This window comes from Ambystoma mexicanum, chromosome 3q (genome assembly GCF_040938575.1).
Source record: "Ambystoma mexicanum isolate Mex_15411 chromosome 3q, UKY_AmexF1_1, whole genome shotgun sequence".
NCBI lineage: Eukaryota > Metazoa > Chordata > Amphibia > Caudata > Ambystomatidae > Ambystoma > Ambystoma mexicanum.
Window position 1 is genome coordinate 285,600,076 of NC_090926.1, and position 288,358 is coordinate 285,888,433.

The 288,358-nt window shown below is 46.6% G+C and overlaps 1 protein-coding gene across 1 annotated transcript; it reads right to left on the reverse strand.

Moving 5' to 3' along the window:
* Positions 1-35,363: 35,363 nt before the first annotated feature.
* Positions 35,364-221,252, reverse strand: CDK2 (cyclin dependent kinase 2). The gene is made up of 7 exons (XM_069653783.1): positions 220,975-221,252; positions 204,278-204,355; positions 187,546-187,666; positions 174,823-174,993; positions 174,569-174,670; positions 74,184-74,387; positions 35,364-38,498 (listed from the first exon to the last, which is right to left on the reverse strand). The coding sequence occupies exons 1-7, from the start codon at positions 221,088-221,090 to the stop codon at positions 38,394-38,396; spliced, it is 897 nt and encodes a 298-aa protein (XP_069509884.1). The 5' UTR covers positions 221,091-221,252; the 3' UTR covers positions 35,364-38,393.
* Between the last annotated feature and the right edge of the window lie 67,106 nt (positions 221,253-288,358).

Sequence of the window (288,358 nt, forward strand, 5' to 3'; positions counted from 1 at the left end):
TCTGACTAGCCACCTGATGCTACATTAGCCTTCTTCTGCCCATTACCTGAACACTGCACCTAGCCTATACTTGCCTAACAGTTGAGTGATGCTTTAGTTCATGCCCAACTAATTATCTTACCACTATGCAACTGTAACGCTACGCATATCACCCCTTACTACTGCACTTGCTCAGCACCATTATATGCTCAATGTGCCAAATACTAGTCATAATCACACTAGCACTGCAATGTATTATGTAATGATTATCGCACTGCCCTCACTGCTAAATCGAATCTAGGTGACCCATACTTGCATCCGATTGAAGTGCTTTTTGCCTCTTACTGCTAAATCGAATCTAGGTGACCCCCATTTTATGCATTTGGCTGTATTGCCTTCTGCGTTTCACTGCTAAATCGAATCTAGGTGACCCCATCTTATGCACTTGACTATATTGCTTTTTGCCTCTCACTGCTAAATCGAATTTAGGTGACCCCCATTTCATGCATTTGACTGTATTGCCTTTTGCCTTTCACTGCTAAATCGAATCTAGGTGACCCCATCCTATTCATTTGACTATATTGCTTTTTGCCTCTCACTGCTAAATCGAATTTAGGTGACCCCCATTTCATGCATTTGACTGTATTGCCCCATTTATGCACCTGATTGTTGTGCCTCCCTGGCTCTTTCCCTCTTACTCAGGTATCCAGGACTACCATCATGCACATCAGTGCACTCCTTCCACTATATTACACCTTAGCCCTACGACTTGCCCAAGTCACTCAGTTACCCACGGTAACAACCGCACCACCCCGGGTTAAACTTGATCAGCCTCTCCTCAGTCTTGCACCCCCACGACTTATGGTGTCTCCTAGAATGAGCCCGGCAGCTCCCGCTGTAGGCCAGATCAACCAATACCTTAATGACCCAGCACTATGGCTGGAACATTTCGCTAGGAAACCTACACCCAACCAACCCTGCCCCCTCTCTCTCAGAAATAAGAGACTAGGCACCAGATTCCGCCTACGTCACTCCCGTAACAACGCCACGAAGCAAACCTTACTCTCTCCACCTGGATCACCGTCAATCACTACCTCATGCAAATCCACAACCACAGGGGTTAAACTGCCCAGGTTTAAGGGTGCCCTTATTAACGCCAGATCCCTCACTGCACATGCACTAGACATAGCTGACCTCATCTCCACGTCTGACCTTGACTTCATAGCTATATCCGAAACATGGCTTCATGCTGCTTCTGGCCCCTTACTAGCGTTGGCCCTACCGCCTGACTACGGCATCACACGATGTGACCTTCCCACCGCCCACTCTAGAGGTGGGGGTGTGGCTTTCATCCATAAAAATTAGCTCGACCTAAGGGTGATACCTGATGCCAAACTTGCATCAGCTGAGTCGCTGTCAGTCAAATTAGCACTCACACCCAACGAAACGGCCACCTTGCACCTTATCTACAGGCCCCCGGGACCAGCACCGTCCTTTGCCAGTGAAATTTCCACCCTCCTCCTTGACAATACTAAAAATAATTCACAATCATCTTAGGCGACTTTAACTTAGGTCTTGGTGACCTAAAGGATCATGTGGCAACTGACCTGGAGAACGTACTAACTGACCTCGGCTTCACCTTGTATATTCAAGAACCTACCCATATCAAAGGTAGAACACTTGATTGGTTAGCTGGCTCCAACTGCAATATTAAGGTTCTCAGAAACACCCCCTGTATATGGTCTAACCACCACATCATAACCTTTAACATTGAAGCAACCCCACGTACCCCGACTCCAATAGCCCCAGCACTCCTGACCAGAAGAAAAAAGACATAACTAAGGAGAAACTCCTCCCACTGTTACTCTCGACCCTTAATGCAGCCACCAACACCTGCTCTGATCCTACTTCCTTAGCAGACACTTACAACCAAACAATGCTAACGGCCATTGACTCTATAGCTCCTATCAAACTTAGGAAGGCTAAATTACAAGCTCATCTTAACTCATGGTTCACCCCACAGTTAAGAATACTCCGCAAAGCGAAACGTTGTGCTGAAAATCGATGGAAAAGCCACCCTTCTGAAGAGCACAAAGATGGTTTCCTTCTTGCCTCACTCTCTTATAAAGATGCTATCATCACTGCAAAAAAGGAATCTCTTAACAAACGCATTATGCAAGCTGAATCGAACACTAAGGAGCTCTTCAAAATCCTAAAAGAGCTTGAAACTTCAGTCGCCCCCCCTGACACTTGCTTGAAAGATAGTAAATGGTGTGCCAACATCCAAGCAGCCTTACTAAATAAAATCTTCACACTACAAGCGAAAATTAAAGATAAGCAGGACAGTCTGAAGCGAGACAACCGCGCTCTCTCCCCTGCCAGGGCCCCCCCTCCAGACACTGCTAATACTACACCATTTACATTCTCACCGCTCACCGTTGCCGAGGTAGAAAACATAATTCTAAGAATTAAACCATCCAACTGCTAAGGTGACCAGTGCCCAGTTAAGGACTCAGCACATGAGCTGGCCCCATTCATTAACTCTTCCTTCAAAACCGGCATTGTCCCAGATAACCTGAAGAACGCTTGGGTGATCCCATTGCTCAAAAAACCATCCCTTGACCCAAGCATTCCTACTAACTTCCGACCTATCACCACAGTCCCATTTCTGCTTAAGATTTTAGACCGTGCCGCATACCATAAGATACAAAACTATTTGGAATCTAATAACTTGCTAGGTCTACAACAATCCGGATTCCGCCCCAGACACGGGACGGAGACTGCTTTAATAGACCTTAAAACCCAAATCGAGGTTTTAAAGGATCAGGGCAAACTAGCAATGCTATTACTTCTCGACCTTTCAGCTGCTTTCGATTTGGTCAACCACCAGATCCTATGCAAGCACCTCCACTCCGCTGCCAACTTCTCATCCTCTGCTGCAGCCTGGATCAAATCCTTTTTGGGCAATAGATCCATGAGAGTCTTTGCCCCATCCGCAGCCGCCGACCCTTCCCCAATTCACTGTGGCGTACCTCAGGGATCTTGCGTGTCACCTACACTTTATAACATCTTCACAAAACCACTCTTTGATGTGCTTGACTATCTGGGTGTCTCCTATACTAACTATGCGGACGACACCCAGATACTCATTCCCATCACTGGTGATTATCTAGCTGACACCAAGGCCCTTAATGACGTCTACCTGGTCATCCAAGCTTGGATGGCCAAACACCAGTTGTGCCTAAACGATGACAAGACGGAGCTTCTGATCTTGGGCACTGCACAACGCCTGAGCAGACTAGAATCGTCCTATCAGTCATTCACCATAGACGGTAATAACATCCGAGTCTCAAAAGACACTAAAACATTAGGCTTCTACCTTGACGCTACACTATCATTAACTCGACAAACGAATGCTGTCAGATCTGTGTCCGCATACACATGCAAACTCATCACAGCTTGCAGACCATTCCTTACTACCTCCAACAGTGTCACATTAGCGAGAACCCTCATTATGGCTAAAATCGATTACTGTAGTGCTCTTTACCTAGGCACTAGCCAAGAGAACCTGGATAAACTCCAAACTACCCAAAACAATGCCATTCGTGCCGCCCTAAACATTCCCCGCAACCAGCATATCACAGAAACTAGAACCAAGTTAAAGTGGCTACCTGTCAAGCAGAGAATTTCACTCAAAACACTCGCCCTTACGCACAAATGCCTGGCTAATAAGGCCCCTATCTACCTCGGCAGTCGACTGTCGCGCCACTCGACCTCCCGACCACTAACAACTGCCCAGTCCCACTGTCTAGCGATCCCTAGATTTAAACTGCAAAAAGAAGGGGGTTTAAGCTTCCCTGTCCTAGCCTCCAAGCTATGGAACTCCCTCCCTGCTACCATCAGACCATCAGAGCTGAAGACTCATTTAACACTTTCAAAGCCAATACTAGATCTTGGCTTTTTGACCAGCTTTAAGCCCTGCTCAACACCTCTGTCTTACACACTCTGACCTGCTGTCCTCTGTTATTACCAAGCAGCACCGGCATCACTGTAGTATATGTAGATAGATTCCTTTAGTCACCTACTGTCTTTGTGCAACTGTAGTATATGTAGATAGATTCCTTTAGTCACCTACTGTCTTTGTGTAAATTTGTAATATTATGTCTGTACATATGTATATCTGTAACCTGTACAAATTGCGCACTGATGCCTCCGGGCCTGTTGGTCTGCGCGTTACAAATAAAATAAATACAAATACATGTGTCGGACTTGATGCCCTTCAACTTTCCAAAGAGTTCCTGGCCATCCAATGGCATGTCCAGTATTTGTGCTTGGACCTCAGGCTTAAAGTTGGTGGCCTTCATCCACACCTGGCGTTGTAGAACTGTGCCGAAAGCCTTATGCCGAAACCCACATTGAGCCACATCCGCTGCAGCATCTATCATATGGTCGGAAGTCCTTTCACTGTTAGTGACTAGAGAATTTGCTTCCGCCTGATATTCCGCCGGCAGGTGCTTGACCAGTCTAGACATTTTGAGCCATAGCTCTCTATCGAATCTGGCTGTCATAGCCATTGGATTGCCAGCCCTCAAAGCCAGTGATGCTGCTGCCAACACCATCCTTCCCATGGCCTCGAGCTTACATCCCTCCTTGTCTAGCAGGATGTAAGAGGTGATACTTGGTTCTGCAGCTTCTTTCGAGCTGCCCACATAAGGAGAGAGTCTGGTTTTGGGTGAACTCAGACACATAGGTGCCGAGTTGGGGGGCTTTATATTTCTTCTCTGGTCTTGCAACCAGCACGGTTGTGGAGAGCAGTGTGGCTAGGATCTTCTCACCCACCTCCCAGATTGTGTCCAAGATTGGTATCATGGTAACTGTTCAGTGTCTCTGGTCTCCATGTTCACTGAGAACTGACTTCTCCTCAGTGGCTATATGGATTTGAAAGATTTCCCCTGACTTGGCTATAATCGAATGAAATGAGACTATCATCCGGTGGCAACACCCTACCCGGAGAGTTGTGTCTCCTTTGCTTCTCAATTATATGGGTATCCCATTCGTCCGGCTCTTCGTCAGGTGCATCTCTGGGAAGCTCTTCCTACTCTGGCGCATCATCCTGCGTGTCAGAGAAATCCCTAAAAGGATTGTCTCCGTCATCCAGATCAAGCGGGTCCTCCCGTCACTCAGAGACTAACACTAGACAGGGATATGGCTACCCAAGTTCTGTGGCGAGGAACGTGGCAGAGAAGGAGAGTGTCTCAGTTTTTGCAGAGCTTGTGGTGATTTGCATCTAGGAGACCCACTGTAGTGTGAGCCTTGTCTGCTCTGCTTGCTCACTGATGGCGATCTATGTCGAATGTGCACTGAAGGCGACCTGCTTCAGGAGGGTCGACCAAATGTAGGTGATGTGCTCCTGCGAGGCATAGCTCCTTGTCTAGGTAATGGGGTAGTCAACCTAGCCCTCTGCCTCCTCTGGAATGACATGCATTACTTACCGTAATAGCATTTCTGATGATTACATCTGCTGTACACCTTCAGATAGCCGATTTAGAGACAGAATCCCCTTCTCTACCAGCTGCCACTGAAATGAAAAATTGGTTCGTTTTCCTCAGTGGTTTAGTTCTTTCCAGGTAGAACATGACTGCCCTGCGCACATCCAGTGTGTGTAGGCTTCTTTTGGCCATGCTAGTGGGATTCTGGAAAAAGTTAGGTAGTTCAATCGATTGGTTCACATGGAACTTCGAGATGAATTTGGGAGCAAATCTGGGGTGCATGCGCAGAACTACCTTATCCCTGTGGACTGTAACAAAGGGTCTAGAACAGAAAGTGCCTGTAGTTCGCTAACCCTTCTGATAGAAGTGATAGCCACTAGGAAGGCAGTTTCATAAATCAGGTCTTTTAGACCTGCTTTATCCATAGGCTCAAAGGGAGCTCCCATGAGCCTGGTCAAAACCACATTTAGGTCCCACCCTGGAGCTGGGTAAGAACTTGGAGGATAAATCGCATCTGATTGTGCTCGGAGACACATCGCCGCTCCCATGCTGCAGGAGCAGCTGGGACACAGACCCCTCTCCACATCCTGCCATCCTGCTTGTCCGCATACTTGCAGCATCTGAGCGCTTGCACCCGCAGTGCACGGTGCACCGCTGGCCTAGACTTGGCTCTACACCACCGACGAGGCAACGCCGACGAGATTCCAGCCACAAGATGGCCGCCGCTCAGTTCGTCCTCCCGACGCTCGCTATGGTTGCTTAGCAACCCTCATCTACATATCAATAGCGTCTGGCGACCGGAGGCGGAAGCCGGCCCTAGCTGCCTAAGGCCCGTGAGCCAAAGGCCCCTCCTGTCTGCCCCTGTCCGCACCTAGCGGCACGGCGCGGGACACTGTTTCGCTCCTCACAGTGCGACCCTGGAGGAACCCCTGATGCTTTCAGGACATTGCACACGTGCCGCCCACCGCCAAGCAGGCTTTGACTGGCTAGAGCTGCCTGAATATTCTGGTAAGATCTGTGCCCGTATACCTGCACTCTTACGAAACCCCTCATGTGTTCCTGCTCACTGTACATTACACGCGCACGGCACATCCCCCTATCACGTGTTGGACGATATGAGCCAGACGCAAACTTGTTCTTAGGGTGTTCCTAGCCCGTGCCTAACCACATGATGTACACCTAGCTCGTGCAGCGTGCCCAACACCGTTGCTGCCTACGCATCGGTTCTTAGCAAACATTCACTGATTCTGCCTTTGATCCATGATGGTCGCATGTCTTACAGCATTGGTCAATACCCATATCACTATTCCACGCATTTAAGGTCTATGGCCTAAGCTGTGCCCCTGGTCGCCTATCTGACCACATTTACCATTGTGTTGTGCCTTTTGGTCGCCTATTAGACCACATTTAACATTGTGTTGTGCCTTTTGGTCGCCTATTAGACCACATTTACCATTGTGTTGTGCCTTTTGGTCGCCTATTAGACCACATTTACCATTGTGTTGTGCCTTTTGGTCGCCTATTAGACCACATTTACCATTGTGTTGTGCCTTTTGGTCGCCTATCTGACCACATTTACCATTGTGTTGTGCCTTTTGGTCGCCTATTAGACCACATTTAACATTGTGTTGTGCCTTTTGGTCGCCTATTAGACCACATTTACCTTTTGGTCGCCTATCTGACCACATTTACCATTGTGTTGTGCCTTTTGGTCGCCTATTAGACCACATTTACCATTGTGTTGTGCCTTTTGGTCGCCTATTAGACCACATTTACCTTTTGGTCGCCTATCTGACCACATTTACCATTGTGTTGTGCCTTTTGGTCGCCTATTAGACCACATTTAACATTGTGTTGTGCCTTTTGGTCGCCTATTAGACCACATTTACCATTGTGTTGTGCCTTTTGGTCGCCTATTAGACCACATTTACCATTGTGTTGTGCCTTTTGGTCGCCTATCTGACCACATTTACCATTGTGTTGTGCCTTTTGGTCGCCTATTAGACCACATTTAACATTGTGTTGTGCCTTTTGGTCGCCTATTAGACCACATTTACCATTGTGTTGTGCCTTTTGGTCGCCTATTAGACCACATTTACCTTTTGGTCGCCTATCTGACCACATTTACCATTGTGTTGTGCCTTTTGGTCGCCTATTAGACCACATTTACCATTGTGTTGTGCCTTTTGGTCGCCTATTAGACCACATTTACCTTTTGGTCGCCTATTAGACCATATTTACCATTGTGTTGTGCCTTTTGGTCGCCTATTAGACCACATTTACCATTGTGTTGTGCCTTTTGGTCGCCTATTAGACCACATTTACCATTGTGTTGTGCCTTTTGGTCGCCTATCCGACCTCATTTACAGTCGTTGTGCCTTGGTCACTCTGCCGCCCACAGACTACGTTGCCTGTTATGATGCCCTGCATAGCTACTCCGCATTCAAATTCAATCAATTTATGCTGTGCCTCTATTCGCTAATAGACCACCCCCGTCACCTTGCGTACCAGTAACACCTTAAACTTCATGTATTGGTACCTATCAACGCTCATACACCTACTGTACACTTACAGTAGTTATTGGTCTAGCCAGCCTGACCTACACTCTAAACAATACACTTCCACTAGATTAGGCATGGCACCCACCACTTCCTCCCTGAGGCCTAGCACCATGACACCCGCAAATCTATACTTGGATGATCCAGCACTCTGGATACGACACTTTGCCTCCAAACCAACACCCAACCAACCCTGTACTATCACCATCAGAAATTCTAGACTGAACTCCAGAACTAGACCACCCACCTACCCAGGCTCGTTCCACCCTAGCTCACTGAAGAGAAATACTAGTCTGAACATCCGAACCAATCCACCTACCTCCCCGTACTCTCACCACCCTAGTATCTTAAGCAGGAACTCCAGACTTAGAGCCCGTACCATAAAACACTTGAATCTTGCCCATAATCATGCTGCTCCCCCCTTTGTCATCAACAATCTAGCCCACAATCCACCGCCAACATCTGAAAAAAACTTCAAAAAAGATAAACTCATCAAAGCAGCACTAGTGAATTCCAGGTCTCTTCCTGCCCATGCTCTCGACATTGCTGACTTTATAACCTATGAAAACCTTGATGTCCTCGCAGTCACTGAAACCTGGCTCAATGCCGCATCCGACCCAGCTCTAGCCCTCGCAATACCTAATGATTATGCCATTATAAGATCTGACAGAAACACCACTCAAACAAAGGGAGGCGGACTTGCCTTCATATACAGAAATACCTTCGACATCAAAATCATCCAAGATGCGCACATCCCGTCTGCCGAATCCTTGTCAATTAAGCTACCCCTCTCACCCAACCACACGGCCTCCGTGCACCTCATTTATCGACCACCAGGACCCATCGCCTCTTTCACAGAGGACATTGCATCACTTATATCCATAAACACCAAACCTAACTCGCAAACCATCTTACTTGGGGACGTTAACCTCGGTCTCAACGATCCTAAAGACACCAATGCCCTTGACTTAGCCAATACATTATCTGATTTGGGTCACACGCACATCATCCACGAATCTACCCATGTCAAAGGTAGAACTCTAGACTGGCTTTCACACATCAATTGCTCTATTGACCTCCTATCTAATGACCCATGCATCTGGTCAGACCACCCCAAACTAACCTTTACTATCAAAGCTAACATTACTCACTTAGCGCCTACCATCGCCCCTGCCATCTGCACGAGAAACAAGAAAGACATTACTCCCGACAAACTCCTACCTATTCTACTCCCCATATTGAATAATATTGATTCAGATGCAGACCCTACAGCTCTTGTGGACACCTACAACCAGGCTATACTTAAAGCTCTGGACTCCATTGCCCCGCTAAAACTGCGGAAACCGAAACCACAGCGTCACCTTAACACATGGTTCACGCCACAGTTAAGAGAACTACGTAAAGCCAAAAGAACCGCTGAGGCACTCTGGAAAAAACATCCCACAGTTCCGAACAAATCTGAACTAACCTTAGTATCCTCTAGCTACAAAGAAGCCATACTCCTAGCCAAAAAAGACTCCTATAACAAAAGGATTACACAAGCAGAATCCAATACTAAAGAACTCTTCAAAATACTCAAAGAATTAGAATCCCCTATTGCCGCGACTGACAAAGGTATTACTGACGCACTATGGTGTAGCAATATCCAGAAAGCCTTATTAGATAAAATAGCTTGTCTACAATCCAAAATTAACGCAAAAAAATTTGTGCTATCTGCAGACCCTAACCACAAACAACTGCCTAACATACCTCCAACCTTCCAAACGACTTGCATACCTTTCAGCTTCTCACCCCTTTCAACGTGGCAAGTAGAAAACATCATCAGGAAACTGAAACCTTCAAATTGCCAAGGCGATGCCTGCCCTGCCCCGATTGTTAAAGCAGCTGCACACGATCTGGCACCATTCATTACCACTCTCATCAATGCCTCTTTCAAATCTGGAATAGTTCCTGACAATCTTAAAGACGCTTGGGTCATTCCACTCCTTAAAAAACCTACGCTCGACCCAGCTAACCCGTCTAATTACAGACCAATAACGACGGTACCTTTCCTATTAAAAATACTGGACAGAGCAGCCTACCTACAAATACAGGCTTATCTAGAAGCCAACAATCTCCTAGGGCTCAGGCAATCAGGCTTCCGACCAAGACACGGTACGGAGACTGCACTTATTGACCTTACCACCCAGATCCAAACCTTGAAAGACCATGGCAAACTTGCACTCCTTTTATTGCTTGACCTGTCAGCAGCGTTTGATTTGGTTAACCATCAAACACTTTGCCAACACCTGAAATCTGCAGCCCACTTTTCAGATGCAGCCACGGCATGGATCAGCTCCTTCCTGGCGAACAGAACTATGAGGGTCTTCTCTCCCACAGATTCCGCCGAGCCGGCCCAAGTACCTTGTGGTGTCCCGAAAGGCTCATGCGTGTCCCCGACACTTTATAATATATTCACGAAACCCCTTTTCGATATCCTAGACTATCTGGGTGTCACGTATACCAACTACGCGGACGACACCCAGATACTCTTTCCTATCACGGGTGACTACGAAATAGACAGCACGACCCTCAATGAAATCTACTCCGTTATACAAGCATGGATGGCACACCATGGCCTGTGTCTTAATGACGATAAAAACGAGCTGATTATCTTGGGCACTCATGCCAAACTTAAAAATCTCAATCCTTCATTCAAAGCATTTACCATAGATGGCAATCTCATCTCAGTCTCTAATAACACTAAAACTCTTGGTATTTACATCAATGCTACCTTATCCCTCTCTAAACAAACTAACGCAGTAGCGTCTTCAGCTGCCTACACCTGCAAGCTTATCACTGCATGCAGACCATTCATCTCCGCACCTAACTGTATCACTCTAGCGAGAGCTCTAGTCCTCTCCAAAATAGACTACTGCAACGCCCTTTACTTGGGCACCAGCCATAAAAATATGAATAAACTACAAGTAGTCCAAAACAATGCTATCAGAGCTGCCCTGAACATCCCCAAAAAAGCACACATATCTGAGACCAGACGTAACCTACGCTGGCTCCCTGTCAAGCACAGAATATCACTGAAACGCTTGCCCTCACACACAAAGTCAGGGCTAACCTTGCTCCAGCATACCTCACTAACCACTTCACACCACACTCAGCCTTGAGACCTCTTAGAGCAGCCCAAACTAACACCTTGACCATACCAAGATTTAAACTCCTCAACTCGGGTGGAGCTAGCTTCCCAGTACAAGCTTCCAAACTATGGAACACCATCCCCCCACATCTACGCGCAGAACCTTCATTCAACCGGTTCAAACATAGCACGAAGTGTTGGCTCCATAACACGGACTCCTGACAGCTTAACTTCTGCACATGCACTTGCTTATTATGCCAGTTCCTACCTGTAACCATTTTGGAACCTGGCCGACCGTATTGTTTTGATTGCACACTTATGTAACTGTAACCTTCCTGTAACTGTAACGTAACTCTGTTTAACTGCTCCCCTGTAACCAGCTCTACCTTACGCGCCCATATGCCCCAGGGCCTGGCTGCGCTTTATAAATAAACTAAATACAAATCCTCTTTACCCCTTCCATAAAGGTCTTAATCACCGGTATCTTCCACCACAACACCTTTTGTTGCGGTGTAGGCTGACAGTGCAGCCAGATGAACCTTTAGGGAATTGAAGACCAACTCAGTGTCCAACAGATGGGTTAGGTACAGCACAATGTGTGTGGGTGAGCAATATATGGGATTGACACCCTTAGAATTACACCAGATGACAAAACGTTTCCATTTGCTGGCATAGCAATAACGTGTGTACCATTTCCTAGCTTCCCTGAGTATGTGCATGCACCTCTGAGGGAGCTGTAGATGTCCAAACTCTATGACCTCAGGAGCCGAGCTGCTAAATTTAGAGTTTGTGAGCATGGGTGTAGGGTCTCCCCGATGTCCTGAGACAACATGTTGTACGGGCAGGGTAGTTTCACTGGTGGGGAGAGGGACATTTCCATCAGATGAGCGAACAAGGGTTGGCGGGCCCACATGGGGGCCACCAGTATCATGGTAACTGGTTCCTGGTGCATCTTGTGCACTATCTTGTTGAGAAGGGGAGTCGGGGGGGAAAGTGTAGACAAATTTCCCTGACCATGTTATCCAGAGACCGTTCCCCTTGGAGCGGTTCTGGGGGTACCTGGAGGTGTAGTCTTGCCACTGGGTGTTCCCCTGAGTTGCAAACAAGTCGATCTCTGGGAAGCCCCATTCTGCAAAGACGTTGGAAACAATGTCTTCATGCAGACTCCATTTGTTTTCTTCGGGCAGAGGAAAATCTCTGCTGAGCACGTCTGCCAGAAGATTGAGTTCCCCTGGAACATGTTGGGACACCAGAAACATCTTGTGTCTGAGAGCCCATATCTAAATGTTTTGGGACAGCTTGGATAGCCCTAGAAAGTGAGTGCCCCCTTGTTTGTTCAGGTAATACTTTGCTGTAGTGCTGTCTGTTAGAATCAGCACGGTCTTCCCTTGCAGTTGCATCTGAAAGGCCTTCAATGCCTTGAACACCGCTAATAGCGCCAGTAAATTTATATGGTTGGACGCTAACTGAGGGGACCACACTCCATGTGCTGTGTGCTGAAGCAGGTGAGCCCCCCAATCCGTGAGAGATGCATCTGTCGTGAGAGTGGCTTCCACTGCAAGGGTGGTGAAGGTTTTCCCCTTCAAGAGGTTTTCTCTTGACCACCACTGCAGAGAGAGAACGAGGGCTGGCGAGACAATTACCAGATCTTTCCATTGTCCACTGGCCTGACACCACAAGCCACTCTTGCATGAGACGCATGTGCAGCCGCGCATGGGGAACCAAGTATATGCAGGACGCCATCATTCCTAGCAAGCGCATGGTCTTGCGCACCCGCACCTCCCGACTGGCTACATATTGAGGGATCTGAGAAAGCATGTTCTGAACCCTCCCGTTGGAGGGGAAGACGAGGCCGTCTTCCGTCTGAATTAGAGCTCCCAGAAATTGTTTTGTTTGACTGGGGACTAGACTGGATTTCTTCTCGTTGATCGAGAAACCCAGACTGAAGAGAAGATCGACTGTTTTTTGGGTGTTTGAAAAAAATGTGTTGTACAAATCCCGTGATGAGCCAGTCGTCGAGGTAAGGGTAAACTGGGACAGATAGTCTGCGCAGGTGTGCTGCAGCCACCGCCAGGACCTTGGTAAACACCCTTGGTGCCGAAGTGATGCCGAAGGAGAGTACCTTGAATTGGTAATGCCTGTCCTCTATCATGAACCTTAGATATTTCCTGTGCGCTGGCAACATTGAAATATGAAAGTATGCATCTTTCATGTCCAATGTTGCCATATAGTCCCCTTGTTTCAACAGTGGGATCACCTCCTGTAGTGTTATCATGCAAAACTTCTGAGGTTTTATGAACTTGTTCGCTGGGCGCAGGTCTAGAACAGGGCGCATGGTGAGGTCCTTTTTGGGTACAAGTAAGTACACTGAATATATACTCTTGTTTATCTGAAGAATAGGGACAGCTTCTATGGCGTCCTTTCCCAGCAACGCTTCCACTTTTCAATTCAGGATTTCCAGATGGTCCAGTGAAAGGTGCCGTGAGCGTGGTGGTCTGAATTGTGGAGGTCGGGCGAATGCCACACAGTACCCGTGGGCGACCGTCTTTATGACCCACTGGTCTGAAGTTATCCCCTCCGATGCCATGAGGAAAGATGTTAATCGCCCCCCCCCCCGACCGGCAAAACATGGGAGGGGACCTGGATCTGATGGTCATTTCTGACCGGAGGCTGCGGCTCCTCCAGGACTGGGGCATCTATCTCTGCCTTTGCCGCGTCGCTGCCCTCTTGAAGGGTAATGAATTTGTCCAGTATTGAAACTCCCCGTGCCATAGTTACTTTGATTTGCACAGGACTGCCCTCGAAAGGACCGCCGCGAGTTATTACCTCTCTGGGGGGGGGGAAGGTCTTTGTGTGATCTGTTGCAGAGACTTAAGAGTCTCATGCTCTTTTTTGGCTGTTTCCAAGGCCTCATCAACCGCTTTCCCGAAGAGGTTAGTTTCTTCAATAGGCTTATTGATGAATGAGGCCTGTGTTTCGGGTTTAAACCCTGAGGTACGCAGCCAAGCGTGCCTTTTGAGTAGGGTCCCTTGGGCCAGAGACCTGTCTGCTGTTTCAGCCGTGTACAGAGTGTTCTTTATCACATTCTGGTTCATCTGCCTTCCCTCAGCTACAATAGAGCGAAGTTTGGACCTGGCGGGTTCTGGGACCTCCTGGAGTAGGTTCCACTGAGCATCAGCATAACTTGCCAACAGCGTTGTATTATTTACTATACACGTAGTGTATGCGGCATAAAGCCTCTTGGATTCCCAAGTGGCAAGGGGTACCCCTTCCCTTTTCCAGGTGGTAGTCTCTACGAGAGAATTGTGGATTGCGTGCCCTTTAATGTATTGTGGGTCGGAAGGAGACAAAACTATTTTTCCACTCTTGGGTTCACTGCCCGGGTTTGAGCTGGTGATACCAAGGAGGGAGCCAACCTTCTCTTGATGGAATTAAGGAGGGTAATGGCTTGGCTAGATGGAGGCTTCTCCTGAAGAATATCCTCTACAAAGTCCTGCTCAGGCACAGCCTCTTGAGTAGAGATTTGAAAATGTTCAGCTGCCTTCTTCAACATAGAGTTGAAGTCCATCTGGTCATCTACAGGTGAGGCCTGATGAGCCGGAGTGGACGGAGGGGAATCCAAAAACAATACATCAGTGCCCTGATCTTGATGGGGAAGTGTCCATGGGTCCGTTCCCTCGTGCCGGGTTTCTTCCCAATTGTCTGTGGCATCCGCCTGTTCCTCCCCATAATTCTGTAGAAAGGAAGTTTCTTCCTCTTCATTGTAAATGTCTGTATAGGTGTCCATGTGGACAATGTCTTCCTGCTGGACAGGGACAGAAGGCTGATCTTCCTGATAATGAGAAGTAGATTGAAGGTTAGGCTCTACGCAAGACCTTTTCGGGAGGATGATCAGAAAAACTGATAATTCTCTCCAGACGGTCCATACGCCCCTCGAATTTCTCCCTTGTCCATTTGGAGGACCCAGGAGGGCCTACGGGTGGAAAAAACGTTGTCTTGCACCCTACGGCGCCGAAAAGTGTCTCTTAGGGTGTTGGAAAGAGGCTCCCGACTGTCCTTATACGTATCGTGAGAATTGGGGCCCCATGGCGTATCAAAATATTTGTCCGCGGCTTGCCCCATGATTTTCGGCAGAACCGGGTTAAGTCCCACTGCCGCAGTAATCCTCTCGATGCTGTCCTCGATAACCGCCGAATCGGCATGAGATAAAGGTTTCGATGGTCTATTGGTAGGTGTATTGCCTTCCGCGGTCGGTTTTTCGACTAGAGGCCTAGTCATGATTTTTGGGCCTATCGCGGCCTTCGGGACCGTCATAGCGTTGGATTCCACGCTTTGACATGTAAAGCTTTTGGAGTGGCTCCCTTACTTGTTTTTGATTGCCCGGTCGCAAGACGCTGCTGTGGATGCAGGGAAGGCTTTGGATCTGCACGATCTGAGGAAACCGCCAAAATTTGATGGCCCTGCTGGTGCCTTCACCTTTTTTGACGAGGACGTCAAAATAGGGTTAGGGGTTGTGTGCTTAGTGAGATGTGCTTGTACGCCCCCGTCGCCGTGTGTTGTCCCTGAAGCATGACCAGAGTCAGGCCTTAAAGGGTCGTTGACGGGCGTGGTGGACCTAGAAGTGCCGCTTCAAGGTCTATTACATCCGCAACGGATGTTTGGTCATCTGAAGTGCCCCTGTCACTCTCAGCGGGTGTGGCGGTGGGGGAAGGGGTTTCCACCCGCGACATACCGTATGCGGCCCACTGCTTTACACAGTGCTCCTTAAGGGTCTTAGGCCAAAGGAGTTTGCAGGCCGCACACCACTTTACATCATGATCTAAGGGGAGACGGGCGTTACAAGTCCTGTGTTCATCCTTACAAGGATATCTGACCCTACACTTAGGGCAGAACCTAAAAGGAGTCCTTTCCATAGCAAAAGGGGAAGATGACTAGGCCGAAAGGGTAAAGAGGGGGAAAGAGGAAAGACATACCAAAAATATGGCCACCCCGACCCCACTCTCCCTTCTGTAAAGGTCGGCCAGAAGGCCCGGCCACGTGGAAAATCCGGCCACCGGATCTTAGGCGCCGAAATCCACCGCCGTAGACTAATCCCCTGCAGTCTTCATCAAAGATGTTCTTGTGACCAAAGTGACTTAACGGGGAATAACCGACAAGTCGGTATAAGATAAACAATGTCTCTTATATAAGAGCCCCGCTATAGGGCGACCAGTTATCTGGGCAGAAAAAAACAATGCGAGGGACCTCGGCGCGTGAGGGATTTTGGGTACACTACACGTCACGATAGGGATAGTGTTACAGACACGCATATGCTGACGTCCCCTTTCTCCCTGAAAGACGAGATGCAATACTCTGCGGTTACCACTGGATGTCGGACTATATGCACAGCATGTGATTCTAAGCATATTAACAAGCATCAGAAACATCAATTCTTTGCATGGACTGCATTAAGGCTGAGTCAAACGGGTCTGACATATCTTCCATGACAGGCTGCCAGTGAGGGCTTTGTTCCTTAGGACGTGGCTCCTCCTTCCCCAACGAGTACTCTACCTGTAGGATGAGATCTGGAAGTTCAGCCATTTTAATGATTGGCGACAGCTTTACAGCCGCTCCCATGCTCCCTGTATCGTGATTTCCTGGTTCCTGGTCAATTGGCTCCTTTTCAGCAAGAATAGGCTAATCTGGTGGCTCGCCGACTATGTCCGTAACAATTGACACCCACCCCCCCCCCGTGGCCATGGACGGTGATGTTGCAGTCGATGGGGCTTCTTTCTGCTTCTTTGTTCTGCCTGTAGACAAGTGGTGCTTCATAGATGAGCCTTTCATTGAGGTTACCAACGACTAGTCCTTTGACAATAAGGTCTTCGTCGATGAGGCAACTGCTTGCTTGGTCGACAAGTGCTTCTTCGTGGACAGGTCAGGTATTTTGGAAGGTGTGAGACCACTCCTAGAGGGCAACAAACCGTTTTTCACGTTGATGGCACCCCCATGGACGATTGCTCCAGCTCCAAAAGGTGTAGAATTATGTTATTTACCTTTTAGTGAGCTAGTCACCTTTCTGATGGACCCCCTGCACTCCCCTGTACCATCATGGTGCTGCCTTGTGCAGCGGGACCCTCGCAGGCTGTTCAGCCGCGTCCCAGCTTCCTAACTTATGTCCCGCCTCCTGCAACCTCCCCACCAACTCCTATTGGTCAAATCCTCCTTATCCTGGACTTGACCTGGGCAGCCCTATGCCCGGCAGCCCCTTCGGCTAAGGGCCCTGAGGCAAAGGGCAGCTCCAAGGTGTGTCTGTAGGCGTCAGCAGGGGAAGCCAGTAGCCAGCCGTCAACCAGCATTGACAAAGAAGGTAGTGGTGGCCAGGGTGGAAGTAGAGCAATCACTACTCCGGAAGCCCTGCCACATAACAAACCTACTTAAATAGTGTAGTACTGTGATTGTTAGCGTGAACCCTCTAGGATAGTACTGCGACTGTTGGCTTGCGCCATCTAGATAGAATTGTGAGCATTAGCCTGCATCGCATCTACATAGAATCGTGAATGTTAGCAAATGCCACACTTCGATATAATTGTGAATGTTAGCAATTACTAATTATCTAGATAGATTTGTGAACGTTGGTCTGTCCTTGACCCACACAGAATTGTGAATGATAAGTACCACGCTTAGCTAGAATTGTAAACATTAGCCTGCGTCGCATCTAGATGGGATTGTGGATGTTATCAGGAGCCACACTTAGAATCATGAATATTAGCAAGTGCCACACTTCAAACTGTGAATATTAGCACATCACACATTTAGATAGCATTGTGAACATAGCCCCGCGTCAGACTCAAATAGAATTGTGAATGATAGCAAGTACCACACTTAGATAGAATTGTGAACATTAGCCTGCGTTGCATCTAGATAGAATTGTAAATGTTAGCAAGTGCCACACTTGGATAGAATTATGAATGTTAGCGAATGCTACACTTAGAAGAATTGTGAACATTGTGACACCTAGCCAGAATTGCAAATGTTAGCCATTACCACATCTAGATTGCATTAGGAGATTACCAATGCCACATTTAGATAGAATTGTGAATGCTGGATTACTTTGTATATAGACAGGACTTGAAGGTGGGCCAACCCCACATTTGGATATAATTGTGAATATTGGCAGACGTCATATATGGACAGGATTGTGAACTTTGGCCAGGGCCGGATCTAGACAGAAATACAGAGATATTCAGACACAGCATCTAGAAAGAATGTGGACATTTAGCACATATCACTTCTAGATAGCGAAGCCAATAACCAACCCACTAACAATTTTACTCAAACTCTAACCAAACACAATCACAAGCCTAAAGTACAACAACCCGCACAAACCTTACTACACTGCAACAACAAAGAAAACACATAGCTTTGCACAACAGCACACGACGGCTACCGACCGGAAAGCACCCAAAGCTCAGCGAACAGTGTTAACTTAACTGAAGCTGCAACAGCATATCACTGCTCTCTTGCACTTTTCCCACTCGTCCCCACTAACTCACCCCCTATTCTTTTCAGATCCGCCAGCACGCAAGGGGACCACTCCGGTGGTGATAGTGCACAGTACAAATATCATTTAACATTAACTCAGTTTCTTTGATTTAGGAGGTGGCGGATCTGCTCTGTTCACTGAAGCTCTCCTTTTAGGAGCTTGCTTCTCAGTATGCATTTGGGATGTAGAAGCCACTGTTTTAGAGGACTCCTTGTCGGAGGACATCTGCCTGCTTTCGAGATGGAGAAGAAGCCTTCTGTGGCTGTCCTCCAGGGGTCTTATTGGAGAGGATCTGGCAAGTTTTACAAGTCTATATTTCATTTGAGTACAGGCAATAAATACAGTACTTGTGAAGGACCCTGATGAAAATCACCCTCTTGCCAACTTGCTGCAGTCCCTGAAGTGGGAAGGCTCTGCCATGAAGGTGTATTATGGGCTGCAAAAACTTGACGCTCTCTAAAAATGTTTTCCTGATCCCATGAAAAACCTTATTATGTAAAGGCAAACCCCAGCAGTAAAAGCTTACCACAGGGGTTCAAAAAGAACAAAGTTCTAAAAAGCTCAGAGAGCTCAGGAGGAATACCCTGCCAGAAGACCACAGTGAAAAATCTGAAGATAGCTGTCTGGGGTGGAGCCTAAGCCCTGCCACCTTCATTGGTTGGGGTCTAAAAGAACCAAAAGGAGGTGGGAGGACTACACAGCCCCTATAGGGCTATCTATATAGCTTTTTCCAATGGAAAAGTTTGTTAATGTTCAATTTTAAATTACAGAGGATTCCGAGTCGGATGACGGGGAATATTCAAGCATGCAAATCTATGGACCATCTGCAATTATGGAGAAATAAATGTTATTCATATAATTAAGAGAACCGCAAACAGGATGCACGTGCCAGTATGTCCCTGCAGAGCACTTACTAGAAGATTAATCTAATGCACGACACTGGGGGAGCCAAGTTATAAATGAATAGAAGAACAGGTCAAAGCAGCCACTGTACCCAACCCTCTGCCAGAGCCTGTTTCCTCTGCCGAAGCAGCCTGTTTAAACAGAAGTGCTACATTATGCTAAAACAGACTAATATATCATCTGATGTTAGTCTGAAAACAAATCTACCTTTGGCCTAGCCCCTTATGGGCAACCACTTGCTAGTCTCCAAATCTACCTCGGGGGTTGTGGACCACTATGCCCCACCCTGCTCATGTATCTCAGGGCGATTGTGCGCTGTGTTACTGCCAAATTGCTATGCTATGGACACACAAACACATACAAGACATACCAAACACTAAGAAATGACACGAAAAATAAGATAACAATGGACACAAATGAAAAACACACAAGTCAGTTTCAATTATAACAATAGAATACATTTATTCATGCACAGCCAGGCATGATGCAAACACTACTATAGTGCAACACCCAAATTTGCACCCTTTATGCTCTGGGTGCAAATCTACAATGCAATGCAATAATTGTAAGCCTTACAGGCTTCTAATGCAAGCAATCCAATAGATCCAGCAGGACTGGATAATTGCTATCAGGCTAATAGCAAAATACATATGGCAAGTGTCAGCATTCAGGATTCCTCTCCAATCCACACCATACTTCACACTCTCCCTCAGACAATCCCTGTCTAATTTTCCCCTTCTATCAAACCAAAAGCTCTGTGTGAGCGTCTGTCCTAATGCCCCATTGCACGTGTCTTATTCAGATCAATTAGACCTACTCAATCAGCAATACTCCCCTCTGCATGTTCTGCAGGCAGCCCCCACCGATCTGCATCAGGCCGAGCTCAAGCAGCGGGCCCCTTTTCCTTTCCAGCTCCCTCTGCCAGTCTGGTCACTCGAACTGCCTCAAGCCTCTGCAAAGCTTGTCTGATCTCTCCCAAGCTGGTCTGCCAAGGCTGCATGCCAAAACGCCTCTCAATGCCTCCATCAATGCCTTCACAAACACCTCTCCATGTACATCTAAAAATCTCCCAAACCCTCACCCCTGGATATACTATTCAATGATTAACATAAATCTCTATGGTTACATTAAGCATTCACTGGTTTGTCAAACCAGCATTTCTCTAGCCAAGCACCTGAAAGTCTAAATACGCATCTCTTGTTCTATCCCCAGTCACTGCGTGTTCTGTCATCGTGACATTGTACATCATATCTATACCATGCTATCTGTGCTACGAAACCATCCCATCCTCCCATTTCTCTCCATTCACTGAAATCCCTCTTTCTCTCTGTGCATCTCTCTGTGCAAAGCTCCTCACTCCCTGCATGCCCCAACCTTGTGCAAAGCTCCTCACTCCCTGCATGCCCCAACCTTCTTGTCTGTCTGTAAACCCAGGGCCTCATAAAGCCTCCTTCTCCTGTTCTCTACTAAGGCAAAAGTCACCTAATCTCTGTCTGCCAAGAAACTGTTTACGCATTCCAATCTTTCACAGTGTAACTCAAAACATTCTTTGCAGAACCCAATTGGAGCTGCTCTTCTCTGTGTCTTCAGAATGGCTTAGGAGCCATCTACATGCATCCTAGCGTTTACTCAACCTCTCGCAACCCAAGCGCTATAACATAGCTCAATGCATACTCTAAGTGCACACTCATGCGTGTCTCTACAATGCATACATAATAACATACATCTTAACATGTCTCTACAATGCACATAATATAATAGGCCTCTCTCTAGCAAACCAAATGGCTGAAAAATATGTGGATAATGGATAACTAATGTCACTACTAATCAGAATGAATGATGGATAAATTAATCCCTTAATGAGTAATGAATTTCTAATGATTCACTAAATGAGTAATGGATTTCTAATGATAACATACAGGCCTCTTCATATGTTTATTTAGTTGAATTTATAAAGCGCCCAGCGGCCCGTAGACATCGTGGCGCTGTTACAGCCTATTCACTTAGTACAGGTACATTACATAGCAGTTGTAGAGATTTTGGGGAAAAAAAGTCTTTACATAGGCAGGTTAGGCATTGTAAGGACAGTTAGTTGAATAGATTAGTTTTTAGCATATTTCTGAAGACTGACATTTTTCAGAGATATGTGAGAGATATATCTGGTTTCCCACTGAGAGCTGCCTGGTGGTTTGCACTGCCCGCGTTCTTGTCTTAAAAAGGATGCTGCTCCACCAACACAGGTGGTCTTGTTCAATAATTCATCTGTAGCAGCCACAAGCAGACCAGAACATCTCTCCAGTCCAGGTACTGCAGAGCCTATATGTCATGATTCCTGCCCCTCAAGACCCCAGCCCTCCAAGATGTCAGGCTGGAGGCAGGCCACAATCACCTACATGGCCCTCAAGGGCCTCTACATCCCTCCAAAGACCCACTTGGAGTCAGACTTGGTGCTTGTGGCACCAGACTCACTCACTCCCATAGGATAACATTGGGGATTGGGCTTGTAGTGCATTGATGGGGACAAGGTGGATGCCCCCACATATTTCGGTTCCCAGAACTGCATGTGCAGTCTAGTCATTTGGGTGTGGTTCAGCCCAGAGACACCTGGGATACCCAGAGACTATTTAAGCCACGACCAGGCTGAGAAACATGCTATGCTTTTTCTGCACCTGCAGCGTGACACCCACCGTGTTCGGATCGGTCTCCAGTAGGCCTGCATCTTTCTTCTGCGCTCAACTCCTGCAAGAACAATAACACCGTTAGGAACAGCCTTACCTTGCCGCGCTTCTGCTCATCATTCATCGCTCCTTCTGTTCTGCAGGCATCTTCGGCGGTGTCATTCCCATCCCGGCACGCCGCTTCCTAAGGAAAAGGGAAAAGAACAGAAAAAAGGCATTAGTAAGCATTCAGCAAATCTTCGCTTATTTTTGAAGACTGTACGAGCTTCCAACACTTACCTGAATCCCAGCCGCTCTGGGGGAACTCTGTCTCTGGAACTTCTCATCCATCTGCAAGAGGGAAGACACTCCAGGTTAGGGTGGAAACATCCAGGGGCGCCACATACCGCGCTTACTCACCGTATTTCTTCTTCATAACCGGCATCCACACTAAAAACGTTGCGGCACCTAAGAGACACAGAAAAAGAACTCAGTTCAATACAAATACGAAAGGGTTGCATCGCGCTCTCACTCACCTTCAGCGCTACTCATCTCAGCAGCATGTCGCCATCCCTGGACGCCGGCCATCATCTAAGGAAGGAAAGGAACGAAGTTAGAGAACTGTTCAAAAGACTCATACTTACCTGTCGGACTCTTGCCAGTGAAGTAACTAGGCAGCAACAAGCCTGCATCAATCAACGCGCCCCAGCGCTGAAAGCAGGACGGAGAGCAACTTTCCAAGAAAACAAGGCCCAGTCTCCAGTCGAGTAGACTCCAGGGAAGGGTTCGTGGTCAGAAGAGGTCAGAATAGTCTGAGTGACATCCCCATGGATACCAGGTGAGCGTTACACTATATGTATGCCAGTTTATGCTCTTCTCTAGTTTTCTTATTTTTGGGGCAAACCTGAGGTTTACATTTAATTTGTACAATATTTTTCACTGAATGTTTGTCGGGTAGTCTGTGGCTGCTTTTTTTAGTTAGAAGTGACATTTGGGCTTAAGATCACTCATAAATGAAACTATTTGAAAGTAAAAATGGATCTCTGGGCTCATACAACAGTGGCATTCATCCGAAGCAGTGGTCGCTAGGGCTGCTTAAAAAAAAAGGGATCTGTGCACAAGACTTTAAAGAGAAAAAACTTGGTAGAAACAAACCATGTTTGAAGACTGTATTGTAAGAGAATGTTTGAGCAGTTATGTATGCACATATAAGGATTGTTGGACCATATGCAATAGCTAATTTCCATTTAAATATGCTCCGGCATTTATGGGTCTCTATGTTAAGGGAGGTAAAAACTGCATTTCATCAAAAATGGTTTCCTATTCACAATTCAGGTTTTACTCTTCTGTGTAGAATGTATTTATTCCAAACAAAGTGCACCGCAGAGAGGGGCTGTTAAATGCACTTTTGTGCAGAACTGTTTTTTGGCAAGTTGTCCAACCTTTTCTTTGCAGTTGGGGTACCAGAGTACACTGAGAATATTAATTTCCGATGGAGGAGAGATATCCACGAAGGCAAAATTCAACTTTAAAGTCTCTTATTCAGTTTTCCCTCACATTGTCTGTCTCTCTTAGAGTCCCTTCTTGAAAAGGTTTAAGGATTGTACCCCTTTTTGTTGAAATGAGAGTGGTAAGGGGAACAAAGAGCTGATTCTTGGGGTGATCCGGTGTTGATACAATGCCAGGCAAAGAGGAAGATCAACTTACACAAAAGACCAACTCCTAAACGAGTTACCTTCCATGGCTCTAAAGTTCCCAGTGGAACACAGGAACTTTTTCTGTTTGCGTTTGTAGAACTTCCCTGCTTGGGTAATGGATGCCTCAATGCTGTAGACAAAACTTTCAAAAGGATGCTGGTTTCTGCTTCGAATTTTGTAGCGTTCAAAGATCTAAATTTTCACCCGCAAAGTGAAAAGTGGAGAATCCGTACTGGAATCTGCTTGTGCCCGTTTCGCATAATCAGCATTACAGTTCCCACTACCACTGAAATTTCACCCGTTTTGTAAGATTTCACGCGCAGCGTGGTGTTTCATTCCCAGGTTAGTGTCATGTAGCGCGACACAAGAAACTTTGTGCGCCTATTTTTTCGATCCGTACTAGTTTTGCGCAGCGACACGAGAAACTTTGCCGTGGCTTATTTTAGCTCTGTACCAGTTTTACGTGGCAGCAAGAGAAACTTTGCACTTTTTAAAACTGTGCTACGTTTGCGCTGCGACACGAAAAAAAGGTTTGTGCCGCTCTTTTCGACTCATGCTAGGTTCCCTCAGTGGCATGTCAAATAATGCATGTTTTTTTCAAAACTGTGCTAGGTTCGCACAGCAGCACGAAAAGCTTTGTGTGGCTCGTTTCAGTTTTCGAGTTGACATGAGAAACTTCACGCTGCTCTTTTCGATTCACAGGGGTGGCAGAACAGCATATTGAGGTGAAACAGTTCCAAATCTTCCAGATTGCGCCTCCATGGCTGGCGTAACAGAATTTAACAATTTCACCAAGCCCTACTTGAAAGCCCTGCTTGTGAGCTGGACAACTCCCGAAGCTGCTTAACCTGCTATACTGGCTGGACCCTGTCCTTCTGTGAAGGTCTCCATCCTTTGTCTTGCTAGATTAACCTCTTCTGGGCTTCTCCGCTACTTCCCTCCAGTGTTCATTGCTAGAACCTGCTGCCTTCTTTGGTGGAATCCCCAAGGCTGCAGCCCTGGTCCTCCCTGGAAGAACTGAGTTTCTTGCTGAGCTACTACAGTGGGAGCCACTGCTGCTTTCACTAAGCCCAGAGTACCTCGTTGATGCTCAGACAGAGCGTGCCTTTTATGCAACTCACCTGTGCCTTCTCATACAGCTGTACCTCATCTAGGGACTATTTCTTGCTGCCTGGCTGCCCTCTAAGCAGGCCCTCTCAGCAGTCTGTGACCCCCCTGCTTGGTCTTCCATGCCTGCTCTCTCACCGCTGCTGTAGTAGTGTCCTCCTCATCCTGAGGCATTCAGAGTGAATGTTTCCTTGTTATAATGCTAGTTTCTCAGTTCCATGTGCAATTGGGACTTTGGTTTGGGGTTGGGCTCTCTAGTCTCGACTAGCAGAGTCCTATACTCACATATACACAGGTTCCAGGGCTGTCACTGTTGCAACTAGCACTCAGAGTAAGTGTATCCAGGGGTAGTGGCTCACATTCCGGTCCCAGATCCTATCTTCTAGCGTCCCCTGGCTTGGGGTGTAAAGTGTGCCTCTAGCGCCCCCAAACTACCCATAACCCCAGACTGCAACTAAGAGTAGATCATATGAAATGCACCCATCCTCCTCCACAACTCTGGTTCTTGACCTCTTCGAGGGTCCACAAGGCACCGCGACCGGAAGGTCATCACTTCTCCCTTACCCATATGCTGTGAATACACTTGAGCTACCTTGACCCAGAATAAAAAAAATCAGTGTATTAATTCAAAGTATTTCCTATTGTAACCAACTTGATAAAGAGCATCTCTGCTATGTTGGGGGCGAACCGATCTTTTACATAAACATCACTGTTCCTCTTGGAAAAGCTGGTCACCTCCAAGCTTAATCTATATATGGAATCTGTTGGTTGCCTCCATGACCACCAGTCTGGCTTCAGAGCTGCCAGAAGCACAGAAACCGCTCTCCTGAACACCTGTGAAGACTTGCTCTCCAATCTTGACACCAGGGAACTATACTTGCTTTTAAAACAATCAGAATGCCAAGTGAAAATATACAAACGTAAACTGTGTTGGAGACAGAACTTGGATTTTGGGAGAAACCTTTGTGTGTTAAATTTTGAAGTAAAATCAAACTACTGCCATTAACTTTGTCCATTTTAATTTTAATTTAGAAATTCTGCTTTAAATCTGGGGAAGGGGGATCCAACCCTGGTTACAAGAATATTTGGTTATTATTTTATTGAACTTGAACAGCCATATGAATACCTGAATTGATTTTGTTGCATGCATAAGTGTGAGGGACAGAACCTTGTGTATTAAGAGTGTTTTCCTTTAGCCTTCGTTTCACAGGCAAGGAAATCCATGTTAGGTTAGGGAAAGCGAGGCGTTTAGCACACCCTTTTTATGTAATAAAATGGGTTCTTGTAAAAAACCTTTACCAAGTTGTCCGCCTTGCATTTCTGACCCTTCACAGCAGATTTCCTCAAGCCGAGTCGATACCTGCTCCAGAGACCTTCCTTGGATCAACCAGTCATCCATGTATAGGAATACATGAACACGAATCTCCCGAGGTACGCTGCCACCACTGCCATCAACTTGGTGAAAACCCTGGGCGCTGAGGTTAAGCCTAACGGGAGCACCTTGAATTGATAGCGAGTGTCTTCGATGACGAATCTCAGGCACTGCTTGTGCTTCTGATGGATTGGCACATGGGAATAAGCATCCTGAAGGTCAACCACAACCAGCCCTGGATTTGTAGAGCCTGGAGAATTTCTCCCAACGTCACCATCAGGAACATGTCCTTCCTCAGGAACTTTCAAGGCCAAGAAGTCCAGGATGGGAGAAGGAGTCCTCCTTTCTTGGGTATCAGAAAGTAGCGAGAGTACCAGCCTGAGCCACTCTGCGGGTACCTCTTTCACAACAGACTCCCAATAACAGGGCCCTCAGTTCCTCCTGGAGCTCCTGTTCCAGTTGTTGAGGGGAAGGTGATCTTAGGAATGGTAGACAGTACCCCCATCTGATGAGCTGCAATTTCCAGGTGTCTGAGGTTATCTCCTACCTGTCCGAGTGCTCAGAGAATTTCCCTTCAACTGGAGAAACATGTGGGGAGAACTCAGTTACTTAGCAGGCACTGCAACACTACTGCCAGTCTGCTGTTCCCTAGAGGCACCTCTACCCTTGACAGGCTTGCGGGAGCTGTGCCTTTCTACAAAACGGTAACCTATATCTCTAGAGGAGAAGCTAAATGGTTGCTTGGCAGGTTGCTGTACAAGCTAGGCCTAGTGTCTTGGCAGCTAACTTGGAGTCCCTGAATTTTTCCAAAGACTCACCGGCTTTCAGGCCGAACAGGTGCTCACCAGCAAACGCTATTTTCAGACGTTTTGCGTAGACATTGGGTGAAAACCCTCAACTTTGGAGATAAGCAGACCTCCACTTTACAGTAGACGTACCCATGGCACAGCCTATGAACTCTGCAGTGTCCAGGCCCACCTGCAGCGCGTGACATGCCACCTCTTTGTCATCATCAATGATGTGCAAAAACCCCATGTCTCCAGCTGGGAGGGGCTCTGCAGCTTCCACTATGACCCTGCACAATGCATGGGAATATTTTGCGAATGCGCAGGAGGTGTCGACTGCCTTCAGGGCCATGCTCCCTGATGCAAAGATCTTCTTAGCAAGGGTGTCACTTTTTTTTTGGCTTCCCGGTCTGTGGGAAGATTGGAGGTGGATGTGGTTGGTCTAGGGCTCACTTTGGTAGCATAGACCACCAGACCATCTGCCGTAGGGTGAGATAGGATGGTCAAATCTTGCCTAGCTAGCTTTTATTATTTTGGTAAGGTTGTCATCCACAGCTGGCATAAAACATGGGTCTCTGCTACAGTGTGATAATGGGATCTGAGATAGCTGCATTAAATGGCAATGCCCTCTCAGCCTGTGATCCCTTATCCAGGATGTCTGTCAGCTCATATGCTATCAGGGCTTTGGCCGGGGTACTCAGATGCAAGGCTTCAACCACCTTATCAACAGATCTCCTGTACTGAGCAGTAGGCTGGCCATATGGGAAGCCTGTCGCAATGAAGGTCAGCGGACGTATCAAGCCTGCTTGCCTCGTGTAAATCTTCAGCCAAATCCAGCAAATCCGCTTGATCCTTGGAGGAAAAATCAGATCTTCCAGCTCCTCTGTCCATTGGCTCAAGGCAAAAGAGAAGCTAGTCCCCATCGTCGTAAGTCGACCTCATGGTGTTGAAAAACGTCAACTGATATTCAGGGGCAAAGGAGCGCTCAACCGTTATCAGGATCAATCTGACAGGACCCCTCTGTGCCGGTGCCTTGATGGTCAGCGCCGGAATCTGCTTCACAGTTGTGGTTGAACAGAAGGGGTGTACGACCCAACAGTCACCTTTGCGGCAGAACCTGTGGGCGCAACTGGTGCCATACTTAGCTGCGGCATCAAGACCGGAGTCATACTTGACACAGCTTTTTGAAAAAGCTGGAGCATTTGCTCCTTGACCCCCCCCCCCCCCCACTATTCCTTCAGGGGGGACCCAGAGTTGTGCCGGACTTACCCTGCTTTTCCGACAAGTCGAAGTCGCGTTTGCGCCGATGGCATTGCTTATTTTTGAGGGAGGATGAGTCGAACGAATGACGTGAACCCCTTTGGGAATGGGAGCGCTTCTTCGCCTTCTTACGGTGCCCATCCTCTTTTTCGTGTGTGGGCCCTTTGGTGTATTGGCCCAATGACCTGACAGTCGAACGCACTGGGAAACTTCGACGGAGGCCACCCGAGCGCTATCTTTGCAGACTGTTCCCTAACAGACTTCGGGTTCATCTGCTGCCATGAACCGCAGATACTACACAGGTCGGTGATAGACATCTTTGAGCCGCAGTCCTGACAATGTTAAAACACTGAAGCTTTAGGGCCCAACATCCCAACTAACAAAATATTCTCAGAAAGAGAATGTTCTAAAAGACAGTGTGCGGAGAATGCGGAAAGAAGGAACTGAGGTACAGGGCGCAGTAATGTAATGCATGTATGGCCAACATCACGTCCGGAGTCGAGGAGTGGCATGGTTGAGTCAAGAGGAGTTAAATGTCGATTTGTACTGCAACCCCCGTCGAAAAGGTTTCTGAGCAGCTCAAGCTGCAAGGATATCAGAACAGATGAGGAATCTGTGGGAGAATGCAAATCATTGAAAAATAACAAACCTAAATCTGCCTGGACACTTCTTCATACTACAGTGGCCATCACTTTTCCAAAATTTACAATTTACTCAAACTCTCAGGTTCCCATAAGTGGGATCTATTATGGCCTCTTTGAATAACCAATGTCAAATCCAATTCATCCTGAGCCAACTTGGATGAGCGTGTATGTATGTAGACATTTTAAAGAGAACATTGTTCCGTTCTGACCCACCAAGGTTTTGCTGCAGCGCTCTGTGCTCTTAAAGATAGGAGCAGCACTCAGTAGGTAAACACAGACCCTCTTCCTTTTTAATGGAAAAATAAACAAAGGCTCAACTTTCACTACATTGAATGATTAGATGGAGTGCTTAGTTACCTCAGTGTCAAGTGCCTTTTCTCTGTTCATACCTAGATGCGTTACCTTGTTCCACTTTTTTCTAAAGGGATACAGACAAGGTGGATTCTGTATCAAAGTAGCAAAAGTTGCCGCTACTGACAAATCGTTTTTAAAAATGGACATACACCACAAAGGTGCTACAATATATTTTGGGTAGGAAATTTAAAAATAGCATAACAAAGTGTTCACATTGCTTTGCTTGTATGCAGAATCTATGAAGTTTATGAATTTTGATAAAGACAACCATGAATGAAAACTAGGAGTACAAGCCGCCCCATAGATGAGCTGTGTGCCATTAACATGCTCACCCTAAAACCAGGCAAATACCATAAAAAAAGGCACAAAAAGAAAAACAAAGTAAACTATGCCCCCTCCTTTCACCCACACAGATCTAGGCATATATCAGATAGGTGGCACCTACAGCAGTGCCATAAGAAAGATCTGTACTAATAATATTGCTCAATCTAAAGTGGATCCAAGGAATAAAAGGATATTTTATTTTTATTTTTTGGAGAAAAGTATGGATTACACAAATATATAGTGTTTTTATTTGTACTCATAAATACCCTTTTACATGTCAAATAATCATTTATACCAAACTTTTAAAAAAATAGGGAGCAAAATATTCCCTGTTCCAAGCTTACCTGGAAGTCCACATTATAAATAACTTCTCCTTCAGCTACCCAAAGAATGTCATTTTACCTTTTCACCAGGAACTGCAGATGTAGCCTCTTACATCAATTCTCAGCTTTGAGGAATTTCAAAACCCAACCGAGGCTCAAGTGGAAACCCAGCCACAACCATCGGGGAACTCCTGTTTAGCAAGCCCAAGTGATTGGGAAGAGAACAGGCGCTGGAAACAACTTTACCACACCACACCCCCTCCAAAACTTTGCTGAAAGAACAAAATGGCTCCTTCGTTTCAAACATACAAATCAACCACTGTCTCACATGTAACCGCCATGCTGCAGTAACAGACAAATTACTTACCTCTGTAATGTTCGCTCGCATGGATGTTCCGCCCACAGATTCCTCATCTGTAATATTCCATCTCCAGAGGTCTTCAGTAATGTTTTAGCCAGCCAGGAAATGCAGTGTGGCTCCACTCAGTGCCCCCACACCATATGGGATGTAGGAGCCAGTAGAAACAGCTGCCGTGCCGATGACCTCAGTTTCACCCTTACCCCCCCAAACACTCAGTCGCTGAGGGACCGCCAAACAAACAAGGTGTACGCGCAAGCCACCATCCTTCTGAAAAAGAAACTAAAAGGAGTATCAGCCTTTGCCTCGTTCAAAGGGAGTAAGAGCTCTATGGCACCCTCAACTAACAGCTGAAAAAAAACCTTCCAACAGGAGTGGATTCGGAGGCAAAGAAGGGCCATTAGGTGGATGGTTTAGAGAGTGTTGTGCAAAAAGAAGACAACCTGTAAGGCCCGAGTGTCAGATGCCCCATCTCTGAGCTCCCCAGCCTCTTACCCTGGCCGGGGGTAAAGTGGCTTCAATTTGAATGCAAGTGCCCGTCTCCTACCGCAGTGGGCATAAGAAGTGAAGGGCCATAAATCCCTCCCTCTAGCAGTAAAATTGGAGGGCTGTAGACCAGCAGTGGCCTTCAAGGACGGGAAATTGTGAAGGCTCAGCCTTAGTCCTGAAACAAATTGTGCCCGTCAAAGAGCAGGTTTATGCGTTTTGACTTAAGGGAACCCAGAGGGCCTCAACAAAGAGTGCCTCCTGAAAACTGTTTGAGGCCATGGAACGTACCACAGTCTGCCGGGTCAAGGCCCAACTACAATCTAGCACTCTGCAGCTCCAGACTAGGCCGTTGAACCTCCATTTCACCCAAAGGGAGGTTCTCTGCTGCCTCAGAGAGCGCACCCTCAGTCAGGCTTGCTGGAGGTAAAATCTGCCAGCGCCCCAAGCACCCAGTCTTTTATGCTCCCCGTTAGGAGGCAAAGATGGGAAAGAGGATGTCTTGAGGTTGGCTGTCACAGCCTGCACCACCTATTGCTCCGGGGAGGCAGGCATTGTTGGAGGGAATGGCAGGGTCCAATGTTGTGGGCAGTACTTATTCAAAGGTTTTTTTTCTACCGTAGGACAGAGGCTGGCTGATCTCCGGCCTCCAAAACGGAGACTTCCACCATTTGGTTAAAGAAAATGTTCTCTCTTTGAGGGCCCTCATCCAGGATGTCAATGAATTCGAATTGAACCTTTGGTCTGGTGAGTGCTGATAATCCCAGTGTTCACCATCCATGACAATCTGCTGAAAGGAAGCATAAGGCTTCCCAGGAGTATGTCTGCTGCTCGATAGATGTGGGGCAAGAGGCTGTCTGATTGGCCAGCTCTTGCCAGTTTCAATGGGGCAGATCCTTACCATTGGTGGACTGGGGTGCAACGCCGGCTTGTATTTGGGATAAAAGGAAGACTACAGTAATTGCCCAGATCGTAGTTTGGAGCCAACATCACTACCTAGAGTTGCAGCCCAGTGGATGACCATTGGAGACCTCTAGCAAAGTCCTAGTGAAGCCCTATTCCTCTGTATTGACCTCAAGACCCTTGACGTTGCTTCTACCCATGAGCTGATGAGACTAACAGTTCGAATTCCTGCATGAGGAACCTGCCTCAGAAGTGTTCTGAAGTGTCCTGTAACCTATCTGTGGGCTGACCAGTTTCATCCAGGGCATCTTATGTGCATTAGTCCCTGTTCTGGGTTTTGGCTTGTAACTTTGCAAGTTGTCTACTTGTGGCCCAAGACCCGTCCCTCCCACAGCGGCTGCTCTCCAACGCAAAGAGTGAGCTTCCTGAAGCAGGGTCTTCCTTGTCGCCATTAGTGTCAACTGCTTCCCCTCTTATTTCGTATACCTTGCTCCTGCCTGTCTCAGTCATGTCCTGGGGGATTCCTGTCAGCATAGGTCCTGTGGTGGTAGTTGTCCTGTGTTGCCTGGGGCATCGGGTAATAATGTCCCCATACATAATGTTGCTGGGAAAAGCCATTGGCAACATATATGGTGAGGGGAGGTCCACTGCTCCCATTGTAATAAAAGATACTAAAATCATCCTATAGGAGCATGGAACTGCTGCCTAACTCGACCGAATCCCAAACCCAAAAACTACAACTACACCCCCTGCAACCAGACCTTAGATTGAAGTATGTGGACCAAGCAGATCTGAAAAACCCAGGGGTGGTTTCTCCAGTGAATAGGAGGAAGGTGTGCGAGAGGGAGTTTGCATCCCCGTTTCCACCCCTCCATGGCGATTGTATGGGTGTTACGTCCGCTCCTTTACTCTCTCGCCTGGTCATGATCAGTTGCGTTCTGGCCAGAGATCTGCCTCCTGCGTGTCTCCTAGAGTGGTGGGATTGGGAGAATACTGCCACATCTTGCTTCCCTCTTTAAATGCACTCTTGACAAAGTTGCTGCCTTATAGAAGGAGGGGAAAGTGTCAATCATCGCGCCCAGAATAAACCATCATGGTATAGGGTCAACTTGGTTCCCAGATAATCCAGGGAACAATCATTCCAATGAATAGCGAATCGCTGCAGAGCATTCGAGTTTTACTAGATTAAGAGACATTCAGTCCATCAATACTCAATACAGACCTGGTCTTCAGGAACAATGGAGTGATTATACCAGGGCAAAAAAAGGGAAGGAAGTTCAACTGTATGTATATCAGAAACCCTTCCGTTCCTCACTCTGGGATTACTACAGAATATGGAGTGCAAGGAGATTCAGGTGAGCAGGTCTAAGCTGAAGAGCAGCAGTAAGTAGGAAGAGACAATAAGTGAGTTATAAGCAATACACGTTGCTACCACCCACACACCCTCACCTTGAAACCATTAGAAAGGTTTGGTTACCTGTTATGGATAGTCAGTCCTCAGTGGAAGGGAAGCTACACAATACGGTGCCTACAGTATTGTGAAGCCAGTTTCAGTTCCTGAAATAAAAGGGCATTGACACGGAAAGCAGTGCACTCAATCAATGGTATGGCTGGACACTTTACAGCTTGTACATGGCTCCTGGCACAAGACAAAGTGAAAGTAAGGTCTGTGGAAAGATGTGCATTTGTGATTATTTATGGAAGAGAAACGCTCCGTAGAGTTCAAAGTACGTAGAGCGCCCCCATAGCATTAGAAGTTGAGGGCGTCTACTCTGGTAAATGTAAAAGCAATAGGAGCACTTCACTAGCAGGCACTGTGTCCGAAACATTCCTGATTACAGCAGCTAAAAGACCATGAGCCTCTACTTCTTGTCGCCGCCAGCATCGCCTGGTGAAAGCTCAGCACGGGAAAGAGCGGGTTGCCATCCAGGTCTGCAATGAATATGAAATTGCAGCTTCTGCTGCGCTCACATCCATGAAATGTTTGAAAGACGAGCACTTCTTGGCGCTCGTATCTAAAAATAGAAAATTATCATAGGAGTTCCGGAACAAACCCCTCCTGGAGTTAGCCTTGAATTACAATGCCGCCATTAGTAAGTGGAGTCATAATGCAGACCATATCTTTGTGTCCAGTGAGGCTGCCACAGCCTTCCTGACAGGATATAGGGGGCAGAGGAAAACCCGACAGTCCCACAGATTTATCGCCATTAATGAGGTAACCTAAATTCAAGCAGAACCAGTTCGGCCATAATGGCCGGGAGCGGGGAGAGACATAGCAAGACATCAGCATAAAGAGCCATCTTGTGTTCAGTGCCATCTATAGTGATGCCCTCAATACACTGATTGGACCGAAAAAGGCACGCCATGGGCTCCATGAACAGGGCGAATATCAAAGGAGATAAAGGACAGCCCTGTCAAGTGCCCCCATGTATCATGAATAGTTACCTTTAAGACAAATCCTACTCCTCAAAGAGTTGTAGCAGGCCATGACCAGCTGTGGCACCTCTTCTGCGATGAAGATTGGTGTCTGTAGAACATCTTGTGGTATTACTTCTTAACCTTCCATGTGAGGGTTCAGTCTCCTGTCCTCAGCCCAGGTACTTATGTTTCTTTTTGCCATCTTTCTGGTAAAAAGTGAACAGTCGTGTAGCACGTTCCCATAGGGCCGTGGGGTGCATGGAGTGGCCCGACATGTGGTTCATGTGCCTCCCCAAATAGTACAAGAAAGTCCTCTGGGGTTCAGAGAGACATCTGCTTCCTGCAATCTGTCCAAGGACTTCTCCGGGTTGGGCACGATGTAATAGAACTGAAGCTACAATGGGGAGCATTCCCAAAGTGTACAGAATGCACAGAAAAATGGAACTGAGGTCGAAGGGGTGCTGTGGCTCCATTTATACTGGTCCTACATCATACGATGAAAAGCAAAGCAGATGTGGAGCAACTGGTGGAGAAACAGTTCCCAAAGGTTGCTGGCACTACAGAAAGATTATAGACGATGAATGTGTGGTAATCCATTAGAAAGATTGTGCAGGTGTCCTCTGAACGCAACCATGAGTAATACCCACACATAAATCAGGTTACAAAAAGGCTATTCCTACATTGTCAATCTATGCTATAAGTAGTACAGCCTATAGCACTTAGTGTAGAGTGCCCTCTCAAACAAGTTACCTCTGGTTGGATGGAGGGGAGAATTTTGCTCTATGTTCTCTCGCATACAGAACCAATGAGTAGGGAGGGCCAGTGTCCAGACACTCATGAAAGAGAAAGACAAGTGCATTGGACCCCCCCTCTACCAATTCTCTACTGACAGGGCTTTCAAAAAATTCAAACCCACTGCAAGATCTTGCTACTTTTCACTCTTGCCTCCCAATTGCTCTTCACATCTCAACTCATCCTCCTATACATTGCTTTTCACCAGCCCCAGGTGAAATGGAGCAATATATGAGAAACCTATCAACACACTAAGTTGCCACAAACTGCTCTAACAAAGACCTAATCGCAAATACAGATACTAATAAAACATGTTTTAATGAAATACAAAAGTTACAACTATATTGTACAAACAACTACATCACTCACTGTACAATACATACAACATTTAAAACAACAAATCATTTTCAAAATAAAGGTGAAGAGCTAATAAACGTTCTATATTATTAAGCAGGTCATTAAAAATCTCAATACTTTACATAAATATATAGAGGAGCCAGTCGGGAATCTATAACCATGGATAGGGGCGATAAATGAATGGATTATGGTATTGCTGAATTTGTTTATTGCTGTAGATGTGAGCAATAAGAACATCTCCCAGAACAAGCCAATGCCACCAAGCAAATACATTTTGGGAAGCAGCCATCCTGGCAAGTTGGACCACCTTTCTGTAGCATAATCCAGCTTGTTAAAAGGATGTAGACTTTAGCACTTATAGGCATCAATGTTATTAAGGTGCACACTCTCCTCCCAAGCCGTCTGTTTTTTTCAGGACCATATGACAACTGTGGTTAAGAGCCAACCCCTTCAAATAGAGAAATAGGAAATCTTTCCTGCAAAAAAAGGCCAGCCTATCAGTTTAGAGATCATACAATGGTTACAGCAATTCAGTTGACACTTAAGACCCTGATGGGTAGCTGCTCCAGGGAAGTTATGGACATACAAGAGACACTGCGTATGGATTCATCTGAACCACAGAGCAAAAATCTTAACAGGTGCAAGTCCACAGAGCCAAACAAGGAGAGTGAAGCTAAGCAGTCGTGTCCCACAACGGGGACTTTACAGAATAGATTACACTATCCCTCCCCCAAAACGTGTCATAGGCTATTTGAAGCAAAAGAAAGGACATTGCAGCCTTCTGTTTACTATACTTTGAAATTTAAATACGTAGTTATCACTCTAAAATGTAGTAGCAGTTGGCAGGACATAAAACACCACGATGAGATCTTCAGTCAAGCCACTGATTACGAGTTGTACATACTAAAGAGCACCAGTTTCAATCCTACATTCACTAATACCGGTCAAAAGGCAGAAAGACATTAGCAGGAGGCATGTCCCGTCACAGAACCCAAGAAGTCAAACAAGTGCACCTTAGAGGGAGCAGAAACAAATCGGAAGTTCAACATTTGTTGTGGGTATTTCCTGCCAAGAAAAAACAAGGCACAAACTACAGGCAGGCAAAAATGAAAACATATCCAATATTCCACAACCGAGGTAAGTCAGCTGCTACCCCCGGCCTGAGTGCATCCTGCAATGTACCTTGGGCTGCGCGGGTCCTTCGGTAAACAGGTCTGTCCGATTTTGTGCCTTACGGTTTGTATTATGATGGCATCTCTACACAATCTAGCCTGGAGAGCCTTCCAATTTGTTTCTTCCTTGCACCTGCAAGGTGTAAATCTCTTAGGAAATGCAGTGTGAAGTTATAGGGAATAAGAGATGGATCATCATTGGAGTAATACATTACAGCAACAGCAAAACAGTCCGAGGTACATATTTTAAAACCATAACATCACTGCACACAAACTATTAACATACAAAGCTGGGATCGGGGTGGAGTGGCCTTCAGATACAAGGCTGCATTTTCTACCAGAATGACACCACTATAAAGACTTGCAATCTCTGTAAAGTTCTAATTAACTTTACGGACATTAGCATGGAATCTGGGACAGTCTGGAAAGGTGAGAAACCTAGTTAAAGGATTCTTTAAGGTTCACAAGCCACCAGCTATCCAACAAACAATCGGAAGCACTTCCCAACAAAGATTAAACAAATCAGGCCCAGAAGCCTTATAGTGTGCATGGGTTATTTTTGATAGCTGATCACCTAGTTTTGCCCAACAATAGGAAACCGAGGAGGCAACTGTACCTGTTGTCATGGCTCTCAACTTCAAACCCATATGGCCGCACTGTGAGCAATAGAGAACGTAAACGTAATTTTAAAACTTAAGTTTAAGTGAAGACTAGACCCCAAAGTCGTATAAAGCTCTTACTATGGGAGAGGGCACAGGGTTAAAAGGAGATCCCGTGCTATCAATTTATTTTGAAGATCAAACCCAACATTCTATTTAATAGGGCGAAGGTTGCCATCAATGCAGCTCATGGGACGCAGACAATGAGAGAACCAGTTTATTATGCAACCTTACACCCCTCCCACCTCCCCAAATTCCCCTTCTGCGTGAGATGTTTCAGATGAAAGACTGCTGCTGTCCATACTCCGCAGCAGTTGACCAATTCATCCCTGGATGAACCCTTCACCCTCTGAAACACGGGCCTGCTGATCCCAAGGTATTAAAAGCACTTCAATTTGCCATGTGGTTCCATCAGGAGGGGGGAGAGGAAGAAAGGGTGGACACCAAGACGTGGAATTTTGAGAAGCAGTGCTACTATAAAACAGGCTATAGAATGGTTCATTAAGGCCTGTGCCTCGCTAGGGCCACTGTGGTGAGGTTATACTCCAAAAAGCAAGCTGTGCAGTTTAGGTTGAATCTTAAAAATTCTGCAGAACACAGACCAGAAACACTGGCACACTTGGGGGCTTGGTATTTTTTCCAAAACCATAGTCCAAAATGGCACCAACCACCGTGATTCTTACTGTCTTCAAGTCTACTAGTTTGTAACAATCCAGCTCAGAAATCTGTCACTTCTAGGAGATGTTCTTACTTTCAATTCCACTTTCAGGTGGACGTTATAACCAACACATACTTGTACATTGAACATTTATGGAAACCACAGGAACCGATCGAAAAGCTGCAGGTTAGACCTGTCCAACAGTTAGCACTCATGTGAAGAAAAACCCTCTTACAAACCAAGGTTATGGCTGCAAGAAGATCAGAGGCATCATCATATCTTTCTCAAACACAAAATCTGTTTCCATACGTAAAATCTTCATAAAATATAGTGCACCCCATACAGGAGCACTGTCCATGGAACGATGGTGCAGACCGGCACTTCCTACATTCAGCCCCAAACAAATCCCTTTGTGTGGTGAAATTCATGGGGACCGGGCAGCTGTAAGACATATCCTTCCTTTAGATAAAAAAGTTGCAGGGCTCATAGTCTCAAATGTGGGATGGCCTTTGTGACATCACGGAAGAAGATGTGGTTGAGTGCTGACTTCGCAGATATCCGCTTGTTTGGGTCATAGTGCAACATTTGCTGGAAGAAAAAAGGGATTGATTACAGAATGCTCAGACATTCAGCATCACAGAAAACAAGCAATTCTTCATGAATCTGGTTTTGAATGTGAAATCATTAGACCACCGACACAAGGACTGTATTGAACTGCTGCAATGGACTGGTGACTGAACTAGCTATAAATGTACTGTAGGACTTATTTTCAAAGCCTCAGTGAAACTAGGTGTGGCATACATTGGCCAACATGAAAGGTCTGAGCACATTACCAACAGGCACCTATGCCTTTCAGCACCAATCTCCTGAATTATCAATACATTGGACAAAAACCTTCACGAGAATTCATATCACATTTCTACATGTTCTCAATAAAATGTAGAGTGCGCAACAATGTATTCAAAGGGGTAGTGAAGTAGAGAAGAACAAGTTACTTATCCCTGGTAACGTTCTGTCGATTGGATGGTCCTCATGTATTCCTCATTTTATGATAATATATCTCTCCAGCTTCGGAATTTTTTTTTGACAGAGGGCACTATATGCAGCGTCGCTGTCCCTCGAGGGCCTCCATCGACGTCATCATCAGCATAAATAGCGCAAGTAGCGCCAGTTGGCTTCAGTTCTGTTTTTCTTTTCCCCTTTGCAGAGGAATTACCAAGCGTACCCAAGACCATAGGCTCTCAGCGTAGAGTGCAATGATGCGTAAATTGTACGGTGGGGTAGGCTGGGAGGGGCGATGAGGAATATGTGGGAGGAACTGTAACGCTCACCTGATTCCCACGGAGGCGCTGATCTTGGCAGGAAGGTGTCTGTGACTCGAAAGGTGATGTGCAGAACCCGATGGGCTTCTGGGGTCGAACCTCTTCGCACTGTGTGTCGAACTCGTAGGGTGAGGTTTCTGCAGGTGAAAGAATATGGGGGTTAATGGTCTGGGTTGTTCAATGTCCCTCTTCCTCTCTCTCCCCCTCCGTAGAGCCCCCAGGTCAATGTGCTCACCTTAGATAGGTGAATGCTGGGCTCTCCATCTGCGTCTATTGCAGGGCGCTGTTGCCAGTTCCTTCACTGGTGAAACATAGGCCTCTTGGACTCAGAAGACCGTTACCTTCGTTAACTGCACGAGCGGTGAGTTTCCAGACACCTTTTTAGTCTTTATAGTCTTTAGGTGCAAGGCACGTTAACATTGAACAGGACTTCGTATAATGCTTTTCTCCCTTTTGTCTTGCAGGACTCTTGAGGAAGATGGAGTGAAGCGCCTGGAAATGCGTGAGTAAATGCAAGCGCTCTAACTGTCTTTTCCTTGCAGCGTAGTTCGTGCTGAAGAGCAGTCTATTGCGAAGAGCGCGATGGGCATAAGTAAATACCTGTCTAATGTCTCTTCTTTTGTCTTTCAGAAGTTGGTTTGCAGCGCCGGAGTCCGCGGAATGTCCGTAAGTAGATACAATGCTTTTATCTCCGCAGGCGGTGATGCAGTGTGAAGAAATCCAGAATTCACTGAGTGCCGGTAAGTAGTGACAATGCTTTTGTCTTCGCAGGCGGAGGTGCAGCGTGCCGAAAATGACCGCAGCCGATGGATCAGGTGAGTAGCACTGCGAGATAAGGCTGCCTTGCTAACCTGCTGTTTCTTGTCTCTGCAGATGCTGCTGTCGACTGGATGCAGGAATGGTGAGTATGCTTCTTGCAGATTCAGGATGCAAGAATGGTGAGTATGACTCTTGCAGATTCGGGATCGTAAGAAGAAAGGCTGGAACAGACTCGGTGAGCGTTCTGCTGCAGATGCAGAATAACGCGAAGCACGTTTCGTCTATCGGGTGTGGTTTAAATAGCCTTGGAGTGATGAGGCATCTTCCTCCACGGCCCCGCCTAGGTAAGAAAAGAGTTCCAGTTCCAGAAGCTTTCCAGTGCTGAATCCAGGGAGTGGAGCTTGCCCCACCCAGGTAAGAAAGTAGTTCCTGTTCACAGAGGACTTCTAAGAGGCTGGTAAGTAAGCAGCATGGTCTGCTGCAGGTAAGTCCACCCAAGCATCTGCACACATATTATGAGCCCGGCGCTTCCAGTGCCGGGACCGATGATTCTGATGAGCCTGGTGCCACCGGCGCCAGGACATGGTCCAAAAGGTCCCCGTGGGGACCGGCTGGTGCCTAGGATTAGGGGCCTGCTTCCAAGGACGTTGGGCTGGTCCTGGCTCCTTGGAAGCAGTGATCATGACAGGAACATCCAATCAAAAAAACATTACCTGGGGTAAGTAACTTGTTCTTTGAATGGATTGTGTTCTCCCAGGTATTGCTAGTCTTGTGATAGACTCCCAAAGCAGTGAATTTGGGGGTGGGAGCATCAATTAATTTAGATTTAATCATGGACGGAATAGAGGACGGCTTTTGCGAAAAGTTCTCCCTTACTGGAGGAAGCATCTAAGCAGTAATGTTTAACAAATGCATGGATAGACGACCAAGTGGCCGCTGAATAAATATTTATTGGGAGACCCCTCTGAAGATCCGCAGAGGTTGACATTCCCCTTTGTGGAATTAGCCCTTAGGCCCTCTGGCGGGTCCTTACCTGCTAGTCTATAGCATTTGCCAATATCCAGGATAATCCATCTGCATATGGTTTGTTTGGTGACTGCAAGGCCCAATTTGGGACAAGTATATCCAATAAAATCTTGATCAATCCGGCAGAATTTAGCTTTTTGGGTCTAGTCTATGTAGTCTCTCCTCTTCTTTACCTGAATGAGGAGGCAGATAGAATGTTAGCAAGGTTTTTTTCTGTGATAAATGGAAGTCAGAGACTACCTTCAGTAAAAAAGAAGGTTTTACCCTCAGAATGACTATCTTTAAAGAAAAGGAAGAAAAAAGGGAATTAAAGCCCTTCTTCAATTGGTAGGCAACGCCAGCGCAAAAATAGTCAAGACAAAGTGTTTTGAGAGTTAAAGTGTGCCCTTTTTTGAGACACGTGTTTAGCCGATAAATTTGCCTTTTTCAATCAGGGCATACATTAGAATGCAATCGAATGAGTATCATAGCCACAAAAGATTTTCCATAAAGTATAAAGTAAATTTGGACATTCAGTCACAAAGTAAACGGTAGTGATTGCACACAGTGTAGCACAGAAAAAGAGGAGAGGTTAAGGGGAGGATTGAATTAGGGAAAAGGAGAAAAACGTTGGGAAAAAAAGGAACAAAACATTGTTCGTTTTAGAAAGCATTACATTTTCTGAACACAATTAAAGTCCATTCTTTGCTCATATTTGTCATTGGTTAATAATGTAGGTCTTACCTAATAGGTGGCACATTGACTGTCTAGATTATTTGCAATTTGCTGATTGCCCTGTTCATGGGTTAAATCCAACCTGTGGAAAGTGTAGTTTGTTTATATGTTGGCATATATAATGATGGGAGTATATTCACAATAAAGAAACCAGTGAGTGGCAATTGCGGATGGGCAATGAGATTAATAGTAACTCAATAAGTTCCATGCGCCCATCAGGTGTCTTGGTGGCAGACTAACTGTGGAAAGTGAGCGCTACATTCAAAATAAACCCACATTTTCCATTGTAGAAAAGGCAAATGTCCATTAGTGCGTTTAAATGAACAATTCTTAAGAAGCGGGATGCGAGTACTGTATCCCAAACACTGCTTGTATGCGCGCAGTGTGCAGTGAAAGATAATTCTTGGGGTTTCGGTAAAGATTATGCGTTGCGCATACAAGTGAAATAAAAGTCGGGTGTCCGATATAGTTGGGAGATCGTGCATCTGGTGAGACACAATACGTACGTTTGTACATTGCAAACCAGCACATGGGTGCTCGGTTTTTTACTTGTTTATTTATAGTTCAACACACAGGATAACAGAGCATTAACGATGCTTACATCTCACAGGGCATACATATCAGACCCATCTCCAAATTCCCGGAAGGCAGTGATACGCGTCTCATTCGGCGAGTCCTCCCTTAACGTGTGGAGGGCTCTCGCGATCGAGCATGATTTGAAGGTCGGAGCCGGGTGGTTCTGGTCATAGTCCAGGACCGGGGACCAAATGTCAGTAAATCGGTAGCGCAGACCCTCTTTGGCTGCCATGACCTTTTCTGCTATCAATATGCCCCATAATTTAAGCCACCATAGGGTCATCAGTGGTCCGTCCGTGGACTTCCAGGTGCAGGCCACCGTGATTTTGGCGGCCAACAGAATTTGGGATATCAGCGCCGCCCTCCTCCCCGTTCTCGAGTATACGCCCGGGAGTGGGATTCCCAGGAGGACCTGCTCGGGCATCAAGGGGATTACGACCTGGGTGATGTCCCGAATGGTGGCCAGACACTGGGTCCAAAATTCCTTCACTCTAGGGCAAGACCACCACCATGTGGAAGTAGGATCATGGGTTGCCGCAGAGGCGCCAGAAGTGGGGGTCCAAGGCGCGCTGAAAGTGGTGGATGCGTAGGGGTGGTTAATACCAACGCAACAGGAGTTTGTGTGCGCATTCCCGGTTGGTGACGCAGCGGGATGCCGTGCGTGTTCTGGTCCAGACATCCACCCATGTGTGGTCCTCAATCGCATGGCCCAGGTCCGCTTCCCAGCGGCCCATATAGGAGGGCCTGAGACGGAGGGGGGGTCTTCCAGCAATAGTTTGTAGAGGGCCGAGATCTTTCCCTGGGCTGGCAGCTCCTTCATTGTGAGCTCCAGCGGGGCCAGGGGCCTTGTTGCGGCTGCCCGGGTCTGGGGGTGGGCGCACCAGTGCCTCAGTTGAGCATAGGTAAATCTGTCTGCCTCGGTTAGCTGGAAGGTTGATTTACAGCGTTCGAAGGTGAGGGGGGGCACCCCCTTCAAAGAGTTGCCCCAGAGTATCAAGGCCTCCCGCCACCCAGTTCCTAAAATTCCATGGGCGGGCCCACGGGGCGAAGGCGGGGTTGAGGAAAATCGGAGAGGATGCGCTGAAGCCTCCTGGGATGTCTCCCCGTTTGCAGGCCCACTCCCATGCCTTTATCAATTGCTTTGTGGCGGCAGCACATCTGGTCAGGTGTGGCGTAGCGCGGTAGGAATGAACGGGAGGAAGCGGAACGGGAGAGGGAGGCGGGATTGTTCAATCTCTACCCATTTCGGGCCTCCGGAGGCGAGGTCCCATGCTTGGAAGTGGGCCAGTTGCGCTGTGATATAGTATTTTCGAAGGACCGGCACCCCGAGTCCCCCCAATCTCATGCTGGCCATCAACGTTCTCCGAGGGATCCGTAGTTTCTTGCCCTTCCAGATGAAGCCACTGATTTTCCTTTGAAGTCATTGCAAAGGGGGGGAGGGGAATTGCGGTTGGGAGGGCAGCGCACATATAGAGAAAGCGAGGAAGGAGATTCATTTTGCTAGTCGTTATGCGCCCCAGCAGCGAGATCTCTTGAGTTTGCCAGCGGGCTAGGTCCTTTTCCAATTCCGCGAAAAGTGGGGGGAAGTTGACCTGGTAGACCTTCGTCGGGTCGGCGGGAATCCCGACCCATAGGTATGGGATCACTTGGGTGCTCCATTGGAACGGGCTGTGGCTCTCTAGGGCTTCCCTTTCGCCCCGGGGCAGGCCCACCCTGAGTGCAATCGACTTGTGGAAATTGATAGCAAAACCTGAGACTCTCCTGAAGGCCCGGAATTCAGCCAGGGCCGCCCTCATGGAGTTTGATGTTTGTGATGGTCAGCAGTACATCGTCCGCATAGAGAGCAATTTTGTGGTGGGTCGTGCCGATCCTCAGGCCAGAGATCAGGGGATCCGGGCAAACTCGCTGGTCCAGCGGCTCCATGGCCAAGGCGAAAAGCAGGGGTGATAGCGGACACCCCTGTCGTGTTCCACATGTGAGAGGGATCGGATCCGACAGGCGGCCATTGACTCTTAGTCGGGTCCTGGTAGTTTGCCAGAGCCATCCTCATAAAAGTTGGTCCAAAGCCGAAGGCCGCTAGGGCGAGAGACAGATAGGGCCAGTCCAGTTTATCGAAGGCCTTAGTGGCGTCTAGCACGATCAGGGCTAGCTGCTGGGAGTCCTTACTGGCGATTTCAATCAAGTCTGGTGCCCTGTGAATGTTGTCCTTCGTTGATCTGTGGAAGATGGGCCTGTACGAGCTATTCTCTAGGGGGTCCTTTCCAGGCTTGAGAACCAACACCGTGATAGACTCCTGCATTGATGGGGTGACTGTGCCAGAGGCCACAAACGAGTTGAATAGGCGGGTCAGAGGAGCCACCAGTTGAGGGCGGAAGAGTTTATAAAAGTGTGTGGAGAACCCATCCGGGCCAGGGGCCCTCGGCTTTAGACTCTTAATGGCCTCCTCCACTTCCTCATTGGTGATAGGTGTCTCTAGTTCCTCTCACCTCTGGTTTCAAAAGCAGTAGCGACGCCTCCTGAATGTAGGAGTGCTGCTCATCTAGGTCCCGCGGGAAAGCCGTCATTTCTGATTGGTGGGCGACCGCCAGTCGTAGTTTTTCGCCCTCCGTGTGGTGGATCTTCCCTTGTGCGTCGCGGAGACCCAGGATGAAGTTTCTGCTCTTTTCCTTGGCCAGCTTGCTGACTAGTAGTTTATTAGCTTTATTGTTATGAGCGTAATACCACGGTTTGGTTCTGGTCAGCAGATTAGCTGTAGCCTCGAGTCTTTTCCTTGCCATTTGTAGGACCCTATAGGACCTCGGGGACCAGCCCTTATGTTTATGGGTGGCTTCGTCCTCATGAACCTCAGCTTCCAAAGTGGCACGGGTTGCCCTCATCTGTTTGTGGTACGCGGCTCCTTGGGCGATCAGCTCTCCTCTAAGCAACGCCTTCATAGCGTCCCAGGTATTAGCCGGGGAGATGTCCTCGTCGGGGTTTTCCGCAAAGCGGTTTCTGATTGTTCTGGCGATCGTGTCTCTCGCCGCCATGTTACCCAAGATAGGGTCGTACAAGGCCCATTGGCGGCGGGGAGGGGGATCCGGGTTGTGCGCCCGCAGGGTCAGCGAGACTGGAGCGTGGTCCGAGAGGATCCGGGAGCCAATTGTGACATCGTCCGTAAAGGTCAGGATCTGAGGGGAAACCAGTAATAAGTCGATTATGGAGAAGGTACGGTGGACGTACGAATAGAAGGTAAAGGTCTTTCTCCTCCGGTGATCGCACCCTGAACGTCGTTGACTCCTGGAGAGTGCTGAGTAAGCGGAGCAGGGCTGTTGCCAAGTTCAGGTCCCTGGCCGTTGGGGGTGAGATCTATCCCTGAGGGGCTCCGGGACCCCGTTGAAGTCACCGTCGACCACCACTTGCCCTTCAATAAATGGAAGAAGGGAGTCCTCCAAGTCCTGATAGAATTCCACCTGGTGCTCATTCGGGGTGTAGGCCGAGAAGAGGGTGTAAAGTTGGCCGAGGACAGAGCACTTGACCGCCATAAAGCGGCCCTCGGGGCAACTCAGCAAGTCCAGGATCTGGGGCCTTAAGTCCTTAGCAAAAAGAATAGCGGTGCCTCCCTTCTTGGTTCCGTTGGAGGCTAGGAATTGGAGGATAGAGACTACATTGCTGGGAGTAGGTGCGTTTCTTGTAAGAAAGCAATTGAGGTCTCCTCATTGTGCAGTCTTTGGAGGATGGATTTCCTCTCCTTGGGGGGAGGAGGGGTTTGAGAATTCAAGCCTCTGATGTTGAAGGTGGTGAACTTTAATTTTAGGTGTGGGGACTGGTGCTCCAAGTCCAATTTCTGCAGGGGGGGGGGGGGGGAGAGGGGAGGGATGGGAACGGATTAGGTCAGCGATAGCTGTGAGGAATACGCTGCATTGGGGTCTCCTCTGGCTGAGGGTTTTTTAGAAATGGTCTCCAACGGGAGATAAGAACGTCCAACGGCGGCCTCCAACAGGAGGGCTAAACTGTGACTGGGGATTGGGGGCGCTTTTGATCAGTCGGTAGCTCCCCCGGCCACTCCAGATGTCACAAAGTGACATCTCCAACATAGTTGAGTCTCTCCAGGGGTATAAAAGGTGACATCCACCCTGGAGGAGTGTATGGGCCGCGTTGGGTCCGCGTCGAGCTTGTGGGTATTCTGATGGTTCCTGCGCTATGTGCGCTTCAGAGCTACCAGCCCCTATTATCTAGGTTTACGGTTTCTCTGCATCCTTGACCATGGAGTCTGCCTTGGATTGGGCGAGGCGGCGTCTTGTCCAGAACTTGTCTGGCTTGAAGAGTGTGGTTCTGTAGTCCCAGGGGAGGCCGGGCGGAAGATGGATGCTGCATCGTCCAGGTGACTAATGGTGCGGGGCGTGTCCTCATACGAAAACTGTAGTGCCGTGGGGGAACAACCAGCGATGGCAGATCTGTTGGTCTCGCAGGAAGAGCGAGAGAGGGCACAGCAGCCTGCGCTTCTGAAGGGTTAAGGGGGAGAGATACTGGAAAATCTGTAATGGGGAGCCCTGGAAGGAGAGTTCATCCTTTGAGCGGCCTATCGCTGAGAGGGCCTCCTTGGTAGTGTAGAAGTGCACTCTTGTGATGACGTCCGGAAGGGGATCCGTATCCGATCCTCGGCGGGGGCGCAACCGATGAGTGCAGTCAAGCAGGAGCTGCGTCTCATCCAGGTCTGGCAGCAGGGATTGAAAAAAAGAGGCTTATGTAACCGGGAAGCTCCTCATCAGTGATCGCGGAGGGGACCCTGCGAATGCGGAGGTTATTGCGCCGGGAGCGATTCTCCAAATCCTCCCGTTTAAACTCGAGGATTTCGGTTCTGTCCATTAGTGCCTGGATGGAGCGCTGGACCTCCATCAATGCATTAGAGTGATCCGTAGCCAGCTCCTCGGACTCCCCCAACCTATGTTCGATGTTGCTGACTCGTTCTGTTTGCTCCAGTTTGGTCGTTAGTTCGGCCATGCAGGACCTGAATTCCGACTTGATGTCGGTCATGAAAGCCTGGAGGTCTTCTTTAGTTGCAAGCAACCCTTTATCTTTGGTGGATTTCTGGGGGGCGAGTTTGGGAGGGGGGGGGGGGGGTTAGTCTTCTTCCCCCTCTCCGGGGCCAGCAGCATGGTGGAGATATCACCAGATTTAGTGGTTTTTAAAGCTTTAGACATGGCTCCAAGGTGAAGGACCGCTTCTGTGGGCTTAGCAACTTCGTAATGGGTCTCCAGGCACCGGCCCGGAGGGTCCGGGGATAGCAAGGGCAAGAGAGGTGAGGTGGGCCGGGGCGCCACAGGAGGCTGTGCAGATAGTCAATGGTCAAATCCCTTCAATAGTGGTCAAATCCCTTGGTGGCGCCGCTCCCAGAGGCCGGGTGGTTGCAGGTCTGCAGGTCACCTCCCGTGGATTAGGTCGGGCTGCAGGGGTCGTAGGTCCGCTCCCTTTGGCTGTAGGAATGGGGGTGGGCAGGGGCACCCCAGGAAGTCAGTGGCGTAGCTTAGGCTGCAGGAGAAGGGGGGGGGGGGGGGCAGCTCCTCTGGGCCACAGAGAAGCAAAAACCAAGCCGCACTGCTGGAGGGAGGCAGCGGGCAAGGGCCGGAAGATTGAGCCGGCGGCTCAGGCCCCGCAGGCAGGCTTGTGCGCGCAGAGGACCGCCGCGCCACCCCTGGGCCAAAAGTCCTGGGCCAGCCGAAGTTGAAGGGAGGGGCCGCTCAGCTAGGCAGTGCCCACATCGGCGTACCTCCAGTTGTAGCTGGAGGGGGTCCGGTTTCCGAAGCCGGGCCCCGGCGGGCTAGATGCGGCCAACGAGCCGTGGGGGGGAGGGGCACACAGGAGCAGTCGCCAACTTGGGGGGATCATCATGCCGGTGCCGGAGAGCTGCGCTTGCCACATTGCGGCAAGCCCGGGCCCGTTGAGCACCCAGAGTGCGGACAACGATGCAGGGGAGGCTTCCGCAGCACATCTCAGGTCATGCAGGTGAGTGGCATGGCAGGAACCGGAGGAATTGTGTTAATGGCCGCGGACCTGTGCGGAGGCCATCAATGGAGCCGTCACATCGCTGGCGCTGCAGGCCACGCCCCTGCATCCTGCTTCTTAAGAATTGTTTCATTTAAACGCACTAATGGACATTTGCCTTTTCTACAATGGAAAATGTGGGTTTATTGAATGTAGCGCTCATTTTCCATGGTTAGTCTGCCACCAAGACACCTGATGGGCGCATGGAACTTATTGAATTACTCATTGCCCATCCACAATTGCCACTCACTGGTTTCTTTATTGTGAATATACTCCTATCAATATATATGCCAACATATAAACAAACTACACTTTCCACAGATGGGATTTAACCCATGAACAGGGCAACCAGCAAATTGCAAATAATCTAGACAGTCAATGTGACACCTATTAGGTAAGACCTACATTATTAGCCAATGACAAAAATGAACAAAGAATGGACTTTAATTGTGTTCACTAAGTTGAAAATGTAATGCTTTCTAAAACAATGTTTTGTTCCTTTTTTCCCCCCAACGTTTTTCTCCTTTTCCCCAATTCAAACCTCCCCTTACCCTCCTCTTTTTCTGTGCTACACTATGTGCAATCACTACCGTTTACTTTGTGACTGAATGCTCAAATTTACTTTATACTCTATGAAAACTCTTTCATAGCTACAATACTCATTCCATTGCATTCTAATGTATGTAGCCCTGATTGAAAAAGGCAAAGTTATCGCCGAAACACGTGTCTCAAAAAAGGGCACACTAAATACACTTCAACTCTCAAAAACACCTTGTGTTGACTATTTTTGCACTGGCTCTGCCTACCAAGTGAAGAAGGGCTTTAATTCCCTTTTTTCTTCCTTAACTTAAATGGAGAAAGGGGTACCTTCACTAGGCAGCCGACACAAACCTTAAGCACGGGACACCAATAGGTTGATATATCAAGAACCCCTTTCGTGAACATTATCTTTATAGAAAGTGGTATGAGGTGGTTTGCAAGAAAGAGCCTGCAACTCGCTTACCCTGTGGGCTGATATTATTGCGATAGGCAAAAGTCTTTAAATGTCAAGAGACTTAAAGGACATGAATGTAAAGGCTCAAATGGGATAAATGTCAAGAATTTTAATACAAGATTCAGGTCCCAAACAGGTACAATGAATGGAACTGAAGGGTATACATTAGTAAGTCCCTTCAAAAATTGTACAATCAAAGGGATTTTAAAATATAAATCCTCTTCTGAGGAGCTTTTGAAAATGGAAAGCGATGCTAGGTATCCCTTAATGGTTCCAATCTGGATCCCCAAATTGGCCAATTGTAATAGAAAAGAGACTACCATGGGTGTGTTGCATTGAAATGGATCTACAATCTTATCCGTGCACCAGTTGCTGAACTTATTCCAACGGCACAAAGATTTAGTTGCTGACCTTCTGACAGAAAGCAAAATCTCCATTACGTCATCCAGGAGGTCCCAATCCTTGTATCTCAGCCTTTTAGAAACCATGCGTGAAGGCCGAGTGTCTTGACCTCGGGATGGAGAACCCGACCTTCCTCTTGCAAGAGAAGATCCTCTCTTTGTGGAGGACGTATTGGAGGGCAGATGGACATGTCCAGAAGGTCCGGGTACCACGTCATCCTGGCCCAGGAGTGTCCCAAACTTTCTCAACCACTTGATCACGTGAGGCATGACTGGGACTGGAGGAAACGTGTACAGGAGTTGAACCACCCAGTCCACCACGAACGCGTCTCCTAGAGATCCACTTGGGGGACAATTCCCTGGCGCAATACTGTTCGCACTTCCGGTTGACACTGGTCACAAACAGATCCACTTGAGGGGTTCCCCAAAGGGTGAAGATCTCTTGAAGGACTTCCTGAGCTAGTTCCCACTCTTGGGAGACTGCTCTGCCTGCTCAGAGCGTCCGCCGCCGTGTTCTGCTCTCTGGCTAGGTGAACTGCCTACAGAGATTCCTTCTTGTATTGCCTAGAACCAGAGCTGCATTGCCTCTCTGCACAATGGTAGTGACCGCACACCACCTCTCTTGTTGAGGTAATACATGGCAACTGTGTTGTCTGTCATTATCAGGACATTCTTTCCCCGTAAGAGGGCAGGAAGGCCTTTAGCGCTAGTCTGATCGTGCTCAGCTCCAAAAAGTTGATATGTAGTTTGGACTCCGATGGAGACCAACAACCACTGATTGTCACATCGTTGGTGTGGCCTCCCCACCCAGTGAGTGAGGTGTCCGTCACAACTGTCATCTCTGGCCATGGTTGCCAAAAAGACTCTCCTTTGAGAATGTTGTCTTTGCAAGCCCACGACAGAAGGTCCTGAGCAACTCTGCTTGGAACTTGCAGGTGGTCTGACATCTTGCCTGAGAATTGGGACCACGGTGTCCTGAGAGCCCATTGAAGGGATCTCATTCTCAAGCGGGCCTCTGGCACCAGGAAAATGCAGGATGCCATGAGACCGAGCAACCTCAGAAAATCAAAGGCCGGAAGATACTGAGCGTTCTGGAATTTTGTTCCCATCTGCAGAATGTGTTGAGCTCTCGCCTCGGGTGGCGAGGCTTTCCCCGAGGAAGTATCCAGGACTGCTCCAATAAATTGGAGTCTTTGGGACGGTATCATAAAGGGACTTCTTGTAATTGAGTGAGAAGCCAAGTCTGTGGAGCGAGTGGCAGATAATGAGATGTTCACAGGCTTGCTCGGGTGAACTATCCCTGATCAGCCAATCGTCCAAGTAGGGGTAGACGTGAATCCCCCTCTCCTGAGACTTGCTGCCACCACCGCCATCAACTTCCTCAGGGTACTTTCTGTGCTTGAGATGGATTGGCACTTGAAAGTAAGCATCCTGAAGGTCCATTGATACCAATCAGTCTTGGAGTTGGAGAGCCTGAAGGATCTGAGAAAGGGTAACCATCTTGAACTTGTCCTTCCTGAGGAACTTGTTCAATTCTCTTAAGTCCAAGATGTGTCTCAATCCTCTGTCCTTTTTGGGAATTAGAAAATAAGGGGAATACCAACCCTTGTTCCTTTCCGCACAGGTACATGTTCCATTGCACCTTTCTCTAGCAGGGTTAAAATTTCCTGCACAAGGAGCGGATCCGGAGATTTGATAGTTTTATACTGGTGGATGATCCCGAGGGCTTTTTTGAAAAGGAAGGCAGCAACCTCGGGCTACCGTTTCCAGTGCCGACCCATCTGAAGTAATGTCCCGTCATTCGTTCAGATACTGAGAAATTCTGCCCCCCCCCCCCCCCCCCCCAACGGGGTCTTGTGGGTCAAGGCCTCAGAGTGGCTTAGAGGCGGCTGCAGCAACGGCTGAAGGTAAGTTTGCCGCTGCTGGGGCGGATTTAGCACCCCTTCCTAGTTTACCAAGAGGGAATCTTCTTTGGCCCCTTTGTCCGGCTTGTCCTCTCCCTCTTCCAAATGAGGAATAGAAATGAAAGGACTTACCCCTCCAAGAAGTTGAGCCTCAATAGGATTGTTGAAGTTGTCTAATGGCGGCACTAAGGGATTTAGCCAACGCCTTCAAGGTTTGCAGCTTCTCTAAACTCTCACCCGCCTTGCTGCAAAACAACCTCAAGCCGTCAAAGGGCATGCTGAGCCGTTTAGCCTGCACGTCTGGCGACTTGGTTGCGTTTGTAAGACTATTCCTACTGTGACAGTGTACCCATGAGCCATCACACGTCGAGGTCCCCCAGTTTGTTTTCTGCCATGAGGGGAGCCTGAAGAGAAAGCGTGAGTGAATACCAAAGAAAATAAGGTGCAAGATGCCTACGTTTCTTTCAGTTCCAAGAGGTGAGAAAGGGAGGGCGCAGCGCATGTGAATGTAAGCAGATAAAAGCACCAGAAATACGATTACAGTGAGTAATGGGTCTTCTGATGCTTGTGAATCCACTTAGTATCACATGCTGTGCATAGACTAGTGAGCAGAACCAGGAGAAGGTGGTGGGATGTGTGAAGGAATAGCAGCAAAGAGATTTCTCAACACCACCTGACTTACCTGGGAATCAGCCGTAGAATGTGTATCTAAGCAGTAATGTGTAAATGTGTGAACAGAACTCCAGGTAGCCGCTTTGCAAATTGAATTTAGAGGAATATTTGCAATGAGAGCTATAGTCGCCCCTGTGCCTAGAGTAGAATGTGCTCTAGGCGTAAAAGGTAAGGCTCTCTGATCCAGAATAACACCTCTTGATACATTTAACGATCCATTTAGAGATTGCTGACTTAGAGACAGGATCCCCTTCTCTACCAGTGGCAATGGAGACAAAGAATTGCTGTGTTTTTCAGAGTGGTTTTGTCTTATTGAGGTAATACATCACTGCTCTTCTAACAGTGTATGGAGGCTTCTTTCAGCGGAGTTAGTGGGATTTTGAAAGAAAGATAGAAGTTCTATGGATTGGTTTACATGGAACTTTGAGATTAATTTAGGTGCAAAGCGTGGATCTGTGCGCAAAACCACTTTGTCCTTATGATGGTAACAAATTGTCTTGAACTGAGAGAGCTCGCAGTTCACATACCATCCTAATGGAAGGAATAGCCAACAGAAAACCAGGTGAGAACCCTAAGACGAAGGCATCCAGGGTGTGTCCGTCTGAGTGGGTCGGACCGGAGGGAGAAATAGTGAGGGAGTCACATAACTGGGCGGTGGCTGAAAGAGGAGAGTTCTGAAAAAGAGGAGGTAAGAACAAACGGGAAAGAGAACGAGAGAGGGAGAGAACGAGAGACAGACAGCCAGAGGGCCCCTGTAGATAGTGGCGAAGGTGAGTGAGAAAGTAGGAGAGACCACCTAGCCTACAGACGAGGCATTCAAAAGAGGAGTAGGATTGGGTAGGTATGATAGAAGCAGGGACCCACTCAGGGAAAATCAGGGCCACTCCACCTCCAAGCCGGTTGGGTCTGGGCAGGCTTTTGTAGCCCTCAGGAAGGAGTGTGTCAAGAGCAGTGACAGAGCTGCCATTGAACTACCATCTTGGTGAGGGCGAGGACGAGGACGTCAAGGTCAGAGGAGTGTTTGACAGCAGAGCGAGCAAGCGAACAGGGTAGCCAAGTGATGTTACGAGTACCACACCAAATGACAAAGTGTTTCCATGTATTGAAATAACAATGTCTGGTACTTGGTTTACGTGCCTCTTTAAGAATGTCCATACATCTTTGAGGCAGCTGAAGATGGCCGAACTCTATGACCTCAGGAGCCAAGCTGCTAAGTTCAGAGTTTGAGGGCATGGGTGCAATGTTGTCCCTTGATCTTGGAAAAGCATGTCATAGGGGCAAGGCAGTTGAGGGCAAAGTGACATCATCATGAGATGCGAGAACCATTGCTGATGAGCCCACATTGGTGCTATTAGGAGTAGCGTTACTTGTTCCAAGTCCAAATACCTTGTTGAGGAGAGGAGTGTGGGGGGTTGGGGAGCATAAGCAAATCTCCCAGACCATCTAATCCAGAGACTGTTCCCTTTGGAAATTTGTTGGGGGTGCCAGGAGGCCTAGTGTGGGCACTGTGAATTTTCCAGTGTTGCAAAGCGGTCGATGTCTGGATGCCCCAATTTTGCAAAGACTCTGTGTAAAATGTGTTAGTGTAAACGCCACTCTTGTTCTACATATAGCTGAAAGTTTCTGCTGAACACGTCTGCAAGAAGACTTCCACAGGAGGAACATGCGTGCGAGTGCCCACTTCCAAATGCTTTGGGCCAGTTTGGACAGCCCTGGAGAATGAGTCCCTCCTTGCTTGTTTATGGCCGTGGTGGTGTCTGTCAAGCTGTATTTGGAAAACAATTGAACTTCTAGCAGTGTTCAAAGCTCTAAACAGGTTGATATGTTTGTTTGCCACTGATGGAGACCACGTGCTGTGGAGAAGGTGTGCTCCCCACCATGATTAGAAATTAATAAGAATAACTGGAAAGAGAAAAACACTACAAAAACCGCATCACAGAGGCAAAAAAGAATGCCTTCAATAATCAGATCTCACAGGCTTCTAATTCGTCCAGCAAACTATTTCAAATCTTGAAATCAATAGAGAAACCCAAGGCACAATCTCCTTTAATTGCCCCCTCACAGGAAGACTTTGATAAAGTGCAAGAAGCTTTTGCCAACAAAATAAGGCGAGAGAAACCTTTCAAGATGCGCAAGTATTATCACAGACCTAAAATGATACACCTATCCTGACAAAGTTACTAAGGAACCTGGACAAATTTGCATTTCAGCCATACGTCCGGAAGAGATGTTAAAAAAATTCTGATGTCGATGCAATCGACTTCCTGTGCCGAGAAAATCCTCCCTCCTAATATTATCCTGGAAAATAAAGATGTTTTCACACCATTACTCACGAGGATGGTGAACTCAAAATTTAAAGAAGTAATAATAGCAGAGAAGCTTAAAAAAGTTACGATCACTCCCCTGGTAAACAACTAGGACAGGACCCAAAGGACCCAAGCAATCTGCGTCCTACAACGAATTGCAATTTTCTACTTAAAATCATGGACAAGATACAGCCCAGCTTCAAAAAAGTGTTGAAGCTAAAGAAATCTTGCAAAAGCAACAATCAGGGTTCAGAACGGCACATAGTACTGAAACTGCAATGAGTGATCTGCAGACCCAGATGCCGAATATTATGGACGGAGGCAAAACAGGTTTACTGGTTCTGCTTGACCCAAGTGTTGCCTTTGATTTGTTAGATCATAAGCAGCTACAGTGGGTGCTAGAAAAGGTAGCAAATTGCTCTCCTGAAGCTACTAGTTGGCTGGTCTCCATCTCAGGCAGAAAAGTCCACTGGGGAGACAAGTTCTCCTCAGAAATGCCCATCGACTGTGGTGTCCCACAGGGTGCCAGTCTTTCCCCGCTTTTGTTTAACCTCTACCCAAGGGGTCTCTGTATAGTGCTCGAGAACATAGGCGCTTACTTTACAAACTAAGTAAAAAAGAAAAGGTCGGCACGCACTCTAGTTCCCAGTCTTTTTAATCCTTAAACTAGTAATAACAGGGTTTGATCCCAGCAATGTTCAAAAATAACAGGGTTAAATCCCAAATGTAAGTCATAACAGGGTTGGATCCTACAAAATGTTCAAAAAATATACCAGGGTTAAATCCCAACTGCCAGTCCAAATGCACAGTAGTTCTGCTCCTCCAAGTACTTTCGAGTCTCCAACTCTCTTCAGGGAGGCTGTGTTTCTTTTCAGCTGTTGCCAATTGCTTTTTTTTGTTTATTTAGTTAAAAACCTTTGCAAATGATTTTAAACAATGTACATATTAAAAAAGAGAATAAAAAAAAATAATCTGACTACTACATTCATATATAGTTATAACAGAGCATCATATTTGTTGTAATTAAATATGGAACATTCCTGAAATACAGTCTGTATAAACATTCACATATTGCTACATAATAACTACTTTAAGTATCTCTGAGATTTGTGAGACCTTCCATGAAAAACATCAAAATAGTAATTAGATGCCAGTTGTTGATTAGCTTCCAGAACATACAAAAGGTTTCATACTACTTCAGGTTGTGCAATTAAACGCCTCGTTGTTCCTCACACAATTCTGCCTCTATAATTACAAGGAAATCAATCAATTTTAATATGTTTTTTATTGGTTAATCATATTTAAACCTTTAACATTCCTCTATTATCAAATTCATCATCATTAGATAGATACGTGTCCAATGTCTGTTCAAATGGGTTAGGTTTTGCCGATATCAGTTCACTCAGTCCAGCCAGCCTGCTAAAATTAACTCACAGTTCGGGGCCGTCTTCCTCCTGATCCAAATTTAGCGATTCAACAAATTTTAATGCGTCTAAAGTTCTGCCAACCTTTTCAGCTGTCATTAGATGCTCCCAGTATTCCTCTTCCGTCTCCTCAGAGATTTTACTAGTATAACTACCTATGTATGCCTGTCGTTTCAGTTCCAGGGTCGGGCAGGCTAACATCACATGCCTGACAAATTCTAGTTGGTCTTTATTTTTACAGAACCTGCAATATGTTGTTGATTTTTCAATGAACCATCTCCATTTTATGCATCAGCAGGTCTCTGTAGTGGTTAGATGGAAATTTAAACAGGTACGATGGGAGCCTGTTTAGGCCTTTTTTTCCAGATGATGTTATAACACTGGTTTCTTTTCAGTCTTTTCTCCTGTGTTTCCTCCCAGTCCTTTTCTTGGATAGTCCTTTTGGCCTTATCTGGGTTACACTTCAGGCTGTCTTCCGAGACATCAACCTGTTCCAAGCTCGCTTTACATCTCTCTTTCCAATTGATGAAAATCGTGTCTCCATTTGGTACCCCCATCCGCGCTAGGATTTCAAACGGCTGAGATGGGTTGTCGAGGATACACTTTCTGTAGAGGGATAAAGATTTCCATAGCGCAGTTGAGACCATGGATTGGAGCCTTAGCTCTGTTCTTATGAGCTGTAGCGGTAGTGAGTTCGGGAGTCGCAAGATCTTTCGCCAAAAAAAGGCCTCACATAGATTCCATACTTCCCATCTTACGGCTAGAAGTGCCTCTGCTCCATACGTATTTACAGCCACCACTTTTTGAGTTTTTGGCTTCCATACAACGTTTCCAGAGAAATTCCCTAGCAATGTATGACATATTTGAAACATAGCTCTCAAATATTCGAATTCGGTATTCTTCAAAACATGTACAAGAAATCACCAGGTGTTTCAGTTGCTTTGTTGTCCTCACAAAAACAACAAGTTCCTGAGCCCATGATTCCATAACATCTGTACCAGTATTTTGTTGTAGAGTATGTTGGAAATTGGTTTAGTCTAAAATGCATATAGGTTTTCCTTGCTGCTGCCGAAGGAAATTGAATTAGAAATTTTTGTCTTGACCGCCATTTACTACGGAAGAGATTATATTCCTCGAGGGAAGGATAAGTCCCCATAACATCCAACATGCTGCACCAGTGAAATCTTTGATATTTTTTTATTGACTGGGGAGCCACATGCACGTGGATTCAGGGGTTTCATTGATTGCAGTTAACATTTTCTTGAGTTTTAGAGTCAGTTTGTTTAGCGATCTGATGCGAGTCACCCAAGGTTTTGTTCAACTCTATATATAAAGTATTTTTGGGCGGATGCAGCATTTTGATGTAATTTGTTATGCGTCTCCTGTTACATTTTACTGAAAGGGGTAGCAGGTTTAGCTCATGACATATCATTACATTGGGGATTGAAAGTGCCATGCCCAGTGCATTTTTCCAGAGTTTTCCCTGTAATACATCTAAATAGTCATCAAGCTCATAACTACAAATAGCCATGGTGTATAGAATGATGGGTTCTACTTTTAGCAAATAAAATTGAATCAGAGGTAATAAAGAAAACATGCAAAATTTGTGATATATGATTTTCATTTGCGATGATAAGATTTTGACCTTTTGATTTAAGAAGTTTTTTTTTAAATTACAGGCTTAAGAATTCTGGTCTTTGTAGGGATGGCTGAAAAGAAACACAGCCTCCCTGAAGAGAGGTGGAGGCTCGAAAGTACTTGGAGGAGCAGAGCTACTGTGCATTTGAACTGGCAGTTGGGATTTAACCCTGGTATATCTTTTGAACATTTTGTGGGATCCAACCCTGTTACCACTTACATTTGGGATTTTACCCTGTTATTTTTTAACATTGCTGGGATCAAACCCGGTTATTACTAGTTTAAGGATTAAAAAGACTGGGAACTAGAGTGCACACCTGAACTTTTCTTTTTTTACTTTACAAACTATGCAGAAGACACTCAGGTTGTGGTTGAATAAAGCTGGTGTTACATTCAGGACTGCGCCTAAGTGGGAGCCATATACAATACCATTGACGCGTGGATGCTGAAGAACTAGATGTGTCTAAATGGGAAGACCGAGTTGATGATATTCGGCTCCACCCAAGCCAGAATTAAACTTAGCCCACTTTTTAAGTCGTTCAACATCAAAGACGTGGTCAGTCCCGTCAGTGAGGAAGTGAGGACGTTAGGCATGATACTGGAAGCCTCCATGGGGGCCGAGGCACAGGTCATGTACCTGCTAAAAAAACTGCCAATACTATATATGCCAACTCAGGTCCACAGCAACAATAGCTAGAACAATAATTTTGTCTCGGTTGGATTACAGGAATGCACTGATGCTAGGCGCCAGTAAAGGTTGCCTGAACAAGTGCCAAATTATTTTAAACAACGCGGTCAGAATAATAAAGACGACGTCATGGAGGGAACACAACACAAGGGACAGAATTGACCTCCACTGGTTCGCTGAGGAAGAAATAATTATTTTTAAAAGCTTGACACTGGCAACAAGTGTCGGTTTGGACAGGCTCCAGGATACCTCAAAGAAAGGATTACTCAATACATACCCACAAGATCCCTAAAATAAGAATTAATGAGTCGGATTAATTGTGCACCCTTCAAACGCTCAAATGGCATGGGGAGAGCATTTCCAGTCAGTGTAGCCCAAATTTAGAATAAACTACCAATTGAGCAAAGACTAGAAAGGAATCACAACAGCTTCAGGAAAATGCTGAATACTCACTTGTTTAGGTAAGTAGAGGACACTCAGATTATTAATCCCCGTATTTTAGCAGGTTAACCATTGTCCCGTTTTAACTGTCTCGTCTTTGTCTTTTTGTTGTGCCCTGCGGGCTACGCAGTACAAACAAATAAATAAATGACAGGGATGAGTCTGTGGTGGGAGTGGCCTCAAGTGCAGGGGTGGTGAGTGATTTCCCCTTCACAAGGTTGTCCCTTGTCCACCACTATATTGATAGTACGAGGGCTTTCAAGGCGACCACTAGATAGTCCCACTGACTGCTTGCTTGACACCATTGGCTCGAGAGCCACTCTTGCATTGGACGCATGTGCAGACGGACAGATGGTACAAGAAAAATGCAGGAAGCCATAATTCCTATTAGTCGCATTGCTTTTTTTATGGTTATCTAATGACCTGGCATATATTGAGGGATTTGGAACAACATGCTGTGAACCCTCTCATTGGAGGGTAAAACAGGACTGTCATGTGTCCGAATCAGAGCTCACAGGAATTGTTTTACTTGGCTGGGGACAAGACTTGATTTGTTCTTGTTGATAGAGAACCCCAGTTTGAAAAGTAGATCTACAGTCTTTAGGGTGTTCTCTAGACACGCTTGATGTGTCTCTGGTTATTAGACAGTCGTCTAGATAAGGATACACCGGAAGAACAAGTTACTTACCAACTGGTAACATCCTTTCGATTGGATGTTCCTCCAACGTATTCCTCATCTTCGATATTTACATACAGCTTCGGAAAAATAATTCTCGCCAGAGGGCGCTGTGCATTGATGGCGTCGAGTCGATGTCCCTCGAAGGCCTCCGACAAGGGTGAGGTCATCGGGTGTACAAGTAGCATGCGCGGCGCCCATTGGCCTCAGTTCTGTTTTTTCCTCCTGTTCGTGTTGATAGTCAGTGTAGGCAGACAATAGACCGCCCTGCGAGAGCTGAAGTTGTAACAGCATAGGAAATTCTACAGAGGGGTAGGATGGGAGGGCGATGAGTAATACGTTGGAGGAACATCCAACCGAAAGAACGTTACCAGTTGGTAAGTAACTTGTTCTTTGAATGGATTGTGTCCTCCAACGTATTCCTCATCTTTGATAGACTCCCAAAGCAGTATTGCAGAATTTGGAGAAGGGAGTAGAATTAGACATTGTCTGCATTTATAAGGCCGAATAAAGTACTGGCTTACCAAGGGCAACATCCTGAGAGTGAGAAGCATCTAGACAGTAGTACTTTGTAAATGTATGCAGTGAAGACCAAGTTGCTGCATCACAAATTGATTTAATAGGCACACCCCTTTGAAGGGCTGCAGAAGAGGCTATAACTCTGGTGGAATGAACCCTCAAGCCTTCTGAAGGGTCCTTGCCTGCCAATTTGTAACATTCCGAGATGCCAAGTTTAATCCACCTTAATAAGGTGTTTTGAAACAGCTTGACCAACTTTTCTTCCGGTATACCCACTCAGAGCCTGGAGAACCTAGAAATATAAAAGCGTAAAGCTCTTTTAGGGTCCAATCTACGGAGCATTTCCTCCTCTTTACCGGGATGCAGCGGGGGGGGTTTGGGGGGGAGGGGAGATGGAAATCAGATTCAACTTTAGGTAGAAAGGAGGGTCTTACCCTCAACGCAACCATGTCCTTGCGGAACACGGTATAGGGTGGCCTGGAAGAAAGTGCCTGCAAATCGCTCCCTCTATGTGCAGATGTTAATGCGACCACTAATATAGTTTTAAAGGTTGACAACCTCAATGGGCATGCGTGCAAGGGTTCGAATGGGGCACACATTAAAAACCTTAGAACCAAATAAAGGTCCCAAACTGGGACTTGAAAAGAAGAAGGTGGGTACACATTTGTGAGCCGTTTTAAGAATTGAATCACCAAAGGAATTTTAAAATAGGAGCATTCTTCCGAAGAGCGCTTGAAGATGGAAAGCACTGCCAGGTAACCTTTAAATGGTGCCAACATTGAGACCTTTATGTGCCAATGATTAGAGGAAAGATAACACCTCTGGAATTGTACATAGAAAAGGTGTAAATAGAAAAGGATCAACATTCTTTTCCCTGCACCAGTCGCAAAACGTGTTCCAACAGCAATGGTACAGAGACTTTGTTGCTGGCCTTCTTGCCAAAAGCAACCCCTCCATGACGTCATCTGGGAGGACCCAATCCTTGTATCTCAGCCTTTCAGAAACCAAGCATGAAGGCTGAGGGTGTTGACCTCTGGATGGAGAACCTGTCTCTCCCTTTGTGAGAAGATTCTCTCCGGGGACAGGTGGACATGTGTAGAAGGTCCGGGTACCACGTTCTCCTGGCCCAATCCGGGGCAATTAGGATCATGCAGCTTCCAAACCGTCTCAACCTCCTGATTACTTGAGGAATGACGGGGATATGAGGGAACGCGTATAGTAGTGGGAAGGCCCTATCCACCACAAATGCGTCTCCTAGAGCTCCTCTCGGAGGAAATTCCCTTGAGCAGTACAGCTCGCACTTCCGGTTGACACCGGTCGCAAACAGATGCACTTGAGGAGTTCCCCAAATGGCGAAGATCGCTTGAAGGACTTCCTGAGCTAGTTCCCACTCGTGGGACACTACTGTTATGCTCACCTGATATCCCCGTGGGAGTCTGGAAGGCTCTGAGATCTGGAATCTTGGATGCGTAGTTGCCCAGTGCCAAATAATGAATCTGCAATTACAGAAGGGAGGATTTGTGATAACTGTCTCTAATGGGTGAATCTCCCACCTCCCTCTGACCGATTCCCTTCCCACTGGGTACTTTTCTCACCTTATTTGTAGGGTGAGCTATCCGTCCTGCATTTCTTGTGCAGGGGCGCTTGACGTTTGTTGGCGAGCTGCCACAGTTGCTTCACTGGTGCAGTTCGCGTTCCTTGGGCCCAGGCCTGCTGTTACTGCCAATCTGATGGTACGCAGGTAGGTTTGTTAATTTTAAGTCTTTGTTCTGTTTATGGCGGGAATTCGTTAATGTCTTTATCGCCTTCTTTTCAGGTGCGAAGGTCTTTACGCTGGCATGCCAGATGGAGGCATGTTTTCTAGGTAAGAGAAAGCGTGAAGCGCAGTGCCTTTATTGTCTTTTAAAGCTAACCTGCGTTTTCTTCTCCTCCTCACAGGCCCCTGCGAGTGGTTGAGAGCGCGATGAAAAACAAGCCCCCGGAATCCGTTAAGGTAAGTAAAGCACTGTGTTGTTGTTTAATATTGAAAGATGTCTCTTTTCCTTTGCAGATGTTGCTGTGGTGCTCCGGACGGAAGTGTGGCGTAGCGCGATGGAATTCAGGTAAGACTGATGGAATTTGATGTTTTGGAAGCGAGCATTCTAATATTGTTTCTCAGGTAAAACCGAATAATCTTGTTCTTGCAGGATTACAGGAAGATGCTGAAGACCAGGAGCTGGACACGGTGAGCGTCACGCTGCGGGTTGCAGAATAACTCGGAGCGTGTTCTGCAGTCAGGGTGTGGTTTATATAGCCCAGGTAAAGTAGTACCAGGGAATGTAGTTTCAGGCCTGCCACACCCAAAACACTAGACTGCATGGCTTGTACATAAATGGGACCTAGTTGGAAATGCCCTTCCTTCCTACATATGAGCCTGGTGCCAAAGGCACCAGGACTGGCTCCAGGAGCCCTTTTGCAGTGGTTTTAAGGCCCTCAGGGTTCTGCTGGGAGCCTGCTTGCGGCAAAACGTGTGCCCCCTCACAGTGGTCATGAGACTACACCATGCCTGCTCAGAGCGCTCGCCGTCATGTTTTCCTACTACCCAGCCAGGTGAACTGCCGATAAGGAGATTTCTTCCTGAATTGCCCAGTACCAGAGCTGCATTGCCGCTCTGCACAGTGGTAGTGACCCTACACCACCTCTTTTGTTGAGGTAATGCATGGCCACTGTGTTGTCCGTCATAATGACAAAGGCCTTGAATGCTAGTCTGATTGCCCTCAGCTCCAAAAGGTTGATGTGTAGTTTGGACTCGATGGAGACCAACGACCGCTGACTGTCAGATCGTTGGTGTGAGCTACCCAAACCGTGAGTGAGGTGTCCGTCACTACTTTAATCTCCAGCCATGGTTGCCAAAAATGTTCTCCTTTCAGAAGATTGTCCTCGTAGGCCCACCACAGGAGACTCTGAGCGACCCTGCTTGGAACATGGAGCACGTCTGTCATCCTTTCTGAGAATTGGGACCATTGAGTTCTCATAGCCCATTGAAAGGATCTCCTTCTCGGGGGGATGGGGACGGGGGGGGGGGCTTCTGGCACCAGAAAAATGCAGGATGCCATGAGGCCGAGCAACCTCAAGTTATCGAAGGCTGGAAGATGTGGGGCATTTTGAAATTTGGAAACCATCTGAACACTGTCTTGAGCCCTCGCCCTGGGTGGCGAGCTCTTTCCCAAGGATGTGTCTAGTACAACTCTGATATATTGTAGTTGCTTTGAAGGCGTCATCTGTGACTTCTTGAAATGGAGGGAGAAGCCCAGACTGTGAAGGGAGTGGTAGGTGACAGATGATCCAGGGTTTGTTCGGGAGAACGTGCTCTGACCAACCAATCATCCAGGTTGGAGTAGACATGAATCCCCCCCCCTCCTGAGATGCGCTGCCACCACCACCATCAGTTTGGTGAATACCCTCTGGGTGGAGGTCAACCCGAATGGCAGGACTCGAAATTGATAGCCCGAGTCGCCAACGCCGAACCTCAGGGATTTTCTGTGCTTGAGATGGATTGGCACATGAAAATAAGCATCCTGAAGGTCCAATGACACCAACCAATCCTGTAACCTGAGGACCTGAAGGATCTGAGAAAGTGTCACCATCTTGAACTTGTCCTTCCTGAGGAACTTGTTCCTCTCCGCTACAGGCAGTGGTTCTATAGCACCTTTCTCTAGCAGGGTTAATATTTTCTGCACAAGGAGCAGATCTGGAATACTCAAAGAGCCGTTCCACGGTGGATTGTTGTGGGGCTGCGTTATAAATGGAAGGCAGTAACCATGGGCTATTGTCTCCAGAGCCCAAGCATCGGATACAGTCTGCCCCCAGCGGTGATTCGTGACGCAACCTCTCAAAGTGGTTTTGGAGCGGTTGCTGCAGCTGCCGAGGGCAAGGAAGCTGTAGCTGGAGCTGGCTTTTCTCTTTTTCCTCGTCTGCCATGAGGGTTTCTTCTTTGGTCTCTTTGACTGGCCATTCCTCTCACCTTTCCATATGCGGAATAGTAACGATAGGATCGTCCCCTCCAAGATTGTCCTAAAAGGCTGAGGTTGCCTAAAAGCAGCCCCTAAAGATTTGGCAGCCGCCTTTGAGGATTGAAACCTCTCAAGGCTCTCATCAGCCTTGTTGCCAAAAAGGTGAGACCCGTCAAAAGGCACATTCAGAAGACGGGACTGTACATCTGGTGCGAAAACAGACTTCCGCAACCATGCAAACCTGCGCATAACCAGGCTAGTAGCCATGGACCTGCTGATGCCATCTGCAGTGTCCAATCCAGACTGAAGGGATTATTGCATGGCTTCCTTTCCATCGCCAACGATAGCTAGGAAACCATCCCTTTCTTCCACTTCTGGTATGTGCTACGCCGCCATGGAGATGCACTCCCAAAGAGTGTACGAAAACCTGGCGAAGGCAGCATTGGAGTTGGCCGACTTTGCCATACTGCCAGCTGAAAATACCTTGCGTGCCCATCCATCCCCACGCTTGTCATCCCTATCCGCAGGGATGGTAGGGTACGCCACCTTGTTAGATGTAGCTGTGGCTGCCTGGACCACCAGACTCAGAAGTGGGGTGTTTTGACATATAGGTGGGGTCACTAATGGAAGGGTGGTATTTTCTAGTGAGGGATTAATCCACAGCAGGGATAGAATCGGGGGACTCCCAATTCTTAGCCATCCTATTCTGTGAGGCCACATGGAGGGGTAAAACTGGGTCTGTAGGTGGACCTTGATCTATAATGTCTATAAGATCATCCTGAATAAACTGAGCTGGTGGTTTGGCCCATCCTAAATACTCTACCACTTTTGACATTAGGTGTCAATAAGAAGAGTCCGCTTGTTCGCCTGGCTCTGGTTTTCCAAACTCAGTCTCTGGCGATGTATCCACACCACTGGCATTGCACAGTGTGTCAATAAGGTCTTTCATTCTACTTTCTTCAGAGATGAAACACTCTGGCACATTAGGAGTACCACACTCCAGACCAAAAGTAACCTCTTCCTCAGATCTTTCCTCTTCTTCAAATATTGAAGACAAGGATTTAAAATACTCCTTCCTGGATAAATGAGTTAACGTTTTTTCGGGAGGTGGCAGTTTTGTGGAAGGCTTTGGCTTAGCAGCTTTTTCTTTTGCTGCAACATGCTCAGAGGGCTGAGCTGAAACCTTAGAAATTTTCGACGGCAATGGTTTTGGCGTCGACAAGGGAGTCTATGGCGTCGAGGCCTCGACAACCACCTTCGAAGATTTCCCCTTCGGAGTATGAGGAGCCTTGGACGGCAGCAAAGATATTGAGCACTCATCACGAGTCGAGTGACTCTTTTTCATCAGAGACGTTGAAGGCTCTCGATGGGTTTTTCTTCGATTACCCAGGCTCGAGGGTGCATGAGTGTCAGAACGGGAACGCTCTCGGCCAGCTTCCGTAGAAGGCGCGGACAGAGGCTTGCCTTCTCAAACACTTCAAGCATTTTTAGGGGAAATGCCTCCCATTCAGCAGAAGAATGCTTGGTGGGACACCTACATTTCCTGGGGCATTCGTCCGACGACGATGAAGGTGACCGGTGGTGCCGCTTCTTCGATCGCTTCGTCGAAGACAATGAGTGGCGGGAGCCACTTGGGATCTCGACCTCTTTTCCTCACTTTTTCCGTCGAGGAGAATGAACTCCAGACTTGACCCACCTGTAATTTCCCCTGCCTCTCTCGAAAGGGCTTTACCCATCATTACCCGACACTTCAATCAGGCCTCCGTGTCGTGACCTTCTCCCAAACACCACAGGCACAATCAATGCTATTCTGTGATGGTAATTTTTTAACTGCATTCCTTGCACTTCTTGAAACCCGAGTGAGAGGTAGTCTGGGTTGATGATTAAGACATCTTTGATTATTTTCTGTCAAAGAACAAACTACATAGAAATATACTAACGAGGCGCGCCAAGTATCCTAAGCAACACGTTCTGCAGAAAAACAGAACTGAGGACGAGCCCCGCACATGCTACTTGTACACCCAATTACGTCACCCACGACGGAGGCCTTCGAGGGACAGCGACTTGACGCCATCGACGCACAGCGTCCTCTGCTAAAGCTGGACGTGAGTATCAAAGATGAGGAATACGTTGGAGGACACAATCCATTCGAATGGACTGTCTGCGTAAGTGAGCTGCTGCCACTTCCAGAACATTCGTAAAAACACATGGCACTGAGGCAATGCTGAAGGGAAGGACTTTGAATTGATAGTGAGTGGCCCTTATTTTGAAACTGGTATTTTCAGTGCGCTGGCAACATTGAAATATCAAAGTATGCCATAGCCAAGGTTGCCAGTTGCCATGTAATCCCCGGGCTTTAGCAGTGGAATTACCACCTGCAGAGTTTCGATCCTGAACCATTGAGGTTTGCCATACTGGTTTGCAGGACACAGATCTAATAGAGGGTGCATGGTTGGATCCTTTTTGGGTACAAGGAAGTATATTGAATAGATACCCTTGTTTACCTGGTGAGGAGGGATGAGTTATTTTGCTCCTTTTAGCAGCAGGGCCTCAACTTGTGCCTTAAGAACAATGAGATTGTCTGGAGTCATTCTTCTAATTTTTGGCAGGTGGTATTTAGGTGTCTGGAGGAACTCTATACAGTATCGCTCTGCCACTGTCTTGAGCACCCACTTGTCTGAAGAAATCCTCTCGCATGCGTGGATGAAGTATGTTATCTGACCTCCTACTGGAGATGCATGGGAGGGGACCTGGGCCAGAGTCACTTGTTGGCAGTGGTAGGGGAGCTTCCGATGGCTCCATTCCTAACCCTCCCTTTGCCTCAGCGAAACCCTCATTGTTGAGTGGTTTGATAGGTTCTTGCGGACCCTTGATTGGAGTACCAGGGTGAACCTCCTGTGGAGCAGGAGCCCTGTGTAGGTCTGGAAAAGGACTGCCCTCAAAAGGGCCAGCGGGCGCTGAATCTGCGTTGTAGGTATGTTTTTTGTTGGATATTTGGGTCAGAGTTTTTAGAGATGCATGCTTTTTTGTTGCTGATTCAAGAGCTTTGTCGACTGCCTTTCCAAACAAAGCAGACTCTTCTTGGTTTGTTAAAAATGGAAGTCCGCATCTCTGGCTTGAACCTCGAATTCCTTAACCATGCTTTGTTCTTTAGTAGAGTTCCTTCAGCTGAGACTCGGGCAGCAGTTTCGGCAGAGCCTATATGTTCTTTAAAATATTTTGGATGACCTGCCAGCTCTCCTGCACAATAGTGAGCAGTTTTCTCCCTGCTGGCTCAGGAACACTCTCCAGGCCTTCTTGAACAAGACTGCATTGAATGTCACAGACTGGCAAGCAAAGTAGCGTTGTTTACAATAGGAGTGGTATAGGCTGTTGAGGTTGTGATCCTTTTACCTTAGGCATACAATTTTACATTTTGTCAGGGGAGCTTCTGCTGAAGGCAGTGGAACTTCTGCCCGCTTCCTGGTTGTAGTAACAACCAGAGAACCAGGAACAGAGTTTCCCCCGAATGTAGAGGGGATCTGATGGAGCAGTTCTAAAAATGTATTGATCCCACGGGCTGACTGCTTGTGTCAGGGAAGGAGCAAACCGCTTTTTTAAAGAGTTAAGTAAAAGGATAGATGGACCGACTGGCTTCTTCACTTTAAGAATATCCTCAACAAAGTCAGGGGCAGGCACAGAGTGTGTATTTTAAAATGTTCTCTGCTTATTTAAAGAATACTATTGAACAGCAGATGATCATCAATAGGGGAATGCGTCTCGAGGCTGCACAACAGGTGTTGCGTATGCAAAGATGCCTGGTTCAGCCTCATGAGTGAGGGTTGTAGGCCAAGGTCCCTAGTCATCTCTGTCATCAAGCCACATGTCCGGGTCTTGGGAAGTGGGATCCTGGGCGTCATCTACCTGGTCTGGGACATAATATAAATCACCATCTTGATATAATATCCCCTGTAGTATCAGTATCTTTAGATCTAGCAGTGGTAGTATGAAAAACAGGAGACTTAAATGGCCTCGATTCCTCACCCAAGGGATCAGATCTCTTAGTGAATCGATCTGAAAAGGAAATAAACTCAGGCACTTTCTCCATGGTCTCTTCAAATTTCTCCCCTGTTCAAGTCTGTGTATTGGGAGTTCCAGGGAGTGGATAGGCTACCTCCTCTTGAACAGGAGTTGTGTGACTCTGCAAAGACTGAGACAAAGTGGAAGAGGCTTGTACATACCCTTGAGATGGAGGGGAAGCCTGGGTCCCAGTACTATGGCAGTTAGTGTTTTAGACAATTTCTCCCTTAATTTCGGGTGAGTTTTAATTGTCGATGTGTCAAAAACAGCAGAAGATTAGGAAGAGCACCATGAGAAGTCAAAGAATTTGAAACATGCGCTACATGCGGAGGCGGACATGCAGTGGGCTGAGAACCGGTAGGTTTGTTAGGTTTTTTCTTTTGATGTAGCTTCAACAGTACTGGCGACGATCGTCCATGGGTTGTGTGTTTAACCTTCGTACGAGTGCCCCGTCGCCAGTGGGTGGGGTCCCCATAGCAGTGTGTTCCGAATGACTTGGGGGCTGGGGACGGGCCCACGGAGTCCGAATACTCCACTACATGGTCTTCGGCATCTGAGCTAGAGCAGTGGCTGCTGGATTGTTCTTCGTCCGACGCAACATCGCTGGTGGAGGAATGGGATTTGGCCAGCATGGTGTAGGCGGCACACCACTGTGCATCGTTCTTTAAGCGTTTTAGTCTTAAAGAGTCAACAGGCTTTGCGACACTGTTCGTTGTGGTCACAAGGCAAATAGTTGTTACACTATGTATGAGTGTTCTTCCACGGGAACTTCCGGTTACAGGAAGGGCAGAATTTAAAAAGGAGTACTCTCCATTTTTGACTACAAAGAAAGGAGCAGCCAGATAAAGGAAAGTATAGGGAAATACAATAAAAAGCATTCTCTAATGAAGAACACCCCCTCTCTTCCAACTGTGAAAGGCTGAAGCCCGATGGTGAAAACCGCAGCCAGTCGTTGAGTCCAAAGGAAGTCACCAGACAATGTAAACAGTCGAAGGGACACCGAAAATATGTCGAAACGTGGACTGAGTTTGAATAATTTATATTAGCAATATATCCATAGCACACTACGAGCTCTGCATTACGCGACCGACCAGTCTGGCGGAAAAACACAATCTAAGAGACCTCGACCCGCGAGAGATCAAGGGTAAACTGCACGTCACAGTAGTGGCAGTGTTACAGACACACCCAGATCGAGTTCCTCTTTTCGAATACTCGAAAACGTGCAGTCCACCGAAAGTCAAATTTTCAGATCATTGACAAAGACACGAAGTAGGTTCACTAATACGTTGGTGGACTTGAAACACACCTAGTATGTAGGGATTAAGAATAAATTATGTGTGTGTATAATAATAATAAGTGGGTGAGAGTTTGTAGTTGAAGTGCTTATTGCCAAGGAAAGTTAGTAACCACATAAGCAGCCACTTTTCAAAACCTATATGCCTAAACCAGGATTAACTAACATGCACTCCACAACGCCATTTTTCCACGTGGCCCACAGCTCAATCTTTCTGAACTCGGGGAACTGCAGAAAGTAAATGCAGTGCTTGGAGCCACTCATTAGTCCTGCCCCAGACCTTTCCTAGTAAATGCTGGTGGGTTTGAGAAGAAACAACCATGGGGTGGTTATGCCTTTTCATAGCCTCACTGTTTCAGCACAATGACAGACTCAGTTTGTTAAGAGAACATACTGGTCGATGAAGCAGCAAACAGCTTGGGCGTGGAGTAGCCTCCCTTACTGGAGTAGGGGCTGTCCCATACATATGGGGCCTCAACTGTAAATACAAAGCAATACTTGGGGCTGCATATGGCATATGCCGGTAACGTACAAAATAAGGAGCATACAAGGTAATACGAGCCATTAGACTGCATTACTGCATCATTTCACAGAGCACTTTCCATACAAAAGCAAAAAGTGTTTCGGAGAATTTTCATTTTTAGTGCTGAATTACTCCCACCTTAGAGACCCCCAGCTCTTTTGCTGGACTTTAAGACTTTTTAATTTCAACCCTGGAGAGAGTGAGCCTTTTTTCTCTCGCTCTCGTATTTTTGATCTGATTTGGATTATCCGTTTCCTTTGTTTTTGGTATTTGACAAACTCCATAGGCATCTACTTTTTGTATGGTGATACACAGCACCTTCAGTGCAGTATCACAGAGAAATCCTTTAGATTTCATGAGGTTTAAATACCTATTCTTGTGTGAACTACTGTTCCCACGAATAGTAAAGTGAAATGGACTTTACTTAACTTTTCTCTTTGTAGGTCCAGCACACCCCATCTTACGTGAAGTGCTGGGAGTTACTTTGCAGCCCCTTTTCCTACGTACTCATGTATCATTGGTTATGTTACCCCCACTACTTTAAATGTCTGGTGGCAGTGATTTAATTTTCCTATCATTGTGCTTTTCTACCGCAGGCTGAATACTCAGCTGCAGTATAGCACCCATGGGTGACCATTGTGTCAAAATGGCACCAGCCTTCTTTTTTTCGCCATTTCTTGTTTGTAAGGTCTTTCTTGGGTTTTACTCTGTGCGCCAGACCAGGTTTGACCCCTTTGTTCGTTTTGCCTTTGGCGGGCTTCAGTACTGAAACCTGCCTCAAGCTCCAGTGTGTCGGGAAGGGCAGGAAGTGAGGGAGGGAGGGAGGTGCCAGAAACTCCTGTCCTTTGTCTCAATGGTTACCTGAATGCACCCAGTCCTGATTGGCTGACTGGCTGTGCTTGCAGGACAGTCACCCTGCTGTGTGAGTGACAGCTAGGCTATGCATGAAGGAGAGAAACCTGCTTAATAGGCAAGGCTTTTTGGACTGATGAGTCGACCACTGGGAAGAACACTCTGATGAAGAAACAGTGAACGAAGCTTGCTGTATCCTCCTGGACCGTTGAACTGCCCAGTGAAGCCCTGCTGCTGTGCTGAAACTCCTTTTTCTGATCGACAAGAGAAGCTCTGGGAAGGGAAGACTTCTTCCTGTGGGTTAGTGGGGCCAACTAACCCCGAGACGAACTTAGCTGGAAGACCTTCCCCAAGTGGCTGTACTTCTTTGCTACTGTTGGAACTGAGTGCCAGGGGTCGAGAACTCCATAGTAGAGTGCAACATCTGTAAGCCGGCCAAAAGCTCTAGGAGTCTCCTGAGGACCCTCCCGGAGCAGGACGACCCAAACTCGAGTGAACCTCACTAGAGTGCTGGACTCAAGGAGTGAACGAAGCCCAATCGGTGTCCAAGATCTGCGGTGGTGCTGCTTACCGAGTGCTGAAACCGCAAAGTGCAGCTGACCAGAAGTGCCGCTGACCTTTGAATTGCTGTGCAGGAGTCCTCCAGACATCCTCCCTCTTGTCCCCATGACTGAGGCCCAGGAACACAGGATCTGCATCACTGCAACCAGAGAAAGCAGCGGGATCCTCCTCTTCTAACCAAAGGTACTGTTCTGACTTTGGGGTACTTAACTCTTTGTCTGTAGTTCAGCTCTTCTCAGTTGGGATTTGCAGTAGCTGTTTCCTAGAGCTGGTTTCAGCTATAACTTTCACAAGTTTAACAGCTTGTGACCCTACAGTAGTTTTTCTTCAACAAACTAACTTTGTGCAAGATTTCTTGCTATCTAAGAAGTGCCTCAGCTCCATAGACTTTGCTCCAATCGACTTTGGCTGTCCTGGCTCCCTACATACTCTTCTATTCCATTGACTTTGATTCTTACTGTCCCTCATAGGTGATACATTGGTTTCTAATATTGCTGGGAAAGGTTTTTATCTAGACTTCATTGGGAGATTATAAAGTGCTCACATGCTCTAAGAACCTGTTTAACCTTTTTCCTTCCTCTAACTTTTCCTTTGACCAACCTCAGAATTTACCAAGTGCAAAAGTGATATATAAATGTCATTGCTGTCCTAGTTAGTTAAGTCACCTGAGGATGTAGGAAGTGTGAATGAAGCATCTCTAAAGATGATCTACTTGCTTTGCCTTGATTCTGAGAAAATATTTTGAAGTGCATTCTTATTGTTGCACATTGCCCTTTTTAAAGAATGCTTATTTAAAATGTACCGTTAAATAACTATTTTAATAGAAAACCTTGAGTGTAAGTGTTATTTGGATACTTGTATTAGTGAATGTCAATGCTACAGCTCTACAGCTTACATTTACCCCTCTTGAGATAAGTCTGGAAGCTCAGTCACACTATCAACTTGTGTAGGAGGGTTACCGAATACCAAGAAGACAAGGGTTGTGAAGTCTCCCACATGGTTACTACATCAATTCTTGCCCAACAACCTGCACATGGGAGGATGTACTTTACATGTGCTTATTAGATGTTAGTTTTAAAGGTCATTTGTAACCTCCACTATTACCACCAGAGTGGTCCCCTGGCGCTCTGGCAGATCTGAAAAGGAAAAAAGGGTGGGAGGAGTTAGTAGGACAGAGCGGGAAAAGTGCAAGAGAGCAGCGATGTGCTCTTGGAGCTTCAGTTTGGTTTGCACCGTTCACTGAGCTTAGATGTACTTTACAGTTTGTAGCCGCTGTGTTCTGTGGTGCGAGGCTATGTGTGATTTGTCAGTGTAGTGAGGTTTGCTCGGTTTGCTGAGGTTTAGAGGTGTGGTTGTGTTTGGTTAGAATTTGAGATGTCTATGCAGAAGGGTGAGATCTTTAGTGGGTTGGTTAGCAGTATTGCTGTCTAGATGTGATGCCTTTTAATTTCCAAATTCATTCTAGATGTGGCGCATGCATATCTCCACATTTCTAACTGAATATGGCACAGGATAATACCCAAGATCTGGTTTAGATGCGGCACAAGCAAATATTCACAGTTCTGTCTAAATGTGGCACAGGCTTGTATTCACAATTCTATCTGGATGTGGCACTGGCTAATATTCACAATTCTATCGGGAGTGGCTAGCACAGTTCGGGTACAGTTTATCCAGATGTGTGAGTTGGCTAGGCAATACAGTTGACAATTTAGTGGATATATATGGGGCTAACAGTTGGCAAGAAAAGAGTGGTACATCGTGCAGGCATCAAGTTAATGGGAGGTGGGGAAGATAAGGCAGGTGAGAGGTGGGCCAGTTCAGTGGAGTGCTGCGATTGCTGAGCTCCCTGTCCACACCACATCTACTTTGTCGTTGCTGGTTGAAGGCTGCCTGTTTCCCCAGCTGACACCATCTGGAGCTGCTTCTGCTGGAGCTGCCCTTTGCCTTGGGGCCCTTAGCTGCAGGGGCAGCCTAGGCAGAGGTGGTTCTTGTAAGAACATTGCAAGAGCCAAGGAGGGGGAGGTGGAGTGGGCTAGGGGCAGAAAAGAGGAGCATGGGAACCCAGAATGGAAAGAAAGGCCTTTTAAGGGCGTAGGAAGCACACATTTAAAGTTAATGAGTGCAACTAAAGCTGCCGAAAATTGGGATGGGCAAGGGGGAGACCACAAGATGGAAAACCACTCACCTGCAACCTACGACCTAAAGTGAGGCACAGTACGTTTTGCCGGGTGGGAAGCACTTGCAGTAGCGAAGACAGAAGACAGAAGACCGGACGATGGAAGGACTTTTGCAGCAGGGATCACAGGGAAGGCTCTAAGCAAGAGGATCTTCACATGGTTTACTCAGCACAGAAGAGGTTGCAAATTAGCTATTAACTGACAGGCATTTGAAGGGGTACTCTGAATCGGATAGTAGAACTTGCATATGGGAGGGTTCATCAGTCATCATTAGTGTCAAGGTAATGAAACGTTACTTCACTCAAGTGATATTGCTTCCTGTGAAATCCTGTGAAATCTTTTAAATTGGGTCCATGGGCCACAGTATGACAAAGAACTCGATTTGGCCTCATACTTGAAAAGAGGTCATGTCCCATGAGGGGTGAAAGGTTTGCAGTTTGTAAAAGAAATTCAGTGCATCAAAGAATTTAGGACAGGTTGAGGGAAGAGGGTGATGCAAGTTGCTGGTAGGACTTTGAAATAAAACGCAAAAAGTGATGGAGCAGGACACAAGATGTCCAGGAGCTTTAATAGAGAGCAGTATTATGCATGAGATACATTACTAGAGCAGCCAGGACCACCAGTATGTGTTGGATTTACCCAGCATGCACAAATCTTCACTGGCAATAGCAAAAGGAAGTCATTTAAAAATAAAAATAAAAGCTCTATGGGCATAGTTTTTGAGAAGTTCTCACCGCCAACAAATCTCTGCCATCATCATCCAGGGGTGGAACAACCTTGCTGAACTCTTGCCGTGCCCACTTGGGAAAAGACGATTTGTAATCTGGCATGGAGGTGACCCCCGGCCACACAACCTCATCAGGAGTCCCAAGCGTGCGGAAGATCCGGAACAGCTGATCAATCTCAGAGTCACCAGGGAACAAAGCTCTGCGAGTAATCTGGAAAGACAACGTGGGACATGGGTTATGCACAAACATACACATGAATCTGTTATCAGAAAATATCAGATATTTGTCATCTATAAAAACAAATAGCCAACTTACCATAAGCAAAATGCATGAGCTCAACAGGGATGTCATGGAGGAGAATGGGAGTTGCTTAATCAAATTTACAGAACAAAGGGGATACTCACCAGTGAATTTACATGGCACGTCAGATGTAGTTAATCTATTTTAGATTATGTTTTTATTAACAGTAAGCACCTGGGTAAAGTGGTGAAATTAAGTATTCAAACAAAAGCCCATAGTGATTACTTGAAGCACTATTGTTAGCCCTGAAAGTTAACATCAAGCACACAAACTATACTAGGGACATATGGACTAGCCGATCAGGACGGGGCTGTATGGGTAGAGTGTAAAATATCTGCAAATAACAAAATTGTACCAGTAGGGATACAAAATATACCTATTTGATCGTTTCCCCATTGGTTCAGAAAATATTAAAAATATTTAACCTCCATTTTGATTTGCTTGGTGACAACAAACAAGCCAATGCTATACAATGGTTCTTGCAACATTAATGCATTTGCAGCATCCAGCGATAAACTCCCTGTCTCTTCATTCTCTCTAAGATAACGGCAAAAGTCCAACCAGATGTCCTTAGGTATGCTCTTAATGTGCACCAGCGTTTCATACAACTCCTCCATTTCATTTGCGCACGCAAGATCATTCAACCATTCCCCTACTGCTGGAGCAGCTAGTTCTTTCCAGATGAGTAGAATCCGTCTCTTTGCTAAGAGGAGTCCCAGATTCAGAAACCTGTATTTCTCCTCAATCATCGCTTCAGTGACACCCAATAGAATTACCCTTGGTCAAAGTAGCGCAGAACAACTGGTCAGATATCAAGGTGTCACACACCCTTCCCAGAAAGATTGCAAATGGTGGCATGCATACAACATGTGCAACAGATTAGCTTCTTCACTAGGGCACCTACCAGAACAGTAATTTCCAAATCGTTGAATCAGTCTGTTTAGTATCATAAAATGGATCAACCGAAATTTTGAGTTAAAACAGACTTAGTTAACCCACGTATCGTGCCCCACTGTTTGTCAGTGAACACTGTAAATCCTGCTCCCACCCACTGAACAGGCGATTATAGAGTACTGCTAACAGTTTCGTGCAGATACTGGTCATTATCTGGTGTATATGCGATTCCCCTGGATTAGTATCGGGATAGTTGAGCCACTGCATTCTAAATGCTGTTGTTACTCACCAGTAATTCAATATCTGCACTAGAGATTCCCCAACATAACTCTTGAAGTCCTCCCACTCAATACATTTGCCTTGTGCATACATACACCGCATCATGGAAACCCTGACCATACTACAATTACTTGATTTAGAGCAATCCATTGTCGGCGTCAGACAAGCGTGCTCCACGATAGGTTGATTGTTAAAAAGAAAAAAAAAGGAACACAAGGTTTCCTGGAGGAAACTTTGTGCAACACACTCTGCTTGTAAGATTCATTCCAGCGCAGCGCAGAGTGTTTCTGAGGCAATCAGCGGCAGTCCATGAAAGGATGTAATGGTGCCTGTCATTTCTTGACAACTGTAAGTACTATGTGCCCTCTCTTCTCTAAAGTCTGCCTGTTTATGTACTCACACGCTCTAAGGAGTAAGGCAACTGCAGCGTTAAATAAACAACCAGATGTTCATTTGGCCATTAAGAAACTCAAATGTCGATGACATCTCTGTTGGCTAAGAATTAGTGCAGTCCAACTGGTGAGGACTACACGAGACTTATCTGCTTGGTATTAGGTAATCCACCTTTACTACACAAGTTGGTAGTGTCACTGAGCAGCCAGGCTAATCTTAAGAGGGGTAAAACCTTCAAAGACCTCCTACACCTGGCGACTCTTAACGGCCACTCAGCCAACAAACACGCCTCTGACATTTTTCTCCTTTTTGAAGACACTGACCTCGACATTCTCGCTCTTACCGAGACATGGTTTAATGCCAGCCCAGTCACTGCCTTTGACACCCTCCCTAACGGCATCAAGATCATCTCCAAGCCTCGTCCTCACTGCACTGGCGGGGGGGCGGGTTGCTTTACTCTTTCCCGATTGGGTTCCTGCTTTCCATTTGACCTACCTAGTCCTATTCCACCTTTGAACGAACGGTCTGCAAGTTGGTCGCCTCCCCCTCTCCACTCCGACCATTGCTAACATCTACCAGCCGCCAGGCTCCACCACCCTATTCCTCTCTGAATGGGCTGACTTATGCTCTTTACTTTCTTCCACCTCCAACCTCCCCCTGGGCGATTTCAATATTGAACTGGACTTCCCTTGCGCTGCACCTACTTTTTTACGAACCTCTGCACCTCGCTCCCCCCCCCCCCAGGGTAATCTTCTGGACAAGCCAGACTAATCAAGGTAGCATTGGCAGCAGTCAAGACTACAAGACTAGGTCTCAGGAGGGGTGAGGGCAATTGAAAGTCCACAATGAGCACACACAGCAAACTACACCACAAATTACTCTGTCAGGTGTATATATCAAAAATACATATACACATTTATTAAAGGCCTTTTGATTCAAACAAGATGAAACTCAGCAATATTAACAATACTAACACAACACTGTACTAGGAAACATATACAGTAACTATTAGTCTAAAATAATGTTCAACAAGTTGAATTCCACAACCTGCAACAGAAAGGAGTCATACAGTGCAAATATACTTTAGGCAGTCCTGCAACAACTAAAACCCTAACTAATAGGCTGTCCAGTCCCTACGAAGTTTGGAGCCTTGTGCTCAAAAGCACATTCAGTGCCGGAGCACTCGATTGTGCAGTTAAGTACAAAACGGGACTCTTCAAGGGGCCATAGTGGCTCAGGAAGGTGGGTGAGGTGATGAAGAATAAAGTTCCACTATTGAAGGAGGGTCTCCAGACGATGGCAGAGCGAATTTCAAAAATCAGGAATAGGATGGAAGCACAGGCTACGTTAACAATTGAGTGGCCCTTGAGGGACACTTGTGCGTAAAAGTCTATGGATGCACCAGGGGCCACCAGTAAGGGTTGCAAGTACTTACCGACCGTCGTTGCAGTCCAGGCCAAACTTCGCCAGTCTAGTCCAGTTCGCTCGCAGGTTCGAATCCCGCAGTTGCCCTTCCCTCCGGCTTTCAGGGGCTGCGTTCCTGGACTTCAGTCCATGGCTGGACTAACAAAGTTACTCACCGTAGTGACTACCTTACTCCTATAGTCCATAGTCCCCTTTCCTCCATACTTTTGTAAAAAGCATCAAATTGAAAAATGTGTCCTTCTCTTTTTACGTGGGGGTACCACACGCAGCCGTAACCCCGCCCTCCTTAGCTCTGCCCCGCGCATCGCCCTTCCGTCCTTTTCTATCGCCAGGTCTGAGATCTTTAAGCAATAATAGGGGATACTTATTAGAGGGGACGGCGGGCGGGCATATGGAGGAAAGGGGACTATGGACTAGGTGTAAGGTAGTCATTACGGTGAGTAACTTTGTTATACTCCTACGTCCCGTCCCCTTTCCTCCATACTTTTGGGAGATTACCAAGCACTCCTCACAGGAAATACAGGTGGATGGAACCTCCTTACTGAAAAAGGTTTTTAAGAACAGCCTGGCCGAATTGAGCATCGGCTCTGGGGCCCAAGTCTAAGCAGTAATGCTTAACAAAATCTGGTGGGAAAGCCCACGTAGCTGCTTTGGCAATGGTTCGATGTGCTTACAAAGCGACCAATAGATAGGAGGCAATGAGGAGAAAGCATAAGCTTTCATGTTGACCCACAAGCTGCAAAGAGGACCACCTCTAGCGTGCCACATTGTTGGAAAAAGTTGGAGATGATATTGGTGTTCACCTCACACTTGTAACCGATGCCGACTGGCGACTGAATTAATCTGCGGTCACCTTGAGGTGACCTGGGATGTGTGGAGCCTGGAGACAAACAATATACTGGATGGTCCAGCCCAAATTTGTATGGCAAGATCCACGAGGAGAGGAGAGTGTCGCCCTGCTTGTTGATGTAAAACCTCGCTTTAAGGGCGGTATTCAAAATGGCCGCCATGGCCCGCGGCGGTTGGGCCGCCATTATCACACACCAGGGGTGAACTGCCGCACAGGAGCAAGTGAAGCATAAGTCTCCAGGGGAGTCAGGGGCCTTGAGTGCCACCCTAGCCTTGACCGGATCAGCCAACGGTGATCCGGTCCCAGACACTCCAAACAGAGAATGGGGATCCGCCCTAGCAAAGCGTTGTTTGCAAGAGGAACCAGCGAGAAATCCCAAACGATCCAGCATAGACGGAGGACTACGCGACTGCAGAACCAGAGCAGGAGAGAAGGACAACGGGAAAAGAAAAAGTATTTGCGGTGATGCAAGTGCGCCCAGCCCCGACCGCATGGAGAAAAGGACTGAATGGCGATGCGGAGCTAAGGAGGGCAGGGTTACGGCACGTGCGGTACCCCCGCATAAAAAGAGAAGGACACATTTTCAATTTGATGCTTTTTTACAAAAGTGCTCTGGGCTGTCCCACTGGATGGAATATCCCAAAAGAATGGAGGAAAGGGGACGGGACGTAGGAGTAAATGGCGATTTCTCCACTTCTGGGGAAGGGATCAGGCCAGTTCCACTGCAGTTCGTCTTAGGACACAAGGGGGCACAGCAGCAAGGCACCCACGAAGTTATTCACCAAAGCAGGTCAACACAGGAAGCGCATAGGCTCGGGTTCAGACTCTCCTAATTCCAGAGCTAGGAATGCTAGGTGTACGAAACCCTGCGAGAGAGTGCCTTCTACCAAGAGCTTACGGTTCCCAACGGCTCAAGTCGAAACTCGAGATGGTGGCGGTTCCTGGGCAAATGTTCCGTACAAGATGGTCAGTTTACTGGGTGGTCCAGGAGCGCTTCCGTAGGAGCTTGTTTTGCAGGTTAAGCAGGAGGTGCTGAGAGTAGTTAAGTTCCACTACTCAACGGGTCGAAGCACCCTTCCAGGCCTTCTATGATCCGATGAGAAACAGGGGCTCCGACGGGACAGAAGCGGGGTCAGGGTGCCAGAAGCGGTTCCACAGATCTGCTTCTTCAGTTCAGGATACCTGGCGCCTTTACTAAATTGGGTGTGAACTCAGAAGATCGACCTGGAATAGGTTTAGTGTGCCTTCTCTTATCCAGAATCTCCTTTGCGCCAAAACGAAAAACCAGATCTGCTCACATTCAACCATCCCAGACGTGGACCAATAACGGACCACAGTGGTCCCAGTCATCACAGCACACCAGACATCCTGGCACCCATTAGGTGTATTGGAACTAGACCGCTTCAGCCCACATCCTGGGCACACAAAGGACCTTGTGGCATGACCATAGAAAAGAGTCAAAAATGCGTTGAAAGTAACTGCTGCCACCAGCTCTGTTCTGGACACACTTGTACATTCCCCAAAAATCCTTCGAGGGTTTCTAGGGATCTTAAAAATGAAAAAGAAACCCCAGCGCACTGTACTGGAATGTACATTGTGCACTGATAAAATGTTGCTAAGAAATAGCAACAAAGTGAAAGGATAAGGGAAACAAAGTCTCATAGTACTGACAGTCTGAAGAGCATGTCAGTTTCCCTATTACAAAATTAGCAAAAGCCCAGCGGAGTACAGCAGAAGGCTGGGTTCCACTGGTAAGTCAGGCTAGAATGGTCAGACAACAAAAACAAAAGGTTGTGGGGTTCACAACTCGAGGAAAAATTACCCATCAATGGAAATCTTTTCCAACACTCATCCTCTGACAAACTTGCCTGCTGTCTGATACAAAGACAAACCGGACTTGCCATCCGTGCAAAGAAAAGAGCCCACATACAAGCACCAGTCTCGGGTGCATCCAACAACACGGCTGAACTGTTCAAGATCTGCAGGGAACTAGCCAACCCCTCAGCCGACTGCTCCTCCCCTCTCCTTACCAGGCCCTCTGCAATGCACTGGCCTCACACTTTGCCACCAAAACAAAGGTCATCCTGACCACCCTTTCTGCACTCCCACACAACCCATCCCATGCCCCCCAACTTCCTCCCTCACTCCCCCTTCTCCCAATTCATGCCTGAGGAAGTTAGAGTTGTCCGCTCTATGAAGGTCTCTTCTAAACAGGTCTACCATGCTCATCAAGGACAGCATCAGCTCTCTTGCTGATTTCTGCAATCACACTTTTGTCACCGGATCTTTCCCCTCGCCCCTTAGGGACTCCCTTGTGCGCCTGCTCCTGAAAATGCATCCTCTGACCCTACCTGCCCTGCCAGCTATCGCCCAATTCCCAGGGAACGAACACACAAACACACACACACACAAACACACACACACACACACACACACAACCCCCCCCCCCCCCTGAACACCTGTGAAGAACTGCTTGCATCTCTGGACTCCGACTCCCCAGCTATCCTAATCCTTCTCGATCTCTCTCTCTGCATGCGACAGTCAACCATTCCATCCTCATACAAAGGCTCCATGATACACTTGGTATCTCGGAAGAGGCACTGGACTGGCTGACCTCCTTCCTCACCAACCACTCCTCTTAAGTCATCCTGGGCCGTTCTCCTCTACTACTTCCCTCTCAACCTGTAGTGTCCCCAAGGGGACTTTACTCTCCCCTTTACGCTAACATTTACCTAGCTCTCCTCATCTTCTCTTTCTCCTCCAACTCCCAGTGTTATGCTAATGAGACAACTCTTTCAAACTCCCTTCTGACCCTCTTGCACCCTCCATCATCCCCGACTGCCTTTCTGCCATTCAATCCTGGTGCACCTCCAATGATCTCTGCTTCAATACCTGTAAAACTGAGATCCTTCCCATTGGGACACCTGCTTTCTCCTTCTCCCCCTCACTCTGACTATCCTCCATGGGCTCTCCCCCTGCGCCTTCAGATTAAGCCAGAAACCCTGGAGTAATCTTCGAAGCCTCTCTCCCTTTCCTCCCACACACTCGGGCCATTGCCAAGAAGTCCCACTTTCAGCTCTTCATTCCCAAAGGAATCTAACCTTTTCTCATCTTCCCTCAGAGGCTCAATGTGACCCAAGCCCTGGTTCTCTCTAGGCTTGACTACTGCAACAGCCTCCTCCTGAATCTACCATCTTCCACTCTGCGTCCCCGCCAGCTAATCCAGAATAGGACAGCAACACTTATGCGGCCCCTGGGCTTAAGGAAAAGGATCTCTCCTGCACTAAAAAGACTTCACCCCCAGTTGCTGCACAGATCCAAATCCCTCTGCATCATCCACAAGACTGTCTGGGCCCAGGGACCATACTATCTTCAACTCTCTCTCTCTAAATACTCTCCCTCTAGACAACTACATTCCTCTGGCACTCTTTATGCATAAAGCGTTTTGATAAAAAGAGGGCAGGTGGTCGCTCACTCTCCTCTGTGGGCTCCCTCCTTCGGCACAGCCTCCCCCTCAACCCCCTTGAGCAAGACCTCCTTAAATTCCAGAAGCTCCTTAAGACTTTCCCCTTTTCTTACTCCTTCCCTCCCTCTCATTTGCTAATCCCACAGTTGCTGAATCGGTGTCCTGGGCCCTTATGCATCCTTCAGGGCCCGACCTCCCGCACCTATTCTGCTCAGCCTCCATCTATAGCACTTGCATCTGCACACCCTCTGCTGGGAGGTTTCGCACTTACACGTCCCGCGGCCCAGTCCGTGTAGCACTCATTTCATTCCTAGCACTTCATCTGTGGCTCTCCCAGGAGCCTGGACTGCCCAGCACTTACCCTCTCCTTCCCCTTCCTTGCTGCACTTGCACGTTCTGAATACTCACAAGGTATAGTAGGTTCGGCCCTCTCCCACTTCCCCTACTGCTCTTAAATATTGTGATTTTACTGCATTTCCCTTTGCTCCCTTCCTGCCCTGTGGGCGTTTTGAAAAAGTATTTTCTTATTGCATAAGCGCCTAACAAGCAAACAATTAATAATGTGAGCGGTACAATTGAAATCAGTAAGTACAAGTAGCCAAGTAACACTTACATACAAAGTTACATATAAATATGTATAGTATGCACAAGGTTTAAATAAGCATTCTTTAAAAAGCGTTATCTACTAGTAACATTAAATCAGTTTGGATTCAGGTTTTAAAAGACAGTAAAGGTTGGTAAATACTTTATGCCAACATTTTCCAGCAAACAGCTGTGACTTCAGTGAAGGTCAGTATTGCACTTATTTTCAGTTACCCATTCAGTTATTGAGTTATAAAGGAAGGAAAGGTTAGAATCAGATTTAGAACATACTTTCCACAGTGTAAATCAATTACAATCGCCCAAAGGTAGACAGAGGAACAATTATAAACTATGGAGGGGAACAAGTACTGCCAGAGCCATTAGGATTAAAACGGTGCCTTTAGGGAGCCAGGACATCCAAAGTTAAATGGACAAAGTCAATAGTTCTGATGCACTTCTTCTTAGGTAAAGTCTTGACAAAATTAGGACATTCAGCACAAATCACAGAAACTTAAGTGAGCTACTTTGTAGAGATCGCAAGCTCTTCAGGCCAGTGCAGGAGAGTTGGTATCAACTCTCAAGTGGGATAAAAGCACTTTGCAAGATAGGAAGCACAACGTATGGCTAAAAGGTGAACACCCCAAGCCTCACACTACCGGTCATTCGAAGAAAAATGTTCCAGCTGGATTCCTCCTTCCTACAGCTTGGCAGACCCTTGTTCTTGGACCTTAATCATGGTGATGAAATGAAGAATGTCTGGCGGGCTCCTAAGGCAGTAATCGAGAGAGGGACTCCTCAGCTACGCCTTTGTTTCAGCGGCACTTCAGTTTTTAGCGCCTTTTCCTCAGCGTCAATGACAAATGAATATCTCTGGTTGGAAGAAGCTTGCTCCCTCGGTCCTGGACTCTGGTGAGGGGACTCTGGATCAAGATTTCATGTTTCTGTAGGGTCCTCGGGATGCCCACAAAGATTTGTCCGTAGTATGACAACAAAAGACGATGCACTCATCAATGGTCACAGGCCCCTGGCATTGGGCTTCAGCAGCTCTGGTGAGGCACAGCAAGTCAGGGGTTGTGCCAAATGGAAGCTGGTCTTGAGTCTAGTTGGTCCCACCAGCCCAAGGGAGGAAGTCTTTCCCTACGGGTCTACCCAGTCAATATGTAAATGGGGTCAACACATCTGCAGGGCTTCACCGGGCACTACCACGTCCAGGAGGGTGCGCTGGTGTCTTCTTCAGATGTTCCTCTCCAGTGGTCGACTGCATCTAGTCCCAAAAACCTCACTTTTGAAGCAATCTCCCATTCAAACAAAGCCCATCATGTCAATCACACAGCAGGGTCGCGGTGCTGTCGATCACACAGCAGGGTCGCGGTCCTGAAACAACAGCCAGCCAGCCAATCAGAACTAGTTTCACTCAGGCACACCTAGAAACAAAGGACAGGGGCGATTCGGGATTCTCCCTAATTTCGTGCCATTCAGGGCTGAAGCCGTCAAAGGCAAAACACACAAAGGCCTCACACCTCCACCAACTAACATAGTAAAAGCCCATAAGAAACTAACAAACAGAAAATGGTGAAAAAAGAAGACGGGAGCCATTTTGGGAAAAAGGTCACCCATGGATGCTGTACTGCAGGTCAGGGTTCAGCCTGCGGTAAAAATGCACACCGCTGATATAAAAATTAAACCACTGCCACCAGCCATTTAAAGAAGGTTAGTCTAACAAAAAATGTTACATGAGAAGTGGGATAGGGAATTACTAAGTAACCCCCCCCCCAGCACTCCAAATAGGGTGGTGTTTGCTGGTACCACAAAGAGAAAACTAAGACTGGCATCATCTTACTATTCTTGGGAACGGTAGTTCACCCAAGAAAATGTATTTCAAAATTCAGAAAAGTCCAAGGGAAATTTCAGTGGCATTGTACCCTAAGGTGCTTTGCGTCACTAGACAAAGAGCAGATGGCGATGGAGTTTCGTCAGACTCCATAAAACAGTAAACCACAAAACTCCTAGTCAGGAAAAACACGTGACAGTGAGAAAAAGGTCTCACTCGGGTGGAAAAAGTTACAAGCCCCAAGTCCAGCAAAAGAGCTGGGGATGTCTAAGGTTGAATGGAATTAGCACAGGAATATAAATTCTACTCAACGATCACATGACTTGGTACCGGGGAAGTTCCTCCAACCCCTGGACCCTCAATTGTGGAGATAAAACCTTTGGTGTCTGCCTTAGAAAATTTGGCTGAGCATATGCGAGGAATAATCGATAATTTGCTACTTAATCTGATGGTTTGAAAACTCATGGATGACCCCGCTATTGCGGGGGACAGAACTATGCTGCAGCAGGCTCAAGGGTCACAGTCTAATTTAGAACAGATTATTCCACCCACTAATCGATGTCGCTCTCCTTTATTTGCTTCAGAATCCTTTAAATTGTGTGCTCCTTTGCCCAATTCTTATTGCCCTTCTTCAAGCCCCGACACTCGATGCCACCAATATACCGGGATCTACACTTCATGCTGACCTTTAAACTAACCTCATTGAAAGAAAAAAAAAAGTATGAAATTATACACAGAGTTCAAGGAGCAGAAATATCTATTGGCTACAATGGTTTCTAAATGAACATTTCTGGAAGGTTTCATTTTTGGTAATAAGACCATGAACCCCAATTTGTTGCTCACCATGTTGCGAGGAAAACCCTGTGCCTGATGCATATATATTAAGCAGCTTAGACCCTGTGCTAGAGAAAGAGCAAGATCAGGTGTTTGTCATGTATGGCGAGGTGGTAATGATAGGTACGCCTCATGCTCTTAAATTTCAATCTATAAAGGCGGCAGAGGATGTGTCTATATCTAGAATCTCTAACAGCAATTCTGGTCGGTTGACCGCTAAAGAAGCTGCTGTGCCACCTCGAATGAGATTATCTGGGCATTGAGCACTAAACAGACTGCTGTGTCATCTTCAATGTTATCACCTACTGCCTCAGGTTTGATGTTTGTCCCTGGAAAGCAACAGCAGCCTTCTGTACGAAAAAAAGCACCAAAAACATCTCACCAAAGAATATTAAAAAGAGCTACGTTTCTCATCCGCAACTGCATTTCTCCAGCATTGGAATCTTTCATAGATTCACATGCTATGAACAATTCCCCGTCGTCAGGCTGGGAATCCTCAGTTAACTTTTGACAATAGTAAATAAAGAAAACTTTAGATGTTTATTTTGTATCTCATTGCCCTCCTTTTGGGTGCTCGAGGTCCCCACCAATGGGACGTTGAGTATCTAACTCTTCCCCTGCGGCCTCCCTTCAGATTCTACCTAGTACATGCTGGATTCTGGTGCATCTGAGAGTGGCTTTTTACCGTAGGGGATAGCCGGAGGGCACATGTGAATGTATGAAAGATATCAATACTGGAGAAATGGAGTTACAGGTAAGAAACATACCCCTTGTCCAGCATTGGATATTTCACAGATTCACAGACTATGAACAGATTTCAAAGCAGTATGAAGTTAGGTGGCGGTAGGACAATGGTAAAAAACCTTATTTGAATAGATAATGCAGTACTGCCTTCCTTGTTCTTGCAGAGTTTTGTTCCTGGAGGCAGTAATGCCTGGTGAAGGTGTGCGGCATGGCTCATGTGGCTGCTTGACAAATGTCTGAGTGACACCCCTGATACATTGCTGCTGATGCCGCCATAGCTCTTGTTGAATGGGCCCGAGCGGGCCCAGTTAGTGGATGGTTAGCTTGGGTGTGACAGAAGGATATTGTAGAAGATATCCACCTTGCAATTCCCTGCTTGGAAATGGCTTTTCCTTTGATAGGATGCCTGTACGCGATAAACAGCCGTGTGGAACTTCTTGAGGAGTGCATCCTGTCTAGATGGTATTTAGCGCCCTTTTAACGTCCAAGAATTCCAGCAGAATCACAGCTGAGGTCTTTGGTTCCTGGAAGAAGACAGGCAGTGTAACCAATGCATGTTTATGGAAAGCCGATGGCACTCTGGGTATAAACTGATGGTTGGTTGCAAGGACCACCTTGTCTTTGTAGAAACGCAAGTATGGCTCCTTGACCATGAGCGCTTTTAGTTCCGACACTCTTCTAACTGAAATAACAACTATGAGGAACGCCACTTTCAAGGAAAAACATTTTAGGTTTGTCACCAACTGTTCAAATGGTGCTCTCAAGAGTCCCGCCAGGACGATATTGATGCTCCACTGTGGTGGAAAACTTTTCACTGGGCAAAGTTCTGAACAATCCCCTGAGGAAATGCAGACTAGACGATCACAGAAGAGTGGCGCTTTCCTACATTTCCTAGTGTACCTGAGAGGTCTGCCAGGTCACTTTAATGGAGGGGTGCGAGAGTCCTCCTTGAGTCAACGATAGTTTCTGGACTTGTTGAGAGGTCGAATGTTTTCCTGCTTTGCGCACCAGGTACAGAATCTCTTCCACTTGCTCCGATAGGATCGATTTCTAGGCAGGGCCTGTGCTGCGGTCAGGATGTTCGCACATTACTTTGACAAATGTAGGTGTCCAAATTCAGCGAAGTCAGGAGCCACGCAGTCACCTTTAGGGACCGTGGGTAGTGAAGCAGCACTTTTCCGTGGCTTTGCAATACTATATCGGCTTGATTGCAGAGAGGAATCTGCTGGCCTTTGGAATGTGATCTAGGTCGAGATCAGAGTACCAGGTTTGCCTCAGCCAATACAAAGCCATGAGCACCACCGTGCACGGACAAGTTTGAATAATTTGGATCACTTTGGGGATAATTAGAAAAGGTGGGAAGGCATAGGTGAAGAGGTCGGTCCATGGGAACGGAAATGCTTTCCCCATTGACCCCGTTGTGTTTTGCTGGCAAAGCACATACATTTGGCGTTCTGCTTTGTAAACGTCTGGATGCCCCCACTGAGCGAATATGCATTGGAACTGAATGTCGCATAGCTCCCGCTCGTGGCTCTGGATGGCAGATCTGCTGAGGCCGTCTGCGACCTTGTTCATTTCGGGTAGGTGAAATGCTTGGACCGTTATTCCATTGGTGATGGCCCTATGCCAAATCTTTTGTGCTTTCTGGGAGAGGGTTGGGGACCTCGTCCCCCTTTGCTTCTTGAGGTAGTACAGGGTTGTGGTGTTGTCAGTTAATACCCGGACTGTAGAGTGTTGTAGTACTGGTTAAAACAATTTCAGGGCCCAGCCTACTGGCCTGAGTTCCAGTACATTTATGTGTAGTGTGGCTTCATCTACTGCCCACTTCCCTTTTATGTGTAGAGAGCCCAAATGCGAACATCAGCTGGACAGGGAGGCATCTGTCACCAATGTGTTGTGTGGAATGGGTTCTTGAAACGGGCATCCAATTCTGATGTGGTCTGATTTCATCTGCCACTGTAGTTGGTGGTTTAGTTGCAGTGTAATCTGCAGCTTGTCGTCCCATGACCCTGTGACCTGAGACAATATGCTGGCGAGGAATTCCTGCAGCGGATGCATGTTCAGCCTGCAGTACGCTACGAGGGGAATGCAGGAGGCCATAGTCCCTGGGATGCCCATGCATTTTGTGACGGATAAAAATGTTCCCGGTTTGAACAGAGGTATCCTTTCTTGTAGCGTTGTTATCTGGTCTCGTGAGGGGCGAACAAGCGCTCCGTATGTTACGAAGTAACCCCCAGGAAATACAGGCTCTTGGAAGGTGATAGAGAGGATTTTATAAAGTTTATCGCAAATCCTAATTGCGCTGCACGAGCTTCGTCTCGGCAATGGATGCATGAGCGTTCCCCACGGTCTGTGCTCGCACTTGCCAGTTGTCTAGATATTGATAGATGTGGTACCACTTTTTCCTGAGGGCTGCTGCGACTGGTGCTCAGAGCATTGCCAGTGGTTGTGATTAATTCAAAACCTTCCACCCATCACTTTTTGGGCGACTGGTGCTAGGCATTTGGTAAATGTCAGAGGTGCTGATTTTAGCCCGAATGGGAGCATTTCAAATTGACAGTGCTGAACTGCTAGCACTGTGACGTGGAAGTATGCATCTTCTAGGTCCAAAGACACCAGAAAGTCGTGAGGTTGTATGGCTTGTATGACTTGTTGTGGCTGGACCATTTTGAAGCGCTGCTTTTTGATAAACTTGTTTAGCTTGCACAGCTAAACTATCGGGCAATTTTTTTGTCTGGTTTCTGCACCATGATGTATTGAGAGTAAACACCATTCCCCCTTTGTTGTTTTTGTACTTTTTCTATGGCGTTAACATTTGAGGTTTGAAACTGCGGGATTGTTTGGTGAACTCTAGCAAATAGCCTGATTCGACTACTTGCAATACCCACTTGTCCATTTTTATTTGTCGCCACCAATGTAGATGGTGCACCACTCGCCTCCCCCCCCCAGGTGCTGTCCGGGCTGCCCAGTCAGGCCTGAGGTTTTGCTCTACACTTCCGGGAGCCTGCAGATCCTTGTTGCTACCTGTATTCTCTTGGTCTTTGGTAGCTTTGGGATGGTTTCCTGTACCCCTGTGAATAGCACAAGGCTTTCCAGTATTGCCCGGAGCCTCTGGAGTTTCCGGATGAAGTTGAACTTCCAGCTGCTCCTCGAAACATACACAAATTAAGTTTGGTTTGCAGGGAACAGACCGTGTCCGTTTTAATCGCTTCATCGATTTTGGGCCCAAACAGACTGTCGCCTTCAAAAGGCATGTCCAGCACCTTTTACTGTACGTGGGATCTAAAACATAAAAAAGTGTATCCATCTTTGCCTTCTGAGCATAACACAGTTGGTAATTTGTTTAAACCCAGTTTCTGCAAGGTCAACTGCGATGTTGATAAAATAGTTTGCAGCCACCTCTCCTTGCTTCAAGATGGTGATTGCTTCGGCTTGCTTCTGTTCTGGTAAGTGCTCCAGAAAAGGCGCCAATCTATGCTACATTTAGTGGTCATATCTAGACATGATGGCTAACGCGTTGCCCGCTTTTACTGTAGTGGCCCCCACCGCAACTACCTTCTTTCCCAGATAGTCCATCTTTTGGCTTTTTGTTTCTGGTGGCGCAGTACTTTTTCATGATTTAGTATGAGACTTCCTGCAGGCTGCCACTGATACACGCGACTCCGGGGAAGGCTCAGATTTAAGGCACTTGGGAGTGGTTTCTGGTGCCTTGAAATTTTTGTCCAACTTGCCTTTAAGCCCTTAAGTGCCAAGGACAAGCTATCTCGTCCTTGTCATTCCCTCTGTTGCCAAGGAGGAGATAGCTTGTACTTTTTGGCACTTCGGGATCTCACAAAAATGAAATCCAACCCCCGGGCTATGTGAGGAGGAGGTTCCTTCTCACGACCCGGGGTTTGGATTTCCTTCAGTTTCTTGTCAGCACGCATAATGCTTGGTGCAGGCCCCCCCCACCACCCAGCATGGGGCTACACGTTTGGCCCCCCCTGGGGGCACATGGGTGATCATCTGCCCCTAGGGAAGGGGCCAAAAGAAATAACAAAAAATAATAAATTTAGATTTGAGTGGGGGGCCACTAGACCACCAGGTTTTTTTTTTTTTAACAATGAAAGGGGGGTGGCCATCTCCCACCACCCTAAGTGGATGGGGGGGCACCTCATTTTTTCCTCCCTGGGGGAAGATTTCTGCCCCTAGAAAGGGGTACATGAGATGCGTTACAGAATTTACCTCCGGGAAGGGAGGGGACCCTGCCGGGGCTCCCTGGGACTGCCGCTGCACTTGGGGATGGTCAACCCACATGGGAGACTGGTGCCCAAGGCCAGGTACATGATTCCCCAACCATCCTGCTATTCTGGCTGGCCTGCGTTTTAGCTTCTCCCTCTGGGAAAAGACAGGGAATGTCCCAGGCCTCCCGGGAACCACAGCTGGGCTTGGGGACGTTCAACCCATATGGCAGTCAGCCACCCAAGGCCAGGGATATGACCCCCCTACCACCCTGGAGCTCTGGCTGGGTTGTGTTACAGCTTCTCGCCTCTGGGAAACAGTGACCCTGCCGAGGCTCCCTGGGACAGCTGCTGAACTTGGGGATGGTCAACCCACATGTGAGACAGCCGCCCAAGGCCAGGGACATTGCCCCAGACAACTCCTGGAGCTCTGGCTCGGCCACGTTGCAGGATTTCCCTTGGGAAAAGGTCGGGCACCCTGCCGGGGCTCCCTGCGACCGCTGCTCGGCTTGGGGATGGTAAAACCACATGGGAGACAGCCACCCAAGGCCAGGGACATCCGCCCGACCGTCCTGGAGCGGTGGCCGGGCTGCGTTACAGAATTTCCCTCAGGGGAGGGAAGGCGACCCTGCCGGGAATCTCCCTGGAGCTGCCACTGTGCTTGGGGACTGTACATCCACATGGTAAACACATGTCCAAGGCCGGGGACAACACCTCCACCCGACCTGAAGTTCTGGCTGGGCTGTGTTACAGGTTTTCCCCCTTGCGGAAGTACTGGCACACTGCCCGGACTCACTGGTGGGGAACAGCTGTAACACAGGCCAGCAAGTACTCTAGGACGGCTCTAGGTTGGCTCCCCAAACCCTTTGGGGGATTGCAATGGTTTAGCCTTTTCCCTTTGCGCCCAGGAAGGTGCACCCACACGTGAGGTACCGTTTTTGTCGGACATCTGTGGGAACGCAGGAAGGTAGGACATTTGTTGCATTTGCTTGGTTTTCATAACGTTTCGACACATTTGCTGCTGCACTTTGTCACACAACCCCTTCATTTCCCAGATTTAATCGCTGCTTTACACACTTTTGTAACTTGTACAAGTCACCTATTCAAAAGGTCTTCCTGTGCTCTTTCAAAACATGTATGCTTTCCCTTCCTCACCACATTTGTTTTCCTTATTTACACATGCTTCGTACGTCTGTTTAGGCCACAAGCATAAAAATCCTGTGTACCATGGCTCTGTTTTTGGCTTGTGGTATTGCTGGTTTTGTGAAGCATTACAAAAAATGTGTTTCTAACTGCAAGAATCGGGGGAATGTAGCGGAGCATTGCTATTCTTAAAATTCATGGAACACATTGCCTTACCAGGCCAACCAGGTCCACCCCATACTTTTTTTTCTGCCATTTTCCCAATTTTTCCCCAAACTATGGAATTTTTCCCTACATAGTTGTTGCCTGACCTGCGCAAATCATCCCTTCCTAAACATGTAATTTTGTCTACTTTTCAGAAATGTATGCCTTTCTGGCTTCCTATTCAGCTTTCCTACCCTTCTCTTCTATTCCGTCCACGCATGTCCTATAGGAAAGAAAGGCCAAAATTGCCTACCTCTCACAAAACGGCTGGTAACCATATCAAAGAACTAGTTACTCTTACCTTGTAACGTTCTTTCGATGGGATGTTCCTCCGACGTATTCCTTATCTTAGATAGAAATCCTTCAGCTTTGCTGGCCTCGGAAAATTTTTTCGCCAGAGGGCGCTGCGCGTCGATGATCGCCGAGTCGATGACCCTCGACGGCCTCCGTGCCGACGTCGACGTCATCCTGCCTATAAAGGCCGCGCGCAGCGTCCGTTGCTCAGTTCCGTTTTGTAGTCCCCAGTAATGTTTTTGGATTAGACTAATCACCTTGAAGGAGCATAGGCTGCAAACCCACAGGAAGTCATACTGCGGGGATGGATGGGAGGGTCGATAAGGAATACGTCGGAGGAACATCCCATCGAAAGAACGTTACAAGGTAAGAGTAACTAGTTCTTCGAAGGGATTGTGTCCTCCGACGTATTCCTTATCTTAGATAGACTCCCATAGCAGTGGTATTGTGACTGGAGGCGGGAGTAATAAAAGTTATGTTACCCTTCCAGAATGGACAGAGTGTAACACAGCCTTGCCGAATCTAGTTTCTTGACTAGAGGAGGAATCCAGGCTATAGAATTTGGTAAATGTATGTGCGGACGACCATGTGGCAGCCGCACATATATCTCGAATTGGCACCCCTCTTTGAAGGGCTGAGGATGTTGCGATACCCCTGGTAGAATGAGCCCTTAGATTTTGAGGAGGCTCCTTTCCTGCCAATTTGTAGCACTCCAGAATGGCTAAAATAATCCATCTGGAGATGGTTTGTTTTGTTATTGGAAGGCCCAACTTATGTCCTGCATAACCTACAAAGAGTTGGTCTGCTTGTCTGATCTTAGCCAATCTGCTGATATAGAAGCTCAAGGCTCGCTTAGGGTCCAGCCTGTGCAGTCTCTCTTCCTCCTTCCCCGGATGAGGAGGAGGGTAGAAAGAAGGTAATATAATCTTCTGAGTGATGTGAAACTCCGAGACTACCTTCGGGAGGAAGTTAGGCTTCACCTGAAGAACAACTTTGTCCTTGTAAAAGATTGTATGTGGAGGTTTACACGATAAGGCTTGCAACTCGCTAACCCTTCTAGCAGATGTCAATGCTATTAGCAAAACAGTTTTGAGGGTGAGAAGCTTCAATGAACAAGAGTGTAGTGGTTCAAAAGGGGCACCCTTTAGGAAGTTTAAAATTAGGTTTAAATCCCATAAGGGAACTTGAAAAGGTTTCGGGGGATAAACATTAGTTAATCCTTTTAGGTATTGTATTACCAATGGAATTTTGAAGTATGAAGGCTCCTCTGCAGTGCGCTTAAAGATTGATAGCGCTGCGAGATAGCCCTTAATTGTGCCAACCTGTAGGCCTGAATTAGCCAGGTAAAGTAAGAATGACAACACCATAGGTGTACCACAAGAAAAGGGTTCAATATTCTTTTCTCTGCACCAGCTGCAAAATTTGTTCCAACGGCAGCGGTATAGAGTTTTAGTTGCCGGCCTTCTGGCCGAAAGCAACACCTCCATAACATCATCCGGAAGGTCCCAATCCTTGTACCTCAACCTTTCAGACACCAAGCGTGAAGGTTGAGGGTCTTGATGGCTGGATGGAGAACCTGACCTTCCTTCTGCGAGAGAAGATCCTCTCTGTATGGCAGTCGAATTGGAGGGCAGATGGACATGTCTAGAAGGTCCGGGTACCACGTTCTCCTGGCCCAATCCGGGGCAATTAGGATCATGGTCTTCCGAAACCTTCTCAACCTCCTGATCATTTGAGGAATGACAGGGACCGGAGGGAACGCGTACAGAAGTGGGAACTCCCAGTCCACTACGAACGCATCTCCTAGAGCTCCTCTCGGGGGAAATTCCCTTGAGCAAAATCTGTCGCACTTCCTGTTGATACTGGTGGCGAACAGATCCACTTGAGGGGTTCCCCAAAGGGCGAAGATCTCTTGAAGGACTTCCTGAGCTATCTCCCACTCGTGAGAGACTGTGCTCTGCCTGCTCAGAGCGTCCGCTGTCAAGTTCTTCTCTCCGGCTAGGTGAATTGCCGATAGAGAGATTCCTTCCTGAATTGCCCAAAACCAGAGCTGCATCGCCTCTCTGCACAGTGGTAGTGAGCCTACGCCTCCTCTTTTGTTGAGGTAGTGCATGGCCACTGTATTGTCCGTCATTATTAGGACGTTTCTTCCCCGTACAGACGGCAGAAAAGCCTTCAGCGCTAGTCTGATGGCTCTCAGCTCCAACAGGTTGATATGTAGTCTGGACTCCGATGGAGACCAACGACCGCTGATGGTCAAGTCGTTGGCGTGAGCTCCCCACCCCGTGAGTGAGGCATCCGTGACTACTGTTATCTCCGGCCATGGTTGCCAAAACATTTCTCCTTTCAGGATGTTCTCCCGACAGGCCCACCACTGAAGGTCTCGGGCTACTTTGACCGGGATCCGAAGGAGATCTGTCATCCTTCCTGAGAACTGTGACCACTGAGTTCTCAGTGCCCACTGGAGGGATCTCATTCTCAGGCGAGCCTCCGGCACGAGGAATATGCAGGATGCCATGAGGCCTAGCAACCTCAGAAAGTCGTAGGCTGGGAGATATTGGGCATTCTGAAATCTGATGACCATCTGCAGAATATCTCGAGCCCTCACCTCTGGTGGCAAGGCTTTTCCCAGGGAAGTGTCCAGGACTGCTCCAATGAATTGGAGTCTCTGTGATGGTATCATCTGTGACTTCTTTAAATTGAGGGAGAAGCCCAGCTTGTGAAGGAAGTGGCAAACATAATCTAGTTGTCTCTGAGCCTGTTCCGAAGATACAGCTCTGATCAACCAATCGTCTAGGTAAGGGTAGACATGAATCCCTTCCCTCCTTAGACTTGCAGCCACAACCGACATTAGCTTGGTAAAGACCCTCGGGGCGGAGGTTAGCCCAAATGGCAGAACTCGAAATTGATAATGAGAGCTGCCAATTGCGAACCTCAGGTATCTCCTGTGCCTGGGATGGATCGGCACATGGAAATAAGCGTCCTGGAGGTCTAGAGATACCAACCAGTCCTGAAGCTGGAGGGCCTGAAGGATCTGAGAGAGAGTCACCATCTTGAACTTGTCCTTTCGGAGGAATTTGTTCAATTCCCGTAAGTCTAAGATGGGTCTCAGTCCTCCGTCCTTCTTCGGTATTATGAAGTAGGGGGAGTACCAACCCTTGTTCCTTTCCGCTACAGGTACCAGTTCTATGGCACCTTTCTCTAGCAGGTCTAAAACCTCCTGCAAGAGGAGCGGATCTGGAAGCTTCAAAGGGTTGTTCCCCGGTGGATGACTCTGAGGGATATGTAGGAAGGGCAGGCAGTAACCTTGGGCCACTGTCTCCAGAGCCCAAGCATCTGACGTAATAGCCTGCCATTCCGTCAGATGGTGAGTTAACCTGCCCCCTACTGGTGTTCTGTGAGGGGAGACCTCAGAGTGGTTTTGAAGCGGCTGATGCAGTTGCCGAAGGTAAAGTGGCTCCTGCTCCTGCGGGTGCGGCTTTCTTTCCCCTACCCCGTCCACCACGGGTAAATCTTCCTTGGCCTCTTTGAGCCGGTCGTCCCCTGCCCCTTCCATATGAGGAATAGTAACGAAAGGACCGTCCTCTCCACGATGATCCCGAAGGACGAAAGGTATTCTGACGGATAGCAGCTCCCAATGACTTGGCTGCTGCCTTGGACGTTTGCAGTTTCTCCAAACTGTCATCCGCCTTCTTTCCAAAGAGGGTAGAACCGTCAAAGGGCATATTCAAAAGCCTGGTCTGCACGTCAGAGGCAAAACCAGACTTCCTCAACCACGCATGCCTGCGGATTGTGGTACTTGCCGCCATGGCCCTGCTGATACTGTCAGCAGAATCTAGGCCAGTTTGTAGGGTCTCGCACATCGCATCTTTACCATCCCTGATGATGTTTAAAAATGCGTCCCTTTCCTCTCCTTCTTGGAGGCAGTCAGCCGCTGATGAAGCGCACTCCCAAAGGGTGTGGCTGAACCTAGCGAGCGTACAGGTCGCGTTAATAGACTTTAACGCCATGCTACAGGCAGAAAAAACCTTCTTAGCCATGGCATCATACTTTTTGTCATCCCTATCCTGCGGAGCAGTGGGGTATGCAGATGTGCTGCCTGATGAGGTTGCAGCCTGTACAACCAAGCTCTCAGGAGTAGGGTGTTTTGACAAATATTCAGGGTCAGAACTAGCCACCCTGTATTTTGTTGACAGTTTTTTATTTACTGCCGGGATAATTTCTGGCGTTTCCCAGTTTGTCAAAATCCTTCTCTGTAGAGCAGAGTGAAATGGAACCACAGGATCCTCCTGTGGGCCCTTGTCCAGTATGTCAGTGAGGTCATCCTGCTGAAAGGCAGGAGAAGGTGCAGACCAACCCATAAATTCTATGATTCTAGACATCAGAGCTCTATATGGAGTCTCCGCATGTTCTCCTGGGTCTGGTTTGATAAATTCTGCTTCAGGAGAAGTGTCCAAGCCACTAGCTTCCTGAAGTGCATCCTGAAGATTTTTTAATCTTCCTTCCTCAGAGGCGAAAGTCTCTGGCTCTGGTGATGTGGTCCTCTGTAAATCAATATCTTGGTCTGAATCCTCCCTTTCCTCAAAAATCGAAGTTAAAGGGGGATACATTGGTTTTTGGAATGGTATAAACCCCATTTCCAATGCAGAAGGAGCCATCATCACAGGCCTTGAAAACGTCGATGTCGTCGACACCGACGTGAAAGTACTCGAAGGCGCCGTGAAAAGCGTCGAGAAATGTGTACTAGGCCTCGAAGAACTCGAAAGGATCGGAGTCCTGCTCGAGAACGACGTCGACGTTCTCGGCGTCGAGTCGGAGGTCTTTTGTCTAACCGTTGGCTGTGGAGTAGCCGTGGTTCTTTCCTTCACCGGCGTCGATATCGGCGTCGACGTCGGCGTCGACTCGATCGACTGATGCGCCGATGAATCCTTCGACAACGGCGTCGATGGCGCCGACCTCTGTTTCGAAGGAGTTTTCGACGATGGCGTCGATGATGCTTTATCTCCCGATGGCTCGAGGCGCTTTCGGGTTGACTTTTCCGCCGGGTACTGCGACTCGCGGCGTTTAGATTTTTTGGGTTTTTTACCCGGGGTATCACCCTCAGCTGTCTTCGAGGGGGACGAGGCCGCTTTCTCGAAGACGCTTAGCATCTTTTTCCTGAATTCCTCCCACTCAGCTTGCGAGCTGCGTTTTGTGGGGCAATGAACTCTCTCAGGAGAACTCGACGAAGATGACGAAGGGGATCTCCTACGTCTCTTCTTCGAGTGTCTCGATGTCGACGAGTGGTGGGAGCCACTTCGTGATCTAGATCGAGAGTGTTTTTTATGGTGAGGAGACGAACGTCTCGACTCTACCGAAGAAGCTTTCGAGGAAGTTAAAGTTGACCTACCTCTCTCGAGCTTCCCCCTACGCTCCTTCAAGGCTTTCGCCGTCATGGAAAGGCATTCCTCACACTCCGAACTCTGGTGCGTGATTCCCAGACACCACAAACAGACCCTGTGAGGGTCCGTCAACGACATTTTCTTCCCGCAGTCTCGGCACTTTTTGAAACCGGACCGAGGGGTCGTCGGGTCGGAGGAGGATGCCATCGATATCGAGGTAAATAGTAGTTATTATATACGTTATCTTGACGAGAACTGAGCAACGGTGTTCCGAGGCACAACGAAGCGCGGAAAAACGGAACTGAGCAACGGACGCTGCGCGCGGCCTTTATAGGCAGGATGACGTCGACGTCGGCACGGAGGCCGTCGAGGGTCATCGACTCGGCGATCATCGACGCGCAGCGCCCTCTGGCGAAAAAATTTTCCGAGGCCAGCAAAGCTGAAGGATTTCTATCTAAGATAAGGAATACGTCGGAGGACACAATCCCTTCGAAATATGTTTTTTTGGTTCCCATTCAAACTGTTCTTGAAAGCCTGGGAAATGGCGAATTCAGCACAGCAAGCCATTTGTTCTTAGCTCTTATAAGGAAAAAAACACAGGCTTCTTTGTACATCATTTTATTGGCATTTTCTGAAAAAACCCAGCATCTTCTCCCTTTTTGGTTATTTTCTCTCCACCCCCTACAGCAAACTAGGATTTGGCCTAGATAGCATATAACAAAAAGGTTACAAGGGATTGAATGGCGACATACTGAAATCACCAACAATAGGCCTTGGCACTGGGGGGGTGGGGACCCGACCCTTGGCAGTTAAGGGGTTAAACTCTGGCTCTGTAAGAGGGTGCCTCATGGTACAGAGCCCCTCCTCCCACACGTGGTCGAGGATTGGAATTGCCAACACCGATTTCTTTCTTTTGTTCATACGAGCGAACAAAACAAAACAAAAAAAAACTTTTCTCCTCGGAGGCGATGAGGCCAAACTCCTGGCAAGCTTTTGTAATGTGCGAGTGGAATACCCCAATCTTGTCTAGCGGTGATGGTTTTGGGGCTTCCTCTGGCTGGTCATCCAACTGATCATTGTCTGTGTCCCAATGGTCATCCTGTGGCGACTTAGTGGTGGATGTGTCTTGCCCACATCAGTAAGCTCCCCTTCCTCTTGGTCGGTACAGCGTATTTCTGCTGTTAGAGCCTGGACCCCAGAATGCCGATTGCCTTTTGGGGCTGCGATGATATGGGGAGAGTGATCTCTCTCTGCGTTTTAGTCTCTTGCCTGCTTTTCACAAAGGAGAGATGGCACTTTGTGGCCGGTGTCTAAGTTTTGCAAGTGCTAATGGATCTATGGGCGGCTCCCCTGGCGTTTCTGGGTGCCTTTGCGGTGCTACATGTGGTTGTGTAGCCACTGAGGCTTGTGGTTCAGCCAGAAGTCTAGTGTCCAGTTAAGTTAGTAAAATCTGGAGTGTGAACAGGAGATTGCCGATTGAGCAGGGGTTCTTGCAGTTGTGCCACAGGAATATGCCTTAGTTCCCTGGGGCTACATCATGGCCTCTGCACGAGACGTGGTGATCTTAACGGTGGAGGCGGTTATAAGACCCTTCCCATGGTTGCGGACTAGTCAGTCGGAGAACAGCATCATGTTGGGTTTCAAACACAGAATCCACTTTACCCGTAGACAGTTTTGTCCACCGCTAGCAGACGGTATTTCCTTCGACGAGTGGTCTTTGGCCGTTGACGAGTGGGTCGTTCATTGACAAGTGGTTTTTCGCCATTGGTTGAATGTTTGTTCATCATTGCACTCATCGACTGGGTAGACCCCTTTTCAACATGCTTCCGCGGTCGTTCAGTCGTCCATTCCTCCAATGACGGACCCCCTTTCAGAGTAATTGACAAGGAAGTTGGCTGTCCCGCCACCTCCTGTATTGATGACAGCGAGGTCTGGCCCTTAGCAGTGATGCGTTTTATCACTAATGTTGCCCGTTTTGCTGGCCTATCTTCAGATTTGGCCCTTTTTGACCCAGATTACATTTTTTCTGGGCATCTTGGGACTGCTAGGCTTCTTGAGGACTGCCTCTGAAGGAGGGTGATGGCCTTCATTTAGCATGCATACCAGGCATTGCTTCCTATCTTTAAGCATTTTCTTTAGCTCAAAGTTTAACATATTTCACACTCTTCAGCAGAGTGGTGTGGGTGAAGGAAATAAATACATTCCTCATGCCTGTCCCCCTCAAAAATGTTTTTAGGCCAGTTAGAGCAGGCTCTAAAGAGGGAATTCCTCCACTCCATATTCCCCCCCCCCCCTTTTCACTTATCTGACAGAAAAAGTTGAAGCTCCTGAAAGATTTCGGATGAGGTTTTTGAAAGATGTGGAGATTTCTCTGGAGAAACACACAAGGTCTCCTTCCAACATGACAAGCAGTTAGAATCTGAAGGGAGGCTGCAGGGGAAGAGATACATATTCAATGTCCCATTGGTGGGGACCAAAAGCACCCAAGAAGAGGGCAATGGGATAGAACGCGCAACGTTTTCTTTATTTACTATTGTAATAAGTTAACCGAGCATTCCCAGCCCGGCGACAGGGAATGGTTCTTAGCATGTGAATGTATGAAAGATCCAATGCTGGAGAAATATTCTTTGCAAATTGTTTTTAATGCAGTAATGCCGACCAAGACTCAGAGGCACTTATTTCAAGTTTGATGCAGGTGGCTACAACTTTGGACGATCCTGGTAATATTTCTCTTATGCATGTTGATACCTTGAGCAACAGATCGTACCAAAAGGCTCAAATAGGGGGGAAAGAAAATGTCCTGCAAATGCAAGAAATGCCATCGCTCACTTCCGAAAGCCCATTCAAGATGAGCATTTACCAAATCTGAGTATTTGGACTACTCACTCCGATGCCGAATATGAATCTGGAGATGTGGGAGATAACAGTCCGAGCTACATCCTCTGACTCAGGCCTGCTGCTCCATATTGGGCATGCAAGAGCTTTACTTCCGACCGCACCAATATTCCTAACATTGAAACAAAAAGATTACTAGCGCAGGGTCCAACTCATTTAGATCATGACCCTGGCATGGATGTTAATATCGATACTCTCTAAATTCCCGGGTCTTCAATGCAGCCCCAAAGCAAAGACCATCTCCCAATATTGAGCCTAATGCAAATAATATGGAATTGAGCCCTCCAGCACAACTATTCCCAATGTTTCTCACACTGGAAGAGAAAAGACAAACATTGATGGTTAAATCATGCAATGATAAAACAGATGAATGGTTTACAGCAAGACCACCATAACGGGAAAATGTTGCCTATTGGCGGAAGCCTTCATAGGGAACAAAAAGCACCACTTCACGTTTCTCTAAAAGAGTACCCGCCTTCCCAGTCTCGTGTGGATCATACTTGCGCACCATTTACTAGAACATTTATTTATGGATTTGTGATGTGGCCCGCTTAAATTGACAGCATGTTTTAGCTCCATTATTTGAAATTCTAACCTTACGAGTGATCAGGACAAGCGATATCACACGTTGAATTTGTGATGGATAATCGTGTTGATCTAGTGTGACTATTTTTACTCCAGAATAAGGAATGCTCTCCTGATGGAAGCTTCGGCTTTGCTTTCCCTAGGTTTTGATGTGCTTGAATCACTGGGTCCGGGAGAGTGTTCGTGGCATGGCCTCTCCAACAAGGGGTAAGCAGGGTGATTATGTACTTCGATCTGCAGAACCCCTGAGAATTAATATAAAAAGGTAGCAGGAGATGACTCGTACAGTGTCTAACTTGCTGGCCTGTTCACCTCATAGGAAGGTCAACTATGATTGGGTGCCCATTGTCAGTGCACTTCCCGGGGACTGGGGGATTTGGGGGAGGGGGTAAATTGGTCCATTGTAAATATTGAGCCACTTCACTAATGCTTGTTTCATGGAACACCAAGGGCTATTCTCACCTGTTGCAACACAGTGACCTGTTTATTTAGTAGGATTTAATTTGCTTACAAGAGACATGCATAGAGGACCTGCGCATTATAGACTGCTTTACCATTTGCTGTGAAAAAGCTCAGTCGCGCGGCATTCGGGGTCGACCCTATGTAGGTCAATGTGCTGTCAAAAATGACTTGGCTATTTCCATGGTACAGCTACTTATAAACTGACAGGATACATTGATGGTTAAGTTGCAATGGTGGGATGACACATGTATGACGTTTTATTCTTGTTTACTGAATAACATTTTAATCCCAGGAATGTTGATCGACTGCTTTTTAGCGAATATATCAGATCTTTTAATGTCTGATGAGGGGGGGAGGGGGGTCATATGTTAATCCTATGGGATTTTAACAGTGAATGCTTGGACTCTATGCACTATTGTAATGGCAGATCGTAAACATAGTCTGCCCAGTTCTAGAGAACGTAATGAATTGGGAGTCCTGGGATCTTTTGCTTTTGAAAGGTAATAACGGCGGCAATTGCCCTGCTCATTAGACTTGGCACAAAGCACATTCTTAATCCACTTTAGATTATGTATTTTCTTCGATGCTTTTGAATGATTTTTGCAGGAAATTAGATATTCCTGATTCAGTGAAGAGTGGCCATTGTATGTTGGTTTTAGACGTTTCCATCCCTAAATAACAAACAGGCTATGGGTGATCGACCCAGATTAGACCTAGAGATTGTGCTTTGATTTGGAGATCTACAATTTCTACACAATTTAATTGTTTCATAGAGGATTGCTCAATAACAAAACATTAACTGATCCAAATGAATATGCAAATACAGAACAGGGAGTACTCTGGGGAGCGGAGGTGCGGGACTAAAATTTGGTAGAGACCTGGCTAATGAGACAAATAGTAAAGCGCACAATCATGCTTTTGATGTCATCAGACTAGGAAAAAAGAAATTTGCAGGAATATACAGGAACCGAGGAAAACTAAAAACTCCCAGTGGCATAAATTCATAGGCTAAAAATGGCTTACAGAAACTGGTTGAAATACCACAGAATCTTGATGGCCCAGAGGGACGCGGAAGCTATGCTTTGTTGCTTAACACAGAAGGACGATAGATAATTCTGCACCTTAATACAATAACCTAGCATACAAGATTCCTTACAGGCCCAACTTATATCAGAGGCACTTCTCACTAATGTACGAAGATCCATCTGTGGGGGCGTATACTATGGACTTCGTAGTCACACTGGCTTGGAGCCGTTAGACTGATTTTGCATTTCATGTTAAATCATCTTCACCTGTGAGAACTCCAAGCACTTTTCTGCTGGACTTGTGGATTTTCTGTCTATGTTCCTGGGAACCTTTCTCCCCACTCACCCTTTCTTTTACTATGGAGTCATTATTGTGTCTCGACATACTTTATTTTTAGAGTCATACTTTTGTAGAACCTTATGGACATCTAATTTACTTTTGCAGCACACAGCACTATCTGTGCAGTGTTGCTGGGGAGCCCCTTGGGCTTCCCTTTTCATGTTCTCTTATGTTCCTTGTGAGAACTAATGTTCCCAAGGGCAGAGGGATACTTTGTATCCTTTATACATTTCCTATTGTGAGATCAGCACACCTCACCTCATGTGTAATGCAGAGGGGTTACACAGTTACCCCTTTCTCACTGCTCCAGTAACATTTCTGTTACAGTGACAAGCATACCTGAATAGCCGGTGGCAGTGGACGCGTTTACCAACATGTGTACTTTTTACCGGCAGACTATTCACAGCTGGAGTAACGCACAAAAGGGTCACCATTGACTCTGGTGCCTGTATTCTCGTTTCACCATTTATTGTGTACTTGCCATTTCTTGGTCCTTTTGCTGTGTTGGGTGGGGGGAGGGCCTGGTTTGACGCTTGTCTTCGGCGGGAATCCTTTGTAAAGCCCACCGAGGATCAATGCGTCTGAAGACAGGAAACTAGGAAAGAGTAGAAAACTTCTGTCCTTTGTCTTCTGGCATGCCTGCCTGGAACCAGTTCCAACCAAGAGGCTGGCTGTCCTAAAAAGGAGAGCCACACCCCAAAGTTTGAATGTAGCATGAATGCCGATTGGCTGGGTTCCAGGATAAACGAATTGGATGCTGAGGCTGAAGACAAGTCGACCACTGGAACAAAATAAAAGACTATGCCTGTAGCTACTTCCAGCGACCCGAGATGCCTGCTGAGTGACCACTGCTGTGCTGACCCTTCCTTCTCTTCGACTGGTGGGAACAATCAGTCTTAAGAAGACCTGCATTTCAAGCCAGCCCACAAGTCTTAGGAGAGTTTTCCTAAAGTCCACTTGAGGTAAGACTTTATAAAACTATCCCAATGGTGTACAGGGCCCCAACTCTTAGTATCAGTCTGTACTACTCATGGACCCTTGGTAGAGTGGCAGAGCAGTTAGGATCATAAGAGGAAGATGTGAGCTGTAGGTAAGTACACTGAACCCATTCAGTAAAGCAAATCAAAGAAACAAACCAATAAATGTATATAAAATATAAATTATAATTACACAAGGAATGTTTAAAAATGCTTAGATAACTTAAACAATATACATAGGAATACAATTAGATACTTTTCAAAGGCCACTGCTTAATTTGTAGTTGCTTGCGGTTACAATTGTTACAGATTTGACACGAATTACAGTTCTACCATATTATCGGTATTACTGTGCACAGACAAAAAGATATATGGTAATTGTATTTAGTTAGCAAAAGTACATGAGAAAGTCTTTTAGGAAGAAAACAGTGGTTAGTCAAACAGTGTCAGAGCTCTAGGTTCTAGAGGCAGTTTTAGCACAAGTTAATACTATTAAAGTCCAATCCATAGCTCTATGCAAAAGTCAGTGTGGAGAGGTCTCAAAGTCTCACGATGCAGCAGAACAGCAAAGGTTCCTGTTGATACTTTCAGTCTGTAGGTAAAAATGCTAGAAATATTGACAAAACTTGGAGACCCTGTTAAAGGACTTGTGAAAGGGACACAAGCCAACAGCTTCGGTCAGAGGTAAGAGTGGACACCTCTACGTGCACTCCACACTCTAGAGCGACTTTTTGGTTTAAGGTAAGCAATACCTTTCACCCCACAGTACCTTAGGTTAGAAGAACTGTTCGCGGCTGGATTCTCCTCTGGACAGCAGCGATTGACCTAGTCTACTGATTCCTTGGTCTGGTGACGAAGTGCAGGATTCTGATTGGAATATCTCAGCAGCAGTCTACAGAGAGGACCTCTGGCATGGATTTCTTCAGCTTCTCTGATCAGACCACGGTTTTGGTGCCTTTTCTGCAGCACCAACCAAGGACACGATTCACCCGGTCAATCTTTTACGATTCCTGGAGTCGCACACTATGGTGAAGGAACTTGGATGAGTCCGATTGTGTCTCTGGAGGTTCACCAGGAGCTCAGCAAAGACTTGGACGGATTCGGCCTTGGCCTTGGCAAGATGATGCACTATGATCGAGTCAGAGGTCTCCTAGTATTAGCAGTCTGCAGCTCTGGAATGGCCCAGCACCTCTGCAGAAGGCTCGGCTTGTAGTTTGTCTCAGGGCTCGTTGGTCCCACCAGCCAAAGAGAAGGAGTCCACCTCTTCGGAGCTCCCCTGTCGCATAGAAAACAGGGGTCAGGGCAGCAGTGGTTTTGCTTCATGGTGTGCAAAGGGTCTGCAGGCGTCTCTGGTCGTCTTCTTCGGTTACTTCAGTTTCCAGTGGACGACTTGCCCTTCACCACAGGAACCTTGTCTTTTATTCAGTTTCAGCATACACTCCTATGAAATCTCTAAGCAGTTTACAGAAAGGGGTGGGTGGCTGTCCAATCAGGACAATCCGACCCCCAGTGGGTACTGGTTACATTCAGGCAAAGGGCAGGGGAGTGAAAAACCCATTACCCCACTTCCTGCCTGCCCAGACACACTGGATCCTAGGCGGGGACACCCAAGGGTTCCCGCCAAAGGCAAAACACACAGACCTCCTCCTCCCAGAATGGTAGAAGGGCTCACAAAGAACTACGCTAAAATGGTGACAAAAAGGAAGGAGCCACCAAGTTCGTGCTTAGGTAACCCTATTGTGAACAACCAATACTGTGAATACAGTCTGCAGTAAAGAAAATGGTACAATAGTTGGTAGAACGTGTCCACTGCCACCATCTTTAACTAGAAGGTTGTATAGGCGACTTAAGTCACAGGAGCAGAGAGAAGGGGGATCACTAGGTATCTCTTTGGCATTCCAAGGTGGTGTGTGCCAATCTCTGAGAATATAAAGTTTCAGGGGGGATACAGAGTATCCCTCTATCCTTAAGAACAATAGTAGGTAAGGATAAAGAAAGGATCTCAAAGGAGAACCCAAAGGGATGCCAGCAACACTGCCCATAAGGAGCTGAGTGCTGAAAAAGTAAAACAAATGCCTTAAGAGAGATATGGAGGAAAGTAGATTCCATCACAGAACAGAGCACCAAAAGACAAAGCCCATAAGAATGAAGGAGTGGAAAAAGGTACCACTCATTCAGGATGTAGAGGAAAAGCTTCAGAAGTCCAGCAAAATGTGCTGGTGGTTTCACTAGGAAAGGGGATGAAGCATAACAATGATAAATCTCCCCAACAACGATATGTGACCTCCCTGGGCTGCAAACCACCAATACCCTGGGACCTTGAGGCAGAGTGCTGTGAATCGTCTTCCGAAGAATGAATCGCTCTGAAACTTTGGTAGACTCCTTCGAAACTTCCACAGGCAAGATGGATTCCTTGGAAATCCCCTCACAAGAGTGCTGGACCGAGAAAGCGAGGCGCATCTTTCGGCCGACATCCGTTTTTCATCTGGTGGCCTGGAAAAGGTGCCAAAACCACAGAGCCAAATCCTTAGCTGGTCGCCTTTTCACTAAACTACTGCTGCAAAATCCCTTCCAGTGTGCATTCTTTCGTCTGAAGACCAAGAATCCAGTGACCGGGTGCTGCTGCATCGTGAGGGCATCTGCCTGATTCATCATCATCTTCACTGCTGAAGGACTGTGGGACTCAAGGTAATCCTTACCTAGAGTAATTCTGCTGCTCCCGTGTGGCGATTCGTATGTTTGGGAGTTCGCCCATACACGTTTTCCCAGGCCCAATGCTGATGCGCATTCAGGGAGCCTTCTACGAAGTCCCTGAACCCTTTTAACAACTACAAAGTATTGTACTTACTTGTTACATGAGAAATCCTATGGAACTGACTTCTTGCCTTGTTTGCCCTATCCTGTTCTGCCTACAGCTGGCCACTGGACCACCAGTGCTCCCTTCTGCCGCTGAGAACACTCATGTCTAGATTAGGGAAGGACTGCTAAAGCATAAGGCCTCTGTGGGGGAACTCTTACAAGTATTTTACTTGCTAATGTTGGTAGTCTAACTGTAATATTCCTGAAACAGAATAAGTTACATAGTTTACTACAAAGTGGTTTTACTTACCTTGAAATGCATACCAGAAATATTGTATATATTTATTTCTTGGGACCATATGTATGTTACAAGTTCTTTGTACCTTCCTACAGCCCTTTCTCTCTCATAAGATAAGCCTCAATGCTCTGACATAACCATCTCTACCTTGAATGGTACATGCCTATACTAAGGGTGGGAGTTCTGTATTACCCAAGGGATAGTCTTGTAAAGTCCTAAATAGATGGACTAACTGTCCTAACAGGAGCTTACAATTCGACAGAGGAAATTGTTTTGTATCCTCAAAAGTAAACCTTCTAAAGCTCCAGGCCCGGATGACTCATCTAATGCCACTTTTAAAACAGACCACTACTCTGGGCAGAACGGTTATTTGGTCAATTTAATATTTCAACATGTACAATGCCCTCCTCATGGAAGGGAGTGTTGATTATTCTGGTGTACAAACGTGGGGACAGATTGAATCAAACTACCAACTATCGAACAACTTCTTTATTAGATGAGTCTAGTAAGATTTTCTCAAGCTGGCTTTCAAAAGAATTGCAATTTTGGGCTTCTGTGGTGGGCTGCTTAGATCACTGTCAATCAGGTGTCAAGAAGAGAGTTGGCACCTCCTTAAACTGGTTTTGGCTCCAATTGTTGGCAGATCAGACTATTCATTCCAAAAGGCCACTGTATGTAGCGTTTTGGGATATTTCACAGGCTTTTGATTGTGCCAACAGGGCAAAGTTGTGGTATAAGGCCGATTCATTATTGAATATCCTAATTGTGTTACAAATTGATATTAAGGTTACAATAAGGTTGGATCAACAAGGTACTTACTCAAACCAGCTCTGAAACACATGAGGCCTGCGCCAGGGATGTGTTCTGGCTCCATTTTTATTCAACGCTTACATATGTGATCTAAGAAATGCTTTAGTCCAAATTCAGATATATCCTCCTTGTTTAGGAAATATAAGCGTTCAGCATTTAGTATATGCTGATGACATATTCCTGTGCGACATGACGGACATTGGAGTCCAAAGATCTTTGACAGCTCTAGATAAAGATTTAGTGGATCTGGAGCCTAACATGAACATCAGTGTTAGGCTAGATTTTCATATTTATGCCAAATCACCTTCACCTGTGAGAGCCCCAGCACCTGGACTTGGGGATTCTTTTTCTACGCTCTTGAGTGAGTGGGAACCTTTCACCCAAACTCACCCTTTCTTTTACTCAATCTATGGCAGTCATTTTTGTGTCTCTCCAAACTTCACTTTTGGAGTCATACTTTTCTATAACGTGCAGCTATATGTTACTGTTGCAGCACACTGCACTGGGGTGCCCCTTGGGATCCTTTTTATTGTCTGTTATTTCTAGTGTGAACGAATATTCCCAAGGGTAGAAGGATACATTTTATCCCTTCTACAATTACCATTGTGAGATCAGCACCCCTTGCCCCCACCTTATCTTGAGTGCTGAGGAATTACATAGTATTCCCCGTCTCACTGTCCCTGTAACATTTCTGTTACAGTGACGAGCATATCTGAATGGCTGGTGGCAGTGGACGCGTTTTACTGACCTTTTTGTGTTCTTTTTACTCGCATGCTGTGTTCACAACCGCAGTAATGCACAGAAGGGTCCCCAGTGACCCAACATGGTGGCTGTATTCTTTTTGACATTTCTTGTGCGTTTGTCCTTTCTTGGTCCTTCTGCCGTGTTGGGTAGGGGGAGGTCCTAGTTTGACTTTAGTCTTCGGCAGGAATCCTTGGTGAAGCCTGCCGAGGCTCCAGAGTGTCTGCTAAGACCGGAAACGAGGGAGGAGTCAGAAACCTCTGTCCTTTCGTCTTACGTCATGCCTGCCTGGAATGTAGCACCAGGCCGATTGGTTGGGTTCCTGGTTAAATGGCATGATCTGGAAGCTGAAGTCAAGACGACTACTGGAGCTGAATCCGACGAGGAAGAAGAGAAGATGCTTGTAGCTACTTTCAGTGACAGGAGAGGTCTGCCGAGTAACCGATGCCTGTGTTGACCCCTTCTTCCATGCGACAGTCATCCCAAAGAGGACTACTCCGACCCTTGGACTGGTGGAACCAATCGGTCTTAAGGAGACATGCATTTCGAGCCATCCCACGACGAGATGCAACCTTCCTGGCCTGCAAACCGCCAATACCCTGGGACCTTGAGGCCGAGTGCTGTGCATTGTCTTACGAAGAACTAATCTCGCTGAAACTTTGTGGACTCTTGTCAGACCTCCAGAAGCAAGATTCCACTCCTTGAAGTCCCCTCACCAGAGTGCTAGACCGAGACAGCAAGGCGAATAGTTTGGACGACAACCGTTCATCTGGTGTCTTGAAACACAGCCGCGAGAAGCACTGAGAATCCTATCCTGGGAACCTTTCCCTTCGACTGCTGCTGCATTTTCCCACCTAGTGTCCTTTCTTTCGCCTGAAGACCAAGAATCCAGAGACCGGGTTTGTTAGCTGCTGTATCGTGAAGGTGTCTGTAACATCTTCACTACTGAGGTACTGTGTAACTTGACTTAAAACGTACCTAAAGTCTTTGTGTTGCTCCTGTGTGGCTAGGGTGGTGATTTGCACGTTTGGGCGTTTGCCCAGTGTTAAACGAGGTTTCACGGGAATCGCTGGGTACCTTTTCTTCCCGGGGTTCGTGGAGTCGAGGCAGCCAGTCTGTCGGAGCGACAATGCCGATGAAGCAGTAACGCGGGAAATTAACCCAACACTCTCCTGACAATAAATGACAGGATAGCACAGAGAAGTGAGTCCTTATAACACCAGTAGATGGATGAGCTGTTCTTCAGGACTTCCAGGAAGGCAGTAAGGCACGGGTACCGGCAGGGCACAGGTCAGGGGAAGGGAAAAGGTCAGGCAGCAAGGACAGGGAGGACTGACCAGGGAATTCCCACAGGACAGGAGTCAAGGAAGGAAGAAGGCTAGACAGGAAACCCAGACAAGACCACTCCAAACCCCAAAACCAGAAAGTAGGTAAGGTCAAGACAGGGCTGGGAAACCAGGAACAGAAAGTACCAGGGAGCAGGGAATGAGAGGAAGGTTGGTAGGCAGGACAAGGTAGGGCAAGATTAAGCAAGGGTAACTGGAGAGACTGTGGCACAGGTAAACAGGCTCCAGCAGCGCATACACGGCAACAACCGCGTTGAGACGCGTTGTCTCCGTGTATGCGAAGCCCTTTTAAGGTCCGGGGCCAAAGCGAGGCCTGGGACGCAAGTCCGTGTTACTGCGCATGCGCGAACGTCGAATACTGACGATCCGCGCATGCGCAGAACATGCAAGATGGCTGCGCCCACGGACCGGCATGGGGAAAGACGCCACTGCGGATAGAGTCTCCATGAAGGAGGAGACTGCCGAGGCCGAGGACCCGGATCCCCGTAGCAGGTAAGTGGCGCACGCGAGCGAGCATGCGGCGTGACACCCAGGCCCAACGCTGGATGCATTCAAGGATCCTTCCACGAAGTCTGAACACTTACCAATTAAGTTTTAAACTTTGTTTTTAGAGACTGTTCTGCCTACTGCTGGTCACTGGACCACCAGTGCCCCCCGCCAGACCCCCCTCCTTCTGCCTCTGAGAACACGCATGCCCTCGATTAGGGAAGGACTGCTTAAGCATAAGGCATCTGTGTAGGAACTCTTACAAGTACTTACCTGCTAAATTTTGTGTGTTGTTTTAACTGCATATTCCTGAAACCGAATAAGTTACAAGGGTGACAAAGTTTTTACTTACCTTTGAAATGCATACTGCCATTCTAAAAAGTAGTTGCCAAGTTCTTACTTACCTTTGGGTTGTGTTCCGCAACTCTAAAAAGTAATGTTGGTATTGTAACTGCATATTCCTGAAATGGAATAAGTTACATGTGTTGCAAAGTACTTATTTGTAAAGATTGGTAGTTTAATTGTATTATTTCTGAAACAGAAGAAGTTACAAAAGTGTCCAGGTACTTATTTGCAATGTTAGTAGAACTATATTATTCCTGAAAAGAATAAGTGACAAGAGTTTACTACAAGTTGGGTTTTACTTACATTGAACTGCATACTGCTTTCTAGAAAGTCTTTTACATTACGATTTACTTACCAGAAGTATTGTGTAGGTTTTTTATTTTTTAACTTTATTTTTCGCTGACGGATACATTAGTTACATTGCAATGTACCATTTACAAATTGTTGTATGTAATAGCAATGCAATCAGTAGTTCTTGGGAACAGATTGAGGGTTATGGTGTTCTTCAGGGATCCTCTGATGGTTCCTCTGGACTAGAGTGTAGGGGATCCGTGTTCAGGTAGTGGCGCCCATATGTCTTTAGGGCGACACCTACATGGTATTCCCTTTGTATAGCTTTCTTCACATCTTCGACCAAGCCTCCAAACCATGCGTTACATGTGGGGACTGACTACACATTCCAGTGTCTAAGAATATTAAGTTTGGCCACAGCAGTTGCCACCAAGAAGAGTCTACGTATCTTGGTGGAGGTCTTTCCAATATCTCCCAGGAGGTATTTCAAGGGTGTGGCCGGTATTTAGATTTCGAGGATGTTGCAGAGGTTGGAGGCCACTTCTCCCCAGAACTGTCTGGTAGGTGGACAATCCCAGTACATAAGGAAGGAGTTGGCTTCCGGCAGTTTGCATTTTGGGCACATAAGATTGTTTGGAGCGGTCGAATCTGGCGATTTTCCCTGTGGTGATGTGCAGGTGGTTCAGGATTTTGAATTGGACTAGCCTAAAATTGGCATTGAGGGTTATGGTTTTGGTGTATTGACACTATCTGGCCCATTGTGCATCTTCGATTGTTACACCCAGGTCCCTTTCCCATTTGGGTTTCATTGTATTCAGTGAGGGGGTATGGGCTTGGACCGTACTGTAAATCTTCCCTGCAAACCCATCCTGGCCCATGATATCTAGTATGAATGGGTGGGGGGGGGGGAGGGGGAGTGAGGTTCTGTGGGGAACAAAGGCCATTTGTGTTTGAGAGCCACCTTTAGGCGAAGGTACTGCAGAGGGAGCCCCGGGCCGAATCTCCTATGAGCTTCATCCAGAAGAATTCCACTTCTGGGAAAAAATCTCCCAGTGTCAGGACTTTCCCAGGATCCCAATTCCTTTGAATTGTGGCGTCTAGAGTGAGGGCGACATCCGGGTAGTCCCACAGTGAGGAGGGGGCCCAGTAGGGGTTTGTGCAGCCCACCCTGCGATATAGTGCACACCAATGCCCTGGTCGTGCAGGTCACCGTGTCTATCCCATATTACCATGTTTCTTGGTGAATACATGGATCGAACGTCTACTGGGGCAGCGGCGTACTTCTCTGCCTGTATTTGGGTGCACGCTTCCGTGCATGGAACCAATATTTGGCAAAGTGGGCTTGTGCTACGTAATAAAGTCCGGTGCGGCCAGTCCACCTGTATCGTCTTACTCAATTTGGGCCAGCTCAGTCTGACCGTGCCGCCGCCCCATACAAAATTGGAGGCCAGTCTTTGGAGTTTCTCAAAGAACGCTTTGCCCAGCCATATAGGCATATTACTAAATAGGTACACTAACTTGGGAACCACTACCATCTTAAGCAGTGCAATACGACCATATAAATGCCATTGGAAGCTTATTCCAAAGGGTAAATTTGGTCTCTAGTTGTGTAATGTAGAGCACGCAATCGGCTTCATAGAGCGTGTTCCTGAGGGTCGATATCGCTATGCCAAGGTAGCGGGCTGAATTAGGCGACCAGCGAAATTGTGCCATGGCGTCCGATTTCGTGGAGTTCAGTGTCAAGGGGATAACTTTGGACTTTGTTTGGTTGATTTTATAACCCAAGAATTTGGTGAACTCAGTTATGTCTTGCATAACCGGCGCCAGGTTATTTTCAAGGTCCGTTTGGTACAATAGGGTATCATCTGCGTATAGTGAGATTGGTTGGGGAGAGCTGCAGATCTGAATACCCTCATCCGAATGCTTGTGGCATAGAAGCGCTGCCATACCTTCTATCGCGAGGGCAAAGATTAAAGGGGACAAGGGGCATCCCTGGCGTGTACCTCTCCTTAAGAGTGAAGGCAGGGGACATAGTGTGGTTAGTCCTTATTTTAGCTTTGGGATCATTATATAATAGCCGAATAAAGTTTTGGCCCAAACCCCATCAGATTCAGTATGGCATACATAAATCCCCATGACACGGAGTCAAACGCTTTTTTCAGCGTCAAGCGATATCGCCACTGCTACAGCACCAGTGTCTAGTTGTGATATTGCGAACAAAAGTCTCCGCAGATTGAGTGATGTGGATCTCGTAGGTATAAACCTTGATTGATCAGGATGCATCAGTTTATTCATATGTGGGAGGGGTCCATTTGCTATGGCTTTCGCATATATTTTTGGTATCAGTGGCGATTAATGAAATGGGGGCGATACGATTTGGGATCTTGTGGGGGTGTGGTTTTAGTAGGACAGTTATGATAGCCTCCTGCATGGATGCCGGGAGTGTGTCGGTCGAAAAAGCCTCTTCCTACACCTAATAATTACGGGGATAATATCGCCGAGTAGCTTTTGTAGAAATCCGCTGGGAGACCGTCCGGGCCTGGGGCTTTCCCAGCTGTCAGGTCTTTTATTGCTTGGGCGATTTCCTCCAGGGTAAAGGGGAGTTAAAGTGTTTCCCTCTCGGTCAGATCCAATCTGGGAAGAGGAATTAAGGATAAGGATCGTCCCGTCCGCCCCCATGATAGACGTGATTGGCCTGATCCCGGTTTCAACCTCAATTAAGTCTGCCAGTGTTTTACCGGCTTTTTTTCCCTCCCCATACAGTCTGGCTTTGGTCGGCTGTGCGATGTATTTCATTTCCTGTTCAGCTAGTTCCAGCTGTTCCTGCAGTCGTTTTAGGGTATCGTTACCTGGCATGTGAGCATGTGCATATTCCAAGGTTCGAAGGGTGATCTCAGATTGGTACAATTCAATCCTAACGACTTAACGTGCCCCCTGTTCTTGACAGGAGGTGCCCACGTGTCCAGACCTTGAATGTCTCCCTTATTGTGGCCGTAGAGGCAACAGTGCCCACGTTGTTTGAAAAGAATTCGATGTCCGCTCTCAGGGGTTCTATGGTTGCGTTATCTCGTAGTAGGGCCGGTGGCATCCGCCATATGCGCGGTGCTGGTTCGTCGAACATATTTATTTCGGCCAGGACCGGTAAGTGATCAGATATAGTGCGTGGAAGGATGGAACAGCTGCCCAACCATGGGATCAGATACAGTGTGATTAGCCAAAAGTCTATGCGTGAACTGGAGGAGTGACGATGAGTGGAACGGGATGAGTGGAACGTGAACTCCACTCATCCGACAGTGGTATTTCAGAGATGCCTTGTAATATTGTTGTGGCGGCTTTGGACTGAGGTCTTGGGATTCTGGATGATCTGTCCTTCCTGAGATCTAGAATTGTATTGAAATCTCCACCCCATAAGATTTTGGTGTCGCCTTGGGGGTTTAATTAGTGACAATGTGTAGGTAGTACTCTGGGGTGTCGATGTTCGGGCCATATGAGTTTATTAGGACTACCTCCTGATTCTTCAGCATTCCCCACAGGATTACGAATCTCCCATTGGTGTCCATTGACGATCTAGTTAGTTGGAAGCCTGTGCAGTGATGTATGACAGTTTGCACTCCTCCATGCCTACTCTCATGGGACACAAGTCACGGGCAAACGATTCAACGACCCTTCCCGTGGCGTGTGTCTCCTGCAAGCAGAGGAGTAAGCCAGTATTTTTCTGGCTTTGAAGGGCTTTGCCAGTCCTCTAACAATCCATGATAGGAGATTTATCCTATTTGTTATGTTAACCCAGATGTCGCCATGATTGATTAAGAGGTGGTTTGTTGCTCTGCCAGTTATAGTTCTTATGTTTGCCGTTACCCGACCATCCATCAGTTTTTTCAGTTTCTCCCCGTTTACCCAGCTCCCCTTAATCCCCACCCTCACCATCCCTCCAACTGCACGGTGTATCCCCTTGAATTAATTTAACAGTCTGAAACAGTGGCGGGCTTTGTGTGGCCACGTCTGGTAACTTTAGAACATGCCACTTGTGGGAGCCGTAACCTCTGGTTGGAGCAGAGTGTGCGAACCACCCTATAGTTTTGTCGCAGGAATTCTGCCATTTCTTTTTTTATCTTCATCCGTTGTTCAGGGCATCGGGGACCTGTTGCTCGATATAGGACATGGCCTTCTCAGGTGTATCAAAGAAATGGGCTCTGCCCGCATGTTGCAGTCGCAGTTTTGCTGGGAACAGCATTGCGTACGCTATCTTGCATATGTGGGTCTGGCTGCTTTGACACCAATGGGATAATCTGAGTAGATATGGATTAGATTGGAGTCATAAAACAAGGATCCTTTTTCACGTGCCAGGCAGAAGATCAAATCCCTATCGTGGTATTTGAGCAGGCGGGCGAATATCGTGTGTGGAGGTGCGCCTGGCTTGGGTGGTGGGGCTAGTGTTCTGTGCACCCTTTCCACTAGGAACTGCTCAGAGAACTGAGCTTCTTTGAACACTGAGCGAAGGACTTCCTCCAGGAACGTGTCGGAACCAATGCTGAAGATTTCTGCAGGAGTGAAGCTGGTCCTCTAAACCCCCAAAGCCTGCCTGCCCAACAATCCAGTAACAATAAAACTACTGGACAGGCAAACCCACAGGAAAGGGGAATTGGATTGAGAGAAAAGAGACAAGTCTGGAACACCCTGGAACTCCTACTGCTGGCACTTCTGTCTGTCTTCGCAGGAAAGATCTGGTATTATTTTTCAGTAGTGTTCCTAAAATAAAAATGCAGTCTTCGAATACCTTTTTCTATTTCTCTACAATGACTAACCTTCTGATTATTAGATTCTATTACCTGTAGTCTAAGCTTGAACTGCCGTTAGGCTATTTAGTTTCTTAAGTGGTTTTGTAGCAATATTGTCGGTAGTCTGCTGTAATTCGATTCTTGACAATGTAGTATCATTTATCTTTTCTTCTAACACCACCTCGAATGTCCTTAAAAATAAACACCCAAAAACTTATCACTACTACAATTGCAGTTTTGAAATAACTTTTGAACTTAACCTTTTAGGAATTAAATAATACCTTGTACTATATTGGACGAAGATGAAGTTATTTAGTAACTGAGGACAAATCGGAGGAATTCCGCTTCATCTAAGGCTTCAAATATGTTTCGAACATCCTCCGTGAAGAAACGTGCTCGTATTGAAGAAATAACGAATTCCAAGATGGCTGCGACGCTTGAACGACGTGGTTAGGTCCTTTTTTCTAATTGCACGCATTCAAATACACTCGGTACGCGCTCGCGAGCAATACTGACCCGACTCGCTCGTAGAAAATGAAGTTTACGCGCACACGAGCAAAAAAACAGGACTCGTGCTTGTAAAAAAAAAAAAAAAAAAAAAAAGTTAGTACTTTTTAATGTTTAAACATTAGAAACACGGCGCATAGAACTGCGCGCCTTATTAGTTGTTACTAATAACAAAATACATGCTTACCATATTAGTAAAGTTAACCAGTCTTACAAATTATTGTTCTAATTTCAATAGAGAAACTAACATTGTCACTTGAATCCCAATAAATTGATCTCTAAAGATCCAAAAGTTCACTTAGCTTTCTCTTTTACTGGATGACTGGATACAGCTGCTCAGCTTCAAAGTCACTTGCAACTAGTTTCTGGAAAAGTTGCTCAGCTTCAGAGTCTCTTAAAACTAGTTTCTTTCTTCTGCTGCAGTCTTATCAAACTTGAATACTATGTTAAATGTAAGCTAGAATACTGTAATCTACCACCATTATGTGGAAATAAACCTTGTTTATTGGAGCCAGCTAAAACATGACCTACTCTGGTAGAAACTTTAATGAAAGGCAGTTTAGAACTTTTTAGAACATTCCATAATGACAACACAATGCTGACTGCAGTAAACCCAACCAATCACTGCTGAGAAAGTGTTCCACCATCTTGGCTTGGGAGAATCTCATCTTTCTAATTGGAAAAAAGTAGTTAAGGAACTATGAACAAATCTTTTAGTGACATTTTCTACCCTCACACCTGGAATGATTTAAATAATTCAATACTTTAACAAACCCCTCTTTCTAGGACCCTTGCAAATGTGAGGTACAAAATGTGAAAACCTGATAGAACGATTCTATCAGCACATTCATGGTTCTTTCTTCCATACCCACCATCCTGATGTTATTGCGTCACGATCTGGATTCGAGATAGTCGCATTTGTCCCGGACTGCCTTTACATTCTTTTGGATCTCCTCTATTGCTTTGCCATGTGTGGCCAACGAATCTTCAAGAGTGCTCACCCAGTCTTCAGCCTCAGAGACTCTGGGGTTTACTGTTCAGATGTCTGCTCTGATGAGGCGATACCGTTACCTATGTCATCCAGTTTGCTGTGAATTCTGCTTGGAGTGCAGTCATATACGGGTCCATGTTTGTTTCGGTTTGTTTCGGTTTGCGGTTGGGCAGGGTGGCTGGATCCCTGAAAGTCCTCATTGTTAGCTACCGTTCCCAAGGGTAGAAAGTATCTTTTAGATCCCTTTTACATTTTATTAAGAAAGACCAGCACCACCCACCTTATGTGGAGTGCAGGGGAGATAGTATCCTCTTTCTCATATTAAATGTAACATTGATTTCACAAGGACAAACGTACCTTGAATGGCTGGTGAACCTTTTCATTAATTTGGTGCACCTTTACCGTAGGCTGTTTGCACAGCCCCGGTAAAGGCACCCATGGGTGCTCATTTTAGCAAAATTTTAGCAAAATGAGCCCCGGTCTTGTTCTTTCGCCATTTTAGTGTTCCAGGTCCTTTCTAGTTCCTTCCCCTAGGATCTAGGGTAGGACATTCTTTTGTGCGATTTTGATCTTTGGCGGGAGTCCTGTGGACTCCTCACCCAGGCTCAAGAGTGTCTGAAGGCAGGAAACGAGGGAGGATTCCAAAACTCTGCAGTCCTTTTTCTTCCAGCCACAGTGCGAGATTCTAATTCAAACTGGGAGGCTGGCTGTCCTGAAATGATTGCCAAATCCCCAAGTTTGAATGTTGCAAGGCTGTTTGATTGGCTGGGTCCCTGCATAAAAGTCCAAACCTGGAAGCTGAAGAGGTAGTCGACCACTGGAACCAAAACTGAAGCAGAAGCAGAATTTGCAGCTGAAACGATTTCCAGCGACCGGAGAGCCTGCTGTCTAACGGGAGCCTGATGTAGCCATTCCTTCCAATCGACCTGGCAACTACTTAAAACGACGACCCGATGCAGAGCCTGGTGAGACCCACTAGACTCAAGAAGACTTGCATTTTGAGCCCTCCCACGCCACTTTGCGACCTTGTGGGGCTGAAATACCCCAATACGCTGGGACCTAGAGCCATTGTGCGGTGCACAGTCTTCTGAATTACGCATCTTGCTGAAACTTCGTGGGCATCCTCCTGGATCTCCAGAGGCACGATTCCAGTCCAAAAGGTCCACTCACCAGAGTGCTGGACCTTGCAAACAACGAGGATCCGACCAGCGATATACTGTCTTCTGTGCTCCTGAAAAAGGCGCCAAATCCACAGAGCCTCATCCAGCCGCGAGGAAAACTGCCTAGAGCCTTCCCCCGTGATACTTGCTGCAAAAGTCCTTCCAGTGTCCGGTCTTCTTAATGAAGGAATTCAACGAACAGGTTTTTGGCTACAGATCCTGCAGGTTCTACTGCTGCAAACTCTTTTGTGCTGGCTTGGGTATTTGCTTACCTTAAATCTCTTGCAATTCTTGTGATTCCTGTGTAGTTGGAGGGTGTTTTCTGTGATGGGGGGGGGCCATCATCCAGTGCACCCAGGCCCCTGCTGGAATCCTCCTAGGGTGTCTTCTCTGAAGCCCCTGGACCCTCAACTAACTCTAAAGTAAAGTAGCTACTTGTTCTAACAGTCTTCCTTAGGAACTCTGACTTTTGCTACTTAAGAACCTATCCTGCCCTGCCTGTTGGACACTAGACCCTAGTGGTCACCCTTCTGCCACTGAGAACACTCATGCTCCAAGAATAAGGGAAAGACTTCTAAGGATTGGGCCTTTTGCCTAGAAAAGAGAATGCACGTTTAAAAAAAAAGTTACTTACAAAAGAAGTTGGTTGGTAACTGTAACAGAGTGAACAGTTACAAAAGTTATTACTTATTTTAGAAATGTTCTGCCATTCTGAAAAGTATATATAAAGGTTGTTTTACTTACCTTAAAAATGTTTTGCCACTATACGTAACATCTTTCTTTCCTTAGAAACCGTTTCGCCATTCTAACAGAAAGTAGACGTTAGGTTATATTACTCACCTGTGATTTGGTTGTGCCTCTTCTCAAAGGTCATGCTGTTGGTTTGACTTCACTATTCCTGTTAGGATAAATGTATGAGTGTCCCCCAACTGGGTCTTGCTTCCCCGACTTGCTGTTATCCTGTCCAGTATAAGTCTGCATTAGGTTTTAGCTGCCTAGAATAACTGAGTCATTCATAAAGTGTAACACTGGGTTTTGCTTTTCCTGGTCTGTTTTAGACATACATAAAAACAGTCTTCGGGTTATACCTAGCTTTAAGTTGTGGATAGCTCCTGTAAAAAGTGTATAGGTTTTACTTACCAATTGAATATATTACACCCCAAGGTCAAACTCCCCTAGAATAACTGTTAACCTAAATCAGAGTTGTAGGTGTTTTACTGTTCCTAGAATAAGTGTTCCAATATTCAGAAAACGTATATTGCCCAGTTAGTTTATCAAGTGATTACTTGCTGAGCGTCACAGTACAACTGCTAGGATCTTCTAGCCTTACATTACTGAAAGTAATCTAAAAACCAACTACTGGTCCGACTCCCCCTCCCCCCCAGAACTCCCGTTAGGTGTTCCAAATTAGGTTATATGCTTTGGTCTGTGTACCATCAAGCATAGTGTGTTTTTCTGTAATGGGTTTATATGATCTGTGATCATACTCATTTCCCTTCCCCCCACCCCCCCCAAGATTTGTCTGGGACTACTTGTACTTAAATAACCATTTATTTTTACAATACATAGTGTTCTTTGGACTATATGTATTACAATTTTTGTACCAATTCTACCGCCCTCACTCCCTCTTAAGATAAGCCTGGCTATGCAGTCTATGCTGCCACGAACTCAGGTGGTACAGCCTTATACTAAGAGTGGAGTCTTGTACTGCCTCAGTTGAATGGTTTTACTCACTCCTTAGGACTTCAGAAAAACTGTCCTAACAAGGTGCATCCTTGCCTCCTGGCTTTTCAATCTCTAGGTCTCCGATGTATGGAAAACCATAGAGCCTTGTTCCTTTATCTCACCTAAAATAGGCCAGAAACGGGTTTTATGGTTAGTGTATGCCGATTACTTCCTCTTGATTGGTTCCACCGTAGTGGGGTTGCAGAGATTATAGAATGTTTTTGAAGTATGTTGGGGGAAATCTGTTGAAAATCAATCTAATTAAAACAAAGGTATTTAATTTCTCTGCAAGGAAAACAGGGGCTAAGGGGAAGTGGGAGATCGGGGGGGGGAGAACCACTTGAAAATGTCAGCAGGATAAACTATCTGGGGTTTGCATCCTAGATTCCCCAAACAAGAGTGAAGTCAGGAGATATTTCAAACAGAAGACTGATCTTATTAATGCGAGGGAGAAATTCTAATTTCTGTGCTAATTCCCTTCAACCTTAGAAACTCCCAGCTCTTTTGCTGGACTTACTATTTAATTTTAACCCTGGAGTGAGTGTGACCGTTTCCCACTCTCTCATGTGTTTTTAACGGATTTGGATTTTGTGTTTTCACTGTTTTTGGAGTCTGACCAACTCCATAGGCATCTGCTTTTTGTATGGCGACTCAGTGCATTGGCACAGAGAAGTCCTTTTAGATTTCTTGTACGGTTTAAATACATTTTCTTGTGTGAACTACAGTTCCCAAGAATAGTGAAGTGAAATTGACTTTACTTACCTTTTCTTTGTAGGTCCACCACACACCATCATATGTGGAGTGCTGGGGGTTACCTAGTAGCCCCTTATCCTCCATTCTCATGTAACATTTTTATGTTACCCCTCACTACTTTAAATGGCTGGTGGCAGTGGTTTACTTTTTCCTACCATTGTGCTTTTCTACCGCAGGCTGAACCCTCAGCTGCAGTGCAGCACCAATGGGTGACCATTTTGTCAAAACGGCCCCGGTCTTCATTTTTGCCATTTTCTGTTTGTGAGGTCCTTCTTGGGTTTTACTCTGTGCATTGAGACAGATTTGAGCCCTATGTTTGCCCTTCCTTAGGCGAGCTTCAGCCCTGAAGCCTGCCTCTGGCTCCAGTGTCTGAAAAGAGAGGATATGAGGGAGGGAGGGAGTTTCCTGAAACTCCCTGGTCCTTTGTCTCAGGAATGCCAGAATGCAACTAGTCCTGATTGGCTGGCTGTCCTTTTAGGGCAGCCACCCTGCTGTGTGATTGACAGCCTAAGCTATGCATGAATGGAAGAGACCTGCTTAAAAGGTGATGGTTTTGGGACTAAAGGCAGAGTCGACCACAGGAAGAAACACCCGACAAAGAAACCGTGAACAAAGCTTGCTGCAACCTCCTGGACTTTTGAATTGCCAACTGAAGCCCTGATGCTCTGCTGAACTCCTTTTTAAAATCGTCAGAGAAGCTCCTCCTGAACGACTTCTTCCCCTTCTCCCTTGGGTTAAGCCTGAGACGAACTCCCCTGGACCACCAACCTTGACTCTCCGTTGCATCGGAAGCCCAATGCCAGGGGTCAATTGTCCGTAGAAGTGCAATATCTGCCGTGGAGCGAATCCAGCTAGAACTTCCAGGAGTCTCTTAAGGACCCCCCCGAAGCAGGACCTCCAGATCCAGTCCCCTCACCAGAGTGCAGGACCGAGGGAGCAAAGTCTCCAACTGGTGTTCAAGATCTGCAACGGTGCTGTTTGCTACGCCGCTGAACCGAAGAGCCCGTAGCTGCCAACGACCTCCCAAGTACCACCCCAGGAGCCCTCCAGACATCTTCCCTCTTGTCCCCACGACTGAGGCTCAGGAACAAGTGTCTGCCCCGCTGTAGCAAGAAAGAATCCAGCTGGACCACTCTTCTTCAAAAAAATAAAGGAGGGTCCTGGGAGTCCCTCTGCCGGACATTAGTCCCAGTTACGAGAGACTTAACCAGAGTCTTTAGCTCGCTATCTTTCACAGAGGTCGTCTTTGTCCTACCCTAGGGAAGTCCAGCACCAAAATGTAAGCAATTCTCTTCTGAACAAGAGTACCAACAGCAACCCCAGACACGTGTTTCGGTCTGGTTGGACCTCATCAGTAGGGTGGAGCTGTGCCTCTCTAACCAGCGGTACTGTTTAGGCTTGGGGTACTTACCTTATCGCCTTTTAGCTGTGCTGCTTTCAGTTGGGAATTGTATTGGCTTACCTTTTAGAGTTGATTCCAACTATCTTTTCACAGGCTTAACAGCTTGTGACTCTGCAAGTGATTTTTCTAACAAACTAACTTTCTGCAAGACATTTGATCAGATGCATATATTGTGTCCCAAATGACTTTGGCTGTCCTGGCTCCCTGAAGACTATTCTAGTCCATTGACTGATACCGTTTTTCCCTCATCGGTGGTAGCTTGTTGTATACTGTTACTGCTGGAAAATAATTATCTAGATTTCATTGGAAGGTTTAGTTGTCCTCAAATATACTGAGAAACTCTCACCTTTTTCCTTCCCTAACCTTTCCTTTCTGCAACCTCAGAATCTGCAAATTACACTAGTGGGATATAAATGCCATTACTGCCTTTGTGATTAAAGTCACCTCAAGGTGTAGAAATTGTGTAAGAAGCATATCCAAAGATTATCCACCAACTAGTTTTGATTCTGAAAAGTGGTTTTAAAGTATATTTACATTGTTACAAATGAATTGCCTTTTTAAATAATGCTTATTTAAAAAATGGATAAATAAATAACTATTTATAACTGAAACCTCGAGTGCAAGTGTTACTTGGCTACTTGTATTTACGGATTTCATTTGTACAGCTCTACAGCTCACATTTACCCCTCTTAAAATAGGCCTGGCTGGTCACACTACCAACTTGTGTAGTACAGACCTTTACCAAAAGGTGGGTTAACCAATACCAAGAAGTTACGTGTTGTGTAGTCTCACACAGTGCGACTGCCTCAATTACTCCTCCGATGCCATTTGTAAAATAAATAAAAAATTAGGTTCTGCAGATTTTCGGTTATCCCACTTCTTAAATTTCATCTGGGTATAGCATTACCGAAATTGATTTATAATATTGAAATCTACCTGTGTTGGGTGGTTGACTGTTTGGTCAAAATGGAAGGCAGGCTATGGAGAAGGGTTATGGGAATCCCCAACTCTGTTCCCACAACTGCCATTGTGTTTGATTTGGGTATGAATGGGATAACATCTGTAGCAAGATGGAACAAATTGTCATTATATCGCAAACATTTGGTGCAGTGCATGAACACTCTATATTCAGTATTAGAACATGCAATGCAAAAGAGGGAGAACAATTCCTTGAATGATTTTAGCATTCTTTGTGAATGTGTACTTAATGGTTTGGGCATGACAAGTGTGGACCTTATGAGTAATCCTTCCAGGGTGCAGAAAAGTTTGAATCTATTTGACTGGTGGAGAGTCCAATCATTTGACACACAAGCAGAAGTACAGGGGGAAATTAGCACAGCATTGCAGACTCTTCCCCTGTCAAAGACTGCAGTGAGATGCTTTCCCTGGCCTGTTTTATACAGTTGCTGAAACAGTTTTAGGTTCATACCTACCTTTAAGTTGCTGATAGCTCCTTCAAAAGTTATTGATATTTTATTTATATTGCGCTCGTGCACAAGTGTTTCAGAGTGTGACAAGGCAAGGGAGGGCAACAGGGGAGAACAACAACAATCTTACTAGGCCCAGTGACATTGAGAACGTGCAAGTGCATGGGAAAGGAAAAGGGGAAAAGTGCATGGAAGGGGGTAAAGTGGAAAGTGTGGAGCAGAGGAAAAACAGATATCTAATAATAAATCAAATATATGGGTTTTACTTAACTTGGGCCATCCAACAATAAGTTAGAAAGGTATTGCTTACCTTAGTCTGTGTCCCATTGACCTGAAAAAAGACTAATAGTATATTACCACATTAGGTTTTACCTGCATAGAATAGCTTTGTGCCATTCTTAAAACGGGTTGTAGCTGACCTTGGTCTGACTGGTGCAATCCTAAATTAGTGTACAGAGTTCTTGCTTACCTTAGCCTGTGCTCCACTGAGCTGAAAAGCAACTGTAATTATATATTACAACAAAAGGTCTTACTCAAACAGTGTGTTATCCTGAATATGGTTATAGGTTTCTACTGTTCCTTGAATGAGTGTTCCACTATTCAGAAAAGTATAGTTGTAGGTTGCTTTACCAAGTGATTTAGGGTCACTTCAACTGCTAGGATCTACTACCCTTGCATTACTTTAAGTAATCAGAAAGTAACTTATGGTTTTACTCCCCATGAATAGGTGTGTCCTATACTAAATTTGTTTGTGTGAGAAGGTAGGATTTGCCTAGAAATATTGTTCGTTTTCTGAACAAGGTTTATTATGCTTTGGTCTGTGTACCATTGTGTTGAATTTGTATAATGTGTTCATGATTCTTTGACCAAGTACCCCCACTCCAAGATTTATCTTGACCTAATTAAAATTTATAATAACGCTTTATTTTTTAAAAAAATACCTCTGGTTATAAGTGTTTCTGTTGAACCCTCGGTATACTACAAGTTCTTTGTACCTTTCTACAGCCCTCTCTCCCTTCTAAGATAAGCCTGGCTGCTCAGTCTACGCTACCTTCACCCATTTTGATAGACGCTTCCCGCGCCTCATCAACTTCCTTTCCTCTCCTGCTGTTCCCCCCTCTGTCCTCTACTACCTTGCGTCTACCCTCCGTCCCTGCCCCCTCACATGCTCCTTCACCTCCGCAGGGCGTACCTCTGATCTGTACCCCTCCCCGGAAGTCCTTCAAAGATGGCAACATTCTCCACATTGCTACTCTTACTCTGCCGTCAAACATTCCTCTGATATCTGCCGCCTTCTTGAGGAACTGGACCTTGATGTCCTCTGTCTCACAGCCAGCTCTGTCACCAGCTTTGACACACTCCTACCTGATGGCTACAAGATCCTCTCCGCGCCCAGGCCCAACCGTGCTGGAGCGGGTATGGCCCTTATCTTCCTGCCACTGTTACCCCCACAGCGCATGCATATAATGCATATAACACACTAACACACACTAACACACACACTAACACACACACTAACACACACACTAACACACACACTAACACACACACTAACACACACACACACACACACACACACACACACACACACACACACACACACACACCTCTCCCCTCCCCCTCCCCCCCTCCTCCTCTCCTCCTCACTCCTCACTCCTGTTCTCAACCACTCAACTCCTCCTTCCTGGAGACTTCAACATCCACCTGGATGCCTCCTGTGGACCCTCTGGACTCTTTCGCGACCTCTGCGACTCTCGCTCTCTATTCTCTGGTCTGGGCCAACCCATTCTGCAGGGCACACTCTCGATGCTCTGATCTCTTCTGTCCTTCCCCTCTCTCCACTCCTCTCTCCTGAGTGATCACTTGCTCCTCTCCTTCCACCTCACCCTCCCTACCCCACAGGCAAAGCCACCCTCATCACTGCCACCTTCCTTCTCGGTCATCCGACCCATGAAACGCGTGTCAGTTGAGGCTTTTGCTGCCACCTTCTCGCCCCCTCCTCCCCCTTCGGCTGACTCCCAACCTGACACAGCCCTCTCTACTCTCCACTCTGCTATATCTGATACTCTTGATATCCTTGCCCTGTCATGAGAATCCGCCTGAAGCCCAAAGCCAAATGTAACTCCTGGTATGACTCGGATCTCGTCACCCTTAAACGCAAGTGCAGGGTGGCAGAGAGGAAATGGCGTGCGTCATGTTCATCCTCTGGCAAACTGGCCTGCCGCCTGCTCCAAAGGCAATACCGGCTCTCTGTTCTCACCAAGAAGAGAGCCCTTATCCAATCCCGCATCTCTGCGGCATCTAATAATTCGGCCGAACTCTTTAAAAACTGCAAGGAGCTGGCCAACCCTGCTGCAGAATCTACCTCTACTGTCCCCTCCCAGGCCCTGCACAGCACTGGCCCCTCACTTCATCTAAAAAAACTCAGAACATCCTGTCCTCACTCTCCTATCACCTCCCCCCTCTATTCCCTGCTCTACCTCTGGCCCTTCTGCAGCCACCCCTCCTCTCCTTCTCTGCCTTTCCCCTGTTTTCTGCTGACGAGGTTTCGAGACAAGTCCGATCTATGAAAGTCTCGTCAAAACAGGTCCACCCCTGTTCGTCCAAAACTATCAAGGACCACATCGACTCCTTGGCTCCTGCCCTTGCTGACTTCTGCAATCACTCCTTCGCCTCTGGAGTCTTCCCATCCCCTCTAAAGCACTCCCTTGTGCATCTCCTTAAGAAACCTTCTTCTGACCTCTCCTGCCCTGCTAACTATCGCCCAATCTCCATCACTCCCTTCCTGGGCAAACTCCTGGAGAAACTGGCCATCTCCCAGCTTAATCTCCATGCTGAATCTGTTGGTAGTCTTCATGACCATCAGTCTGGCTTCAGAGCTGCCAGAAGCACGGAAACTGCTCTCCTGAACATCTGTGAGGACCTGCTCTCGAATCTTGACTCGAACACTATGTGTTCTCATTCTGCTTGATCTCTTCTGCCTTTGATACTGTCAACCATACCATCCTGCTCAACCGTCTCCGTGATAACCTGGGTATCACTGGTCAGGCTCTGGCGTGGCTGTCATCTTTCCTCTCCAATCGACCCTCCCAGGTCCAACTGGGGTCTTTCCTCTCCGACATCTTTTTACTCTACCTGTGGTGTCCACCAGGGATCTAACTTCTCTTCTTGGCTGTTTAACCAGTATCTGGCACTCCTCGCCCACCGCATCGCCGCTCTCTGCCCCAACTTTCAGTGCTATGCGGATGATACCCAGCTCATTTTCAGGCTACCCTCGGCCTCCTCTTCTCCTTCCCTCATCTCTGACTGTCTTTCTGCTATCCAGGAATGGTGTGCCGCCAACGACCTCTGCCTTAATGCCAGTAAGACTGAGATTCTACTCATCGGCACACCCACTCCCTCCTTCCCTGCAGCTCTCTGGCCGGCCTCTCTTGGCCCTCTTCCTGCAAGGCAAAAACCTCGGGGTCATCTTCGACTCCACACTCCCCTTCTCTCCTCACATATCCGACGTCTCTAAGAAGTCACACTACCAGCTCCACCTCCTCCGAGGTATCCTTCCTTTCCTCTCCTTCCCCCAGAAGCTCACTGTCTCTAGAGCCCTGGTTCTCTCGAAGCTGGACTACTGTAACAGCCTCTATCTAAATCTGCCTGCATCTACTCTCCGCCCTTTGCAACTCATCCAGAACAGGACTGCGAGACTTGTCCTTGGCCTCAAGCCCCAAGCCCAGGGACCGTATCTCTCCAGGACTGAAATCACTACACTGGCTCCCAGTGACTGCGAGGATCAAATTCTAAACCCTCTGCATTGTCCACAAGGCCTTCTGGGGCCTTGGGCCAAAATACCTTCAACTCTCTCTTCCTAAATATCTTCCTTCTCGAGCTCTTTGCTCATCTGCCTCCAACTCCCTCAGGGTCAGCCGCTTCTCCAAACAACGAGTTGGGGGCAGATCTTTCTCCGCTGCAGGGGCCTCCCTCTGGAACAGCCTTCCTGCCTCCCTGAAACTTGAGGAGAACCATCTCTGGTTCCGGAAGCACCTCAAAACCTTCCTCTTTGCCTCCGCTTTCTCTCCCCTGCTAAACTTCTGAAACTGCACTGAATCTGCAACTGGGCCACTCACCGTTCCCGGGCCTTGGCCCAGCCACTCTCCCCTGCACGGCCTCCCTGGCTTCCCCCTGCACTGCGGGACTGTGTCTGTATCCCTACAGCCCCCCTTCCCAGCACTTGTCTGCACTTATCTCCCACTTGCCACTAGCTGGCCCTTGTTATTTATCCTGTATGCTATTAACCATGTACTGCACTCTCCCCCTCTCCACTTCCCCTTGCACTTTCCCTTCCCCTCTACCCTTGCGCAATCTGAATGACACCTGGCCTAGTAGGATCGTTGTCTGTCTCCCCTTGTTCCCCCCCCGCCTCGTCGCACCTTGAAACACTTGTATATAGGCGCGTTACAAATGCCATATCATACCATATACTCAGGTGGTACAGCCTTATACCAAGAGTGGAGTCTTTTACCGTTTCAGTTGAATGCTTTTACTAAGCCCTTAGTTGGACTTCAGAAAAACTGTCCTAACAGTATCCAAGATGAGAAAACAACCTTCCCTTCTAAATTCCTGGGCAGAGATCTATGGGAAATACCCCCATCAAAACGAGGTCATACAAGGATAGGACAAGAATTGGTCATGTCAATGTGTTCATATGGCTCCAATCGATATCCTTTCTATTAAATGAAAATGTAGCAATAGTAAAGAAATAGCCAAAATGTATCGGCCAGCTGCATTCTGCACTGCTCAAGTCCCAAGATGAAGATATAATTTGCCATGTGCTCACCCCTAAGGGGGTTACATTCCAAGGAGAACACTTAATCGGTCAGTGGGCGCAAACTTCTGTCATGCAGGAGAACAAAGGCCCCTTTCAGATTATGAATCATGTTCATCAGCACCCCGGAAACTGTGCCAAGTAGCTTGCGTACCCACCTATGGGTTCACATCTCAACTTCACATCCTCATAACCCTCTGCCCTCCAGCGAGCTACAGGGCCATTAGGAAGATCATGTGCACCCCCTAGCCTTCAGAAAAAAAAAAAAGACAACACATTGGAATGAGGCCTCTTGTGGCAGACGGGGGCTCCACGCTATTGAACCCCGAGGCTAGTCAGTTTGCCTTCATTAAATTGCATGAAGAAATGTAGATTAACCAGCCGATCACCATCAGACGTCACCAGCTGATGGGTGTACTTCCACAAGCATACGCAACTGACATAAATTGCTATATACAGAGTGAAAAAAGGAAAGGCTTCAGAAGCATTATCAAAATGTTCAAAGCGGTGGGGTGGGTGGAGGACCTGCAGAAGAGGTCGCTGTTTGAGTCATCCGATGCAGGCAACTGCAAAAAAACAAAAAGGGTGGTCTCCACGAGGAGATTTGGGGTAGGTTTCTGGACCTGACCGCAACATGTTTTTTGTTTTCTCCCTTTGTCTGGCCTTTTTGCTTGTACTTAATACACACAATACTGAAAGCATGGGTGCAGCTCCATGACCATCTGCAGGCACTCTGGTGAAACATGGGAGATTGTGTTCCCAAATTAACTTCTGAGATGAGCCTAACTCACAGGAGTAGAGTAAAGCATTCAGTCTTCAGTACCACAAGATTATGTAAATGGTAAAATCCAAACATTTTTTGAGCACCTCCCAAAAAGCGAGAAGCTGGACACTACCAACTCAGAAATGGCCCCTCTACAGTCTGTCAATCACATAAAACAGTCTCAGCAGGGTTCACTTAAAGCTCGGTTTTGCTCTCAGAACAGCAGTGCTTAGTCATGGCATGCGGTAGTGCCTGGTGCGATTTGAAAGAAAGATAACAGTCCTGGGTGTTCTCAGCATTCTCATAAAAAGTATTCATTCGTATCAGCATGCATTAAATGGTGGGCTTCTTGGAGTGTGTCCATCTTTGATGGAAGAAAACTCCCTCCTTGCCTTCCGTAAAAAACTAAAAACCACCCTATTCAGTTAATCCCACTCCAGCACTGCCAATGTCTATGTAACTTACCTAGAATTACCATTTTCAATTCTTGTAAAAACTGTCTAACCAGTTATATTAACTATCATAAATGTTAATCATGTACAATTTCTGCAACTAAGAAAAATAATTGTAACTAGCCATGCACCCGGGGTGCTGTGCGCTCAACAAATGCGAATAAATAAAGAATACATTTGCAAACTCCGTGAACGTGGCACAGCGTGTGGGGGAGGCTGTGCATAACCGAGACCGGCACATGATGAATGCTGAGAGGCAGATTAAGGAGGTGTCGCAGCGACTAGGGATTGGGCCCAATTGTACAATTGGCCACTCCAGAGGCCTGCACCGCTTGGATCCGGGAGTCGCGATTTGGCCATGCGGCGCGCAGGTGCCCGGGATCATATTGAGTGCCGGCTTAGTGAGCAGAGCCGGCGAAGGATCTTGGGCACACCATTCTTGCGGAGGCGGAATCCAGCCCCGGTCTCTCGCCTGCTGAATGCAAGCGGCCGACCCGGGCGGCCTGGAGACTCGGCATTTGCTGTAACTAAAGGCAGCAGAGAAGAGGCGCACTCGAGTAAACCTGTGGTGCGATAGCAAATGGCAGTGGGCCACGCTGCTGTGGCCAAAAACACAAATTGGAGTCGTTGTGCAATCAGGACTGTTACTGGATACTTAACATACTGCAGTACGTCTTAGTGGGTATTTGATTGCCAAGATGGCGGTGCCAGTCCCTACATTGGCGAGCCAGGGATCTGCCGTTGTTGTGTGCTGGATGAAGTCTTAGGTAAGGAGACATGGCGCTCCGCACGCTCAGCTGGAGGGCTGGGGAGGGGGGGGTTGGGAGGGAGTGGCAGGTAAGCAGAGTGACTACTCTTCCTGTGCTATTCTAATGGGTGGGCGTGAGCCTGTACTTCAATACTGCCCAACACGCAGCCCCCTTCCCTATTACCGTGGAGGGGGGGGGGGGGGGGGGGGTTCCTGCACATCTGCATTTATGTCTGAACATGGTTGAATCCAGAGTATTAAACCATGTATCCTGGCTTGCAACATTATGTGTTACTAATGACTTCTGCAATTGTATTCACTCTCCACTCTTGCTTCTCCACCCTTTTTGACCGCTTACTCTCTTTTCTCTCCTCCTTTCCCTTCTCCCTTTTCCTATCTCCTCCCCTTACTTTCTTCTATGCACTTACTCTATCAGAATTGTCCCTGGACCTAATATGATAGCAACCGCGTCTGTTTCCTCCACCCTCCCATTACTGTTTTTTTCCTCCCCACCACGCCTCCAGCACTATCTGAAATGTCGTCAGGCCTAGTAAGATAGTCGCTCCCTTTCTGCACCCCTCTCCCTCACCTTTTGTTTTTCTTCGCCTCTACCAGAAATGTCGTCAGGCCTAATACGGTAGTCGCCTTTCTGTTTCCATTTCCTTCCCACTTCCCCCCCCTTCCTTATCTATGCCTTAGCTCTTATAATGTCGTCAGGCCGAGTACGATAGTTAATTTCACATCCTTACTGTTCATGGCCTGTAAGAATGTGGTTGTATTTTCCCTTGTTCCCTCCCTTGCCTTGAAGCGCTTTAAAACACATTGTGTATAGCGCTATATAAATAAACGATCATATCATAGTAGCCAACTTCCGACCACTGCAGCAACAGGTCCGTGCATTATATTCGGAGCGTGACTGACCCGCTCCTTCAACTTATTGGTCACTATGGGGAAAACAGAGCAGCATTAGACCAAGCTCCCCTTCAAGGCTCCCAACTCCAGCATGAGGGGGTAGACTGGAGGTGCCCACCTCTGAACTCCCACCCCACCGCCCCCAGGGAGGGCATCGCAGTGAGGCACCGAATATGAACCATATAGAGGTTTGTGATGCATAAATTGTAGTCTGCGGCCTCATGAATCCGTGGGTTTAAGACTCCGTTTACAGTCCTCTGTTGGTAGCTGGATTCTCTAGACACCCAGGAACGGCCATAAAATCTGTAAGTGTCCACTCATCAGCTTGGCTCAGTTCCAGCTATCGCAGCCCCATGAGCTTCAATTTGCCATAACATTGTAATCACCAGCAGTGCTTTCTGACTGGTGATCTAAGCACTTTCCTTGCATCCAGGAGAAGCATCCATCCCACTGAGTCACCGTCCTTCCTCCGCTGCTGGAGCAGCAATATACCCTGTTCGGCGGCCTTTGAGAAGCCTTGTGCCAGATTCATTTGCACCAGTCTTGCTGCTAGGCCGTATGGTGAGTTCTTCGTGCAGTTTCTCCATCTCTCTCCCTCCATGGTACTCTCCAGCGGCCCCATTTACTCCAATTGCTAACAATTACGGATACCGATCCTACCTCTTTTGAAGCCGGTAAGGAAAAAGATCTCCTGGTCTCCAACCCAGACCTACCCATCGCTGAACCTACGTCAGCACTTCTTCCAGCAGACTGTCACTGACATCCTCCTCGTCTCTCCCTCTCTGGACCTATGGACTCCCCATATGGTCTCAATCCTCTCCCCTCTCGCTCCTTTGCCCTTTAATGGTGCAACCAGATGGGACGTACTCTTGTCACACTTCCCATCCTCTAGGTGTATCATTAATGTCTACCTGAATGGCACTGTCATGGCCCAGGGCTCTCAGACCGACCTCCTCCTGCTCCTCCTCCTGCTCGACAGGCATGTTCCATCTTTCACCAACATCCTACTTCTGCCACCCCCCCAGGCTGCTTTGACACTACTGACGGGTGTATCACATCCCTGTACCCCTCGTTGCAAGACCTTCAAAAAGGTGGCAACCAGCTCCACTTTTCTACCAACTCTCGCTCTGCCGTTAAACACTGCTCTGACATCCATCACCTCCTTGAAGACTTGGTCCTTGACCCGGACGTCCTGGCTCTCACCAAGACATGGTTCACTGCCAGCTGTCACTGCTTTTGACACTTCTCCAAGAGGGCTAAAAGATGCTCTCTAAGCCCAGGCCTAATCGTTCTGGAGGCAGAGTTACCCTGATATTCCCTGAATGGGTCCCTGCTGCCATCATTCCCACTCAGTCCTACTCTCTTTTGAAAGCCTCAGCACGCTTGGTGTCCCTCCGATCGTCTCTCTGGCTCTCGCCACCATCTGGTCCTGTCTCCCACTTCCTTTCGGAGTGGTATGAACTCATCTCTTCTCTCCTGGCCTCTACCTTCAAGCACTGGACTCTTTCCCTCACCATTTTACCATCCGGTCCAAACCACTCAGCTGGACACAACCTTGGATGCTCTCATCTAAGCAGACATCCCTGTCTTCAAACCTCTCATTACACCGCTCTCCTGATCTGACCATGCCCTCATCTGGATCTCCTGGGTCTCCGGCTAAGCCTTTGTTCGCATTGCCAGTCTCCTAAATCATACGACTGATGGCGCGTCAGTTGCTGCTTTTGCCGCCACTTTCATTCCCCCCTCCCACTGCAGCCGCCGATTTTCACACAGAAAGCCCTTGCTAAACTTCCAACACCCTGGACATCCTTGCCCCCATCAAGAGGATCCGCATGAAGCCTGCCTCCAAGCACAACCCATGGTATGACTCTGACCTAGCCGCTCTGAAACTCGAGTGCAGAGTTGCTGAACGGAAGTGGATGGCTTCAAGCACATCCAATGACAGACTGGCCTGCCGCCTGCTCCAAAGGTAATACAGACTTCATTTGCTCGAAGAAGAAAGCCCATAGCCAAGCCTGCATCTCTGGTGCCACCAACAAATCAGCTGAACTGTTCAAAATCTGCAAGGAACTCGCCAATCCTACTGCAGTCTCTGCTTCTACGCTACCATCCCAGGCCCCCCTCTTCCATCCCAGGCCCCCCCTCTTCCATCCCAGGCCCCCCTCTTCCATCCCAGGCCATCTGCACTGCCCTCCCAATTCACAACCAAAACTCAGGCCACCCTGTCCTCATTCTCCTCTACTCCCTTCCCTTCCCTTATCACCCACCCTCAGACCTCCCTTGGCATTACAGACCTGGAACTGCACTGGTTGACCTTATCTGGCCGACCTGCCCAGGTTCAACTAGGCGAATTCCTCTCCTTCGCCACACACCCCACGTGCGGCTTCCCCCAGAGCTCTATACTCTCTCCGTGGCTCTTCAAAACCTACCTTGCCCCTCTGGCCCACCTGATTTCCACCTTGGCTCCTCAATTCCAGTGTTATGTGGAAGAAACACAGCTCTCCTTCAAGCTTCCCTCCACTTCCTCCACTCGCATTCCTGACTGTCTCACTGCTATTCAGACATGCCAATGATCTCTGCCTTAATGCCGATAAGACAGAGATCCGTCTCATTTGAACTCCTGCTCCCTCCTACTCTCCTCTCTGGTCGTCCCCCATGGGATCCCCCCTCCTCTCACCCTCTTGTGAGGCAAAAAACCATGGGGTCATCTTAGACTCCCCCCCTCTCTCCTCACATCGCAAACCTTGCCAAGAAGGCCCACTTTCAGCTGCACCTCAGAGGCATTCTCCCCTTCCTCACCTTGCCCCAGAAACTTTCAGGGTAATTCATAGATTTCAGCGCAGAGGCAGCGCACGCGAGCAGCGCAGAGGTGTAGCGCGCGCCATTGTGCACCAGCCGTGTGTGCTAGACAGCATTCTGGCGCACCGCGTATTCATGTAACATCAAAGCCATTTTGAGCGCTGGCGCAGAGAACATCCCGCAGCGCCAGTTACGCCCCCAAGAACGCCCCTTGCGCAAAGAGAAGGCATTGAAATCCCCAATTTAGCGCAAAGGGCCGCGCTAACCCTGCACTAATTCACAGTGGATTTGGGGGGTGCTTGGGAAGTTTCACATGTGATAGGGCTTGAATGAGCGGGGTACGTGCATTCTGAGGGGTGCGCAGGGAGTATCACACGCGATAGGCCTTGGGCGAGCGGGGTACGTGTATTCTGAGGGGTGCGCGGGGAGCATCACACGCGATAGGCCTTGTGCGAGCGTGGCATGTGTATTCTGAGGGGTGCACGGGGAGTATCACACGTGATAGGCCTTGTGCGAGCATGGCATGTGTATTCGGAGGGGTGCGCGGGGAGTATTACACGCAATTTAGCTGGGCGAGCGGGGTACGTGTATTCTGAGGGGTGCGCGGGGAGTATCACACGCGATAGGGTTTGTGCGAGCGGGGTACGTGTATTCTGAGGGGTGCGCGGGGAGTATCACATGCGATAGGCCTTGTGCGAGCGGGGTACATGTATTCTGAGGGTTGCGCGTGCAGTTTCACACGCGATTTAGCTGGGCGAGCGGGGTACATGCATCTTGGGGTGCGCAGGAATTATACACGCGGATTGGCAGTGTGGGACCTCCCAGGTGTGCCCTCTCCCCCCTCCCCAGGCCCTGCAGGCAGCCCACACCACAGGGGACTAGCCTGCACCCCAGGCCATGCCCCGCAGGTAGCCCATCCACCCTGTGCATGCCCCCCCAGCCAGCCCACGTCACCATGCACAAGTGAGCACCGACTCATGTCCCCCCTGCACCCCCACCCACACGGCAGTTAGGGGCACCTGCCAGCAGGCCCCGACTCATGTCCCCCTGCACCCCCACCCACCTGGCATTGAGGGGCACCTGCCAGCAGGTCCCGACTCATGTCCCCCTCCAACACGTCACCATGATACACAATTATGGCCCTCATGGCCACCAAATTCCCAACACACGCCACCCCTGCCCAAAGAACCAACCAAGTATCACATCCACCCCGCATTGAAATTCCCATTACATGAAACAACCCAAATGGCATGTATATACATCAACACATGGCCGTCACACACACACACACACACACACACACACACACACACACACACACACACACACACACACACACACACACACACACACACACACACACACACACACACACACACACACACACACACACACACACACACACACACACACACACACACACACACACACACACACACACACACACACACACACACACACACAATGCCAGTGAATGTGAAAACCCACATCGTGACATGCATGAAACCAATGAGAGAATACCATACATTGAAGTATGAAACAAAAATGTATTCAACACAAAATTAAGTGAATGAAATGAAATCACACAGTAATGGAAATAATAAATAAAATGCATCATGTTCCAAAATGAAAAAAAAACTATGAAATCAGAATTCAAATGAAAATGTATCCAAAGTCACCGTCCAACAAAGCAAATCCAAACAGAAAGAAATAAGTAAAATCCATTGCTCCATGGTGAAAAATAAAATAAAAATGACGAAAAATCCACTGTTCAACTATATACAAATAACAAATCCAGGGTCCATGAGCCCAACCATTGAAATGAAACCTACAAAAAAATACTACCCAATGAAGAACTATCTACAAAAAGGTGGGGCATAGTCCAAGCGCCCCAAATGAAAGAAAAACATAAATGAAACCTAACACTAACTATATAAAATGGCGGCGGGCAAGTCCTACGGCTCACTTGCCGATTTCCCGGGCCAGGGCATCATCTCACTCCTGTTCTATGTCCTGGAGGCGGGCCTGTTCCATGGCCCAGAGGTTTCGCAGGGATGATGCCATGTCCAACTCCAACTCCCTGCGAATTGTCTCGAGGCACTCGGCCCGCCTCAGCGCCCTGCGCATGGAGTTCTCCGCCCTGACCATAGTGAGCCGTGCCTCTTCTGCCCGCCGCCGCTCCGCATCTATGTGCTGGCCCAACCACTGCCACACGGAAGACACTCCCAATCCAGGGTCCTCCTGCCCTCCGTCCGATGCATGCCCCTCTGATGTTGATGGCCAGTGCCATCATCGCTCCCACATTGAGCCTCCTGCTGCTGTGCCTGTGCCCTGGCTCTTGATGCCTGCACGTCCTCCTCCGGCTGGGGTTCAGTTGTTGGTGTGGCCACCCTGCTGGACCTCCGACTCCCGACCGTGGCAGGGATGTGTCCTCCACCAGCCTGGCCGCTGGGTCAGAGGCAGCTCCATAGGGTACCCAGGTGATACATGGGCCGGAAGATGGCACGGAGTACGACTGGCGCATAGGGGGTTCAGGTGAGGAGGGGGGGGGGGGGGGTCGGAAGAAGGTCCAGCAGACAGAGGAATCCAGTCCTGGTGACTCATCCCAGTAGGTCGACGCGGTTAAAGAGGCATCCGAGATGACGTGCAGTCTCTTCACGAAAACACTGCAGGTCACCTCGCATGCCCAGTTGACGCAATGCCATCCCAGCCAGGACAGGCTCAACCCGGTCCCGGATTGCCACGTCCGCAGGGAGAGGAAGGCCAGTTGTTGCGTGCGCTCATCCCCTCCCTGAAAATGGGTCTGGACGTAGGCATCCCTGCTGGTGTGGGATGATGCAGTCACAGGATCGGGGACAGGATTAAACACAGGCACCTCCACGGCGGCCTGTGCTGCCTCCTGTCCCTGCCCCTGGACTGCACCAGTGGAATCCCCCCTCCAGACCCAGTGTGTAACCCTTCCACAGCCTCCTCCTCAACCAAACCCCCCCCACCAACCTGGATGACTCCGTGCCATCTTCCTCCATCGGACCCTGTGGGGTCTCAGCTGCGCCTTCTGCTGCCGAGAAGTCCACCTCCAACCTCTGCCTCTTGGACCTACCCTCGGCAGCTGCGGCCACAGTCGCGGCACCAGACTCCTCACTCCCCGACGAGATGACAACCTGGGAGGGGAGCTGGGCCTTGCGGCTCCGGCTGGTGGTGGGATCCCTGCCGCTTTGCTCCACAGCACCGTCTCCGCCCTCTTCATCAGTTGACGCTGCAGACAGGGAGAGATAGAACACAGGCATCAGAGCACCGTACAATGGTCTGATACACACATTACAGTTGTACATGAGTAGCAGTGTCAAACTTCAAACATGGCATAACACTTCCCAACACACATGTCATTTCAACTCACACACATGAGCACAACAACAGGAATGTTGCACCAGGCAGCACCATCCATACACAAACAGCATGAGCTGCTGAAGGTAAGCCTGGCGTCACATGCAACACAGGGAGTGCAGAACACATGCACACACGCCACCACACATACATGCATCTGTACATCTCCACCACCTGTCACTGTAATAACATCCCCATCCATGTCACATCTGGCAATCAGCCTCCTACATGTCAGTGTCACATGCATCCATGGTGTATCACAGTTGCACACTCGGCAAATACACACACATGCAAATGTGCATAGTGCAGATACATGTAGGTAGAAGCAGCATCCATGTGTGACACCACAACCATGCCACAGTACATACACAGGATTTAAAAATGTGTGCACCCACACCTGCATTTGCCAAGCATGCTTACCAAGACATACACCATAGATGTGTCTCACACATGAGGACTCACATGCAGCATGCTCATTTCCCTACACATACACATGCATACATGGCCCTACACAGACATATGTACAACCTGCACACTCCTGCCACACCTCAACATGCACAGCGTCCAATCAGTACACATGTACACTTACCGCTCGACTCCAGACGGGTCTGCCTCTCAAGAACCTGGAGGTGGAGCTCTGGGCGTACACGTTCCAGGACCCTCATTTGGTTGTTGGTTAGGAAGGCCCGGCACCCCTTGGAATCCGCTGCCTTCAAGAGGCGCTGGGCCTTGTTGAGGGTCCTGGACCTGAAGTCCTCGCAGCGCTTCCGGACGTGTTGAATGTCGCGGACTGCCACCCCCTCATTGATGGCAGTCACGATGTCCATCCAGATCCTCTTCGATCCTTCATTGTCGGCACGCGAACTTCCAAAGAGGGCATCATACTGCCCCAGGACTTGGTCCACCAGGATACCAACTTCACTGGTACTGCAGCTGGTAGCCCTCTGCCTCTCTGGCTGGGGGTTGCCCGTGGTGCCAGATAGTGTTGTGTCTGACATGGCAACCCCAGAGGCAGGTGTGGGTGGGCAACTGGCTCTAGGGGTTGGGCAATGGAGCGATGGTATCCCAGTCGGGAGTCTTCAGTTCCAGCAGGGGTGGTCACAGCAACTGCACCCCTGCAGATGGCTGACGTCCAGGCACCAAATAGCAGGGCACGTGGGCAGCAGGCAGGCAGCAGTAGATGGCAGATGGGAGCGTGCTCAGGGCTCTGGGGGGCAGGAAAATAGCCTTCTGGGCAGGAGCGTGTCTTCCGTGTGTTGTTGCGTGGCCAGCTTGAAACAGAGTGATTTGGCACATGAAAAAACTGCACAGTAGCATGTAATTCGAGGAAAGGCCCTTAGCGCGTAAGCGCGTCTGTGACGTGACGCGCAAGGGCCTTTCCCGCAACACGGGTGCATGTTGATTGTACACATGCAAAAACTGCACGTCCGGGTGTGACTGCGTGCAATTGGAGGAAAGGGCCTTAGCGCGTACGCGTTTAAGTGACGTTGCACGTGTGGGCTGGCTTAAAAAGGTACGCATAGGATGCCATTTTCTTGTATGTGCTTTTTGTGGAGAGCGAGTAGGTGATTCTTGTACTTCTTGTCAGTTCACACGCGATAACTTCACAACGGTTCCAGTTCGTACTCCCAGTTTACTCAGACAGCGTTCAACTCTTCTTTTGGCAGGGGTGTTGCCAACGCGCGTCTTTTCACGTTCTTTTTCCAGGCAGATGGTGAGTCGCACATGTATTTTCCAACTGTGGTTGCCCCAGTGTGCTGCGTACCCGTTCAGAGGTCATTGTAGGCTGCGTGTACCACGCGTACGCTTATTTTTGTGTTTCTGGGTTGCACAGCGTAGTGCGGGTTCTTTTTTCCACGCACATGCTCTACCAGGGGTTGCGTGCACGTTAAATATAGTTTTCGGGGTGCTGTGCGTTGCGTGACCCATCATCTTCCCCCAGGGGTCACAGAGCCTCGCTAGAGCACTAGGGTATGAATTCCATCTAGTACACTACCCCTTTCACCCCAATTGGCCAGGACAATTGTTTACTGCAACTCCCATACGTACAACAACATCAGTGCCATGGTTGGGAGGCGACCAAGGAGTAAGGGAGCCAAAGGTGGCCGAGCTTAAAGAGGTGGGCGTGGTAGGGGACGTGGCCAGGATGTGCAGGGTGGCCCAAGAGGCCAGTGTGTGGAGGACCAATCAGAGACGCCTATGCCCCCCGCCCCCCATTGGGGGAAATGTAGCTGACACCATCCCAGCTCAGCCCTTGTTAAACCGGCCCATATTGTCAACTGAACCGGCACAGGATGACTCCCAGGCTGACTTCCGTGTCACCAAGTCTAAGCCACGTGTGGCGGTGAAAGTTGCTGTCACCAGGCCACGTGGATCTGGGGCAGCAATGTCATCTGCTGCCTCAGGTAGCCAGGGTGAGGAGGCTGCAGGGGCAGCTGCAGCTCAATCCACCCCAGCTCCGAGTCTCCTATCCGGGACAGTGTCGGTCCAAGTCCATCACACCGAGGTTGGTCCTGCCAACATCACCCTGCATCCAATGCCTGCAGTGAGACCTTTGGTCATTGTGCCTTTGGAAACTTCCAGTGCCCAGTCCACCTGCGCTTCTGCTCCTACCAACCAGAGCGGCGCAAGCCACTCAGGGTCCGCACCACCTTCCAAGAAGAAGGGTGCTCTTGCAGTACAGGCCGGGACCCCAGACACGGCTACATACTCCGGCACGTCAAGGAAGCCTAGTTTCAATGACACCGAACTAGATGCACTTGTGGCCTATGTGTTGGCACATAGCCCCAAAATGGTGGTGACTGCAGGGTGCAAGACTACGCCTGCTCAACGTAGGGCCCACTGGCAGACCATCGCGGACCACATTAGTTCCCTTGGATTCGTGAAGCGCACAGCTGATGATTGCTCGAAGCGTTGGAATGACCTGAAACGCAGAGCAAAGAACAAGCTGGCTTCCAATCATGCCTCTACTCTGGTGACTGGCGGTTGGTTTCCACCAGAGGACGACCAACTCACTGAACATGAGTCGGTCGCTGGAGGCTTCATCACAGAGGATCAGATCCGAGGTGTGGGAGACCTACCAGATCTTGAAGCATTTTCCGGTGAGTGCCCATGCATGTTTGTGCAATCCATGTGTATGTTGCTTGGGTGATGTGTTCTGATTGAGCGCCAGGTGAGGCTGTGTAGTCATGACTGGTATGGGTCACCCAGGTGGTCCCTCCAAACTATTCCCAGGCCTTGGGTATGACAGTATCCCTTCTGACCACAGTTGCCAATGTGCACCCGATTACTGCAGTTGCCCTTCAAATGTCATCTTGCAACAATATTGTTCAAAATGTTTTCCTGTTCATTCAGCCTGATTGTTTTAATCCTTGCCATTTTTAACCACACATTTTTTGCCGTACTGCCACAAATGTAACATACTTCAGTCAGATTACACCCCACAATGGCCACATTTATTACCTTGTTATGGGAATGATTTCACCTTTCAGGCTGATTGAGTAATGTGCACCTACACATGGCCTGTACACAATCACTTTTGGGCCCTGTTTGAATGTTGAACATGACTGTTGTCTTCTGTCATGTTGAAGTGACCAACCATTGAAGTATCCATGTGCCTGCCATCACTGCATCAGTGAACACTGGATTTTTTGCAGCGTGTGGCACATGCATGTTTTGTCACACTATTTTGCATGTTTGATCTCATGATGTCCATCTCACATGGATGGGTGACAGTACTTATTTCCTACCATATGGCTGTACTTGTCAAATGTACCATGGCTATGCTACGTGCCATCTGTGTGCTGGCATGTGTCATGTATGTGTATTGGCCATGCCACTCACAGGCTAATGTGTGATGCCAGTGCTATGCAGCACGTGTTGCTTTTCCATCTTGGGAGTCCTCAGTGTCTGCTTTTTTCCTCCCCTTCCAACTCATTGACAGTGCATGCATGCCAGGGTTATTGTCATGTGGTACATGTGTCATTTATGTACTGATCTCTGCCTCGTCAGGCTTATGTGTGTGCTATGGTGCTCATGCCAGTTTCCATTTGTTAGCTTTCATGTTTTTGCAGGTGATGAGGCACTTGATGCTGTTGAGGAGGAGATGTTGCAGACCCAGGAGGAATCACAGCCACAACCGGGCAGCAGTGGAGGACATTGGGTGGTGGGTGAAAACCCATTTCTCCTTCAGATCATGCTGTCCACGGGTGTCTCTGGGTACACCTACGGAGACCTCTATGAATCAGGTGCTGAATCGGACATAGAGTTATATATGCCGTCGCAGGTGAGTGTTTCTGGCAGGGATGCTGTTCTGTCCAACCCACCTGCACCGGGGTGTAGACCCCTCTATGGGGATTTCAGTGTTGGAAAGTCCACCTGTGGCGGTTACGGATGCAGGTTCACACTCCACAATATTTGCTCCTGGGCCAGCAGATCAAAGGAGGAATGCAGTCCTGCAGCCTCAGGCAGTGCCAGCACAGCAAGGTGCACATCGCCTTGCCCCAAACAGGTGTGGTGCCCGCCAACGCGGTGGCCGTGCGCCACCAGGCAATACTGTGTGGGAGAACTCCATGTACAGTATAGCAGCACAACAGGGGGCATCGTGTGAAATGATGGCTCAGGCAATGGATAGGGTGGCCACTTCCATTATCCCCCCTGAAAGGCAGATGGAGCTCCAGCAGCAGGCAACAGACTCCATTTGCCACTCACACAGGGAGGACATGTTGGCATCCGACAGGCTGGAATGGACTGGAGACTCTGCACACAGCCATATCTGTAGAGTCACAGGCCCACAGGGAAGCCCTCAGGTTAGAACACAGGTCCCTCAGAGATACTCTGGGTGAACTTGAGGTGTCCCGGAGTACAAGGGCGGAAAAGCAGCTGGAGCAGCTGACACATACTGTCAGCTGAGCTCCAAGCAACCCGTCAGGAGATCCAGGCATCACACGAGGCCATGCAGGCAGAAATGCATGCTGCCCATGAGGTGCTGCATGGGGATCTCCGTACCATTATCCTCCAGAACCAAACCTTCCAGACCCGCATGCTTACTGCCATGGAGGACCATACCAGGGCTTTGCGTGGTCTGCCTCCCATATCACGGCCACCTCCTGATGTAGCAGCAGAGGGTGATGACAGCGACGACAGTTCTCCCAGGAGGATTTTTTTCTCTCAACATCCATGCATGTGGGTGTTGGGGTGCACCCTGTACCTGGTGCCTCCTGGGTGCCCCCCCTGACCACACATGGCCATATTTTTATTTTACAGTGTGTTGCTTTGTGTGGCTCCCGTAGGCATCCACTGTGTATTCCAGCTGGGCACATGCAGGCTTGTTCCGTCTTTGGGTTAGATGCTTGGGTTACTGAGACTGAGACACACACACACACACACACCCCCACCCCCCGCTTCCCTTTTCCATGGGCTTGCAAAGGGTGTGACCAAGTGACAGTAACTTAAACAGTGACATTGGACTCCCATGAGTTGTGTGGCAGTCTGTAGTCAAAACTGTGTGTACATCCCTAGTGGGGATTGTTGTTCGATTCTCCATTGCATGGTGGATTGATATTTGCTTGTGCATCCATGTCTGAGTGAGCAGAGTGTGTTTGCTGCTCAGTACTGTGTTTACTTTTGGAACAGCTGACGTGCCGAGCCGCGAAGTCCCAGACCGGAGTCTGTCTTCATTGGCATCGAATTCTTCAGGCGGAGCCATAAAGCCTCACCCCTCGGCAGAGCCGAGGCAGAGTGAGCAGAGTGCGTTTGCTGTGTTCGCTGGGGGAGCACTAAGCACTACACTCCTGACATGTGGCCGATATCTTCACTTACCAATGAGCGTTCCGTCTCCTTGCAGCGCTCTAAATCTGAGACGGTATCATCACGATCGCAGCCCCACGTGAGTCCCGGTGCGCTACACGTAAGTGAAACTGGGGGGAGTGGGTCTGCCTATACTTACCCATCGCAAACTATGCTAGGTTCTCTCTGATAAACCAGCAAACTCAGATGGACAATTAACGCAGGCAGTGCCAAGTAATGAGACAAGTACTATAACTGGAATGCCTTTGCCTGTATTTTATACTCCTAAAACCTTACATCCTGACATAAGTATTTGCTCATGCGAGCCTGGCGTTTGTTCAAGTGAACCATCACGGACTCAAATCAATTTTGTGTTAGTAGGCCCCGTGGTCAAATAAGTTCACTTCGTGAATTGGCGCAAAATGCCCTACTGGACAACGTAAAAACAAAATCAGGGGACTTAGAAAATATGGATCACCGTGAAGCGCATTATCACAATCCTAAGTATCTTGCAAGCCTTCAAAAATCAAACGATCAGTTCCCAGAGGCGGCACGGATATTAGCGCAAACAAATGAGGAAGTTTTTGAGGACCAAATACAACATATTTCTGAAGGTCCAATGTGGCCAACAAAGCTTCCAATTACTAGCACGCATCTGTCTGAGGCACAAACTCAGACACCTGATGACTCTCCAAAAAACTGTCGTGATTCACTGACTGTAGCAGACAAACTGATTGAAGATCTAAGACTAATGAATCAGTCAATGGCAGCTGCGCAAACCAAGCAAAAACAAAATCTATCACTAGTACTGGAAACCTTGGATTCGCAGACGCCCTCGACCAGTGAGCAAAACAGATCTCCAGCCCAAACTGATATATCAAGCCGCGACCATGGGTCTCAGATAAACTTGTTTCATCAATCAAAACGCAGACGAATGGACTATAGTTTTCATGGAACAATCCCGCTATCACAGAAACGTCTGTGTACAGACGCTAGACAATCAACCGGAAACTCACTACCAAAATCCATAGAGAGAGACCTCAGATAAAGTCCTCAATCCCCTTCGGATACAAGTTCCTCCGACTCTGAATTTCAAAGTTCCATGAACCAGAAAGCAAACAGACGGACGATCCAACAAGACAGGTATAGACTCAGCAATCAATCTGTGGCCGACAAAAACGGGCAACAATGCTTTAACTTGATCGAACAAGTAATCAATGAACTTCGACCAAACTTAACCTCAGCCCTGACAATTACAGTCGCACCTCTAATCAAACTGTATGAACAGTTGAATGAAACATGCCAAGATCAAAATGCGTTGTTGGCTTTGCTAAATTCAAAGATGATAAGTTGCGATGACGAAATCAAAGGATTAAAAAGTAATTTGAAAAATGACACGAAGGCATGCGGATCATTTATGGAGATAATTAGAGAGCAGTTAAAAACAAATGCTGAAAATAAACGACTGTTGGCCGAGGTGGCAAAAGAAACAGTCTCAATGATGAAAAACTATCAAACAACAAATCGTACCTCACTTCAAAAGAGAGATGGCCAAATGCAAAAAGTTGGTTCGCAAGTATGCAACGTTTCTATATCTCTTAAAAAACAAAGGCAAGCTGTATCAGGTGACACTTTATCCTCAAACACAGAAGATACTGTGAACCCACTGCCAAGAAAAAATATAGTCTCTACCTCCGAAGTCCAATCAAACATGTCAGTATCAACTTCGGATAAAGCTCCCAATAACACAGATGTAACAAATGAAACTCACCAACCAAATCCCCAACTGATCCCCGGAGTGCTAACAGTCCCTTCTTATGAAAGTTTGCCGTCAACCTCCGCTCAACCACCTAAGCCGCCTCTGCAGCCAAAAGAAATTGAGACCCAAGTCGAATCCTGCCTTGACAAATCAATAGAAAAAAAGTCAACCTACCTTTCCAATTTTTCAAAAACCATCTCAATGTGCAACGGACGCAAATGAGTCGAGAGAGGCTAAAAAAAGTTTGGCAAAAACAACGCAAAACTAAAAAAAAAAAAAAAAAAAAAAAAAAAAAAAAAAAAAAAAAAAAAAAAAAAAATCACAAAACGAAAAAATCTCCAGGCTCTTGCAAATTTCTAAAGAACGTGAAGACTTTAAATGCCCCGTTACAGACGAGATTAGAATCTGAAGTTGTCAACATCACTAAACCTAACGTGTGCTTGGAAGTGGGTGAACAAACTGGTACACCTGGAGAAGTTGACGTCCTCGTTGCAGACCCAATCGAGATTATTGACGAAGATCCAACAGAAGATGATGTCTTCGCTGTACTGGCAAATTTATCTACTTACGAAGACGATCAGGTCCATTCTACCGAAATTCAGCCAGTCTTGAACCAACCTGTAACTTTTGGTGATAAGTTGGACAAGCCAGCGGTTGAAACATTGGAAAGTGCGCGACCTATTGGAAGAGATGGAGAGAGAATGAGCAGAACATGTGAAATAATTAAGTGTCTCCCAGAAACGAACACTCTACCACTGAACCACATTGATGAAGTGCCAATGGAGCCCATCTATTTGACCCTAAGTGAGCGGCTAAATATCATAGAAGCGAGAAAAAAAAGCCATCTTTTCAATCGGCTTGTAATAGCGAATCTCGATGTCCGAATGGAGATCGACGAGTCGAGCAACAACTCATTCCGATTAAACAAACAAGTGGCACTAGCCCAAGCATAGCTAGACAGGAAGCTGGAGAAAGATCATATCCAAAGGGTTTCAAAAACACAAAAAACACAACAATCATCAAACAAAACAAAGACAACGAATTATTGTTTGATTCTGGAGCAGATCCTAAAAGGGAAAGATGAACTAATTTTAAATCGTAGAACCGTCTTTCAACTATTCAGTCATGTACCTCTATTGAGATCAATTGCCTCCGAAGATATTAAGACCGTTGAATTCGTCGCTGAGAATCTAATGGATGTTGTAAAACTTCACATCCACTCGAGAATTGTGAGAGACCTGCTGCTGTCAAACAGCTCTGACTTGAACTGCCTAGGCTTCGATCTGTCCGAATTTCAGGATGGGGACTCGGTCCGATCCTATATTCAGAGTGTGAGTTCTGGAAATGACTGTTCAAAAAAGTCTAATGTTCAAGCTCAGACTCTCTGGCAATCTGAGATTCATTGTCAACAGGGGAAATCGGACTCGTCTGATCACGTAACGGCTGTGAATGAAAGCCAAACCCTTTACGAAATCTGTCTTAGCCCAGAGGAACGTGATGTAATCAAAATCACTTTCACACCTGATTTGACCGCCGAGACGGAAAGCATGGATGCAAAGAAACTAGGTGTCCACACGGAGAAAGACTCCTGGTCTTGGGTAGCTGGTGCGCCAAATACCAATCTGGACAAATAATGCCAGAAGCAGCGTCCAGAACGGACCCTAAGGATTGGATCTTGGAACCCCCAAGGGTTTGCTCATCTCTTTAATACTTTTCCAAATGAACTCGAGCAGCTGGATGTAATTTGTCTTCAAGAAACATGGGCGAGGGAATGCCCGGTTACAAATTACGAAATTGCTTTTAACCCGGCAGTGAAACTGTCGAAAGGACGACCAAAAGCAGGCTTAAATCACATTAACCAAGAGCGGTACTCATTTGATCATGAGATCTTCGAAAAATCATTTCGCCGTATATTCAAGTCACCATGTTTGAGGTCGGCCCTGAGGAAAATTGCAAAAAAGAGCAATTTGCCATTATAAATCTTTATTGGCAACATGATGCCTCAGACGAATCAGACTTTCTTGATCAAATATGTGCTCTGATCGACGCGCTACAAAGTGACGAAGCTAAACCCCATATAATATTATATGGCGACTTAAATATGGCCTCCCTTCACCTTGCTGATGCTAACCAAACTGCCATTAAACCAGCTGTGACCAAAGATACACACATGATAAAAAACCTCATGGGCCGAAGAAATGGACATAAGGAGGCTGTCCCTCTTGAATGGAAACATAAGTGGGGACATACCTCCGCAACTTACATGGAGCAATGGAAAGCATCACTCAATCTTGGACTACTTTTACCTGTCCGAATCAGTACTTGAACAGGTCACTTTCTTTAACATTGTGGAAATGAAGCAAAGCGATCATAATCTGGTGATAGCCACTATAGATGGAATTGATCTAATAACCAGAGAGCACTCGCATACTCCGTTTACTGTTGAACCAGGTGAAAACAGAATTCGATGGAATGAAGGAAAAAAATCATAAAAATGTCTAACATCCTAGAAAATACGTATAAAGAAGACGCGGATACATATGAAGAATACACCACATTGTTTGACCAATACTCAGAGATCGTGCGCGGTCCAACAAAGACCAAGCTTATCCATAAACATAAGTACGATCCAAAGATAGTTGTAAAGAAACAAGAGCTGCGAAAAATCCATCAACAACTAAAAATAGAAGGAAAACCAGAATGGTGGCTTGAATTTGATAAAACCCAAAAATCCTGTAAAAATTGGCTACAATTGCACAAACTGAATATGTAACAAGAAGATGCTGAAGCAATCTTCTTATGACAAATAGAAATTTTGCCAAATATTGGAAGGCTATAAATAAAACGGAAGCTCCCCAAAAAGCGCTTCTCTCAAGTTTAGTAACAGAGGCACTTTGGATGAAGCATTTTTTAGACTTGTTCGCAAAACAAACTAACAACAGCTACGAATTAGCAGAAGCTAAAAAAGATTGGGAGCTCCAAATTACCGAACAAGATATACTAACGAATATACAAAAACTTAGTGTCTCAAGAGCCCCAGGACCTGATGGGCTTACTAACTACCTCCTAAAAGAACACCCTGAAGCTTGGTCAAAGTTCTGTTTTAATCTGTTCCAGAACCTACAAAAGAAGATGGGTATCATAGTACCCATATTTAAAAAAGGAGATAGAAGCCAGCCAGGAAACTTCAGACCAATTGCTGTCCTGGACGTACTAGGTAAAGTCTTTGCAACTCAAATTTTAAATCATTTGATCAAATGGATAAACGAATCAAAGAACTTTGATATCAGAAACTGGGTTTGTGAAAGGAGTCGGTTGCTCATTAAATCTGCGGATGCTTAACATCTTGCAAATGGAAGCAATTAAGAACAAGAAGGTTTACGTAGCATTTGTTGACTTGGCTTGTGCCTTCGACAGTGTGGATAGACAGATCCTATGGAGAAAACTTGAGCACCAAAATTGCCCAGGCAATCTTCTAACACCAATACATGAATTACATTCAGAAACATCAATACGCATAAGGCTAAACCAGGCTGGTTTGCTTTCCTCTTCAATCTTAACATCACGAGGGGTCAAGCAGAGCTGCCCGTTGGGGGCAACTCTGTTCAATTTCTTAATTTCCGACGTAGACGAAGCATTGTGAGAAGTCCGATCCTTTCCACCTAAGATAAATGAAAGATCATCATATGGCCTATGCTGACGATATGGTTATCTTAGACCAAACACCGATCGGACTACAGCGAAAGCTAACAGCATTAGAAACCTACATGGAAAGAAACAGACTAACAATTAATCCAACTAAAACCGAGATCTTGACCTTCCAAAATCTAAGGACAAAGAAGAGGAAAAAAGAACCTAAATGGTATATTGGAAACAAGCTAATAGCCCGAGCAACCCAGGTCCAGTACTTGGGAGTAACAATCAGCTCAAACATAAATGATGATCCAATGACCCAAAAGATCAGGTGAAAATGTAGAATGCTAACAGCCTAAGGAGCTGCCATTAACAACAAATATGGGAAGTTCAGTCTGAAACCTGTCATGGACTTAACGAGCCAAAGTGATACTGTCGCTAATATTTGGAGCCAAAACCATGCTTGGATGCTCACATACAATCTGGCCATGGTGTGAGAATACTTTCTGGTCCAGGATTTTGCGATTACTGAAAGGGGCACTGATTGCGTGCCTTCGGTATGAACTTGGCATGATTTCAATAAATGCCCAAATTCAATGGAGTACTCTAACCTTATACCGAAAAATTATGGGAGCGGATAACTATCCCCAGTTCCGAATTCTAAACTCAGGAGGTTTGGAGTAGAGAAAGTCTATTCTTGGTATGTGGAAGGATTCATGTGCAAAAATTCTAAGTGATTTGGCATCAGATCTGCACACACTAATCCATAACCCCAACAACATAAAAAAAAAAAGCTATGGGACCAGGACTTGTTTCGAAACATCAGAACAGCGAAGAGCTCATCGATGCATGAAGAACGCTCCTATAGAAGCACGAGAATGCCAGAAACTTCCTAAATATCTTGAAATCTTCCCTTCCAACTATAAAAGAAGATCATTTATGATGATCCACTTAAATCTGTATCGAACTAAGGAAAAAGTAAACATCTGGAACAAATCTGTAATAATGGATGAGTGCCGTTTCTGCAAAAAAAGACAAAGAAACACTAAAACATCTCGTTCTGACATGTCCTAAGTTTAACGAAATAAGACAATCCATCCTTCAAAGAGTAAACGTTTTAAGAACATGTCGAAGCATAGAGAAAGCATGGAGTTAACTCCATGAAGGAGACCTTAAACAAGTGACTTTTGCCTTAACATTCTTTTTGGAGGCTATGGAAAAATCTCTAATCAAGGAAGAAAATAATATGTGAAACTGGAAGGAGGGTTCTGGAAGGAAACTTGAAGGAGGGTTCCCTTTCCATTTCCCATCCGTTTACTCTACTCTTTCCTTTTCTATCTTATTCCTTTATTAGCTTTATCTCTTTATATGGACAGGAAGAGACTGATGTCTGAGAAACCGTGTTGATTCCTTTTATCCTTTTTCATTCATGTTGATTTGCTTTCTTTGTCTTTGTTCTTGGAAAAACTGTATTTTAAAAGTTTGTAATGAACTACTAAAATAAAAAAATAGATGTAGCTTCTTCATGTCTTAACAAGCCCATCTCCTTTGCATATGCCGTTCATGTTGTATGCAGTAAACTGACACATTTGCCTCACAGCAACACTATGCAGTTGGAAGGGGTCGATGTGCTGCTTTAGTCAGGTTGTGACACTTGCACTACTTTAATTTTTTACTGTCATATATTGCCACGGTTTCATCCTGTACTGATGTTTTGTGTTGCTGTTAAGTATTTGTTCATGTGTGCTGTTTCTTATTGATTACTGAGAGCATATTGTCTGTGGCCTGTTTCCATTAGGGACAGTGCACTTTGTGACACTTGTGTCATGTGTTGTGCATTCATTTGGTTGCTTTCACATTGCATGCCATGCCATGGTGTGTTGGGTAGCTGAGATGGTGAAGGGTTGGGTGACATGGCACTATTTTTATGTGGTATTTTGCAAGGGGGTAGTCGTTCATGCTGCATGAATGTGTTTTTTTGTGACACAGCATTGGGTGTCTTTAAGTAGCTGGGGATGCACACAATGAGCACTTCCATGTGAACAATCTCAGGCTGGTATGGTTGTGGTATGGTATGGTATGCAACAGTTGACTGTCCCTTTTGTCATCATCATTGATTGTCAGATGCTATGTGCCAGGGCTGGGTGCACTCCGCAGGGGTGGGATTTTAGGTGAAGTAATTTTTCACAAGCTGGGTACGGGCTGCCTCACCATGTGCCCTTTCACCTCCCATGTGCAGCGGCCGTGCATGCGGTTGGGGATATGGGGGCACCACCATGTCCACCAGCATGCCCCGCCAGGTTGCACCGTTGTGCAGCACACATGCTGCCACTATGATCCTGCACACTACTGGGGGCGCATATAGCAGCTGCCCACCAGAGCGGTCAAGGGAGCGAAAGCGTGACTTGAGCACTCCGAATGTGCGCTCCACTATGCCCCGGGTTGCAATATGGGCTGTGTTGTATCTTACCTCAGGTGGTGTGGTGGGGTTCTGAATTGGCGTCATGTAGGTGCTCAGAGGGTAGGCACTGTCCCCTGGGGAGTTGATAATGGCTATACTTAGTGGGGGTTTCACATTACTCAGTGTCTGACATGTATGCATGTGCAGAGGCATTTATACTCGCCAATCAGCCATGTGTCGCAATGCCGCCCAGCTTCCAGGTCCCGGTTTAGGGGTGACATTCTGAATATGAAACTATCATGGCTTGACCCTGGATAGTTGGCATATACTGAAGTGATGATTCCCTTGGCATCACATACTACCTGCACGTTGATTGAATGCCAGTGCTTGCAGTTTCGATAGATGTGCTCAGTGGCCCTGGGAGGACGTAGAGCCACATGGGTGCAATCAATGGCACCTAGCACTTTGGGGAAGTGTGCCACCCCATGAAAGTCCTGGACCACGGCCTGCCTTTCTGCAGGTGTTCTGGGCATGTATATGTGCCTGCGGACTGAGGGGTGTGCAGTCATGAAGGCCAACACCTGGTGTAGGCAGCATGACTGCGTGGCCTGTAACACACCCCACTATGGCACTTGTCCGCTGAAATGAACCAGAAGTGCAGTACATTGAGCACCTTTTCCAAGGGACTCGGTGCTTGCGAGCACAGGGTGGGTGATGTGAGGTCATCCTCACACTCCCTCACCAGGTCTAGGATTATGTGTGGTGGAAACCTGTACCTCCCATACACCTGGTCAACAGGCATCCCAAAAAGGCTGGTCCTGGGTAAAGAAAATGCAGGGCCTGGCTATCCTCCTCCTCCTGCAGTGTCCCACGACCACTGCTGCGAGGAACGGTATATTCATTGTAGCGTCTGAGCTTGTTTGTCGTTTGTGTGCACTTTTATGCTGCGATGGCCGCTTACGCCTGCATCCTGCTGGCGTACGTGTTTCCGGATTAGCGTGTCTTTTTTGGCGCACGCCTTTCCCCTGTTCGCTACCATGAATACCTGTTAGCATGCGTGTCGGCGTTGCGAGCGTTTACCTCCTGTACTCCCCCCCCCCCCCCCATAACGCCCACATTTTCATGCGTTCCCCATTCTGCGTGTTATGCCCTGTGTTCCGCCCACTTTTCTTGTGTGCGCTTTCCCTGTGCGCATAGCATACGCCACTTAGTGAAGTGCGCCCCCCACGAATTTAGCACACATCCCAGGATTTACACGCGCACTGAATTCCATGAATCGATGTGCACGGCTTTGGCACGCGTGCGCTGCGATTTTCACACTTGCGCTCCCCTTTTCGGCGCACATTTATTCCATGAATCGGCCCCTCTATGTCTCCAGAGTTCTGGTACTCTCCAAGCTGGACTACTACAACAGCCTCTTCCTTAATCTACCTTTATCCTCCCTTTGCCCCCTTCAACTAATCCAGAATAGGGCTGAGACTTAACCATGGCCTCATTCAACATGGTCCCAGATCCGCTGAGGATAAAACTCTTCCCCCAACTAAGATGGAATTTGCCCGAGCGCCAAGCCTTGCCATGCTCCTCAGGGAGACGGAGACCGTAGATATATGGTGATTAGCTAATATGGGGTCTAGTGACTACACCTTTTACTCGAATGCACACAAAGGCCTTGAGAATTGACTCGATACTGGTCACAAGTGCGCAGTTTCCATGTCTCCATAGAATAGAGATCCATACACAGATATCTGATCAAGCCCCGGCATCGGCAGATTTACGCATAAGAGAATCTCCTGTCCCTCCCCCGAAGTATTGGAAGTTAAAACGATGCCATCCTGCTAGACAATGCTATCAAGAGGGAAGTAGGAGAAACCCTAACTAATTCATTGAAAATACAATAGCAGACACGACCATAGATATAGTCTGGGATGCCATGAAGCCGGTAGTAAGGGGATCTCTCATTAGTGCAAGTGTAGAACAGAGCCGGATCTCTAAAATTCAAGCATCTAAACTGGAGGCGAAAGTATTGGCACTGGAGAGAGGGTTAAAATCACTGCACCTGGAAATCCGAAAGGGAACTGAAAAGGGCCAAAATAGCTTTAGAAACGCACTGGGAAGACCGATCGGCTAAATCCCTGGCATACACAAAGAAATTTTACTACAATAAGAGCAACAAAGCGAACCGTATACTGGACTGGCATACAAACTGCAGAAGGTACATAAGAAAATAACAGTTTGGCTCATAGGAGATTACGGCAAACCCAGATACATCGATAAAGAGAAAATGGAAGCCCTAGTAGCCCATCACAGTGGAATAATGGTAGGACCACCGACACCAACTAAAAGTCAGATGCAATATCTATGCTCTATTAAAGCCTCCTCCACAAGAATTCAGTTAGAATCCCTAGAAGCCCCAATTACGGTGGAGGAGATAGTGGAATAGATAAATCCTTGAAAAGCTCAGCCCCAGACCCTGATGGACTAACAGCTACATTTTACAAACTCTATTCGCGCATACTAGCCTCACAACTCACTGCTTTGTTTAACTCATTCCTAACAGGGAGTGTTACCAAATCAATGGCCGAATCATTGACAATTCTCACACACAAGCCAGGGAAGGACCCTGAGCAAGCAGCGTCCTATAGACCGATAATGTTGATCAACAATGATCGGAAGATATTCTCCAAGGTACTGGCGTTCAGATTGCGGAAGTTTCTCACAGACATAATAGCCCAAGACCAGACAGGATTGATCCCCGTGTGGGGAACCCATGACATCAGAAGCACGATTGACCTCATAGAAAGTGCCGACAGATCGGGGGAAGAACTATTTGTCATCTCATTGGATACCCACAAAGCATTCGTTATGGTGGACTGGGGATACAGCAGACACACACTCGTACATCTAGGATTTGGCCCTAACTTTGTAACAAGGACAATGGCTAACTACAAAAACCCATGCACGCAACTGCGGGCTAATGGCATCAGATCAGATAAAATATATATCACTAGGAGGCACACGGCAGGGCTGCCCGCTAGAACCCCAGGTGTTCATCCTATATATGAAGCCTTTTCGCTGACAAGATAAGGCAAAACCCAAATATACTGGGACTCTCAGCGTGGGGGACAGGAGTATAAAGCTGCATTGTACGCAGAGGACGTAGCCAACCCAGACACATCCCTGGGCCTCCTTTGGGAGGAAATCGAAGCATTCGGTAGGGTCTCTGGATTTAGAGTAAACTATGACAAATCATCAGCACTGGCAGTCAACCTTACGGGGAAGAGGAGGGTGAAACTCAGCCCCCCTGCTCCCCATTCCATGGGCAGACACCGTGCTGGGACATCTGAGGGTCCAGATCCCCAGAAACCCCAAGCAAATTTACTGAAGTCATTTCCTGCAGCTGTTCAGCAAGTTCCGGACAGATCTGGAGCACTGGAAAAAAACAAGAGATTTCCTGGCTCGGAAGAATAGCTGCGGTGAAAATGAACCCGATACCTAAATGGATTTACCAATGTGCAGCACTTCCAATACATATTCTGGAGAATGAATTGCTTCCTGCAGAGAAACATACTAAAATTAACATGGAGAGGAGGGTGTGGGGGTGGAGGCGAGGGGGACCCCAGGTGGCTATGAAGATTATGCTCCGACGGCGGAATTCTGGAGGATTGGGAGTCCCGGATGTGTTTAGATATAGGCGGGCGGCACAGCTATCACACGCATTTGCATTGGCTCAGTCCACAGACTAACCATACTAGAGGAAGCATGGTGCACTTCACCACTAACAGATCTTTCACATTTGCCGACCCAGAGAACCAAGGCCCCCTTCACAGTGACAAAAAAAAAAAAGAAAACTGTTCAATTGGAAACTAGCGGCCCGCAATTGGGGTTGTACAGGGACCCTCGGCCCACTTACCCCAATCTGGAACAACAGATTTCTCAGCAGGAATTCACCCCCAAAGCTTTGCAACTTGGGAGGAGGGTGGTCTACGGAAAGTCTCAGATTTCCTGGAGAGGGACACCCAACTGACATTTGAAGAATGCGAAGTAGAATTCAATATCACAGAAGCAGAGCGGTTCCACTATGCTCAGTTACGACATTGGTCATCACATAGAGTAGTCAGGGAAAAGGGAGCAAGGGACCCGACATCATTAGAGCTGATCCTAACATCAGCACCACCGCGAGGGAAAATCTCCACGCTGTACTGCCTACTAGATAGGTCAGACCCTACCACAAAAGAATATATGCTCAGCTGCCTATTTATATACACAACGTGTTTCAAAGTGATTAAAGGTGAGGGAGGGAACAAAGGAAAATACAATGAGATTCTTACAGGCCATGAACAGTAAGGCTGTGAAATTAACTATCGTACTCGGCCTGACAACATTTCAGTTAGTGCAAGAGCAAAGACATAGATAAGGAAGGGAGGGGGAGTGAAGTAAATGGAAACAGACAGGCGACTACCGTACTAGGCCTGACGACATTTCTGGGAGAGCTGAAGAAAACAAAAAGGTGAGGGAGAGGGGTGCAGAAAGGGAGGGGAGGAACAAAACGAGCGACTATCGTACTAGCCCTGCCAAAATTTCAGATAGTGCTGGAGGGAAGGGGAGGGCGGGGGGAACAAGTAAGGGGATTAGTTTGATATCATGGAAGGTTTGTGGCTCGGTCAATCTTTGCAGGTTTTGGCCTAACATTAGGCTGCTTGATGGTCCTAAAATTATTTTGTTTCAAGAAACCATGTCCACTCTACATTTCGAGTTGGAGGGCTATCAGACATTCACTAGACCTGCTGTGTGTTCTGGTTTGGGACGTCCTTGGGGAGGGTTGGCGGTGGACCATAATTTAAAACTACTGTTGGAGGTTCTTTTTGAATCTGAATGGCTGCTTGCTGTCAAAATGACGCACCCTGGATCTTCGGTGGTGTACCTTGTGGTGAATCTGTATTGGAAACCGGCCAGGGTGTCTCTAGAGGACATGATCCAAAATCTGAGGCAACTACTTGAGGATTGGTATGCCAAGGGGAATGGGGCCTATATCATTTTAGCTGGGGACTTTAATCCCAACTTTGCTGAGGGTGTGCTGCTGAACCACTATTACGGCAGAGCACATTCTCAGGCTCTGGACCTGAAGAGAGGTCTAGGGTGGGATTTGTTTTGAAGGAATGAGGTATGTTCCAACTGGAGGACTCCACTACCGAATTAGCATACACCTGGCATAGAAGGAAAATCAAGATCGAGGACTGACTACATCTACGTCACCACTAGCCTGCGAGTGGGTTGTGGTTCTTTGTGTCATGTGGATCGACATTTCCGCTGGATATCCCCCTTCTCTGTGCATGATGTTAGAGTATATCTAACCCCTATACGGCCCGCTACTGGCAGACAAACAGTTACATGGAACTACGAGTTAGTCTCTAAGTTCACTAAAACTGTTGCCAAGAGGTTTGCTGAAATGGATGAAAGGCTATTTCTATTTGGGTCCCCTTTAGAACAGGTGAGTTTTGGCCACTTTATTATCAATGAAGGTCTGGAAGGGACTCATACTGCAAGTGGCAAGCGCCATACCTTTGATCACAGGATCCTAGCCTCCAAGAAGGCCAAACGGCAGACTATTAGTGGGCTCAAGAGATTAGGCCTCAATGCTGTGGAGTACCAACTAGCCCGGAAGAAAGCTGTGCAGACCCACAAACATCTGGTCAAATCCCTGACTCTTGAAACATTTGAATGGGATAACCGGTACATGTTGGAAAGCTTATGTACGGGTAAGGAGGCAAGCTTCTGGGCTAACATTAACTGTTTGTGGGGACTGTGTCCCGGCTATGGACGGTCATATCTGAATCCACCTGGATGACTTTTTTAGATTTCCTCCTCTGAATAGAATATTTGGAACCAGTGGCAATTGTGTAGGAGGGGCGCAGGGGGGGGGGGGGGGGGGGGGGAGAAAATGTCAATGGGATATATCTGATATAATTTGGGCTATAGAAAGACTCAATCCATCGAGAGCCCATGACCCCGATGGTATCCTGCCATTTATTCTAAAGCGCTCTCCTACCGTGTGGACAGCTCTTTTAAAGCCCCTCTTTGATTTGGTATTTATGCATCATCTTATTTTGCCTTCTTGGGTCCAATCTATTATACCGATTTATAAGAAGGGTCACCCGAACAACCCCGGAAATTATAGACCGATCGCTCTTATTGATGCCAACTGCAAGGTCTTTTCAATTCTGCTTCTCAGGGACCTTGATTATCACATCAGGCAAAAGTGTCTGTTCTCGAAATTCCACGTTGGGTTTAGACAAAACATGGGTACCCCACTCAATGCCACCTTTCTTGCGCATCTCTTATCCAATGTACACAGCAAGGTTGTGGGTAAGGTCTCTATGGCCTTCTACTTGTCCAGTGCCTCCGACTGTGTGGTACGATCGCAGTTGTGGAATAAACCTCTCAACTGGGATGTACCCATAAAGTTGGTTCAGCTTTTGACACTGCTTCACACCGATACTACACTGAGGGTGCGCCTTACACATGATGGTTCTTTGTCCTCCTGCATCCAGACAGGAGTGGGATTGAAGAAGGGCTGTACTGTTGCCCAAGTCCCCTTCAATCTCTAGGTGTGGGATGTGGAAAATCTGTGGAGGGGTGAGATCATGACATTGGCAAGATTGGGCAGTCTTAGACTCGATTGGCTAGCCTTTGCAGACGATTTCATCCTCTTCGACAGAACACCCAGGGGCCTCCAACTAAGTTAAATGTATTTGCTCAGTACTGTAGCTCCAATAATCTACCTCCTAATGGTGGCAAATCTAAAATTGTCATATTTTCTAAGGAAAGGAGAACAACTAAGCACCGAATCAAAGGGGGGTGGAGGAAGAGACTTTAACATGTAGACTCTCTTAGGTATTTGGGCTACAACCTGAGTAATCGGTCCTCAGATGGTGTATGGAAGGAAGGTTTACAGAGCAAGCTCACCTCCCTGACCTCCCAAATGAAATGTCTTTACAGAAGAGTGTGTAAATTCTCTGTTCTGCCGATCCAGCGTTTTTACCTGGCTACGGTAGAACCTGCGATTCTGTATGGACTGGATTTCTGTTTATGTATTGCAAAGTAAAATGTGGAAACAAGTTTTGGGTCTTTCTAAGGCTTGACATCTATAAAAGATGTCCAGTAAAAAAAGACCATACTATCCCTGTGGGACCCCCAGTGCCTGGCATACACACATAATCACGTTGATTGTGCGACTGCACAATCCCCCCGCCAAAATCAGCTCTCCTTCTGGGGCGCTGTGGAGGCCAGGGGACAGGGATGGTATCTTTTTACTGGATATCTAAACTACCATGCTTGCCCATGGCCCCCCCCGCGCATCCATTGCAAACTTTTTTCAAGACCACTGTAGTGTGCTTTCCCTCGGTTAAGAAGTTGTAGTACTGATGTACAGAAATAAGTTTATTTGCAACACTTGTGTTTTACACATCTTGGGATTGTGCTTATTTGGGCAATGAAGTAGCGCAAAAGGAACGCAATTAAAAAAAAGTGTACAAAATATATATAAATTTAACAAAAAAATGCACACCACCAAAATGAATGTAAGACACGCTTGGGTTGATCTTAAAATGGCTGTGCATGGATGCGTCCCTTTTGATTTTAATGTAGCAGATCAGCAGGTCCAACATCTATTCAAACCTATGATAAAAAGAGGTTGGGGGGAAGCTTGGGAGGCCGTGCAAGGTGGCTGGGGTTTTACGAGGCTCCGGCAGAGATGGAATAAACAGAATTAAACCCCTTCACAACGCTTCGTTCGCCTATGTGCTGAACGACAAAATACTGCAACAAGGAGAAGATCACACTGGCGAATTATAGAGATTCCACATAAACGGACCAGCGATCTGACGATCGTCATGAGTCACAGCCTGACTATGAAGCATCCCCCCACCCTCTATCACACTGGCACTGCTTGGCGACTGGTATGACTTGCGGCTTGACCCTGAAGAACCTCCCTTCTCACTCAAAAACTAACGTCACTACACGAATGAGGAGTGCCGTTGGCCGACCTTGTAGAGATCCCCACTAGCTGTTGGACACCGCTCGACGATTGCAGGGAACGACAGCCTGCCCCCAGAGAACCTCCTGCCAGACATCAAACAGCTGCCACCTCCTCATTGTAAAAAGGGACACAGCGGATTGTGGCCAAAGCCAACGCTGAAACCCCGGTGAGGAGGTGGGGGGGAGGTGGCCCCTGAATCAGACGCCAGGTCCTCCGAGCTCAGGGGGAGTGCAGATCAACAGACAGCTGGCGTGCAGGAAAAACAAGCTCCGGACACGGAGGAGACGACGCAGCAGACCTGCTTGTCTACGCGCATGTTGCCGTGGACCCATGATACGCAGACTACGATGTCCATGGGGGCTACTCGGTTTGCAGATGAGGAAATGAATATTATCCAGATCTGGTCAGAAGCTGAAAAAATAAGCGGCGAGTGCCAAGGACTTTTATTGAGGGGAGGGGAGGGGGGGGGGGGGGGGCACACAGATACACAGATCGCTCTACAGAGGTGAGCTCACACCACCATCAAAACTGAATCTGAGGCACTCCCTCTCGGATGCACTGCCGGGCCGGACATACTCCGCAGGTCAAGCGCAGTTGTGAAATCTTTATAGATACACCACCCTATTAAGATATTGGAAGCTTTTGGAGTCCGGGGAAACATTTTTAAAAAATGACAAGCCCTTCTGGCTGCCTACTATCCTCCTCAGGGATAATAGCTTAAAATACACAGCGAGCACTGGGTGCACTAAACAGCACTTCCCCCATTGTGAACATAGGTGACAACTAACAATAGCTGTGGTGGCATGTCACAGAGGGCCCCATTCCAAAGACTGGAGCACACGCCTGGCGCGACAATCTTACAGGAATAGACCCAATATGGATGCCCAGACACAATCCCTAACCATATTGGCCGAGATGAGGATCATCGGTCAACAAACCCAGGAAATGAATGCGACTGTCCAAGATATCAAGGGTGACCTCCAACATGTCCAGACCCGCTTGACTGCACAAGCAAAGAGAACGACTGATGATGAACAACGTATCAGTGTGTTAGAAGATAATCATGGCACGACATCCACAGATCTGGATGGGGTCATCAGCTGAAGTGCAAAGGCAAGGCGAGAGAACTGAGGACCAGGTAAAAAGATCTCGCCGGAACAATCTCTGCTTAGTCAGCCTCCCGGGGAAAGTTGAAGGCTCAGACCTGAAATCTTTTATATATAACTTTCTCCGAGATATGCTGCACATAGGCAATGCACAAGACTACGTAATTGAGAGAGAGTACATTGAGCCCCTAAGCCCCGACACCAGGTCACCGGCCGCACATAATTAATATGCGGCTCTAGAACTTTCAACATAAGATGGCCATCCTGAAGGCTTACAGAACTGTGACTGACACACAACGACGAAGCTGACATTAGGATCTTCAATGACTACTCTTCGGAAGTGTCCAGACGCCCTATATTGGAAGCACCTAGGACCACTGATCATAAGACATCTTAAATTTCCGGCAATATGGTGCATCCAACTGGACAAACAGTAGCACTCCTTTGAGGACCACGAGACAGCATGGTGTTTTTCTTGCAGCAACAAAACTTGGTGACAAAACACTTGAAGAGACAACTACAGTGACCAGGCAAATGGACCGCCCCTCCTCATCCCTCTCACATAGTCATTGTGCGAGGGGAAGTGGCAAAAAGCAGGTAGAGGGGCCCCGTGGCTTGGACCCCGAACGCAAAAAACCAACTGGGTAAATATAATGACAGACCTGGCTCAAGATATGCGCTGTCCACATCACCATGGGAAAGCCGATATCTCAATTGACACCCTCTATATTTGAAAGGATCATCGGAAAACCTAGCGAAATACTCCGCAGATGGGAAGACAAACTAAATATTGAATATTGAGAATTGAAAATCTTTATATTTTCGACAAGGAATGTACATCATACACTCCTTATAGTGATAAGTGAAGGGTATCATACCATTGCAATTCTCGTCGCCTGCGGCTTGCAGCTGCCCTGGCAGACACCTTTTTATGGATGTATCCGTAGATTAACCACAATATGTGGGGAAGGGCGGCGGCCTCTTGGTCTGCACCCGCAAATCCCATATATGGGCTCATTGGCCAAGTATTGAGTAGTTGCTCGATTGTTGGCCTTCCCAATGTTTTTGGTTTTAGTTTTGCTTGGGTTCTGAATTGAATGTTCTTTGTGATGGAATTATAGTTAATGATGTGCTCAACCACCACAAACGCAACAACGTAACCGTCCTGTGTGTACCTCCTATGGCCCTGCAGCAGGACTTCCTGCATTAGTGTTAAATGACTCTGATCACGTTTAATATCCAGGAGCTGGGACAGCCAATAAAGCACAGACGATTGTTGAACCATATGAGGGATCATCAGGGAGATAGATTCCTGCAGGAAACTTACCTAAACAAACCCAAATAAGAAAATTACAATGCGGTGGGTGGGAATTGTAGCCCCTTCACCACGCCAAGGTAAGAGGGGGGGGTTTCTATTTTGATCCATAAGCGAGTCCTGTTCCACATACAAAATATCAGTAGCGATAGGACAGGGAAGTTAAGTTCTTATCCAGGGTCAGGGTCTACACCCCATCACATTACTGAACATGTACGCCCCTATGACCGATACACCGTCATGTTTTTTTATTTGTGTAAAAAAAAAATACATATTTACATCATGTGCACAATATATGGGAAGCCGGACCATCGTGGGAGGGACTTGAATGTAGCTCTTGACCTCATCACCAAGGATCGCCAGAGTACAGCGTCTGGCACCCCCACGAACCCGAGAAAACAAGTGGCTCTTCAGATGCAGATAACGACCTACGACTGAAGGACACATGGTGACAAATACTTGGGAGATTACCAGGACTATACATTCTACTCTCAGCGAGACCATAATTACTCTCAGAAAGACTATTGGATGATCCCCCGCCAACATGCTACATATGGCCAGGGACTGTACGATCCTCCCCACTCCCTCTCAGATCATGCCCCTATACTCCTGCATTTAGCGCTTCCAGATACAGTACGCAGAAACCCGACCTTGCGCCTCAATCTACGCACACAAAATACCCAGATTTTCTCACACACCTACAGGAGAATATCAACATCTTCAGCGAGTCAAATCTCACTCCAGGATACTCTCCTTGCAAGTGCTGGGCTGCTTTCAAGGCCTTCCTTAGAGGCCAATACATATCACACTGGTCTTATAAACTTAGGACCTGGGGAAAGAAAGAAGCTCAGCTGACGGAAGAACTCCAAATGGCTGAAAGACGACAAACAAACCCAAGATAGACAGCTCCAATCCCAGCTTCATAGACAGAGTGGAGATTAAACAACTCTCCGCCGCAAGGGTACAGAAATCCTTCACGAGCTGGTCACAGACATACTACTTGGAGATCGATCGGCCATTGCATGAGGGCGTTTACATTAAAACAGACAGGCTACGCAAATGATTACCTTCATTAGGGACGCCCCGCGGACATCTATTGTTCGGGGACCATATCACATCACCGAACCATTTGTGGAACACGATCAAGGACTGTATACAGCTTCCGGCTCTTGTTCAACCCGGAATATGACGGAATTCCTTGACTCACTCTACCCCAGATACCCATTGCTCAGATGAACGATCTCAGCGTCCCCATTACAGCCTAGGAAATATTGCGCGCAATCTCCTCGCTTTCCTCAGGCGGTGGGACCGGACGGGATCCCGATCGATTTTTATAAAACTATGAGCGACACAATAGCACCCAAACTGGAGTCACTAGTTGAAGAGGCAAAAGACCAAGGGCAAGTACCGCAGTCCATGCCATTAACGAATATAGTAGTTTTCAATAAAGGAGGCCATGATCCAGAAGACTGTAGCCCGTATCGACCAATATCGCTGATCAATTCTGATGCCAAGATATTAGCAAAATGCCTGGTGCAGTGAATAGAAGTGATCCTTTCATCTCTGATCCATAAAGTCCAGCGATAATATAAGTAGGCTACTACGTAGCTTGGGGGGAGGAGGGGGGGAGGAGGCGATAGAGACCCGGAAGACGCGATTCTCACTGTTGAGACGGAGAAAGCTTGTACGGCTCAAACTGCTGTTTAACGGCCCTATGGCCTCAGTTGTCACCAATGTTGTCGCCTCCCACCCCCCCAAATTTAACCTCCAGTCTGGAACACGTCAGGGGTGTCCAGTATCGCCTCTTTTGTATGCGCTCTTAATAGAGCCAATCGTTATCAAACTACACACCGATCCTGGGTGGACGGTCATTTACCAGGGGAAGAACATCGAGTTTCCCTATAGGCAGATCTGCTCTTATATATAAGCAATGGCCCTAAATCCCTTCCATCCATACATACCCTGTTAAAGGAATTTGGCTCAATGGCAGGCTATTAGACAAATTGGGGTAAATCCGAGATTCTACCTCAAAGGCAAGGTATCCCTTGGGATACCAGAGGGATAGCCTCCTTTACACTCCAAACGCATTATATCAAAATATCTGGGGATTAATAGCAGTGCTTCCCCCTGCGAACTTCGAGATCGGAACTACCCACAAGTTTTAGATGAGATTTGCTTGGATTGCTTATCTCTCCCTTTGACTGGATAACCTCACTAACAAAACTGGTGTGCATTGCTACGAGGCTGCCTGACAGCCCCTCACCTACTATGCTCAAGGAACTAGATAAGGCTATCACCAAATGTATATGGAGGGCGAGGGGGGGCAGCTTTGTCTCAGTGTCCTAAAAGCAGCTAAGGCGCAGGGCGGATTGGCAGTACCATCATTGAAGGCCTATTACCCAGCAGCTCAGGTCTGCTGGGTGAAACGCTGGCTGGATACTAGCGATAACACCAGCTGGGGGGCCATGGAACTGGGCCGGATGGTCCCACTGTCCTATAGAAATTATGGCCATTCCTCTGACCAAACTTACACCGCAACTCAAATTACACCAGATTTTAGGACCGCCAATTAGGCAATGGCACCGGATGAGGTCCAGACAAGGAGTGTCGATACAGAAGGTGCCATCGTGGTCAAGCATTCGGGCAGCATCGTCATGGGCTTAAACAAAAAGTACACCAAAGACAAGATATAGACCAGGCAAATATATGGAAATCAGTAAGGGGCGGGGGGGGGGGGGGGGGGGGGGGGGGGGGGGGGGGGGGCGTGGGGGAGGATCTTGCTACAGTTCCAAACAGCACACCACATACTGGGCCTGGAGCGGAGTGACTGGCTCTGTTATAACACAGTATAAGACGCAATCCACAAACATACATCGGAGGAAACTTGCAAGGACCGCCCCACCACATGTGTGCTGGAGATGGATCAACACCGTACTACCTTCCCGTACCTCCACATGTCAGTCCCCAAAAATGTGGGTAGGAACCATATCTTGGCAACAGCACAGGCAGAAGACCTATGGATTTTGATCGACACCGCTGATATGACTAACAGCTATCCCAAGAGTTTCCTTAAATCTTGAAAATAGGGAAATTCAATAAAAAATAATCCAACGCATGTACTCTACCACGACAAAGCTCTTTAGAATGGGCTTGTCCCCCACAGTGACCTGCTGGAGAGGTTGTGATAAAATAGGCACTATGGGACATATGGTGTGGTCTTGCCCGGCTCTCAGCCCATTCTTACACATGGTGCACCAGCAGATCTCGGACATAGACGAGGTTGACCTCACACGGCCCCCTGACACTATGCTATTTGGGATAAATCAAAATGAATAGCATGCAGACGCAGTAACGCGCAGACTCATAGGATTGATGCTCTTTACAACACGTAAATTGTTGGTCATGCATTGGAAGACAAACTCCCCTCCCACCACTGCAGTATGGGTTGCACTCCTCTCTAAAACATGCCTATTAGAAAATGACGCTTGCAAACGGCAGTCATCGGTGGATGCAGCAAAGGGGGAACGTATTGGGAAGTATTAGAATCACACGTATGAGTGGTCTTTATTTTTGGCAAGGACACTCTATTAGTAGGCTGGAGGGAGCAATATGGATGGAGGGCGGGATCAGAGGCATGTATTCGCTATTAGTGGTGCCCTGGAGTACGAAACAAAATGAGAGTGGGGGAGGGCGGGAACACAGGACCTTAACATCTTGACATGTGAGCAGTTTGGTATGTTTTACAATATACATGTCCAATAATATGCACGCATAGGACTAAGGTTTCCGGGGTCTTTTACCAAAGACTCCACCAAAAACTCACCATTGGCCGAGGGAAGCATCACCATTCGGGTCCCATCCCGAGAGATAATGTGAAGAAATGTGTAAATCGTAACATTTTGAGTGGTTTGTGTTATAATGCATACTGTTATCAATGGGACTCGAGCATATCTTGGGGGTAGGGAGGTGGCCTGTTCAGCCACAGTTTAGATTGAGGAGAATTTGAAATTCGTTAAAATGTGTGAAGTCTGGAAAATTTTGGCTTGCTTTGACATTGCAAAGTACCACAAGGTTTATGTAGGTCTGCATGATATATGATATGGCATTCATAACGCGCCTATACACAAGTGTTTCAAGGCGCGACAACGCAAGGGAGGGGAAACAGAGGGAAGACCGACAATGATCCTACTAGGCCAAGTATCATTCAGATCGCGCAAGTGCATGGGAAGGGGGAAGTGGGAAAGTGCAGGGTGAGGGTGGGCGGGGGGGGGGGGCAGTGCAGTACATGGGATAATAGAATAAATAAACAATAAGTAACAGTACGGCCAGCAGGTGGCAAGTGGATGATGATGATTCTCCTCAAGTTTCAGGGAGGATGTTCTGAGGGAGGCCCCAGCCGAAAAAAGATCTACCACCAACTCGTTGCTTGGAGAAGTGAATGACCCTGAAGAGCTCGAGAGGGAAGATATTTAGGAAGAGAGAGTTGAAGGTATTGAGGCCTCAGGCCCCAAAAGGCCTTGTGGACAATGCAGAGGGTTTTGAACTTAATCCTTGCAGCCACTGGGAGCCAATGGAGAGATTTCAGCCCTGGAGAGATAAGATCCCTGGGCTTGAGGCCAAGGACAAGTCTTGCAGTCCTGTTCTGGATGAGTTGCAGAGGGCGGAGAGTAGAAGCAGGCAGATTTAGAAGGAGGCTGTTGCCTAGAGAGAAACAGAGCTCTGTAGACAGTGAGCTTCTGGGGGAAGGAGAAGGGAAGAATACCTCTGAGGAGGTGCAGTTCTTAGTGTGACTTCTTCGAGACGTCAGTGATGTGAGCAGAGAAGGAGAGTGTGGAGTTGAAGATGACCCTGAGGTTTTTAGCCTCACAGGTGGGAGCAAGAAGAGGACCAAGAGGCCAGCCAGAGAGTGACAGGAAAGGAGGGAGCAGGTGTGCCGATGAGGAGAATCTCGGTCTTACTGGCATTAAAGGCAGAGATCACTGGTGGCACACCACTCCTGGATGACGGACAGTCAGAGATGAGAGAGGGAGAATAGGTAGTTGAGGGTAGCCTAAAAATGAGTCGTGCGTCATCCGGATAGCACTGGAAGTTGGGGCAGAGCGCAGCAATGAGGTAGGCAAGAAGTGCCAGGTATGGGTTGAACAGCCAGGGAGAGAGGTTGGACCCCTGAGGAACACCATAGATAGAGATAGAGGAGAGGAAGGGCCCAAGTTGAACCTAAGAGGGTCGATCAGAGAGGAAAGAAGTCGGCCACACCAGCGCCTGACCGGTGATACCCAGGTTATCGTGGAGACGGTTGAGCAGGATGGCATGGTTGACCGTGTCAAAGGCAGAAGAGAGCTCAAGTAAGATGAGGACACAGGGGGTGTTGGTATCAAGGTTGGAGAGCAGGTCTTCATGGATGTTCAGGAGAGCAGTTTCCCTACTTCTGGCAGCTCTGAAGCCAGACTGATGATCATGGAGACAACCAACAGATTCAGTGTGAAGATTGAGCTGGGAGATAGCCAGCATTTCCAAGAGTTTGCCCAAGAAAGGAGTGATGGAGATTGGGCGATAGCCGTGCAGGATGGGTAGACAGAGGGTTTTTTAAGAAGATGGTGCACAAGGGAGTGCTTCGGGGAGGGAAGTGAAGACTCCAGTGGCAAAGGAGTGGTTCCAGAAGTCAGCCAGCGCTTGTGTGGTAGTTGATGGTTTTGGAGTAACAGGGATGAACCCGTTTTGACAAGACTTTCATAGATCGGACTCGTCTAGAAACGTTGTCTGGGCAGAACAGGGAAAAGGCAGAGAAGGAGGGAGGAGAGGTGGCCAAAGAAGAGCGGGGAGTACAGGGAGGAATGGAAGAGGAGGAAAGAGGGGACAGAATGTCCAGAGTTTTAGAGATGAAATGAGAAGCCAGTGCAGGGCAGAGGGCCTGGGAAGGGACAGGAAAGTTAGAGACTGCGGCTGGATTGGCCAGTTCCTTGCAGATTTTAAAGAGTTCAGCAGAGTTGTTAGATGCCGCGGAGATGCAGCCTTGGATGTGAGCTCTCTTCTTGGCGAGGACAGAGAGCTGGTATTGCCTTTGGAGCAGGCGGCAGGCCAGTTTGTCAGAGGATGTACATGAAGCACGCCATTTCCCCTCAGCAACCCTGCACTTGCGTTTAAGGGTCACGAGGTATGCAGCTTTAAAATAAACATATTTTACACACAAAAAAGAATTTAATCCAACAATATTTAAATCCAGTTTTAAAAATTGTAGACTGGCATAAATAAGTATTCACCACTTGAAAATAAGTGGATTTAGAAAATAAAGGCATTAACAAAAAATACCTATGATAACATGAGACAGTCTGCTTGGGGAGCATGCAGGGTTAACTTTGTCAAGGACTTATTGGAAAGAGATGAGAGGTAACATTCTCTGAGCATGTATATTTGTGAGAAGACCAGATACGGACCAGCATGAGCAAAGCAACCCTTAAAAAAATACACATTTGGATTCCAAGATGGCCACCGGACCTTACGGACGTGCACCTTTGGTCCTCCTTGCGGGCACATCCTGAAAGGAGATCACAGCAGATTAAAACACTTAACTAGAAGCTAATTTGGCAGCGGGCAGAAGCGCGGGCTGCCCCGACCCAATCGGCCGGGCGGGCATCGCGGCTGAGACCGTAAGCGACCTGGAACACAGGATCAAGAAAAGCGAGCGCTGGTGCGGAGGCCGAGAACCGGGTCGCTCCATAACACCCACACACTGTGGGGAGATCCGTGGACGCTCCCCCCCCCCCCCACCAACAAGGAAGCAAGACCGATCCCTGGCACCGGACCCCTGCAGCAGCCCAGGGGCCGGCTGGCCTGAAACTCCAGTGGGGTCAGCAATGTGGCTGCATTCAGGCAGCGCAGAAGTGCCCACAGAGCATCTTTGTTCCGCTTACACCTGGACATCGGGCCGGCCGGGAGTCAAGGCGGACCGCCCAGGGAGGAACCCGCTCCGGTTCCGGAAAAGGCACACACCAAGGGGTGGCCCAGTCGCGACAAGGTGAGGAAGCCTGCACCCCCCGTCCCAATCCTCCCCCTGCATCCATAATTGCCTGGGCTCCAACCTGCCTGTGGGGTGAGGAAGGACAGAGAAGCGCTGGCCCCCTCCCCGAGCGGCTTTCAGAACACAGGGGGGGGGGGGTGAGGGTGAGGGTGGGCATGTGTGGACTATGGGCCCCGAACAACAGGGAGCCTCGGTGAGGCAGTCTCCTCCACAACCATAGCAGCGAAAGGGGACACAGGAGAGGGACCCAAAAGACGCTGGGCTACTTTAAGACGCTCAGACTGCAAAAGACGCCCATTCCTTACCGACGGCATAACGAGGGAGTCTGCACGGAGGTTGCAGGTCCCAGCGCGGGGTCTAGAGAAGGGTGGGACACCAGGAGGACAAGACCCAGAGGGAAGGCAGCCATATAGCACTAACTTCACCCGCTGCCATTACACGGGCCCCCAGCGGAGAATAACTGCCTGGAGCCCACAGAGGACAGGAAGGAAAGCATAGAAGTAGAGAGCCGGCCTGGCAGCTATCTACCAGTAATGCAGCGTGATGCTGGGTCATCCCATAGGTGATTGAAACGGACAGAGTACTCGAGTGAAGCAGCAGTTCCACACATGAAAGGAAGGAGGAAGTGGCCCCGTCTCATTGCAGTTATACATCAGCGTGGTGGGGCAGTGGATCCCAGAGACAAGGAGACCCTACAGGCACCCGGCGTCCTAAGGTAGTTTGCAGCTCAACAGCTCACAAGACCTTAAGTAATGAACCACCACTCGCAGCCATCGGGTGTGGGGGGCGAAGAAGGCACCTCGATGCCTGGAGCAACATCAAAAACTGCCCCACCTAGAGCCAGGACTCCAGTTAGAAGCAAGAAGGTAAATTAGAAAAGTGCTGGAACCTCCAGCATCAGACTGAAGACTTGCTAGCTACACCAGCACAAAACAAGACTGTCGCAACATACGCTATAACCTCTCCAACAATGGGCATGGATAAGGAGGAACTCTGTTTAAAAGGAATGAAGGCCAGACTAACTGACACCTTTCAAACCCAAATGGGACAAATGAAGGAGGAACTGAAATCCTCCCTCCAGGAGATGCGTAAAGAGGTGAACGAGCTGGGAACAGGGTGGACACAGTTGAAAAAACGGCCCCATCATGAATGGCGGAAGACGCAAATCAAAACAGCATCTTGCTGGACCAGGTGGCCAGGGCTACGAACAACTTGGAACTTCAAACCGAGGACCTCGAAAACAGGTCACGTATGTCCAATATCAGGATCAAAGGCCTGGTGGAATCGGTGGCGGACAGAGACCCAAGGGCTACCATGGAACAATGCTTCAGCAATCTGTTAAACGACACCCAACACGAGAAGACTGAATTCGACAGGACCCACAGGGTGGGCCCCAAAAGATCAGACCCTGGGGCAAGACTCAGGGATGTGTTAGTGGCCATGATTACCTACGGTTTAAAGGAGGAATTCCTGAGAGTTGCAAGATCGCACACAGATCTGATGATCAATGGAAGCCATGTGCATCTTTACCAGGACTTGGCCCTATCGACGCTCCACAAATGTAGGCTAATACAGCAAGTCACAAAAGCCCTGCAAGCCAAACATATCATACAGATGGGCCTAGCCATTTGGGCAGACTTTCACCTGGGAAGGCAAAGCAAGGAGAATTGGCACCTGTGAGTAAGGCCCAGCACTGTTACAAATGGAAGAGGACCAGACAGGCAGAATCCAGGCCAACTCGAAATGCCTCCAATACTCCGGACTACCCATGGGAATGCTCTACCCAAAGGAAGAGGAGAGTGAACCGAGAATCAAAACTAACAGTCCCCTACAAACACCAAGACTGGCAAAGGAGCTGGAACACAGAACCATGTAGAGGCTCAAGAACTGTAAGCTACACGTGGCACCCTGTCTAGTCAGCTCATGAGTAGAGAAACTCGACAAAAGCGGGCCCACACAGAGACTGGAGGACTCTCAGTCAAGGAATCCAACTAAGGATATGGGAATGTCCTGGCAAACCTTCATTGATATACTGGTGACCCTACGCCCGTGGAAAATACACAGGGGGGGGGAAGGGGGGGAGGATAAGTCAACATGATCCCTGGCTACCAGGTACCTCAGGGGACTGGGTGAAGGGTGGCGGCGGAGAAACAAGTATGACTTTTGGCTCAGAGGCCGCTGTAGGAGTGGTGGGGAGGACAAGAGGACTTGGAAGATCACATAGGGAAACAGAACGGAGGAGAAGGCTGGAAAATTGGGTCTATACATTATGGCACAATCAACAACTATAATGTCCCTCAATGTGCAGGGACTAAATTCAGCAGAAAAGGGAAGCGCCATCCTCGGCAGAATGGCAGCTATGCAGACAGCAATAGGCATTTTACAGGAGACACATCTCCTCCCGAAAGATGAGAAAAGGATGGCCAATAGGTCATTTCCTCACCAATTCTTCGCCTCAAGTGGCAGGAAGTCCAAGGGAGTGGCCATTCTGCTTAGCCGAGATTTGGAGTTTAAAAAACTTCGATCAATCAGTGATCCCGAGGGGAAGTATTTGGCCGTCAAAAGGCAGGATTAAAGGTCAACTATTTACGATAGTAGCATTATATGTGCCCAATGAGAAGCAAGATGTATACCTAACTGGGATACTACACAGGCTGGGGGGGGGGGGGGAGGTGCGAGGGTCAGGTAATCATAGGGGGCGATTTCAACTGCGTGATGGACCCATCCCTTTACAAAACGCTCCCACCCACATCCGCAGACCAGAGAAACAGGCAAGCATGTGGGAAACTCTTCAGGGATTTGGGGGCAATTGAAACCTGGAGGTTTTTTGAGAGGAAACCAGGCAATACACACACTACTCGTCAGTACACAAAGGTTATTTCAGGATTGATATGATCCTGATCTCGGTATCCCTGGTTCCCGAGGTCACAAAAGTTGATAGGCCTGCAATATATTTGACCATGCACCAGTGTTGGTGAACATAGAGCCTTCCTGTGGGGGGGGTGGGGCATTGGCAATGTCCACACTGGAGATTAAAGATGGTGATCTTGAGGGATCTAGCGCTCAGAGCGCATATGGAGAAGACCATAAACTATTATTTTAAAGAAAATGATAATGGGGAGACAGATTGGAGGGTAATCTGGGATGCAGGGAAAAGCAGCGATTCGCAGCAAATTCATTTCGCAGGCAGCAGCGTATAACAGGGAAAGGGCCCTAGTTACACAGAAACTAGAGGGGTTATTAAAAGAAGCAGAGAACCAACATAAGTCTCGCCAATCACAAAAGTTGTTACGAGAGATGAGAATCAGAGCGCAGCTGGAAAACCAAACGGCCGATAGGGTGGCCCAGTCCTTATTGAGCACCAAACAAACAGTCATACTATATTCATGGGGGAAGGCAAACAAATTCCTAGCGGTCAAATTGAAGAAACAGAAAACTCGCAACTCCATTGCACATCTCAGGGATGGGCAAAGGGGAAACACACAGCAGAAAGGGAGAACTAGAAATAATGGTCCAATTTCACAAGGACCAGCTAAAACAAGAGCTGCTTGAAAATGCACACCAGAAAGCTTATTTGGCGGAAACGAAACTTCCTCATATCGCAGAACAGGGCAGGGAGATGCTGGGGGGAGAAATAAACGGCTCAGGAGATAAGCGATGAAATACAGGCACTCCTGTCAAACAAAACCCCAGGCCCGGACGGGCTAGGCAGTGGCTATTATAAGACATTCCGCACACAAATATTAATCCCCCTCACATCCCTTTTTAACACCTTAGGGAGAAAGGGTCGGTTTCGTCCGATATGGGGAAATCAACAACCATACTACTGCTGAAGCCGGGCAAAGACCCCTCTCAATGGGCCAGTTACAGCCCTATGGTGCTTTTAACACACACAAAATTATGCGCTACAATATTGGCGACCAGGCTGTTGGGGCTTCTCCTGGGATAATACACAAGGACCAGGCAGGGTTCGTTAGAGGTAGGCACACTAAAGGTAACATAAGACGAGCGATCGACGACAGAGATGGGGATGAGAATGAACCAGCGGTTCTCAATAGCGGTGCTAGACGCCAGGAGGGCTTTTGATAGCCTAGACTGTGGATATCTAAAGCTAGTCCTGGAGGGGTTCGGATGTGGACCAGCTTTTACCAAGATGGTGTTGGCAAATTTTCGGCTCCCCTCAACAAATGTCATAGTAAACGGCCAACCCTCGAGACAGGTCAACATAAAGGAGGGGGGACATGACAGGGATGCCCCCTATTCACCGCTTATCTTTGCAATGGCTATGGAGCCCTTCACAGTGCAGGCTAGTGGGGAGCGAGGTATAAGGGGAGTAAAGGGAGGGGTTAAGACACACAAAATTGCCTTATACGCAGACAATATAATGCTCTTTATGAAGGACTCTGCAACCTCGATGCCCAGAGTGATCTCAAAACTCGAAGAGTTTGCCGGCATCTCCAGGTTCACCATAAATTACTCCAAGACCAAAGCACTAAATATTACAGAAGAATGAGAGGTGATCACAACCCTAAAAGAATCATACCCCCTAAAATGGGAGGAAGATACATTGGAATATCTGGGTATAAAACTAACAAGGGAACCAGGGAGCTTGTATAGAGCCAATATTACACCCCTTTGGAAGCAATCGCAAGACAACCTAAATAGATGGGAGACCCAAGAGTTGTCATGGTTCGCGAGAATCGCAGCAGTGAAGATGACCCCTTCTACCCAGTTTACTGTACGTGGCAGGGGCAATCCCAACTGAGATTACATCTGGCGCAACTCAGGAACTGCAAAAAGCTATATGCACCTTCACCTGGCAAAAGAAACAACCCAGGATGCAAAGAAGGATCCTGACATCGTCCACCCCTTCCCAGGGGCTTGGGGGTCCCAGACATCGGGAGATACATTTTGGTGGCCCAATTAACCCCAATGCTGAAATGAGGGGGACCAGATACCCTGCATGGCTGGGGTGGGCTGGAGCAAGCAGCCATGACAATCCAGCTGAAAGCATTACAATCCCTTTCCAGGAGTCCGGGAAAGCGGGGGGGGGGGGGGGGGAGTTACTAGAAGCCACCAGAAGCCACCAGAAGCCACCAGAGCGACATTACGTAGCTAGGATAAAGCCCTGGGCATGAACACACACAGGGGACTGGGTCCATTCTCACGTCTGGCGTATAATGCAGATTTCTCCCTGGGTCTACAGCAGAAATTCTGGGAGGAGTGGCCCGGAGGGGATAAGCCGACCTTGAAAGACATGTAACAAGAAGGGGGGTGGGGGGGGGGGGCTTATCTTTAACTGAATGTGAAGAAAAATGTGGCCTAGGGGAAAAAGAGAGATAAATACATGCAAGTAAGGTACTGGATCTCCAACCCATCGGTGAAAAGGGCAGGCACTAGACCCCCGATAGGGCTACAACTAACCCATGCAGGAAGGCTCCATGCTGCAAGGGATAACAAGATTATATAGGTTGTTGAACAATTCACAAATAGGAGACAAACTCCCGTACATGGCCAATTGGGAGAAGGAGATAGGAGAAGTACTCACGGAAGAGGACTGGAGCCGAATTTGGATGAGAGCAAATAAGTCATCCAAGTGCACAGCGATTAAGGAGTCAGGATACAAGTTAATCTTTAGCTGGAATATGTCCCCCAGTAAGCTTCACAATATTAATGCGAAATATCCCCCGGACTGCTGGAGGCAATATGGCAAGAGGGGGGATCTTTACCACATGTGGTGGACATGCCCGAGGGCTGTTGAATACTGGAAAGAAATATTAGGACACACAAAAGAGATAAGAGGAGCAGAACTACCGATGTCACCAAAGGTAATTTTACTAGGAGCAGTTAGAGGGCATTTACCCCGGCTTCCGGGAATAAAGCTGCCTTGATCACACACCTATTGTCAGCAGCAAAAATGACACTCGCTCAGAGATGGAAAACCAAAGAAGGCCCAACAGCACCTTGGTGGTGGGTTAAGGTCGGGGGGATTGGGATGGTAACGGCCATGGAGAAGGTAATGGCCCTAAAAGTGGGGAAATATGTGAAATGCTTGTCGATATGGGAACCCTTCCAGGACTTTGGAGAAGATAGAGAAGCATGCTTTTACAGGCCTCGAATCCTCAAAAACTTTCAAGTACGCTAAAGGATCTGCAATGATCAAATCTTACGGACATAGAGCCAAAGGGGGTGTAAAACTAGGGTTAATGGTGTTGGGGATACGGGGACGGGCGGGGTGAATTGTGTTTGTTAAATGTTAAAACGATCGAAGGCACCTACTCTAGGTGCACCAAGGGGTAAACCAACCCTATCGCACACAAATTGTGGAAGAATGCGTTTGCTCTGACTTACAGATTTGTATTATGTTTTGCCTTTGGTGAATAAAATACAATATTTTAAAAAAAATATATATCAAAAACGCATTAAAAAACACAAAACCAACACATTCAAAACATTTGGGCAGTTGGAGCAATCACTCACCATTTCAGCAAAGATACAGCCTAAACTCCAAATGTCAACCGCTGTAGAGTAATACTTGCATCCCAGCAAAATTTCTGGCGCCCTGTACCAGAGAGTTACCACCTACATGGGATGCAGAACAGACATTAGAACAGATTTGAAGGCACGGGCTCCAGCGAATCAGTTTGTTAGAAACTATTAGAGTGTTCACTAGTGTCCTCCAGCCCAACTCGTTTAACATGTACCATTACACCCTTCCCTAATGTACCACTCACCTCATGTGTGTATGTCCGCACCGGCACACCAAATGCTCTCGCCAGGCCAAAGTCAGCAAGCTTGATGGCTCCCTCAGCATTGATTAGGAGGTTCTGTGGTTTCAGATCACGATGCAGCACTCTGTGAGAGTGGCAGAAGGCAAGCCCCTGTAGCAGCTGGAATAAGTAACTCTGGCATAACATAAAAAATGACACAGATTAGAGGGAGACACCGTTGACAGGGAATGTAACCAAAACAGCCAAACAAAAAAGAGGAAAAAAAAGAAACTCAGTGTGGCAGGTGTGGGCAGGCCAAGGCCAGTAGTTAAGTCTACAGGCAAAATCTATTTTGCAGGAGGTAGCACAGGGAGTGGATAAGCCAAAATAAGCGGCAATAGGAAATGTGCTGCTAGACGTCCTTAAGTTAGGTGGATACTGCACCATGTTTCCTTAGGAGGGAAAGCTGGAAGGGTCCTAAAAAGGTTTCGGTAGTCTGCACTAACACCTAAATGTAATCAAGCTTGCAAAGGTTTTAATCAGTTTCAGTGAAAAATGTATTATTTCTAGATATGGGTAGCCAAAAACAAGCCAGTGAAAAACGTTGCAGATATGTGGCCAGTTTTTCAAACAATGGCTCTTCAACGCAATTCAGAAAATAGTGGTAATATTTTTCTGATGTATTTCAAAACAGTTTTGGTTTGGACTGTAATCCGCAACCGCACTACCACTCAGATGGCCGGTTTGCGCAAGAGCCCTTTTGAGCCTCTTCTAAGCAAACCTGCTTAAGGAAACATTTTAGGCAGTCTGAAATATGAGGAATATCCTGAAAGGACTGTTATTTTACAGAATACAAACCAATACTGTTGGAAATACACAAGAAAGTTTATCAATGTTTTCTGCATTACCTTGAAGATCTATTACTTGTAACACAGGCCACACGTTGGCATACTTTCACTAACTATTTCAGTTACCCGTATACAAGTTTGATCTTCTTGATCAACAAGGTCATCACAACTGCCCCTTTTTCCCCCACCCCAACCCAGACCTGCCCCCTTCATCCCTTGCGTCGGTTGCTAATCAACTCTGCCCTACTCTCAATATTGTCCTCATGTACCACTCAAAAACATCTCCAAGCTTGACCTACAGGTGGACTAGTGGCTGTGGTTGATTTCAACCATATTACATTCTCCAACTTTCCTTCAGGCCAGACCACTCCCTAGACTCCACCGGATTAGTTCCTTCAGCAATTCTCCAACGCTGACCCCTCCACCCATCAAACAAACTGAAACCCAATGCCCAACTATCTCACCTGAAGAAGCCAGGCTTTCTATTCGAACACTCACTCCACTTAACATCAAGGATATTCCAGAATTAACTCTGCACTACCCTATCCCTTTGAACACAACTATCCACTTCAACAGTTCATGCCATCTGCCAATGCCCCAACTCCAGACCACCCCACCGATCTGAAAGTGAAGGACAACCATGCCCCCTCCATCTCGATCACTGGCAGAAATCATGCTATCCCTCTCCCCCATGCCATCAATAAATTAATTTGCCCTCTGCACTGGACTCTGCTAAATCCATCTACTAGACCAACCTTTTCTAGTCTCCACACAAACTCTCATATACCCTCCGAGCCATGCTGCCTTACCCACCTAGCCGCAGCTTCAACGCTTTCTCCCTGCCAATGGTTTTGCCCTCAATTTCCCCGTCTATAATCACCAAGACTACCGACATCCTCAATGCTTTGTCCATTCCCCCCACCCCATGAGCCCTTCCTTGACCCTCATGCTTGATAGCACTCCCTCCCAACAAACCAGCACAACTGACAGCACTACTCAAAGGGGACAACCCATCCTGTGGTCACATCAACCCTTTTGTAGCTCAAAAGAGAACATCTCTAGCAACCTTTACCTTCTTGCTCCCATCTCCTCTTTTCAACAATTCCGTGGCCCAAGGGACCCAGCCTGCTTCTTGCTAGCTATTGCTTCATCTCACCCAAACAAACCACATTCTGACCCTCAAAAAACTATCAGGTTTCATCTGCCCCACTACACTAGTATGGGAGAAGAGAAGGCAAACTAAAAATAATTTTATAAAGTTATTAACCAATAAGAGACCCAAATTAAGTTTGGCCCACACCACCCGAGTGACTTCACATTAGCAAAGTCCTTAGATAGTATTTCCTTGTAGCAGACTGAGTGTTCCAATGTGCTGTTAGAATTTGCTTTGCCATTGCTTGCTTTTCCCAGCGGACTGTTGTGCATACGCAACAGGTAAAACTAAAAAAAAGTGCTGTTTAGCAAGAAATCACGCCACGTTCTTTGTGGCCCATGTGACTATATTAACTGGACAAATCTGGTAAGAACAATGGACTGCTCACATAGCAAGGATGTCATTACAGCGTCTGTGTTGCCTACCCTCCTCTGGTGGAATCTAGGGAATGGAAGGGGTCATCGAGAAGGGACTACTCATGAATGTATGTATGCGTTATGTTGGTAAGAGGCATGATACTTCTGGAAGGACTACTGATGTTTACTAGAACATACTTCGGTTTCGATCAGTCAGGTGACCTAATCCTATAAAAATGTGAGGGGGGTCTGGAAGGTGGGTTAGGTTAATATGGTCAGTTCCTGATAAATTTAGGTCTGATCTTGCAAGACAACCATAAAGCGGTCTCCGTCATCACCCGGAATTGATAGGCAAGCCTTGTTTCTCTGACACTACACTTAACTAACATGTGGTATTCAACCTGACTTTATCCTAACACTTCACTAAATTATGTAATGCAAAGCAGCCTTATATAGTGCCCTTCTGCGAATAATGTGGCCCTTGCTGCACATGGCTTTGTAAGAAAGGAGGGCACTGTGTGTTAATCAGATAGCAGGAAGGTAGATGCAGAAACCTTTGGCCTTGATGGATACATGTTGGAAGTACCCGTTACCTGTCGGTCAATATGAAAATCTATGTGGTTGGTACCGACCAGGCACGTTAGCCATATGGGTCACCCATGGATTGTAGAGTGCAAAAATTAACAGCATAGTGGTTGAAAGAAGATAGATAGGGTCTGAATCTAAAGTACACTAGACATTAGGGGTGGTCTGTAGGATTGTGGGAGGCGTCGGGATGCAAACATTTAGTAGTGAGGAGTTAGGTGATCAATGAGGTGGTTGGAAAGTGGGGGGAGGGGGTGAGAGTGTTGTCACTTCCTCGCTCTGCACAGGAGTTCCCATGAGTCAGATAGGTCTCCCGCAGATGGCAGGGCCAAAGGTTTAGGGAAATGCTTGTCATAAATTAGCCTAAGTTTCTGGTGCACTATTTTTACACCCACATCTGAACTTCCTCAGTAGTGCTCCCAATGCAAACTATCCTTCATTCTCATCCTACTTGACCTCTCTGCTACATTCCACATGGTTGACCAGCCTCCTCCCTTTGGCTTCCGTTACATTTTTTTTTGTAAAGTCCTGTCTGGGACAATAATTTAGAAAGCCCACCCTTGGTGAACAGGGTTACACCCCTTAGGTTTTGCCTGAACTATCCTGGTTTGGTAGCAATGGCTGAGCAATTAGGCTTAGTCTAGGAGGGCTGTAGTGAGGCACACGAAACTCAGAGCATACGCTTAGTTCACAGAAACTCTTACACACTAGAAGTTATATATACATTTTTTTTTAAATAGGCATTTATTTATATAGACTAAGGCTTGTAGCATTCAAGTAAGGTAAGTACTATCACACAATAATATAATAGTAAAACGGTTGCAAATTCACAGTTAGATACTTAAGAATAGCAATAATGGTAAAGCACATAAGCAAACCTCTTGGAACATATATGCAAACGTATAGAAACTTTGATAACTTGTTATACCTTTAGCCATCTTAGAAAGTCCAGCCCAGTCTTAAGCGAGTCTCAAAGTCAGAGGGCACACTGGGTCACCAGGACAAGGAAAGCAGGGCTCAGGAATTAAGGAGCCAAGTCCAGCAGAAACTTGGTATAGTCAAGTTTACCTTGGCAAGGAAATATACGGTTTCCCTAGCCGGATTGCCCAAGGATAAGTGTCCTAAGGCAAGGTAGAGCACAATGGATTGTCCACCCCAATGAAGCGCACGGTAGGGGTGCAATGTTCAGCTTAATGCAGCCACCAGCAACAAAAGAACGCAGCAAGCCCCAGGTAGTACCCATGAGCAGGACATTACCTTTTCAATGAAGAACACTGTCACAGGACGGCCCCCAAGGTGTTGCTTGGCTTTGGCGGCTGAAGAAGGAACTTTGAGGGATCAGACAATGGAATGCCAAGCATGGCTCGTTGGAGCCCTTCACAGGCTTCGGGACAGCAATGTCGCCCAGCAGACTTCTCTCTGGTTCTCAGTCCTGGACTCGCCTGAGGGGACGTCTAGGAGAGGGAAACAGTCACTGCAGGCCCAGAGGGATGCCCAGAAGGTTTCAGTCAAAATAGCGCTTCACAAGACAATGCACCGCAAAATGGCACAGGCACCAGGATATTTGGAGACTCCAGGCCAGGGAGGTCTCGGCTCTTCGAGGGATGATGCAAAATGCAGGTGGTCGACACTGGTTAGGCGCAGTCCAGGGGAGGAAGGTTTCTTCAAGAGATCTTCCCAGTCACTCAGGAATTCGGTGTAGGGAGCGGTCACTCAACGGCTCTGGCAGTGATTGAAAGTAGCTGGGCATGTCCTTCTAAGAATTCCTCTTTAGATCTTCAGTTCAGTGGCCGACAGAGTTTCAGCTCAAGTGCCTTTTATGCAGGAAAACCAGCTGAGCCCACCAATCACCAGACATGCATTCATTCAAATTTGGGAGGGGATGGCGGGTGGCTGTCCAACTGGGACAGTCAGCCTTTTAGCATAAACTGGTTCCAGGCAGGCACACTGGCGGATAAAGACCAGGGGGGTGGGGGGGGTCGGTCAACCCCCTACCCCCTGTCCTTTCAGGGCAATTACTTGGCAAGCTTTCCAAGGGAAGCTCGCCAAAGTCAAAAAAGGCCCATCAAGACCTCAACCAGGCAGGTAGAAGGCGTTCAAGAATGACCAAGTCAGCAAGAACAGGGCTTAAAAAAGTACAGCCACCATTTTAGGCAAATGGTGACCCTTGTGTCCCTTATCGCAGCTGCAAAGGCATCCTGCAACAAATGTCCACAAAAAGTCATGCAAAAAGATATACCGCCACCAGCCAGTCAGATGCACTTGGAACAGTAACAAAAGGTTACTGGATAAGCTGAAAAGGGAGACAAGGTTTCCCCTCAGCACTCAATTTAAGGTAGGGTGGGGTGGGCTAATCTCGCAAAATAAAATACAGTTGGGCCAAAAGGGTCCCCCTGCCCTGGAACATGTGTTAACACATACAATAAAAATGGAAGCTCACCATGCTCCGAGCAGCACTGCATAGAAAGTGCTGTAATAACAAGGTAGATGCCAGAAAATATGGAGGAAAGCATAACTCCATTCAAAATTATCACAGAGGTAATAAAAATGTTCCCATGGTTAGAATGAAAGAATGAGCAAGTGTGGATAGAGGTTCCCACTCACTCGGGAGAATCAGTCTAAAAATGCAGTATACCAGCAAAAATGCTTGGGGACTCACAAATTGGGGAGAATTTTACTCAAAAGGAAAATCTACCTACAGCGTCCATGACACTAAACACAAATGTGCTGCCTCCTACCAGATGTAAGCGCTTTGAAACATATCAATATCAATTTGTATTTTACTATCTCTTGGAACCATTGTATCGCCTCTACAAACACACCCTGCCTTCAAAATGGTTGCTCCCAAAGGATAAATCCTTTGTCATCTCCAGTCAGCAAGTTTATCTCCTCTGGCTTCCCTTGCCAATGTTTTGCATTCTAATCCAGCACCCAAAATATCCACTTACATTCCATGGTCTAACTGCCACATGATGGCTCTCTGCTCTTCTATTCGTCACAGTCCCCATCATCTTTCGTCTCCATTTAATTTCCTCTTATCCTCAATTACACAATGTTAGTACAGTTTTCCTGAAGTCCAACTAAGGGCTTAGTAAGGCCATTCAATTGCGGCAGTGCAAGACTCCACTCTTAGTATAAGGCTGTACGACCTAGTTTCAGGGTTGCGTAGACAGAGCAGCCAGGCTTATTTTAGGAGGGAGCGTGGGCTGTAGAATCAGTACAAATTAAATTGTAATACAATGGTCCAAAGAAAAACAAACACTATGTATTGTAAATAAATTAATGGTTTATTTAAATACAAGTAAGCCCAGATACATCATAGGGGAAAGTACTACTATCACAGATCATATAATCACATTATAGAAAAACACAACACTATGCGTGAAGGTACACAGACCAAAGCATATAACCTTATTTGGAACACCTAACAGGAGTTCTAGAGAAGTCAAAACCAATAGTTAGTCTTCTGGTTACTTAAAGTAATCTAAAAGTATCAGTTGCACCGTGACACTCCGCAAGAAATCTTAGTAATATCAACTGGACAATATACTTTCCTGATCTAGTGAATCACAGATTCTACGAACAGTATACACCTATAACTCAGATCCAGGATAACAGTTATTTTTGGGGAGTTGGACCTTGGGGTGTAATATTCAATTACAGTTGCTTTTCAGTTTGACAGACTGGGAAGCAATAACTAAATTATTGTAAGAGAACACGGTTATACTCAAGGTAAGTAAAACCTATACACTTTTTACAGGAGCTATAAGCAACTTAAAGGCAGGGGTAAACCTAAGACTCTTTTTGTGTCTGTCTAAACCAGACAGACCAGGGAAAGCAAAACCCAGTGTTACACTTTATGAATGACTCAGTTATTATAGGTATGTAAAACCTAATGCAGACTTATTCTGGATAGGCTAACAAGCCAGGGGAAGCAAGACCCAGTTGGGAAACGTACACACTAATTTTCTGAAAGAAACTCTTAAGTAAAGCCAACAGAACTACTTTTGGCGACGAGGTACAGCCAATACACAGGCGAGTAAAATAAACGTATATCTACTTTTCAGAATGGCAGAACATTTCTAAGGTAAGAACATTTGTAACGGTTCACTCTTTACCAAACAACTTCTTTTGCAAGTAAGTAACTTTTAAACACTTATTCTCTTTTCTAGGCAAAAGGCCCAATGCTTTAAAAGTAGATCCTTATTCTTGGAGCAGGAGTGTTCTCAGTGGCAGAAGGGGGGTCACTAGGGTCTAGTGTCCAAAAGGCAGTGTCAGGATAGGTTCTTAAGTAGCAAAAGTCAGAGTTCGTAAGGAAGACTGTTGGAAGACAGGTGAGTATTTTACTTTAGAGTTAGTTGAGTGTCCAGGGGCTTCACAGAAGACACCCTAGGAGGATTCCAGCAGTGGGCCAGGGTGAACTGGACGATAGGCCTCCCAATCACAGAAAACACCCCAAAACTACACAGGAATCACAAGAGCGTTAAGGTAAGTAAATACCCAAGCCAGCACAGTACCTCAGCACAGAGAATTTAGCAGGAGGAGGATTTAAGGACCTGCAGCCAAACATCTGGCCGGTGGATTCCTTGATGTGGTGACTGAAAAAAAGACTGCAGCAGGGATCAACAGGGAAGGCTCTAGGCAAGGTTTTCCTCGTTTTCCAAGGTTTTCCTCTGGATTTGGCGCCTATTTCAGGAGCACAGAAGACTGAATATCGCTGGTCAGATTTTCCTTGTTTGCAAGGTCCAGCATTCTGGTGAGGGGACCTTTTGGACTGGAATCGTGCCTCTGGAGATCCAGCAGAATGCCCACGAAGTTTCAGCTTGATTCCGAAGACAGTGCACCGCACAATGGCTCGAGGTCCCAGGGTATTGCAGCCCCCCCACCCCCCAAGATCACAGCAGCGCATGGTACGCTCAAAATGAGTCTGGTGGGTCTCAGCAGGCTCTGGATGGGGGTCGTCGTTTTCAGAGACCCCAGGTCGATTGGAAGGGAGGGGGGGCTACAGCAGGCTCTGGTTACACAGCAGGCTCGCTGGAAATTGCCTCAGCCGCTTTTCCTCCATCATCCTCTTCGGTTTTGGTTCCAGTGGTCGACTACCTCTTAAGTTTCCAGATTCAGACTTTTATGCAGAAACCCAGCCAATCAAACAGCTTTGCAACATACTAACCTGGGGGGCTGGCAATCCTTTCAGGACAGCCATCCTTCCAGTTTGAACTGGAATATCGCATTGAGGCTGGAAGAAAAAGGGCTGCAGAGGTTTGGACTCCTACCTCCCTTCCTGCCTTCACAGACACTCTGGAGTCTGGGTGTGGAGTCCACAGGACTCCTGCCGAAGATAAAAACCACACAAAGAAATTTCCTGCCCTGGATGCCAGGGGAAGGAACAAGGAACACTAAAAATGGTGAAAAAACAAGACAGGGGCCATTTTGGTAAAATGAGCACCCATGGGTGCCTTTACCGGGGCTGTTCAAACAGCCACCAGTAAGGTGCATTGAATTAATAAAAAGGTTCACTGCCACCAGCCATTAAAAGTAAGTTTGTCATTGTAACATAAATGTTACATTTAAAATGAGAAAAGGGATACTCTGTATGCCCCCAGCATTCCACTTAAGGTGGGGGGTGCTGGTCTCACCTAATAAAATGTAAAAGGGATCCAAATATCCTTTCTACCATTGGGAACTGTAGTTCTCACAAGGTTAGCCACAGAAAGGTAAAAGCGGCGCCCGTAGGGCAACCCAGCAACAATAGGCACTTATTGCCAAAAAGGTGTCAAAGAGGATAAGTTTTAAAAGACACTATAGAGTCTTAAAAAATTACACCCATAAAAAAAAAAAAGGCGTAAAAAGATTCTGCGAGTGTGGGAAAAGATTCCCTCTCACAGGAGGTATAAGGAAAAATAATCCACCAGTAAAATCTTACCCACACACGTCTCTTCCCTTACTTTCAAGGTTTGCAAACTGGCAGAGTTCCCTACTATAAGAAACAAACTCCAGCAATGTATCACATACACAGCTACAGTCGGAAGACTAAAACTAAACATGTGCCCTTAACCATTTTATTGTACCAAAACACTGATCCCATTGCTGATCCTCAACTGTTCCAGGCTCCTGTGGGTCTTCGCCCTCTCCACCTCTTCCCCCTTGATGAAGAGTCAACTTTTACACCTGTACTCTTGTCAAACCGCCGGCTCTCTACGCAGCACTGGTCCCTAGTTTTTCCTTCTGGTCTTTAAATCGGCCTACACTTCACCAATCAAGCAGATTATACCCACACCCCAACTTAAACCCTGCAACTGCAGGCTCGTCTCAAATTATTCCAACTCTGCCCTGAAAAGGCATTCTGCTGCCTCCATGTTCCCTACCACTGGAATTCACCCCTACCCTATGACATCAGACCTATCCAGGGCTTTATTTCTTGAAGGAGTTCATGAGACCTACAAGGGCACCCCTCTGCCCATGTGACAATCTTCCTCTTCCAACCTCTACATTATTATAAAATATATATTCTCAAACTGTTAACGCCAGGTGCACATGCTGTAAATAAATTTACTGTTAATTTGCCTCCTTCACCATCAGGTTTACGTTTCATTTACATAGTACTATAGTATTGTATCACACAGGATTGCTTCATTTACGCTTGGCACTTTCATACAGCATTTCTGTTCAAAGCACTGTGTTCACCATGATAAATAATTAGATTCAAGTAAAGTAGTTTTCTAGACACTGAAGAACATCATTTTTTGATGCCTTTATATGAAGATGTACACAACCAGATATACAGCTCAAACATCGCTCACTATAACACTAAACCTTCCTCTTTTGATGCACGTAAATTAACTGGTTCCTCTGCCTTACACTGCAACAGCTCTTTGTTGATTTTGGATATTCTCAAAATGTGGGACTGAAAGTTTGCCTTTGGAAATCTGGACCAGGCTATATCATGGGTGGGAACTATTAAGACCTTTAAGCAGAAACAGTATTAGGCAAAAAGCCCACTTTGTACCACATGTGGTAAGCCGCCCACAACATGTAGCCCTGTGTTACGTCTTTTAAGACTCCCAAGGCAGGGATACCCAATGGCACTCCTCAGTCTCACAGAGAAAATAACTCTGCTCTCTCTGCAAGTTCATAGTGCTTGGCTGGATGTGGCCCCCGCGACCCCCGCACCCCCCCCCCCCATCTGTGTAAAATGGTTCCACTGGGTGAACTCAATTTTCCTGTGCTGGGTCCTTTTTGAGCACCTCCCTCATTTATCAAGATGGAGTTGTAGTTTGTCTCCAAGAACTAAGCAGAGCAGCGGGTGTGTGCGGGGGTGTGTGGTGCGGGTGTGCATGTGTGGGGGGTGCGTGTAGGGGGTGTGTGCCTCCCAAGACTGGGGCTGTAGTCAGCTTAAAACCAGTACTCACTGGCATATGCAAAATGCATGACAACATGGATTCATTCCTTTGAATAAGCGGCCTTTCCAGAATGTGTGGATGTGCTTGGAGGGATGGTCTGGTATTGGCTGACCTGTTCAAATTATGCTTGGTGTGAGATTGGATGCAATGTTCACTCACTGGTTCCAAAGGGGGATAAAAACAGACCTGCTTGCCCTAGAGCTAAATTCCAAACCTATATGCAAGCCCTGCTGTTGGAAAAAGGACAAAAGCTCTACACCAGCACCCTTTGATGCATGAACAATCTGACGGCAAATCGCTGCCCCTCCAACAAGGACCAGAAGGAACCCACAGCGGTGCTTCCTTCCCCATATCCAGTGGGAACAACTGATTCACATCACTTGCAAGAAAGCCCCGTCTCCCTGAGCTCCTGAATGTGCATCCATTGCCAGACCAGGACCCTGAAAACTGAGCCGAACCAACCATATAATCTTCACTACAGAACCCAGGTAAGGCGATATTTATGTCTCCCCTCACCTGGGAAGCTCCAGAAACTGTGTTCCCACTATTCCTGCGATTATGCTGCTGAAATCACTTTTCTGGGACATCTTCTATTGCCGGTTTCTCTCTGGTGTGATTTGTTGGGATTTTCTTCATTATCTGCTCTTCATTAGGGTCTTGCAAAGCCGGCTCTCTCCTCAGAAGCTGGATCCTGTGCCAAAGGACGACATGGGAGCCCTGCATCAATGACAACTGCTAGCGTTAACCGTCTCGCTTTTCAGTTGCTCTGGCTCAGATTCCTTCCCAAGGGTCTGTGATTCCCCTCTGCATCGGAGTGTCATCAACGGAGCCTGTAGTAGTCACTAAACATGCACAGCAACTGCCTCTGGAAATCACCAACCGCAACCTGCGAAACAGCTTACCCAGCCCAAGGACTACTCTTGGGCACACTCGCACAGAGTGAACTCTTTCACACAAAAAACTGCCCCTATTTCCAATACTCGTCCCCCTTGCTCTAGTGTGAACTTGCCGGTCTGGATTGAAAGGCATTTTACATGGGCGTTTCTTTTTCAGGAAGGGCTTGGACTCTAAAAATATGTTTTGTTTGAAAGCGAGACTTGCTACTCTGCGATCTCCGTTTTACAAAGTTTTACTAACCTGCTAGTGTATCATTCTCCCCTGTGCCTTTTTTTGCTAAATATAAAGATGTGTATACAAATAGTGTGGATCTTCTTATTTGGGATCCAACGAAAAGGGTTTGCTGTACCTGTATACCACCCGACTCCACTTCCTTAATGTCAGGCCTGGGCTGCTCTGCCACGACTACCACTTGGAGAGCCATGTGAACATGGGGGCATCACTAGTAGTACCAGAGTCAGGAATGACCAGATGACCCAGACCACAGGATTTTAAGGAGAATCTCCCCAAGAAGCTGGGCGAATTATTTGTAATCCCAAATGGGAGATCCCTCCAGGTTTGTGCTGAAGTTACACAAAAAGCGGGTTTCTTCCAGTTTTCTACAAAAGAATTGGGCATCTAAAAGCCACGGTGGTCAGGTTAGATATCAGTACAAATGGATACTACGATAGGAGTAGAAATGCACATTCAGAAACACAATGTAATCAAAACAAGCAGCCCACAGTCTGCATCAAGAGGACCCCCCTCCCCCATCCCAGTGTATTGTGCATGGTTCAAATACAGCCATTCACATGATGTTTATTAAGCAGAGCTGCCTAAAGATAAACGTAATAATTTATTGTATTGGTAAATTTAAGGACGGATAAACATGTCCTTTTAGCCAACTGGGACAAAATACAAAAACTCTGCCAGTACTTCAATTGGAAACACCAATGTGAGGAATTGGACCATGGTACTACATTATGCGCTGCAAAAGGAAAAGTGAATAGGGTTTAACAGCAGTACATAATGCAGACAGCTGTCTTTTGGACCATGTACATCCCTTGAAAGAAAGGAAGGTGGGGGGGGGGGGAAATGAAGGGTCCCTCTATTCACTCTTGGAATAGCAGATAATGCCAACTTCAGGCTACCTAAATGTTATTTGAGGGAAAGGAGAAAGAAGGAGCATAAAAGTTAAATAAGGAAGTGAAGAGGGGGTGGGAGGTTTGGAATAGAAAACCGGGGTGAAAGTGAAAAGAAATTTGGAGGGTTAGAACTTAAAGCCTTTGAGGAAGGGCCATAACGTTGTAGGCACAGAACTAGAAAAAGTCAAGTGCAAGCTCCTACTGTTCAGTTCCCAAGTCAATCTAGAAGCCCTCTGCCCCCTCTCTAGCTGGAGAGGTTTTCACCCTCATACGAATAGAAGCTGCACAGCTTTTGCAAACTAGCCAATTAAGTCAAAGCATGCCCGCCCAACGACAACACGCAATAGGGCTCAGTTCTAACTGTGGTAAGGGTTGAAGAAGTACCTTAATGAGAGGCAAGGGGATTCCACTGATGGAGGAACCATCCATGAACTTCTTCAGGTCCTGATGGAGGAACTCAAAGACCAGGTAGAGTTTGTTCTCCGTGTGAATGACATCCAGTAACCTGTAGAGTACAATCAAAAGTGGGAGTAAGATGGATTGTGGGGGGGGGGGGGGAATATTGAACAAGGGAAAGTGAGCATGGCGATGAAAATGCACCAGGTGTTGGATGGGAGAGAGAGAAAAGGAAAGTACTTTAGAGCAACTGAACGCCATTTTGACAGAAAGGAACAAAGGTATTTGAAATGCAAGATGTAACAGTCAAGAACAAGTGGGTGCCAACTTGCCATAAGTCTTAAATGCCAAGTATTAGCGCAGGTGATTATAGTCGGGTTGAGAAACGTGGATGTCGGTGTCTTTAGGGGAGCACAGAGCAAAAACCATAGCAAAACTTCGAGTTCATCACATCTCATTTGTAAAGTGCTTAGCTGTGATTAAGAAGGACGCTGTAGCCCTGCAGGTTATCAGTGTGCAGTGCTGTGCAGTCCTGATTTCTTCAGAGAGAAGAGCGCAGATCTATCTTAAGATGTCGAGACCATAGGACTAGTCACCTAGCAGTTACAGGAACTCCAAATGATTGGTACATTTTAACAGGTCATATCAACACAAACAAGAGAAAATGAATGAAGCAAATGTTTTCTCCAGTAGGTCCCCTCCACCCCCAATTTATTTACAAGAGCAGAAGCTTCAATTGTGTTGGTTCAACACTACTGGACTCACACACGCCTAGGGCAATTCATTTTTTTCCTTTTAATATTGGGTGTGATGTGCCACAGTAATACCTTTGCTGAGATGTGGAATAATCACATAAATGCATAAGGGGCAGTTTGGACATACTTCGGATGACAAAAGTGAAAAATGCAATCCTGGGTTGGATAGTGTGACTCTGTTAGATACATACAAGAGTATTATGACAAAAACATGAACTGGCTACTAATATTTCTCCCTGGCTGCAGTCGCTGATTGGCAGGTGATCTGGGTGTTAGGACAGTGTTTCTAAAGTACTACCAAGACTTCACAAAAACCATATCTGGGGCAGTACCTAAGCTCCACTCTGAGAATAAGGCAAGGGGACAATTGGGTAGCATGGACAGAGCAGCCAGGCTTATCTTTGGAGGGAGAGGGGCCCTAGCTTGGTACAAAGAAATTGTAGCAAACATATGGTCCAAAGAGAAACAAACACTATTTATTGTTAAAATAAAGGGTTTAATTTAAATACAAATAGACCACGATAATTCTTGGGTAAGTACTATAACATCATATAAACGCAATCATAAAAAACAACTCAATACCTATGGTATGTAAAGCAAGGTATAAACTTATTTAGAGAAGCAAGCCAAGGTGAGTCAAACATCAGGTTATACATTCAGGATTGTGATATACAATTCTTGGGGAATAAGACCAGGTTTAGATATACTTTTATAATACAGTCAATATTACAAGGGTAGTTGACCCTGTCAGTCATGCAGAGACACTCAATTATGAAATCACACAATAAACCAACCCTGTTACAAGTATACACCTTGCAACATTACTTTTCGGAACTCATTTCATAGCTACTAAAACTCCTCATACTTTCTGGAGGGGGTCTCAAGCTACTCAATGATAAGTATGCACACTCCATTTTTGGAATGCACTAAGCAAATAAGGGAAAGCAACTCCCAATTACACTTTTAGACACAATGGGCCTCATTACAACCTTGGTGCTAAGTGCACCAACTTTACCACCATGGTGTAAACTCTGTTTACACCATGGTGGATGGCGGATTTACCGCCCCATTCCAAGGTGAGTGGGGCGGTAAATCCCCATTTCCCATTTTCCCTTCCCCATTCCCATTCCCATTTTTGCCCCATAGGGCATAATGGGAGTGGGGAAGGCGCTAATTACGCCGCCGTAAATTACGGCGGCGTAATTAGCACCATGGCAGGTTAGCGCCATGGATTTTAACGCCTGCTAAAAGCAGGCGTTAAAATCAGAATCAGGCGTTAAGGGTTAACGGTGGCGTTAACCCTTAACGCCTGAGTTGTAATGAGGCCCAATGTATTTCAAGGCACGTAATTGACCTATTGGTAGAAAACTATGCGCAGGGCTCCAGATAAGGAGAGTACCAGGCCTTTTTTACGCATGGAAATCTTGTAAATACGCAAGCTTTATAATTTTCCTGGGTACATTTACACACAGGTTTAGAGCAGAGGGCAGTGCAAAGGTCAGGTTACTTGACAGAAACCTGAAGGCTTTGTGATTTTTATCTACCTGGATGTAATTGCAAGCCACCTCTGAAACAGAATGTATTTCTCTGAAGCATTTCAAAAAAATAAACTGCGCACTGATAAAAGGAATGGTTTCTTTCCATTCAGCTTCAGAAGGACTGTGCATGTTTTCCTAGAATTTTAGATTGTATAATTAATAAGATGGAAAACTAAGTTGCAATTGAGAATATTTTTTTTAACAAGTTATGCTTTTTTCCAGTGAAAGCAAACCAGTATTGCACAATTTTATTTTTCAGAGTTCCGGTCCTGGTGCTGTGTGCATAATCATGCAGAGTAAGATCATTTTTACACTTCTAATTTAATGTACAGTCTAATTATAAAAACAGTGTATAAGAGGATGACTGTGCACAGTCTAGTTTACATCCATTCAACCTCGCATTCAATGGGGTACATTATACCTCAGTCGATACTCAGTTAACCAACCTCTGAAGGATGTTAGCCAATAAGATAGCTCAGCTGGTTGAGCACTCATTACTGCAATCTCTGCGTGTTCTGTGGGTTGCGGGTTCGAATCCCGGCAAGTCCAACTCAGCCTTTCATCTTTTCGAGGTCGATAAAGGGGTACAGACTTTGGTTTGTGGCAATTGTGATAAATATATTCTATGTACAATGCTTTGCCAAAAGAGCTATATAAATAACCATTTGACCACTAGATTAGATGTAGAATTTAGCATGAGTCCATGCCTCTCTGCTCTGGTGCATCATAACATTGGCATACCATTAGGTAGTAAGCGCCAGGAAATTAGGACTTTCATTAAACATCAAAAGACAATTCTGCTATCGAATCTCAAAACACACAATACAAATTGATGTATGCTTTACTATTTAATTGGCTAGGTTTTTGCGATTTCAACATTTAAATATACACAGGAGAGATCAAATTGCCATAAATAATGAAAGGTGTATTCTGTCACAATGCAGAAAGCGGCTGCATAGTAATGATTTCCATACAGATTTTTCACACGTCGGCTGGATGTCGCATACATTTTACTCTCTTGCGAAGGAGAAAAGTCATTTTACCCTCTTAAAATCACACTTACTCTCAAAGTTTAAAAATGGAGAGTAAAATACTCCCACCTCAAAATCTTATCTGGAGCACCGACTATGCGCTACCCAATAGCTAGTTATACCCAGTATACTTTTTCTAAAAGTGTATTAATACAGTTACTAAGTTAAGTAAGAACTATTATTTTAGAATAGCCCCAAAGCAATTCAGGAAAACACAACCCAGTGTTACAGGTTTAGATGAGCAGCAGCTAACTAAAGGTGCGTAAGGCCTATATACTTTTAAGAGGAGGCTACCAGCAACTCAAAGACCGCAGATCAGGTTAAGCAAAACCCAATACTAAGAATTACACAATGTTATTCAAAGCAGGTAAACCCTTTTGGTGAGCTTTTACACTCATTCAGTTAAGAATACTAAAACAGTACCAACACATTACTTTTTTTGAAATTGGTGGGGGGGAGACACGTTTCAAAGTTAGTACTTATATACTTTAGATGGGCACAATGCAACTAGGGAAGCATAAACTTAATGACACTTTGTAACTTTCACAGAGATACAGTTACCACACTAACTTCTTGAGCAAGTAAGTACCTTTACACTTTAAGAATCCTTCGAATTGTGTCTCTGGAGATCCAGCAGGAGTTCAAAGTTTTGGATGGATTCGGATTTAGGAAGACAATGTACCGCAACCAGGCTTGAGGTGCAAGGATATTGGCTGGTTTCAGCCCAGCAAGGTTGCAGCACATTGTGGGATGGTTTGAATGCAGGTCTTCTTGAGACTAGTGGATCTCACCAGCCTCTGAAAGGTTGCATCAGGCTCCGTTACACAGCAGGCTGTATGGTCACTAGAAATCGCTACAAATGTCTTTTCTTCATCTTCCTCTTCGGATTCAGCTCCAATTGAATCGACTTGACAGCAGCTTCCAGGTTCAGAGTATTTATCAGGAACTACAGCACAACTTCTGCCATCTTTCCCTGCAGTTTACATATTGGACAGCCAGCCCCCCAATGGGAGTTGGTTCCTTTCAGGAAAGGTGAAAAGACAAAGGGCTGCAGAGTTGTGGACTTCTCCCTTGCCTCCTGCCTTCTCAGACACTATGGAGCCTAGGCGGGGAATACAAAGAATTCATGCCAAAGACAAAACTTCCACTGAGGTAATTCCCCGCTAGAATGGCAGGGGAAGACCTCAGTAACAACAAGGATACAATGGCGAAAAAGAAGGAACCCAACATACTAGCAGAATGGTGGCCCTTCTGTGCATAATCAAGGCTGAATTAACAGCCTGAATGTAATAAGATTAAAAAAGTCACTAAAGTAAAACCACTGCCACCGTCATTCAAATAAACTTGCAATTGTAACAACAAATGATACAGGCAAGTAAGCAAGGGGATATATTGTAACCCACCACCCACAGCACTCCCCGTAAGGTGGGGTGTGCTGGCTCACTATAAAAAAATGTAAAGGGGATGACAATCGATCTTTACCCCTTGGGCACAGTAGTTCACCCAAGCACATTAAAGAGAAATTAACAGGAAAGTCCAAAGGGCTCCAACCATACACTATGGAGGGACATAAAAAGGTCACCCATAAAAAGAGTAAAAGACTAGGTGAGATGGGGGGGGGTGGGGAGGATGGGGGAAGAACACCAAGTCCAAGCAAAAGGTTCTGTGGATGACACAGGTCAGGCAGATTTATCACTGAAATGAAAATATTCCCCAAAACGGGTTGAAGAATTACAAAGCTTCAAGTGACCCACTTCTATAAATTGCTGAAGCAGGGAAAACCTGTGCAAAACATGATTGCATGTTGTGAAAGGTCAGAAATGTGAGGACAACTTTGATTTATCAAAAGATGCCATTTTATTAACTCAAGAAGGTTGGAGAAACGCATCACTATCCCTTCCCCGACGAGGATTTCACTGCCTAAAATAAATTAAAGGAAACACCGAAAAAAGGTAATATGTGTCAGTCCAAAACCAACAAATATAAAAGCTATGTTCACAGCATGATAACAGTTTTTCCTTATAATCTGGGTGAATTACCCTTCCCCAGATTCAAGCAGGATTGTGTTCAACAGTAAAAGGATAAGGAAATCCTGTATTGTAACCGTTCCAATGCAAATTCCACCAATAGTTCAAATGTGTTCAATAAGGATTTTCCTCTTTGCACTTGTGACAAAAATAGCTCAAAGCAACTTCTTCTCATGAACCAAGAATACTTACGTTAACATAAATTATATCTTGATCAGGATAATTCTGCAACCATTCACACTTGTTTTAACAAGGTTAGAGGTTCCTGCATCAGTTTATACAATATTAGCTTCAGCAATATTCATTTGTCAGGATTCTCTATCAGTTCACAAAAACACTACGTCTTTAACCACACCACAGTACCAAAGATTTCGACCTGGTCCACTCACCTGCCAAGCCACCTACTCAAGAGACATACGATTGTTCTTCATGCACTCCTCGTACTTTATTTCTTTGTCTGCTGTAGTCATTGCAACAATATATTCCTTTCTTATTGTCATTTCTTGTATTGCATCGCTTTAACATTTATGTTTTAATTAATGCGCCCAGATACTACTACAAGATTTTCTGCCCTGTTGTACTCTTCTGCTAGGACAGAGTAAAACTACTAACTGCGAGTACTTCTGTGTTAACGGTTAGCTTCCAACAAGTTAGCAATGTCTTTTGCTTCAGAACTTCAAGTTGAAGTATTTCTTCTGTGAAAACAAGAAACACACTGATGCTCTTCGTTACACTCGTGATTGCCACACACAATGCAGGTTATGCTCCACTCCTCAAGACGACTGATCAGAAGGCCAGCCCTCCTGCCACTTTGTTTCCCACCTTCTGCATTAACCAAATGCGGACTATAGTCCTCTCTCACCCTTTACACTTCTTTGACTTTGGCAATGTGGGTTTAAGCCAGTTCCTCTTATGACCTTATGTATGGTCAATATGTTTTACAGACACTTGTATTCTTAATTACCTTCTCTTGGCTTTGTCAAGGTTTGTTCTTTCCAACTTGCCTTGGTACGACTCTTGTGGCGTTGGCAATTGTGGTTTGCATTCATTTCTTTGGTTATTGCCTTTTCTTGTTCTTGGCCTTTATTTGGACCCACATAATTACAACCACACCTTTTTGGTTTGTGTGCCAAGTTCTTATTCTGCCACCTCATCCTCGACATCAGCTTGGTTTTCAAATGCATTATTTGTCAGCTTCAGATCAGTTTGGCATTCACTGCAAGGTGTAATTGTCTCTTTCACTTTCTTTATAGTAGTTCTTTGTTTAGAACACCCTGATTTGGCCAGCGGGCGTCACAGGGTCACAACAAAACCATGAACTCACTGGGTCTGGTGCACGTGTCCGTTTGCTCCACTGCCTCCAGGGCTTCTGCTGCTTCATGCAGCCGAGCAACCTGCTTTGTTTGGTCCTCTGTGGCCCACGCCACTCAAAAAAGGAGCTTCCTCTGCTCCAGAGGCACTCCAGTGCTCACTTACCAGCGGAGCCTGCCTTACCGGGGAAAGCGGTCAATGTTTACACTTCCTACTGCACATCCTATGCAATTCCAGTCTCCAGGGGGGAAAGCTTCCAACTGCAAAGATTCCCGCTGCACGACCTCTGCAATTAAGGCTTCCAAAAGAAAAGACTCACAGGACCAGCAACCGCTCAACACTGGCCTCGGCGTCACTGTTCTCGTCCAGATTCTGCTTCTTCTGCAACATGGAGAGATCACAACTACTCCACCTCCTACTGCTACTTTTCTCTAAAACCTGCAGCTGAGGGGGCCTTGAATGCCTCCCAGTCTCCCTCATGTGTGGGTCATTTCTTATAAGAGTCTGCAAATTGCAGTCTTGTGCCTCTGCGGCCCTCTTCTTCATCCCAGCACTTTGGGAATTGTGGGACTTCTGAGTCCACAAAGTCAAAATCTCTCTCATATCTTCTATTTCACAATAGGGCATTAGACGGGTGGTGTCTCAGGCGAAGTTATAAAAGGGGTTGGGGGCTCCACATTCCGCCTCACCCGTCAGAAAGTGTCTGCCTTTCCCTGGCTACATGAGACGGGTCCCAGGTCCGGTTTTCTGCGGTGATCATCTCCGATTCATCACACCGCATTCTTTACTGCATGCCCATGTTTCAATGCCCTTGAGCTACTAGCCTGTCCACATGTTTGTAGGATTTATGAACCATTACAAAAACAGTGCATTAGCATGACTATTCCAACTGATTGTGTCCCGTTTCCTACGCCTGCAGAAAAATCCAAATCATTCATAATCAATGACTGGATAATAGCAGCCACGTCACAACGCCAGCAACCACTCACTGCACCAAGGTTAATCAAGGATTCTAAACATTTGGCATGTACAATTACATGTATATTTCTTAGTAAATAACAAAATCAATTGCATTACATTGACTATTTTCTGAAGCAAAAAAGAATGCTTCCCTAGCATCCCAACCGAAACACAATATGAGCATGCATAAATCCAACAGAACACGGTTGCAACTTTCTGCACTCTGTAAAGCAAAAAAAGCCTTTCAATTAATATTCAATGTTACTAGTTCTCTTGAATGTATCATCAATAAAGTACCCCTAAAATTAAACTTGTATTAAAAAAAGTCATTTAACAACAATATATTGACTCAGTAATGTAACTGAGTAATAAAATTAATTCCTGCACTTAATGTCGCAAAAAGCATTAAAAAAATAAATAAAAATTAAAATCAATGAGACAAATCTCCCAAGGTGTATTGCATAATACTTTGTACTACATTGACATTTCGTCTCTCAACAGATATCGTATCCTTCTTAATCTCTCTTAACACTAGTAACTCCACAGATTTTTAAATACGAAAAATCCTTCTCCAGGGGAAGAGTAACTTGTTTCCCCTTAAATAAATTTAAAATAAAAAAAGTATAGGGCCACAGGAACTTTTAATTTGCAATTCTGATAAAATAAAATGCTTTAGGATACACAACCTGGGCCTCTCAGTATGCCAATTGCATTATTTTCTCAAAGTAGGAGACATCTCTTATTTTCAAATAGGAAAAAAAAGACGTAATTGAATTATGAAGGTCACTAATTGTCCATTGATGTTTACTTGCAGCTCGATAGAATACTAAATAAAAAAAGGATAAAAAAAGATTTTACCTAAAAGATGATTTTATGTGAACTTCTTAAAAACTGTTATTCCAATACTGTAAGGCATTAGGTACAGAATGTATTGATATTTTATCTCCACTGTGATACCCAATATTCAAGTATAAATATCATACAGTGCTCAAAATGTGCATGTGCTATTAGATCAGAGGGTAAAAATTCAAGTTGCAAGCTACTAAGCCGTTTTAAAAATCCACTCACCCCCTAAATTCTATACACACACCATTTCTTAATTGCAAAGACTTAAAAATATCATTATCCAATGGCTAGCCAAATTGTGTGGTCTGCTCTTGGTTACATAGTGCAAGAGGCACTATGCAAATATGAGAACGTGGCTAGCGATTACTGACTTGCTGGTAAGAAATGGTTTGCTTTGTGGGGACGCATGACATTTTATGACTGGTTAGTAGCTTGCCATTTGAAAGGTTTGCCACATAATCATGGCTATGCTGCTTAAAGATTGGAACTTAACATAAATTAAGATACAATTTGTCAAGTCTCATACCCGATGATTAACTCTTCGAAAAGTAATGCGTCTCCTTCCTATTTGTTGCTTTCAAACAAATGAAAGGCATTGATCACTGCAGGCCTCCAGGTGTGTCGTACAAGGCCTTTTGATGCATTAAAATCTTTTAACTACACAACATCTTTTCTATTTCCATGCGTATCATTTACGCACCCGTTGAGAGCAGAGAGCAATGCAATGGGCGGGTGACTGCAGAAAACAGAACACATCTTGATTTTTATATGCATGGATGAAATTGAAACGTCCAAAAACAGACATTTACTCTCCAAGCTGTGTGCATTTAGTCTTTCAGAAACAGCACACAGGAAGATAAGGAAGTGTTTGTTTCTGTTCTAATTCTGTTGCGTCATGTCTGTAGAGATTCACCATTATGCATGCTTATGTATTTTCTTAACATTTTAGGATCTTATCAGTAATAAGATTTTTTTAAAAATAAATAAAAAATATAAGTACTATGGGGAAGTATCCTTTGTAACAAATAAATTATGGGTTTTTTTCAGTGAATCCATGAATGCATGCTTGCACTGCACAAGTATTTTTAGAAGTTTGTGTGTTTTGTGCTTTTATCATCAAAAGGCATCAATGTGGTGTAGTCATACACATGAATATATAGAATATGTTTCCACAAATGTAATACATTGTTTGTAGCCAGACATCTCTGCTTCTCAACAGTTTTGTTTCTTATGTGAACTATTCATTTTCAAATGTAGTCATGTTTTGGTTGCATACTTTTTACACTCTTGCGGAAGCAAATCATTTTTACTCTTACAATTGCATTTTACACCAATTATAAAACTAGTGTATAAAATATGTCCACCTCAAAAATCTAATCTGGGAATTCCAAGATGGCTGCCAAGCAGTACAGACACGGCTGATTGAACTCTTAGCCCTATCGGGTGCTTTAATCTGCAGAGCAAGCTCTACAAATACAGTACATGGAATATACACCAAGCGCATGTGTGCAACATAAAAGAAAGCCGGTTCTGGGAGCAATACCAGATTGGGATCGGCGTGCAGCTGTTACGAGTGAGTGAATAGCAGACCCGGACTGTTGAGGGACGCTACACGGAGCACAGCACAAACCCAGAGGGCGGGCGTTCACGCAGAATGCTCTGCCCTCCTCTCCCCCGATACTGCAGGGAGGAGTCCCGAAGTGAACGGGCAACCTAGAGTGCCTAGCAATGTGGCAGGATAAAGGGACACAGCCCAGGACACCACCTGGTACAACACAGAGGCCCCCAAGGAGACCTATAGCCCCCATCGGGCCCGGGTTTGGCCCTGCACAGCACAACTGCTGAGTGATTCCTTCTACGCACACTGGCGGGACTCACCTGGGGCAGGCGCTGCAGGAATTGGGGTGGGGGGTCCTCCGGTGGGTGCCCGATGGCATAGGCGGCGTGCTCCCGGTGTCCTGGATCTGAACAGCACTATATTGGCAACGAGTGCTAGGGCAGAGACCCTGGGACATCGAACAAGGGCCGGAGAAGAAATAACCCTCTCTAACCTTCCACGCCACTAAACTTTTAATCTCCTCCCTTCTCTTCTCTCGTCTTTTCTACTGTTCCTCTCTCTTCGGACTCCCTGCTTCTCATCTTGCCCCCCTAAAATCCCTCTACAACTCTGCCATTCGCACCCTGTGTCTACTCTCACCTCATGACTCCATCTCCTCCTCGCTCTCACAGCTTGGCTGGCTTTCCTTTCATTCCCAACTCAAATTCCACGTCCTCTGTCTCGTCTTTAAATCTCTCCATGAACTTTCTCCACCTCATCTCTCCTCTCATTCTACACTCCCTGCCGTTCCCTCAGATCTGCAGATCACTTCCTTCTCCTTGTTTCCCCGTTCCCATGTGCCTCCTCTCGTTTTCGCTCCTTTCAGCTCCTTGCTCCCCTCCACTGGAACTCCCTTCCCCTCTCTATCCGTTCCATCCCCACCTATTCCTCCTTTCGTGTCTCCTTAAAATCTCTTCTTCTCCACTCCCCTTCCCAATACTCTGATCCTCCCCACCCTTTCTCCCCCCCGTCTTTTATCCTCCACATCTTGCCTCTATACCCCTGCCTTGACTCCTCTCCTCCTCTCTCGCCTTCACCTTATCTCATTTCTTGTTCCCAACTCCATTCCCCTCTCCACCCCCTCTTCCCTCACTAATCTCCACTGGCAAATTGTTCTAGTTGATGTAGTACTGGTTTGACTCATATCTTGTAATTGCTTCTACTGTTATTGTATTCATGTTAAAATGTACAGCGCTTTGGCGTAAAGCGCTATATAAACAAAATAAACATAAATAACCCCACTGATATCCAAAACACTGAACTGTAAGCCTGGCGGGCAATTGGACGGCACAGGGGTGGGGAGGGACTCAGCAGAGCTTGGACTCCCGGGGACTATAAGCGTATCGGAAAGATGACTGTGAAGGCGTTTGGAAGACCAGAGGGAAGCCGCTACCCCCACTATGAACTAACAAAGTTAAAAAGGTAGTCCTCGCAGAGCACCTGCATATGTCTTTTTACACAGATGGCCGTGACCCATTTGCACTAGACGTGACTGGGTAAGAGGAGAAGCAGACCTCAGCTGTGTGTGATTGGGAAGCCCCCCATATTTGATATTAGGGAAGAACTAACTGCTACATTACTCATACTGGATATTTCCTGGAAGATCTGAAGGTCGAAGTGGAATTGGAAACAAAGGGAAATACCTAACCATTACTTAGCAGCAGGAACGTTCCAGAGGAGTACTTGGTCAATGCCAGGACCCAGGGGGAAAAGAAAAGAGCGCCTTTCCACGTTCCCACCCACCCCTAAAAAGAAACCGATCAAAAGCTGCTGGCTTAGGTCGGGTTGGGCACAAAAAGATCCAGACCACACGAGCGAGCTGGTGGAGGCGCAGAGGGACAAAAGAAGACGTTCAGCAGTGTTTTAAAATCTTTCATGACAAACTTTCTGCTTCTTCGCAACTACAATTTGAGACCTTTACTACCGAATTTAAATCTGCCTTATCAGACCTACAAAATGACATTGCCTCCCTCGAAAAGACATTGCCTCCCCCGAGGAAAGAACGGACACGAATGAGCAGACACTACAAGATTTGCCCAGGATTCTACAAAATCGGAGGAGCTTCTTGTTGGCAAGGACAACACAATGTGGAGCTTCAGCGTGAGGACTTCGAGAATAGGTCGAGGAGGTGCAACATTCGTATAGAAAACATTCCAGAATCGGTGAACGACTCAGCCCTAAGAGAGGAAGTTACAGGAGTCTTCAAAGATCTATTGAATAAGGAAGCAGAGGTAACAATTCCTATAGACAGGATTCATAGTCGGCCCGAAACGCCAGGATCCAGGTGCCCGTCCCAGAAACACTTTGGCTTGTTACCCTCGGAAGGAACAAATTCTTAGCGAAGCCAGAAAAGTGACACAGATTACACTTAACGGGAACGAAATCCAACTGTATCCAGAACTCTTTCCAATGACGTTACCAAAAAAGAAGAGACAAGCGTGAGATCCTGCAACATTCACAAACTCAGAAAATACCATACAGATGGACCTTCCCATTTGGCCTTTAATTTAGTTGGGAGGGCAAACAGCACCGAGTTACGACAACGGAGGAGGGGGCCCGTATTTTGCGATTAGACCACAAGGATCAACCAGGCCCCAGTATTGGGATCCGGGCTTATACTCCCAGTGGACTGGGCTATGGGAATGGACACCAATACAACGGACAAGAAATCAAAAAGGCCCCTTATCGGCAGAGAAGCCCCCGGTAACCTGAAGGATCAAGAACTGGCTCGGGCAGTGACGACATGGTGAAATAAGGTAAACTTTGCAGATCATGAATGACATTGTGTAAAGTTGAGGCACGGCAGAGGATCATCTTGGAATTTATTAAAGACAAACAAAGAGGGTTTTAGGATACCCTGCATTTATCCCTGGTTTAGGAGGTAGGCCACCTCGGAGGAAGTAGTCAGAGGATAGAGTAGCAAGGATAGCCTACACCATGGAGAGAGGAAAGTTGTTGAGGAGGATATAAGTTGAGGGTTGAGGGGGAACATTTTTGGGGGAGGGGGTAGTACACGGGATCAGAGAGAAGATTAGAAAAATGTTCTCAGAGTTGCATTCCCAAAGTAGCGGTTTTGCAAAACAGCTAGAACTTCCGCTGTTTGACACTTAATATAAGGGGGTTTAAAACCCCCGTTAAGGAGGAGGACATTGGAACGGTTAATTAACACACACTCGCCCGATCTTATCGCCTTACAGGAAACACATATCAAATATCAGGATCGATATAAGTTGAAACTAAAGCAATACCCGATAATTAGGCCGGCTAACGCAAAGGGGAAGACAGCGTGGGTACTTATCACTTTTAGGATGGGTATGCAGGTCTCCATCATGAAGGTGCAAGCTGACAAAGAGGGCCGTTTCCTCTATATTTTAGTGCAGATGGGATCAGTGACCCCACCTTTGGCTTCCTTATACGCCCCAAACATTGGTCAAGAGGGGTTTTTGAAGACTGCATTATCCAATTTAGAACAGCTTGGCCAGGGTAAAATGATTTTGATGGAGGATCTAATTATAGCATGGGACCTTTACGAGACAGACGTTCTAACACCAGATGTGTTCGTCCCCTGCCTTCCTTAGCCCTTAGACAGAAATTCGATCAGTTGACACTCCGATATTTGGCCTACTCTGAAAGGAGGGGAAAGAGCATATATTTATTATTGCCACGTTAACAAATCCTTTTCTAGGATAGATTATTTTTTGGGCTTTGATTAGGCTGATTGTATGAGTGTCAATTTGTGTCACTCTTCCCATCACCAACTCAGATCATGCCCCTCTGACTATTGAACTTCCCTAGAGTCTTTCCCACACCCTGGAGCTCGAAATTCCCGAAAGAGTTGCTGTCAGACCGGGTTCTCTGCGACGAAATAGATGGCAAAATTATGGAATATTTCCACTCTAACATTGTCGGGAAGCGGGATTAGACGTGGTTTTGGATGTGTTTAAAGCGACCCTTACGGGGGACCTTATTGCGAATCAGGCACACAGGGGGAAACGTAGGCATAAAATTGGAATAGACCTGGAGGCTGAAGTAAAGGATACATCGAAACTCCAAAAGGCAATACCGAAACGCTAATGGTAGACTGGATTTATACGAACTAAACAAGCAGAATAACGCCTATTGTATTTAAAGCAGGTGATATACATTAAGGCAAAGAAATCAGACAGAATGTTAGCTAGACAATTACAACAGAAAATAGCAGATAATTCAGGGTGGAAGACACATTAGGGAAGAAATTAATGACGACGGAAGAAATTATAACCAAGTTCGGAGCATTTTACTCTGCTTCCCCAGACCAGATATAAGTTATTTGCAATCAATCCAGTTGGAGAGAATTACTGAAGCGGATAGAGCAAATCTAGATAACTATATTACTAGGGAGGAAGACATTTGTTATAGCTAACCTTCCAATAAACAAATCGCTGGGACCAGATGCGTATATCACTTTCTTTTATAATAAGTTCAGAGCAACCATAGCCCTGAGATTAACCAACCTCTTTATTCTTTTACTACCAGTGGTAAAATAACAGCTTCTATTGAAGAGGCTAAAATAATCCTAATCCCGAAGCCAAGAAAAGATCCAGCTAAATACGGATCATATCGCCTGATTGTGCTCATGAAAATTTGCGAGAACTTGTGTATATTTTTGTGTCCATCGACTCGAGGGCATTATGCCTAATCTTATCCACCCTGACCAGACGCGGTTAATAAAAGAGCGACAAACCCACGATAATATTCGACGCAACCTGTCACTTAATCGAAAAAGTGGCTAAAAAGGAGGATGCGGCTGTATTGGGGTCATTAGATGCCGAAAAAGTGTGGAATGGTCCTTATTGAATACTTTACGAGCTATGGGGTTTGGTCCCAAATATTTTGGGATGGTACAAGCTAAGTGAATGTGAATACTCGGCCAGATTGCTCATAAATGGTCAACTATCCCTGCAGGTCTCCCTTCGCAGAGGTACGAAACAGGGTTGCACCCGTTTTCCTCTTCTTTATGCAATACATTTGGAACCACTACTATCACGACTTCGTCTATCGGATGTCATAGAAGGCATATCTTTTTGAGGGGTGGGGGGTATCATCATAAATTGATGGCATATGCAGAGGATATGCTCCTTATGATCACTAATGCGGGCATTTCACTACCTGCAGCGCTCGCTCAATTGGAAGGGTTTGGTAGAGTGGCTGGACTTAAAATCAATATCACAAAGTCCGAAATCTTAAATATTGGGCTCAAACATGGCGAACTATCCAAAGCAATGAAAGTGACAGTTCTGATGGCTGCCGAAAGGCATTCGGGTTTTGGGAGTAAATATTACACACTCCCTTGGGGGGGGAAATTATATTATGCCAATTTCCACCCCTACTAGTCAAGATTCAGAAGCTTGTCCAGTCCTGGAGCCCATTAATGGTTTCATGGCTTGGACGGATTAATTAGGTTAAAATGGTGATCCTACCAAAGATGTTATATCTGATTCAGACCCTCCCGAACCGAGTCCCCGACTTTTTTTTCCATACGCTGCATAAAATACTATCGAAGTTTATATGGAAAAATCAAACCTCCCTGCATTGCATTGCATTGAAAACGCTAATGTTTTCCCCCAAAGGGAGGAGGAGTGGGCCTCCCTAATTTTAGAGACTATAATAGAGCAGTACAGCTTTAGATAAACTAGGTAGAACACAGAAAAATGTGTAGAACAGAATTGATATCACCTCGCTGTAAAATGCTGCATCCAAGTACTTGGAAAGTACTATGAATGCTATCTTAAAGACTTGGGTTGATATTCATTTGTAAAAACACATTAGAACCAACCCCAAAAAAGGATGTAGGATATCTGAAACACATTTAGCACAACTAAGGTTATGATGCACTCAAAACAAGACTAGGTTTGATCTTTGGAGAGAAGAAATGTAATCCCCCAAAATGATACAACACTAGTGCACTGAAGACATTGTAAACCTGGTTTCCTGGCTTTACTCGGCCAGCATCCCATGAGCCTCATACATAAATGTCTGATAGTGAGAGAGAGAGAACGGCCAACCTATCTGGCGTTTACCCACAGCCATTTCAAGGGGATCAGAATGAGCAGGAAAAGGCTCAGTGAGTGCTTTAGTTAAGCTCTTTTGAAAAATGCTTATGGTAACAACAAAAAAACATTAAAAAGACCCCAAAAAAAGTCCAATAAGTAGGAGTGTGAAGTCAACTTGCCATAGATTGTATAGTGCATAATCATAAGTGGAGCTTCCAAGTATTCAACATGTAGACTGCATTATTAATTTTCCATAACCGTCTCCCCAAATCCCTTCCTCTACTCCCTGTAGCTCGAGCGAGACCCTTTTAGAACATGTGAAAGTCAATCCATGTTTTTTTGGGCTGCCAATTTTAGAACCCAGGCTGCCCAGAATTCAAGATTGGCTTCATGTCTGATTTTCTTTTTAAAAACAGAGAGGTGACCCATGAGTGGACATTTAGAGAACTGCAAGGAACAATATTGCAGAATGTCAAAGATTCATTCAAAAATGGGTTCCCACAGCTTCCTGTAGGAGTGATTTGAGAGCTCATTTTGGTGAGCTCACTTTGGTACAAGTTGCCACAGATTACTTCAAGAAAAGTATGCACAAGTTACACCACTCCTCTGACGTCACCACTTACTTGACAATGTTCGGGTGGTTCAGTTCCTTCAGAAGGGAGATCTCCCGTATGGCGGTGCTCGGAACGCCTTCCGTTTCCCTGCAGAGGGCAAAACGAGCAGAGTCCTTAGCTTCACGAGATTTTAAAAAAGGCTTTACATCCCACTCCATCCCTTCCAAATGCAGCACACTTGGCTCCATAACATTTTTCACCTTCATACTTTTACAGCTACCCCTTTTGTGCTATCCCCATTATACCTCCACAATGCCAATCACCCCAGCAACCAACTCAACTGCCCAAGGACACCAAATTGTCATGCGCCCTGTGGGCTCTTGCTTCTGTCTCCACACCAGGGACAGTGGCAAGCGGGAGTTTGACTGCAGCAATACACCTGTCAAACAATAATGAGGTGCCCTAAATTGAGCTCAGGGAGAACAGAAACCTTTCATGGAGCAGAAGAGAAAAAGCTTGATTTTCAGTATGAATACAGACCGTGAAAGCAGGGTCTTGCAATCTTTCTGACTTTTGGGGTTTCAAGCAGGTGTCAGAAAACTTAACACAAGGAGAAAGGCTTGTGGCAACCAAGCATCATTCACTGCACCGTTTTTGATCGTGCAATGTCAGCTCTTCCATTCATTGTGAAGCAGAATTCACCAGGAGTTGGATTGTTCCCCATTAAAATGGAAACCTGAGCTGGGATTAGACTTTCATGATACAAGTTAGTTTTACCCTATGGATGATGTACTGTTGCAATAGTAATCCTGCTCAGTACCAGAAGAACCGCAAGTTCAGACATCTGGTGTATGTGCTTGGCTGAGGAGCTAATTTAGTAAAACTATCATCTGTGGGATTACAAATGGCTCAAAGTCTCAATTCCCCCTAAACCGTAATGATAATGCAGCGCTGTGGAACCTTGGCTTGCCTTGGAGAGCCGCTCGACTCCCAACACGAATGTGGACAGAAGGGAGTCACCTCTTTCACCAGTATTGCACTGCATGTTCGTGGGGTAGCTGGTGCTAAAAATCATTCAGACAACCCAATTATGGGTCAGGGTTTCTGGTTTCAGCATGCTCTGCAATCTATTGAAAGTCATTCCCTGAGCCAAGCTTTTTCCATAGGGTGACAACAATATTTTCTGCTGCATGCATTGAGCTACTCCTCTCTCTTCAGACTAGTCTGCTGAAGGGCCATGCATCCTGCAGCGCTTTAACAACATTACATAGGGCAGGAGGCGCTACACAAATAGGAGATAACATATTGGGTGCATTCACATACAATAGAGCCTTATTGGAGGTTGCATACGTTTCAAACAACAAACTACCAGACAACCACCCTCCGTTTGCGTACAGACTGTGGCCCGAGACGTCCTGGTGGAGGGGTGGCATATCCCAAGGTCCTCCCTTCCAAACTGGCTGCCTACTGCATAGTCATCCGTGCACATTCTTTAATAAAACATAAATACATTGAATGCTACTGTATAGTGTGCTGCTGAGGGTCAGAGCCTGCTGCTTAGCTATTGATAACAAACTTCTGATGTTATCAATTAATCTTGTGATGCATTGTGTGCTCACTGTAGTACATAATGTTTGTGTGTTCACTATAGTGAAAATACTAAACAAGTTGAACCTTTGGGGGGGGTTGAGTGGTAGGAGAATATAGCGATCAAATAAAGTAACCAAGCTTTAATGTATATTGCTATATTTGAGCGCCAGAGGTTTCAGAAGATAACTTGAGGTGTTAACCACTTGCTGCAGAGATCCGTGCAAAGTTCCAATCCTATCGAGGCAGGATAATTTTTCCCTCTTTGGAGGTGGATAAGCTTAAGTATATGAACTTTGTTGATAGTAACACTGATGGTGCTAAAAAAAAAATTAAAAAATAAAAATAAAACACAATTAAGAAAACATCTGACCAGAAAGTGCTAGTGATAAAAACTAAAAACGCAGCAGTATCACATGGTTGTCGAGCTTGGTCCAACCTAAAGAGGGTTTTGAAACTGCCACCCCAAAAGAAGAGTATACCTGGTTTGTGTTGAGAGTTAAGTAGCCGAATTTGAGACTGTGGAACCAAAATTTCAAGGGCCAGGTGTAGATTTTAGCCCTGGGGGATAGTGTAATCCTAGATAGATCCACTTATCTCACTGAGCTGTCTTCAGTGAAGCGGTTTACTTTCTCACATTCTGGTGACATCATTTAGCCCATCGCCTGCTCTCTTTCCATGTCAGGTATTTGCGTGGGACGGATCATATCAAATGTTATAACCCACTGGAACACTTACTTTCAGGACTACTTATTTATCATGTTCTACAATTACTTGCAGATTTCCATTTATGGAGAAAATTAAATTACAGGTGTTCTCCCTTTGCAGAACAGGTTATTATTTTAGTTCATGCATGTCAAAGAAACATTTACAAATAATTGCGCCTTGCTCTACGGCGAGAACTGGGAGCTTGGTTAAGTGTGAACATTACAGTATTATGTATGCATGGCATAGGCATTTTTTCCAGGCACTGCCATATTGGTAACAGGGGTAAATGTTATTACCGGTGCATATGGGAGTGCCTGACATGCCTACACAAGAGCCAAAACCGCTCTTTGTCAATGCTTCTCTTAGTACAAATTCAGGGCCAGAAGCATATTGCTGAGAAATCAAGGAGAGTAAGGCTTACATGGTTGAGGCGTTTTTATTACACCACAAGCTGGTTTTCAGCTGCAATTAATCCATTACCCGAATACTTAGAAATAACAATGACATCTCCTTAAAAGCACAGGGCTATCCAAAAGACATCCCAGGGGTGTGCATTTTGGGCGAGGAAGGGCAGGTTGTGCATTGTAATGACCACGGGCAGTCAACGGGTCGGTAAACATCTAACTTCCTATTTGTCACAGATTTTCACTCCCTCTGCCAATCATTTTAGTTTATAGGCAGTGCAACCCAATATCCAAAACTAGAAATAGCGGTCAATGATACAATGCACACCACAAAGTAATTTGGTTCTTGGCTAACTCATGGCAAACCCTTTTGAAAACCAGGTCCATTTTACAGCCTGAGCCCATGTTCGGATGCATGCACGTTCCCAATACAATTTAATCAGTATCGTTAAATTAAATCTTTATCTTCCATCTATCCTTTGGTATGCATTCCGTGTTGCTTCCAAATTATCTGCTGTATCCATGCTTCAGCGCTTGCACAATCTCTGAAGTTTCGACTCACAGTTTGTCGTCTGTTCTGCGTAATAACCAACTTATTCTTACAGCTACTCAACAGTGACCAACACTAGAAAACTGAAGTGGGAAAGTCTGCACCAGAGTGATGTTGCCCTAAGAACAAAAAGGTGGAATCCCTCCGACCCAAGGTTGTCAATAAAAATGAGCCCTTTACATATGCTAAACACAGCATATATGGACTGCCAAAGTTTCCTTTCAAGTGTCATTTGTTTATTAACCTGATTTTAGCACAGATGAAGAATGCACGATGCATCAAGGGAGTCCCCATTCTTATTTAACCTCGCTACCATTGTAGCATATCAAGCTATATAATGAAACGGACTATGGTGTGGTGCTACCACAGATTCTTGGATCCCTTCATTGATTTGGGGAGCACCTTTTCTGTAACCTGAGCCAGAGGGGAAAAGGGGCATTTGCTTACTTAGTTCTTCAGCAAAGGGGGTAGGAACCTAACTTTGTCACCCTAGCAATTATTTAACCGTTTCAGTTTCTGTCTGTACATTCTTAGTGATCTGAGCGAAGTGTCAATGTCGCTGAGATAAAAGTATATAGGCTTTAAAATCATACATTTTAAGCGTATGTAATGCAGGGATTTTGAGCAGTACCACTGATCCACAGCCTCCGTTTTTTGTTTATGTTGAGTGACAAGTGCAAACAAGAATGCTGCAATGGTGGTGCAGCAGACTGATTAACTTTAACAAATGTACACCCATAACTACAAGCAACATACTCAGGCCTTTGCCAACACAAGCCCACTCTATAAGATTGATGCCACCCCTCTGGAAACAAGGCTTTTGATGGGTTCTACACTGCTCTACTAGAAAACCTTCAAGCATGCAGAGCGGAGGGTACTTCTGATCGGAAACACCAACACAAAAGCATTGCAATCTTGCCTTTACTGTTCCTCCCAACTAACCACACCCATAAACTCGTCATAACATGGTGCAGAGATATGATCTATTCAGTGCTGCCTATAGATTCTATGTCAAGACCGGAGGCTCCCATTATGCTTCTGTTTCTTTTATTAATATATAAATAGAAAGCTCAGCAGCAAGTGTTAATGCACCTTACTGAAAGCGCAGGAGAGCGTGGCAGACAAAAGGTGCATGAAAACACAAAGAACTTAGAAAAATATGAACAAAAATAGTGTAAATCCAAGTAAAACTCCCATTTCCCATGGTGCTTCAGGAAAAGGTTCAGTAAAGGGACACTAACATGTGACCTAGTCCACCAATGAATAACTGGCTGTCCATATAAACAGTCATGCAAATTATGGCACTTCCTCTTTCTTGCTGCTCACAGCAAAGAGAAGTATCCTTTTCTTTATCTCCGTGTTTAAAAAAAATCTAGAAATTTAGATTCAAATAATAGTTTAATAATGTTGAATATTTACAATTATTATTGTATATTTGCAATCTACGTTCCGTGTGTAGTCTTAAATTGTATTTTATATTCATAACATTCGATTGGCATACATGCGCGTAGCCCACTTCATTGTTTTCTTTGTCAGTTTCAGCTCTGATCCTCCACGTCAGCTGCTTGGCTGCCGGCGGAGGATCTCAGCTAACTGACAGGAGCCCTCGCATTTGCGAGCGGCCCTGCTCATTTGATATTCACTGCTCCGTGCACAGCACCCAGCTAGCCTCTTCACTGCTGCAGAGCACAGGGAGGCCGCGCACGGAGAGCATTTCATCGCGGTAGCCTTCTGTGGCCGCTAGAGGGAGCCTCTGCTCCCCGAGTCCTTTCCTCAAGCAGCTGGCGCTCGCTTGTCATTTCCGTTGCTTTTACAACTGATTTTGAAAGAGAGCTCCAACTGCATATATGAGCCCCCCTTTTCCTTTCTTCTGCTTGACAGCATATAAAAAAAAAAGAAAAAAAAAAAAAAAAAAACGGAAAACGAAGGAAGTCTCTCTGGATAAGTTCCACAGAAGCAGATTTTACTTTTTTTCAACACAGCAAGGTATCGTGCTCCACACCTTCCTTGGCTGAAATTAAGTGGCCTGAGAGAAGGCTGTCCGTTGCCCACAAGGAACATTTATATATTTTTTTTAAAACAAAAAACAAAAAAACATTACAAACAAAAATAGATGAGGTGGCAATGGCAGACAGCCTCAAAAAGGTGCTGGGATCCTCAGTGGAGACAACCATCAAAAAGGCAGTATCTGAGATGCTCTCGCCTATCCAGCAGCGCCCAGACAGTATGGAGGAGCATCTACAGGAGCCCTCCCCGCCAGGGAGAAAGAAAACCCATAAAAGAAAGCGCCTTATAGATGGGGGGGGGGGGGGTGTACTCCGGCTCGCAGGAGCAAAGACTCCATGACCCCCCCGAGCCAGCCTACTCATGCCACCGCTGCCGTCTCCAGGCTGAAAAAAGCCTTCATGGACAGGAAGGACACCCCTTCCCATGAAAGACCCTCTTACCCCGAGGAAGACAACAGGGGTATTAGACCCTCAAGCCCGGAGGGATATCAACAGGGCACTGATGATGAAGCTAGCAGGGTCTATGATAACTATCATCCCCTTTCAACCTCCGATGAGGATTGTCAAACTATAGGGTCGCGACCCTCTATCTCTGGGATTGCGGCAGTCCCCATCCCCAAGAAGGTAACGGAGGAACTGCCCACTTCCAGCGGGAGGTTTACTCCAGAAGATCTTGTGCACCCCAGATCCTCTGACTGGGAACCTTCGTCCAGAACAACCAATTACATCATGAACAGGCTTCGCAAGCCTCTGGATAAGGAAGTAAAGGCCAGATTAAAGGCAGAATGCCCCCGTCCCAATATTCTTGGGAAAGTAGCCCTCACCCCGGAGCTAGACTCCAAGATGATCACATTTCTGGGAAAGAATGTGAAAGACCCAAGAAAGGGTATTGACTGCGCTTGGAGGATCTGTCAGGACAGAGTCCTGGACATTACTGGTCCTCTAGCTAAGATTATGGACCTGGCTGAACCGGCCATTGATTCCAGTGATCCCATCGATTCTTTCAGGTTGGGCGCAAAGAGCCCTCTGTCTACTGGGTAATGCCAGTTGCGCCATCTCGGCTGAACGCCGTAAGGGTATCTTATATAAAATTGACAGCAAGCTAACCGAGCTAGCAGATACGGATCAGGAGTAGCAGCCCAAGGTCTGCTTTTCGGAGACCGATTCATGAAAGAAATGGCAAAGTTCGTCGGCACCTTTACAGCCTTGGATAAGGCTCAAGCCTCCATCAGAAGGGTTTTTGCTTCTAAGGTTCTCTCCAGGGCCGGACGAGGCAGAGGTCGCTCCTCCGACGCTTCGCCTTTGATTGAATACCTCAGCAATCCCGGGACCAATACAATTCTTGGCAAGACCGCTCAGACACTTTCTTCCCCTCTAGAGGGCGGGGAAGAGGGCGTGGATGGAGAAGAGGTGCAAGATATCCAGGCCAACAGCAAACTACAGGTCAGTGTACCCATAGCGGCGCCTGCGCCACAGACACCAATAGGGGTGAGGTTAGCTCTTTTTGCACAGGCATGGGACTCCTTATCAGGAGATGGATGGGTCAGGGACACAGCACGCGGCCTGCGCTTACAGTTTTTCGCTCAACCTCATCAAACCGCTCGCCCTGCACCATTAGTTATGTCCATAGCAGACGAAGCGTTAGACAGCGTAATCTGCAGTCTACATCTAAAACAAGCGATTCGCCCCTGCTTAAGCCAAGGCGGGTTCTTCAGCCCTATATTCTTGGTTCGCAGGAAGCAAAAAGTATGTTCAGTTATAAATTTGAGGGCTCTCAACGACTTAATTGTCTACCATCACTTCAAGATGTAAGGGATACACATGCTCAGGGACATCCTGAGGCCAAACGACTGGCTTGTGCGCCTGGGCTTGAAGGACGCTTACTTAGCAGTTCCTATTCACCAGGCCCACGTAAACTATCTCAGGTTTTCCTGGAAAAACCAAGACTGAGTGCACGAGTTTACCCGTCGGGCTCTCCTCAGCGCCTTGGGCCTTTACCAAACTTCTACGTCCCGTAGTAGCCCGCTTGAGAGAACTGGGAGTCAGACTGATCGTCTATCTAGACAACATTATCTTCATGGCTCATTCTCAAGCCCTAGTAATGCATCAGACCAGAATAGCCATCGACCTACTACACAGTCTTGGTTTCCTCATAAACTGGGAGAAATCTGTACTCAGTCCATCTCAGAATCTAGAATTTCTCGGATTCCTGGTAGACACCTTGAACTCGCAACTTCATCTTCCCGTTGCCAAGATACACGTGACATGGAGGGAGATCCGCAGACTTCTGCAGAGGGACCTCATATGTCTTCGAGAGTTGGCAAGAGTAAATCGGTCTCCTGTCTTCTTCCATTCAATCAATTTTTCCTGGTCCTGTTCATTACAGAGAATTGCAAAGGGTCAAGGGTCAGCACCTGAGACGGAGCCTCTCCTACTCTCAACGCCTGACACTGTCGACCTCCGTGTGCACGGAGCTCAATTGGTGGCTCAGTCACATGGAAGCCTGGAACGGCAGAGCCATTTTCGGATCCACCCCCGATATTATCATATAATCAGGCGCCAGTCGTTTCGGTTGGGGAGCGAGATGCGGCTCTGTCACCACAGGAGGGACCTGGTCACCTCAGGAGCTGGAAATGCATATAAACTGTCTGGAGCTCCTCGCAGGCTCATTCGCTGTGCACTCCTTTGCCAGAGGCAAAGCGAGTTGTTGTATCTTACTGAAGATGACAACATCTCGCAGTATGGTACATCAATCACCTGGGAGGGACCAAGTCAAGACCTCTAGCGAAGTTAGCCAAAGATTTTTGGCATTTCTTGGAGCAACGTGTGACAGCGGGATATCTCCCAGGGCTCACAAACGTAGTGGTGGACTGGTACTCCCGTCACTCCACAGATTTCAGCAACTGGAGGCTCGACAGAGAAGTCTTTCTCCGCCTCCAGCAAACATGCCCCCCCTCCATGTCCATAGATCTCTTTGCATCCCGTCTCAACACCCAGCAACCCATCTTTTACTGCTGGAGACCGGATCCAGCAGCAGCTGCGACCGATGCATTCCTACAGCGGTGGACCCAGGGGATTCATTATGCCCTCCCTCGCTCCCTCCCATTTACAATGATAGCGAGGACCCTGGCGAAGGCCCGTCAGGAGCATACAGACCTGGTCCTCATAGCCCCGGTATGGACCACTCAGACCTGGTATCCAGTTCTTCTGGAACTTTCTTCGGATTTTCCAATCCTTCCACCCCAATTTAGAGATCTCCTTCTGGATCCGTCAGGGCAGCGCCACCCCCTTCGGCTCAACAGATTACTGAACCTAGCAGCCTGGAGGATTTCAGGTCAAGGTGGAGGATTCCCGGCATATTAGCCATGGCAGTCAACCTCATTGAGGAAAGCTGGGCCCCTGCTACCCTCAAGAGGTAGTCTAACTCCTGGAGCAACTGGTGCCGGAGGAACGGTTCACATCCAGTTTCAGCACCTATAGAGGAAATCCTAAATTTCCTAGCATCATTAGTTGAAAGAGGTCTCGCTCAGCTATTTCTGCCGGGCTTGACCTCATTCAGGGGCTTCCAGCTGGAGAGCATCAGCTCATCTGCAGACTGTTTAAAGGAATCAGACTTACAATTCCGCCCCGTCCCGCTATGATAAGCTTTGGGACGTCAATGTTCTGAATCTTTTTCTGTCATGGCCGCATAACAAGGACCTGTCCCGGACTGCTTTGTCAGGCAAACTTACTACGCTACTCTGCTTAGTCTCCTGCAGGAGGGTATCCAACGTCAGAGCTCTCGATCTGGCGGGCAGGACCTTTTCTCCTGATGGGGTAGTATTCCACTTGCACAGGAGGACGAAATGTAACTCGAGGGTGATTTTGTACCCCGCTTTCAAAGATCAACCTAAGCTTCCCCTAACGGGCAACTGCTGATAGCTCTGCGTAAACCGCTCAAGGCAGTTTCGGCTCCAACTGTGGCGCGCTGGACTCTGACTCAAGCAGGAATAGATACCCTGTGTTTCGGGCCCGTTCTGTGAGAGGAGCTATGGCTTCCAAAGCATTTCAGGTCAGAGTACGCCTAGAAGATATCAGGAGAATGGCAGATTGGTCAGGTGAATCAATATTCAAGGAATTCTACCTAAAACCGCTAGAACAACCAGCATCTATTGTGGTAGGTAAGCTTTAAACAAGAATAATGGGAGCCTCCACTCTTGACATAGAATAAAGATTTTCCATATTAACTTACTAGAAATTCTTCATTCTATTAAAGGCGAGCATTATCCCGCCCAGCAAGAGCAATAACAGCGCTAATTACCTAGGGTAATAATTGTGCGACTTGTTTGGGAATGTTACTGCTTATTGGACTGACTTATGTATGTCAAGTTAACACACTATTGCTCTCCCACCCCCGCAAGGGGAACTAGGGTTCTCTGATGCATAAATAATTCTAGTTACTTTCTCTTCCCTGACAGCGGCTACAGAAAAGCCCTCCTGATCACCTAATCAGCTCCGCTTTGGCTTCTGTCTTAAGACGACCTCAGTTACAGTTCTTCTTTTCACCGTCTTTCTTCTTTAACAGCCAAGTTTGCAGCTTCGAAAGAGGAAGTGACATAATTTGCATGACTGTTTATATGGACAGCCAGTTATTCATTGGTGGACTAGGTCACATGTTAGTGACCCTTTACTGGACCTTTTCCTGAAACACCATGGGAAATTGAGTTTTTCTTGGATTTACACTGTTTTTGCTCATATTTATCTAAGTTCTTTGTGTTTTCATGCACCTTTTGTCTGCCACGCACTCCTGCGCTTTCAGTAAGGTGCATTAACACTTGCTGCTGACCTTTCTATTTATATATTAATAAAAGAAAGAAGTATAATGCTCGCCTCCGTGTCTTTTAATAGAATCAAGAATTTCTAGTAAGTTATTACGGAAAATCTTTATTCTTGGCCTTTTTTCCACCTGAATGCCGTTAGGAAAATATGCTATAAAATGCAGTTTCAATCTGGGTAGGCTTGGGCACCCTGACAAAGAGCTCAAGATTCCACATGTGAGAAGGCCACACAGTGCTGTTTTATCCCCCCCCCCCTTTTTAGATTTACATTCTGGGGCTTTTAGTTTTTCTTCCCTATTCAGAACGTAGGCAAACTACACAACTATGCAAGGCCACAGTAAACATGAGAGCTCTGACCTCGATTAATTTGGTTCTTTGCCTATATTTGTGGCAGAGTAATTTCTGCCCCCATAGTGAACATCAAAAGAAGCCCTCCTCCTCTGCCCAGGGCACCAAAATACTTAGTGGTCCTGACTGTGACCAGTTCAAATTCAACAGATGCCTGCAGAGTATGCCTTCCCCAGAGCTACTTTATCGGCTGTACGCAAATACTATTCTGAAAGGCTAGCCCTCTCCACTTCACCTCAGACACCTCCCGCCCGTTACTCAACTGCCCATTCCGATGAGAATTAAAACCTCTCTCATCAGACACCACACCCATTCATGAATACAAGCATGCACCATTCCAGGGTTCGAATTTGAGGAGAGCTGGGAGCCATTAGCTCCTGCTTGCAGCCTAGACGAGCCTGGTTAGCTTGACGCACAGCTACCAGGAGCTACTTTTGGCTCCCCAGGCCAACTGATGCCAAACACACCAATGTGAATTTAACTCTGTGCACTTTGGACAATCCATAAATAAACATCAGGACACATTGAATTTGTCATAAATAGAAGACAAAAGGATATGTTTCCATCTTATGTGGAAGTTAAATATTCCGAACGTTATGTACTAGCTGCTTCGTTCACATTGGTCACTGGTTGAAGCTGCATACCCAGGATCTGCTTTTAGCTGCTGCTTATGCAATCTTAATTTCAAACCCTGCCATTCTATTCAGCAATGCAAGTTAGTCCAGTCCTCTTTCTTTGCAAGCCGATAGGAGACGTGGATTTCACGTGTTAGGGTGACCAGATTCTATGTCAAGACCGGAGGCTCAGATTATGCTTCCCTTTCTATTTTACTACCTCAGAAGCAAATGTACAAACCAATAAAACATGATAACAAAACTCATCAAAACTACAATGACCATCGTTTTTGAGTCTTTGGTAGTTCTGTTCTTATTGGTCCTCAAACTGACTACATGATAAATTTTACCCAATCTGCATAGTCCTTGTCCTTAAACCACATTGTCCCTCTACTTTACTTCCTCTTTCTTTGCTGCTCGGCAGCAAGTTAAGTGCCCTTTTCATTATTCTTATGAATGTGTGTGATGTGACATTGTGTTTTACATAGGCAGACTTGCACACAATCTAGGTAACTGGCACATTGGTTGTTGAGTGTTTGAAAGTTGCGGTTGCGACAGGGTCGGGGTCTGGCGACCGCAACCTCAGAGAAGAACCACAGAGGGCACTATGGTCACGGTAGGGGGGGCGTGACGGGACCACGTAGTTCTGGCGCTCTCTCCATTCCACGGACCGGTAGGGAAGTGAAATGACATATTGAGCGATCATCTTCAGTTACAATCTGCGCGTTTCGCTTCATAGCACAACATTCCGTTACAATTGTGCCAAGCGGTCAGAGACCACAACGCCCCTGCAGGCCACAGAAAGGTACCGCAACACCCACAGTCCCAGGTAAAACCTATATATATATATATCAGGAACAAGACAGGTGATCACTACATACCTCTCGATCTCGAAGAGATTATAAAAACTCCTGGCATATTAAAAAATCCCCAGTGTTCTGTGCAGACATGAGCTCCTCCAGTGATGAGGGAAAGGCTAACATTAGCCAGAAGAGTAGTCATGTGGAGATGACTCAGGACCTCCAAAAAGCCCTGGGGGCCTATTTGGGACAAGGGCCACAGCAGATGACTGATGGAGGACTGCTCTGATCGAGGACTGGCTCAAGTTCTCACAGGGCCTTGAGGAGATCAGAGGGCTAAAAAGAACAGGGGAAAGCAAACAGGGGCAGAAATGCAGCCTGCAGGGCACCCCCCCTGAACACACCGCCAAGGAAGAAGAGTGATAAGAGAAGGAGAGTGAAATCCAAGGCGGGGCCTAGCAGATGGCAGGATAAATCCTCAAGCACCTCTGATGAGGGAGAGGAGGACTGGGAGGAAGAATATAAATTCATAGGACGAGGTATATTCCATATCTTCCTCAGAAGAAGAAGGCCATAAAGTGCCAAAGAAAAAAAAGGAGGAAGGAGAAGTTAGAGGAGGACGGTGCAGGTGATGATTTTGATCCCAAGGCACTGATCCACCCATGGTCTTCCGAATGGGAGCCGCCAAAGAAAATAGCGGCCTACCTGATAAAGTGCCTGAGGGCACACCTAGCTAGAGGCTAGGAGTAAGATGAGGGCAGAATGCCCGAGACCTCACCTCCCAGAGGGTGCGGCGGATACACCTGAGATTGATGAAAAATTATCACGTTAATGAGTAAGTACACCAAGGACGTGAGAAAAGGACTAGATAAGTCATGGCGATCATGCCAGGACAAAATGCTGGACATGACAGGACCCCTCACTGAGATACTGCAGACTGGCGAAGAGGCCCGAGAAAAAGTAGAACCGGCGATTCTGATCGGGTGGGCCCAGAGGGCAATATGTATGTGGGGTAACGCCAACCACGCTATCACCACAGAGAGAAGATTTCTTCTAGTAAAGATAGACCCGAAGCTAGGTGAACTAGCGTTTTCGGAGTCAGCGTCAACCGCAAAGTGAAAACCCTTCGGAGATTCCTTTAAAGAGTTTACAAAGTTTGCCAACTCACTCAAGAGAGTGTTTGGGAGACATTTTTGGGAGGGCCGGAAGGGCTCGCTCGGCTGCCCGATTCCACTTTAGCAGATCGTATCAGGACAGAACGCGGTGGCGAGACCAAGAGGATCAAAGGCAGACTCCTTTCTTCCCATCAAGGGGCAGAGGAAGGGTAGAAGCGGGCGACACAGAGTGCATCAACAAAAACACCTCAGGTGAAAAGCCCACGTTTAATTACCTCAGCAGTAGGGGGTAGAATAGCAGAGTTTACAAAAAATTGCCAAACTATGTCTGGGGATACTTGGATAATAGAAACGGTACAAGGTTTTCGCATAGATTTTCTAGAAATACACCGCAACAGAGGAATCTTCCAAAGGGTTTAGAGCTAAACAGAGAAGCCCAATTATTGCTAGAGGAAGAGCTGAGAGGGCTAGAAAGCAAAAATGACTAGAAACAGATTCATCAAGAGGTTACATAAGCAACATGTTACTTGTGAAAGGGAAACACAAGGTAAGACCAATTATAAACTTGAAGAGTTTGAACGAATTTGTGGTGTACAGGCACTTTAAGATTTAAGGGATACACCGTTTAAGAGATACCTAAATTCAAGGAGATTGGCTAGCCAGAATAGATCTAAAGGACGCATACCTAACTGTAACCATAGCAGAGGAACAATGCAGATTCCTATGGTTTATCTGGGGAGAGTTGACATGGGAGTTTCGATGTATGCCATTTGGCCTGGCATCCGCACCTTGGTGCTTCACCAAGATAATGAAACCAATGGTGACGCACCTCAGGGGTCACGGAATAAGGCCCATAATATACCTAGACGATATAAGTCTGATGTGTCAGGAGAAAGCGAGACTCCAAGTACAGGTGCAGACGACAATCAAATTATTAGAGGACCCGATATGATTATTTATATCGCGCCCGTACACAAATGTTTCAGAGCACGACAAGGCAAGGGAGGGGAGGGGGAACAAAACTATCTTACTAGGCCCAGTGACATTGAGAACACGCAAGTGCAAGGGAAAGGGAAAGGGGAAAGTGCATGGAAGGGGGAGAGTGGAAAGCGTGGAGCAGAGAAGAACATATAAATAATAATAAATAGATAATAGAGGCAATAAACACTGGCAGTGCGGTCAGAAATTGCTTTTTTTAGGGCCGCAGACTGGGTAAGTGTGATAAGTGCAGAAAAAAAGAAAATGGGGGTGTGGGGAACTGTGTGGGTACAGATACAGTCCCCAGAGCAAGGGTTGGGTTTCCAAAAAAAAAAATGGGAGAAATCCAAGCTAGTACCGGAACAGTCAATGTCATTTCTGGGGTTCATAGTGGACTCTATTCAGGGATCTCTTAGCCTACCCATTGCCAATGTGAACGATATCAAAAAACAGTTGAGACACACCCTAACGAGAAGAGAAATGTCACTGAGGGAGATTGCAATGTTAGTGGGGTGACTAGCATCATCAATCCAAGCGATATTTACAGGACAACTACATTACAGGGCACTCCAGAGGTTAAAAGGTCAGACACCTCAGGAGGGGCACATAATATGAAACAAATGTTACCATCTCCCAAGAAGTGAGGGAAGTGTTGAAATGGTGGCTACACCACATGGATGCATGGAATGGGATGGCCATTTTTGGCTCATCCATGGACCTGGTCATCGAATCCAACGCCAACAGATGGGGCTGGGGAGCCCGATGCAGGAACCTGTCGACAGGGGGCCGGATCAGGAGACGACTCTCCATTTCAACTGTCTGGAGTTACTGGCAGGGTCCTTCGCATTGAAATGCTGGACTCAAGAGAGAGCACAACGTTGTGTCCTGCTAAAGATGGACAATGTGCCCGCAGTCAGGTACATAAACAGACTGGGGGCTGGGGGAGAAAAGATCCAGACTACTGGCAGAATTAGCAAAAGATGTCTGGGAACTCTGTCTTCAGAGGAAAGTGTCAGTGACGGCGGGGCACCTGCCGGGCCATCAGAACGAGGTGGCCGATTGGAACTCCAGATACCTCAAGGACGCCAGCGATTGGAAGTTGGACGAGAAGGTGTTTCAAGAACTAATGACTCAATGGGGACAATGCTAAGTCAACGTGTTTGTATCGAGACTGAACTAACAATTAACCCGGTTCTTCAGCTGGAGAGGCAGAACCGGCAAGACTCCTTCCTGCAACCATGGGGCCAACAGACAAACCATGCGTTTCCTCCTTTCTCCACAATAGCGAGGACGCTAGACCAGGTGAGACGGCAGAAAGCAACAAAGGAGCCAGAGTAGAAGACATTATGAGGTCTGCAGATTGGTCTAATGAATCGACTTTTAAAACATGATATTTTAAATCAACGGAAAGTGTGACATCGTTAGTGGCGAGTCAGCTTTGAACAAGCATAACCCGAGCCTCCGGTCTTGACATAGAATTCAGATTTTCAACACATGTTACAGAAAGTCATAATTCTTTTAAAGACACGTGGCGAAGGATTATTCCACCCTTTCAATCGTAATAACAATAATGGAATGTAAAAGGTACTGGAATGTTTTTCCTGCAATTATTTAAATGGTTTATGATGAATAAAGTTACAGATTTGTTAAATGCACAAAAATGATAATAGATAGAAATTGTGGTTGATTTTACGATTGTCTGACCCTCTTTCGACTTACAGTCACTGGTTACTTTATGTTTCCATTTAGGTGTGGTGGCGGACACTAAATCCGGAAATTGAGGACGTATCTGCATGGAATGGAATGGACAGGATTGCAAAGTTCACTGGATGCATTCTCGGCAGATGCAAAGAAAGAGGAAGTGAAGTAGAGGGACAGTGAGGTTTAAGGACAAGGACTATGCTGATTGGGTAAAAGTTATCATGTGGTCAGTTTGAGGAACAATAAGAACAGAACTACCAAAGACTCAAAAACAATGGTTATTGTAGTTTTATTATCATGTTTTATTGGTTTGTACATTTACTGCTGAAGTAGTAAAATGGAAAGGGAAGCATAATCCTTTGCCTCTGTATCTTTAGTAGAATTATGACTTTCTGGAACAAATTTGTTGAAAAACTGAATTTTCAAGCACAAATAACAGGACTACCAAGGTAGACACTCAACCCCCTCACTCCCCAATAGCAACACAGACTTGTTCCCATTGCACAGTATTTCTAGGACTGAACTGCTATCCTGCATATAAAATGTGTGGTTTTGATTTATAATGCATGTCGTTAATAAAAACAGCGTTTGCAGTGACTGCTCCAATCTTATAGGTCTTCCTATGCATTCATTTTGTAACCAGGTAATTTGGGGGTTCGAGCCCACCCTGTGATGTCGGAGACCTGGTTCATACACCGGAAAATACGTAGTCCAATGCTGGTAGTTGCCCACTATCAATATTCTGTCATTTCGTGCTGGAACTGTCAGTGGTCACCTTCGCTTTCACTAAAACCTGGCGAGCATATTTAGATATTTTTTTTAAAAAAAAACCTCTTGGGACAGGGGTCCCAATTCTGGGTCAGTGCCGGCAAAACCGAGACGCCTGGTGAGCCTAAAATCCACGACTACAAGTCCCAGAATGCAGTGGAAAAAACGACTGAACAAGCGTCTCGTATACGGTACTTTATTATCCTTGGATACCCCTAACCTAACGCCTGACACTTTACCTCAGAGACAGCCCAGCCCACCGACACCAGACCACGCCCCTGAGTTGTCTCAACCTCGTACTCAGTTATTCCCCCAACCCAAAATCCTCTGATAAAACCTTAGACCCACCCCCTGCCCCAAGCGTTCTCACGTGTCCAGTCGAATCTTCTTGAGGGCCACAGTCTCGCCGGTACTCTTGTTGCGGGCTTTGTACACAACCCCGTATGTGCCTTCCCCGATCTTTTCCACTTTCTGAAAGTTCTCCATGACACTTCCGGTCGCGCGCCGCTTCCGTTCTCTTGTGCGGCGCGCGTCCCTGTTTTCCGTTAATCTCCCTTTCTTGTTTTATATTTTTCCCTTTTCAGCAGCGGAGACAATGTAACATAGGGCCGTAGCTTCCCGCCTTCTCGAGATCCCGCCCAAAACGGTGCTCATTGGCTGCGCGCAGCGAAATGACGCAATACGCAACGAAAGTAATCATTAGCCAGTACATTGTCTTTTCGTTTTAGAGTTTGTAGATGGAGCGTAGACTTCGAACCGGCATCTTATCACATGCTTTCATTTTCGGCGCTTTTGGCATGAACTGCTATCGCTTGTAGTTCGTTTTTCAAGAGCAGAAGCATTGAATGTTGCGAAAGGGAAATACATGGAACGGCATCATAGTGTTTGTACGATTGTATGGTTTCGTTTCACAATAGTATGCAATAATATTTTGAAACTATATTTAAATTGTCTACATTACGTGTACGCTTTGTGTTCATTGTTAAGTTTCTCAATTTTCATTGAGAACGTTAATCCTATATATCGCTCAAGATGGACGACCGTTTTGTAATGGACAGTGCCGAACTACTTCATAGATCTCTGGGTGAATATATTTTCAAAACCAACACACGTTGACATTGAAAGTCAAAAGGTTAACTTCTGTGTGTTTTTGTGCTTACGTTTACACACAAACATACAAGTACAGCATACATGGGGGGCGCTGACAGTGAGGAAGGACAATTGAACTGGGTTGGAATCAATAACTTGGGCATGGGGTACCGTTCACCCCCCCACCTCTCAACAGGTAAGCTACCTACCATCAGGCTCGGACTGTCCTATAAGCCCATGGCCGAAGCAAAAATAGAAAATGCTGGTGTGGGCCTGTTTTTGTCGCCAAAATGGGTCACTTTTTTGGCCAATTTGGGCCAGTTTGATTAGTTAATTCACCCTGCGGCTATTAGTTTTAACCTGTGTTGCTGAATAAATATTCTTTCAAATGCACAAATTGCATCGCAGTTTATCAAAAAACACCCATTTGGTTATGTAGGGGAGGACTGGTCCTGGAGACCCCCCTCGCCTGCGTCTTCTCCCCAGGTGAGGGCTATGGCTCATTGGGCGTCCCCTCATGCCACCCGGGCCCAGGTGATGGAGGGTTCACCCGCTGGAGACATTGCCCACACGTATTGATTGCCCACATGTATTGATTGTCCACATGTATTAAAATTTAGCTAGGCCCAGAAACCCTTTTGTCTGGCAAAGATGGTGTGAGCTCAGCGCACTGTAGCGCGGCCCCCACCCTTGGAGAGTCTCAGTCATCCCTGTCGCCGCAGCACCCTGGCAGATCCGCTGCGAGCACGTTCCCACGAACAAGACGGACATGAGCTAGCGTAATACACTAACATTGTATCAGTTCACCTCCCGCAGTGTATCATCGCTCCCAGCATGACCCGGCCAGCAGGCCAGGGAAATGAAAAGAACAGTAAAATGGTCATCAGATGGCAAACAGTCTTTATATATTAATGTCAAGACCACTCGCAAAGTATGCTTTCTTCCACAAAATCCCTTATATTACAAAAGCCTGTAAAATGTATAAACATAAGAAAGCATGCTTTCATGATATAAGCCATGGCGAGCCCACACCATTGCAGTTGGGTGCTAATAACAAAGGAACGCACCAGGGATCTATTTGTTACGTGTATCACTGGGAAACTTACACTCTATGGGCTTGCGCCATAACTGAACTAATGCTGCTAGAGAACACGAGAAGATGAATGTAACCATACAGAGGGCTTATGTGAAGGATGCACGAGAAGTCGCTTGTCATGTGTGCATGTCTAGGCCCCACATGTGCCACCACCGTCACGAACAGTGGCGGGTTATTTTCTATGTACTCCACCAATCCTAATTCTACCTCACTTACTGCAAATATATATGCATATAACTAAATACTGTAGTTGTTAAAACATAATGTATGAATAAGGTGCTCAGACTGGGTATAATCGAGACACATCCAGCAAAGTTTAAATGCATGTTTTGTATTGATTTGAATAAGTATTATAGAGTGTTCAAATGTTTGTGATGTCTTTACCTAAAATCGGCAACACACGAGGGAGATACCTTTGTGAAATACGTGCAAGGCCATTCCCCCTCCCACCCTGCGAAGGCTGCCAAGGCATGAGAACAGAGGCCGCGCCGCACTGCTTTACCTCCCCCAACCAGACTGGAGCCGCTTCAAAGATTTGTAATCCCCTCTGTAGCACCCAAGGCCGCGGCCCGCCACCTGCATTATTTACAGCTCAGCAGTAAACCTCTGCCTGAACACACGCGCCCCCTCGTAAACCCCACAACCCACCGGACCATCTCAGACTTATGGCCCTGTGCAATCAGGACACCCGACACTTTGACAACACACAGCGAAACATCCATAACAACTTCTAACAAGGCAGGAAGACCTGTACCGCCCGTCCAAGGCCCCGAAGCTTAGCCCCTCGACCTATGGCCCCGGTCAACAGGACACTGGTAACCATGTCCTGACGTATTACCCCCAGGCCCCTAACAAGGTACATTCCTCCTGTGTTGCATTAACCTGTAGTATAACCTATTTGAAGATTTACTGAAGAAAATAATATTGAAATGACTGAATGACTGCGGTGTGCATGGCATAGGGCAACCAAGTCAGGAAAAGACATTCATCTCTGACACTGGCCACAATGGCACAACAACACCGTCCGGATGAACTCAGCCGACCTGCCAGGCCCAGCCCAACCCACGAGGCTGACCAGTGACGTCTTCCAGCCAAAGCCAACCAGATCGCAGCAGCACCTATAGTTAGTCGTCACCACCCAATCCCATTAAACTTGTGCCCCCTATAGTGTGTAGGTTCTTATGACGTTTTTTGTAAATATATACGCCTGTCTTTGCTATTGTCAGACAGAGCGCTCTCGGAGTTTGCAGAGTTCTTTGCATGCCCTGTTCTGATTGATAAACTCCCATTTACACTCACCCGCACTCTGTCTTGGCCTTATTCCCATTTTGGGAGAGTCCTTCATTGTCTCTCATTGCGGGGAGGATCGTGCTGTTTGGGGACGCTTGCCTTCAGTGGTGACCCCGAAAGCGTGATTTTTATTATAATTATTATTTCCCAACCTAACATTACCGTCCCCTTTTGGCACGAGAATCTCCGGTCGAAAAGGGATACGCACGGTGAGCAGGCTCCGGGAGGCTGCCCGCCGACCGGTACACTAAGAAGTGCGCACTCAATAGAGAGAGGGTACAGGATCCCGGTTGAAAAATCCCCTTTGAGTACCGCTCGCCGGAGCCGGGGCTGACTGTTGAGCTGACGGCGACACTGCCTGGACGGACCCAGTTTCGGAGACTATCGGTTCAAGACGGGCACGTGAGTACTGAGTGCGAGCGATTGTAAGGGGAGCGGGGAGAGAAGTGTAGGACAGGTAACGAAGAGGGGGTACGCAGATCTACTAAGGATCATCTTAAATTTTCCTTGCTTTTTCTTTGCATATGGCCATTAGGATTACGAGGTGAATAAGAGATAAAAGTGACGGGAACCTAGCTCCGAAAGGGGGTGGAAGGCGGCGCTGCATAGTGCTATCTTGACTAGTACTGGGAATATATGAAGAAGTGGATTATAAGATAAAAGTGCTCAGCAAAAGGGGGCACTGCGAATATATTAGTGACCGCTATTACTTCTTTCTTTTCTTTTCTTTAGGGGTAGGGGGAGAATAAAAAGTGAGATTAACACAAACTTAGGGGAAAAGTAAGAGAAAAAGAGTCCTACTAGAAGGGGGGAGAGCAGGCTAACATATATATATATATACATGCGCATCCATATATTCAAATAAGACGGACAGGGACAGCCGGCTAGGGAGGAAAGGGAGGGCAGCTTGAATGGTGAATTGAGTGGTACCAAGGTGTGTGCACCTCGTATGTGTCAGAAGACAATTTGATGTTGCGAATGCGTAAAACGGCTATAAATGTATAATAGTTAAATGGTCATGGTAAGTGTGACCGGATAACATGTTTTTGAAGACAACGTTGATATAGTGAAGTGAGTGGGTACCTTTTGATTTCCGGGTTGATATTGTCAAAATAAATGATGGGTTGCTCTTGTATGTGCCCCCCAAAGAGAACAGAGTAGAAACTGTGTACAGTCAGTTTTGTATTGTGCAGTCAAGGGGGGGAGAGCCCAAACGAGCCTAACATTGAATGTGAAGTAGAATACAAAAAATAATATTGATATTACATTTACATTGTAGTTGCAGAGACACAGAGACACACAAGCACTGGGAAGGCACAGAGATGGGGGCTGAAACACCCTTATCACATATTTGTAAGAATCTCCCAGGGTACGCAGAACGGATTAAGAAATATCACGACCAATGGATAACTGAGCTGAAAGGAGAGGGGTTACCCCAGATATGGCCAGAGGGAGGGTCATTTGATAAGAGTGTTCTGGATATGGTGACCACATGCATTTATTTGAAGTACAAGGGGAAGCAGTTGCAAAATAGGAGGGAAATATTAGATCTTTGGAGGTTATTTGAAGAGATACCACCGCCTAAAACACCAGCATTAAATCCTGATCTCCCGTCCACCACAGACAATCCACTACTGATACAGAAAGATGTCAAAGAAGTGTCAAGTGTAGCGCCACCAGTAGAGGTAATAAGTTTGTACCCGATATTAAACAAGCCTCTACCCGCAGAAGGATACAGTGACCCCACATATGTGCCTCCCCCGACAACTACTACACCCCACCGGCCCACGGCACCCCCACCATATGAAAGTACGAGAGAGCGAGGCCAGGCGAGTACACAAAGGGTGGACATAGAGAAGCTCACAGATGATGTACAGTCAAGATTGTCAATAGCAAAAGATGAGCTCTCAAGGATAAAGGACATGTGTGGGCAAACAGCACTTAATGCGGCTAGATCAGGGCGCACGTCTAGAGCGCCAAGTGAGAATAGAAAACCTGAAGAGGGGTGGAAAAAAGGTGAGATACTGTTCAGAATTGAAGAAGAACCGACACGAATAATTGAAATAGGGACGCGAGAGGAAGATACTGACAATGAAGAAAGGCCTATGGGGGACAGAGAGGAATTACTATGTGACATAAGGGACGAGTTAGAAGAAAGCGACAGGTTGAGCATGGCAATGGGAGGGGGAAGCGAAGGGGGGGATGGTACGTGTTCGATGAGAACACTGGATGATGAGTGGACGGGGCGATTAAGGAACAGAGTGGGGAAAATGGCATCACTGGGAACCTCAGCAGCCAAAACGGGTCCGGATGCAACGACGAAAGGAAGGCTACAGCTCCCGTTGATACACAGGGGAGGAGGGAGGCCTAACTATATCCCATGGGCGCAGATGGATAAAGCCAATTTATTAAAGCTATTGCCCCCGTTATCAGGAGGGGCAAGTAAGTGGATATACGCCTTTGAGAAACATACTGCTGGGGTACCCCTAGCTATAGGAGATGTGAAAAGTCTGCTCATATCAGCAGTGGGCGATCAGGCTGAAAGAGTATGGGTAAAAGCCGGTTTCCCGGGAGTAACGTTAGACTGTGACCGCCATGATGGGGCCTCCTTTAACACAGTGCGTGCCAGGGTGTGGGATGCCTTACGCGAAACATTCCCAGATACGCCAGACTTACAGTCAGTGATGCAGTGTACAATGAATGACGGGGAGGAGGCTATGGATTACATTTTTCGGGTCCAAGAGATGTGGAGAGCAGAAACGGGCACGCCCTGGTATCAATCGACATCTTTATTTTACTTCATTACAAAAAGAGTGCTCCCAAAGGAAGTGCAGAAGGCGCTCGACAAGATAGCAGGTATTGAAGCAAAGGGATGGCCAGAAATTCAGAGCATAATAGTACACCATTGTAAACGAATCAAGGAGAGGGAGAAGGAGGTGGCGCAGAAAAGATTGGCAGACGAGGCGAAGTTAGTACAGACAAAGTTGGTGAAGGTTGCAGCAGCAGTAGTCGCGCTCCCACACAGCAGGGAGGGAGATGATGAGGAGGAGGGGCTGATAGCACTACAAGGAAGGGTGGCAACTAATTGGGCGGGAACAGGACAGCGGCAGTGGAATGAGCAGGAGCAAGGCGGAGGTCTGCAGTGGCAAGAGTGGACCCCTCGAGGGGGACGAGGTGGGTACAGGGGCCGAAGAGGAGGTGGACCGGGGTACGGGGGAATGGGAGGAAATGGATGGCAGGGTCCTAGAGGTGCACAAGGAAGTTGCTGGAACTGCGGGCGATGGGGGCATTACTCTAGAGAGTGCAGAAGCAGACCCAACAACGGGTTCCAAGAGGTAGAACAATATGGCCATCCCCACCCGGGAAGCCCATATGGCCTTCCGATGGGACAACAGCAACTGAGAAACCCAGGCCAGGGTAATGCTGGCCAGCAACAGGGACCCCAGTACAGAACACAGAACCACCCACAAAACAATGACAGTGTGCAATACACGCTAGGTAACCCTTTCGCGGTACATGCAAACGGGGCCCCCTTGCCAGCACCTTACAACGGCATGTCAGTGGTTTCCGGAAGTGTCTTTAATGAAGGGGGGCAATGAGACACCCCGCATAGGACAGCCCACAGAGAACACTTGCGTGTCCAGTTCTATCCACCACCTACAATGCAGCAGAGGAACCATTGGTAGGGGCGCAGATAGGAGACAAGCAGTTCATATTCATGGTTGATTCGGGAGCGGAGAAATCATGTGTCAGAGAGGGCCGGTTCCCGTTATCTAACAGGAAGTTAGAGACGCAGGGGTTCTCTGGGGCTGTAATTGAAGTTCCTTACACAGAAGCATTGGATGTAACAGTGGGGGGTAAAACTGTAAAGGCACCCTTACTGTACTATGAAAACTCACCAGTAAATTTATTAGGGAGGGACCTCCTGAGTAAACTTAACATGACCATATCATTTACCGAGAGAGGAATAGTGTGTTCTACACCCGGGATATGCCCCTTGCGTGCGATGCTGGTAGTGCAAGCCTACACAACCACACAGGAAATACGAGGGCTGCCACAAAATGAGGAAATGTTCATTGAAGGGCTAAAGACTTTGGCCCTCATAATTCCAGAGCTAAGAAGCATGGACTGGAGGATTCCAGCGGAATTCCTCTTCCGCCCCATAGTATGTCCCAACGCAGCACCAGGATCAGTGGATCGCTGTGATTGGAGTGGACAGGGAAGGATGTGAGTGGCGCACAGTGCTGTGTACAAACGCCAACATCGCCCTATGAGAGGTAACAGATGAGGATCTCTTTTCAGACACAGAAGGGGATGGCGAGATAGTAATGGAAATAGCGATGCCCTGTGACATTTTAATCCAAGCCAGGGAGACCCCCGTCCAATTGATGACAGTGGTAGGAGCACCACCGTCATTTTTTGATGACGACATGAGGCTCGTACCAAACAATTTATGGACAACAGGCCCCCATGATGTAGGGCTGTTGCACGGAGTACAACCTGTGGTAATAAAACTAAAGCAAGGAGCAATTTTACCCCGAGTTAAAAAGTATCCATTGTCCCGTGAAGCTGAAGAAGGGATAAAAGATACAATAAATGCACTACTAGCACAAGGGATAATAGTGCCTTCAAACTCCCCATGTAACACATGTATTTATCCAATCAAAAAAGCGAAAGGAGGGCCTTGGAGGATGATACAGGACTTACGCCCCCTCAATGATGTAATTCAGAAGGAGTTCCCTCTAGTCCCGAACCCTGCATCGATACTATGCAGCATCCCGAAAGTGGCATCACATTTCATAGTAGTAGACTTGAAAAAGGCATTTTTCTCAATACCCCTGGCTGAAGAGAGTAGATACCTTACAGCCTTCACACTGGGGGGTAAGAGATATGAACACTGCAGACTACCACAGGGATACTGTGAGAGCCCGAGCATATTCAACCGCATATTGCATGAAGACTTGGGGAAACCTATCAGTTGAGAGTACGATTATTCAGTATGTAGACGATCTATTAGTGTGTGCACAAGACGAAGCAACATGTAGAAAAGATTCAACAACGCTCCTGACTTTACTGGCCAACAAGGGATACAAGGTAGACAAGGAGAAGCTACAGTACTGCCTGACTGAGGTCTTATACCTGGGACAGCTCATATCAAAGAATGGAAAAAGAATAATTCCCGACAGGGTAGAAGGAATAAGATCAGTAGGAGCACCCACAACAGTGAAAGATATGCAGAAATTCTTGGGGATGTGCAACTATTGCCGAGCATGGATATTAGATTATGCAGCATACACGAGGCCCCTCCTACAAGCACTCAAGGAAGCACAACAGGAGAATGAAAAAATACAATGGTCAGAAGAGATGAGCGAATTATTTCAATCATTGAAGGAGCTAATTTCAAGCGCTCCAGTATTAGCAAACCCCGATTATGGACGCGAATTTTACCTATTCTCACACTGCAAGGAAACACTCATGACAGCAGTACTGACACAAAAAACGTCCTTAGGACACAAGCCATTGGCTTACTATAGTGGTACTTTAGATGCCGTGATGCAGGGCCATTTCGCGTGCGAGCAATCACTCGCTGCAGCCGCGTTCGCGATTGAGAAAAGTGCTACAATAGTAATGGGTTGCCCTGTGACATTGTTTGTGGAACATTCATTATTTGCAATACTTGAGAGATCAAAAAGCACACTGACCACACAGCGGGCGACAGCCTACGAGATTATATTGTCCAGCGCCAACATCCATATAGTGAGATGCAAGACAGTGAACCCCGCCACATTCATTACAGAAGCGTGCACACTAGAAGACATGCAGAACCACGATTGCGCAACTTACACAGGAGAAAGAGGGGAGGGCACAGTGGTGTGTGAGAACGCTCTAAGCGAGGGGGAAGTGTACTTTGTGGATGGGTCTGCATCAATTGACGTGGACACGGGAGAAAAAACACGTTGGCATGGCAGTAGTGAGGTTAGAAGATGGTGAGTATGAAACACTAGTACAATACCGCCTCCCATCACATTACTCCGCACAGGCAGCAGAACTGATTGCGCTCATAGAAGCACTACATGCAGCAAAGGGTTGTGCAGTGACAATATACACAGACTCAGCTTACATGACAACGACAGTACATGGAGGTCTAGCAAGATGGGGGCGTAGGGGATTTAGACGGGCAGAGGGAACACCAGTACAGCATGCAGAATTGTTGAAAGAGCTAATTGAGGCCTACAAAACCCTACTGCAGTAGCAATAGTAAAGTGCCAAGCACATACATCCAACACAGATGTTGTGTCTTTGGGGAACGCGACAGCGGACGCTGCCGCCAAGGAGGCTTCCTATTTTCAGAAATATGACACAGGTGAGTACATGCTTAAGCACAAGAGAGACGAAGAGCCCCCAGAAGGATACAACATGATGCCCATATCACAAATACTAGAATTGCAGGAAGGAGCTAGTGCAGAGGAAAAATTGATGTGGACAAACCGGGGGTGCAGCAAGTCGGGAACAGACCTGCTGTGGCGGCAAAATAACTCAGGGAAAGTGGTAATGCCAATACAGTTACTAGAAATTGCATTTCAACAGCTACACTTCCCTGCACATAACACCAAACAGCACATCGCAGCAGAAATACAGGAAGAATGGTTCGTGCCCTGTCTCCAGGAGCATGTGTCTCGATTGGCAATGGAATGTACAACATGCCAAATATACAATTCAGGAATGACATTACGTACTCTCCGGGGAACAATTCCTAAACCCATCGGCCCATTCAGAGAACTGCATATAGATTACGCAGACATGGGGGAAAGGTGTAATGGCGCGCGGTACATGATCGTGGTTGTGTGCCCATTTTCAAGGTGGGTGGAAGCAGGACCCTGTGCGCGACCTGATGCCAAGAGCGCCGCCAAGTTCCTAGTAAGGGAAGTGTTCCCGCGCTGGGGAATTTGTGACGTTATTCGCTCAGACAACGGCACTCATTTTGTGAATGAGCTTTTCAAGGAAGTAACTACATTATTGGGAATAAAACATAAATTGTGTTCGATTTATCATCCTCAAAGTAATGGCGTAGTGGAAAAGATGAACGGACTATTAAAGGGCAGGTTATCAAAACTATGCTTTTCATTGAAGAAGAATTGGATTTACTGTCTACCACTTGCGCTATTTCAATTGAGAAATCAGCCAAGCAAAGACCACCATTTGTCCCCGCACGAGATCGTGACTAGGAGACGAATGAACACAGCACACTCTCCACTGCGCGAACACTCAGATGCTCACAGAAGCGCCGCAATATTGGGAGATGAGTTCACAGACTATTTAAGGAAATTGACAAGGGCAGCGCCCGTGATATCAAAGCAACTCTCCCCACCCTTCACTAGAGAAGAGGGAAACGTAACAGGATCTGTCACGGAGCCAGAGCAACAGCTACAGCTGATGCCAGGCGACTCAATTTATGTCAGAAGCTTTGTGCGTCGGTGGAATGCACCACGATTCCATGGCCCATACGAGGTAATATTTTGCACGCCCACGGCAGTGAAGGTGAAGGGCTTGAGGTACTGGGTGCACTTGACCGATGTACGGAAGGCATATAGCAATGTACAAGAGGAGGTAGATGAGGAGGCACAGACAACAGCAAACGATGCAACTGAGCAGAATGTCTGAATATGAACTTGTGTGTGTGCGTTGGTACTGGACTTGAATGGGAGACTAACTGATAAGGATACTTAAAAAAAAAAAAAGTGTGTTCTCTCTTTTATCTTGTTGAGTTGTATATAATTAATGGAATGACCAAATTATGGCCTGTATACACCCTTGTCTGTGAATACCCCTCCCCGCATCCCCACCCGCTTCCATTCCCCGTCAAATATATATTGGCACTGATGGTGCTAGCAAAATGTTTACATGCATGCACTTAATGCACTTTTATATCTGAAACAGGAGCTTCCATGGCATCTAACGGGCAGCCTGCAACGGATAGAATTAGTAGAATGAGAGAATTAGTACATGAGAGATGCAGATATTCGTATGAGTGTGGATTATCTGTATGCATCACATTGTTTTTTATACTAATGTTTGGCCTGGTTACATATTGGTTTGTAGCGTTCATCTCTATCGAGATGAACGAGGGGGGAGGGATTAACAGCACTACTGGGCCCAATAGAACTACAAGGGCCAATACAAGGGAAGGTGATTTTTTGATATGGGACGGAACTAAACTTGTATGGGGGTATCATACCACACCATCCAGTGCTGTCATCGTACAAAGAAAAAAGCCACAAGGTGGAATGCAGAACAACACAGTGTCTCCACCAGGGGTATCTAATTACAATGCCCACAGTTTAAATGACCGAAACCCGTCTGCCATATCATGGTTGTATAACACCCCCACCAGCCAGCCTGCCCCCATACTAAACAACAACCTGCCAGATAACGTCAGGAAGGAAGAGGAAAAGCTACTAGCAATACACAAAATATTATATGATGCATGGGCCAAGGGGGGCGGGAATGAGAAAGGGGGGTCTAGTTTGTCCCTTGCCCAGGGAGTTGGGAAGTACACGAGGAACAAGAACAACAGACGGAAGAGGGAAGCAGGGAGGAGGAAGTATGATGAGTACTATGGGCTAGGTCTAGATAAGATGGAAGACCCTCGACACCCCCACCAAACAAATAAGTGGTATGCAGATATGAGTGCCACAGCTAAACAAACAACAAACGAGAGTTGTTATGTCTGCTCCCTCATCCCTCACGCATCAGGTACATCCAAAGTATTGTTACCCAAAGAGTTGCCAATTATAGATGCCCAATGTCTCCTTCATCTCACGTTATGCAGGATTAAGAACACCTTCCAGGCACATGAAGTGACTTTTCAAATGCTGCAGAACGAGAAAACGTGCTACCCAAAAACGGCAGGGGTGGTATGTCTGAAAGAACCATTTATTGTAATTGAAAGGACACTTTTTTCTGATAACAAGCGGAAGGATGAAGAAGTAGTGTGCAAAGCGGAAGCACTGAGAGGTGTGGCACCGGAGAAATTGCAGTGGATAGAAGAAACATGTACACCAGTATGGAAAGAACACATTTCAAAACTAACTTGGGTAACCGCCATCGAAAAACCTTTCAAACTACAGAGCGAAATGGACTATGAACTGTGTTTTAAAGGAGAAGGGAGGACCTCCATGGGAACAAACAAGAGCTGTAACAAGACCCTCACCATCCCAGATCTAAGAAAAGGGACTGCGGCCCTTATGGACACGTACTGGGTATGCGGCAACCAGGCATACCTACACCTCCCCCCCTCATGGAGTGGCAGCTGCTCAATGGCCACTCTGCACTTAGCCCTAATGGTGATACCAGAAAGCCACATCGATGGGAGCAAACGGACACAGGAACGCATGCAACAGAGCGTGGCTCAACCAACTGCAGAGTCACAAATATATGTCCTGTCTTCCGGAAGCAAGGGAGAGGTGCTGACCCGTAACAGACGAGCATCAAATTACATATCAAAGGCATCATCAGAACTACTGGCTCAGATCCCAGACAAATATCGATTATTCAGCTCAGCAGAAACATTTTTTGCCTGGCTCGTCTCAAGTGTCCAAGCAAGGGCAAACGCAAAATGGCTCCAGATAACCCGGTGGGAATTGATTCAACTGGCAAACGACACTGAAGAAGGGTTCAACATAATAAAAGTGGAACTAAGAGCTTTACGACTGATGACCATGCAAAACAGGTATATCCTGGACATGTTGACGGCGATGGACGGCGGTGTTTGCCGAAAAATAGGAAGTGCCTGCTGCACTTTCGTACCCTCTGAAGACGCAGAGAACGGCTCCCTGTCCCATGTGATCGAAGCAGTCCACAACCTAGGAGAAAAAATGAAAATGGAAGGTGGAGCAGAAGACAGTACATGGTTCGATAACATCTTCTCCTGGGTCCCCTCATGGCTTGGAATAACTGTGAAATTTTTGATGCCAGCTGTGGTGTTCCTCCTTTTAATTTTTTGCCTGTGCCAGGTGGGTCTTCGAGTTTGTGCTAACGCAGTACCAAATGGTGCAATGATGATGGTGACAGTGGGCAACTCACACGGTACAATAAAAACGATGCAAGAAGCACAAGTACAAACAGGGATAGATAACACACCCAGGTACCAACTGGTGCCTATGTACCACGATAAGGATATTGTAGATAAGTTGTGGCACACCACCATCAAAGAGCCCCGTATACTAGAATGGTACGAGGAAGTTTGGGTAGATTTGGAAGGAGATGGTGGATGTATATATCTAACGTGTACTCCAGATGAATACGCCAGGAGAGGTGAGAGCTTAAGGGGGGTGTGCAGAGCATGGATGCCCATCAAAGGAACTCCCGCATGGGATGAGGCAGTGATAGACGAAGCAGAATGTAGGAGGATAGAAGATTTAAAGAATTCGTTACTTAAGTAACGAAAGGGGGGAAATGTAGGGGAGGACTGGTCCAGGAGACCCCCCTCACCTGCGTCTTCTCCCCAGGTGAAGGCTATGGCTCATTGGGCGTCCCTTCATGCCACCCGGGCCCTGGTGATGGAGGGTTCACCCGCTGGAGACATTGCCCACACGTATTGATTGCCCACACGTATTGATTGTCCACATGTATTAAAATTTAGCTAGGCCCAGAAACCCTTTTGTCTGGCAAAGATGGTGTGAGCTCAGCGCACTGTAGCGCGGCCCCCACCCTTGGAGAGTCTCAGTCATCCCTGTCGCCGCAGCACCCTGGCAGATCCGCTGCGAGCACGTTCCCACGAACAAGACGGACATGAGCTAGCGTAATACACTAACATTGTATCAGTTCACCTCCCGCAGTGTATCATCGCTCCCAGCATGACCCGGCCAGCAGGCCAGGGAAATGAAAAGAACAGTAAAATGGTCATCAGATGGCAAACAGTCTTTATATATTAATGTCAAGACCACTCGCAAAGTATGCTTTCTTCCACAAAATCCCTTATATTACAAAAGCCTGTAAAATGTATAAACATAAGAAAGCATGCTTCCATGATATAAGCGATGGCGAGCCCACACCATTGCAGTTGGGTGCTAATAACAAAGGAACGCACCAGGGATCTATTTGTTACGTGTATCACTGGGAAACTTACACTCTATGGGCTTGCGCCATAACTGAACTAATGCTGCTAGAGGACACGAGAAGATGAATGTAACCATACAGAGGGCTTATGTGAAGGATGCACGAGAAGGCGCTTGTCATGTGTGCATGTCTAGGCCCCACATGTGCCACCACCGTCACGAACAGTGGCGGGTTATTTTCTATGTACTCCACCAATCCTAATTCTACCTCACTTACTGCAAATATATATGCATATAACTAAATACTGTAGTTGTTAAAACATAATGTATGAATAAGGTGCTCAGACTGGGTATAATCGAGACACATCCAGCAAAGTTTAAATGCATGTTTTGTATTGATTTGAATAAGTATTATAGAGTGTTCAAATGTTTGTGATGTCTTTACCTAAAATCGGCAACATACGAGGGAGATACCTTTGTGAAATACGTGCAAGGCCATTCCCCCTCCCACCCTGCGAAGGCTGCCAAGGCATGAGAACAGAGGCCGCGCCGCACTGCTTTACCTCCCCCAACCAGACTGGAGCCGCTTCAAAGATTTGTAATCCCCTCTGTAGCACCCAAGGCCGCGGCCCGCCACCTGCATTATTTACAGCTCAGCAGTAAACCTCTGCCTGAACACACGCGCCCCCTCGTAAACCCCACAACCCACCGGACCATCTCAGACTTATGGCCCTGTGCAATCAGGACACCCGACACTTTGACAACACACAGCGAAACATCCATAACAACTTCTAACAAGGCAGGAAGACCTGTACCGCCCGTCCAAGGCCCCGAAGCTTAGCCCCTCGACCTATGGCCCCGGTCAACAGGACACTGGTAACCATGTCCTGACGTATTACCCCCAGACCCCTCACAAGGTACATTCCTCCTGTGTTGCATTAACCTGTAGTATAACCTATTTGAAGATTTACTGAAGAAAATAATATTGAAATGACTGAATGACTGCGGTGTGCATGGCATAGGGCAACCAAGTCAGGAAAAGACATTCATCTCTGACACTGGCCACAATGGCACAACAACACCGTCCGGATGAACTCAGCCGACCTGCCAGGCCCAGCCCAACCCACGAGGCTGACCAGTGACGTCTTCCAGCCAAAGCCAACCACATTGCAGCAGCACCTATAGTTAGTCGTCGCCACCCAATCCCATTAAACTTGTGCCCCCTATAGTGTGTAGGTTCTTATGACGTTTTTTGTAAATATATACGCCTGTCTTTGCTATTGTCAGACAGAGCGCTCTCAGAGTTTGCAGAGTTCTTTGCATGCCCTATTCTGATTGATAAACTCCCATTTACGCTCACCCGACTGGACTTTTTTAAAATGTGTAATTAAATTGAATGAACAGTAGGCAAACCTTAGGAAAATGTGCGGGGCTAATCCACACACATTTTCCTATGCTCGCAGGACAACAAACGCATAGGCCCATGTACTCGAGGTGGACACAGCCTACAGGCACAGTCCGCCTGTCACATTTAGTTGGGATATGACAGCAGGAGTACACGTTGCACCTCCAGAAGGGAGAGGTCCAAACCTTCCCCCTGCCATGGCCAGCCTGATTGACTAACACAGGGTCCATGGATCTGCCCTGCAGCTGGTGGCAGTGATTAGCATACTAATTAAAGGGTACTTCAAATAGCCCCACGTGGGGCCTGGCTGCACAGGTTAGCAAAGGAGATAGGAAACCCCAACAACCTTTAAATGCAACTATGGCAACGGGATACCAGCTCCTGCCCTCGGTATCGAGGACTGTGCTGTCATATCTGGGACTGTGTGTTTACAGTAGTCCATCCCACAGGGGGATCCCGTTCATAAGAAACAAGAATGTGGTTTGCAGGAGACAGAGAGTCTGGTCTTGCTGCAGCTTCAAGGGAAACCTGCCACTTTAATCAGGAACTACAGAGAGCTCCATTAACCATAGAGACCCTTTGATCTCCAACAGACAGGAAGATGGTAGTATCACATGTTTTCACCCCTTTACCTTTCCTGTTGCAAAGCACTCTGGCTATGACCTCATGCATTCAGGAGATTGTTGGTAGAGACCCCAGGATTGGTTCAATAAGGTAGGCTTAGCCTACACCAATCACTGAGGCCCATTTGGCTTTAAAAGAAGGCTGAGCCCTTCTTTTGACAGATCATTAGGAGACTTTGCAAAGAATAGCAAGAAAACGTCATCATTGGACCCTAGCTGAAGGTACAGTCTAGATTACATCTTCCACCAGTGAGGGAAGGCCAGGACCTCCAAAGAGGGAAGCACAATGCCTCCCCTAAACATCTTCCCCGGGAACAGAGAGGGCACCAAATCCAGAGGATCCTATAGCAGCTCCAGAACCGGTAGCCAGCCAGCACACAGTGTGCCCTGCTAGGCTCTGCAGCATGCTTCCTAGGTAAGAAGTGCCAGAAGGTCTCTGAACCAGAAACCAATGACAAGGCAGCTGCCTGCAACACACTCCTCAGCTTTGGTCCGTCCACCTTAAAGGACGTCACAGGCCCAGTGTAGAAGCTGGGAGAAGTGCCTCAACGAATATCTACCGACATCAGCATTAAAGGACATTTTCAAGCCAGCCGAGTTGCTTGAGCTGCGACCGACTGCAATGCTGACCGTTGTTACGTTGCAGGCCCTTAAAGAAATCTGAGACGTCTCGACCAGTGCTTCAGAACCGCCAACCAGCACTGAGACAACGATTCCTGAACCCAAACCGCTGTGTAGGCCAGCCTGCAGCCATTCACCCAGCTTCGCTCGCCAAACTGTCTTGCCACCTGATACCCACAGCTGACTCCTGTCTTGAACTCTGTCACAGAAGCCTGCAAAGCTCACTGAAGCGGACTACCCTGTTGTACACCAATAACACCTACAGCACACAATACATTGTGGTCTCTTCCCCTGGTCCTGCCAGGTCGGCCCCTAGAGACATTTTAAGACCCCTTGCTCCCTTTGTGCTGAAGCCACAAACCTTGAACTGTTGTGATTATTTACCATTCCGACTACGCTCCTGTTAGTATCCAGAGTGCATCGCTTTTCCTTCTTTGAAATGGTCTGTCCTCTGCATTCCTTTACAAGGTGGGTTGTATTTTATAGTGTTGCTAGAACCGTCTGTTGTGATAATAATAAATAGATATTTTTATCCAACCTTGACTGGACAGTCCCTTTTTTCATTGGGCAATAATAGTATTTTCGCTGTGTTGCGAAGGTTCTATGTTCATTAATCCCCGGTTTTCTTTTTGCAAAATATTTCCCCAAAACAATTAATTGAATTTTTATTTAGGGAGGGCTCTCCCCCCAAGCCCCTCTCCCTTATTATTTATTCCCTACCCCTCCCTACCCCTTATATTATAAGCTCTTACACCCCCCTTTTATTTAGATGATTTTTTTCGGCCAAACATTTTACCCAAAAAATGAAAAATGCAGTGAAAAAAATGAACGTTGTACCGTTGCAACTAACCAACGACCCTCGGCCTTTTCGGAGATAAACCTGCTGTTACCAAAATTGGACAAGGAGGTTTATCATTTGCTTGTGTTTCCAATCTTTGAATCCCTTCTGGTGTACTAGAGGTGTGGGGCTGATTGATGGTTTAAAAAGCGATATTCATCCCTGGACAACTGGTGCGCCGGAAGTTGATTTGTCACAGTTTCATAGGATGTTTATGAATGTGATTCCTTTATGAATTAGGTTGAGTGGATTCTCGTGTGCATAGTGCGCGTGTGAGTTGCAGTCTCCCCACTTCAGCGTGGGAAGCAATGGGGCTCTCATGGCACAGAGCCCTCATTTTAACTTTGATCGCAGAGGACGGGCTGTAATGAAATTTATACAGAAGGAAATTATGTCAATTATCAGGTTCGTTGATTCCTTAATCTGGGAAACTGACCGAAGCACACCTGCACCCTCTGCCACGCAAGGATCATCCCAGTCCGAAGCTTACAACATTTCTATATATATGAGCAGTGTGTTTCAACTCTGTCCTCGTCACATAGTAAGTACCTTTTATACAACATTCCTCAGTGGGCTGACCCGACTCCAAGGGTTACAACATTTGCATGTATATTATCAGTGCGTATAACAAAGCACATTCTTTGGCACGTTACCCAGGGCGCTCATGTAGCAGATTCTTCACTGGTGTGTAACTGGACAGGGTTTAGCCATGAACCATGGAATGCAGTGTCATTCTCAAAGGCACCTGGTAGGGCACCAGTCACCCTGAGGCATCATGTAGACTGTGAGAAACCTGAATGTGTCTCCCTGACTAGTCTCTGGGGATCTGTCATCCAGGTGGCCAGGACACGTCGATCGCTATTGGATCCAGTTCCTGGGGGTGGACCAGGGCGCGAGGATCACCTGGTAGTGGAAATGGGATATTGCCTACTGATGAAAATCAGCCTGGGCCTGTGCAATTCATTCTGTCATCAAATCCAGAACCAGAACCTTTATATTCTCAGGTTCTATCTGGGCAGCAGTCGGCGCATCTCTTGGCGCTTAGGTCTACTGTTCCCGATTCCCAACAACAAAGATATCCGCTTAATGCTAATTTTCCATTAGCTCACTCGACCCAAAAACTGACCTCTCCTCCTGTCTTTGTGGTGGAGGAGTCCTGCCTGCCTCTTAATGACCCGAGACTTTCTATTTCACCTGAATTGTATACTACTGATGCCCCAGAGGATATCATTTCTCCTACCGCTTCTAACGGTTCTTCTATTTCCTCTTTTGCTAAACCTGTGACTCGTCCCTCCTTTGGCTTTCCTGCAGTTAACAACCTTGCTCTGGACTCGGCTTTTACTGCAATTAACACTTCAATTTTTACACTTACAAAATTATTTGAAATAATATAAAACAGAGCTTCTGTACAGGAAAAAAGCTATCACTTTACTGATGAATAAAATAGACTGGTTAGCGCTGAATTTCCTGCAGATGTTGGACAATGTAAATCGTTGTGCATGTCATGCTGTCGCAATAAATATGTCTCCAGTGATCTCTCCTCCTCTGGACGAGCAGGTTATGGTGATCTCACCATCCACAACGGCTAAAGAGACGATTGTAGTTGAGGTTAATGACTCTGAACATATGGAGGAAGCTGTAGACCTTTCACCTGACTTGCCGGGACGTGAGATTCAATTATATGAGGTGTTTTGTCGCCCTTTGCAAAATCGGAGAAGGAGAAAAAGAAACAGGAAAAGAACCTCTGACAGAGGTATGGATTCTAACTCCTCTCCTGAGCACTCCAAAAGGAAAAAAACAAAAAATCTCCCGATCCCTAAAAAAAAAAAAAATGAAATTAAAAACTAAAGCTTTTGTAGCTAATCCCTCTGAGGCAAACTCTCCTCCTGACTCGAGCCAAATTGTTGTCGCAGATAATCTGCCCCCTACTAGCCTTGAGGATTTGCATATGTCACCAAAACCATCTTGGTTTGAGGAGAGATCTCTGGACCAGGCAGATAACCCCCGGCAAATGTTAATCCAGCAACTGTTGTGCCTGACCTAGCAGATGCTTCTCTTTCTAGAGATGATTTGATGAATGTATCTGTTTATTCTCATAATAATTCGATTCTGCCAGAAGCTATTCAACAAAGTTTACATGAAAACACCGACAACCCCCATCCTTCAAGTCCCAAGTTCTGTGTCAACTTGGACTACAATCGATTGGCTTTCAGAACACTTGAACAAAAACGTAATTATCTAATTACTAGATTACCATTCATAAAATCCCCTGTTTCAAAGTCTGGTGGCAGCATTCCATCTGAGCGCTTGCAGCTTAATGTTGGTGGGTCTGCCCCGGGTGTGTCCAGTTCTGAATCCTCTGCCTGTATAGACAAGGGGGACATTTGTGATCCGGAGAATTTACAAGAGGAAGTTACTAGAATTACTATGATAGATAGTGCTTATTCAGACCCTTTCCCATGTAGATCTACCCTTCTTGCTGTTTTCCATCTTATTCCAGCTTTACAACATATTAATTCTGATGATATAAGTAGAGTATCCTACCCTAAGCCTGCTTACCAAGATACTGTCGATCTAATTATACCATCGATAATAGTTAAAAACTATGTATGGCAGCTGAGACATCTTCTCCTAGAGAAAGGCTTAGCTCTAGAAATTGTCGAACCTCAAGAAATTCCTCCCTCTATAAACCCGCAGATAGCGAGAGCAGACTGTATTATCACTTCGAACGTTGGTAGTGAAGAGCTCCAAAAATGCTGCTCATGTAATTCTGTTCCACCTATTCCTCCTCAATTGGTCCCCTCAAAATGGGCTTGGCTAACCAAGAATGTGGGGGCTGCTGCAACAAAGCACTAGCTTACTGCCCCTGCCTTGTTTCATGAATGCTCTATGGTCTTCTGGAACACGCGTGGATTTTCGCACCTACTAGCATCTAATTCTAAGCTACTGAATAAGTATGATTTAATACTGTTACAAGAAGCCTGGTTGATGCAAACTCCAGTTTGGCCTGACCATCTGGTAACCCTGGTTCCAGCTTCAAAGGCGGCCAGAGGTAGACCAGCAGCAGGTCTTCTAATGGCAGTTCGTATTGATGCCCAGTTATACATGGACCAATTGCCATCTCCTGACCATGGGATACAATCAGTCATTATACGCACTCCAAACAGAAACCATCCTTTTTTTCCCAATGGTAACGGTCTTGAATATATACTGGAATCCGCTGTCACCAACAGAACCATTGTTCACGAGTAAAATTGAAGCTCTTCCAGATCAAACTCTGCTAGACCGAACAATACGTTTACCATTATTGCTGGGGATTTTAATATGAATTTGTTAAATACTACCCTTTAATCAGATACTAGAGTGGATAAGTGGTCTCGGCTAATGAAAATGAGACAATTTACATATCTGAATGGATCACATATAAAAGATACTCCTCCCCACCCAACCTGGTCTAGAGCCACTCTCAATCAGTTCTGGACTATGTGTATATTTCAAAACACGCCAATAACCTAGTCTCTGCATTTGAAGTGATCCCTACTCAGGCTAGTGATCACAAGATGCTGGAAGTAGTTTGGTTTCCTCACTTAGTTGATCCGGTCACAAACTTGTGCTGATTTAATCTCGGAGTGTATTGGTTTGGTAGACCTGAGCAAGAATTATTTTTTTTAGCTATTTCAAAGAAAGACCTTTATTAACAAAAGATCAACTGTGGCACAAGATTTTTAATGCTACGTCCGTCTCATTGGTAATTGCAACGGTACATTTTATTTTGAAACTGAATCTATGACAAATTAGTCTTGTTTGATGCTATAGTAACTGAATTTTAATCTAAATTGCTGTAATTGATGTTTATATTATGTGTTTTAATTAGTGTTTTATATTGTTAAAAGCTTCTTACTAATCTTATTTTACTTCTGTAGAAGTGCCTTTGATGCTGTAATGGTTGTGCTAAGGTATCATAATACCTTATGTAAGATGTAATAATGTAAGATAATATTGAAAAAGTTGATGTATCAACTAACATAATGTTTTTTTCAATAAATAAGGAAATGGGATACTGACGGGTGATGCGCAGTACCCCCTTCCTTTTAACACCTTTTCCCCATCCTACCCTGTAGGATATTTTGAAACTCTACCCCCCTTTTCCGACACAAACACTTTCTTACACCGTAACAGACAACAGACTAACATCAGAGCCGTTTGCCTGACATGTCCCAACACAAGGGACAGGCAGAGTCAGGCAATTGACAATAATCACACACACCTAATGGCCCTTTACCTTTCCCACAGGGATAAAGGGCAGCGCACAAGAGCACACTATGAGCAAGGCCGAATGCACGAGGAAACAGCTACACCAAACCGGCAGTTCAAACTGAGGAGAAAGACGGCAAGACCTGGAAGGATGACGATGACGGAACTGCCCTTGCCCTTTTCAACTCAGACATGCAAAGCCTCCGAAAAGGGAATTACAAGACCGGGAAGTACAGCTGATGTGTGGAGAGACCGATGTGAACTGTGCACTGGGCCTCCCGCATTGATAACACAGGCGGTAAGGCACGCTGACTACTGTCATACTACCCATGACTCCAGAAGCAAGCCAGCAGACCCTACACAAGCGTTGAGTCGGAGGAAGCTGATAGCGGACCGAATAATATTGAGCCCAAGGTTGCAAGTGGCAACATTAGATGAACACAAGAACTTAAGAACAAAGAATGTGTGTGTGATTGAACTTTTGGAGGAAGCCCAGAGAAGGGCTAGCTGCAGAGTGGTCAGGCGCAGCAGGAGTGCCTCTTCGAAGGACTCTCACTGGCCCCTTTTACATTGAAACTGCAAGTACCAGAAGGCCCTAGAAAAGGGCGGCATGAGGCGTCAGAGTGGTCCTAAAAGGGTCACGTCAAATCCCTAGTACACTCGAAAGTCTCTGACCCATTGTAAAGAGAAAGAAATGAATCTTGCCTCATGAGAAGGTAAAGTGAACTGTATTTTTGGCAAAAGTGAGACCCGGTTTGAGGGATGCCTGTGAGTTGGGGTGATACACAGTGAATACCGTGTTGACAAAAGTGAACTCGACCGAGGGTTGTCCGCAGTAGGAAGTTGCGAGCTGCATTTGAAAGGCCGTAGTGAACCTGACGGAGGGAGGCCCAAGTTGCAAGAAAGATCCGAGCCCGGCAGAGGGAGATCTAAGGGGCACAGAGCAATCACCCAAGGTTCAAGATTATCAAAGAAACTTTTGTTTGTTTGCTGTTTTGATTCATCAGGCCTTCTAAGGCAAGAGACTTTGCAGAGAAGAGACGTGGCCCTTGAAGGTTCTGATATCGTTGAACTGGAATTGTGAGCCTCGTTCTGGAGAGGCCCAGGAGTGTGCTGTGCTCAGAGACCCGCCTTGTCTCATGCTAAAAACGTGGGGAAGGGAGACCCGGCCATACCATCCTAACTTATCAGTTTGTGAACACTTCTTTCTTTTCTGGTGAACATTATCCCACACTCTTTTGTAACTTAGTGGTAAGGATTGGCAATAGGGTTTTTAGTATAGGTCCTTTTTATTTGACAAGACGCCGCTAGGACTGCCTTATTATTATTTGATGGCCTCAGCTTGCTCCCATTTTAGATGTAGGTTTAGATTAGGTATTTATCTCACCCATTATAAAGTTCAATAAACGCCCTTGAACTGTGGTCACTTGTGTCTGTCTTTACTGTTGCCACCATGAGTTCCTTACAAGACACATTCCACTGTCCCCATAGTCGGAATGCACCCTGTGTCACCTGAACAGATAGAAAGACAGCAGCATAACCCCCTCATAGTGTTCGACATAGGTAGTTTCTTGACAACTTTTCTTGTACATTTTTCCATCAATACCGTGAAGGATGTGGCACACGTGCAGAAACATAGCCCTAGGCAAATCAGTATAACAACCTCTTCATTATTTGTCCTCCCCATTCCCAAATATTCCTTGAAACTAATTTGAAAAACCATAGCCCCAATTTTATTTCATGCAGGAAAGCAGCTATACTGGCGATGTGCGCTGCATATCCCAATATCACTTGCTCATTGTCCAATATTAATGTACAACATTAATCTTTATTTAATGCGCACATACTCCTTTGTGCTGCTAGGATGATGTCTAGGGCCATTCTATTTTGCTCTCCCGCTATCTTTGTTAATGCCTTGCTTGTCTCATTCACCAATGTTTTTACAAGTGCTTGGAGCCTTATCTCTGGCGCCCATTGTGCAATAGCACCTGGAACTTTCCAAGTGCTGAATGGGAATATTTCACAATAAACAATCTTAGGCCCAAACAACCAGACAGACTCAAAGACTATGGCAAAATACTACTTTATTATCAGTTCAATAAAGTAGGGAAACCCGGTGAACAAACACATTGTAGCTCACACACTCTCAATGCATTTCGGTTACACAAAAGGTTGTATACTTTGACATACGTCAGCTATGACATCATCCTACGTGGCTAACAGTAAAAACCTACTGGATGAAGGGTTTGGGTAAGGGAAAAATATACATATGGTTTGTATAAGTGTTGGTATCATTATTGGTTGCCTCCTTTCTGGTAGACACACCTTGAACTAGCTCTAACTACGTGAAATACAGATAATAACAATACCAGCAGTGGATAGGCATGTGCAGCAATGTATCATCCACTATTACATAGGCCCCCATGTTTGGTTGGCACTCTCTTATCAACCTTGGACATTCGGCCCACTAGCAGCACGTTGTTCTGACTTGAGTGTCGTGTAGACCGTTGATACCTCCGTCCTCAAGTGACGCACAGGGGAACTAAAAGAAGCCCACTGTGCAACCTTTGGGGCCACAGGTGGGAGATGTTGCTTCCCGGATCCACGGAACCTCTGGAACACCAATGCTGCTGTCAAAAAGAGCTAGGTTAAGTACAAGGCAATTACAGTATACAATCACAATAACCAAAGGATCTGAATAGCCTTACCTATCAGGTGTTTGGAAAACCCAGGAAACCTAGGAGGGAGGTTCGAGACTCTGATGAGGCAGTCCCTAGAGCATGAGGACCGCAGACAAGTGTGGATGCAGGATAAACCACCTGTAGGACTGAAGGCGGGACTGAAGGCGTGACTTGAATCCCAAAAAGGGAAATGGCGTAAAAGTTCAACAAGGTACCAAGGGATGGTCGAAAGGCAAGCCAGGGTCTTGTCCGAAATCCAGCAACAGGTAAATAGTTCCAAGCAAAGGTACAAAGGGGTAATCCAAAGGAGTCCAAGAGAGAGTTCCAAGATCAAGGTAAACCAGGAAAGCAAGCCAAAACGTAACGCCAAACAGGGTCTGAAGACAGCTGAGAAGCAATGAGTGTTCCGTGTCTCAAGCCTTATATACTGAGCGTTTCGGGGTCATGTGACGTCCACCAAGGTCACGTGAGGAACGCCACTCTGGATCACGTGAGCAAGTGACCGATCGGCGTGGAGATGTAACGCCGCCTCTTCTGCTGTATGTTCTCCATGGCAACTGCCAGTGCAGGAAGGGTTGCAATCGAGCCCGTAAATCATACCTGGTACGGAGCTTTCGGTCCTTTGGAAAAACCGAATCACATGAGCCCCGAACCCTGGAGGGAGGTGTTGGGGAAATGTGAGCAGTATTCTGGTGTGCAGTGGATCGGTGTGCAGACAATCGCCTAACACACGTAAGCAATGAACCCCAGGTGCAAGGGAACGTCAGACAACTGCCTTTCTTAGCTAATTAGCCTACCATCTCTCATCAGCTAGGCCCTAAAACAAGGTTTCTTATTTGTAGTTGACCTTGCTGACTGTTCTCTTCCTCTGAACTTTAAAGGAAGTGAAGGTACATTGCTATCTTCATCTGGAGCCTTATGAATAGGCCTTGTTTTCCAGTCCTGAATCATGTGTGAGGAGACCATGATTTAGTCAATTTTGCCTTTCTATTCATTGCAATTTGATTCAGTCTTACTGGGTGCTATTACTCTCCTTGGCCTCTGGAGACTTGGTTGGTCCATTCTGCATGTGCTTTCTGCGTCTTTAATTGAACAATACTTGACACTTGCAATTGTTCACTCCTTTACTTAATCTAAGAGAAATATGTCTTGCATACATAGCTTATCCTCTTCGACTCCTTTTGAACCATGTAGTTGCTCTTGCTGCAGCATCATTGAGTCTTAGTAAAGCAAATATCCTTTGTTCTTGCACAAATTTGTACTCCAGTGCCTGTCAGCATTGCTGCCTTGGTTTTCCTTCTTGGAGCTTCTTGCTTACTATTATACAATGCTGACACATATTTTCTTAGCATGGCTGCTTTACTCATGTTCTACTTCCTTCTTTAGCAAGCTTCTATATACATCTATTCCATCTCTTGTCATTTATCTTCTTAGTGTATATGGTTTTGCTTCATATTCACATATATGTTTACTTCATTCTACGATATTTAGATATTCATACATCACGTTCAGTTCATCCACGCATCTTCTCTCTTTAGTGCCATCATTTTACATCTGCCAGACTTTGTTTATTTATTTATAAATGTTTTGTTTTATTGGTTTTTGTTTTTTAAAACCTTTCAGTTTCCCCAAAAAATCGAATCCATGCTTCATCCTTTGACATTATTTTTTTAAAAAACTGCGCATCACTTCCTTGATGTCACTGAAGACATTTAACAATTTTACAAAAACCCTACATCCCTTCTCATCATCATTCACTTCCCAGCATCCTTCATATAGGCACTTCAATTCCACCATAACTTTACATCACTTCCTAAAGAACAGAAAGTCTCAGTGGAGGCGCGTGTTCGGATGATTCCTTTCTTAACTCACACCTTTTATTTTAGAATGCATGCATCATTTACCAGTAGTGGTTCAAATGTTTCTCACTTTAGTTTTACTACTTATCAGTATTCTACCTGCTATCACTTCGTTACACTTTAAAAATCTTGGTAATACATTTTACAAGTGCAAATATCATTGCTGGGGTTTCTCCTAAACGCACCATATACCACCATTTCTCTACCATCAAGGAGTCCACTTCCTTTACCAAGTAGCCCATATAGAGAGTTCTCTGGTTCTTCAGCCCCGTGCAGTGCACTACTAAGTGCTTCAGGAACTCAACCAGATCTTTTTGCCCACAGAATCTACAAGACATTTCAGATTCATCTAGTTGTCTTCACGCTCCCAAGAACTCCTTTGTTAGAAAGAGGTTTAGGCGCATCCTCATGAAGTGCTCCCTTCTAGACAGGAATTTAACCAGATATTTCAGCATTGTTCTCAGGGCTCTACTTTCTCTGTCAAAATCCCTCATCATTCTTCATGCATTCCTTTTTCCCTGAGTCGTTATCCAATCATCATCATATACTTTACATTTGACTCAACATGGATTCGTTATTAGACCTTCCAGGGTTACATTTAGGTGAGATAGAGATTAACACATTTCTCTTTCCAGTAATCCAACGGCCATTCCATTCTTTTACCTTGTACGAACCCCAGTATTTTTAAAGGAGGAGACAAATCAGCGATGAGGCATTTTCTGAACAGGCTTAGTGACTTCCAAAGGCTTACTACATACATAGAATATAGGCCCAGCTTGAATCGGATCAAGGCTAGGGGCAGTCCCTTTGGGAGTCTCAGCACCTTATTCCACAATAGTCCCTCAAGGACGTCCCATAGCTGCCATGGGAGGTTTAAGCCGGCCTCTGCCCCATATGTCAGGATTGGTATCACCCTTATATTGTAAAAGGTAACAATGGGAATCATTGAGAATTCTCCATATTTACTGTGGAGTACCAAACCCTGGCAAGCTAAATTTCTCGCTTTTTTTCTCAGCCTCAAGGACCACAGAGTTTCAATTGTGCTCTGATTTATACAGACTCCACGGTAGGTAATCATTTCAGTTCTCTCCAAGTTTTCTTCCCCGATCTGCCATTTAAATCCTACCCTATTCCTCCCAAGGAGTCGCTGTGCTTTTCCCACCGCCTACGAAGGATGCCATGGCTAAGCAGCTAAAGTCCAGTAACAACCCAGACATAGCCACAATGCTACTGCCAGCAGACAAAGGAAAGAAACAAGAACCCCCCAAGCTCACTCTGCAGAAGTCCTTGGATGACAGGGGGTCTTTTGCGACCAAGGATGACATCCTAACTTTCATGGCTGATATTAAATCTGAATTCTGATCATGCATGACCGAGCTCACCACAAATCTAGAACGCACTGACCAAAGGGTGACGGAAGCGGAGCGGAGACTGGGGGAGGTTGAAGATCGATCCCAAGACCAGAGGGCCACCCTGGAAGAAGTCCAACGCACGATCAAATCCCTAAAGGACAAATGTGAAATCTTGGAGTTTCAACAAGAAGACCTTGAAAACAGGGCCTGATGCACTAACCTGCGGATCTGAGGGATCCCAACCTTGAAATATGTGGAGGACCGCTTCCAATACCTGCTTCCTCAGCTGGACAAATCCCAGCTCTTACTGTACCTCACCCACAGGCTGCGCTTGCGTCGAGGAGTGCGATCAGATTCCCCCCGATGTCATAACTAGGGTGCACCTTTTCACCACAAAGGAAGCCATCTCTGCAATCAGCCGTTCGCGAGACGAATTATCCTTCCAAGGCTCTCCACTCCAGATCTACCAGGACCTCTCCCTTCTTACGCTCCAAAAGAGGAAGGCCTCTAACTCTCTTTCTTCAGAACCACCAGATTCGATAGAGATGGCCCTTTCCAACAGCCCTACAGTTCTCCTACAAGGGCACCTTCCGGAAAATCAGCAGCCTCGAAGGTGTGGAAAAGATCATGCATCCAGCCTCACCCCGGGGGATCCACGCCTCTAAGGTCAGAAAGCGCTGCTGACAAGGGGCCTACCTCCCCAGTGAAGGCTAGGCAGACCCCATGGTCAAGAGTCCCAGGATACGGAAAGAAAAGATAAACCATCACAGAAGGGACACTTGGGCAGGAGCGCCACACCGATCATGTGAAAGCAGATGAACTTCTACAGCTGTTGCCGCTTCCCCACCTGCCCCCATGACCCATACCCATTTCCAAGGTACAATACATCTATGAGTCCTTGGAATGATGCACAGTTCTTCTTCCTGGCTCCAGCCATGTTGGCTGAGAGCAGATGTTTGGCCCAGTTTGCCAGGGGCGACGCCGGACCCATAAGACCGCCCCCCCCTTTGGTTAAAGGTCAGCCCTCTTGTTGGAGGCCTGGGTTAAAATTCCAAGAGCAGAATGATACGCAGCTAGGAACTCTTCCAAATGATGGCTGACTCACACTCATCCCACCCCCCATCCAGATCCAGCAGCGACCTCACTTCCCGCCTGGGAACATCACACCCTAAGATTCGTCTCCCTCAACGTCAGAGAACTAAACTCTCCCGCCAAATGCATATCGATCTTGCAAAGGCTCCAAAATGAGGATGCAGCTGTGGTCCTGCTCCAAGAGACCCATCTATTGCCAGTAGACTTTGGGCGCCTGTGCTCTCGCCAATTTCCACTTCAATTTCTCACCTCAGGTGGCACTAAGAAAGGAGGCACTGCAGTTCTCTTTGTGAAGGGACTAAACCCCCAGATTCTGGACACTATACTATGCCCAGGCGGCCGATTTGTGGTGGTGAAATGCTTATTGCAGGGACAGTTATACACCTTCATCTCGGTGTACGTCCCCAATGTGGGACAGGTTGCCTTCTATGATTCCCTGGGCTCCACCCTTCCCCCTTCTCAGAAGGCCAAATGGTAATTGGGGGAGATTTTAACAGAGTCCCGGATCCCACAAAACACAGATTGCATTATCCCTCCCTGGGAGGCTTCACTCTAGCACTTGGACTTCTACGCCTATTTAGTGCCCTAGAGGTGGTTGTCTCATGGCAGGTGCTTCACCCCTCAGAGAGAGACTTTTCTTTCTATTCTTATGTCCATAAAACATTTTCAAGAATCAACCTTCTCTTGACATCCCCACAAGTACTTGCCTACGCCAACAAGGTATCTATAGGGTCGAGGATCTTATCTGACTACGCCCTGATAACCTTAGAGATCAGAATGCTTGAGCCAACTCCCACCACCCAACGTAGGTGGACCCTATACGACCCGATGCTCAACGAGATGCCGCTAAGGGATGCAATAGCGAAGTCAATTAAGAACCTCTTTAAACGAAATCTCAGGTAAGGAGGTTGAGGAAGCCATAAAATCCCTCAAATCCCGAGCCTCTGGCCCCGATGGATATTCAACCAGATTTTACAAGATCTTTAGGCCCCAACTGGAGACCCAAGGAACCCTGCTTCTTAGAGACCAATCACCCTGCTGAACATAGATACCAACATCTATTCCAATATTCTGGCTACTCGCCTATCACCCACCTTGCCCGATATAATTAAACCTGACCAGACCGGATTTATTAAGAACAGATCCGCAGGCGATAGCATATGCAGAGCTTTAGACCTGGTGGTTCTTGCTTCCCAGGACTCCCAGGGATTAGTGCTTATGGCCCTGGACACTATTAAAGCGTTTGATAGGGTGGACTGGACCTTTATGGAGCTCACATTGGAAGCCTTCGGGTTTGGGCCGGCGTTTCAAACCATGATCCTAGCCAACTATAAATCACCAAAAACCCTGCTCAGGATCAATGGCACCCTTTCCGACCCAATCTCCCTAACCTGCGGAACCAGGCAGGGATGCACACTATCCCCTCTCTAATTTGCACTTATCATGGAACCTTTCACCCAAAAACCAGGTTGAATAACCATATCAAGGGGCTCCAGGTCGGCCCCTCACAACATAAAATTGCCCTATATGCAGATGATGTCCTGCTTACCATCACAGAGCCCAGTTCCTCGCTGACGCTTGCCCTCTCCGAAATTAACAGCTATGGAAGGGTCACCGGCTTCTCCATTAATTTCGGCAAGTCCTTGGCGCTGGGAATAGGAATATCCCCAGACGAACGGGAATCCCTGATCCCGATATGTCCTATCCAACGGTTCTCTCCGACTTTTGTAGTGCTGTGGAGAATTCATCCGCTATACGGATACTAACGACCCAGAATGCTGTAACATGAGAGTACAACTCCATTCATCATGATTGCTCCAAAATAGGACATCACAGCTCTTCACATAGTGACAACAAGATCCCAAGGGACTACGTGTTACTGCATCCAACAAGAAGGGATGTATGTTCACTAGCTTGCTGCCTTTCACTGAGGTCCTTGATCTACAAATTAGACCCGATATGATACAGCTCGCGGGATAAGAGCGGCTGCGACATCAACTCAGCCATTCTCCCAATTGCTTGGTTCAACGGACGCTGTGGCTTACACAGATTGGACTGCACCAATTAAGAACAGGAATCATCTCAAGAGATCACCAGACATACGCTGGGTCCCTCTTTCCGAAAACCGGAAAGTCACATGATCAACACGGCAGTATTCACATAGAACATTCCATCCTTCAAGATTGCCTGTCCTGATGAAGGCCCATTCAAGAAAGGCATACTCCATAGCCTGCCAGGGCCGAAACACAACTGTGTGGACTTTTTTATGACCCACCTCAGTATTCATCGACACTGAGCACTTGTGTAACTTTCTCAGTATTTCTTACCACTGAAGTATTACCTGTCGTTTGACCCCTGTTGTGGTGTGACACAACAGTAGGTCATGTATTTTGTTTAATGTCTCTAATGTTTTTCGAGCTCCATTGACCTCAAAGCTGGATGCACTATATTCTTACGCACCTTGTTATACCATCAGATGGATTGATCTTTGCCTTATGTGTAAATAGAACAGTAGGTCTCCACCTTTGATTATAAACATTTGGGCCACATTCTGAGTATGGAGGTAGTCATGGCGCTATTTGCACCATGACTATCTCCCATACCGGGTCCGGGTCCGACCTGGTTCAATGGCGACTTACCAGCCCATTCCGACCCTGGAGGGACCGGTAAGTCCCCATTGAAAAATCCATTCCTCATTCCCATTGAGCCCCTGCAGGGCTCAATGGGAATGGGGAAGTAGCTAATAACGTTATTAGCTCTAAAGTCCCTTAACGGGTCCCGTCCTTAACACCTGGTCAGACCAGGCATTAAGGAAGGGACCCACTAAGGGAACTCGGAATAGGGCGCAAAGGGATTACCGACAACGGTGTCCTTACCGGTGCCGGTAATCCCTTTGCGCCCAACTCGTAATGAGGCCCATTGACTGCAAATACGAAGGTGTATCCTGTGTTTAACATGAAATAGACTAATGGGTTTGCTGAACAGATAGGATTGATCCTATTCACCTGCTTTTACTTTATACTATCCAATGGAAGACAAAGGCTATCCCCTATTTGGGAATCCAAGTTCCTGCAAACCCGAGGGAAACATATCATGTAAACTTTCCCTCGCTCTTTAAAGAACTGGAACACGACCTATAGCGCTGGCCATCCCAAGAAATATTGCTGATGGGACGTATCACTGCCTGTAAAATGAACTTCCTCCCCAGATTCCTGTATGCTTGCTCATCGCTGCTGGTCACGATCCCGGTGCCCACCCTCCGCGATTTGCAGAGGAAAATGCTTCGATTCATCTGGAGGGGGAAAAAGGCCAGGATCCCCCAGAAAACAATGCTAGGTAATGCAAGGTTGTCCCAGATCTACAAGGATATTAGGTGGCAGCACAACTTGCGCACACTCAAGCATGGCAAATATTCACTAGTTGCCCCTGATGGGTTGAACTGGAACAATCACACCTATCTCTCCCCCTGCGCTTTCTCCCACATGTCCCGCCTCCCAGCGACGATGGGAGGGACTATTATTATCTACCAAACATACCATAGACACTTGGGACAATGCCTGAAGCGGAAAGGAATCCCGAGGGGACTGAGTCCCTCATCTCCGGTGTTTCTTAACCCGGCATTCTCACCCAGGGCAAATCCCCAGAACTTCAAAACTTGGATTGCAGGGGCATTTGATACTCTGGGTTAGCTGTTTGAGGGAGGATTGCCCCACACCTTTACACAATGTAAAGAGGCCTTCCGGCTCCAGGAAAGTGACAGATTCTCCTATATTCAGCTTCGTCATTGGTGCTCTCACCCTCAAACTCTCCAAGCAGCAACTCGCACCCTTACAGCCCTTGAACTGTCTCTTAAGGATCTCCCGGCCCGGGGCAAGATCTCAACCTTGTACAGACGCTTCCAGGGAGACTTCCTCACCCCAAAAATCCGATTCATGGCACAACGGGATAGAAACCCTGAAAAGTGTATTCTCACTGACTGCGCTGTTTCCTGATTACGGATATGGTGTTAGCAAGTTATGACAACTGTGCATTGCAAATATACTTGATAGTCAAGTAGGGAGCCTATGTTCCTGGTAACAATGAGAAGGATTACTAAACAGGCATCATCTGAATTGATTTAGAGGAAGGTGTATTCTGTTACAAAAAGCATATTCGGTGAACACCATACAAAAGAAAGCCTGAAAACCTTGAACCTCCCAGGTCCATTTATTGAGAACCAATGGTGCAAGAAACACAAATAAACACCAGATTTTGAAAAATGAAGAGCGCCACGCCAACACGTGTTTCAACCCTCTTGGGTCGTCTTCAGGGCGTATAAGTGGTTAAGTGACTTTGGTATAAACATAAAAAAGCTGCTTAATTCAGATAGGTAAGTTGGTCAATTGTAGTGAGGTTCCATTCATTCCAAGATTGATTCTGAAGTGTTAGCTTGGCATGTATTGCTGTGTTGGGCTTTAAATCTTGGTCTCCCGCTTTATGATTTTCATACTGCGGATGTCCTATGTGTGCAAGATAAGCATATTTCCGGAACAGGTAGTGCACATATGGTATACAATGAGATGGAAATGAGTCGGTTGCATCAATCTCCTATTAAACGCATTGTTGCAAGAAAGCCGAAGAGTCTCCGCTTGATTGCAGTGCGAAAGGGCTCTGGTTCCAAGAAAGGAGGCAGACCTAGGCCACCCTATGGAGGACCAGACTTGGGTGGAAATTTGGACCCGCACTCATTCATTATAAAATCCTACTGTGTTGGTACTACCCTCCACTTCGGCTTCACCATATGAACTGGGCACTGACCCTGCTTGCTGGAGACGATGCGGGGACCTGGGCTCTTTCTTCCACATGTGGTGGACATGCCCAAAGGCCCAACAATTTTGGAAACAATGTCTAGCCACCATCGAAGGGATCACCCAGATGATACTGCCACTAGTACCCAAACCCATTCTCCTGGGTGCCCCGATCCCAGGGATCTACCCATGGTCCGGGAGTAAAGCTAAGCTTCTGACCCAGTGCCTTCTGGCAGAAAGAATAGTGGTTGCCCGCTCCTGGAAATCCACAGACGGCCCTCTCATGTCCCTTTGGTGGGTAAAGATATGGGACGTACTAATTGTAGAGAAAGTAACAGCAGCCAAAGCAGGTCTCCTGCACCGTTTTCCGAACATTTGGGCCCCACTACTAGAATACGACCAGAAATTCCCAGCTTTGACCTATAAGCCCCAACTGGTCGGCAGGGTCCTGGACGCTGGGGGCACGCTTCAGGAGGGAGGGGGGGACGAAACAGGAGCGGAATACTCGAACCTCAAACTCTGGCCCTTGCCAGTGACCATAGGGGGCAGGAGAGGGAGGGAAGAGATGGGATTTCGATATGAAGCATAAAATGCCTTGATAAAAAGTTGTATTGCTGCCACCCTGCCTTGGTTTAAAATAAACATATTTAAAAAAAAAATTGCATTTTTTTGTCCCTCCACCTATGTTAAAAATGATGACTTTTGTTTTTTTGGGGTTAACACGGAGGTCATTTATCTTGATGTATGTTTCTAAACTTGTGAGTTTTCTTTGTAAACCTATGGGTGTTTTATCAAGCAGAATCAAATCGACAGAACCCATGGCATCCATTGATTCTTGGGGGAAAAACTCTAACTTTGGCTTGACACTCTGCTAAATCAAATGTGTATAAATTGAAAAAAATTGGTGCTAAGCGGCGGCCTTGCTTAAGCCCCCGAAAAGTCATGATTGCTCTGGTCAGTCCCCATGAATGTTCATAAACACTTGCATAGATGTTCCTGAATAAAGTTCCATGATTGGCTCTAACAGATCTTTCGGGCAACCAAACCCCCAAAGCTTTTCCCACAATCTTTCCCTGTTGATCCCATCAAAATCCTGCTCTAGGTCAACAAAGGCTACATACATTTTAGTTTTTTCCCCCCTGGCCTGCATTTTTAAGAGATTCATCAAAAAGAGGTTATCCAATGTTCCAACCCCCCCTTGAGCCCATTGACCCCGTCTGACAGGATTTCCGCATTATTAGTGCATTTCGTCAAATAACTCAATATCAGTGATGCAAAAAGCTTTCCCAAAATGTCAAGGAGGGCGATACAGCGATAATTATTCAGATTTGTCCTATCACCCTCTTCATCATGGATGCGTGTCTAGAATTCACCTGGGACGTTTACACTAAAACGGTTTTGAAAGTGATCTACCCAAGTTCCCTCAGGAACCACCGCCATCTGTACTGCTTCTTGGGTTGTCCCCAGGGAATTAATTATTCCCAAGTTAATCAGGCATTTTCCTACACCGTGTTTTCAACATCAATTCTGCTTCAAACGTTTAAATGCCAATCTCCAGTTTTTATACTGTTGTTTTCTTTGTTTTAATTTCTGTTCTCTACTTACTCCTGGGGGTTTCCTCAATTCTCTTATCTCACATGTAAATTCTTTTCTGGCCTCCACAAGATCATTGTTCTAGCTGTATTTATGGGTGTATTCTTGGGTTCCGTGACCAATTTATTTTTTCATCACAAATTGTGCTAGCAAATGCATGTATTCCAGGTTACCCTCGATATTGTAGAGGAGGAGCCAAGTACCTCTACAGGAAGTCCTGCCCCCATTCTGCCTATATGTTGGCAGCTGGAAATTGTGACATGCGCAAAGCCAGTAATGGTACCTATACCACAAAGAGTCCTTGAAACAAGCTATCCATGGAGAAACCCTATTTTGTATTTTGTTTATTTGTATAGCGCGCCTTGCCCAAGGGCATCTGGGCGCATATCATAAAGGTTACAAAGGCAGGTACATTTTACAAACATAACATAATGATAGTATAATACAGTCAAGTTGGCATAGCAGTACAGGGGAGCACATACAGGTAAGGTACAGAAGAAGACCTGAGTCAACTTGAATAAATGTGGAAATAGTGTGCAGAGCGGTACAGTTTCAGTAGTCAATATACAAAAGTTGCCAATTGGGCTGCAGGAGATGTCAAAGGAGCAATTACAGTGCAAAGTCCGCTATGACGGCAGTATCGAAGTGTCTCAGTTGTCTTGAGCTGAGAGCCAGCATTTGGTTTTACTCTTAAAGGACTGAAAGGATGGTTCAGTTCTTTCTAATGTCATTAGGTACGGTATTCCATAATTTCTTGGCTATTACCGGGAAGCTAATCCCCCTGCTTTTTGGAGCTTGAATCAAGGAAGAGATAGGCTGTGGGTTTGGGCAGCTCTCAGAGGTCGGCTGGCTGTGTGCGGGGTAAGTCGGTAAGGGGGGAGGGCTCGTTAGCCAGACATTTGTGTGTGAGTGCCAGTGTTTTCAGGGAGACTCTTTGCGCGACCGGTAGCCATCGTAAATTGCATCTATGGTCCGAAATATGCTGATTTCTGGGAATGTTTAAGGTTGCTCTAATAGCGTTGTTCTGTATGACTTGTAGTTTATTTCGATTGCTTTGGCTGGTCCCTAGATACAAGGCGCTACAATAGTCAATCTTAGACATTAAAAGGGTTCTAGCCAGAGTGGTACTATTGTCGGTGGTTAAAATGGTCCTGCAAGCTGTGATAAGTTTACAGGTATAGGAAGATGCTGAGCTGACCGCATTAGTTTGTCTAGATAAGGATAATGAGGAATCAAGATACACTCCTAATGTTTTGGTATCCTTGGAAACCTTGATGGCGTTTTGCCATCAATGATGAATGACTTGAAGGAAGGGTCAAGTTTGTTGAGACGTTGATGGGACCCTAGAATTAGGAGTTCCGTCTTATCATCATTGAGGCACAATTCGTGTTGAGCCATCCAGGCCTGTATAACAGTATATACTTTGTTTAGAGCTTTAGTATCCACTTTATGGTCACCAGTGATAGGTATGAGTATCTGGGTGTCGTCAGCGTAGTTGGTGTACATGACACCCAGATAATCAAGGATATCAAACAGTGGTTTGGTGAACACGTTATAAAGTGTTGGTGAAACACACAAACCTTGCGGTACACCACAGTGAATAGGAGAAGGTTCTGCAGATTCAGAGGTGGAGAAAACCTGCATGGATCTGTTGCCTAGAAAGGATCTAATCCAGGCGGTAGCAGAATCTGAGAAGTAAGCAGCTGATTTGAGATGTTGACAGAGAATTTGGTGATTGACCAAATCCACGGCTGCTGAAAGATCAAGTATAAGTAGCAGTGCTAATTTCCCATTGTCTTTCAGAACCTCAATCTGAGTTATAAGGTCAATCAGAGCGGTTTCAGTCCTGTGTTTTGGGCGGAAGCCATATTGCCTCAGGCCAAGGAGTTTGTTAACTTCCAAGTAGTCTTGTATCTGCAGATATGCAGCTCGGTCCAGTATTTTAAGCATGAAAGGGACAGTGTTGATGGGCCTATAATTTGTTGGTATACTAGGATCAAGAGATGGTTTTTTAAGCAAAGGGATGACCCAGGCATCCTTTAGGTTATTTGGGACTATACCTGATTCAAAGGATGAGTTAATAAAGGAGGTGTTGAAAGGGGCTAAGTCATGAGCGGCCTCTTTAATGATAGACATGAGTCGCCTTGGCAATTGGGCGGTTTTAGCTTGTTGATGATGCTTTCAACATCAGCGATAGAAAGTGGCGAGAAGCTGAATGGTTTATGCGTGAAGGTGGCCTGGGTGTTGGGGCTAGTGGGAGGATTCGGAGGCGGGTCTAACTGCAAGGAATTCTGCTTGAATTTGATTTTTAGCTTGGAGGGTGGCAATTTTGTCCAAGAGAGCTTTTTGGATGTTTGAACACCAGATACTGTCTTTGGTGCAGGAGTCAGATGGGGCTGCAGGGGATTCCAGTTCTTTCAGAATTTTGAATAGGTGTTTAGTGTTAGAGTCCGCTAGTGTGATACGCAACTTGCATGAATCTTTTTTTGCTTGGAAAATGGCCTCTTTATAGTTAAGGGATGCTATGATAAGGCTACCCTTACGGGAATCTGAGGGATGACTTTTCCACCGGGGTTCAGCAGTACGTTTTTTCTTTACGTAACACTCTTAAGTGTGGTGTAAACCAGGAGTTGAGATGTGCGCATGGTTTAGATTTTCTAAGTTTAATTGGGGCAATTGAGTTCAATGCTGTAAGTATGACCTGGTTGTATGTATTGATTAGTGCAGTGGGGTCAGAGCAGGAAGCAATGGCTTTATTGAGGGTGGGAATGATGAGTGGCAGTAATTTGTCGCAGGGGATGTCCCTTTTATTTCTGGTATGCAAGGCAGGGGCAGCGGTAGGTTTTTGGCATTGGTTAACTTCTATATGAAAGGTGATACTACTATGGTGGTCTGACCATGCGCAAGGTGAAGTAGACTGTAGGCTAATGTTGCAGTTAGAGTCAACTAACCAGTCAAGTGCCCTCCATTTAGTGTGGGTAGGTTGAAGTATATGGTGATTGAAGCCTAGGTCAGTTAGTGAGTTAGCGATGTCAGCTGCATTGAGGTCGTTAGGGTCTTGGAAGCCCAGATTAAAATCCCCTAGTAGGATGATTTGAGAATTGGTTTTAGATTTATCCACTAATAAGGAGGTAATGTCATCCTGGAAGGTGGTAATAGGGCCGGGAGGTCTGTAGATCAAGTGTAGGGTGGCCGTTTGGTTGGGAGAAATGGGGAGCTTGACTGAGAGGAGCTCCGCTGAAGGAAGCTGTTGATTATGCATAGCTCTGAGGCCCAGTGAGTTTTTGTGGATAAAGGCGACTACGCCACCTCTCGATTGGGGGGCGTTGCGGTCGCATCTGGAGATGGCATAACCAGTCGGTATGGCAAGGGAGAGCAGTGGTCCGGATGCTGCATGTAGCCATGTCTCTCAGATGGCAAGGAAGCCTTGGGTAGTGATGAGATCAGCAGTGTGTAACGCGTGTGCGGGGAGAGACCTAGCGTTGACCAGTGCACCTCTGATCGTACTATCTTTAGGAGTAGTGGCTTGGACATCATGAGTAGATGTGGATAGAGAGGTAATAGGCAACGGGTGTCTCGAGTTGGGGTGTGGAGGTTTCGCAGTAGAGCAAGGCTTCTGTGTGTGGTTGACTGCATGGCAGATTCTAGATCCCTATCTGGTGTTTCTGAGGTGTAACACACAGGGTTGGTTAGGTGTAGGTTTCGTGGCAAAGTGTTCTATCCATAAGGCAGGTGAGTTTAGGTAAGGATTAGTAGATAGGTGAGTAGTGCTGGGCAGTGTGAAGTTACTTCCTAAGGTGTGGCTGTGATAGGGTGATGGTGATGTGAATGCCTATCTTGCCAATTACCGTTGGGGCTATTAGGTGGGTATATCATCATAGACGTAGGTAGGGCAAGATGACTCAGAGTATGGATAGTACAGGTGGTGATAGGAATGAGTGCCCAGGCTAGTAGGGTATATAGTGAGATTAACCTGGGGGGGGTGTGGCCTGAGCACACAATGTGAGGACCGTGCTCCCGTCCTGAACCTCAACAGATCCTTGAAATCTGCAGTGAAATTGTAGCTAACAAAGAAATAAACAAACGTTCCTGTAGGGGAACCGATCCTGTGCGCCCGACACCAGGAACGAGTGAAAACGCTTCCTCCAGACCCCCCAGCAGGCTGCCGAAGTTGCCCCCCTCGGACCTCCAAAATGGTGGACGGTGCCGAGACCCAAGATCTCCTGGGACCCGCGGCCTGAAAACATCATCCGGAAGCTGGGCGGAGTGGCGGAGTGGCGGCTGCAAACACCAACGCAACGAGGCTGCTGCAGGAGAGTGGAGGGCTGCTGCCTTGGAAGCCGGAACCGACAGCAACGAGCCAGGCGCAGTGAGTGGAAGCGGAGGAGAGACGTGGCGGAGGCGATGCACGGCTGAGCCCGTCCGAGGCGCCTCTACGGGCACACCCGGGAGCAGCCCACACAGCAGCCGAGTGCCAGAAGGAACGTAGGAGGACTGCGCTGGGGCCGGGAGCGAGATGCCGGGCCCCGACGCACACAACCATCAGTGCACAGTGAGCCAGCGAGAGCGAGGGGCAGGCCCCCAGGACACACGCAGCACAGCTCCCTAGTGGCGAGCCGTAGCTCTCCAAGTTGGGAGGGAGCGGCCCAGCCCTGCATTGAACCTACCACCCCCCTACCTACCACCCCCCACCCGCATAATACCTCATAAGGGGGGGCATTCAGCAAGGGTGCAACACCTGATGAGATCCCTGCCCGGGACAAGCAACACTTTTTGAAACATACGCGGAGCCACTTCGCTATTTTGGAATAATAAACAACAGTCATCAACATACCACAATGGCTATGATGCAACACAGGCCCTACAATACAATCACAGCATGAGGACCAGCAACCTCATAACGGGACTTGAGAGCCAGACCATACCTGAACATTGAGGTGTCTGGGTGACCGGTAAGTGTTAAACCTGACTAAACCCGCACCAAGTGGCCTGAGACACACGCAAACTATCTGTCCCCAGGGCGGCACAGACTGCACCGAAGGCAGAGGATCACACAGCCTAGCTAACAGTAAGCTAGCACTCGGTGCCCACCTGGCAGACTCACCAAAAACGGAGGCCCAAAAGTCCATACGAGAGGTACTACCACGCAAGATCGCATCCTCACGGGTCTCAAACGCTATTCACCCCCGAGACAATCACTAACTATCGCACCATACAATAGCACCACCCTGCTTGGTCAAATCATTTCCTGGAGGACACCGCCTAATTGGGAAACCCACTATATCCCGGGATAACAAGAAGGTCTTACATCAGGATACACTCTGGGTGGCAATCACAGAAGCATACATACACGCAGAACTGATCCACGAGAGAACTGGTGCGACCTGATAACCCCCACGCAGCCCTGGTCCTCGGGACAAGCGATGTCCCCCCCTAAAGGAAAGTGCAAAACTAACATCATGGAATCCTTCGCGGCAGCTCGCCCAAAGGAACAGAGACAAGAGGCCAAGCCGACCGAACCAACCCAGAGTGCCCCAGAGAGACGCACCAAAGAGGAGCAGATACTGGAGGCAATATCGGGACTCTGCACGTTCATTGACACCAAGATTGAAGAAGTGAAGTCGGATGTGCAACTAATGCGTCAAGACATGTGCAATCTTGCAGAATGAGTGAGAATCACGGAATCGGAATAACAAGAGATGTCGGCAGTGCTGAAGGAGGTCTGCACCAAAGTGGAGGAGCTGGAAAAACGTAATAGAATACTCCAAGAAAGGGCCGAGGATGCCAAGGGGAGATCTAGGCGCAACAACATTCGCCTACTTGGTGTTCCGGAGGGGCTGGAGGGACACGACCCCAGAAACTTTGTGGAGACCCTAGTACAACAGGAGGTAGGCGCTGCCAGACTCTCCCAGGGGTTTGCTGTCGAGGGGGCACACAGAGCACTCCAGAGAAAACCGCCACCCGGCTCGTATCCTCGCCCGATTGTAGCTCGGATCCTAAACTTCCAAGATAGGGAAGTAATATTGCGGTACTCGCGCGAGGAAGGTGCAATCTGCATAGACAATTAAAAAATCATAATATATCCGGATTACACTCCGACTGTCCAAAAGGCGAGAAACTCATTCGTTCCGATCAAGGCCAGATTGTGGCAGCTGTATCTAAAATACATGCTACTCTACCCCTCTAGGCTCAAGATCATATACAAAGGGCGAGCCATCTTTCTACAGACTACAGCAGCAGCAAACATGTGGCTCAAGCACAACAACATGGCTGATGACGAGGAGACAGCAACGCTGAAACAGCGAGGCCCCACAGGGGCGGCTCACCTACGGCAAACAACCACCTTCGCCGAAACTCTTGCCATTATGGACGGGAAACGCACCACACTGTCTGACCTGTGTAAAATGACACGACCCCATGAAAAGACCGATGCAGGCCTGTTACCGTCGCATCGCAACCCACCAAGGATGGCTTGGAAAGGCCAAGAGATGGCGGGGGCACCCGAGCACCGCCCACGAGGCGCGACTGCTGGGCGCAGTTGGTTGAGTTTACCAAGTTACTGTTCTAAAAGTTTATTAGTCTTTGCCACAACACATTTGCGGAAACAATGGACATCGGAGGAGCTGGTCAAGAAAGAACAACACGATGATGGCAGCTGATGTCAGGATAAGGACGTGGAACGTCAGAGGGATGGGCTCCTACGCCCGAAGGAATAGGAACTAATCATATTTGAGCAGGAAACATGTTTCCATTGCTCTGCTGCAAGAAACACATCTAACAGCTTAAGACACTGACAAAATGACAAATTGGTGGGGAGGACAAGGATTTGGCGCACCCTACTCCAAATACGCACGTGGAGTTTACACCTGGATCAATAACACAGTGCCCTTCAAGCTACAGTCGAAGGAAGTGGACAGGGAAGGTAGATACTGATATTGAAAGGCAGCATTGAACAGCAGGAAGTATGCATCGTCAACACCTACCTCCCCAACAATGGCATCTTGGCATACCTAGCCAAAATAAGTGCCAAACTGATTTCTTACTGTGAGGGCCTCTTCATATCGGGGGGGCGATTTCAACAGCACACGTGATTGCACACTAGACAGATCTAAACCCCTAACACTACTAACTGCTCTCGCCCAGTCCCCACTTAACAAAGTACTTGAACACCTAGACCTAGCTGAGGTATGGAGAGAACGTCACCCGAACGAAAGGGCATACTCATATTTCTCATCTCCCCACATGCTTTATACCAAGATTGACTACCTGCTCGTAGACAGACAGCACCTGACCCAAATGGAATCAATAAACTACCCAGGAAGATCCATATCAGATCACTCCCCACTCCTCATGGAATGGAGGGCTCGAGGTCCCAGACCACCCATACCAATGTGGCGTATGCCACCAGAAGCCCTCACAGACGGGGCCTTTAAGGAAGATCTCCGAGATAAATTACAGGAATACCTAGAGAACAATATAGGCTATGTTAGAGGATGGGACACAATATGGGAAGCACTGAAAGTGGTGACAAGGGGGGAGGTCATCGCCAGCGCGGGGGGAATAAGGAAAACCCTACGCAAAGAACTAGAAACTTGTGAAGTGAGAATCACACAGCTAGAATCTACCAAGCTGAAAACGCGGGCGGCAGAAGACGAACTTATCACAGTCAGGAATGACTGTCAAAAGGCATGGGCAAGACTAGCCAAGTTCGACTACGTAGCCAGAACCACTAGAGCACATGCAGAAGGTGATACACCAGGCAGGCTCCTGTCGTGGCTATGCACAAAAGAACACCCGAAACACCCGATAACTGAAATTAGAGCTCACAACGGTGAGATTCACAAATCACAGCTACAAATTAATGAGACATTTAGTAGATTCTACTCCCAGCTATATAGCCACACAGCAGTTGTACCACAAAGTGACACCTAAGACACCCGGGAAGAAATAGGCCTCCTGACACTAAACAAAGTACAGAGAGCCACCTTAAATGAAGACCTGTCGATGGAGGACATGACTGAGGCAATTAAATCACTCTCCACGAATAGGACCCCGGGTGGTGATGGCCTGCCCCCTGAATTTTATAAAGCATATGTCATGACATTGGACCGCATCCTCCTAGAAGTCTTTAGGGAATCCTATGAGAAAGGGACACTGCCTAAAAGTATGAGGGAGACACTTATAGTGCCAATCCCCAAACCTGGCAAACCGAGAGAAGAATGTGGTTTGTACAGACCACTAGCTATGCTTAATTGTGATATAAAAATACTAACCACTATCCTAGCCCAAAGGCTCTCGAAGGTGATAGGCACATTGGTACATGAGGATCAGAATGGGTTCATACCAGGCCGGAACACATCAGTAAACCTACGGCGGCTACAATACATAGTAGCACAAACTAGAGACCTGCGCAAATCTGTTACTCTCACCTGGTATCCACAGGGACGCCACCCAGCCTGGTTACTCGCTAGTATGCTTCTCAGCTTTGCCCTGATGTGGTCTGCGGGGAAGGTTCTGCCTGAAAATACAGGAGGACTGTGTTCAAGACTGACCGACTGGGGTAAGTATCCTCCCTCCACCCCCTTATAATTTCAGTCCCTCTGGTGCCCTCTCCTCACCTTGTGGTAGAATTAGGCGTGCTCTCCATCCTGCCTTCTTTGCAAGGGCGCGTTGTCTTTCATAGGCGAGCGCGGTCCAGTTATTTAACTGACGCCGGCCCGTTTGCTATTGTTCAGGTAGGTCTTATTGCTGTTCTTTAGTTTTGTTGCTATCCTGGATGTCTTTCTTTGTTTAAAATGTCTCTTTTTTCTCCCTTAGGTATGTGGAGCTTCAGCGTGGTGAACTGGCTTGGTTGAGCCCCACTGGTAAATGATGGCGCATTAAGAGCGCTATGATGCAGTAAGTAAGTGCTATGCGCAGCGCTGCAGAGTCTTGCCTTTGCTAAACTGTGTTTTCCTTCCTTGTAGGTCGCGGTGTTCTTCAGCACGAGTGGAATGTCCGGAGTGGTGCCAGCCGAGAGGCGACCAGCCAGGTAAGCCTTTTGACCAGTTCGTAATTTGTAAATGTCTCTACTGCTTTCTTTAATGTTGCCTCTATCTTCCTCTTTCAGGTCGTTCTGTCCGGGAGGCGTGCAGATTCGAGGAAGCTGTTCTCAGTAGCTGCAAGTGTTTAAAGATGAAGACTGCAGGTAAGATGCTGCTGCTAATGATGTTCCTTTTGTCTCCTTGCAGGTCATGCTTCTCTGAGGTTCGAGGGAATAGCTGGACACGGTGAGCGTCACGTTGCAAGCTGCAAAGTAACGCAAAGCGTGTTGTCTTGCTCGGGTGTGGTTTAAATAGCCCCAACAAAATAGTCCAGGTAAAGTAGTCCCTAGGCTGCCACACCCAAAACATTAGACCGGATAGCTTGGTTCTTAGGAACCAAGCTATGTGGATGCCTCCATGTTGGCTGACAATACAATAAAGTAGTTCCCAAGCACATTGTTTTTCATGGTGTATGAGCCTGGCGCCATAGGCGACAGGACTGGCCCCATGAGGGCTTTTGAAGAGGATGCCAAGCTCTAGAGGCCCCAGTCCTGACTCCACCTGGCCAATGGGTTTGCCAGAGGGGGTTTTGGGTGAGGGTCGTGACAGCACTCCCCTAAGGCCCCTCCCATGGTGTTCCTTCTGTCTGGCCCAGGTTACTAAAGCATATACGTGCCGATAGGCAGACACTTGTTCTGAGTATCAACCATTAAACTGGCTATGTCAGACCTGGTAATGGCTGGACTAGCTAGGTGGTATGTGATGGCTCTGATAGTGTTCTATGTACTATATGGTCAGAAGAAGACGGTAGTGGAAGTAAAGAAAAGAGTTGCAGTGGACAGGGTCATGATACAGTCACAGTAATGGGAAAGACACACATGCAAGTAAGGCCTAATGGTGCCTGAGCTAGCTAATTGGTGATATATGTGTTCACGATAGATGGGTCAATCTTGGTGATAGAAGCATGAGAAGGCCATTTGTAAAAGAATGTAGCATGTAGTTTGTAGAAATCCAAAGAGAGAGGGTGATAAGCAAAACAATCTCTCCAAGGCCAGGTAATTGTAAGAAAGGTTGTAAGAATATCAAAACATGGGAAAGGTGATATAACATGCAGAGTATGCTGAACCTAAGATTTACAGAAAATGGCATAGTTCCTGGTCGCTGTTTAGACCTGTGTTGCAAGTGTCTATTAGACAGATCCAGCGAGCTTCTTGTTGTCTAAGTTTCAGTTCCATATTGCCTCCACGGGGGGCAGGTTTTAGTTTGACAATTCCAAAAAATTTCAATTGGTTGATCTGAGTCGGTAGATGCGTTTGTTGAAAATGGGTGGCTAGCGGAGATCTTAAGTCCTGGTTGACAATTGCCCGAATATGTTCACTGACTCTGATTTTAAGTTTTCTGATGGTGCTCCCAATGTAAAGCTTGTTACATGGGCACTGGATGATGTATATTGTCAATTTGCTATTGCAGTTGATGAATTGTTGAATGGTGTAGATGGTGCCATTTGGTTTGATGACGGTGGTTCTAGCATTATCTGAGTACTTGCACATTGTGCATTGTCCACATTTGTAGTTACCTTTGGTAGGTTTGTGTAGCCACATAGTTGGTGGATTTAGGTTGTTGGTGGCGACATTGGCTTCAAAATGAGATGGATTTAGCTCATCCTTGAGAGTTTTCGCTTTCTTGAATGCGATTGTTGGTTTGGTATCCAAGAATGTCGTAAGATCAGGATCTGATCTAAGAATGTTCCAATATTTGGTAATTGCTTTTCGAATACAGATATTATTGACACTGTAGTTTGTGATGAAGCTGATTTTCCGATATTTGTGTTAGTTTTGGTTTTGGCTTGCAGCAGTGATTGCCTGGTCCTAGATAAAGATTTCTGATAGCTGTTCTTGATAAGTTTGGTAGGGTAGCCTCTCGTGATGCATTTTTCTACTGTGATTTTGGCCTTTTCAGTAAAATCATCATCTTTTGTACAGTTCCTTTTTACCCTTAGGATTTCGCCAAAGGGAATGTTTCGAATGATGTGCTGAGGGTGGCTGCTGGTTGCGTGAAGAATGCTGTTCACAGCTGTTCGTTTGGTGTAGAGCGTTGTGCATATAGTATAATTTTCGATGTAGAAGGTGATGTCCAGAAAATTAATGGCTGTTTGACTGTATTCCGTAGTTAGTTTTAGGTTGTAGGTATTGTTATTGAGATAGTTGAAATAGTTCTGAAAGGCTGGTATTGTTCCGTTCCAAATTATGAAGATATCATCTATGTATCTGGCCCAAAAAATGATATTGTTGAGGTGAGTGAATGATGGATGTTGCCATGCGAATTCTAGTTCAAAGTGTCCCATGTACAAATTTTCATATGGAGGGGCATATTTCGCACCCATGGCAGTTCCTTGTATTTGGCGGTAGAGGGTTTGATTGAAGATAAAGATGTAATGTGTATTGTAGCATTTCTAGAATCATGTTGTTGTGATCATTGAAGGAAATGGAGCGGGTTTTCAGGAAGTATTCGGTGGTTGTGAGTCCTTTATCGTGCAGAATACTGGTATAAAGTGATGTGACATCCATGGTTATCAGCCAATAGTCTTTGTTCCAGGGTATGTTGTCTGTGAGTTGGATGATATGGGTTGTGTCTCTGATATAAGATGCCAGTGAATTGGCCAATGGTTGGAGTTGGTGATCTATATACTCTGAGATATGTTCAGTGATGGATCCGATACCATTGATAATAGGCCTGCTGGAAGGTAGTCTTGAGAATTTTTTATGGATTTTAGGTAGAAAGTAAATCGTTGGTGTTATTGGATGTGTTGTCATCATGTACTTATATTCTTCTTCTGTCAGAAGTTCAAGGTCTTTCTAATGACTGCTCATGGTTTTCCAAGTTTCCCTCATTTTAGCGAACGGATTCTCTTGGATTATTTCATAACAGTTGCGGTCTTTGAGATGTGGGAGAGCCATTTTTATATAGTCATCTGTATTCAATAGCACTATATTTCCCCCTTTATCTGATGATTTTACAGTAATGTCATGATTATTTTTGAGGTCTTTGAGTGCTTTGGTTTGTGAGGCTGAAAGATTGTTATGTTGTGTTGGTTTTCCATGGCAGTTATACTTGTTTTTGATATAGATATCTCTGAGCTCATTTTGGACTACTTTACAGAAGGTATCAATGACATTTTCCGAAGGTAAGATGGGTACAAATTTAGATTTTTCTTTGAGTTTTGTCTGTGCTGCTAAACCTGGGGCAATGTTTTGTTCCTCTATGAATTTGTCAACTGTGTATTGACCGTCTTCTTCCGTGATGTTGATTAGATCTACTGTTTGTTCAACATGTTTGACAGACAACTCTGATGGTTCAACAATTGTTTCCGGGATACGTTTTTTGGCTTCCATATTTGCAAAGAATTTTTTCAATTTCAGTTTTCTACAGAAAGAATGGAGATCGACTATTGTGGAGAAGTAGTCGTAGTTGCGATCGGGACAAAAGTTGCGCCCCTTATTTAGTGCTTGAATTAACAGTGTTGATAGTTCTGTTCCGGTAAGGTTGATGACTAGGTTTTGCGTTGGGGTAGGGGGTTTTGAGATCAGGTCTGTACACCTGTTATACCTTGACAGTCTGAGTTTCCTTCCTCATTTGCCACGTTTGGTCTTGGTTGTGGAGTTAAGATAGGATTTCTTTTTCCTGGTGTTCTGGGGTAATTCCGCATATATTTTTGTTGTTGAAGTTCTTCTAAAAAAGATGACCCGTGTATATTATGTTATGTTTCTTTACTCGAGGTTGCAATTTCCGTTGTTGGTGATTTGGATGGTGTCGGTTGGGTCAAACTTCTGTCATCCAATTCGCTGTCGCTAACTGTGTCTGTATCCGATGATGGTGGGATGACAGAAGGTTTGTTGGATTAAGTGACGTTAGTAGCTCTATTTCTTGATGTTGTAGTCGGTCTTTTGTTAAATGCGTAGACTCTTTTAAATTTATAGTCTAGTTCGTCCCGTAGGAATTGTCGTTGTTTTTTAATTTTGATTTCTGTTGAATACTTGTCAATAATTTCATCTAGAATTTCGTAGTTTTTAAATGTTTTCTCCTGGATGTTGAGTTTCTCAATTTTTTCTTTTGTTGAGGTAATTTCTTGTATCAGTCGTATGTGTTTAACTTTAGCATAATTGATTAGTCTATGTATCATTTCATTTGAAGTGGTTGTTAGCAGTTGTTCCCAATCTAGAATTTCTTCAACATCATTTTCTTCAAATGGAGGGAAGATGCAGACTCTGAGTCCTCGTGGTATTCGACCTATTTGAAGGTATTTATGTCACGCCTCAGGGAACCTGGCGGTTTTGGAAGAAGTGGAAGCTGCGCCCGCCATAGCGGGTTCCATCACGTTTTTTGGGAAGCGCGCTGTGCAGGTCTAGCTGTCATTGCGACGTTCCTGACACTTGTATTTAATCCTTTCACTTCCGGGGTCAGGTGCGTTGCAACGTACAGTGTTTTCGTCCTGTTTTCCAGCGCTGCTGTTTTTTCGTGGATTTTCCCTTTTTTCCACCGTAGTCCTTCCTTTCCTTTTTTTTCCCCTTTCCTTGCTCTCCGTACCTTTAGCCAGTATTTCTCCTCACCTTCTTGACTCCTCCTCCCTTGTCTGTTCCGTTCCCGTCTCTTATCCTTCCTCCCTCCCGTCTCGTGCTTTTCTCTCTATACTTATTCTGTTGATTCTTGCTCCCTTCCTGTATTGTGCTTACCTCTCTTGGTCCTCTTCTTTTGCCCTCCTCTGTTCCTAATCTGCTTACATCTCCGTGTACCGACCATTGCCTGTCCTGTGGATTGCCTCGCCCAGCCCTCATCTGTTTATCCTGTATCGGAACTACTTCCTGTTGATATCCCGGTATACCAACCTCAGTCTGTCTTGTGGATTGCCTCGCCAAGCCCTCTACTGTTTATCTGTACTGGAACTTTTCCCATTATCTGGTCTCATACCCGACTCTCATTGGAATTTCTTCTATTTTTGGACCGTGTTCACCAGATTCCTCTCCCTCTGCTGCTGCCTCCGGAGTGTGTTTACTACTACCTCTCTGCGTTTGAAGATCCAAATCTTCTGTGGTTTTTTGTGCCACTGGTTTTTTCCCCATTGACGAGCGATCGAGGAGGGTTGTCACAGATCACCCAAAGGGTGTCACTGTGGCGTCCTACCTTGGTCGTCCCTATCTTAAAAAAAAGGGGTGAAGACTCGAACAAAGGACAATCCAAAGCTGACTCAATGCCGGAGACTTCAAGGTGAGGAGGAAGGGGAGGAGAGGGAGTCTGGAGCATCTCAGGAGGAAGAAGAGATTACAGACCTTCCTGACAGTTTGCAACGCCCAGAATTCGACATGGCCACTCCGCAGCAGGTCCAGGAGCTAGTAGCTGCAGTCCAAAACCTGAGCCTGGAAGTCCAGAATCTTAAGGGCGCGAATGCAGTGCTACAACGGAGGATAGCAGAGCGGGAACCACCGACTACCGACTTGCCTCCCCTACCGTTAGTCTCTGGGACGTTTGATGGGACGCCCAAGAGACTAAAGGAGTTCTTGGATGCGTGTCACTTGTATTTTTCATTTCGTCCACTGGCCTTTACTTCTGGTCATGCCAAGGTTGGATTTATGATAACCCACATGTCAGGCAATGCCTTGGCTTGGGCCACCCCTTTAGTCAATCGAACTGATCCTGTGCTTCAGGATTATGAGGCTTTCAAGACCTTGATTAAGCAAACCTTCCATCGAACTGAGAGCACCTATCTGGCCTCCGAGGATCTGTTGGACATCAGACAAGGAAATTCTGACTTAATGTCCTATATCACCTCATTTAAACAGATCGCAGCGGGAGCAGGTTGGCAGGAACAGGCGCAGTATGCCATCTTTCGGAGGGGTCTGCGAGAAGAGTTAAAAGACGAACTTGCACGTATCGAACGCCCCTTAACCTTTGCTGACCTGATCACTGCAACACTTCGGATTGACTTCCGGCTGTCTGAACGGCGAGCTGAGCGACGTAAGATAAAGAATGGTATTCCGATGCCTCCAGTTCCTTCTCCTTCGGCACCACCTCCCTCTACTCATCTCTCTCGTGAAGAGCCTATGCAGATCGGCATCACCCGCTCCCCTCTCTCGACTGAAGAAAGCAGGAGGCGGCGAGAAGGGAATCTATGCATGTACTGTGGATCTTTGACTCACTTACTTCGAGAATGTCCTGATGTGCCTCCCAGACGCTCGGGAAACGAGCACCCTCGGTAAATTTAGGGACGTATTACCGAGGGAAGGATTCCAGTCCCTTTGTTACCCTCTCAGTCACCACTTTGGAATGTTCTGATGATGCTCGACTTATGGTGATGACAGTCACCCTTTTGAGCGGCCAGACCTCAATACAGACTCAGGCCCTTCTGGATTGTGGAGCCGCAGGTAATTTCATTGATACCCACTGGGCAGAGAGCCAAGGACTGACTCGGATAGCCAAGACCGAGGACCAGACGGTGGAGGGAGTAGATGGCGAACCTTTGAGCTCTGGCCTTATTACCCATTCTACTGAAGTTCTCACCATGCGTATCATGCAGCATACAGAACGCCTTTCCTTTGATATCATCAGAGCTGCGCACTTCCCTTTTATTCTAGGCATTGGATGGTTACGTCGGCATAATCCCACCATTGACTGGTCCAGAAACCTGTTAAGTTTTCATTCAACCTTCTGCAAGGCAAGCTGTTTGCCAAAACCAACCTTTTCTACGATTCAAACTTCCTGTGGGGTGGAATCTAAGACCATACATTGTTTACCATCCTATTTGAGAGGATACACTGAAGTGGTGACAGAGAAAATCCCTTTGGAGCTCCCTCCTCACAGACCCGAAGATTGCTGTATTGAATTGCACCCCGATGCCTTAGTCCCATTTTGTCGCATGTATCCCTTGACTATGCAAGAAAGGCAGTATCTGAGAGACTACCTAGACAAGAACCTAGCCAACGAGTTGATCAGACCATCCAAATCTCCTGCTGGTGCCCTCTGTAGAAGCTTTGTTAGCAACTATCCGAGAGGCTCATAACAAGGCTAGGCTGGGACTCAGAGGCTCAAGAGAGAAATAGATCCCAAGCGAATAAACACAGGAGACCGGTGCCCGATTGGGGAGTCGGTTCCAAAGTACTTCTGTCCACTAAATTCTTACCATCTAAGCTGTCCCCTAGATTTATTGGACCATACAAGAAGTCAACCCAGTAGCCTTTCGCTTACAGCTGCCTACACAATTACATCGTGTACACCCGGTGTTTCACACCTCTCAATTGAAGGCCTTCATGGAAGATAAGTGGTCCCGAAGAAGGAATAACACTCCGGTCCCACCAGATCCCGCTGAAGACATCTATGAGGTATCCCAAATATGTGACTCTCGATATCATAAGGGACGGTTAGAGTACTTAGTCCACTGGAAAGGATACCCGAGGTCTGAAGACACGTGGGAACCCAGAGCACATTTAAATACTCCCCTCCTGTTGCGTAGGTTCCATTTCAGACACCCCAATAAACCTGGTGGGGTGGACCTTAGGAGGGGGCATACTGTCACGCCTCAGGGAACCTGGCGGCTTTGGAAGAAGTGGAAGCTGCGCCCGCCATAGCGTGTTCCATCACGTTTTTTGGGAAGCGCGCTGTGCAGGTCTAGCTGTCGTTGCGACGTTCCTGACACCGGTATTTAATCCTTTCACTTCCGGGGTCAGGTGCGTTGCAACGTACAGTGTTTTCGTCCTGTTTTCCAGCGCTGCTGTTTTTTCGTGGAGTTTCCCTTTTTTCCACCGTAGTCCTTCCTTTCCTTTTTTTTCCCTTTCCTTGCTCTCCATACCTTTAGCCAGTATTTCTCCTCGCCTTCTTGACTCCTCCTCCCTTGTCTGTTCCGTTCCCGTCTCTTATCCTTCCTCCCTCCCGTCTCGTATTTTCCTCTCTATACTTATTCTGTTTATTCTTGCTCCCTTCCTGTATTGTGCTTACCTCTCTTGGTCCTCTTCTTTTGCCCTCCTCTGTTCCTAATCTGCTTACATCTCCGTGTACCGACCATTGCCTGTCCTGTGGATTGCCTCGCCCAGCCCTCATCTGTTTATCCTGTATCGGAACTACTTCCTGTTGATATCCCGGTATACCGACCTCAGTCTGTCTTGTGGATTGCCTCGCCAAGCCCTCTACTGTCTATCTGTACTGGAACTTTTCCCATTATCTGGTCTCATACCCGATTCTCAATGGAATTTCTTCTATTTCTGGACTGTGTTCACCAGATTCCTCTCCCTCTGCTGCTGCCTCCGGAGTGTGTTTACTACTACCTCTCTGCGTTTGAAGATCTAAATCTTCTGTGGTTTTTTGTGCCACTGCTTTTTTCCCCATTGACCAGCGACCGAGGAGGGTTGTCACAGATCACCCAAAGGGTGTCACTGTGGCGTCCTACCTTGGTCGTCCCTATCTTCAAAAAAAAGGGGTGAAGACTCGAACAAAGGACAATCCAAAGCTGACTCAACGCCGGAGACTTCAAGGTGAGGAGGAAGGGGAGGAGAGGGAGTCTGGAGCATCTCAGGAGGAAGAAGAGATTACAGACCTTCCTGACAATTTATCTAAAGATTTAACTTCCCACCAGCAGGCCAATTCTTGTTTGAGAAGCTTTTCTTGAGTTAGAAATAGTTGCCTTAGTGAGAGATTATTGCTGCTTGGAGTAACAGTGGGATTTTCTGATAATCCCGATAAGATGCGTTCGGCTTCTTCCTCTCTTTGTTCAAAGTTTCTAAGCATAATCACTTGATATTCTGAAGAGTATAGGATATTTTAAAAAATAGATAAACAAAGATTTTTTGTATTGATCCTGTTAGAGCTGCCCACTGCTGACGATACTGATAGTAAAGAAGAAAAGGGATCAGCCTAAGAAACAGTGATGGCGCTCTAGGTGGATAATATTGAATCGATTGACAGTTGAAAGGGAATTCAAGATGCTGCAACTGAGGGATGCCACAGAGGCTGACCTGGGCTCGGAAGACTGAAAAGGGGAAAAGCGCTCCTGTCGCGCTTCTCAAAATAGAATAATGACACTAATGATGATTTACAACAAAACATTTTTTATTACAAGTCATTAGATTTAAGCATAGATGGAACAGACAAACCTGGATGTAAGAACAAAATCAAAAAAAAAAATTTTTTGTACTGGTGCTAGGGCAAACTCCAGTTAGTTTTCAAATTATAATGTCCTTAGTTGAATGCACTAAGTATTAAATATTGAGGTAAAGATCCTGGTACCAAACAATTTCTGGCGTAAAGACTTCGAAAAGAAATGTGCTCATTGGCTGAAACTTGAAGTGTGCTCAGTTATCGTCACTGAGTTCACTGAGGCGATGTTGTAGTCTAGTTAAATTCCAAATTGTAATATCCTTAGTTGTATTCACTAGGTATTGAAATAAAAGTTCTGGTTTCAGCAGGATGATTTGTAAGAGTGATTGAGGCTCGGAAGGTTGTGGTTTTGGCAGAGCGAAGAATTTTGGTTCCTCAATCCAATTAAATTTCCAAATTTGAATATCCTTAGTTATATCCACTAAGTGATGTGGTATGAGTCCTGGTTGAAGCAGTATAGTTCCAATTGAAAGGTTGTGGTTTGGCAGAATGGAAACAATATGGTTCCTCTTGGAGGATTGTGGTTTGAAAGAGCGAAAACAATATGATTCCTCACAATCTGGTTCCTCTTGGGGGATTGTGGTTTGAAAGGGCGAAAACAATATGATTCCTCGACACATGTTTCCCCGCCGCTGATGTGCGGCGGTTCTTCAGGAGGATTGTGGTATAGAACAATTGTGTTCAAATCTGAAAGAAAGGAGGAAGAGAAGAGAGGAAAAAGAAAGGGAACAAATAACGATCGGTGGGAAAGCAGTATGGTATCTTGTTTAAAATATCACATTGTATCTCAATACGATGTCACAAGTAAGGCAGGATGAGTACTTAATTATGTACAAGTTCAATGGTGTTGGTATAAAGGTTCTCACTCTGTGGTAGAATACGTTGTTTGGTCTGTAGCACAGGGTCTTATCTGTTGATAAATGGGTATATAAGAATGTTTGTGTCATAAGATTAATATGAAAATATGTGAGGTTATATGGTACAAGTACAGGTTAGACCCAAAAGGTACTGAGTTGAGAAAAGATTCTGGTGCACTTATGTAGAAAAATAATGTAGGTGTGCATGAATCAGATGGAGAAGAGGGGAGGTAAAAAGAGTTGTATGGAGGAAGTAATTTAAGTAGTGTAACATGGGTGGAGGTTAATCCAGTCTAGCTTGCTTCTTAAGAGAGGTGTAGAAATAGATAAGCTGCTTACCACTGAGTGAACAATGTCCTGCCCGTTCGGATTCTGCTGCTGTACTAACAGCATACAGTCTTGCCGAATATATGTGTATTCGCGGGCCGACGCTAGCACGGTGACGTCACGCGCACGCACGTTTTTGCGTGATGACATCATCGCGCCCGCGCGACACCGCGCTAATATGGTGTGATTGAAATAACGGAGTGGCTTGCTCTCCAGGCACCCGTGTATTTGTATAACATTGTGTTAATGAAAAGGTATGTTTCTTTTAAAAAATGTTTTATATATGTATAAATGCAAGAATAAAGACTAGAGGATATGCTAAATGTAAAATTGTGAGTGATATGCATGGTAATTACTAAAGCATATACGTGCCGATAGGCAGACACTTGTTCTGAGTATCAACCATTAAACTAGCTATGTCAGACCTGGTAACGGCTGGACTAGCTAGGTGGTATGTGATGGCTCTGATAGTGTTCTATGTACTATATGGTCAGAAGAAGACGGTAGTGGAAGTAAAGAAAAGAGTTGCAGTGGACAGGGTCATGATACAGTCACAGTAATGGGAAAGACACACATGCAAGTAAGGCCTAATGGTGCCTGAGCTAGCTAATTGGTGATATATGTGTTCACGATAGATGGGTCAATCTTGGTGATAGAAGCATGAGAAGGCCATTTGTAAAAGAATGTAGCATGTAGTTTGTAGAAATCCAAATGGTAAGAGAGAGGGTGATAAGCAAAACAATCTCTCCAAGGCCAGGTAATTGTAAGAAAGGTTGTAAGAATATCAAAACATGGGAAAGGTGAGATAACATGCAGAGTATGCTGAACCTAAGATTTACAGAAAATGGCATAGTTCCTGGTCGCTGTTTAGACCTGTGTTGAAAGTGTCCATTAGACAGATCCAACGAGCTTCTTGTTGTCTAAGTTTCAGTTCCATATTGCCTCCACGGGGGGCAGGTTTTAGTTTGACAATTCCAAAAAATTTCAATTGGTTGATCTGAGTCGGTAGATGCGTTTGTTGAAAATGTGTGGCTAGCGGACATCTTAAGTCCTGGTTGACAATTGCCCGAATATGTTCACTGACTCTGATTTTAAGTTTTCTGATGGTGCTCCCAATGTAAAGCTTGTTACATGGGCACTGGATGATGTATATTGTAAATTTGCTATTGCAGTTGATGAATTGTTGAATGGTGTAGATGGTGCCATTTGGTTTGATGACGGTGGTTGTAGCATTATCTGAGTACTTGCACATTGTGCATTGTCCACATTTGTAGTTACCTTTGGTAGGTTTGTGTAGCCACATAGTTGGTGGATTTAGGTTGTTGGTGGCGACATTGGCTTCAAAATGAGATGGACTTAGCTCATCCTTGAGAGTTTTCGCTTTCTTGAATGTGATTGTTGGTTTGGTATCCAAGAATGTCGTAAGATCAGGATCTGATCTAAGAATGTTCCAATATTTGGTAATTGCTTTTCGAATACAGATATCATTGACACTGTAGTTTGTGATGAAGCTGAGTTTCCTATCGATGTTGGTGATATTTGTGTTAGTTTTGGTTTTGGATTTAGCAGTGATTGCCTGGTCCTAGATAAAGATTTCTGATAGCTGTTCTTGACAAGTTTGGTAGGGTAGCCTCTCGTGATAAATTTTTCTACTGTGATTTTGGCCTTTTCAGTAAAATCATCATCTTTTGTACAGTTCCTTAGGATTTCGCCAAAGGGAATGTTTCGAATGATGTGCTGAGGGTGGCTGCTGGTTGCGTGAAGAATGCTGTTGACGGCTGTTGGTTTGGTGTAGAGCGTTGTGCATATAGTATCATTTTCGATGTAGAAGGTGATGTCCAGAAAATTAATGGCTGTTTGACTGTATTCCGTAGTTAGTTTTAGGTTGTAGGTATTGTTATTGAGATAGTTGAAATAGTTGTGAAAGGCTGGTATTGTTCCGTTCCAAATTATGAAGATATCACCTATGTATCTGGCCCAAAAAATTATATTGTTGAGGTGAGTGAATGATGGATGTTGCCATGTGAATTCTAGTTCAAAGTGTCCCATCTACAAATTTGCATATGGAGGGGCATATTTCGCACCCATGGCAGTTCCTTGTATTTGGCGGTAGAGGGTTTGATTGAAGATAAAGATGTTGTTTTGTAATGTGTATTGTAGCATTTCTAGAATCATGTTGTTGTGATCATTGAAGGAAATGGAGCGGGTTTTCAGGAAGTATTCGGTAGTTGTGAGTCCTTTATCGTGCAGAATACTGGTATAAAGTGATGTGACATCCATGGTTATCAGCCAATAGTCTTTGTTCCAGGGTATGTTGTCTGTGAGTTGGATGATATGGGTTGTGTCTCTGATATAAGATGCCAGTGAATTGGCCAATGGTTGGAGTTGGTGATCTATATACTCTGAGATATGTTCAGTGATGGATCCGATACCATTGATAATAGGCCTGCTGGAAGGTAGTCTTGAGAATTTTTTATGGATTTTAGGTAGAAAGTAAATCGTTGGTGTTATTGGATGTGTTGTCATCATGTACTTATATTCTTCTTCTGTCAGAAGTTCAAGGTCTTTCCAATGACTGCTCATGGTTTTCCAAGTTTCCCTCATTTTAGCGAACGGATTCTCTTAGATTATTTCATAACAGTTGCGGTCTTTGAGATGTATGAGAGCCATTTTTATATAGCCATCTGTATTCAATAGCACTATATTTCCCCCTTTATCAGATGATTTTACAGTAATGTCATGATTATTTTTGAGGTCTTTGAGTGCTTTGGTTTGTGAGGCTGAAAGATTGTTACGTTGTGTTGGTTTTCCATGGCAGTTATCCTTGTTTTTGATATAGATATCTCTGAGCTCATTTTGGACTACTTTACAGAAGGTATCAATGACATTTTCCGAAGGTAAGATCGGTACAAATTTAGATTTTTCTTTGAGTTTTGTCTGTGCTGCTAAACCTGGAGCAATGTTTTGTTCCTCTATGAATTAGTCAACTGTGTATTGACCGTCTTCTTCCGTGATGTTGATTAGATCTACTGTTTGTTCAACATGTTTGACAGACAACTCTGATGGTTCAACAATTGTTTCCGGGATAAGTTTTTTGGCTTCCATATTTGCAAAGAATTTTTTCAATTTCAGTTTTCTACAGAAAGAATGGAGATCGACTATTGTGGAGAAGTAGTCGTAGTTGCGATCGGGACAAAAGTTGAGCCCCTTATTTAGTGCTTGAATTAACGGTGTTGATAGTTCTGTTCCGGTAAGGTTGATGACTAGGTTTTGCGTTGGGGTAGGGGGTTTTGAGATCGGGTCTGTACACCTGTTATACCTTGACAGTCTGAGTTTCCCTCCTCGTTTGCCACGTTTGGTCTTGGTTGTGGAGTTAAGATAGGATTTCTTTTTCCTGGTGTTCTGGGGTAATTCCGCATATATTTTTGTTGTTGAAGTTCTTATAAAAAAGATGACCCGTGTATATTATGTTGTGTTTCTTTACTCGAGATTGCAATTTCCGTTGTTGGTGATTTGGATGGTGTCGGTTGGGTCAAACTTCTGTCATCCAATTCGCTGGTTGGGAAGTTCCGATGGAATTTCTTGATTAGACGTGGTGCGTGGATATTGTCACTGGGCTGCCAGGATCTATCTTGTGGTCCAAATACTTTCCAATCGACGAGATAATATAGCTTGGTCCTAGAGTATGTAGAGTCCAAGATATCTTTGACTTCAAATTCTGGTTCTCCGTCAACAAGTATGGGCTTAGGTGGTGTCCCAATCCGTGTGCCGGGTTGCATTGGTTTCAGGAGGGACACATGGAATACCTGGTGGATGTGTAGATTAGGTGGTAAATCCAGCTTCACGGCTGCTGGGTTGATAATTGCCTTAATGGTATAGGGTCCTAAGAATCTGGGATGAAAGGTCCTGGTTCCCTTGATGGGTAAGAATTTAGCGGCTAACCAAACTTTGTCTCCTACTTTATAATCAGGGGCCTTTTTCCGGTGTTGGTCGGCGAATCTCTTTTGTTTTTCTATGGCATGAATAAGGTGTTCCTTTGCCCTTTTGAAAGCCTGAGTAATAGTTGTGTGTAGAGTCTTTACCGCTGGCATTTCCAAGCTTGCTGGAAGGTCTAGTTCAGAGGTACTTGGATGTTTGCCATAAAGGGTATAGAAGGGCGTTTGTCCCGTGCTTGATTGCAAAGAATTGTTATATGCATATTCGGCTATCCATAGTAGGTCTTTCCAATTCCTTTGTTCGTGGTGCAGCATGCACCGTAAATATTGCTCGAGTGTCTGATTGCTTCTCTCAGTTTGGCCGTCCGTTTGGGGATGGTGACTGGTAGATAGCCGAACGTTGATCTGCACCATTGCACAACATTTTTTCCAGAAGTTTGAAACAAACTGGCTGTATCGATCAGAGACCAGAACCGAAAGGAAGCCATGTAGCTTAACCACGCCCTCCAGGAACACTTTTGCTAAAGTGGCTGCATCTGGGAGGCCTTTGAGAGGCATAAAATGGGCCATCTCCGAGAATAAGTCCACAACTACAAGGATGGTGTTGAACCCTTGGATTGGAGGTAGATCAGTGATGAAGTCAAGGGAAAGAGTGTGCCATGGAACTGGAGGAATGTCCAATAGTTGTAGGAGACCAGATGTTTTTTGTTTCTGTGATTTATTTTGTGCGCAGACACCGCAGGACTGAATATACTGAATGATGTCCTTACGCCAGGTAGGCCACCAAAAGTTCTCTTTCACCTTAGCTAGGGTTTTGGCGATCCCATGATGCCCTTCGATCAGTGAATCGTGATAGTTTGAAATAATATGCTGTTGTAATTCCTTCTTGGGTACATATAGGCTGTCCCTAAAAAAGTGTAGATGGTCCTTAATGGTATATTGTTCTCCTTGAGTTTGCCATGCGAGGTAGGCATCAGGATTCATTGTCCGTTGGATTTCTTTTCGTAGTTCTGCTTGTGTTAAGGCTGTCGTGATACCCAAGAGTTTGTCTTCAGGTATAATAAGTACTGGGTCTGGAGTTGTACATACTATTTCATCTATGCCCATGCGAGATAAGGCATCCGCCTTTCAGTTTCTGACTCCTGGTCGAAATGTGATTACATAATCATATTCGGCGAAGAAAAGGGCCCACCGGAATTGGCGCGAGGAGTGGGCCTTGGCTGTTTTGAGATATTGCAGGTTTCGGTGGTCTATGATGACTGTAATGGTGTGTCTGGCCCCCAGAAGGTAGTGCCTCCAGGCTTTAAAGGCAGATTTGATAGCCAGGAGTTCCTTGTCCGTGATGGCATAATTAATCTCTGGAGGTGAGAACTTTTTCGACCAGAAGGCCACAGGATGTAGCTGGCCGGTTTCCGGGTCTCTCTGTGAAAGGCATCCCCCATTGCGAGACTGGACGCATCAGTTTCAACGACATAAGGGAGGTCTGGACGAGGATGTCGCAGGATTGGAGCGGAGGTAAACCTTTGTTTAAGTTCCTGAAAGGCTTCTTCTGCTTCTTCGGTCCAGGCAAACTTTTTATTGTTTTTTCGTAATAGTAATGTGATTGGGTGCACAACCTGAGAGAAGTCTGGGATGAACCGGCGGTAGAAGTTCGCAAAATCCCAGCATGCTTTGTACCCCTTTCAGAGACGTCGGTGAACGCCATTTCAGAATGGCATCTACCTTGTGCACGTCCATTCTGATGCCCCCTGGAGTAAGGATAAAATCAAGAAATTCTACTTCGGTGACGTGAAAAAAGCATTTTTCAAGCTTTGCAAACAAGCGATGTTGACAGAGCTTGGTGAGGACTGGACGAACGTGCCTGACATGATCTTGTTCCGAGGCTGAGTATACTAACTGAGTATACTAAGATGTCGTCTATGTACACTAATGCGCACACATCAATTAACTCCCTTAAGATGTCATTCATGAAATATTGGAATGCTGCAGGAGCGTTGCATAACCCGAAGGGCATGACTGGATATTCAAACAAGCTGTACTTAGTACGGAAGGCGGTTTTCCATTCATCTCCTTTTCTGACTCGGACCAGGTGGTACGCTCCTCTAAGGTCCAATTTGGTATAAATTTGGGCATCTTTACCTTGGTCTAGCATCTCAGGGATAAGTGGCAAGGGGTAGCGGTTCTTCACGGTGATCTGGTTCAATGTGGGGTAGTCAATACAGGTTCTCAAGTTTCCTTCCTTTTTCGGTACAAAGAACAAAGGACTGGCTGCTGGGGATTTCGAAGGATGGATAAATCCATTTGCAAGGTACTGCTCTAAATAGGATTTCAAATGAAGGTTTTCTGGTTCTTTGATTCTGTGAGAGCGTAGATCCTGCCACAAGGGATTTGTGCACCAGGAACAAGGTCGATCTGACAGTCATAGGGTCTGTGCGGCAGCAATGTATTGGCTTGGTCCTTTTCGGAAAACATCTTGGAAATCATGGTACTCACTTGGCAAGGTATTAGTTGCTCCCAGGGTTGATACTGTTGCTCCGGGAGTTATGGGGATACAGACGTCTGGTTTCTCCTCTTGGTAATAGCAGGCAGGGGAGCAGTCACCGGGGAAGGTTAATTTTCATGCCCCCCAGTGTATCAAAGGGTTGTGAGCAACCAACCATGGCATCCCTAGTATAGCCTGAACTGAGGTGCCTTGATGAGATCGAATGAAATATACTCCCGATGTCCGTCCTGGCACTGTAAGGTTACCCTGGCTGTGCAATGGGTTACTGGTCCGGAAGCGATTTCTGTCCCATCCACGGTGGTTACCTTGTCCATAGTTGGCTTAGAACACAAAGGAAGCCCCATCTCTGCTGCCAGTTCTTGATCAATATAATTTTCAACTGGTCCGCTATCGATGTATGCTTCAACGGCATGCATTTTTGACGACTGTTGGTGGTTAATTAAGATCACTGGTATTGCAAAGTGCGAGGTCAGCAAATCGTTCTTCTCACTCGACAAACTGACCTCTACGTTTGTCGAGCTTGGTAGTTTTCCGATTCCTTAGCTTCATCCTTCTCTGTGACCCCGACTGTTCTTCTTGGGGGTTTTACTGGACAGTCCTTCAGGAAATGTCCTGGTTTCCCACAATACAAACAAATCTGTTGTTGTCTTCTTTTGTCCCGCTCTTGTTTTGTTAATGGAGGCCGTATCCCTCCAATCTGCATGGGTTCTACAGCATTTTAAGGTACACAGGGTGTATTTTCCCTTGGTCGAACATACACGGTCCGAGGATCCGTCTTAGACCTGTCTGCCTTTCGGTCCTGCACCGGTGGTCTAGCTGCACAACCAGATTTATGAATTCTGCACAGTCTTTGGGTGGATCAACCACTTGGGCTAAGACGTCCTTTAATTTGCCTCGTAAGCCCCGATGGAATAACCGGGTTCTTTTGTTTTCTGGCCACCTAGCTTCGGCAACCAGTCTGTTGAAGGTAGCAATGTACGTTAACAAGTCCTGATTCCCCTGTCGGAGGGACAAGTGTTCATTATCTACTGCTTGTTCCTGGGTATGGCGAGCAAAACGTTTTTCCATTTCTCTCTGGAACCCCCCATCGTCATGGGTTACCAACGGCACCGACCAATCTGCTGCACTACCACTCAGGTATGATAAAACAAAAGCTACCCGAGCTTGGTCGTTTGGAAATGCTCCAGGCCTACAAAGAAAATTAAGGCAGCACTGATTGATGAATGCCTCATACTTCCGTGGGTTGCCTGAGAACTTTTCTGGTGGTGCCAGGGGCACTGTTCCAGGTAACGTGATCTGTACCGGAGTGGGTGGTATGGCGGGGTTTTGCATCATTGGATTGCTTCCAGGTAGAGGCGTCTGTCCTGCCTGTGATTGCAAGTATTGCCTGCTAATCTCTTCAGTGCGTTCTTTGGTCACTATTAGGTCTCTCCGGAGGGTATTAGTCTCTTGTCGGGCAGAATGAACCTCAGCACGAAGCTCTCCTAGTAATTGGGCCAATTGGTCCATTTCTGATGTCTCCATGGCGCCCAGGTGGATTTGTTATGGTAGGCTTTGCGGTATGTTACGCTCACCTGGTATCCACAGGGAACGCCACCCAGCCGGGTTACTCGCTGGTATTCTTCTCAGCTTTGCCCTGATGTGGTCTGCGGGGAAGGTTCTGCCTGAAAATACAGGAGGACTGTGTTCAAGACTGACCGACTGAGGTAAGTATCCTCCCTACACCCCCGTATGATTTCAGTCCCTCTGGTGCCGTCACCTCAACTTGTAGTAGAATTAGGCGTGCTCTCTGTCCTGCCTTATTTGCAGGCGCGCGTTGTCTTTCATGGGCGAGCGCGGTCCAGTTACTTCACTGACGCCGGCCTGTTTGCTATTGTTCAGGTAGGTCTTAATGCTGTTCTTTAGTTTTGTTGCTATCCTGCATGCCTTTCTTTGTTTAAAATGTCTCTTTTTTCTCCCTTACGTATGTGGAGCTTCAGCGCGGTGAACTGGCTTGGTTGAGCCCCGCTGGTAAATGATGGCACATTAAGAGCGCTATGATGCGGTAAGTAAGCGCTATGCGCAGCGCTGCAAAGTCTTGCCTTTGCTAACCTGTGTTTTCCTTCCTTGTAGGTCGCGGTGTTCTTTCTTCAGCACGAGTGGAATGTCCAGAGTGGTGCCAGCCGAGAGGCGACCAGCCAGGTAAGCCTTTTGAGCAGTTCGTAATTTCTAAATGTCTCTACTGCTTTCTTTAATCTTGCCTCAATCTTCCTCTTTCAGGTCGTTCTGTCCGGGAGGCGTGCAGATTCGAGGAAGCTGTTCTCAGTAGCTGCGAGTGTTTAAAGATGAAGACTGCAGGTAAAATGCTGCTACTAATGATGTTCCTTTTGTCTCCTTGCAGGTTCTGCTTCTCTGAGGTTCGAGGGAATAGCCGGACACAGTGAGCGTCACGTTGCAAGCTGAAAAGTAACGCGAAACGTGTTGTCTTGCTCGGGTGTGGTTTAAATAGCCCCAACAAAATAGTCCAGGTAAAGTAGTCCCTAGGCTTCCACACCCAAAACACTAGACCGGATAGCTTGGTTCTGAGGAACCAAGCCATGTGGATGCCTCCATGTTGGCTGACAATACAATAAAGTAGTTCCCAAGCACATTGTTTTTCATGGTGTATGAGCCTGGCGCCATAGGCGCCAGGACTGGCCCCATGAGGGCTTTTGAAGAGGATGCCAGGCTCTAGAGGCCCGAGTCCTGACTCTACCTGGCCAATGGGTTTGCCAGAGGGGGTTTTGGGCGAGGGTAGTGACAGAATCATATGCAGTGGTCTCTCTGGACTCTACAAAAGCTTTTGATTCCATATATTGGGAGTGGTTGCTGGAGGTCCTGAAACAATTCGGGTTGGGAACATCCTTCATTAGGTGGATAAAAATATTGTACCAGGCACCGGTAGCTAGAGTCAAGACTGGGAAGGTGGTGTCGGGGCTATAGGACATCCAGAGGGGCTCCAGACAGGGTTGCCCACTGTCACCCATGTTATATATTCTGGGACTGGAACCGCTGGCTATTTTCATGAGGAAACAATTCTTTGATGCCGGCATTAGAATAGGGGGCGAATAACACATTATCTCGCTATACGCAGATGATGTTTTATTATACCTGAGAGACCCCCACCTTAACCTACCAACAATTTTAGCGGTCCTAAAGAACTTTGCACGGGTGTCCGGGTTCTCCTTCAACAAGGAGAAGTCCAGCATATTCCCCTTGGCTAGCTTAGTTGCACTAACCGAAACTGACCTTCCAGCGGTGGGAATCCAATGGAAACTCCACACCTTCAGATACCTGGGAATCAACATATGGCACACGCCCGAACAAACACACGGGGGCAACACCCAGGTTGTGATACACGGGCTCAGAAAGTCAATGACATTTTGGTCAAAGCTACCACTATTGCTGATGGGCAGAGCAGCAATTACTAAAATGTTAGTCCTTCCAAGATTCCTCTACTTCTTCCACAACATACATTACCTCATCCCCGTCTCCTTCTTCCGGGTGTTAGAAGAATTACTAAGGGAGCTACGGTGGAACAGCACCAGACACAAAATATCCCTAGATATATTGACACTACCGTACACAGCAGGCGGAATCCAGCTCCCAAAACTAAGCAAATACTACCTAGCTTCACAACTAAGTCATGTGGCCAAGTGGATGGCTGATGAACATACTTCGGAAACCAGACTACTAAGGCAACATGTAACCCCAGCTAATTTGAAGGAAGTATTACGGGTTCCAGCAGGATGACTAGGGGAAACCCCAATGTTAGTGGAGCTAGGAAAGAAAATATGGGCTAGAGCCCGGAGGCACACAGAAGGGACACACCCCTACTCCGCAGACATACCAATAGCGGCAGGGGTATGCAAGGGAAGGGCGGACCTAACCCGAATGAGACAATGGGAGAGATAGGGTATTTATACCTGGGGCGACACATACACAGATTGAACTTTTAGAGAATTTGAGACAATGATGGCCAACAAAGACCTATCCAGTGGCCAATTTCTATGGTATAGAAGAGTCAGGGAAGGTGCCAAAACACAATGGAAAGAGTGGCCAGGTGAGCCAGAACCGGACCCGCTGGCCACACTACTATACAACCTAGGGGACGGCTGGAAACCAACTTCCAGGCTCTATGCCCAACTGTCGGACAGACCCAACCCCAAGAGAGAGACCCTGAAACCTAGATGGGAAGCAGACCTAGGAGAAGAAATTATGCACACCCTAGAGAAGTGTTGAGAAATGCACGGTTCAGGCTAATCCAATTACAGGTCCTTTACAGAACGTACATGACGCCAGGAAGAATAGCCAAGATCAATAAGACCAATGCCCCGCTATGCCCCCGATGCAACTCAGAAAAAGCGGGAATGATGCATATGCTTTGGGGATGTCCGAAGATTCAAAACTTCTGGGCCAGAGTGGAGCAAGCCTACAGAAGGGCTGGAGTAAAAAGATATAAATGGTCCCAGAAAGAATGCTTACTCGGCGCATACCCAAGAATAAGCAAAATACGCCATGTAGTGAAACTTACGGACATGACATGTGTGCTGGCCAATAGAGCCATAGCCATAACATGGAAGTCTCCCAAGGGCCCGCACTTTGAGAAATGGTACAGAGAACTAGAACATTGGACAGGAGCCAAAACAAAGGTATGGGGAGAGGGAATAGACAGAGCGGTTGAGAGGCTAGCCCAACATACGAAGCCTGGAAAGCGCTAATACAAGATATGTTTCACCCGTGAGACGACAAACCCTCCTGAACCACCCTCTGACCAGCAAGACGACATTGAACTACACTTACAACCAAACATCCAACGACAACACCCCCTGAACTATTGAACTTAGTACTCCGCCGTCAGTCTGGTACCTAGAGAACTTTTAATGTTGTGGCAAGAAGACTAGTTGTTTAATTAATGTGTTTGTTGTTTGAGTTTGTGTTCTCCCTCTTCCCCTTCCCCTTATTGACAAAGAGTTTGCTAACCGATTACTGTGCAAATGTAAATGAAGAAAATGCCAATAAATTATTTTAAAATGAAATAGTGAAATTAACCTGGGTATGAGCTGTAGTAGATCAGACAGGTGCATATTGTGCAACTGTGTGGAGCGGGCGTGTGGAAGAACGTGACGTGTAGGAGAGATGCTAGTCTGGGTATTGGTAATGAGGAACTGGTCAGTGGTGGTGACAAGAATGCAGTAGCGTTCTAGGTGTTCTAATACCAGTAGTAAATTGGAGTTCTAGGATTAGGCACTGACAAGATCAGCATGGGCTAGATCGCTAGTCTATGATAGGCTGGTTTTAGCGTTACAGTTTAGGCTAGATCAACTGTACAGGGTAGGTTAGATCAGTATGGTCGCAAGCTAGTTGGTACTACAGGTGGGCTAGTTCAATATTGACACAGGCAAATACACCAATATAAATAGGCTTAGTTCAGTAATACAGAATAAGCAAAATTATCAGTGCTGAATGGACTAGATCATCATCATTAAGGTAATGCAGGTGCAGCAAAGCAATGTAAACACATGAACAACATTACAGAAGGAGCTAGAGGACAGAGCAGGAAAACACTGGTCAGCAGGACGAGACTGTAGATTCGCTACTGTGAGTAAGGTATTTCAATTCTGCCGTATGGATTGGGTCACCAGTGCAGTACAAAATGGGTTAGTTAAGGTACAACGTAGGCTAGATCGACATTAATGCAATCGGACTATTACAGCAGTGCAATGTTTGCCCATAATCAACGTTATAGTAATGGCTAGTAAACAAAGCAGGTAGATACTTAATCAGTAGGTCAATACGTGTCACAAACCAACTTAATGGAGAGGAAGAGAGATCAACACTCTCCCCCGAACCATGGAAGCCAAATTAATTCGACCCTCCCACTGTTGTTGGCACAGGCGCCTGATTTAGATAACAGGGCACCATGTGGCAGCCAGTGGGGGGAAGAGGGTTAGGGAGAGGTTGTGGATAGGACAGGGGAAATTAGGAACACCGGATAGAGGGTAAGGAACTCCTACAGTGGATAGGACTGGGGAAGCACAGGAAAAACCCTAGCTTGTCTAACACATAAACCTATTAGTAGTACAATTACATTACTACTCAAGAACCTCCAGATCCTGCCTATCATGAGCGATAGTACACCTTAATACATGCACTAACCCTGACTTATGCCCCCATGACACATATAGCAAGCGACAGAATGAAACAAACAATAGGGATTACTCCCGACATGATCATACAAGTACACGTGGCCCTTTGGGCAGCATAAGCAACATAGACAACGGATATGGAGCCCCACTAGTTAATTGCACTAGCA

Coding starts and splice junctions, on each gene's coding strand:
- CDK2 (XM_069653783.1), bottom strand. CDS start 221,090: ATGGAGAACTTTCAGAAAGTGGAAAAGATCGGGGAAGGCACATACGGG. Junction 174,994..187,545: donor TCCCCTTGCCTCTCATTAAG/GTACTTCTTCAA, acceptor ATGTTATGCCAG/AGTTACTTATTCCAGCTGCT. Junction 74,388..174,568: donor GCTGTATCTTTGCTGAAATG/GTGAGTGATTGC, acceptor TTGTCTTTCCAG/ATTACTCGCAGAGCTTTGTT.